The 250,666-nt window shown below is 40.8% G+C and overlaps 2 protein-coding genes across 2 annotated transcripts; one reads left to right on the top strand and one right to left on the bottom strand.

Annotated features, from left to right (window-relative positions):
- Window positions 1–67,241: 67,241 nt before the first annotated feature.
- On the bottom strand, window positions 67,242–119,578 carry LOC126473792 (tumor suppressor candidate 3). Its single transcript, XM_050101066.1, has 8 exons — window positions 119,413–119,578; window positions 116,280–116,452; window positions 116,054–116,171; window positions 115,833–115,973; window positions 95,582–95,722; window positions 95,201–95,351; window positions 71,108–71,273; window positions 67,242–67,550 (listed from the first exon to the last, which is right to left on the bottom strand). Exons 1-8 carry the CDS (start codon window positions 119,509–119,511, stop codon window positions 67,535–67,537), a joined length of 1,005 nt encoding a protein of 334 aa, XP_049957023.1. The 5' UTR covers window positions 119,512–119,578; the 3' UTR covers window positions 67,242–67,534.
- A 52-nt stretch (window positions 119,579–119,630) lies between these two features.
- LOC126473791 (hyaluronan mediated motility receptor-like) lies at window positions 119,631–249,044 on the top strand. The gene is made up of 5 exons (XM_050101065.1): window positions 119,631–119,795; window positions 166,214–166,386; window positions 198,333–201,349; window positions 234,657–234,915; window positions 247,055–249,044. The coding sequence occupies exons 1-5, from the start codon at window positions 119,756–119,758 to the stop codon at window positions 247,382–247,384; spliced, it is 3,819 nt and encodes a 1,272-aa protein (XP_049957022.1). The 5' UTR covers window positions 119,631–119,755; the 3' UTR covers window positions 247,385–249,044.
- Window positions 249,045–250,666: the final 1,622 nt, after the last annotated feature.

The following is a 250,666-nucleotide window of genomic DNA, read 5'->3' as shown; positions in this document are numbered from 1 at the left end:
AATTTTGTTGCATTTTAGGCGATAACTAAAATACCATTCTGAAGGGGGGTTGATCCACAGAGGTAAAAAAGACATATTCAGTCGCTTAAAACCGAAACTCGGGAGGAACTTGGAAGGAGTGGGCTGGGCACCACATGTTTCACTTATCTCTATTTTAACTGCTGCAGATAGTTTATTTGTTGATATCGAGTTAATCCTAGTGAAACTTTTTAACTTTTTTTCCAGCTACACAACCAGAACCTCAAAACTTGTTGATTTTGTGAATTTTGGAATACTTGCTGTCGTTCTCTAAAAATAGATGGCTAACTTTAATGCCTACAGTCAAGAGAATCTTACGACTGTGGGAATCTCTGAAATCTTTTTTCTTGTCAGAAGGAAAACCACGAAATATCTCAGTAGAATTATTCTTTCTCCTTTAAGCGAGGCTTAGTTTTGATTTATTCGCCATGAGCTGAGTTTGTTTAGTAATCAAATTAAGAAAATTTAGAGTAGTAAGATTTCTGTGATTGATATGAAGGTCGTTATTGAGAATAAAATTATTTTATGATAAGAGAAAAATCTTTACTTGGATATGAAAACTAAAGAAATACTTTAAAAATGCAGATCATTGCTCTGAACAGACCATCAAAAAATATTACAATGACATAAGAGTTTTATGAAACTGCCATTACTTATCTTATGTAATGACATCATTAAGTATCAGGTTTTCGCGTTTTGAAGTGGATGACCTTGACAGATTGCCAACAGTATTTGATTATTATGTGCATTTAAAGACTTTCTTGACTTCATAAGTTTCAGACGATAATTAGGCGTCAGTATTACTTGCCCAGAACGAATGGTTAGAATTTTTCAGGAAAACAAATTTCAGTGTTCAGATATATTTTTGCACTTGTAGCACACAATTCTAGTACTGAAAGAATTTTTTGTTAATGGGAGTTCAGTGGGTTCAATGGAACAGAATCTTTTGGATGTATCAACAATTCATAGCAAGTTACAATGTACTTATAACTTTCAAATGAGCTGTGCAGAGTTTTATAGTTATGCAATCAAACAAACTGAACTTCTAAAAGGGTTCAAGTCATCCGATAAGTATGACTGGTCTGTAAAATAATCTGTGTAAAATTTGTGTTTGTAAGTAACTTATATTCTACTTTTTTAAATATATTTATGCATTTATTATGCTCAGTAGTGATGCATAGGTCATTTTTCCAGATGTTTGAAATCCCTCCTCACTCTCACCTTATGACTGGATTTCACTGGACTGTGTTCCGATTTTAGTACCAACATTTATGGCAACCCTAGTGCCAAAGCAATTTTCATTGAATATATCTTTATTTAACACTCAGCTCCTCTGAAGGAGAAAAATACAACAGTTATTCCCTACATAGGAAAAGACATGCTGGATAACATAAACAGGCTCTATGTGTTCCCTTGTAAATACTCTTTGATGTGTTTTTATGTATAAATTTTTGCTAAGAAGCACAAGTCGATGTTTTGAAATGTCGTTTCACTTATTAGCGATGTACTACTTTAAACTGATTAAGTATATCCGTTATGAAGTTTGCTTTCACCATTAATAAGTTTTATCTTTGTTAGTTCCTCAATTCCGATACTATATTTCGAGATTTCTGAGATTTTGTATCATGGATCATAAGTCATAACCTCACTTTCACCTTTCATTACTAGGCTATGGATCAGTAATAGGGATAGGTAACTGAGGAGAAGGCTAACTGGCTTAACTTGGAATGCATGTTGTATGACGCCACTTTATTCCCAATTTAGCTATTCCTGGAAAACTCTGACAACAACTGAAGAGTACTCTGGGTATTTTAATATATGTCATTTTATATTTACTGAGTTGTCTGCAAAAATAGAGTGTGAGACATGAGTGATAAACATTCCAGTTCGTAAAACTATTCTCTGGAGGATATTTTGAGGTTTTTAGATACTGAAAATGAGTTCAAAAGTGCAGCAGGAACATTAAAACTGCTACAATCTCATTCATGAAAATATTAGTGCAAAACATTTAACTAGATTGGTAATAGCTGTTTAACGATCTATCTTGAAACTAGTTAAAGTATCAGATGTTTGTTGTATGACCAGTGAGAGATCTTTCTAGATTTCTGAATAAAGTAAGAGAAATATATGCAACAGTTTCCAATTACAAACAACTGCACATAGATTGACAGAGAAACTACAACAGTTGTAAGAATTTTTTTAAAGGAAGAAGTAGGTAGATATTACACCCAGAAAAGGAAGCAGAGGATACAGATTGGTGGCATCCATATGTGAAATGAAAGTTCCAAATTGTGTACAATGCAATACATGATTTGATAAAGTTGTCAACATAAGAATGCCACAGTAAGTTCAATTCAAAAGCAACATTTCTGTACACAGTAGTATTACATCAAATGTAGCTGTATGACAGATGGAGAATTTAAAATAGGCACATAATATAGACGGAACTGTGAAGTGCAGTATTATATTGTATTTTTATTGATCCAGGCAATCATAGTATTGTACAGCTGTACATATTTTTAATAAATTGATTTTACATTATTTTGTAATGAGGAAGTTAGCTATCTTTAACAAAACAGTAAATACAAATGTTGTATGGTAAAATACAAACAGCCAATACAAATGTAATAGTAAAATAGTCCAGTGTATTTCATAGACATGCACAGTATATAATAATCCAGTATATTTCATAGACATGCACAGGATATAATTTTCAGACTTAATTGACCATTTATCATAAAATTGTTTACAATTTTAACCCCTTTCAAAAAATGATCAACTGCATAAAAAGAATGGTCCAAGAGATATTTTTTAAACTTACGTGTGAAGGCTCTTGGATTACTTGTTGCTTTGATTTCATTTGGTGAATTATTAGACATTTGTATCCCAACATTTAAAACACTTTTTTGGTAGCAGGTAATTCTGGACTGAATCATATGTAGGTCAGATTGCTGCCTTGTTGCATAGTTATGAATATCTCCTTTGAATTTTAGTGTGCAGTCATTGTTTAACAGTTATGACTTGACAAATTGGACGATATTATAAATGTAAGCAGAGGGCACTGTCATAATGCCATTTGTTTTGAAATGTTGTCTGCATGATTCGTTATGTCTTAGATTACATATTATGCATATTGCCTTTTTTTGCATTTTGAAAATATATCTACCTCCAGGTGAGTTCCCCCAAAATATGATTCCATACTGTAATGTAGAATGGAAGTAAGCATAGTATACATGTATGAGAACAGATTTTGTGACTGATTTTTTGAGTATCCTTAAAATGTAACACACAGTTGATAGTTTTTTTTAGATATAATTTGTGTGTCTCCCACTTAAGATTTTCTTCAAGCCATATGCCAAGAAACTTGACAGAGATTTTCTTCAAGCCATATGCCAAGAAACTTGACAGAGTCCACACACATAAGCTCTTGGTTATTCAGAATCACATCAGGCATTTTTTGTTTTTGGGATGAGAGGCTGAAGTTGATGTACGTTGTTTTCTGTATATTTATAATCAGTTTGTTCTCATTGAACCATTTGCTGAGTGACAACATAAGTGGTTTAATTTTTTGGTTGTGGTCCCCTGTATCAGTACCTGTTATTAGTATACTCGTGTCATTAGCGAATAGTGTGGTATGTCCTGTAGCAAGCTTCGTGCTTATATCATCAATGTATAGCAGAAACAGTGTGGGTCCCAGGATTGAGCCTTGTGGCACACCATATCTAATAGGCATTGTGTCAGAGGAGTGGACAGTAGATTGATGGGTGGTTGTATTCTTTTTCAAAATTAATTTCAACTTTTTTAAATCTGTTTGATAGGTAAGATTCTAACCATTTGTTTGCAATTCCTCTTATACCTTTATTTGCTAACTTCTTAAGGAGTATGGTATGGTCAATTACATCAAAGGCTTTGGATAAATCTAAAAAGATACCAGTAGTGATTTCCTTATTATCTAGTGCTTTTAAGGTTTTGTTGAGATACTCATAAATAGCTGTGGTAGTTGTCTTTTGCTTTCTAAAACCATTCTGGTGTTTTGTTAATAAGGATAGTTTATTGGTAAAGTCTTCCAATCTGGTATAAAATAATTTTTCAAATATTTTTTAGAATGAGCTGAGTTGTGCTATGGGCCTGTAATTGGCTACATCATTTTTTGGGCCCTTTTTATGAAGTGGGGTAATTTTAGAAGTCTTTAGTAGGTCAGGGAAAACTCCATTTGTAAAGGATGCATTTATTATGTGGGTTAGGGGTTCTACAATGGATTCTCCACATTTATTTACAATTAAATAAGGAATGTTGTCACTACCTCTGGAGTACTTATTCTTTAGTCCTTTTATAGCTGTAAGTACTTCAGTATTGGAGACTTTGTGAAGAAACATTGATGCCTGTACTGGTATGGTTTCTATTAGTGTTTGGTGTTGAGTATTTGGTCTGTGGCAGTTGTTCTTTATCAGGTTTTCTTCTATTTTGCTAAAATAGTCATTAAAACCATTTACTATATTTTGGGGATCTGATGTGACTTCATCATTTAGGTTTAGTTTTAATGTTATTTTATAACATGCTGCTTACTGTTTGTTTCATTTTTTACAACTGTCCACAAGCCTTTTATTTTATTGTTAAATTCCTTTATAAATTTATCATTGTATAATTTTTTTGCTTGTTGGATTACTTTTCTGTAGATTGCAAAATAGGTCTTACAATATGACCTAAACTGATCATCGACTTCATTGTGTTTCATGTGATTTTTTAAGTCACGCTTTTTTTGGATGGAAATCCTTATCCCTTTTGTTACCCATGAGTTTGTGTGTTTGTTTCCGATTTTCCTGGATTTCAGTGGAAATGCAGTATTGAAGTGGTGGAGAAATGTTTTGTGGAAGGAATTAAATATGTAGTTTACATCATTTTCTTTATAGACCTCTGCCCAGTTTTCAGTCCTTAACAGATAGTTAAAAAATCTTGTATTATCATCATTAAATTGCCTTTGCATTTTAGTTATTGTGGGATATTGTCCTATGTAATTTAAATTCGCCGTTAGTATTTGCGCTTCATGGTTACCGTAACCTGTGCTGATGACTTCGATTGAGTGGTGTAGTTTGTCTGCGTTTATGAAAATCTAATCTAGAGCTGTTTTTGGATTTTTTGTGATCCTGGTTGGTGTTGTTTTTTCCAGGTGTGAGGAAGTCAATATTAAAATCTCCACTTATTAATAGATTTTTTTTTAGTGAGTGAATTTTTGTGAGTAGTGCTTCAAGGGAGTGTTTGAAGGTTTGGATGTTCCCAGCAGGAGCTCTATATACACTCCTGGAAATGGAAAAAAGAACACATTGACACCGGTGTGTCAGACCCATCATACTTGCTCCGGACACTGCGAGAGGGCTGTACAAGCAATGATCACACGCACGGCACAGCGGACACACCAGGAACCGCGGTGTTGGCCGTCGAATGGCGCTAGCTGCGCAGCATTTGTGCACCGCCGCCGTCAGTGTCAGCCAGTTTGCCGTGGCATACGGAGCTCCATCGCAGTCTTTAACACTGGTAGCATGCCGCGACAGCGTGGACGTGAACCGTATGTGCAGTTGACGGACTTTGAGCGAGGGCGTATAGTGGGCATGCGGGAGGCCGGGTGGACGTACCGCCGAATTGCTCAACACGTGGGGCGTGAGGTCTCCACAGTACATCGATGTTGTCGCCAGTGGTCGGCGGAAGGTGCACGTGCCCGTCGACCTGGGACCGGACCGCTTCGACGCACGGATGCACGCCAAGACCGTAGGATCCTACGCAGTGCCGTAGGGGACCGCACCGCCACTTCCCAGCAAATTAGGGACACTGTTGCTCCTGGGGTATCGGCGAGGACCATTCGCAACCGTCTCCATGAAGCTGGGCTACGGTCCCGCACACCGTTAGGCCCTCTTCCGCTCACGCCCCAACATCGTGCAGCCCGCCTCCAGTGGTGTAGCGACAGGCGTGAATGGAGGGACCAATGGAGACGTGTCGTCTTCAGCGATGAGAGTCGCTTCTGCCTTGGTGCTAATGATGGTCGTATGCGTGTTTGGCGCCGTGCAGGTGAGCGCCACAATCAGGACTGCATACGACCGAGGCACACAGGGCCAACACCCGGCATCATGGTGTGGGGAGCGATCTCCTACACTGGCCGTACACCACTGGTGATCGTCGAGGGGACACTGAATAGTGCACGGTACATCCAAACCGTCATCGAACCCATCGTTCTACCATTCCTAGACCGGCAAGGGAACTTGCTGTTCCAACAGGACAATGCACGTCCGCATGTATCCCGTGCCACCCAACGTGCTCTAGAAGGTGTAAGTCAACTACCCTGGCCAGCAAGATCTCCGGATCTGTCCCCCATTGAGCATGTTTGGGACTGGATGAAGCGTCGTCTCACGCGGTCTGCACGTCCAGCACGAACGCTGGTCCAACTGAGGCGCCAGGTGGAAATGGCATGGCAAGCCATTCCACAGGACTACATCCAGCATCTCTACGATCGTCTCCATGGGAGAATAGCAGCCTGCATTGCTGCGAAAGGTGGATATACACTGTACTAGTGCCGACATTGTGCATGCTCTGTTGCCTGTGTCTATGTGCCTGTGGTTCTGTCAGTGTGATCATTTGATGTATCTGACCCCAGGAATGTGTCAATAAAGTTTCCCCTTCCTGGGACAATGAATTCACGGTGTTCTTATTTCAATTTCCAGGAGTGTACATTCAATATCAATAGGTTATAGTCTGTTAAGATAATTAAGGAGAATTCAAAGTCTGTTTCTATTTGCATATTATTGTACTTTGTGAGGCTTTCGCATCTTAATTTTTTTTTTACATAGATTGCTGTACCACCTCCCTTGCTTTTGTTCCGACAAGAATAACCAGCTAGAGTAAATTCACCAAGTGGCGTTTTTTTAAATTTTGTCTTATGTTAACCATTGTTCAGTAATACAGAGAACATCTAAGTGTGACTTTGTTTTTTGGAAGACATCTATTTCTAGTAACTTATTAAACATTGACTGCACATTATGGTGTAATATTTTAAAGGATAATAGTGGCTGTTTTCCAATGGAATTAATTTTGACACCACTTACCAGGTTTTCTTGTAGTTTTGGTCTTTGTGAAACAGCTGGTCTTTTCAGTCTCTCTCCACCATCTATGACAACACAGACTTCATTGAGATTGATTTTACTGAAAATTTTGAAAGGTGTTACTGGTTGGCTTGCTATTATATTTAGATCATTGCAGTAGCAACAGGAGTTCTACAGAAAAAATCCTTGCTGAATTGTTGAACACTATTTGTGCATCCATTTTTACAGTTCTTGGACATTATATAAATCCTGTTTCTATGACATGGTGATTATTTACTATATTGAGAATATATATGAAGAATAAGATGCCAACATTTACAATAAGCAGTCATTATCTGTTTCATAATCCTGGGGTAGAAATGTACTTATAGCACATATCAAACTGGAGTCTGTTACGATATCTCAAGCCTAAATGTTTGAGGAACAGTAATTATTTCGTACATAATTTTGGCTTGTTAAGTCATCTCTAGCAGCTGCATATAATCTCAGAGGGAAGGAGATGTAACTGGAGCTGTGGCACCTTCACTGTGTTCTCCCTTCTTTGCTACAGTCATCTTAGCTCAGAACTGCCAGTTTTGTTTTCAGAATAAAAATATCTGTTCTTATGTGAGAGAATTAGCACAGCTGCGGATGGAGCTACTTCATCAGTATCTTGACAACAACCAGAGAAGAGAGGAAGAACTGTATTGGTTAAAAAATAGCATAAAGCTCAAAATTAGGATCAGAAAATAAAAATTAAAACAAATGATTTCAGAGTAGCAATTTATTAATCCATGTACATTCGTTTATTTTTTTTGTATATTTTGTTACATCAGAGAACTGAAATAATTTTAAAAAACCTGTCTCTTGTGCATGTTATCCAGAGCCTATATGCATCTTTTTAATAGTCCTGCTGGATGAACTCGTGCCAATAACAACAAAGTCTGCAATGGACAGAATTAAATCGCCAGAGGAAAAATATTTGAGTGTGCATGGTAGCTGGTTGGTTGGTGAACAGAGTCATGTCTGAAAGAAAGAAAAGAATGATATGAGATTGTTTAAGCGAAATTTAAAAACATAACTTGCCAGCCACTCCTTCCACTGTTATGATTATGTAGATTCAATAGCTAAGGTTTCGTTATATCTGGATAATACGTGCCTAAGGTCTTATAACACAAAGAGAACACTTACTTTATGATAAATATAGATGTTGTTATGTGGATAATACAAATAACAGATATATTTAACAGCTGTCTGCTTAGCCTGCTTAAAAAAAACTGATTTTCATATTAATGATATGGATATAATTGAGGGAAACATTCCACTTGGGAAAAATATATCTAAAAACAAAGATGATGTGACTTACCAAACGAAAGCGCTGGCAGGTCGATAGACACACAAACAAACACAAACATACACACAAAATTCAAGCTTTCGCAACCCACGGTTGCTTCGCCAGGAAAGAGGGAAGGAGAGGGAAAGATGAAAGGATGTGGGTTTTAAGGGAGAGGGTAAGGAGTCATTCCAATCCCGGGAGCGGAAAGACTTACCTTAGGGGGAAAAAAGAACAGGTATACACTCGCACACACACCCTTATCCAGCTGCACATACACAGACACAAGCAGACATTTGTAATGCCTCTCCCTTAAAACCCACGTCCTTTCATCTTTCCCTCTCCTTCCCTCTTTCCTGACGAAGCAACCGTGGCTTGCGAAAGCTTGAATTTTGTGTGTATGTTTGTGTTTGTTTGTGTGTCTATCGACCTGCCAGCGCTTTCGTTTGGTAAGTCACATCATCTTTGTTTTTGGATATGATTTTCATATTAAATTTATTATGATAAACTTTGCATGATTAAGCACAAATAATTTATATGTTTGTGGGAATAATGCTAAATTGTGGACAATTTTGTTGCTCTGAAGCATTCAGTAGAATACGGGAAGTCGTCCCATTGGGGGATACAGGTGAATATTGTTTTCTGCCTTGATGTGGCTGAGTGAACGTGGGACATCTGTGTATTATTGAACTTTATGTTACATTAAGCAATCATAATAAGCCATCGATTTCAGAAAAATGGTACTGCACACAAGCAGAATATAAGATATTGGAATTTAAGTTATTTCAGCTAGATACAATCTGACATTAAAAAGTATGTACGACCTCTTGTACAATTGATCACAAAAACTTAGTATTTTAGATATTAAATTATTATTTTCAAACTTACTTTTTGTTACAGAACCAATATCACACAACAAAAACAACAAAACTGAACTCTAGATCTTTTACACTGTGTATTGTTATTTGTTTGGAAAAGAAAAATAAAGTTAATATAAAGAACAGTTATTTACAGAACAGTATTTTATGAAGATAAATATAGCCCTACATCAATTCCACCTCAGTTAGTAAGTCTATTATTTGAACGTTTTGGGGAATTTCACAACTCGACTAAGTGGTAATTTTCTTTGGTGAGACTGTTGGAGGTGTGGGTAACACATTCACTGGTCAAGTGCTCTGTAGATTACCCTGTAGACCACTGGTGTTTGAGGACATAAGAATGTAGGATCGTTTCACTCTCACAAGTGAGGTGTTTGTTGGCACATCCTTAATTTTTAGAGTGATATATATATATATATATATATATATATATATATATATATATATATATATATATATATATATATGTTCCTGGACTTCATAGTGAACTACATAGGGAGGCCCTAGTTTGGAATGATATTTACTAACAAATGGTGTTTCTTGGACATTCTGAAAGTCCTAGTTTGTCCATAAGTTGGCATACCTGAGAAGTGAATGCTGATAATCTAGTTCTAGTTTGTTTTCCAACCTTACAATGAAATCACCAGGCAATGTTAGAGTTATGCCATACAACATCTCTGCAGCTGTCATTTTCTTCTCTCACATGGCAAGGCAATCATAGGAGAATTGTTGGAATTACGTCACTCCGTTTATTTTTACAGTGTTCTTTGATGACTGCTTTCAATGTTCGATGGAATCTCTATGTGTTCCATTTAGATTGTTTGTGGTATGCCATAGTCTCGGATTATTCAGAACAACAAATGTTAGCTAATGCATTGAATAGCTCTGATTGGAACTATGCTCCTTGGTCAGTCAGTATTTGGTTAGGTATTCCAAATGTAGTGATCCAGTAGTTATAAAATGTTCATGCCATGGTTTCTGCTCGAGCATCACGTTCATTTACTGAACTGATCAATGCATGCTAGACACTGTATGAAACCATTTGAGGGAGGCAGGGGTCCAATTATATCGATGTGTACCACCTTAAATCGTCAATCCGTGCTTTGAAACTGGCCAATACCAGATTTATATGCCTAGTCATTTTTTTCTTTCGGCATGGTACGCACGATTTCAACCAGCTTTGGATATCTCGATTTTTGTTTGACCAAATAAATCTGCACATGAGTAATGTCACTGAAGACTTAATTCCGGGATGTGCCATACTGTGGTAGCGCTGAAAAACGGAATACCTGAATTGTTGAGGAATATAAGGACGGACTTACTCGCTGTTACATCACAGAGTAATTATTTTCCACCAGAGGTTTCATACTGTTTAGATTGCAGTAAGGTATGAGGATAAGCAGCAGCCAGCAGCAAGTTGCACTCTCAGCTCACTTATTTGTTTTATAGTTTAATTCTTAATTTCTTTGCGTGTTTTCGGGTACTTGCATAGTTTAATTCACAAATTTTGGCGTGTTATAGTATCCGAGAGTTGTAACATCGCGTTTTAGTACTCATATAGTGTAAATTCGCGTAGTCGTCAATCATCCGTTTGTTTTGAACAGCTTGAGAGATAAAAGAGAGGAAAGAAATTGTTTGGGGTGGATAGGGACTGCGCCTGTTGTGTTTGGATTCAGGGGGAATCGGCCACCGTCCGTGAACAGCTTAAAGCTGTGTTGGCTGTGGTCGACAGGCTCCAGGCTGTTGCCCTTGGCTGCAGTGACACTGGGACACCCGAGGCGAGCGCTTTGGCGGCTTTGGAACCTGTGTCATCGCCTGGGATCTCTGATACCATTGCGCTCTCGGGTTTGGACGTCCCTGCCGGTCGACACTTGCCTGACGGTGATTGGCGAACCGTGACGGGGTCGCGAATTCCTCGGCGGCAGGCGAAAGTTGGTGCTGGCCACAAGGCTATACCCTTACACCTCCGTAACAGGTTTGAGGTGCTGCCCACTGCTGAAAGTACTTCTTAGCCAGCAAGGGCGGCCTCGCCTGTTGCGGCAGTGGCCGGTCTACCTGAGAGGTCCAGACAAGAGCAGAGGATGTCATTGGGGGCTCCAATGTTAGGCAGGTGATGGAGCCCCTTAGGGATATGGCAGCTAAGGACGGGAAGAAAGCCAATGTGCACTCCGTGTGCATACCGAGGGGGAGTCATCCAAGATGTGGAAAGGGTCCTTCCGGATGCCATGAAGGGTACAGGGTGCAACCAACTGCAGGTGGTGGCTCATGTTGGCACTAATGATGTGTGTCGCTGTGGTTGGAAGAGATTCTCTCTGGTTTCCGGCGGCTATCTGAGTTGTTGAAGACTACCAGTCTTGCAAACGAGATGAAGGCAGAGCACACCATCTGCAACATCGTCGACAGGACAGATTGCGGACCTTTGGTACAGAGCCGAATGGAGCGTCTGATTCAGAGGCCTAGACGGTTATGCGACCGTGTAGACTGCAGATTCCTCAACTCACGCCATAGGGTGGTGGGGTTTCGGGTTCCGCTAAATATGTCAGGTGTCCACTACACACAGGAGGCGGCTACATGGGTAGCAGTGGCTGTGTGGCGTGGACTGGCCGGTTTTTTCGGTCAGACAGTCTCGGGAAAGATCAAAAAGGGCTCCAGTCTCAAAGGGTACAGGGCAAAGAAACAACGAGAATCGGCCAAGCAACAGTCGGTTCCAGGCTGCTATTCCAGGTGAGTTTTAAATGACTGTGCACAAGGGAAAATTATAAACGCTAAAATGAAGATTTGGCCCTGTATGACTACCCCCTGAAGCAGATCTTAGGATCTCTTAATGCTCTTGAACATATAAATTCCAACATAAACAGAAATTAATGATTAAGGGAACTAATTATAATAAATGATAAACGTTGTTGCTGATTATACATTTATTGTATATTAGAAACAATCTTTATTACAAATGTTTATATTTCCTGACTAAAATTACTGATCCATAGGACAACTCTGCCCTTTTATTATGACTGCGCGATCTAATTTAAATAACGCGAAATGACTGACATCATCTATGTACCAAGCACAAGAAGACACCTACTTTTAAAGATGATCTAAAAAGGAGTGCAACGTCAGTGGAAATAAATCCTACGTGATCACAGCTGTTTAGCCTTATAGCCCCTAATAAGCCAAATCAATTAGCAATATCACCGCATGTACTGAGTCCGGTGCGTCGGAGTGATGGTTCTCGTACACGTCTGCGACACTGGAAGAACTCCAGCCACAAAATAAACTGTTTCAAACAGTAGGACGGCTGAAGGCGGTCCTCTGACTACTGTAATCTAATAGTGCATTCTCCTCTCTGTGGTCTACAGACGAGAAGCGCGATCTCACAGCCACAAGGACGGAGTTCAGATAACGTCTCAACGTAAGTATAGGCAGAAGAAGTGCTCTGAATCACTGAACGGTGCACACTCAGTGACGACTTCCAACCCGGAGGCGAATTCCAGAATCGTGTAAGTTCACAACAATACAGTGCCTAACCGTTCTAACTATAAAATCTCGTGAGAGCAAAGACAGCTCAAGTCCGGCTGTCCAACAAGAAGCTGATACTGAGCGACCGTCGCACACGGGAGTTCAAAATGGAAGACCGCGTCTCAGCACACCTGTGTGGGCCTTCCTCCCAGGGCTTCAGTTCTGCCAGCCGTTTCATTTCCACTGGCGTTCCAACCTCTACTAGTATAGGCAATCATTCATTACGCCGTTTTTACAATAAAGACACTCCGTCACCTTTCATGCAATAAGCATTAACAATTATTTACAAGACGTATGTGATAATGTAAGTCTCCTTTATATATTCATATATACGATATTGAACATATCACATGATACCTAATTGTGTTTTTAAATCAGGGCAAAGTATGTGGAAAAATGCTTGTAAGATGGAAACTGTAGCCATCTTACAATACCTTGACCGAACTATTTTGTACTAGGATGGGGTAATTCTTATAGTATTATCTCATCCAGTACAAAGTCATATGACCATCAATTGTTTGTACAACCGAACTAATAAGAATATGAGGGCAGAGGAACACTTGCATCATGATATGTCCTTCTACAGTCATTCTGCATTCATTCATGGGTTTACTGCCATAAATTTACTTATTACATGATTATTATAATCTGTCTACCCTTTATGTTTGGGACATTTTTCCGTATGTGACAACTGGAATATACAATATCAAAAGAAATTATCTAACATAAGTTTTTTATGCTCTTTCAAAAATGGCAGTTCCCATCTTTCTTTAGACTTAAGGTCCACATTCTCTGTCATTCATCCATCCCTAAGACATAGATTTAGGCAAGAAATATTAAAGTAAAGAATCCTAATCTTTTCAAAGTCGTCTGCAATAAATTACATGTGCTTCATTTATCCATTAATTTCCAAGACAAGCAGTTACATCAATTATTCAAGAGGTTATCTATTGTTCATTATACAAGTATATAAAATTCTACGAAACATTCTGCGTAATTTTTACTTGGTCATATTTATGCTCTTGGCCTAAATCACAAAAAAAAAAAAAAAATCATTTCACAAATTGATTGACAAAGTCTAGTGTTACCCTAACATGTATACTCTTTAAACATTTCCAAAATCTTATGTTCTAAAGCGTTCTTTGACGACTGCATTTACATTTATTGTGACAAATTTGTAATAAGAGTTCGGATCGACCACCAACTTGTCTAATGTGTTTGTTCACATTTTGTTAAATGTAATACATAAAACATTAACAACTCGTAGCGTCATTAACAAAGAAATGATAAACAATAATTTTACATAAATGCATGCACAAATAAAATTCTGGAAATACGCAAATATGTAAAAACAGTGAAAGACATTACATCATTATCAAAGAGAATGTCAAACAATTTACATGAATACATACACAAATATTTTCTTAAGACTGCCCTGAAAAATAACTACAAAGTGTTTACACAAATGGTAGACATCAGAAACTGTGAGTTTGTGGGTGTAGCTGTTCAGTGTTCACTACATTATAAACCTTTTTTATCAAGAGTCACACACTGATTCGGATTTCACAAGACACTTTCGTCTTCATTTGTGTACAGAGATGGAAGCTACAGTTTTTGTGAAGTTTAGGACACGAAGATTGCTCGAGATCGGACATGTTGCCTTTACAAGTCAGTCTTTGGACCCTCAGCCGATTGTTGATCTCATCAGATTTCCAGTCTCTCACAGAATTGATGATGTGGAAGGATCCTCGGATTATACAGCCAGGTAAGTGGGTGTACGGTTTGAAACAGCCAAGTTTTCGTTGACTTTGCCCACAGTATGAGAGAGGTAGAGTCAGGTAAGATCGTTATAGGTCATCTAGAATTCTTCTGCGTCGGCTAAGAGAAGTGTAATTGTGCCTAGTCTTCAGTTCTTCATGTTTCTTCTTTTACTATGTTTGTGTTTCTACTCTTCTGTTCTTCATGTGCTTCTTTCTCTTGATATAACTATTGTATTTTATATAAGAATATCTGTAATTGTGGAGAGATAGGTTATCTGTTTGGTGACACTATACATGGAACTTGAGTCGTTGTGTGTGACTCAGATTCCTCAGAAGTCAATGCCAGGCGACTGCAGAAGACGGCGGAGGACCGCAGAAGAAAGGAAATACAGTTGAGAGTTCCGTACAGCTATTAGCAGTTGCTGTAGGCTTACTTGACTGTATTATGTGTACAATTGGTTTATCTCGTCTCCATCGTGTAGTACAACAGTGGAGACAAGTCATCAGTGGCCGTTAAATACGCATGTTGCCCCGAACGAGCAGGGCTGTTGTGGCTGCCGCCTGTTACCTGCGCCGTCATTGTCTGCCTCCCGAGATCTTCGGGTCGCCGATGAATAGCCCAGCTGTTTGCCTACGTCCGCGACCCGGTTTTGGTTTACAGACGGCGTCCCGTTTGCCCCCCATTCCATCCGCACATCATGTTGTTGCTTCCAGTGAGTCTCGCAAAGTTTTTTGCGCATCGTGTGCTCACTAATACCCACAATTAGTTTCCGATTGACAACAAATACTATACAATACATAACACAATTTATTGACATTTATGAAATATAAAATCTTAAGATGCACTCACTAGTGAGGTCGTTACCTTTACATTTATTATTGCTCTATTTGTATTATTAGCCAAGACACGTATTTCCAATTATTATCTTGATAACAGTTTCATTTATCAAGTTAATGTTACTTGTAAAGTAATACACCTCTACCTAAGTCAATGAATTATTTAATATCTGTCGGCACCTGTATACCTATAAAAATACGTGTTCATTAGTTGTTCATACAATAATAGAATTAATCCTCACTAAACCCCAATGTTAATAGTTGCAAATACTACCTGCTAAACTATTTGCTAAGCTACTTGTTAACTACTTGTTAAACTACTGGCCAGTTGGATATTTATGCTAGTCTAAGCACTGCACTGTCGTGGGTATCACAAGGTCGTCCAATCTCATGGCTCTTGGTTCTGTCACGGCTGTCGCCGTGAATATCTGTGAACAATAAAGTGCACGTCTGCACACACAAACATACACAAATGAATGATTAGGTGGGCCACTTCTTCATTTCATGCTCCTGGCGTGCTTCCTGTGGACAATCATACTACATAGCAAGTTTAGTGCAATTACTGATATCTTTTATTTTAATCACGCTTTCTCATACCTTTTCTCCTGGTTTTACTCAGTAATACCTTCTCTGTCCCCCTTTTCGGATCTGCTGCTGTTGCCTTTCTCTGGTGGTCCCTTCTTTTCATCTTAATAAAGTTACATTTTATTTTATTAGTGGTACCTGGAAATATAAAGATTTTAGTACATTATATAAAATCACTGTTCATCAACACGACTGCCATGCCCTTTGTATTATCCTCTGTGTCCTGTGCTATGAACATACAGCTTCGTACTTTTCCTTTACGACATTTTACGTGTCTATATCCCCTTATTACACTTCCATTTCATGTCCCTGTAACACTCAAATAATATTTCGGTGTAATCATACGGAATTCCGCAGAACAGGCCACCATGTACACAATTATTCCGTCTCTTTGGATAGCAATAAATACAACTTTCACATACAAATAACGGTGCGTTCTCGCGTAGACACGTGGAGCTGGCCACCTATTGAACGCCCGTTTGTCTGAATGATGGAGACAAATCATACTTGGACGACACACCTGCGTGTCACCGCAAACCCTATTAGCAAGTCACTTATTTAGGATCCTATTGCTAAACATGTAAAATAGACACTCATTTCTATTTTTTTTTTTACTTACTTTCTCTCCTGGTACGTTCCACATCAAATGGTTAACAATTTTTTATCAATTCACACATCTTTACAACATTTTTTCAGTACCACACGTCTCTCAATTTCACTTTATTCCATCACGGACAGATAGCACATCTTAAACTCTAAACAAATTTCAAAATTGTACGCTCAGCTTGCTGTGCACATAGTTATAACCTACCAAGAAATATACGCTAATTTTCTTACCCACGACATCCTGCCCTTGTATGTACTGTAGTACCTCTTTTAACATGATAATATTACGGAAAATTTGATACCTCTACAGATGCCTTCAGTGTAATACTTGATTTGCTAATTATACAGGGTGGTCCACTGACAGTGACCGGGCCAAATATCTCATGGAATAAGCATCAAACGAAAAAACTACAAAGAACGAAACTTGTCTAGCTTGAAGGGGGAAACCAGATGGCGCTATGGTTGGCCCGCTAGATAGCGCTGCCCTAGGTCAAACGGATATCAACTGCGTTTTTTAAAATAGGAACCCCCATTTTTTATTACATATTCGTAAAGAAATATGAATGTTTAGTTGGACCACTTTTTTCGCTTTGTGATAGATGGCGCTGTAATAGTAACAAACGGATAAGTACGTGGTATCACATAACATTCCGCCAGTGCGGACGGTATTTGCTTCGTGATACATTAGCGTGTTAAAATGGACCGTTTACCAATTGCGAAAAAGGTCGATATCGTGTTGATGTATGGCTGTTGCGATCAAAATGCCCAACGGGCGTGTGCTATGTATGCTGCTCGGTATCCTGGACGACATCATCCAAGTGTCCGGACCGTTCGCCGCATAGTTACGTTATTTAAGGAAACACGAAGTGTTCAGCCCCATGTGAAACGTCAACCACGAGCTGCAACAAATGATGATGCTCAAGTAGGTGTTTTAGCTGCTGCCGCAGCTAATCCGCACATCAATAGCAGACAAATTGCGCGAGAATCGGGAATCTCAAAAACGTCGGTGTTGAGAATGCTGCATCAACATCAATTGCACCCGTACCATATTTCTATGCACCAGGAATTGCATGGCGACGACTTTGAACGTCGTGTACAGTTCTGCCAATGGGCACAAGAGAAATTACGGGACGGTGACAGATTTTTTGCGCGCATTCTATTTAGCGACGCAGCGTCATTCACCAAGAGGGTAACGTAAACCGGCATAATATGGACTATTGGACAACGGAAAATCCACGATGGCTGCGACAAGTGGAACATTAGCGACCTTGGCGGGTTAATGTAAGGTGCGGCATTATGGGAGGAAGGATAATTGGCCTCCATTTTATCAATGGCAATCTAAATGGTGCAATGTATGCTGATTTCCTACGTAATGTTCTACGGGTGTTACTACAAGACGTTTCACTGCATGACAGAATGGCGATGTACTTCCAACATGATGTATGTCCGGCACATAGCTCGCGTGCGGTTGAAGCGGTACTGAATTGCATATTTCATGACAGGTGGATTGGTCGTCGCACGATCACCGGATCTGACGTCCCCGGATTTCTTTCTGTGGGGAAAGTTGAAGGATATTTGCTATCGTGATCCACCGACAACGCCTGACAACGTGCGTCAGCGCATTGTCAATGCATGTGCGAACATTACGGAAGGCGAACTACTCGCTGTTGAGAGGAATGTCGTTACACGTATTGCCAAATGCATTGAGGTTGACGGACATTTTGAGCATTTATTGCATTAATGTGGTATTTAAAAAACCTACAACTGTTCATCTAAATTTTGAGCCATATGTTTGTGACTATTACAGCGCCATCTATCACAAAGCAAAAAAAGTGGTCCAACTAAAACATTCATATTTCTTTACGTACTACACGAATATGTAATAAAAAAATGGGGGTTCCTATTTTAAAAAACGCAGTTGATATCCGTTTGATCTATGCAGCGCCATCTAGCGGGCCAACCATAGCGCCATCTGGTTTCCCCCTTCAAGCTAGACAAGTTTCGCTCTTAGTAATTTTTTCGTTTGACGCTTATTTCGTGAGATATTGGGCCCGGTCACGATCAATGGACCACGCTGTATACAATACTACACTTTTGCCATACAAGCTCCCTTCAATTCTCCCTTCTTATTCCATAAATAGCTTGAAATGGCTCACATGATGGAGTCCCGATGATTTTCCTGTTTTCACAGACTCAATTTCAACCGCATTTGCGTGCGCTAGCCTTCTTATATGTACAGGGCCGCTGTATCTCTTAAAGAACTTTTGACACAGCTTCATTTGTTTGTTGGACAACCTATAAGACTTAACTAAGACCTTTTGTCCAATTACAAATTCCCTAACATGCGGCTTCTGGTCTGCGCGCACCTTGCGCTTCTCACCAGCGACCCGAATATTGCGTAAAGCCTGCTCCACTGTCCTCCGCTGTCGGCGCGTCCTTTGCGGAAAATCGGTCAGTCCTCGAATTTTATCTGGAGGGTCGCTATTCTTCAGTACCGTCACAGGTGGCATCAGTGTAGTAGTGTGGGGAAGCTCGTTTATAACATCCTGAAAATCTTTAAGAAACACATCCGAGTTAGCATGATTCTTTTCACAGAGAAACGCGGGCGGACACCCAGCCACAAGGACGGAGTTCAGATAACGACTCAACGTAAGTATAGGCAGAAGAAGTGCCCTCAATCACTAAACGCTGCGTACTCAACGACGACTTCCAACCTGGAGGCGTAGTCCAGAATCGTATAACTTCACAACAGGGCAGTGCCCAACCGTTCTAACTATAAAATCTCGTGAGAGCAAAGACAGGAAGTCCGGCCGTACCAACAAGAAGCTGATACTGAGCGACCGTCACACACGGGAGCTCAAAATGTAAGACCGTGTCTCTTCAGTGCTGGCTTCCCATCAAGGCTTGGCTCCCCACCCTCGTATTTCCGAAAACGAATCATATTCCCGAAACCACGGAATATTCTCCCTCTCTACAGTTTCTTCCGAACGCCGACCAACTATATTTTAGTCTTTTGTCGTCCAGCGCGAAAGTTTGCGAGGAAAAACCTATACTCGTACAATGGTACGCTTCTGAGTAAAACTCCTTGGAAATAACTCAGCAATAACCCAGCTTGCGTGGTTTCCGAGGTACTGCTCCTTCGCTCCTCTCATCTGCGTCCAAGATTTTCTGCGTTTCCGAAGTATAATCCTTCCGGTTCGGCTACAAAATTGGCCGGTCGCGATTCTATTGTGCTCCAGCGCTTAGATGCTACGACGTCCGTCTTGATAATGTCCTGTGTTTAAGCAGGACCAACACACCTGTGTGGACCTTCCACCCAGGGTTTCAGTTCCGCCAGCCGTTTCATTTCCACTGGCGTTCCAACCTCTACTAGTATAGGCAATCATTAATTACGCCGTTTTTACAATGAAGACATTCCATCACCTTTCATGCAATAAGCGTTAACGATTATTTACAAGACGTACGTGACAATGTCAGTCTCCTTTATATATTCATATATAAGATGTACAACCTATCACATGATACCTAATCGTGTTTGTAGATCATGTCAAAGTATGTGGATGAGTGCTTGTAAGGTGCGAAATTGTAGTCACCTTACACGGTATTGTAGTTGTAAATTGTCGTAGCTGTGTTAGAAAAGTACAGAGCTTGAAGTGCTGATATGAAGCGCTGAAGCTGAAATCGTTATAGGAACAGAAAGCTGGCTAAAGCCGGAGATCCATTCTGCCGAAATTTTTACAGAGGCGCAAACCGAAGGATAGATTAAATAAAGTAGGTGGTGGTGTCTTTGTGTCTGTTGGTAGTAGTAAAGTTGAAATACACTCCTGGAAATGGAAAAAAGAACACATTGACACCGGTGTGTCAGACCCACCATACTTGCTCCGGACACTGCGGGAGGGCTGTACAAGCAATGATCACACGCACGACACAGCGGACACACCAGGAACCGCGGTGTTGGCCGTCGAATGGCGCTAGCTGCGCAGCATTTGTGCACCGCCGCCGTCAGTGTCAGCCAGTTTGCCGTGGCATACGGAGCTCCATCGCAGTCTTTAACACTGGTAGCATGCCGCGACAGCGTGGACGTGAACCGTATGTGCAGTTGACGGACTTTGAGCGAGGGCGTATAGTGGGCATGCGGGAGGCCGGGTGGACGTACCGCCGAATTGCTCAACACGTGGGGCGTGAGGTCTCCACAGTACATCGATGTTGTCGCCAGTGGTCGGCGGAAGGTGCACGTGCCCGTCGACCTGGGACCGGACCGCAGCGACGCACGGATGCACGCCAAGACCGTAGGATCCTACGCAGTGCCGTAGGGGACCGCACCGCCACTTCCCAGCAAATTAGGGGCACTGTTGCTCCTGGGGTATCGGCGAGGACCATTCGCAACCGTCTCCATGAAGCTGGGCTACGGTCCCGCACACCGTTAGGCCGTCTTCCGCTCACGCCCCAACATCGTGCAGCCCGCCTCCAGTGGTGTCGCGACAGGCGTGAATGGAGGGACGAATGGAGACGTGTCGTCTTCAGCGATGAGAGTCGCTTCTGCCTTGGTGCCAATGATGGTCGTATGCGTGTTTGGCGCCGTGCAGGTGAGCGCCACAATCAGGACTGCATACGACCGAGGCACAAAGGGCCAACACCCGGCATCATGGTGTGGGGAGCGATCTCCTACACTGGCCGTACACCACTGGTGATCGTCGAGGGGACACTGAATAGTGCACGGTACATCCAAACCGTCATCGAACCCATCGTTCTACCATTCCTAGACCGGCAAGGGAACTTGCTGTTCCAACAGGACAATGCACGTCCGCATGTATCCCGTGCCACCCAACGTGCTCTAGAAGATGTAAGTCAACTACCCTGGCCAGCAAGATCTCCGGATCTGTCCCCCATTGAGCATGTTTGGGACTGGATGAAGCGTCGTCTCACGCGGTCTGCACGTCCAGCACGAACGCTGGTCCAACTGAGGCGCCAGGTGGAAATGGCATGGCAAGCCGTTCCACAGGACTACATCCAGCATCTCTACGATCGTCTCCATGGGAGAATAGCAGCCTGCATTGCTGCGAAAGGTGGATATACACTGTACTAGTGCCGACATTGTGCATGCTCTGTTGCCTGTGTCTATGTGCCTGTGGTTCTGTCAGTGTGATCATGTGATGTATCTGACCCCAGGAATGTGTCAATAAAGTTTCCCCTTCCTGGGACAATGAATTCACGGTGTTCTTATTTCAATTTCCAGGAGTGTAGATAGTTCCTGTGAATTACTATGGGTAGAGGTTATACTCAACAGCCGTACCAAAATACTAATTGGCTCCTTCTACCGCCCCCCCCCCTACTCAGATGATATAATAGCTGAACGCTTCAAAGAAAATTTGAATCTCATTACAAATAAGTACCCAACTCATACAGTTGTATTTGATGGAGACTTCAATCTACCCTCTATTTGTTGGCGACAATACATGTTCAAAACAGGTGGTAGACAGAAAACATCTTCCTAAACTGTACTAAATGCATTCTCTGAGAATTTCTTTGAAGAACTAGTTCATGAGCTCACACGAATTGTAAATCGTTGCGAAAACACACTTGACCTTTTAGCCACAAATAATCCTGATCTAATAGAGAGCGTAATGACGGATACAGGGATTAGTTAACACAAGGTCGTTGTAGCGATGCTCAAAAACATATCAACCAAAACCACTAAAAGTAAACGCAGAGTTTATCTATTTAAAACAGAGATAAAAATTCGCTTGATGCCTTCCTAAGAGAGGAGTCTCCATTCCTTCCAAGCTAATTATGTAAATGTAGACCAGATATGGCTCAAATTGAGAGATACAGTATTGACAGCAATAGATAGATTCATACCACATACGTTATTAAGAGACGGGACTGATCCACCATGGTACACAAAACACGCCAGAACACTGTTGCAGAAGCAACGTAAGAAGCATGCCAAATTCAGAAGAACGCAAAATCCCCAAGACTGCCTAAGTTTCACAGAAACTATAAATTTAGTGCGGACGTCAATGCGAGATGCTTTTAATAGTTTCCACAGTGAAACATTGTCTCAAAATGTGGTAGAATACCCAAAGAGATTCTGGTCGAATGTAAAGTACACCATTGGCAAGAAACAGTCAGTACCGCCACTGCGCGACGACAATGGAAATGTAACCGATGATGGTGCCACTAAAGCGGAGTTACTAATTACAGTTTTCAGTAATTTCTTCAAGAAAGAAGGAGAAAGTAAATATTCCAGAATTCTAAACCAGGACAGCTGTTAGCATGAGTGACATAAAAGTAGATATATTAGGTGTTGCGAAACGAATCACTTAAGAAAGGCAAGTCTTCTGATCCAGATGGTACCCGAATCACGTTCCTTTCAGAGTATGCAGACACAATAGCACCTTTCTTAGTGATCATATACAATCGCTCACTTGACGAAAGGTCTGTTCCTAAAGGCTGGAAAGTAGCACAGATCACACCAATATTCAAGAAAGGAAATAGGAGTAACCCATTGAATTACAGACCCATATCACTGACCTCAATTTGCAGTAGGATTCTGGAGTATATGCTGTACTCGAATGTTATGAATCACCTTGAAGAAAATGACTTATTGATACATAACCAACACGGATTCAGAAAATATCGTTCTTGTGCAACACAGCTAGCTATTTATTCCCATGAAGTAATGAATGCTGTCGTCAAGGGATCTCAGATCGATTCCATATTCCCAGATTTCCAGAAGGCTTTTGATACCGTTCCTCACAAGCGACTGTTAATCAAATTGCGTGCATATTGAGTATTGTCTCAGTTGTGTGACTGGATTCGTGATTTCCTCTCAGTTCGTAGGGATGGACGGTAAATCATCGAGTAGAACAGAAGTGATATCTGGCGTTCCGCAAGTTAGTGTCATAGGCCCTCTGCTGTTCCCGATTTACATGAATGATATAGGTGATAATCTGCGCAGTCCCCTTACATTGTTTGTAGATGACGCTGTAATTTACCATCTAGTAAAATTGTCAGACGATCAAATCCCATTACAAAATTATCTAGAGAGAATTTCGATATGGTGCGAAAAGTGGCAATTGGCACTAAACAAAGAAAAGTACGAGGCCATCCACATGGGTACTAAAAGAAATCCGATAAATTTTGTGTATACGATAAATCGCTCAAATCTAAGGGCTGTCAATTTGACTAAATACCTAGGAATTACACTTACGAGCAACTTAAATTGGAAAGACCACATAGATAATACTGTGGGGAAGGCGAAACAAAGACTGCGCTTTGTTGGTAGAACACTTACAAATGCGACAAACCCAGTAAAGAGACAGCCTACATTACACTTGTCCGTCCTCTGTTGGAATATTGCTGCTCTGTGTGGGATCCTTACCAAGTAGGATTGACGGAGGACATCGAAAAAGTGCAAAGAATGGCAGCTCGTTTCGTGTTATCGCTCAATGGGGATCAGAGTGTCACTGATTGATACGCGAGTTGGGGTGGCAGTCACTGAAACAAAGGCGGTTTTCTTTGTGGCGAGATCTATTTACGAAATTTCAATTACCAATTTTCTCTTTCGAATGAGAAAATCCTTTGTACGTAGGGAGAAATGATCATCATAATAAAATTAGAGAAATTAGAGCTCGAACGGAAAGATTTAGGGGTTCCTTTTTCCCACGCGCCATTCGAGAGTGGAATGGTAGGGAAGTAGTATGAAAATGGTTCGATGAACCCTCTGCCAGGCACTTAAGTGTAAATTGCAGAGTAACCATGTGGATGTAGATGTAGACTACAACGAAGTTTCTCTCACTTGAGCATCTGCCGTCGTCTCGTAATTAATTGGCAGTGCTTCTTCCAGTCTGGATAGGTTGTCAGCCACACTACTTTCTTTTCCAGAAATGTGTCTGATATCTGTTGTAAATTGTGATGTTAATTGTAGGTGATGCAACTGCATAGGGGTTGCTTTATCTTTTAGTTGTTGAAAAGCATGTGTCAAAGCAGCATGGTCAGTACGCATTGCAAATGAACGTCCTTCAAGGAGGTGCTTAAAATACCTTATTGCCATGTACATGCTGAGAAGTTCCCTGTCGTATGTTGTATATTTCTTCTGGGATGGCGAGATCTTTTTGAGTAGAAACCATTTGATTTCCATACTCCTTCTTTCTGTTGCAGCACTCCACGGATGCAAAATCTGAAAAGCGTCATCATTATTTTCATTCGGAAATGTTAAAAGAGCTGCGCTGGCAAGGTCCTTTAGCAATTCTCAAACTGTTTTATTGTGTCTTCTGTCCGCTGTATACTTCTTTCATCGTTTTTCTTGGTATTCTTCAAGTAATCATTTAGAATAGCTTTATGTTGTGCGACATGTTCGAAATGCCTTCGGTAAAAATCCAGTATGCCAAGGAAACGACGTGATTATGACACAATTCCTGGAACTTTGAGATTAGTTACCAGTTGAACTCGTATTGGATTAGGTTTGGTTCCTTCTAGAGTAATCACATGAGCTAAAAAATTTCTTTCTTGAACTCCAAACACGTATTTTCCAGCATTAGCCTAATCCCCAAACCAAATTTGTTCAATCGTTCAAACAGGATAGTTAAACATTGAGTATGTTTTTCTCGAGATCTATAAGCTATCAATACATCATCTAAATATGCAAAACAGAAATCTAAATCACTCAGACCGTCATCAACAATCTCTGAAAGGTGCTGGGTGTGTTCCTGATGAGATCACAGCACTCTTTTCCGTATCACATTCATTTAGTGGCATTTGGTAACATGCTTTGAGGAGATCGACTTAAGAAAATATTTCCTTACCCACAAGGATGGAACTTACATAATGTACTTGCGGAAATGGACAGTGCTCAGGAAGGGTCCAGTCTTTGACGTCGGTAGTTTCCGCAAACAGGACAATGACCGTCCAGTCTTTTCTACTATGTGCAGCGGACCAGTTCTTTGGGATGTAGATGGGCGAATTATATTATAATTCATTAAGCTCTATTCACGCTGTACGCCACAGCACCATCACATCACGGCACCATCACATCAAGATGTATTTACACTGTCCGTCATGTCACGGCACTTCAACTCAATTAAAGTCACACAATCTTAACTCGCATTGCTGTCCTCAACTGTTTTTTACGCGGATATTGCGATCTTCGCAAGGCGATTTTCAACTGTTTTTATGGTGGAAGTGCACATACACAATGCGGTAGCTTATATGCGTGGATGCTGGAATCTACATTTGTACGAATATGATATTTATTGCACTCAAATAGTTTGCAGCTTGCAGGGATAGCTTGTAAATTGAGAAGGAAGACAGGAGTGTAAGACAACACGAAATTTCACGCACCATGCAAGGGGCTCAAGGAAGATGAATCTGCAGTTTATATTTTAGAAAGTCGAAGCGTCAGTTACCTCATTCGTTATGTCAAGTTGCGCCTAGTATTACCAAAAGAAACACAGGTTATTAGCTAGCATAGTATTCCATGAAAAATGGTTTGTTCTAAGTTAAGTTTGGATGCTACCCCAGTGCAAATCTCTGTGCAATAGTCATATCTCCTTCACTACCTTTCCCTTCAATATTTATAGGTTTTCTTTACGTCTTGTATTTGGCTTTTTTTCTGCAAAATACTAACGCGAATTCTTTACAGACGAATGGAAAAAGTAGTAGAAGCCGACCTCGGGGAAGATCAGTTTGGATTCCGTAGAAATATTGGAACACGTGAGGCAATACTAACCCTACGACTTATCTTAGAAGCTAGATTAAGGAAAGGCAAACCTACGTTTCTAGCATTTGTAGACTTAGAGAAAGCTTTTGACAATGTTGACTGGAATACTCGCTTTCAAATTCTGAAAGTGGCAAGGGTAAAATACAGGGAGCGAAAGGCTATTTACAATTTGTACAGAAACCAGAGGGCAGTCATAAGATTCGAGGGACATGAAAGGGAAGCAGTGGTTGGGAAGGGAGTGAGACAGGGTTGTAGCCTCTCCCCGATATTATTCAATCTGTATATTGAGCAAGCAGTGAAGGAAACAAAAGAAAAATTCGGAGTAGGCATTAAAATCCATGCAGAAGAAATAAAAACTTTGAGGTTCGCCGATGACATTGTAATTCTGTCAGAGACAGCAAAGGACTTGGAAGAGCAGTTGAACGGAATGGATAGTGTCTTGAAAGGAGGATATAAGATGAACATCAACAAAAGCAAAACGAGGATAATGGAATGTAGTTGAATTAAGTAGGGTGATACTGAGGGAATTAGATTAGGAAATGAGACACTTAAAGTAGTAAAGGAATTTTGGTATTTGGGGATGATGGTCGAAGTAGAGAGGATATAAAATGTAGACTGGCAATGGCAAGGAAAGCGTTTCTAAAGAAGAGAAATTTGTTAACTGAGTATAGATTTAAGTGTCAGGAAGTCATTTCTGAAAGTATTTGTATGGAGTGTAGCCATGTATGGAAGTGAAACATGGACGATAAATAGTTTGGACAAGAAGAGAATAGAAGCTTTCGAAATGTGGTGCTACAGAAGAATGCTGAAGATTAGATGGGTAGATCATATAACTAATGAGACGGTATTGAATAGAATTTGGGAGAAGAGAAGTTTGTGGCACAATTTGACTAGAAGAAGGGATCGATTGGTAGGACATGTTCTGAGGCATCAAGGGATCACCAATTTAGTATTGGGGGGCAGCATGGAGGGTAAAAATTATAGAGGGAGACCAAGAGATGGATACACTAAGCAGATTCAGAGGGATGTAAGTTGCAGTAGGTACTGGGAGATGAAGCAGCTTGCACAGGATAGAGTAGCATGGAGAGCTGGATCAATCCAGTCTCATGACTGACGACCACAACAACAACAACATTTGGCTTTTAATAGTTCAAGTGCCTTATTTGTTCTGCGGTTAGGTGTGTAACCACATAAATATTCACCACCAATGCTTGCAAAACTGTTGCACATACAATCCAGAAAGCGTTCCACAAACACATATTTAAACAAACAACTTGCAGTGTCTGAAGGTTTTACTCCAATTCTTTAACAAGTCTACATGTTCCTGATGTTAAAATACATTCCACTTACTAATCAATCTGATTCTACTCACAGCACTTTTCTCACTTCAGACTGCACCTGCGTTGGGTGTGGAGTATCTATGAGGGTAAGTCAATTATTATCCGTAAAGTAGTTATAAAATTTTATTATAATCAAATAGGGAACTTACAAGAACATCATTTTTCGACTATATCGTTGTATAAGCTTCCTGATGTTCTCACAAAAGAAGCTTCTCGGTTGAGCTGTGAGCTAGGAATGCACCGCTTCTCTCACTGCTTCGTCCGAGGCAAATCGACGGCCCCTTAATGCCCGTTTGAGTGGAGCAAGTGATAGTCAGAAGGGGCAAGATCAGGACTATATGGAGGATGATCCAGTACTTCAAATTTGATTTTCTGGAGCGTTTCAGCGGTGTGTGCAGCATTATGCGGACGGGCATTGTCGTGCAACAACACAGTACCTTTTGACAGGAATCCTCGGCGTTTGCTTCGAATTGCAGGCCTTACCCCGGCAGTAAGCATCTCATTGTAACGTTTACTGTTTATTGTTGTACCTCTTTCCCCATAATGTTCCAGTACTGGATCTTTTGTGTCCCAAAAAACTGCAGGTATCAGTTTTCCTGTGGACTGTTGAGTCTTGAACTTTTTCTTGCACGGCGAATTTGGATGTTGCCATTCCATATTCTGTCGTTTACTCTCCGGCTCGTAATGATGGATCCACCAAAACAGTAATGATCCTGTCTTAGAAGCTGTCCCCTTCGTTACCATAGCGATCCAAATGTTTTTGCAGATGTCCAAGCGCGTTTGTTTGTGCAACTGTGTGAGTTGTTTTGTGACCCATTTTGCACAAACTTTATGAAACCCAAGTCTGTTATAAATGATTTCGTAGGCAGAACCGTGACTAATTTGCAGACGATGTGCCACTTCGTCAACAGTTAACCACCTGTCTAAGAGAATCATTCCACGTGAACGCTCAATGGTTTCTTGAATTTGTGGCGGTAAACGGTCGTCCAATTACTTCATTGTGCGTAACACTTTTGCGACCATTTACGAACTTTTCAATCCATTTGTAGACACTCCTTGTGGTAAAACACTGTTTGCGTACTGCACCGAAAGTCTTCGATGAATTTCGGCTCCTGATACGCCTTTCGACCACAAAAAACGGATCACTGAACGTTGCTCTTCTTTGGTGCAAATAAACAGCGGAGCAGCCATTATTAACAGCACGGTAGCTTGAAAATTGCAAAGATATAACAACAAATAAACAAAGCATGCGTCATCAACGTAAAACGACAGTACTACCAAAATAAACAAAAATATAAATAAATTGCGGATAATAATTGACTTACCATCGTATCAGGCACTGTAAAAGCGTTCAGGGGCTGATAATCTTTGCATGATCTGCAGAAACCATACTTTTTCTGCACCAGGTGGTTGCATGTGCTGAGGTGTTTCCATTCCCGTGGCTCCCTTGGCTTTCTTGGCCACTGTTCACAATTAATGAAAATTTGTGAACAGTGACAAAGAAAGCCAAGAGAACCACGGAAATGGAAACACCTCAGCGCTTCTCAACGAGACTGCCACGCCAGAAGAACAAAGTGAGTGACCTTTTTCAAAACATTTTCATGCAAACATCAGTCCAGCTTCCAAAGTGACATCGCTTCTTACTAAGTTTTCCCTTCTTCCACTGAATAACCACAGCATTTACGAAAAGACTATGTAACATCAGTATGACCTTATTGTAAAATTGTTTTTGTAATGCCATTTAGCCTGAAGATGAAGTATTCCCTCGAAACATGTCGCTAAATAAATAAGTAATACATTAGACAACAAAATTTCTGGCTGGTAGCGGTAATTTAAAAAACCTTAACATATTTTTTGAGACAGTCACGGTCGAAAAATTGTCAGAATGGCTTCAATTGCCTGTTATTTGCCTGCCATGGCAATGTCATGTCCCAAGTTCTGCTCTTTTCCAAGAGATTAATGGCTGCTGTCACTGTAAGCTATCACCACCATGATTGTTGTAATGGCGCTGTTGTGTGAGTGCAAAATTCCGATTAGCCATGAGCAACATGTCCTCTCACGTATGGCTTCATGAGAAATCATGGAAACTTGTATTTGTGGATGCAATTTATTTGACCATATGGACCATAGTATGTCATCCCTCACTAGTGTTGGATCAATTAAGTCGCCTAGATGCCTCCAGAACTGTAACGGTGTTCTACTGCCTAGCTTTTCAGAATAAATCACCCACTGTACCTGTTGCTCAGGTGATGTGGACAGAAGTCGTTCCTGCATCAAATCTGCTCAAGACTGAAGGTGACTGAATCATGTCACTAATTTGAAACGTGTAGTCACCACATAAGCTAGAAAACTTCACTGTATCATTTACGATGTCATGGCTAGCCACAATAGCAACCCATGTCCGTTAATGTTCTGACTGAAATGGAAGTAAATTAGAATGAGTCTGTCATGGTGCCGAGACATCATGGGAAACGTGTCTGTTTAGTATTCGGTTATGTGACCCCAGGATGTCATTGTACAGAAGCCCATTGATCAAATGCAGGTGAGAGAGAGCACTCGAAATTCTTGTCGTGTTTACCAGCCGGTTGGCTCCTACATGACTGGCGCTGAAGCACAAAGGAATGGGTGTGAGGCATTGTCATAATGTTGTGAACTCATACGAAAAACAGAATACAGTCTTGAACTCAATTAACCTGCTTGGAAGCTCAGAGCTTAAGTTGTGTTTGAACAGAGCCCTCTGTCAGTTCTGGCTACCTGGAGTTCGGCTGTAAGCTGTTTAAGCAGTAATAGTAGGCAGCCGGAGTCTACTCGTAAAATTTTTTCTGGTGCTCTCAAGCTTCCACATTCCAGCATGCACAGCTCCACAGTCTAGACTGTGCACAGCTCACTGAGTTGTGGTTGGGCTAGTCTCCACGTGATCTGTGTTTGTTTCATTCTTTTGACGTTTCCTGCCTATTATTTCATGTACACCTCTCACGTCAAATGAAAGCAAAACTGATTTCTGTGACTGAGATCTATCAAGTGAATGAAAATAGATTCACATAACCGTGAAAGACTAAGACAATATGTTTTTAGGTTCATTTTTATTATTTAATTTTATTTCCACGTTAATAACACATTTATTGTCTTGCTAAACGTTGAAGATATTTTTGTCGGCTAGCTAAAGAAATTTGGCTTTTTTAAAAAAATCAACGAAAATGAACTGTTGTTTTTCGCTGAGGCAATTAACATAGTCCAACAGAAGGGCATACTCCAACATAATTGGCATACTGAAACCACGCTGAAAAGCTTAATACCAGATACTTCAGAGTGAATCTGGACAATCGAATGTACACTTATAAGGCAAATTATACTTTTAGTGCGGTTTATGAAAGACTGATGCTCGTGGTGTATTCTCTGATGTTTTGTTTCTTTTATGGCACAATGTAATATTCGTTGTGGTTTATGAAAGACCGATGCTCGTGGTGTATTCTCTGATGTTTTGTTTCTTTTATGGCACAATGTAATATCTGTTGTAGGTATACATATGGATATCCGTAGATGTAAACTTGAAGGTGACTATGTTACTCTGCTTAATATAATAACATTAAACCTATATAGGAACGCTGAAAATTTGATGATGCAGCATATTAATTTCAGCTTGAAATTACACACAGCAAAAAGAGTTTTGCATCACCTCAGTTCCGAGAGTTCCGGGACCTGTACAGAAAATTGGAATAGAAATCAACATAAACATCATTTCTGTCCTTTTTATTGCTCATGAAAACCACACATTGCATGTTGTACCACTATACAGTGAGTCCTTCAGAGGTGGTGGTCCACTTTGCTGTACACACCAATAATTCTAATACCCAGTAGCATGTCCTCTTACATTGATGCATGCCTGTATTCGTCATGGCATGCTATCCATAAGTTCATCAAGACACTGTTAGTCCAGATTGTCCCACTCCTCAACGGCGATTCGGCGTAGATCCCTCAGAGTGGTTTGTAGGTCACGTCGTCAATAAACAACCCTTTTCAATCCATCCCAGGCATGTTCGATAGAGTTCATGTCTGGAGAACATGCTGGCCACTCTAGTCGACCGATGTCGTTATCCTGAAGGAAGTCATTCACAAGTTGTGCATGATGGAGATGTGAATTGTCGTCCATGAAGACGAATGCTTCGCCAATATGCTGCCGATATGGTTGCACTATTGGTTGGAGGATGGCGTAGACGTATCATACAGCCATTACAGCGCCTTCCATGACCACCAGTGGCGTACGTCGGCCCCACATAATGCCAGGGAACCTGTACCTTGCTGCACTCACTGGACAGTGTGTCTAAGGCGTTCAGCCTGACACGTCTCTGACAGTTGTCTGGTTGAAGGCATATGCGACACTCATCAGTGAAGAGAACGTGATGCCAGTCCTGAGCGGTCCATTCGGTATGTTTTTGGTCCCATCTGTACCGTCCTGCGTGGTTTCGTGGTTGCAAAGATAGACATCGCCATGGACGTCGGGAGTGAAGTTGTGCATCATACAGCCTATTGCACACAGTTTGATTTGTAACACGACGTCCTGTGGCTGCACAACAAGCATTATTCAACAAGGTGACACTGCTGTCAGGGTTCCTCCGAGACATAATCCATAGGTAGCGGTCATCCACTGCAGTAGTAGCCCTTGGGTGGCCAGAGCGAGGCGTGTCTTCGACAGTTCCTGTCTCTCTGTATTTCCTCCCTGCCTGAACAACATCGTTTCGGTTCATTCTGAGACACTTGGACACTTCCCTTGTTAAGAGCGCTTCCTGGCACAAAGTAACAATGCGGACGCAATCGAACCACGGTATTGACCGTCTAGGCTTGGTTGAACTACTGACAACACGAGCTGTGTGCCTCTTTCCTGGTGGAATTGGAACTGATCGGTTGTCGGACCCCCTCCGTCTAATAGGCGCTGCTCATGCATGGTTGTTTACATCTTTGGGCGGGTTTAGAGACATCTCTGAACAGTCTAAGGGACTGTGTCTGCGATATAATTTCCACAGTCAACGCCTATCCTCAGGAGTTCTGGGAACCAGGGTGATGCAAAACCTTTTTTGATGTGTGTATGTAGAACCACTTTCCTCAACTTCAGTACCACAGAACAAAAATTAACTGTGCTTTAGTATGTAACACAAGACCACAGATGACACTTTTCTTTGTCTGGTTTAATAGCATAATAAATGTTGTGGTTGCTCTCTCCATCTCAGACGTTGCTCTCACTCAGAAAAGAGCAGTGAGTAGCACAAAGACAAGAGACAAAGTAGAAGACCTCTTTATCTCAGTATTCATCTGTTTCACATCTTGCAGTGTTTACATATCGAGATAATCTGAGTCTGCTTGAACTAATAGCAAAAAAATTAAATGACCATGCTCAAAGAACAAGATAAAAAATGAATCACTATATTCACACAACAGAAACCTTCCTTCACAAAAGTAGCCCTGTTTATCTAGGAATTCAACTATAAAACTTGCCAACACAAATAAAATACAGGTAACGATTCTTCCTTCTGGTAGAACGATGTACTCGTTATAAACATTTTCTGAAGGTATTTTATGACTAATATATACCTGCAAGCATAGGATTCATGATATATAGGATTAAAATAAGTAGTGTAGCAGCTTTGAACTCTAGCAGCATTGAAGACAGCCCAGACCTAAATCCAGGCTGCAGCGATGGTATGCTCATTGGACATGACCCCTGCTGCAGTTCAGCAGATGCTGACACTACCATATAACTGAGCTCCTGTGACAATGACCCGGGAGTAGAATAGCTTTCAGGAAGCTTCAGCAGTTTGTCTGCCTGCAGTATTAATAGCCTGACACTGTTAATCGGCATCCACTCCAGCAGTTTCTTTGTGGACTTTTCTGCAAACTCAGCAGTGGGCCACAGTATTAAAACCCCCAGCTCTAGCCTGTCCTCGCTGGCACAGCCAGGTTCTCTTATGATGTATGGTCCAAGCCAGTCATCATTGTGCCTATGCACAGCTTTGGCTGTCATAACCTGACCGTGAACCAAAAATTGCCATCTGCCTGCTGGCGTCCTAGCCACCAGCACACTGCTGCTGTCTACATGATCCAGCTTGAGCTGTGATTTGTGGACATTCCAGCAATAGTCACTATGTACTGCTGCTCTTTGGACTGCAGTTCCGAGTTCACCAACTGGGTAGTCCTGCTAGGCTTGGCTGCCTAGCCATAGCTACCACCTGGCTCACTGCCATCTGTCATCTACTGTCTGCCTGCTGCAGATGCACCAGTTTGTGCTCATGTCCGATTCTTAATGAAGGATTTTGACAACAGATTGGCTGTCTACATTGTCAGCACCTCCATCAACCTACAGCTGGTAACTGCATGCCCCAACCACACCATCCCATGGCAACAACCTATTAAATTTGGTGTCAGAAGTGGGCACAGGTGTGTCTTACTATGACATATGGCCTATTACACTTCGCGTCAGAACAACTGTTGGAGGCTGCTGTGGTAGATCAATGGAGGACAGAAACGAAGAGCATGCAGCAGCAGTGGCAATCAACTCAAGTTTTCAAGTAAGTGCCGACTTTTAGATTTGGTTAGGTCTGTCAGGTTGCGCTTTTTTCCTTTCCTTTCTTTTTTGCTTGGGTTTATTGTACATGATGGTCCATAGTAAGCGAAAGTGTCTGTTGGTGGGAAAGTAACAACCCAGATGGGGCTTCAGTGTTTGGCGGATGACGCCTCTAACGTTCTTGCTGATGATGAGGCTTTGCACAACAGAATAGACGGTCTGAAGGGTGAAAGAAGTGAACAGTCAATTTTTAGTGTGTCTCCATTCACTCTAAATGATGGTACTGTCTCTTTGGTGACCCATTTTCGGGTAAATTTGGGGAAGACATTTTTGTCTTTTTTGATAGTTTACAGTCATACTCGAAGTTAGGGATCTGGAGTACAGTTGTTACGTATGGCAAGAACGTATTGAGTCATTGTACAAATCGATAGATCGCGCCATGCCCCATGGAGGCTTATTTCTGGAGCATGGCCACGTGGCTTGAGAACCGATGAGGTGAGATCCTTGTATTGGAAGGCTGACGTGAGCAGTGGTGAGGACAGAGGTCACAATGTGAGTGGGAAGTGTTAGGCTCGAGTATGGTGTGAATGCTGGTCATGGAGACCTGTGTTGCGAATTCTATGTTTCATTGTTGATTTGTCTCCTGAACACACTAGGCATGTTTCCGAGGAAGAAATGGTGAAGCCAGTGCATCTATATGGACACACTCTAAGGGAACAAGTGGGAGAACACCATTCAGTGCACCACCTGATCTTCAGACAACACCAGGATTTATTCTTCAGCTGATACCTCAAAAGATCTTCCTTGTGAGCACGTTTGGGAAGTCTCATATTTCTCGAGGCCAACTTTAATAGTGCAAGGGTCATCTTTGAGTGGTGACTGGATCTCAGTGCTAAGCGTTCTTAGTGCCTCTATTATTGCAGTAGTAGCCTCCGTTTTGGTCATTACTCTGTGACTTCACTTAGCAAGATGCATTGCCTCCTGGTTCATACTTCAGCTCAGCCTCCTGATTTGGAATTTTGTGGTTGCCGCCAACTTACTGTTTCCAAATTTGAATATAAAAGTCTGCATCACTGTAAGCACTGTTTCTCACTGGTGCCACATTTGCCTTAAAGTTTAATTAGTTATTGTCATTAAGTTTGTTAAATTTTATTGCCTTCATGTCCCCTAATGTTTTATGTATTATTATTGAACTGTCAGCTTCATTCCCAGATGGGGGCTGACATGCCTCTTGAAAATTAAGTCTTACAGAATTCTTATCAATTTTTGTGAACCATAATTACTACCTCCAGGCAATAAAAACTTTCTGGCAAAACTAGGAGAAAATGCTCTAACAAGCCTTTTTCTAGTATTTACCTACACGAGCTGAGTTCTCTCCTGCTTGCTGACACAGGGATCTGTTTCGGTTCTGTGCCAAAGGTGTTTGAATTTATTCTTGTCTACAGGGACCAAGTGAGCATGGTCCTTTCCAACCAGCTACATTTGTGACATGAGTTTGAGAGGTTTCCCTATTATAAATTACTGTGAGTGCATTGCTGTCATTTTATTTATTTATTTATTTATTATTATTATTATTATTCCCAGTGGTGTTCAATGACTGTACATGTTAGTCTCCTGATATAATTGCCTTCGGTGTTACAGAGCTGCTTGACACAGCCTCTTCTACTTCCATCCACTGATTTCAACTTGTCTAGTTGTTAATTATATTATGTACCTACATGTAGTCACACGTGTTTCTTACATGCATTTTAGAAGGTGAGAGCCAGAATTCTGAGCTGTTTGATTTGTTAACTGTCCTTAGTTTGGGCCAGTGGCATGGGCACTGTGGATCAATTGTCTTTATGCCGTGTTTTAAATAGGATTTAGTACTGATGGCGTTAATTCCCAGATCTTAATGTTTGCTTCTTTTCTTTCTTGACTGGCTAGTGCAATTATTGGCTTTCAGGTTGTTATTATTGCATGTTATTAATCTTGGCAGACCAGTTTAATGTTTCAATAAGCAATGAAATGTTTCCTTTTTAAATTAACTGGCTTAAACAGTTTGCTTCACTTACTTTCATGTTTCTGATTTGGTTCTACTCGACTTCATACCTTGATCTGTGTCCGCCCCCAGTAGCTGAACGGTCAGCGTGACGGATTGTCAATTCTCTGGGCCCAGGTTCGATTCCCGGCTGGGTCGGAGAATTTTCTTCGCCCAGGGACTGGGTGTTGTGCTGTCCTCATCATCATCCAATCATCCTCAACGACTGCAGGACGCCGAAGTGGTATCAAATTGAAAGACCAGCACCTGGTGAACGGTCTGCCCAATGGGGGCCTTAGCCATATGAATAAATAAATAAAAACCTTGATCTGTGTTTTATTATATATATACACTCCTGGAAATTGAAATAAGAACACCGTGAATTCATTGTCCCAGGAAGGGGAAACTTTATTGACACATTCCTGGGGTCAGATACATCACATGATCACACTGACAGAACCACAGGCACATAGACACAGGCAACAGAGCATGCACAATGTCGGCACTAGTACAGTGTATATCCACCTTTCGCAGCAATGCAGGCTGCTATTCTCCCATGGAGACGATCGTAGAGATGCTGGATGTAGTCCTGTGGAACGGCTTGCCATGCCATTTCCACCTGGCGCCTCAGTTGGACCAGCGTTCGTGCTGGACGTGCAGACCGCGTGAGACAACGCTTCATCCAGTCCCAAACATGCTCAATGGGGGACAGATCCGGAGATCTTGCTGGCAGGGTAGTTGACTTACACCTTCTAGAGCACGTTGGGTGGCACGGGATACATGCGGACGTGCATTGTCCTGTTGGAACAGCAAGTTCCCTTGCCGGTCTAGGAATGGTAGAACGATGGGATCGATGACGGTTTGGATGTACCGTGCACTATTCAGTGTCCCCTCGACGATCACCAGTGGTGTACGGCCAGTGTAGGAGATCGCTCCCCACACCATGATGCCGGGTGTTGGCCCTGTGTGCCTCGGTCGTATGCAGTCCTGATTGTGGCGCTCACCTGCACGGCGCCAAACACGCATACGACCATCATTGGCACCAAGGCAGAAGCGACTCTCATCGCTGAAGACGACACGTCTCCATTCGTCCCTCCATTCACGCCTGTCGCGACACCACTGGAGGCGGGCTGCACAATGTTGGAGTGTGAGCGGAAGATGGCCTAACGGTGTGCGGGACCGTAGCCCAGCTTCATGGAGACGGTTGCAAATGGTCGTCGCAGATACCCGAGGAGCAACAGTGTCCCTAATTTGCTGGGAAGTGGCGGTGCGGTCCCCTACGTCACTGTGTAGGATCCTACGGTCTTGGCGTGCATCCGTGCGTCGCTGCGGTCCGGTCCCAGGTCGACGGGCACGTGCACCTTCCGCCGACCACTGGCGACAACATCGATGTACTGTGGAGACCTCACGCCCCACGTGTTGAGCAATTCGGCGGTACATCCACCCGGCCTCCCGCAAGCCCACTATACGCCCTCGCTCAAAGTCCGTCAACTGCACATACGGTTCACGTCCACGCTGTCGCGGCATGCTACCAGTGTTAAAGACTGCGATGGAGCTCCATATGCCACGGCAAACTGGCTGACACTGACGGCGGCGGTGCACAAATGCTGCGCAGCTAGCGCCATTCGACGGCCAACACCGCGGTTCCTGGTGTGTCCGCTGTGCCGTGCGTGTGATCATTGCTTGTACAGCCCTCTCGCAGTGTCCGGAGCAAGTATGGTGGGTCTGACACACCGGTGTCAATGTGTTCTTTTTTCCATTTCCAGGAGTGTATATCTGGATATGTTAATAAATACTGTTCTGGAACTTGTCAACATTGTGGGTGATGTTCAGTCCCGCCCATTCCAGTCTTTCCAGTTGCAACCAACGGGATATGGAACCTAGCATTACAATTTGTAGCAGAGCGTGGTTTTCTTTGGAAATTGGGGGATTGATATTCGCAGTGAAAACAATCCGCAACACAATCTTAAGTAATTTTAAAATTGAAATTGTTATTCTGTAAAATTTAATGGACTTGTCTTAATTTGTGTTATTATTGGCTTGGCAGAATCTGTTCGAGTTGAATTTTCAGGTGTACCTGGTTACATTATGGAATGACAAGCTGTGATGGGGGTGGCTACCGACGCAAAGGGCAGACCCAATACGAAAATTGTATTTACAGCCAGTCAGCAGAAGGGTATATCATGGAGCTTTCTGGGTGGTCGAACACAGCCATAGGGCTCTGGTGGATGTAACAGTGATGCATATTGGTCAGATGAGCACTGTGCAGAGCACTATGTTGCTTCCCTGCCCAATTTAGAGCAGTGTATCAGTTAGCTGGAAGGTAGTGGTCCATTGTGCACTCAGGCATACCTCATGCAGGTGCAAATTGCTCACTGGTTTTGCTGTGTCAAGGATTTAAATTTGGTAACGACTTATCCCAACTGATATTAGTGTTGATGAACTCTAGAATAGGGTCATGAATTTACAGATTAGGTTGAGTGCCTTGGAGTGGGAGCTACTGAGTTAGGAAATTTGGGCATCTTTGAAAATGTCAGAGCTTCCTCTGGGGCAAGGAGTTGAATAAGAAGAATGTGCCATCCAGTTTAGGCAAGTTGAATGTGTTGCACAGAATAGTACTTGTTGCCATTGATACCCAACAGCAATTGATCAGTTTCTTGTGGATTACCACAGATTTGGAAAGGCATGTTAACATCTTCAAGGCATTGTGGGAAATGTTTTTTCAGTTGATATATCCGTTGTGTCATGTGTCATGACTGTCTGGCCTAGATCATAGGTGTTGTTTTAGTGGAGAGAGGGCAGTTATGGGAATTACATATGCATGTGTTAAGAGAATGGTTGTCTGCCAGGGTTAAGAGTGACTTGGTAAACCAATATTTCTTTTGGATCGAACAGGGTGACGAGACTTTGGTCGAGCACATTTGTGAAGTGCACATTTTTTCTGGACTTGTCTGAGGGTGAGCTTCTGGGCACCATTTTACAGGGGATAAAGCCAGAGTACTGTTTGTGAGTGCTATTTGTTGAAAAGCCAACCAGCAATTTGCTCAGATTAGTCATAAACATAGAGGAGGTTAAGCAAGCCAGTCAGAGGAGAGGGCACAGAGAGATGCTGCTGTAATCAGGTGCAGGTCCCACTCAAGGTGTGAGGTCAGGTGGAATTACTAGTTTTGCTACTACTATGGTCGGCAGGGTCATTTTGTTCATCAGTACTGGTCTGACAGAAAGACATGCTCAAACAGCTGATGCCAGAGAAGCCAGCAGCAGCATCTAAGTTCAGTGCTGCCAAGTGGGCATATCAGAGTGACGGAAGTAACCAGCAATCCTCTCACTACCTGCACCAGCATTAATCAAGAGCCAATGTGTGCTTTATTGGATTCTGACTGCAGTGTTTCATTACTAAGCCGTAGGTGGTATTCTAGATACAGGAAAATTTGCAAATTCCCTGATTTAAAACTTGTGCATAGAACTTGCAAACTGTGAACAGACAGGCTCTTCCCTTGGTGAGATTGGTGAATGTTTTTCTTCACACTGGGTAGTTTTCCTGAGCCAGTGGAGGTGTTGATGGCTGAGGGATTGATTGTGGATCTTCTGTTGGGATGTGACATAGGGCTGATTTTGGATTACACTGGTGGTAAGACTTTTTGGGTTTCAACCTGAGTTAAAGTGTAGACTGTGTCAACATTCTATGTGGTCCAGAGTTTGTAATGTTGATATCAGGGGCAGAGCATTTGAAGTGGGGTATTTATCATCTGATGAAGCCCAAGCTCTCCTTGATGATTTACAGAGCTTCCACAAAGTATTGACTGAAAAGCTGGGAATGTTCAATTGAACAGAGTATTGGATTCTACTCTTTGATCTGGTGCCTGTCAGACAGTCTATGTACCATCTATTGCCTCTGAGATGAAGGATCTGCATAAGCTAGTGAACAAGATGTTGGATGAAGGAATCATTAGATCATCGATATCCTCATATTCATCACTGATATTTTTGGTCTTTAGGGCAATGGGGGAGGGGGACGTATCAGACCAATGGTTGATTACGGGCTACTCAACCATAAGGTAGTTCTGGGGTCTCTTCCTCTTTCTGACTTGCATCACTGCTTTTTTGGGGTGAACTATTATCTGCCCTACCACGTTCCTCTGGCCAAAGAGTCCAAGATGGCCACTACATCTACTACTGACTGGAACTTACATCCACATCTACATGGATTCTCTAAAAAAACATTTAAGTGCTTGGTAGAGCGATCATCGAACCACCTTCACAATTCACTCTTATTCCAAACTCGTGTAGCATGTGGAAAGAATGAACACCTATATTTTTCTGTACGAGCTCTGATTTCCCTTCTTTTATCGTGGTGATCGTTTCTCCCTATGTAGGTCAGTGGCAACAAAATATTTTCGCAACCGAAGGAGAAACTTGGTAATCAGAAATTCCTGAGAAGATTCCGTCAAAACGAAAAACGCCTTTCTTTTAATGATTTCCAGCCCAAATCCTGTATCATTTCAGTGACACTCTCTCCCCATATTTTGCGATAATACAAAACGTGCTGCCCTTCTTTGAACTTTTTCGATGTACTCTGTCAATCCTATCTGGTAAGGAGACCATACCACTCAGCAGTATTCTGAAAGAGGACAGACAAGTGTAGTGAAGGTAGTCTCTTAAGTAGACCTGTTACATTTTCTAAGTGTCCTGCCAATAAAATGTAGACTTTCGTTGGCCTTCCCCACAACATGTTCTTTGGGTTCCTTTCAATTTAAGTTGTTCGTAATTTGTAATTCCTAGGTATTTAGTTGAATTCACAGCCTTTAGATTAGACTGATTTACTGTGTAACCTAAGTTTAACGAATTCCTTTTAGCAGTCATGCGGATGACCACACACTTTTCGATATTTAGGGTTAACTGCCAATTTTCGCACCCTACAGATATCTTTTCTAAATCGTTTTACAATTTGTTTTGATCTTCTGATGACTTCATTAGTCGATAAACGACAGCGTCATCTGCAAACAACCTAAGACAGCTGCTCAGATTGTCTGCCAAATCGTTCATATAGATAAGGAACAGCAAAGGGCCTATAACACTACGTTGGGGAACGTCAGAAATCACTTCTGTTTTACTCAATGACTTTCCGTCAATTACTTCGAACTGTGAACTGTCTGACATGGAGTCACAAATCCAGTCACATAACTGAGACGATATTCCATAAGCACGCAATTTCATTACAAACCGCTTGTGTGGTACAATGCCAAAAGCCTTCCGGAAATCCAGAATCGACCTGAAATCCCCTGTCAATAGGACTCAACACTTCATGTGAATAAAGAGCTAGTTGTGTTTGACAAGAACGATGTTTTCTAAACCCATGTTGACTGTGTGTCAATATACCGTTTTCTTCGAAGTAATTCATTATGTTCGAACACTATATATATGTTCCGGAATCTTGCTGAAAATTGACGTTAATGACATGGGCCTGTAATTAAGTGGATTACACCTACTACCTTTCTTGAAAATTGGTGTGACCTGTGCAACTTTAGTCTAGGCTGCTGATCTTTCGTCGAGCGAGCGGTTGTACAATATATGGTTATTAAGTATGGAGCTACTGTGTCAGCATACTCTGAAAGGAACCTAACTAGTATACAATCTGGACCGGAAGACGCTTTTGTTAAGTGATTTAAGTTGCTTTGCTATTCCGAGTATATCTACTTCTAAGTTACTCATGTTGGCAGCAGCTCTTGGAAGGAATTTCGGAAGGTTGTGTTTAGTAACTCTGCTTTGGCAGCACTGTCTTCGATAGTATCTCCATTATTATCGCGCAGAGAAGGCGTTGATTGCGTCTTGGCGCTAATATACTTCACATACGACCAAAAATCTCTTTGGATTTTATGCTAGGTTTCGAGACAAAGTTTCGTTGTGGAAACTGTTATAAGCGTCTCGCAATGAAGTCCACACTAAATTTAGAGCTTTTGTGAAATATCGCCAATCTCGGAGATTTTGTGTCCATTTAAATTTGGCATGTTTTTTTCGTTGCTTCTGCAACAGTATTCTGACCCGCTTTGTGTAACAAGAAGAATCAACTTCGTAGTTTGTTAATTTATTTCGTATAACTCTCTCTATTGCTGCCGATACTTTTTCTTTGAATCAAGCCATACCTTGTCTACACTTATACTGTTGATTTGGAAGGAATGGAGATTGTCTCTCAGGAAGGCGTCAAGTGGATTTTTATCTGCTTGTTTGAATAGGTATATTTTTCGTTTATATTTGGAGGATTTGGGGGTTACAAAATTCGGTCTTGCTACGACAACCCTGTGCTCACTAATCCCTGTATCCGTTTTGATGCTCGTTATTAAGTCAGGATTATTTGTTGCTAAGAGGTCAAGTGTGTTTTCACAACCGTTTGGTATTCGCGTGGTCTCTTGAACTAACTGCTCGAAATAATTTTCAGAGAATGCGTTTAGCACAATTCCGGATGATGTTTTGTGTGTACCTCCGGAACTGTATATATATTTTCGCCAAATTATTGAGGGTAAATTAAAGTCACTACCAGCTATAATCGTATGAGTCAGGTACATGTTTGAAATCAAACTCAAGTTTTCTTTGAACCTTTCAGAAACTGTATCATCTGAATTTAGAGGTTGGTGAAAGGATACAATTATTATTTTATTCCGGTTGCCAACAGTGACCACTGCCTACACTAACTCTCAGGAACTATCTACTTCAATTTCGTGACAAGATAAACTACTTCTAACAGCAAGAAACATACCACTGCCATGTTTAGCCTATCCTTTCGGAACACCGTTAGGTTTTTCGCAAAAATTTCGGCTGAGCTTATCTCTGGCTTTAGCCAGCTTTCAGTGCCTATAACGACTTGAGAATCAGTACTTTCTATTAGCGCTTGGAGCTCTGGTACTTTCCCAACACAGCTACGGCAATTTACAACTGTTATACCGATGATTCCTGTATCTACGTTCTTCCTGTGTTTGGCCTGCACCCTTTGTGACTGAAACCCTTCTTGTGTTTTCTCAAGATACTCTAACCTGAAAAACCGCCCAGTCTATTCCACACACCCCTGCTACCCGTGCAGCCGCCTCCTGTGTCTAGTGGCCTCCTGACCTATTCAGCGGAACCTGAAACCCAACCACCCTTTGGCGTAAGTCGAGGAATCTGCAGCCTACGCAGTCGCAGAACCGTCTGAGCCTCTGATTCAGACCCTCCACTCGCCTCTGCACCAGAGGTCCACAATCGATCCTGTTGACTATGCTGCAAATGGTCAGCTCTACTTTCATCTTGCAAGCAAGACTGGCAGCATTTACCACTTCTGTTAGCCATTCGAAACCAGAGGGAATCTCTTCTGATCCAAAGTGACACACATCATTGGTACTGACGTGAGCAACCACCTGCAGTTGGCTGCACCCTGTGCTCTTCGTGCCATCCAGGAGGACCCATTCCACATCTGGAATGAATCCACCCGGTATGCACACAGAGTGCACATTGGTTTTCTTTCCATTCTTGGTAGCCACGTCCCTAAGGGGCCCCATAACGTGACTGACGTTGGAGCTTCCAACTATCAATAATCCTACCCTCTGTGATTGTCCAGATCTTGCAGGCTGAGAGGTTTCCTCTGAGGTGACATGAGTTCAATGGCGTGCCCTTTGGTCTGTTTGCTAGACTGGCTGTGCTCTGCAGGTTGCTCAGTTTGGTGCTCAGACGCATAAAATTTAATTTCATATATAAATGCCCAGATGACATCTTAATATGCAGTGTTTTGTTTGCTGAGAAATTGAAAGATTTGTGGCAGGTTTTGGAACTTCTGAGGGAGGCAGGTTTAATTATTATGCCATCTAAAGTTCCTCTAGTGTATCAGGAGGTCTCCTTTTTGGGTCATTTGGTGTCTGCTCAGGGAGTCATGACTGATCAATTTGGAACGCAGGCCATTTAGAACTTTTGCCCACCCAAGACCAAGAAGGGGGTAGCCCCATTTACCAGCATGATGAAATTTTTTTCCTAAGTTTGTGCCCAGGTTTGCTGAGCTGGCTGCAACTTTAAATGATTGTGCAAAAAAAGGGGTGCCATTTGTACGGACTGAAGAAGAGCAGGTAGCTTTTGACACCCTAATGACTGCCTTGAGTATGCCTCATGCTGGCAGACCTCGATTTCAATCAACCATTCGTAGTGCAGATGGATGCTTCCAACTCAGATGTGACTACCATGTTACTCCAGGAGCAGGTTGGTGGGTGCAGGCCCTTAGCGTTTGGGTCTAGGCCTCTGTTTCCAGCAGAAAGGAAATATTGAGATGGAAGCTCTGGTCTTACTATTCACCACTGAGAAGTTCAAATACCATCTTGAACATGTTGAATTTACATTGGAACAGATAAGCAACCACTCAGCTGGGTCTTGACATGCCCAAGCAAAACTTAGTATTACCTATTAGGCTGTGCGTATCTTGGTGAACGGGTTCTCTATGGATGGCATATGGGGGCAAGATAACGTCATGGCCAACACACTGAGTAGGATGTTCATGGAGGATGAGGTGAGCTGTGTTCCGAAGGGCCCCAGAGGGTAGGAGAGTTGGTGAAGGCTGAGCTCACTGAGGTGCAGGCCTCGTTTGGAAACCTTCATGAGCAACAGGAGGGAGATCCAGATTTAGGCCCCATTACGGAGCAATTGAGGTCTGATGAAGAGGTATCAAGGTATGAACTGGGGAGGGGGATTCGCTGCCACCATATGAGCCAAGATGAGAAAGTTAAGATCCGTCTGCCCAAGGTGCTGGTACTGGCAGTTTTTAATACTTCCACAGTTTCGTGATGTGTGGGCACCTAGGAGTATTTCAGACCATTCATAAGATCCAGGAATCCTTGAGCTAGCCATCACTGTGCCACATCATTTGGAAAATGTTAAACCAGTGTCAGTAGTGTAAGATGGCCAAGTCTAACTCTGATGTTACTTCAATCACGTTGGGTGGAGAGGATGACGGAGTGTCTGTTCATTGACTACATGAGGCCTCTGCCACAATCCAGGGTAGGAAACAATATATTTTTATGTTAGTGGATTGGTTTTCTAGGTTTAGCTATTTGGTACCTGGTGGGGGAAGCAACGGCCAAGCAAAGTATTAAACATCTGACCACAATTTTTTTCTTGTTTGGGCCCTCAAGGGTGATCATTAGTGATAATGCCCCAGTGTTTGTATTGAAGGAATTTTGAAAATACTGTTTGCAGTTGGGGGTAAACATGTCGCCTTGACACCTTACTACCTTGAACCCTCTTTTCCAAGTGGGAAAATCAGAATTTAAATTCCGCCCTCATTTTATTTCAAGCTGAGGTCCAAGCTTTATGGAACAGTTTCTTACCCTGGTCAAACTTTGCCTTTAATACTGAGAAACATGATGCTGATAAGGCGACCCTGGCATCCCTTATGTTCACATATTCCCTCAATTCACCCTTGTCCAACATTTGATTGATCCAGGACCTCATGTCCAATGAAATTAGTCCAGAAATCATAAGGACAATTGGCACATGGCTACAGTCAATATTGAGTGCCTGCACAAAAGGGAAGCGGCATGGTATGACAACAGTCAATATCCAGGCAACACTGAGGACAGAGATATGGTTTTTGTGAAGGACTTTGGTGGTTGGGACCACGCGGGAAAGGTATTGAGGAAGTTGACACCATACTTTGTGCAGCTGCACTATATGTTGGAGGTTCCTACTCCAGTCATTCTGTTTTGGTCTGTGACTTAACGTGGCAAGATAAGTTGTGTCCTAGTTCGTGATTCAGCTCAGCCTCTCGATTCAGAATTTTGTGGTTGCTGTCTGCGTACTGTCTCCAAACTTGACTGTAACAGTCTGTGTTACTGCACGAACCATTTATAACCACTTTCCAGTGGGTCACATTGATGCTGCATTTGCCTTAAAGTTTAATAAGTTATTGCGGGGAAATTTGTTAAATTTTATTCTTTTCATGTCTACTTATGTTTTATATTATTATTATTATTATTATTATTATTATTATTGAAGTGTTGGACTGCTTTCTAGCTGAGGGCTGACACATTTCTTGAAATTTAAGTTTTTGGAAATTTGTGGTAAGGTCTTATGGGACCAAACTGCTGAGGTCATCAGTCCCTAAGCTTACACACTACTTACTCTAATGTAATCTAACTTATGCTAAGGACGACATACATACGCATGCCCGAGGGAAGACTCGAACCTCCGACTGGGGAAGCCACGCAGACCATGACAAGATACTTCAATCCGTTCAGCTACCCTGTGCGCCAAAATTTAAGTGTTGTGGCATTCTTATAATTTTCATTAACCATTAATTACTACCACCCAGTAACGAAAGCTTTCTGGCACAGCCTGGAGGAAGTTCTCTAGCAGTCCTTTTGCTAGTATTTATTTATTTATTTATTTATCCTGTGGATCACATATTGTACAAAGTACACATGATATAGGACAAGTCATTTTTCTTAACAAATATGTAGTTTGGAGAAAAAAAATACTGCCATTTAAAAAAATGTACACAAAATTGTTAATTGATGAATATAGTAACTTCACATACAGAGAATACAAACAATTTACATGGGGAACTAAGAAACATGTAGGCAATGTAGTGCTACTTTAAATTTACACAAATAATCACTGAGATTACAGAATAGTGAAAATGTCAACTGGAAACACAACAGAAGGACAATGTCATTTAAAAACTACATTAAACATGAAATTAACATTGAGATTTCACAGACAATTAAGTTTTAATACTAATAGAATGTGTACTTGTACATTCAAAAGCGAGTTGAACAATTTTGGGAAGTGAAACTGAAACATAGTTGTGTATAGTAGAAATTAGGTTATTATTTTGCCTACAGAATGTTTTACTCTAATCACAGTATTTTACAAAGGAACTTTATAATTTTTCATTTCCAGGAATTCTTGTACTGAATAGAAACAGTGCTTTGTCAGAAATGCCTTTAGTTTATTTTTAAATATTGGATCTGGAGCAGTTTTTATTTGTTCTGGAATTTTATTGTGTAATACAACACCCAGATGAGTTACATATTTTTGGTATGATGATGTCCTTGAAAAAGTTTGATGGATATTAGATTGCCCTCTGGTATAATGAGTGTGTATATCATTGTTTCGGATTAATTTGCCTGTTCTTGAGAGGTATTCCCTGGTGAATAGGATTGTTTCTTGAATGAATAGGGATGGGATGCTTAGAACATTAAGTTTTATAAATTGACATTTACAGGATTCCAGCTTTTTGAGGCCACAGATTATCCTCAGTGCTCTTTTTTGTAGTTTAAATATATTTGTGCTGTGAGTTGAATTTCCCCAAAAGATGATTCCATAGCGGAGCAATGAGTGGAACTGCGCATGGTATGCTTGCATTAGTGTGGATTTACTTGTAGTAGATTTTAGTATTCTTAGTCCATACTACAATGATGAGAGTTTCTTTGATAAGTTGTTTATATGTGTGTCCCATTTTAAATTTTGTTGGACCCATAGACCCAAAAATTTTGTTGCATTTACATTTTCAACTTCATCGTTATTTAACTTTACTTGGATAGTTTTTTGACTGGATGTGGGAATTAGATGGAATTTGATACATACAGTTTTCCCACTATTAACAATTAGGCCATTTTTGTTAAACCACTCAGAAAGTTTTTCCATAGAGTTATCAGATATTGTCTGAAGGGATTCAGGGCTAGATCCAGTCAACACTATGCTTTTATCATCAGCAAACAGGATAGTTTTTTGTGGGCTCATACGTTCAACAAGATCATCTATGTAAATGAGGAAAAGTAATGGCCCTAGAACAGAACCCTGGGGAACACCATATCTTATTGTTCTTTCCTCCAAGAGGAAAACTGTGTTATTTATTTTATTCTGTACATTAATATCGTATTGAAGTGATACCTTCTGTCTGCGGTTTTGTTGGTAAGAGCATAGCCAGTTGTGAGCCACACCTCTTATTCCTCTTCTTTCCAATTTAGCAAGCAGTATTTTATGATCTAGTACGTCAAAGGCTTTAGAGAGATCTAAGAAGATACCTGCAGCTATATTATGTTGGTCAATTGATTTCAGTATGTGGTCCAACAGTTCAAAAATTGCTGTCTGGGTGGATAAAGATTTACTAAAACCATGTTGTTGAATGCTGATTGGTGCGTGGTTTTTTTATGAAATTTATAAGCCTGTCATAAAAAAGTTTTTCCAGGATTTTTGAAAAGATGCTTAATATGGATAATGGTCTATAATTGGATACTAAATCACGGGAACCTTTCTTTAGTAATGGTGAGACTTTAGCTATTTTGAGAGCATCTGGAAAAATGCCAGTTTTTAATGATTGGTTGTAGATGGTTGATAATGGCTTTACTATATGGGGAGCACACACCTTTAATATGAGGTCAGGTACTTCATCATAGACACTAGAGATTTTATTGCGTAACAATTTTATTATGTTCATAATTTCATCAGGGTTTGTTTCATAAACAAACATTGTAGCATTAGTGCTGTTTGATGTATTGGTGGAATTGAAGAACGATACCTTGCAGTTTGCCTGAATGAGATCTTCTGCTAGTGAGGTGAAATATTCATTGAACTTGTTTACAACTGTGTATGGATCTGTGACCTTAGAGTCATTAAGTGTTAGAGAAATGTTTTCCTTTTTAGGTGTTGAACTACAAGTTTCTTTTTTAATAACTTTCCACATAGCTTTCATTTTGTTTGAAGAGTTTCTTATGAAATTGTCATTCCATAAAAGTTTTGCCTGTCTAATCACTCTAAGATAAGTTTTTTTGTAGGCTTTACAATAGTCAGAAAATTCTTCAGTGACTATGTATTTTTTGGAGCAATATTGGAGAAATCTGTTTCTCTCACTAGAAATTTTGATTCCGTTTGTTACCCACGACTTTCTATTTTGATTGCTTGAAGTTTTTGTTTCAAAAGGAAATGCTGTATTAAAGTAATAAAGGAAGGTGTTATGGAAGCTTAAGAACATATTATCAACAGTTGTTTGCATGTAAACACTGTCCCAATTTTCCTTAGCTAATAGGAAGTTAAAAATCCTAATATTGCCATCTGAAAAGTTTCTTCTTTGAAATACTTTTTTGGGGCTGATTTTACTATTTTCCATGTCAACGCTCAGTAGCTGAGCATCATGGTCACTGTATCCTATGCTCAGTACTTCACCAGTGAATTTGTAACCAGTATCAGTTATGAAGATTTGATCAATTATTGAATCAGTATGCTCTGTTGATCTTGTTGGAGAGTGTATTGTGGGGATCATATTAAAGGATTTGGTCATGTTTAACAAATCAAGTTTAGCATTACTGTTTTTTGATAAATCAATGTTAAAATCGCCACAAAGTATTATTCTCATATTTAATGAGATGACACTATTCAGCAGAACTTCTAATTTGGTCATAAAATTTGGAATATTACTACTTGGTGCTCTGTATACATTTATAATTATATAGTTTAGTTCAGGCAGCTTAACCATAGAAACCTCAAATTCCTTATCTTCAGATAATGCAATCTGTTCATTTAGGCCTACCTCACTGAATTTTATCTGTTCCTTTACAAATATAGCAGTACCGCCATGTGTGGAGAAATTCCTACAATAGAAGCTTGTTAATGAGTACCTTGGAATAGAGGTTGACTGAATTTCTTCTTTAGACAGCCAGTGTTCGGTAATACATATTACATCTGGATTTATTTGAGACTGAAGTAACACTTCCAGCATTTGAATCTTATTTCTGAATGACTGGACATTATGGTGTAACACAAGAAATGATGAACTTTGTGACTTTTCAGTTAAGGGTTTAATTAATTTCTTTTCTAAAGGTATTTCTGACACAGCACTTACCCTAAAAAATTGGCCGAGATTTTATTTTTGTGTGTGGCTTCTTGCACGCAGTTTTCAGTAGCAGAGATGGTTTTGAGTGGTTGACAAAGTTCTGCTTCCATCAAAGCTTCTGTTTTTGGCCTAAACCATTTTGTAATTTGTGGTTGTTTGGAGTTTTTCTACTATTTGGTCTTTTCCTAACATATTTAAATGTAGTCCATGAGCGGTATGAAATCTTCTTCCTAAATTGTATGTATCAATCATCTCTACGTTATGAAATGTAGAACATATTTCTGAAATCAGTTTGTTTGCAATGCCAATTTCTTGGTTGACACAGGACCAGGAAGGCAAATCATAACGATGAGGAATGTTAACAACGAGTACATTTGTATGTAATAGGTTGTTTAAGCATTCTTTCATTTCTTTTGCAAACCCTTTTGTTTCATTCCTATATATATCGTTTGAACCACCTAGAAGCACGACAAAATCACAATTACTTAAGTGAGATACATCAGTAGAGTTTGTTAGTTTATTTACCTCACAAAACTGCGCTCCTGGCTTCACAAAACCTGTTACCATTAAATTACATTTATCTTTCAATAGTGCTGAAATTCCACGTCCATGACTGTCACCAAGCACACAAATTTTTTTGTTCATCACAGTTTTGGGGCTAGAAGGTTTTGAAACGTGTTTTTGCTGTGTAGATATATTCTGTTTTTGCACATTCGGTAACCTTTTTTGATAACTATGAACCTGTGTTAACTTTGCGGTCTTGGGAGCAAGTTTATTGTATGCAGCAGAAGTTTGTTTTTCACAATGACCATAGGATATCAAATTTGTTTTTTTGAGCTATTACTAAAGAAGAAACACTATTTACGATATCTGCACACTTTTTTTTACACGGACTCTGTTGTGTAGGTTCCACATTTTTCTTAATAACAGGCTTTTCTTTCAGATGGTGCACGATTTGATCTTTTGTTGATAGGCCTACCGTTTTTTGGAGCACGGCAGGAGAATTTATTACTAAAGACGACGAAATGATTGCGCTATGGTTAGCGTTACCGGTACACCCAGAATGTGTTGGAAAACTTGAAATGGCGACGGAATCATCGGTTACTGTGTACACTTTATTTCTGTCGAATTCACTTACGCCCTGCTCGGCGGTTTTTAGTTTTCCATGATCATTTTCAAGACATTTGAGTCTATCAGCTAACACTCTGTTTTCTGCCAAGGATCTGCGCACAATTTCTTGCAACGAATTAATAGTTTCAACTAGTTTTGCTTTGTCAGGATGGACTTCACATGTTACACACTTACATTTTGATTTGGATGATTTTTCACTGCAGGTTTTTTGCGTAGCACTAGACTTGAAACTTTGCGAAGCACTTTTGTTGATCATCTTCTTGCTATTGATGCCGGATAACATTTGAAAATTCGAAATAACTGGAGGCACAAATTCGCTAAACTACTCAATCGCCGCCATATTGTCTTAAAAACACCTATACATGCTGAATTCTATCCCACATGGAGACACGCAGATTTGTTTCCTTTCCATGAAAATTTAATTAACTGTTAGTGTTTGTACTTACTCCGGTCTACAGGGACGATGTGAGTAGGGTCCTTTCCAACCTGCTAAATTTGTGATACCGGTTGAAAAGGTTATCTTATCTAGAAATTACTCTGATTTTATTGCTGTCAGTTGATCTATTATTGATTTTCCTAATGGTGTTCAATGACTGTACAGTGTAAGAATAGTGTCTAGCAATGGTTCTATAACTGGTATGCAAATACTGCAATTATCATGTCAGTCTCCAGATATAATTGCCTTTTGTGTTACAGTGGTGTCAGAGATGTGCGCCTCAGTCTCAGCCCTGATTTCAACTTGTCTAATTGTTAGTTACATTATATATCTACATATAGTCACATATGTTTCCTACATGTTTTGTAGAAGGTGACAGCTAGAATTCTGAACTATTTGACTTGTTAACTGTCCTGAGTTCGGGCCAGCAGTGGCAGGCACTGTGGATCAAATGTCTATATATCCTGTTTTAAATATGATTTGGTGAACAGCTTTAGTACTGATGGCATTAATTCCCAAGTCCTAATGTTAATAAGTTTTCTTTTGGACTCCCTAGTGAACTTACTGAATCTCAGGTCTTGATATTATTAAATTTGTTAATCTTGGCAGACAAGTTTCATGCTTTAGTGAGCAATAAAATGTTTCCTTTTTAAATGAAACGGCCCAAATACGTTGGTTAAATTACTTTCATACCTTGATCTGTGTTTTATTAAATGTCTTTGGACGTTAATAAATATTGTTCTGGAACTTGTCAATGTTCAATTCCATCCCTTCCGAGTCCTTCCACTTGCAAGCAACTAGACGTGGAATCTACCATCACACATATATAATGTGCAATAAGAGGTACCGGGATGCCCAGTGTGTTGCGGAATTTTAGGAGGGGTTAGTAGATCAATACAGAAGAAAGAATAGTTCTAGGATTTATCTTGAATAACTCAATGGTACAGAACAAAAACAAAGAGAATCAGTAGAAAATTTTGGAGACCGTATCAGGAAAATCAGTATGAATTGCATTCTTGAAAATAAACCGCAAACAGCTCTTATATGATACTTCAATAGCACTACCAGTTTCACAACACTAGAGTTGCATCTTCAGGTACATCTAAATAAAGAAGACAAGCACATGAGAGATTTTGAAATTATAAAAAATTATGAAATGGTAAGAATCTAGGGAAAAGAAAATATAGCTTGGTATACAATACGCAACTGACAAAAACAAAACTAAGTAAAGAAGTCAACTTAGTTATTTTCAGATCATTTACATCAAAACTTGAATGCAATGGATATCCCATACTTCCCAGCCATGTTAAGATAAATTCTTCGAAATAGTGATGGCCATTCAAATTTAAAACAAGAGGAATGAAGAAAATGGCAATAATAGCAGGTCAGCTCTAAACAGAAAAATAAAGTTGTAAAACCATGAAAAGGGTTTTAAGGATGAATAGAAATATTAATTAGAAGTCAGATTAAAAAGAGAAGATGTACTGGAAAACACAAAAAGGGGCTGCGGAATAAAAGTAGAATGAATAAAAGAATGGTAAAGAGATGAAAAACAATTAAAAAATGTCTTACTAGAACGGATCTGATGCATGTCAGTAAGAACCATCACGGGAAGATTCCAGCAGAATACTGAGCGTGTGTGTGAGTGACAAGTAAAGAGTGGACATAGCTTATCCGGAAGAGACAGACAGCATGTAAAATTGTAAATAATCTGAATAAGAATTTTGGGGGACTTCCTTAAAATAGAGATATAATATTATAAGGTACAATAATGACTATTTAAAAATAACATGGATTTATTTGTTACATTGTAGTGCATTACAATATTTCAACTCAGTTTGGCAAGTATGAAGCTGCTGTTAATCATTGTCTCGGTACAATGATCCTTCAAAAACTTGTGGATACAGCATTTTTCATGACCAAGATTTTCATACCATTTTTGTAGTGTCCAAATTACCATGGATTTCCAATAATTCTCAATTATTAAATCTCTTCTTTGTTGTGCTGATTTTTTACCTGAAAATAAGTTTCAACATCCATTTGGACAAAACCAAACAACTTCAAAATATCACTCTGTCTAATGAATACATGCACACCAGTTTAAGGGGCTCCGGAACGCCCTATAGTTGCAATGTTAAAATAACGCTTATAAATTACATCTTTCCTCACGAAGTATTTGAGGTAGGAAGTTGGACTTTTTACAGATTATTTATTAGAATATGGGCTACAACTTAACACAGGGATCTTACAAAATTTTAGTTCAGTTATTAAAGATGATTTTTTTTCAATTGTAATGAAAATTCACAACATTTTTTTGCAATTTTTTATTTATATATTCAAAAATATACAGTTCTTTGGAAAAAGGCTGTGTTAAATTATGCAGAAGGTACTGTGTAACATTTACTGAAAGTTTGAAACAAATATGTTTGGAAGATCCTTAGAAAACATGTAATTAGTATGAGAAAATAAAAGTTTTGGGAATCGAGCGACAAAGATTGGATTAACTTTTTAGTGCATTCCAGGTCCATAGGATGGATTATCTTCATCCTCTGCAAACTCCTCCTCCAGCTTCGTCTTGTTCCTCCTCCTGTTTACTCTTGCTTGTATTTCTAGACTCTTTACAGCCCTGTCTGCAGCCCGAAGGCGTTCCTTGTCTAAAGCAAGCATCACTCGTTGTTGTGTTCGTAGATTTTGCTACCATTTTCTTCAGTTGCAGTTACTGCAACACTGTTCCAAAAGGTGGTCATGTATGAACACTTATCACATTTCAGTTGTATTTCACTAGCAAGTCCTACGTGCTTTATTATGGAGAGTTCCAGACCAACTTCACTACAATGAATACATCTTACACAGTTTGAAAAAATTCCTTTGAGAACCAACATATCAAATATTTCATTCACATCTGATTCGCCCATAAAACGTTCATAGTTTTCACTCATTGAACCAAGCTTCTTCTGTTAAGTATTTTCTTTCCCACTTTGACTGCTATGGGCAGGTGTACTTGAGAGGTTAGGTTCACTCACTTGGTTATCGTCTTTATTGTTTACAGTAATAACACATACCTTTGGCTTTCCAACATTTCTCCTTTTCTTAAAAGCCTTAAGAGGATTTCTAATAACTTTACTTTTACTCATTATTATACTTCAACAAAACAGAGACTCAAGAAACAGAATTAATTACGAATATTTTTGAGATAACGACAGAGTAAATAAACATGAAACAATCGACAATCACACCAGCGATATATATTGAACCATCACAGGTTAGCCACAACACGTACTTTATCTCACATCACTAAAAGGTACCTGATGAACACGGACGTTAATAATAACACCATTTGACAGCAGTTTAACAACGCCACAGTGGGTCACGCCCATGTAGAACACATTTAAAAAAAAAATTAAAAATAGTTGTAGTCTTCGGAATTGAATAAATTATATATCTATTAAAAGGTATTAGTCTGCAGATTCAGAAAACGCAAAAAAGTAAAAATTGAACTTTTCATGATTTTGAGTCTTTCCGGAGCCCCTTAACCCACACAAAATGCTCCAATTAGTACACTATCCATCTTTCTTGGCCTTTCAAATGACTTACACATAGAGCACAAATCACAATTTGTAATATGATGTACTGCACTACTGTTAATATACAGTTATCAAAGTCGAGTTTGTTTGTCTCCACAGAAAAACCGCTTTGCCTCACCAATAAAACTTCCTCCTCTACCTTCAAAGTATCTGCATGGCTACAATTTTTTGAACTTACCATTCATGTTATGCCAGTTGATTGCCCGGCACAGTATTTTCTTTTGTCCATGCTAAGATACTCATCTGACTGATGGCACTTTTTCTACTTCTACTAGAAGTCAACAAACAAACCCTGTGATATGCTTTTCTGATGAATGACCTTCTTTGCTGCATGAAAAAGACTTTCTATCTTTATTCCTTTTATAATGCTTCAGATGTAGTTTGATAGTGCCTTAGTTAACTCTCATTTTCATCATTGCTATAGCAACACTTATACCAACTTGATCTGTTATTCTCAATTCAGAGTTTAAACAATGTTTTTGTAACTTCAGCAGATAAAGCACGCCATGCAACACAAATATAACTTAACTCTATGGGCAAATTTTACAAAATTTATAACACTGCACTGTCTGTGATAATGTTATTTATTCTGCTACCAGTTTCGGTCTTAAACCAGCTTCAGAGAAATCTGTACAACATACAAGAGTGAACAATGTGACAATGCAAAATTGTTGGAACTGTGTGAACAATATACTTCGTGTGTGACGGCGCAAAGTGCACTGTGTAAAATAGACCTCTTTGGCATTGTCTAACACTCTTTGTGTGCGCTAATTATTCTGTTGTGTTCGCTGTAAATTTCTTTTTGTTCTTGAATGTGCAAATACAGTTATTAGTAAAATGTCCTTTTTTTTCTCCTTAATACTTATTCAGCTGCGCAAATTCCAATAAAAATAAAATAAAATCAGAACAGAAAAAACCATTGAATCATTGGAAATACTCATAAAAATTATCACAGATTTATCACGTCTTACATCCTTTGACACAGGTTACTATTGCCAATAAAAATGAAAAATTATAGCAAGATTACAGTATGATAGCCCCTTGACAAAAGGACAATATGCAATGTATAGCAATACAAGTCAAAGAACTTCAAAGTGAAAGATGAGTCTTGACCAAATCCAAAGAGTTGTCATTAAACACTTCTGTGGTAATCAGATTACAAAATTGAAATATTAACAATTCTACACTTGAATGATATTACAAACAAACATTAGTAAAGTAAAGTAAAAGAATAACAGAATTAATGAATGTAAGAATATACAATATTTTACAATCCAGTCACAAATGTAACCATGTAAAATACAAGCTACAGAGCAATCCTAGAAACTACCATCAGCCAAGCCATATCGGACGAAAACACATTAAAGTAAATTAATATTAAGGATATACAATTTTCAGGAGTGAAGGAAAACAAAATTTTATGCATATGCCACAATTAAACAATTATTATTATTATAATTATTTACAAAACATGGTATACATCTAAACTGTTATTAGTTAGAAGAATATGTCATACAATGTATACACAGTCATAAAACGTGATTGAAATTCCATTTATCATATGGATAAAAATTAATAGAGAGATATGGTATGATGAAAAGTCAAGTAAAACATATGTAAATAAGTCCTGTATATTAAGAGACAAGAAAGTGGGTTATCAATTACATTTTGTGATTGTGTTGACACTGGATGACATACTCTTGTAACTAATTTGTAATAGTTTAGATGTATACCATGTTTCATAAAAAAATGTGAGACTGTGGCATATGCATCATATTCTACATTCCTTTTGTTTTCCTTCACTCTTAAAAATGGTATTTCTTTGATATTAATTTACCTGAATGTGTATTTTCGTCAGACTGAGCTTGAATGATTGTAATTTCTTGGACTGCTATTTAGCCTAAGTTTTACATGCTAACTTTTTTGGCTGGATTGTAAAACATTATACAGGGTGCGACAGCATTCATAGCGTAATTTGACTTGCGTAGTACAATGACGTACTGCAGGAATGAGCGCCAGCTCATGCTGCATTCATGTACTAATGAGCTGCCATTTCGAATGCGACAGTGATATGGAGCAGTGGAGTGCACAGCATCGTGCCTTTGCTGTTGAAAGTTGTTTCAAGAATAATGACTCTGTTATTGCTACCCAGCATCTATTTCGGCAACATTTCAACTAGGGACATCATGGGGAAGTTAAAGATGGATGGACCATTGTGAGGTGGGTATGTCATTTCAAACAACAGGTTCTGTTTGCAGTGGCAAACCAGGAAGAAATGAAAGCATTGTGCGGACACCAGAAGCTGTGGAAAATTTTCGTGCTTCACAAATGCATAGCCCAAAAAAAAAAAAAAAAAAAAAAAAAAAAGCTATTTGCCATGCACAAACTGTGCATATGTCCGATCGCTCATTCAGGAGACTATTGCACGAAGATCTCCATTTTCACCCATATAAGCGGCAGATTGTTCAGGAAATTAGGCCTGGCGATTGGGTTTCACGTGAAACATTCTGCTTAACCATTTGTGATCTCCTTTGCCAAAATCCACAAATGTTGCGCACCATCCTGATGTCAGATGAAGCTCATTTCGAATTATGTGGTTCAGTGAATAAAAAGAATATGCATTATTGGAGCGATGTAAACCCACATGAACTGCACATCGAGCCCTTTCACGGTTCTTGTGTCACAGTGTGGTGTGGAGTTGCTTCCTTTGGGATTATTGGCTCTTACTTCTTTGAGGATGACAGCGGTGTGGCTGCAACTGTCACCAGTGGATGCTACCTAAAGATGCTGCAAGACTTCATTCTTCCCCAGATAGGTACGGTCAATGTAGATGTGGAACAATTACGGTTTCAACAAGATGGAGCGACCTCACATACAGCCAGAATTTGCATGGATTTCTTGTGACAGACATTTTCCTGTAGAGTAATTTCCTGTTTTGGTGACATTTCCTAGCTGTCTTGCTCACCTGACCTTTCATGTGCAGGCTTTTTCCTATGGGGCTACCTGAAGCATGAAGTGTTCCGAACACGTCCCACCATTCCCGAGTTGAAGAATCCCATCAGAACTGCTGTCAGAAATGTTGCAGGGAATACGTTACACTGAGTTATGGAAAGCTTCCAATACTGCCTAGATGAATGTTTTGTGCAGAGGGGGCATCATTTGACAGGAGTCATATTCAAAAAGTAATCGACGCAATGGACAATGACTTACACATTAGTAAATGGCATACCTTTAACTATTATTTGACATAAGAGGTAATAAATAAATTACAGTTACTGCCTGATGGTGTGTTTTTAATATCTTACCATGGACACTGCTGCACCCTGTATATTCTTACACTCATCAAACCTGTTATTCTTTTACAGGGTGTTTCAAAAATGACCGGTATATTTGAAACGGCAATAAAAACTAAACGAGCAGCGATAGAAATACACCGTTTGTTGCAATATGCTTGGGACAACAGTACATTTTCAGGCAGACAAACTTTCGAAATTACAGTAGTTACAATTTTCAACAACAGATGGCGCTGCGGTCTGGAAAACTCTATAGTACGATATTTTCCACATATCCACCATGCGTAGCAATAATATGGCGTAGTCTCTGAATGAAATTACCCAAAACCTTTGACAACGTGTCTGGTGGAATGGCTTCACAGGCAGATGAGATGTACTGCTTCAGCTGTTCAATTGTTTCTGGATTCTGGCGGTACACCTGGTCTTTCAAGTGTACCCACAGAAAGAAGTCACAGGGGTTCATGTCTGGCGAATAGGGAGGCCAATGCACGCCGCCTCCTGTATGTTTCGGATAGCCCAAAGCAATCACACGATCATCGAAATATTCATTCAGGAAATTAAAGACGTCGGCTGTGCGATGTGGCTGGGCACCATCTTGCATAAACCATGAGGTGTTCGCAGTGTCGTCTAAGGTAGTTTGTACCGCCACAAATTCACGAAGAATGTCCAGATAGCATGATGCAGTAATCGTTTCGGATCTGAAAAATGGGCCAATGATTCCTTTGGAAGAAATGGCGGCCCAGACCAGTACTTCTTGAGGATGCAGGGACGATGGGACTGCAACATGGGGCTTTTCGGTTCCCCATATGCGCCAGTTTTGTTTATTGACGAAGCCGTCCAGGTAAAAATAAGCTTCGTCAGTAAACCAAATGCTGCCCACATGCATATCGCCGTCATCAATCCTGTGCACTATATCGTTAGCGAATGTCTCTCGTGCAGCAATGGTAGCGGCGCTGAGGGGTTGCCGCGTTTGAATTTTGTATGGATAGAGGTGTAAACTCTGGCGCATGAGACGATACGTGGACGTTGGCGTCATTTGGACCGCAGCTGCAACACGGCGAACGGAAACCCGAGGCCGCTGTTGGATCACCTGCTGCACTAGCTGCGCGTTGCCCTCTGTGGTTGCCGTACGCGGTCGCCCTACCTTTCCAGCACGTTCATCCGTCACGTTTCCAGTCCGTTGAAATTTTTCAAACAGATCCTTTATTGTATCGCTTTTCGGTCCTTTGGTTACATTAAACCTCCATTGAAAACTTCGTCTTGTTGCAACAACACTGTGTTTTAGGCGGTGGAATTCCAACACCAGAAAAATCCTCTGTTCTAAGGAATAAACCATGTTGTCTACAGCACACTTGCACGTTGTGAACAGCACACGCTTACAGCAGAAAGACGACGTACAGAATGGCGCACCCACAGACTGCGTTGTCTTCTATATCTTTCACATCACTTGCAGCGCCATCTGTTGTTGAAAATTGTAACTACTGTAATTTCGAAAGTTTGTCCGCCTGAAAATGTACTGTTGTCCCAAGCATATTGCAACAAATGGTGTATTTCTATCGCTGCTCATTTAGAGTTTTTATTGCCGTTTCAAATATACCGGTCATTTTTGAAACACCCTGTACTTTATTTTGTTAATGTTTTTATGTAATATCAAAAAAGAGTAGAATTGTTAATATTTCAATTTTGTTATCTGATTATCACAGAAGTTTTTAATGGCAACATCTTTCGATTTGCTCAAGACTGTCATCTTTGACTTGTGTTGCTATACATCACTTGTTGTCCTTTTGTTGTCAAGCCATCGTATTGTAATCTTGCTACAATTTTTCATTATTGACAGTGATGGTTTTCAGTAGTAACTTATGTCAAAGCATGTATGACATGTGATAAATTTTTTGAGTATTTCCATTGATTCAATGTTTTTTTTTCTGTTTTGGTCTTATTTCATTTTGCATTATCACATTGTTCACTCTTGTATGTTGTACAGCTGCCATTGAAGAAGGTTTAAGACCGAAACTGGTAGCAGAATAAGTAACATTGTCACACATAGCACATTGTTGCGCATTTCGTAAAGTTTGTATATGCTGTTGACCAGTGCATAACAAGATGTTCTTTCGGCAAAGTTTGCAAAAATCATGTAGAAAAGTCACTATCATCAGTTGGCTTGTCTAGCAAAGGAAGTTGAGTTTGATGAAATCATCTTGGGTTATCGATCGAGTCAAGGTGTTGGTCTGCAGCAACGTTTCTACAGGTTTCATATTTGTCATCTTAAGGTGAAGTGTCGAGTTCGTGTCCTGTCTGGGTCTTTATAGCTGCTGGACTGCAGGCTCCTGTGCCTCATGTGCATCGGCAGCACCAATCTCGCAGCTCCGGAAGGGGTGTAATTTTTCATGATGGGGGTGGTTGTGGCCAGTGTGGTGGGGGCACCCTGCATGCTGGCAGGCATGTCCAAACCATACGCTGCCTTAGCTGGTTTTGCATTGGAGCATTCATGTTTTATTTTTGTCACTGCTGTATTCCATGGAGTGCTAAGTTGGAAACTGCTGCCTCGGTTAATGAGATTATTGTGGACTCATATCTCCACAGCCTCTTTAAAGATCGAGTCTCAGAACCCGTTCACCCTCAACAGCAGCTTTGTTTGTTCAAAATAAAACATACGATTTTTGTTGAAATTGTGTCCTGCCTCTGCAGATTTCTCCACTTGGCCTAGACGAATGCTTCTTATGTATTGTGAGCAGCACTGTGATACACATTGCTCAATTTGGCTGATGTATTGTTTGCCATACTTGCAGCCAATGTTGCAGACTCCAGGTGTGTCTATTTCTAGTTTATCCTTCACTGAACCGAGCATATTCTTGATTTTGGATGAAGGGTGAAAGATGGTTTTAATGTTGCTGTTTTCTAATATTGTGGCAATCTTTTCCATGGGTGGCCCAGCATGCAGAAGGAATGCCACATGCTTAGTATCTTCTTCAAATACATCATCTCTCTTCTTCTTGCTCAGATGGAAAGTGCATTGTATCTGCAGCTTAGAATAGCTGTTTTCACAAAAGGTTTTTCTCAAGTGCTGCAGTTCAGAAGGTAGACTCCCCTTGTCGCATATGTATTGCACTCTGGGCACCAATGTGATGAGCACGGATTTGCATTGTGTTGTATAGCAGCAGCTATTGGCGTTAAGGTACAGGTCGGTGCATGTCTTCTTCCTGTCTGCTTTATCATGATGTCGAGGAAAGGCAGACATTTGTTTTTTTCTATCTCCACAGTGAATTTAATACTGTCATGTATGCTTTTCAGGTGGTTAAGAAATTCTTGTAGATTTCCTTCACCAAACCATGAATGTGTCATCCACAGAGTGGTACAACATCTCTGAAGTATTCCATGTATAGGTTTGTGATACATGGCACCAGGGGGGGTGGGGCTGGGCACACCCATGGCCACTCCATGTGTGTGTCTGTAGTATTTACGACCACACTGGAAGTATGTGGTAGTGAGTGCATTGCAGAACAGTTCCACTTTGCCTTCGTCAAAGTGGCCCCTTAATAATGGCAAGGAGTCCTTAAGAGGCACCCGTGTTGAAGAGGGATGTGACATCGAAGCTGACCAGTATGTCACTTTTGTCCAGACGTGTTCCTCAAACTCCATCGTGTTTTTGACATGGTGAGGACAATGACCCATGAGAGCTTCAATAGCTGCACCAGGTGTTTGACTATTTCATAAGTTGGTGAATTTATTGTTTACGCTATTGGACATAATGGAACTCCCTTCTTGTGTATCTCTGGAAGTCAGTACAGGCGTGATGGTATCCGTGCTCTGGGGTACAGCCGTCTAACCGTATCCTTGTCCATTTTTCAGTTGTTTAGCTGAGATGGTCTTCCTCATCACAGCTGATGTAGGATCCTTTTTCAGTGGTCTGTAAGCTGGATCTTGTAAAAGGATCTCAATCTTCTGCCAGTAGTCAACAGATCATAGCAGTACCGTTGCACCGCCTTTAGTTATAGCACAGCCTCCAGAAAAAAGGGTATAAATTAAATTATCAATACTCAACAAAGGAAGTGCTATATGCACTCTCAGAATAGTAATTTGTAGTATCTTTGTCATTTGGTAAAAAAGGGATGAACGTTTTTTGTTTCATTGTCTTCTTCGTTCTGATGTTCTAGCTGACAGACACTTATTGTTCATGGTCTGTAACTAATACAATTATCTGTAGTAATACTAGTAATATTTTGAATCATGATTTAGTTATGTAATAATTAAATGTTGCCCTGGCCATTTTGTATAGGCTCATTGTTGCAGTGACACCATTAATGATAAAAATGATATAATCTATTTTAATAGCCATTTAATGCTAAAGGTATTAAAAAGAATAATCTCAATAAATACAAAACGGCATCTTGTGATGTTTTCCAGTTCATTTTTGGCCAGAGGTACAGTTTTATTACGACTAATTTCTATAAATGTGTATGCTGCCATTGCACATAGGCAGCTATCCTGAAACATCAAGCCTCACAGAAAAAATAATTAAGCATTGTGTTTAATTGGCTTATTGCGTAATATTAAAGAAAGATTTCTTTTTTAATCCATCGTAAGACGTATGTCTTCACGTTGGAATATGTATGATATTCCTGGCGATAGTGCCCTGAGAAAATTTTGACGTTGCTTTTAACAAACATAAAACAGAATTTCTAACAAAACATTTCATTCAATTATCAGAATATTCTCTTTAAAAACAAAAAAGGTTGCGATAGTCTGCTGCTAGGACGACCTGGACAGGACTGAATCTGACACTGTGATCAACACTTATTATTTATCTATAAAAATTATAATAAAGACGTTTTGGTTATACATACAGGGGACAAATCACAATTAATATAAAAATCTGGCACATATGAAGGTAGAGTGTAATAGAAGCAAATACGTTCCAGTGGATATAGATTCACAAATGAGCCATTTTCTATCTAATTGTGAATGCATGGTTACAAGCCCCCAATGAATTCAGTCAGAAATATTGTCCTTGTTAGTATAAATGTATTTGAAGTGAATACTTGGTGCACTCTGCAGACAAATTTCCATTTGTGCACCTCTGGCACCCCTCTCAGTTTGGTGCCCCAAGTGAGTACTAGTCTCATTTAGTCTTTAAACTGGCCCTGTACATACATGATCTAGTACAGAAGAACAACACCTACAATGCCTAACCAAACTTTCCAAATGCCTTCATAAGTCTGAGGATTAATCCTGGAAAGTCAATGTTTGGCACTCAGAAAATAAGCTTTTGGGGGCACATCATTATGCCAGAACACACCAAACCAGATCTGGAGAGAGTAAAAATGAGTGAAAATACATCTCGCCCACGAACAATGAAACAACTGTGAGCATTTGTTAACATGCACAACTTCTATTGCAATCATCTTCTAGAACATTCTGCATAAAACCAAACTCTTTTGAATGTCTGAAATGAAGTAAGAAAAATGGCAAAAAGAGTATTGACTGGATTCCACATGCAACAGAACATTTTTGAAAAATGCATGGAAAATCAGATTTGAACTGACTTTCCCAACTGTGAAACATGACCTTGTATTGTTTACGGCTGCATCAAATTTCGCCACAGAAGCAAGATGGAATCTGGAAGCCTCTTACATCCTTTTTGAAGAATGTTTCCCTTGCCCAGAAGAATTATTCAGCTTATGACAGAAAACTTCTCAGTGATTAGCAATAAAATACGTCAAATATCCACCTGAAGGAAGAACATTTTCTGTCCACACCGATCTATCTAAAAACAAAGATGGTGTGACTTACCAAACGAAAGCACTGGCACGTCGATAGACACACAAACAAACACAAACATACACACAAATTTCAAGCTTTCGCAACAAACTGTTGCCTCATCAGGAAAGAGGGAAGGAGAGGGAAAGACGAAAGGATGTGGGTTTTAAGGGAGAGGGCAAGGAGTCATTCCAATCCCGGGAGCGGAAAGACTTACCTTAGGGGGAAAAAAGGACGGATATACACTCGCACACACACACATATCCATCCACACATATACAGACACAAGCAGACATCTGTAAGGTAAGTCTTTCCGCTCCCAGGATTGGAATGACTCCTTACCCTCTCCCTTAAAACCCACATCCTTTCGTCTTTCCCTCTCCTTCCCTCTTTCCTGATGAGGCAACAGTTTGTTGCGAAAGCTTGAATTTTGTGTGTATGTTTGTGTGTCTGTCGACCTGCCAGCACTTTCATTTGGTAAGTCACATCATCTTTGTTTTTATATATATATATATATATATATAGGGAATCATTCTACGTGGGAAAAATATATCTAAAAACAAAGATGATGTGACTTACCAAACGAAAGTGCTGGCAGGTCGATAGACAAACAAACAAACATACAAACACAGACATACACATGAAATTTTTTGTGTGTATGTCTGTGTTTGTTTGTTTGTCTATCGACCTGCCAGCACTTTCGTTTGGTAAGTCACATCATCTACACATACTGTAGTCCAGCAAATTCTTTGTATTTGTAGAAAAATCCAAGAACAATATAGGCTAAACTGTTGATCAGAAATTATAAGGTGTACAACTTTGCTTCCGCCGTTTGCCTTTAGGTGGCGACAATGGTACGTAGCGGTCGAAAGAAATAGATCACAGACGTCAGGCAGTTAGCTTGGACCTCGGTCAATATAACCTCATTCAAACATTAGTCGATTTGTGTCTGCATCATAAAGGTGGTCTTGATTGAAAATGTCAGTTTACGAGCCTAATTCTCATTATCTGTGGGAGGTGTTACTGTTTTGTTTCAATATGAAGAAAACAGCAGCTGAGTCTCGTAAACCGCTCTCAAGTACATATGTTAAGGATGTTGTCAGTGAAAGAATGTTTCGTGAGTGGTTTCAACGCTTCAAAAATGGCGATTTTATTGTCATAGGCCGGCATAGTGGTGGAAGTGAGAATGTTTTCAAAGATGCAGAATTGGAGACATTACTGAGTGAACACTCACATCAAACTCAAGAAAAATTGGCATGATTAGTGCGAGTGACACAGCAAGCCACTTCAAAATGTCTCAAGGCTACGGGCATGATTCAGAAAGAAGGAACTTGGGTCCCGTGTGAACTGAAACCAAGAGACACTGAACAGTGTTTGTGTGTTTGTCAACAGTTGCTTCAAAGGCAAAAACGGAAGGGATTTGTGCATCGCACTGTGACCGGGCACGAAAAATGGTTTCATTACGATAACCCTAAATGCAAAAAATCATGGCGATAACCTGGCCATGCTTCCACATTGAGGGCCAAACCGAATATTCACGGCTACAAGATCATGCTCTGGATTTGGTGGGACCAACTCAGCACCGTGTACTATAAGGTGTTAAAACCAAGTGAAACAATCACAGGTGCTCGTTATCGAATGCAATTAATGTATTTGAACAGAGCATTAAAAGACAAACAGCCACAATACAGTGAGAGGCACGATAAAGTGGTTTTGCAGCATGACAACGCTCGACCCCACGTTGCAAAAAGAGGTTAAATCACACTTGGAAACATTAAAATGGCAAGTCCTACCCCACCCGCCATATTCTCCAGAGATTGCTCCCTCTATCACCTGTTTAGATCAATGGCGCATGGCCTGGCTGATCAACACTTCCAATCTCATGAAGAAGTCACAAATTGGATCGATTCGTGGATTGTTTCAAAAGATGAACAATTTTTTCGATGCGGGAGAAAGTAGTGGCCAGTGATGGAAAATACTTTGAATGATACGTGTGTAACCAATTTCTTTCTTTAAAGCCTCAAATGTTGGGGAAAAAACGGCGGAAACAAAGTTATACACCTTGTACATAGAAACACTTTCTTAAATTATTAAAAATGCATGCAGCAGAAGACAAATTAGTCTCATTGGCAGGTAAAAGGTATAGTCTGTTGAATGTTCGAGCCCATGGCCTTTGTCAGCAGTTGGCACACATATTGTTTTGAGTCTTCTGCACTAAATATTAATAAGCCCACATATTAATTCCTAAGATTATCCATCTTAATGGATTATATAATTTTATTTCTTTCCATAACGATTTTACAACCAATCATACCTCATTTGATGTTTCATTTACACATTAAAACAGCAGTTGCCTCAACAATGAACGCTGTCCTGGGCTGGAGACAAATAAATCTCTTTGAGGTGATGACCATAGCTGCTTCAAGCAGCGCCTTGTTTGAAACACTTCTCAAGTAGCCTTCCACTACTCATCAAAACTAGAAATGTCTTTGTTTCAGGTACTATATGACACTTTTTGGAAGTTACATACCCAAGTTTTACATGTACAACTGTTGTCAGATATTCTGCAGTCACAGAACACTATAAATCACTTGGAAGACTGTTTTTGATTTAATGGATGTAGCCCTATTGTCTATTCTAAACACAAAATACACTAAAGGTTGGGGAATCAGAAATTAGAAGCTAGAGGAATTTTTTATGATATACACAAATAAAAACGAAGTTTCGGCATGGTGGATGGTACAGTCTAAAGCAATGAAATGAGAACAGCAGAAAACAATCCATTTCACTAAGACGAAATTACTTAAATGTGCACGTATGACCTCTTCTTTGAATTCAATGCCTGCTATTGTAGTCAAAACCAATGGAGCATAAAAAACTTTTAAGATTAACTTCAGCTGTAAAATCTATATGTAACACAGAATATATCATAATGTTTGGAATATAGACTAAAAATTGGGTCTCTGTCAACAGGTATACAGTTTATTGGCTTTCTAACAAAGATTTTTTAAATAACTTAACAATGAAAGACTTCAGTAATACTTAAAAATGCATAACAAAAAAACCCATATAACCATGTATGTCACAATAGTAGTAATATGGTTGTGTGGTGAAAACTCCATCGTATCCAGAATTTATACATTTCAGCTTAATTTAGGCCAGTGTTATCATGTACTGTCACTTAATTTGTCACATGCCAGGTAAGTTGTGTAGGTGCCCAGTTAATTATTTTGAAAAAATCCACTTGCAGCTTTCACTTGAAGAGGAAGCTGGAACAGCACAGAAAGTATATACATTTTTGCTGTTACTTTATGATAACATAGACATACATATTTATTGATACACTGGTGTCCAAAATTAAAGCAACAAACAGAAATTTTGCAAAGTTGTGTTTACTTTGTCAAAAAACAGCATAAACAGATGATAGTAAAGTAGAAACAATGTAAAAAATACAGAACATAAACAACTGCAACATGCATAACAGTAGAAAAAAATGTTCATTTTTTCCAAATTAACAGATTCAGCAACACATTCAGACAACTGGTTAATGTGCCCAATATGGGATGGGACCACCTCTGGCAGCAGTACAGGCGTGACAATGATGGAGAATATTGTAAATGATGTCATCAATATCATGTTGAGGCAATAGTGCCCATTCTTCCTAAAGAGCTGCTCACAGATCTTGGAAAGAGGTTAGTAGATGCTGACGTGATGCAACTGTGTCCCTAGTGCATCCCAAACTTGCTCCATGGGATTCAAATCGGCAGGCCACGCCATTCATACAAATTCTTCCGTTTCCAAGAAAATATCAACTAGCTGTGCTCTATGTGTTTGAGCATTATCGTCCATTAATATGATGTCTGGTACCACAGCATCTCACAAGCAACCCAAATTGAGGTGCCAAGATCGCGTCATGATACATGATAGCAGTTGAATCTTGCCAATTCAACCGTACAAGTTCATGAACAGGTTTCTGATTGGTCTACATAATCCCCGCTCACACCGGTCTCTTTCCACAATGTTTGGGTCCCAAAATCATGTTCCACATTTAATCTAGATGCGAATCAGTCAAGAATCGCTCTCTAAACCAAATTGGGACTCATCTGTGAAAAGAACATTGGCCCACTGTTCGACCGTCTAGGTGACATGTTGACGGTTCCACTCTAGATGTTCCCTTCTGTGGAGGCACGACAGAGGTACACGTACAGAAGGTCTCCAACAATAAAGGCCACTCTGCCTAAGGCTTCTGTACACCATACAACATGTCCAGTGGAAGCTGCGAGGTCAGAAGCCAGTTGCCATGCAGTACTAAGGCAGTACCATTGTCCCCTTGCAGCCAAATAAAGATCCTCTCTGTCTGATGTTACACATGGTCAGCCCTGCTCTGCTCTGCTCTTTGGGATACAGTTTCGGTCTCTATGAACTGTCATCACATCCAAAAAAAGAGCAGAACAATTCATGTTAAGCCATCGGGTCACATCAGTTTGCGACTGTCTTGCTTCCATCCTTCGTATGTCCCTCTACAAGAGTCTGGTAGGCGTCTTCACTGTACCATGCAGCACCGTCTACGACTGTGTACACAGCGATTTTGGATATGTGACTACCCGGTGAACACTACCCCATTTGACAGGTGATCTGACATCATCATTGGCATGGTTGTTTGTTGCCCAGAATGCCATCTTCCGTGTAAACATGTCGTGCGGACATCTGTTGACAGTTTGTACGATTATATCATGAATTAGACACAGGATGGGGAAATAGTGATGTGCTGCATTAATTTTGGACACCTGTGTATTTTCATCGATTTACATTACCTTCTTGTCATGCAAAATTTCTTCCCCAAACCTAAAGCATAAATTATTCTCTTTGTAACATTTTCTCCTGATGTATCCTACATATTCTTACATAATGACTAATGATCTACGGCTTGATTTGCAGCAAATAAGGCAGTCAAGTAAAAACATTAACAGCTCATAAGTAACTTAGTGACTTAATCTGAAATGTCAATAATTTTCCTTCCAAAAGCCATACTGAACTATTCATGTACAAACTTTACTGTATGGCATGGAGAGCTGCGTCAAACCAGTCTCAGGACTGAAGACAACAACAAACAACAACAACAACAACAACAACACAACATTTTATCGATACAGTACACATTGGCCTGATTTTCTAATCGAATGTCATTGCCATGCAACATAATGATCTACAGAACATTTTGATAATGAGGCTGAACATCTCAGAACCAGTCGTGGGTCATTAAGTGTTAGTAAAATACATAGGAAATAAACAGCAGTAGCAACAGTTATTGCACTGATGATACAGTCAAGCCTTGGTCTGTGAGGAAATAAATTAAACGGTACAAAATTGATAAAATGTTTTAAGAAATATACTATTATTAGCAATTCCCAAATAAATAATACTATGTCACTGTGTAATAGATATAATTTAGAAGTTGCACACAATATGTATTCTAATTGTGGCAGGTATCAGACTCTCATCTCTTTCTGATTTACTGTTGCTATCTAATTATCTTGTCCTATAATAAATGTCTTTCTGATTTAACGCTGCTGTCTACCTACCTTAGGTCCACACAAGTAACTCTTCCCTGCAATTGAAATACTGTTTTTTTAAAGTAATTTATGCATCAGTCAGTATTATTTCTTTTCATTATACCTCTGTTACCAAAATCATAATCTTGGCTATGATAGTCAGACTCCTTCTGTAAACTGTGGTTGCAGTTCTGATACCTTGTAGATGATGTAATGTATGTTCTTTTTGCACTACAACTGCACCACAGTTTGATGTTCAAAGGTTCCACAATACACATCATGTTTGCTACTATCTTGACACGTTCAATGAGGTGTTCTTTAACATCACTTTACTGGTATATCTCAGTTTGTTTTTAGGCTTTACTGCATTGATCCTTTACAGGTATTTCAAATCTCTATACTAATATCCATACACTATTACTGTGTTCAGTATGTGTTAAGCTACACAACTCATTATCAGTTTTGTTTTTTCTGTCATTGTACAACAGATCTGAAGATTGTCACTGTTGGCAAAAATAAGTAATCTATGGATATTTCTTTGGGAGCACCAACTGGATGTAAAGAGAAAAATTTCTATACTTTCTTTGTAGCTGTGTTCTTCAGTGATACTGCTGCAATTCATAAAAATATTGCTATGGAACAAAGGAGAAATGGTTTGCCCCAATTACAAGTGGAGTCGACAATGAGTCACCATTAATTATAATATGGTGCTACTGATCCAGTGATAGGACACCTAGATTACAGATATCAACCTGTTGCTTTAGTAGGGGAAAAACAAATGAGAATGATGTTCCAAGGTTGTGACATGTCATATGGAAATGTTTAAAGAATTTTTAGCTTCATCAGTTTCACATCCTTAAGCTTCGAATTTTATATTCCACAAGTAATAAAGTAGCCAATGTAATATAAGGAAAGATAGATTACAACCAAAGACAAGTATTCCTAACATACTGATTTGTTTCATGTACTTCCAATAGCACATTGGGGAGTATATCATAGATAAAAATGAAATGGAAATATATTAATTCCTGCATAAGAGCAGTATTTTTCTGACAATTATTTTAGTTAGTAAGTAATCCTGAATTATCAATGGATATAATCCATGAACACAATAGACCACAGTACCTAGAAAAATCATGACTAAAGTTTATACTATGTACCTGAAGAGATTCACAATTCGCTACTTTAACTTGAAACTGATTGTAAAACATGAAATACGGGTTTTAATAACATTTTGCTAAAATAAAAAAGATTGATGGAATTCACATATTTACCTGTATGGGTATCCATGAGCCTTTGATCTAAACATAGACAAAATTAAACTGAAGAAAGCTGCAACAATAACGAGACCACCTATTGCAATAATTCTTCGTTTTCGAACATCTCCTTTCTGCACTGCTGCTTCTGTTATGAGCACCATGCCTAAGACCACAAATGCATCTGAACACAGCTAAGGATGAAGACAATCTTGTAACATTATTCTTGTAAATATAAAAGATAGTACTCTACTATAAATGAATTATTTGGCTCTTCCTATCTTCCTCGTCATTTTTCCGTGCCGCTTTCCTTCTCACAGAAATTTAATTTCCTGTCTGTCGATATGGTACTTAATACAACTTAACTACCCAACCAATCAAGATGCTTAATCTCTAAACTTATGCTCACCTTAAAGTATGAGGCACTATAGAGAACCCAAAGTTTTTGGGCTTCGAATGGCAAGGTACTTCTTTGACAACTTTTTTTTTGAGAAATGTGACTTCAAAATTTCAAATCATTATTTTATTTTAACTTAGAGTATATTTGGATGAATTTATGTATAAATTACTGTAACTGAGCTTAAGCTGTTTTCCTTACACATTATTTGACACTATCATATTCTTTGTAATATAGGTAGGTTTAATCTGTAGTTTGTTAAATCTTCACTGATAAAAATAAGAAAGACATAACAAATAAAAATTCTAGCTGCCTTATACAAATATTTAACCAGTTATTTTGGAATTTTTATTTCATATACAGGGTGAAGAAAAATTCACGCACTCGAACTTCACAGCATGATTTGTCACATACTTGCAATACAAAAATGTCTGTCATAAAATCTTTCCGACACGTATTTCCAGCAGAAAATTGACTTTAATAACTGGCAATCTGGCAACGCTGTAATAGCATGTACAGTAACAACCTCTGTCTGCAGATAGCAATGGTGCTGTGCAGTTGGTGCAGTGTATAGCATGCTGGAGGTTGAGGGTTCGATCCTGGGTCAAAGCATATTTGTTTTTATTTTTTAAATGTAGTCTGCATGGTACTGTATCTGGCATCTTAATCGTCATATAGCGACTACAGCGTGTCCTCTACAAAACATTTGCACTTACATTCTACGAACACAGAAATACAATTGTTTTTGCCAATCAGATTTTAAAGACACCTTTTACATGTCATGGACATGAATTGTTCCACACCACTACATCTACTAGATTCCAAACCTGTTTTCCGTGTATCATCCCCCAATGGTCCCATTGATTAGTACCAACTATTATTCTTTATACATTCAGGTCCATTACATTTCATTAGGGCTTGTGTCACCAGTAGGGCTAGCAATGTGCTTTGCAAATAATTTCCAAACTCTGTTACCATCTGTATGTATTATCACCTTGGAACCACCAATTACGACTTTTGGCACTGAGTCAGATAATTGCATGCTGTTTAGTAAGTATCATCTCTATGCATTACTATTATTATTGTTATTAGTATCATTGACTGAAATGTGGAAACAACACGTCCATTACCATTAGGGAAAAAGTATAATTCTAAACAAACATTTCAAAATTAGCAGTGTTGGGATGATTTGTACAGAACAAAAGCTGTAAGAGAAGTGGTGCGTGGTAGGCGGACCAGCCTGCTGCGGATAATGATGTGGTTTTACTGCATGCGTTGTTCACCAGACAGGGACTAGCTGCTAGTGGATTAATGTGCCAGTGACAGACTCAATGTACATTTGTACACATATCGCATTTTCTTCTTGTGGTATACTAAAACAGTGTGGCAGAAATATGGCATAGACAAGCAGTGAATATGTGGATAAGCTCCTGGTTCAAGGTACATCGGGTAACAAGGCTGGTGTTGCCACTCATGAATACACTGCCACTCATGAATACACTGCTAGATCCTTGTTGACATCATCCAGATAAAATTGTGTTTCATCATCTGGAGCTTTGCCTTCGGGAAGTCCTACAGACTGGTCAGCTCCAGCTACCGAGGAAGCTGTTCTGGAGGTCATACACCAAGACCCTAGTGAAGTACACGTAGTGTAGCGAGGCAGCACTGTCACTGACGTCTGCATGAGCGTGGTCTGCACCTGTACCATTATTCTTTAATGCAACACCTGCATCCTACAGACCGCCTTCTGCCAATGCAATTCTATGAATGGTTCTAACAACAACAACAGTAAGCCAATGATGACTTCATAAAAACTGTAATATGATCAGCTGAAGCAGCATTCACTAATGAAGATGTCTTCAATACGCACAATGCCCATCACTGGTGTGATGTTAACCTACATGTCACCCGCGACCATGGATATCAAGTTCACTTTGGCATCAATGTCCGGGTTGGAATACTGGGATGCAGGAGCTTGGGTTCCTAGTTGTTGCTTGACCAGTTGACTGCACAAAGGTATCATGCATTCCTCTCAAACTATTCGCCTGACACAATGAAAGATGTTCCACATCTTGGTCGGCAGAGGTTAGCAACAATGTTTAGGCAGAAAATTTCCAGAGAAATGGCTCAGATAGGGAGATCCAGTTGTATTGCCTCTGCATTCACCTGACCTAAATCCCCTTGATTTCTTCCTATGGGGACACTTGAAGGAGCACATATATTCTACTCCACTGACATATGGTAGAACTAATAGCATGTGTTCATGCTGCTCTTGTATGTGTGGGTGCAGCCTTGATGCAAAGAGTCCAGAGCTGTATGATCCAACAGGTCACACAATGTTTGATTGTTTGGAAGTGAAGGGGGGTCACTTTGAGCATTTGCTCTGAGGACAATGTATTCTTTTGTAAACTTCTTGCGATCATTAATACGGAAATTCGTATTGTCACATCTGAAATGACGTACTGCATGTAGTATAAATGAGTAGTAGATGTTGAGTTATTTAACTGTGATATCCTTTTTAGCATCTTGAAATTGATATTGTTTTTGTAGTTGTTCTGTACTATGACAGGTCATTTGTTTCAACTGTGTATTTCTGACTTGTCTGAGCACATTTCTGTTATGTTCACCATTACACAATATTGTATTATGTAAATGTCAGGTACAGGTGGCTTAAGAAATGGTGCATAGTATTATATGGCAGAACTAGCAAATAAAAACAAACATGACATGGCCCAGAATCAAACCCCCAACCTTCTGCATGCTAACCCAAAATACTATCCACTGCACAAACTGCAGAGCACTTTGCATATTTGCTGACAGAGGCACATACTGTACATGTGATTACCGTGTTGCCAGATTGCCTAACTTTAACATCCATTTACTGCTGGAAATATGTGCAGGATGGAATTTTGAGAGAGATATTTTTGTACGGTTAGTATGTGAGGAATCACACTGTGAAGTCCAAGTGGGTGAATTTTTTTATCCTTGACACTTATACATGAAAAAACACTGGTCCCAGAACAAAATAAGCTAACTTACTGGTGAAGTACGAATTAAGTGTATGACATTCAAGGCAAAACTGACAAATAAAATTTGAACATACATTACAATTATGACAAATATTATTCAACAGCTCAGAGAGAGTAGCTAGTCACTTTAGCAACTAAACTTGATCATGTGATAAGGTACACTATTATTCAAGTGCAAAGTGTAAAATGCTGCAAGTTGTTATTTTGCAATATAAGCATAGAAATCAGTCACAAAACGCCTTTATGCAGAAGTGACTTGCTGTCAATTATCGCAACTGTCACAAAAAAAGATGCAACATGCTTCCAATATGTTAAATAATTACAAAATAACAATATGTTAAGTATCTAAGTAAACGTTCAACACAGAGTTGATTTTCCTCTTTCCCTAATAAGAAATTGCAAAATGGAAGGAGTAAAAGCAACCACTCACTGTACAGATGAGGTGTTGGGTGGTCAACAGGCGCATAAAGAAGACTGATGTTGTTCCGTGCTCTGCTTTCAGACAAGATCCTTCTTCTCTCTCTCACTGGACTCGCATTAGGGAGGATGACGGTTCAATCCCATCTCCGGCCATCCTGATTTAGGTTTTCCGTGATTTCCCTAAATCGTTTCAGGCGAATGCTGAGATGGTTCCTTTGAAAGGGCACGGCCGATTTCCTTCCCAATCCTTCCCTAACTCGAGCTTGCGCTCCGTCTCTAATGACCTTGTTGTCGACGGGACGTTAAACACTAACCACCACCACCACCACCACCTTCTTCTTCTCTCTCTCTCTCTCTCTCTCTCTCTCTCTCTCTCTCTCTCTCTCACACACACACACACACACACACACACACACACACACACACAATGTCCATTCCCTGCTGTGTACCTTCTGAGAGAGATTTTTAGGTGGAATGTAGAATGGGTTAGAAGAGCAAGGAAGCTTGGAAGGATTGGGAGGAGAGGGGAGTGCAGATGGCCCACCAAGGTGCAAACGTATGAAGTTCAGTGTGGCAAACATTAAATTTTTTTGGGGAGGGGGGATAGGGGTGGATATAAAACAGAGGAAGAAAGAGACAAGGAAGTTCAGTGGAGGCATGGAAACAAAAGGTAGAAGCAGGTGTGGGACAGGTGCTAGCGGAGAATGAAGGGCCAAAAGATATGTTGGAATGATGTTCCAATGTACGTAATTTTGAGAGGTTGGTATGGGGCAGGGATTGGGTACTGGGGCTCCAGATAGTAAGGGATGTGAAGCAAACACTAAAGAAAGCATGTTGTGGTCAACAGAATGATCTGTCACTGGCTAGTCAACTTTGTTTCTGGTTACAGTTGGCAGTGGCCATGTATTCTACATGGTCAGGAGTCCACTACATACAGGAGGCAGCTACACGGGTAGTGGGGGCTGTGTGGGAGGGGCTGGGCGGTTTTTTAGGTTAGAGGATCTCAGGGGACCACAGAAGGGATGTCCGTCTAAAAGTGTGCAGATAAAATACAGTAAGGTAGTTGTAGAAACGATTGGTATTGTAGTTGTAAATTGTTGTAGCTGTGTTGGGAAAGAATCAAAGCTCCAAGCCCTAATAGAAAGAACTGAAGCTCAAATAGTTGTAGGTACAGAGAGCTGGCTAAAGCCAGAAATAAGTTCAGCCAAAATTTTTTCAAGCAATCTAACAGTGTTCAGAAAGGATAGATTAAATACAGTTGGTGGTGGAGTATTTATTGCTGTCAGAGGTAGTTTGCCTTGTAGCGAAATTGAAGTAGATAGCTCATGTGAAATAGTGTGGGTAGAGATTATACCTGACAATCGGATTAAACTATTAATTGGATCATTTTAACGACCCCCTGACTCAGAAGATATAGTTGCTGCACAGGTCAAAGAAAACTTGAGCCTCATTTCAAATAGGTACCCCCACTCATATAATTATAGTTGGTGGTGACTTCAATCTACCCTTGATATGCTAGAAAAATTATACATTTAAAGCTGGTGGCAGGCGTAAAACGTCATCTGAAATTGTACTGAATGCTTTCTCAGAAAATTATTTTGAACAATTAGTTCATGAGCCCACTCGAAGTGTAAATGGCTGCGAAAGCATACTTGACCTTTTAGCAACAAATAATCCTGGATAAATAGTGAGTATTGTGAGGAATACAGGGATTAGCGACCACAAGGCAGTTGCTGCTAGGCTGAATACTGAAACACCTACAACCATAAAAAAGAAACGCAAAGTATATCTATTTAAAGAAGCTGATAAAAATGCTCTTAACGCCTTTTTAAGAGACAATCTTCACTCCTTCCAATCTGATCATGTAAGTGCAGAAAAGCTGTGGAATGTTTTCAAAGAGATAGCATCGACAGCAATTGAGAGATACATACTACATAAATTAATAAGTGATGATACTGATCCCCCATAGTACACAAAATGGGTCAGATGGTTGCTGCAGAAGCAACGAAAAAAGCATGCCAAATTTAAAAGAACGCAAAATCCCCAAGATTGGCAAAGTTTTAGAGAAGTTCGAAATATAGCGCGTACTTCAATGCGAGACGCTTTTAATAATTTCCACAATGAAATTCTGTCTCGAAACCTGGCAGAGAACCCAAAGAGAATCTGGTCATACATAAAGCACATCAGTGACAAGAAGCAGTCAATACCTTCACTGCCTGATAACAACGGTGAAGTCACTGATGGCAGTGCCACTAAAGCACAGTTATTAAACACAGTTTTCCGAAACTCATTCACCAAAGACGAAGTAAATACTCCTGAATTCCAATCAAGAAATGTCTAGATGAGAAAAATATCCTCAGTGTAATGAAGCAGCTTAAATCACTTAATAAAAGCAAGGCCTTCGGTCCATATTGTGTACCAGTCAGGTTCCTCTCAGAATATGCTGTTAAATAGCTCTATATTTAGCAATTATATACAACCACTCACTCACAGAAAGATCTGTACCCAAAGACTAGAAAATTGCTCAAAGTCACACCAATACCCAAAAAGGGAAGTAGGAGTAATCTGCTGAATTACAGGCCTATATCACAAATGTTGATTTGCACTAGGGTTTTGGAACATATACTGCATTTGAATATTATGAAGTACCTCGAAGAAAACGATTTATTGACACACAGTCAGCACGGTTTCACAGAAAATATTGTTCTTGTGAAACACAACTAGCTCTTTATACTCATGAAGTAATAAGTGCTATCCACAGGGGATGTCAAATTGATTCCATATGTTTAGATTTCCAGAAGGCTTTCGACACCGTACCTCACAAGCGTTTTCTAACCAAACTGCATGCCTACGTAGTATCGCCTCAGTTGTATGACTGGATTCGTGAATTCCTGTCAGAAAGGTCACAGTTCGTAGTAATAGACAGAAAGTCATTGAGTAAAACAGAAGTAACATCCCCAAGGAAATTTTACTGGCCCTCTATTGTTCCTGATCTGTATTAACGACATAGGATACAATCTGAGGAGCCATCTTAGATTGTTTGCAGATGATGCTGTCATTTATCGTCTTGTAAGGTCATTAGATGATCAAAACAACTTGCAAAATGATTTAGATAAGATATCTGTATGGTGCGAAAAGTTGCAATTGACTGTGAATAAGGAAAAGTGTGAAGTTACTCACATGAGTACTAAAAGAAATCAGCTAAATTTGAATACGTGATAAGTCACACAAATCTGAAGGCTGTAAATTCAACTAAATACTCAGGCATTACAATTACAAATAACATAAATTGGAACAATTACATAGATAATATTGTAGGTAGAGCAAACCAAAGACTGCGATTCATCAGCAGAACACTTAGAAGGTGCACCAGGTTTACTAAAGAGACTGCTTACACCATGCTTGTCCACCCTATTCTGGAGTATTTCTGTGCGGTGTGGGATCTGCATCAGGTGGGACTGACAGATGACATCGAAAAAGTACAAAGAAGGGCAGCTCATTTTGTATTCTGGCGAAATAGGAGAGATAGTGTCACAGACATGATACGTGAATTGGAGTGGCAATCATTAAAACAAAGGCGTTTTTCGTTGCGACGGGATCATCTCATGAAATTTCAGTTCTCCTCTGAATGCGAAAACATTCTGTTGGCACCCACCTACATAGGGAGAAATGATCATCACAATAAAATAAGCAAAATCAGGGCTCGTGCAGAAAAATTTAAGTGCTCATTTTTCCCGCATGCCGTTCGAGAATGGAACAATGGAGAGACAGCTTGAAGGTGGTTCACTGAACCCTCTGCCAGGCACTTTATTGTGAATAGCAGAGTAATCACGTAGCTGTAGATGGTGGTCATGCCCACATAAAAGGCTTTGTCGAAGTTACAGCAGAGTTGGTATTCATAAATGATTCACTAGTGGCCTAGAATCTGATAGGGAAGAATATGCTAGTTCAGGGACAGAGAGGGTATGCTGGATGGATGCATAGGAGATGTGTTGCATAATGATACAACTGATAGGGGAGGGGCTTATATGTGCCAGCAGGTAGGAGCAAGATATTTTGTTCACTGGATGGGCACTGGAATACCACTTCAGGTGAAGTGGGAAGGTTGTTCCTCACCTTAGGGTATTTGGTAATTGAAGCTCTTGCTGAGCATTTGGTTAAGTTGTTCCAGTTCATGGTGATATTGGGTACTGGGGGTGGTCCTTTGCAGCTGGTTTAGTGGTTGTTAGAGAATTTGTGGCATACGCAGATATGCCACAGGGGATCTATTTGTGGACTAGGATTGGAGGGTAGTTTGTGTAGGAATACTGTGCAAGGGACTGCTCACCACAGCTGATGTGACATCCACAGGTGGCCACTTGTTTTGATGTGGAATGAATTACAGCTATCAAATTTTAGGTTCTGTGGATGGTTAGCTGTACAGAGGTTTTTACAGAGCTATCACAGAGGTAAAGTTCATGGCTCAGTAAAGTAGCATACAGTTACAAGAGTATCAGGTGAGACCGATAATACAAAAGGTGTCGAGTCTGTTGAGTACTGAGAATAGAATGTACTGGCTATAATTACAGGTCATTACTACACCATCAATGAACCTGAATGAGACAAGGAGTTCAAGATCTTGAAGGCTTAGAACATTCCATTTATGTGACGTATAAACAGGTTGGCATACGAGATGTATTACAAAAGAAGGGGAACTTTTGATTTTTGAAAATAATTATGCAGGGTGAGTCAAAAAGGACTTTAGAACTTTGGAAACATAGATATTTATTGAGATAACTTAGAGAATCGACAGATGTTTCATTTTGCAACAAACAACGTCATGTCTCACTCATGCAGTGCATCAGTACCCCCATTCCAGCATCAAGATCGCCAGTGTAGTGCACACTTAAAACGGTTACTTTCAGTGGTGCGGAGCTTGCTCATTGTGTGTTTTGGTTTCATGAAACAAACTCTGCAACAACTGGTTGGCATAAATTTCACATTGAATACAATAAAGAAATTCCAAGCAGGCCTACAATTTAGCTCACCTGCAAAATTGAATCTATGCAGCCGTTGCACAAGTTATGCCAGATTTTCTGAAATTAGTGTGGGAAGAAACTGATTAATGGTGGGATGTTTGTCACTTTGCAAGTAGTAGTCACATCAAACCAAGGTAATACTTGAGACTTTTATGTGAAACTTGTGGTTGTTTGCTGCAAAATGACAATCTACCAATCCTGTAAGTTATCTCAATAAATGTCTATATTGTTCCAAAGTTGCAAAGTTCTTTTTGATTCATTCTGTATTTGTTGGTCTTATCATAAACTTATGCCAACACTTTTTCCAGTCCCCCAAACGGTTGTAGAACTAGGTCTTTGAGATAGCTTTTAGCTCCCTCAGCAATGTGTTTTTAGTTTTATTTAGATTTGAAAAATTAAGCCTTTTAGTCTATTCTTTATTTTTGCAAACAGAAAAGTATCATATAGGACCACATCTGGTGAATATGGAGGCTTTACCATCATTACAGTATTTTTTGGCCAAAAATTCATGAACAAGCAACAAACTGAGAACAGGTGTATTATAGTGGTGAATTATTTCACCAAAAATCTGGGCATTGTTTTCAGATTGCTTCAGGCAAACAGCATTGAACTTGTATGTAGGATTTCTCAGTGATAATTTGATTTTATGGCAAGAGCTCCTGGAGCACTACAGCCGTTAAAATTGAAGAACACAGTAAGCATAACCTTCACATCTGCTCCCATTTGTTGAGCTGTTTTTTTGGTATCGGGACCCTGAATTCTTCCACAGGGAAAATTGAGACTTAATTCTCATGTCTTATTTGTAACCTCATATTCTGTCACCTGTTATGACATGTTTCAATAGTTCTGCAAGAGTGTTGACTTCATCTTGTGTCTCTTGAGCAACTTCCATGCACTGCTGTTTTTGTTCCAAGTTCATCAATTTTAGAATAAATTTTGCTGTCACAGGTTTCACATCCAAAACAAACAAACAAACAAACACACACACACACACACACACACACACACACACACACACACACACACACACACGCACGCACGCACACACAAAATCATGGTATGAGCCAACTGATATGCCAATAACATCAGCAACTTCTCTGATTGTGATTTCACAATCGTCCATAATCATTCCTTTCAGTTTTCCACGATTTCAGTGATTGATGTGCTGGGACATTGCAGGGTGCTTGTCATCTCCAATGTCTTCATGAGCTTCATCAAAAGATTTGCAGCACTCATAAACTTTGTTTTACTCATAGCAGACTCAATAGAACCAAAATTTAACATTCTTAAAATTTTCTGCATTTCATCCCATTCTTATAGAAACATTTAACATACATTCCCTGATCCACTGTATAGTGGAACTGAACCAGCATTACCAATCACCATCAGACATACAACAACAGTACCAATTTCTATAGAAGCCAAAGTCATTTTACTGTAACATTTTAAATGTGGTACAACAACTGAAACAACAAAATTAAAACAAGGCTACTACTGCTCCACAGCACTGTTGATTTTCATGTTCTACAACAAATAAAACATGAAATTACAATGAAATCCAGAACATAGCTGCTTACAGCTATTGATAAATATCAACGGGGCCAGTTGAAAATGTGTGCCCCGACCACATTTGAACCCGGGATCTCCTGCTTACATGGCAGATGCTCTACCTGACTGAGCCACCGAGGGGACACAGGATAGTGGGACTGCAGAGACTTATCTCTGGCATGCTCCCCATGAAACCCACACTTCTAACTTACTGTCCACACACTACATTTGTAGTGTCCCTGCCCACTATACTCATTACTCGCAGCAGTCAATCTACCGATTCCCATACGAGTTTGAACAATGTGAGTGCATCCACACTTAGTAGATTATTGGCCAGTAAGCCTTATATATATGAAAATACCATCTTCAAACAAATAAAACAAGCACACTGGTGGCCCACAGTATTCTCATTTCCGCCAATCAGTGCTAGCAATGCACTGTTGGTCCAGTTTTAAATTAACTGCAATTTCCATAACTTTTTGTTAACACACGAATTTTGCTATCTTAAAAGTAACAAATGCATTCCCTTTGCTTCGATTGTCAGCAGTGTAATGATAGTAAACTGTAGCGATTGACAATGAATGCAAATCATGGATAGAATTCTGTTTTGATGCATGAATCTCCAAGTTCACAGTTCCTAATTAACTCATACAGGTGTTAATTTTAAGTTAATGATGATTCATGAAGCACAGGTCATGAACAATTGTATTTACAAAGAAGTTTCTGTTTCCCAGGCGCAAATATTTGTAGGTAACTTCAGATGAAGAATAAATTCACAAGCACCAGATCTACACATATAACTTTCAGGAGACCAAAGCAGGGAAGGTTCCAGGAATTGGAACAGCATGTTGCATGGTATATGAGAGAAAAGAATTCGCAATTACTTGAGAAGTTAACAGTTGTAGATGTACATGCAGACGTAAATGATGGTGCTGAAGATAAAGAAAGAAGAGTTTTCTACCATCATGAGCCACAGAATCCAAAGCGAGCATGGGCTGGGACATGAGGATAAGTTACACCAAAGAACAATGCTAGCCCTGTGTCTTCTTGCAGCACAAGATAAACAGTTGTTTTCATTTCAGCATCCTGTAATGAGTCTCACCAATATTTGCTAGGCCATATGAGCAATGCTAATTATGGTGGTTAATTTTAATATGCTATTAACTGTTACAACTGATGTAAAGGGCATCTAAAGTGTTCTTCACAAGTTCTGCAAACAAAAAGGCCAGAATAACAGTCATTCTGAATGCTGAGACAGGTTGCAGGAAGCTGACCCCATATATGTGTTGTAACGTCAAGCCCATGTAAGTCACAGAGGATGTAAACAACGTAAGACAAGTGTACACTGTAACAGTCAAATCAGCGCTGAGTCCAAGTCTAGCGGCTGCTGGCTGGCTGGCCGCTTAGGTGGCATGGCTGCCGCATGGCTGGCAGACAGCGCCGCATGTAGAGGACGCGCGTAACTGCGTGGCGGCACTTTGAAAGATCGGCGAGTCGCAACACTTTTCCCCTCTTTTTGCACTGGTCTTGATGGAGGTGGCCTGTAGATTACTAACATCCATAGGTGTTGTTTGACTGGCCGTAAAGTCTCAAGGATGAGGCTTCCCGTACGGACAGAAGTGTCCCCGATGATAACGGGTCGAGATGACAGGAGACGTAGGGGTCGAATCTGCTGGGGCTCCGTGCACCAATCTGCCCGTTGCGGCAAGTCCGGTTGTTATAACAGGAGACACGGGTGATGTGTCGGCATCCGTAGGAGAAGGAGGCGAGTAGAGTTGATCCGACAGATGATGGTCTTCTGGTTCCTACATGGGCACGTCTCCTGGTGGCATCCGTTCTTGTACTGGCATCGAGATGATGGTGAGAGGGCTGCGTTGTGAGTAATGAGAGATGCCAAAATCCCGAGCGTCAGGTAGAGCCGAAGGTGGTGTAGCGGCATTTGGAACGGGCGTTGCCGGCACACAAGGCCGAAGCTGGCTCGAATGGCGCACTGCAACACCCGTGTCTGTCTGGATTTCATACAGGCGTTGGCCACGGTGTCGTAAGATGCGGCCATTTTGGCCACCTGTCATATCCCCGTACCCATACAAGGTCGGCGGCGGTGAACCAGCCAAGCGAAGGCACCCGCAGCCGTGAGGTGGAAGGCCGCAGAACATGAAGTAGCGTGAGGGGCTGTCGGCCATGTAAGAGCTCAGCCAGGCTGTGGTCGCCCATGGGGGTGAAACGGTAAGAAGCCAGAAATTGGAGAAATGCTTCATCAGCAGCAGAAGAAGTCAGGAGTTTCCTCATCTGAGCCTTAAATGTGTGGACCAGTCATTCAGCCTCACCATTTGACTGTGGATGGAACGGAGGGGCCGTGACATGCATGACGCCGTAACGGGCACAAAAATCCACAAATTCGGAAGAGGCAAATTGCGGACCATTATCAGTAACAAGAGTAGAGGGAAGGCCTTCCAAAGAGAATATACGAGCTAGAGCATTGGTGGTTGCCGTGGTGGTAGGCAACGTGCAACGGACAATGAAAGGAAAGTTAGAGTAGGCGTCAATTACGAGTAGTCAATGTTGTTGTTGTGGTCTTCAGTCCTGAGACTGGTTTGATGCAGCTCTCCATGCTACTCTATCCTGTGCAAGCTTTTTCATCTCCCAGTACCTTCTGCAACCTACATCCTTCTGAATCTGCTTAGTGTATTCCTCTCTTGGTCTCCCTCTACGATTTTTACCCTCCACGCTGCACTCCAATACTAAATTGGTGATCCCTTGATGCCTCAGAACATGTCCTACCAACCGATCCCTTCTTCTGGTCAAGTTGTGCCACAAACTTCTCTTCTCCCCAATCCTATTCAATACTTCCTCATTAGTTATGTGATCTACCCATCTAATCTTCAGCATTCTTCTGTAGCACCACATTTCGAAAGCTTCTATTCTCTTCTTGTCCAAACTATTTATCGTCCATGTTTCACTTCCATACATGGCTACACTCCATACGAATACTTTCAGAAATGACTTCCTGACACTTAAATCAATACTGGATGTTAACAAATTTCTCTTCTTCAGAAACACTTTCCTTGCCATTGCCAGCCTACATTTTATATCCTCTCTACTTCGACCATCATCAGTTATTTTGCTCCCCAAATAGCAAAACTCCTTTACTACTTTAAGTGCCTCATTTCCTAATCTAATTCCCTCAGCATCACCCGACTTAATTAGACTACATTCCATTATCCTTCGTTTGCTTTTGTTGATGTTCATCTTATATCCTCCTTTCAAGACACTGTCCATTCCATTCAACTGCTCTTCCAAGTCCTTTGCTGTCTCTGACAGAATTACAATGTCATCGGCGAACCTCAAAGTTTTTATTTCTTCTCCATGAATTTTAATACCTACTCCGAATTTTTCTTTTGTTTCCTTTACTGCTTGCTCAATATACAGATTGAACAACATCGGGGAGAGGCTACAACCCTGTCTTACTCCCTTCCCAACCACTGCTTCCCTTTCATGTCCCTCGACTCTTATAACTGCCATCTGGTTTCTGTACAAATTGTAAATAACCTTTCGCTCCCTGTATTTTACCCCTGCCACCTTTAGAATTTGAAAGAGAGTATTCCAGTCAACATTGTCAAAAGCTTTCTCTAAGTCTACAAATGCTAGAAACGTAGGTTTGCCTTTCCTTAATCTTTCTTCTAAGATAAGTCGTAAGGTCAGTATTGCCTCACGTGTTCCAGTGTTTCTATGGAATCCAAACTGATCTTCCCCGAGGTTGGCTTCTACTAGTTTTTCCATTCGTCTGTAAAGAATTCGTGTTAGTATTTTGCAGCTGTGACTTATTAAGCTGATAGTTCGGTAATTTTCACATCTGTCAACACCTGCTTTCTTTGGGATTGGAATTATTATATTCTTCTTGAAGTCTGAGGGTATTTCGCCTGTTTCATACATCTTGCTCACCAGATGGTAGAGTTTTGTCAGGACTGGCTCTCCCACAGCCGTCAGTAGTTCCAATGGAATATTGTCTACTCCGGGGGCCTTGTTTCGACTCAGGTCTTTCAGTGCTCTGTCAAACTCTTCACGCAGTATCGTATCTCCCATTTCATCTTCATCTACATCCTCTTCCATTTCCATAATATTGTCCTCAAGTATATCGCCCTTGTATAGACCCTCTATATACTCCTTCCACCTTTCTGCTTTCCCTTCTTTGCTTAGAACTGGGTTTCCATCTGAGCTCTTGATATTCATACAAGTCATTCTCTTATCTCCAAAGGTCTCTTTAATTTTCCTGTAGGCGGTATCTATCTTACCCCTAGTGAGATAGGCCTCTACATCCTTACATTTGTCCTCTAGCCATCCCTGCTTAGCCATTTTGCACTTCCTGTCGATCTCATTTTTGAGACGTTTGTATTCCTTTTTGCCTGTTTCACTTACTGCATTTTTATATTATCTCCTTTCAACAATTAAATTCAATATTTCTTCTGTTACCCAAGGATTTCTACTAGCCCTCGTCTTTTTACCTACTTGATCCTCTGCTGCCTTCACTACTTCATCCCTCAAAGCTACCCATTCTTCTTCTACTGTATTTATTTCCACCATTCCTGTCAATTGCTCCCTTATGCTCTCCCTGAATCTCTGTACAACCTCTGGTTCTTTCAGTTTATCCAGGTCCCATCTCCTTAAATTCCCACCTTTTTGCAGTTTCTTCAGTTTTAATCTACAGGTCATAACCAATAGATTGTGGTCAGAGTCCACATCTGCCCCTGGAAATGTCTTACAATTTAAAACCTGGTTCCTAAATCTCTGTCTTACCATTATATAATCTATCTGATACCTTTTAGTATCTCCAGGGTTCTTCCATGTATACAATCTTCTTTCATGATTCTTAAACCAAGTGTTAGTTATGATTATGTTGTGCTCTGTGCAAAATTCTACCAGGCGGCTTCCTCTTTCATTTCTGTCCCCCAATCCATATTCACCTACTATGTTTCCTTCTCTCCCTTTTCCTACACTCGAATTCCAGTCACCCATGACTATTAAATTTTCGTCTCCCTTCACAATCTGAATAATTTCTTTTATTTCATCATACATTTCATCAATTTCTTCATCATCTGCAGAGCTAGTTGGCATATAAACTTGTACTACTGTAGTAGGTGTGGGCTTCGTATCTATCTTGGCCACAATAATGCGTTCACTATGCTGTTTGTAGTAGCTTACCCACATTCCTATTTTCCTATTCATTATTAAACCTACTCCTGCATTACCCCTATTTGATTTTGTGAGTAGTCAATAAGTACCTAAAAAAGGTCCTGCGAAGTCAGCATGAATACGCTCCCAGGGCTTCTCAGGCGAAGGCCACGATGACAAAGATGACTTCGGGGCAGCGGCCTGTGACGCACAAGGGCTGCAGGCAGTGACCACGTGTGCGATTTCAGAGTCGATGCCGGGCCAGTACACATGACGGTGTGCCAGATATTTTGTGCGAGAGACACCCCAGTGCCCTTGGTGAAGGACGCGCAAGACCGAAGCACGCAAAGACACAGGTACCACAACACGCGGCAAAGCATTGTCAGTGGAAAGGAGGATAACACCATCCCTAGTCGTGAGGCGGTAGTGCAAAGCATAGTAGTTCCACAACGGATGAGAAGTCTTAGCGGATGGACAATCTGGCCAACCCTTCTGAATACAGCGTAAAACCCGGGAGAGGGTAGGATCAGAACCCGTAGCAGCCGCCAGTCGGTCCCTGGTGATGGGGAACCCATCCACAACCCGCTGCTCAGCAACATCCAGGTGGAAACACAAAAGTTCGTCCCTATCGAATGCCAGATCAGTACCCCTGGGAAGACGAGACAGTGCATCAGCATTCGGATGTTGAGCTGTCGGCCGGAAATGAATCTCATAATTGAAATGAGACAAGTAAAGAGCCCAACGCTGGAGGCGGTGTGCAGGCTTGTCGGGAAGCGACGTTGATGCATGAAACAAGGAAACAAGTGGTTTGTGATCCGTAACAAGATGAAATTTGGTTCAATAAAGAAAAACACCAAACTTATGAAGAGCATAAATAATGGCCAAAGCTTCTTTTTAAATTTGAGAATATTTTCGTTGGGCATCCGTGAGCGTTTTGGAGGCATAAGCTATGGGTTGTTCAGAACCGTCAGAAAAACGGTGCACAAGGACTGCACCAACCCCGTATTGAGAGGCATCTGTGGCAAGAACAAGATGGTGGCCAGGTCAATAAGTAGCCAGTTTCAGCATAGTCTTCAAGTTCCGGAATGCCACATCGCATGACGCGGACCAGTGAAAGGGCACGTTTTTATGCAACAGGCGATGCAACGGCTGAGCCACTGAAGCCGCAGACGGTAAAAACCTGTGATAGTATGCTATTTTCCCCAAGAAGGCCTGCAGTTCCTTAACAGATGTAGGGCGAGGAAGGGACCGATCGAAGCGACAGTTTGCTGAAGCAGACGAATACCATCCCGAGAGAGTTGAAACCCCAAGTACGTGATAGATGCCTGAAAAAATTTTGTTTTCTGAAGATTACACTTAAGACCGGCAGTCTGTAAGACATGAAAAAGTGTGCAGAGATTCTGAAGATGTTCTTCAGCGGTGGAGACAGTGACGAAAATGTAGTCCATGTAATTGATACACCCAGGGACAGGGAGCAATAATTGTTCCAGGAATCGCTGGAAGAGAGCAGGGGCACTGGTAACCCTGAATGGCAATCGTTGGTATTGATAGAGGCCGAAAGGTGTGTTAAGGACCAGAAACTGCCAGGAAGCAGCGTTGAGAGGAAGTTGATGATAAGCTTCTGACAGGTCAAGTTTAGAAAAATACTGGCCTCCAGCAAGTTTAGTGAACAATTCTTCAGGACGGGGCATAGGATAAGTGTCGATGAGGCATTGAGCATTTACAGTGGCTTTGAGATTGCCACAGAGACAAACATCACCATTCGGCTTAGCAATGACAACGACAGGAGAGGACCATTCACTGGAAGTGACAGGAAGCAAGACCCCTGAAGCAGTGACACGATCCAGCTCTCGTTTGACCCAATCACGAAGGGCCACAGGAATGGGCTGAGCCCAAAAAAACTTTGGCCGAGCAGTGGGTTTGAGCGTGATATGAGCTTCAAAGTCATTTGCCCAGCCTAACCCAGGAGAAAAAAGGGACGAAGATGTTATCGACAAGGAATCCAACTGAGCATAAGGAATAGCATCAGAGATATTGACAGAGTCATCTATGGATAACCCAAAAACGTGAAAGGCATTGAAACCAAAACGATTCTCTGCGTTACTCTGGTCGACCACAAATATGGGAACAGTGCGAGCGATGGATTTGTAAGATACCTCAGCATTAAATTGTCCCAAGCGAGAAATCTTCTGTTTATTGTACGTCTAATTGCTGAGTGACAGGTGACAGGATTGGAGAACCCAACTGAAGATACATCTGAGAATTGATTATAGTGAGGAATAACTTCCCTGAAAGGGAAGAAGTACCATTGACAGACAACACAGAAGCAGAATCAGTGTCACGTTCATGAACATCAGGTATGCGGTCAGATTTGCAAACGGATGACACATGACCCTTCCTTTTGCATTTGTAACACACGGCCCAACATTGTGGACAATCTTCTCGTGAATGTTACGTAAAACACTGTGGACATGAAGGAGTTGCCGTGGGGTTTGCTGCAGTTTCTTAGAGGTTTTGTTTACGGTTAGGCCGAGGCTGCTCTTGGGAGCGTACTGCGGCCACGTCGGCCGGCGGGGACACGCTGCACGCTTCGTCAACAGTGCACAGAGGTTTTACTTCCCCGATGTCACCCCACGCCTCTATTTGCGCCCCAGTGGCGCGTGAAATTTCAAAAGACTGAGCGATGGATAGGACTTCATCTAGAGTCGGATTTGCCAACTGAAGGCACGTTGCCTAAATTCTTTGTCAGGCGCCGATCGGATAATAGCATCCCATACCATGGAATCGGCGTAGGATTCTTTGTGAACTTCAGTAACAAATTGACACTTTCTACTGAGGCCGTGAAGTTCAGCAGCCCAAGCGCAATAGGATTGATTCGGTTGTTTTTGACAACGATAAAAGGCAACACGAGAGGCTACCACATGCGTTAGCTTTTGAAAATAGACGGACAGAAGTGAGCACATTTCAGCAAAGGACAAAGACGCAGGATCTATCAAAGGAGCAAATTGCGACAACAACCGATACATTTGAGGTGAAATCCATGACAGGAACAGAGACTTACATGTTTGTTCGTCCGCGACATGAAATGCCAAGAAGTGCTGTCGAAGATGTTTTTCGTAATCAGACCGTTCTTCCACTGTCTCGTCGTAAGGAGGAAAAGGAGGTATAGACAACGATGAGACATTGCATTTGATGCCGTGACGAAATCACGAATCGCAGATGTGAGAAGCGTTTGCTGTTCAATGAGACCTTGCAATAGTTGCTCTAAAGTAGCCATGAAAACCAGTGGGTCAATGACGGAAAAGAAACATCCACAACCTCGTTGCCAATTGTTGTAACGTCAAGTTGAACAAATATATTTCTAGGACGACAATACATGTAAGAGCAAGTAAACAAAGTAAGACAAGTGTACACTGTAACAGTCAAATCAGCACTGAGTCCAAGTCTAGCGGCCGCTGGCTGGCTGGCTGGCCGCTTAGGTGGCGCAGCTGCTGCCTGGCTGGCAGACAGCGCCGCATGTAGAGGATGCACGTAACTGCGTGGCGGCACTTTGAAAGATCGGCGAGTCACAACAATATGGTCCTTGGCAGGATAATTATACCAAAACAGAAATTTATTGCAGGCTGATTAATTACATGACACTAAAATGGATGAAGGTTGTTTGGAAGAAAATACTGGGCTATTTTCTTAACAGAAGGAGAATTCTGACAGAGGACACCTCGACCATGATGTTAAGGATCTGATATCAAAGAATAACACAGATCTAGAAATCATTCTGGGGCATGACGCCATAACTTTTTCGATGCTGTTATGACTAGGACTTTCCCGCTACAGGTTTACAGAGGGTGACTCCTCTAAGACCATATCTTCACTTCAAAATGGATCAGGCAATTGATCATTATCACCCGGAAAAGAATCTCAAGTGAATCCATAAAGGAAGGCTTTTTTAAAAAGTGTTTCATTTCAGAAGTCATTAACAGTACAGAAGATGGTATAATGTGGGAGGACTGCTAAGAAAGAAGATGAAAATGGCAGCAGGCTTACAAATAGAAGTTTATTCTCTTAGATAGTAAGCAAAAATGTGTTGTTAAAGCGAGAATGCTTGTGACTTTTTTCAAAAAATTATACTTCAATTTCTATTACCAAAACAGGAACAGTTAAAAAATAATATATGCTCACAAAAGCGAGTGTTAATCTTCTGGCTGATTTTAAGATATCCCATATCAGTCTATAATTCAAAGTAGTCAGAATTGGCCAAAAATCATTAGACCTCTTTGAATTAGAAGGTTGTCTCATATTTAGGGTTGCTTATCGTCACATAAATATAGTAGTTTTAGGTAAGGATATAATATAGGATACAGAAGAGATGGATGAGGCAAAGTCTGTAACTAAGGAGAGAAGGAGGAGGCAAACCAAATAAAAATATGAAGTGAAGAAAATGAGAAACACGAAGGAGAGCCAACTGACAATAGGAGAGAGTAAGTTTGATATTGTCAAACAGCAAACAACATATTTCATAGAACATATCCAAAATCTGTTCCATTACATATTGCTCTGGCTAAAATAATTTTTGTGGGTAACACAAATTAGATTTGTATGAAACTAACACTAAACATTAACTATTACAAATACACGTTTTTTCAATACAATGTACGTTCTCTCCAGATACCTCACTCTTATGACCCTACAGAAGAAAACTTATTTATCAACATATTCTCCCATCCATCTATATTCAAACTATATTAATATTTTACATTGGTGTCACTTGAATATTTCTCATTTATTCCATTGTTTAGTTAATCTATATTTTTTCCCCATTTCACTACCTTCCTGCCTTCTCCTCCCTAACATTTTATTCCATTTCTTGAGGTTGGTATCACATCAAATTTTTTTAGTGTTCTTTTGTCTCAAGTTTTCAGTCGAGTTAAATGTCTTGTGGATGGGAGTCATTTTTGATATAATGATACTGACTGAAGCTGCTTAATGTGAATATTTACAGGGTTATTACAAATGATTGAAGCGATTTCACAGCTCTACAATAACTTTATTATTTGAGATATTTTCACAATGCTTTGCACACACATACAAAAACTCAAAAAGTTTTTTTAGGCATTCGCAAATGTTCGATGTGTGCCCCTTTAGTGATTCGGCAGACATCAAGCCGATAATCAAGTTCCTCCCACACTCGGCGCAGCATGTCCCCATCAATGAGTTCGAAAGCATCGTTGATGTGAGCTTGCAGTTCTGGCACGTTTCTTGGTAGAGGAGGTTTAAACACTGAATCTTTCACATAACCCCACAGAAAGAAATGGCATGGGGTTAAGTCGGGAGAGCGTGGAGGCCATGACATGAATTGCTGATCATGATCTCCACCACGACCGATCCATCGGTTTTCCAACCTCCTGTTTAAGAAATGCCGAACATCATGATGGAAGTGCGGTGGAGCACCATCCTGTTGAAAGATGAAGTCGGCGCTGTCGGTCTCCAGTTGTGGCATGAGCCAATTTTCCAGCATGATCAGATACACGTCTCCTGTAACGTTTTTTTCGCAGAAGAAAAAGGGAGCGTAAACTTTAAACCATGAGATTGCACAAAACACGTTAACTTTTGGTGAATTGCGAATTTGCTGCACGAATGCGTGAGGATTCTCTACCACCCAGATTCGCACATTGTGTCTGTTCACTTCACCATTAAGAAAAAATGTTGCTTCATCACTGAAAACAAGTTTTGCACTGAACGCATCCTCTTCCATGAGCTGTTGCAACCGCGCCGAAAATTCAAAGCATTTGACTTTGTCATCGGGTGTCAGGGCTTGTAGCAATTGTAAACGGTAAGGCTTCTGCTTTAGCCTTTTCCGTAAGATTTTCCAAACCGTCGGCTGTGGTTCGTTTAGCTCCCTGCTTCGTCGACTTCCGCGGGCTACGTGTGAAACTTGCCCGCACGCGTTCAACCGTTTCTTCTCTCACTGCAGGCCGACCCATTGATTTCCCCTTACAGAGGCATCCAGAAGCTTTAAACTGCGCATACCATCGCCGAATGGAGTTAGCAGTTGGTGGATCTTTGTTGAACTTCGTCCTGAAGTGTCATTGCACTATTATGACCGACTGATGTGAGTGCATTTCAAGCACGACATACGCTTTCTCGGCTCCTGTCGCCATTTTGTCTCACTGCGCTCTCGAGCGCTCTGGTGGCAGAAACCTGAAATGCGGCTTCAGCCGAACAAAACTTTATGAGTTTTTCTATGTATCTGTAGCGTGTCGTGACCATATGTCAATGAATGGAGCTACAGTGAATTTATGAAATCGCTTCAATCATTTGTAATAGCCCTGTACAGTATTATCAAACTGGTGTCAGAATTAAAAATGTCGATCTTTAGTGTTGTGATAACTGCCTAGAATGCATTACTGATGTGTGCTTTACCATGTTCCATCAAAAATATGTTTGTAGTGTGTTCAGACACAGGCATGACCTAGTAAGAAAACTCTCAACTTGAAAAATACTGAAGTGCACAACATGAAGAAATGAACATGAGACTTAATGTCAGTGTTAACTCAGGATATCTGTTAACCCAAAGAAGACTGTTAACTACTGGTGAGGAGTGTTGCTTAAATCCTTTAGTTACCTCCTGCAAATGAAATGGCTATAGTACAGAGATCAGCAGGTATACTTACATAGCTCTGTATACACTTCTGGTTCGTGAGATGTCACTGTTGTTTGTGCCTTTTCAAAGATTGTTTTGTGTGACACTTGCTTATATGTACACATCATACACAGCTGTGTGTAGTGTTACTCAATTGCTTGCAAGGTCTGCTTACATACTGCCTCTGCTATGTGGAAGCTGTTACGTGTGAAGACTTTGCAACTGGAATCAAATGTGTTTCTAATGACGTAATGACAGCATACAAGCATTCACAGCATAGAATGTACACTAGGTTAACACTGATATTACATCTCAGGTTGGTTTTCCTACATTTTTTGCACTTAGTAATGTGTTCAATATTTTTTTTTTTTTTTTGAATTGAAGAGTTTCTTACTGGAACATGGTAATGTTTGTGTCTGACCACAAACTGAATACATTCACAACAGAACGTGATAAAACATGCACGGGTAATGCATGGTATCTGTATGAATACCTTTAATCATACCAGTGACAATGGGTATAATGTGAAATACTAGTTCAGCAGCACAGCAGGTAAATATTGATATTGTTCACCTTAAGTAAACATTAGTGTATCAAAAATAGTCTTCACCCACGGTATACAAGCTGGTGAGCCTTCTTCTTCTTTCCGAAATGTTTCTGCTTATGCAGATCACTCACAGAGCCTCTTCCAAGCTTCTCATTTCTACCACACTGTATCATTCAGCATTTATTCTCATTGCAGTCCTCTTCAGTTCGCACCATCTTTCACCTGGGTTGGATTGTTTGGGGAAGGAGACCAGACAGCGAGGTCATTGGTCTCAGTGGATTAGGCAAAGAAGGGAAAGGAAGTCGGCCATGCCCTTTCGAAGGAACCATCCCGGTATTTGCCTGGAGTGATTTAGGAAATCACGGAAAACCTAAATCAGGATGGCCGGACGCGGGATTGAACCGTCGTCCTCTTTCACCTGGTTTCTCCATCCTGTTTGCGGTCTTCTGTCTGGTCTCCTTCCAGATTCTGTTAATTCTAGAGTTCTTCTTGTCCTATTCTTTTAATGGAGCCAAACCATTAAAGCCTCTTTCTCTCCATAGTTCCTTTTCGGGGATGGATCTGAAAGGTTTCTCTTACTGTTTCGTTCCTTATTCTGTCCTTTCTCAACCTTATCCAGCATTCTTTGTAGAAAGTGCATCTCTATCAATTGTATTCTGTTTACATCTTTCTTTGTCCAGATCCAACATCTGATCCACAGTTCAAAATTGACAGATAATATGACTTAAATATCATGATCTTTGCTTGGCATGTACGTTCCCATTTCTAATTACATCCAATACATAATAATAAAATTGTGAACAATTTTTATCCTCTCCGAGACTTGATCCTTGATGTTTCCTTTCTTGGTTAACTCACTTCCTATATATTGGGAAGCATCTACTTTTTTAAAAATTATAACTAGCGTCCTTCATTTTTTTTTCATTTTTCCTGCTGATTTTCATTACCTTGTTTTCTGTTAAGCTGATTTCCAAGCCAGCTTCTTCAGTTCCTCTCTGCTAGGTATTTAGTTGTTCTTCCAATTTCTGCTCGTTCCCAAAACCAGCATATGCTATGATTTTCATATCATCTCCCACTAGTCCATCCGCTCGTCCACATCTTGGGAGATGGGCAATGACATCAAGTAGGAGATTGCCTGTAAGGGCAAAGTAAAGTGGGGACTGTGTGCCCTGAGACCATTACAGTAGCTGTGAAGGTCCTACAGGAGCTCTGAGGGAATGTTTGGTGTTGGAACCACACATTTGTTTTACCAGTTACTTCACTAACTTTATCATTATTAGGTATTTGGCAAAAACAAAAATGTAACACAACACAATAAGAACTATACTTATTATAAAGGATACTCAAAAGCATAACGATATAGGTCTCAAGCACAAACTGTCCCTGGGAAGAGCCATGAATATATGCCACACCTCCAGATGATGTTTTATGAACAAATGGAGGGCCCCGTATATGGTTCCACATTTGTCCGGAAACCATTGCGAAACAAAATGACTAGAACAAAAATATTAATAAACGATGGTATTATTACACACAACAAAACAAAAATAACAACTAGAATTACTTAAGATACAACTGTGAAACAATCCATAACTGCTAAAGACACTGTATTTCAGATGACTAGAATAAACATTTAAAATTAGTCATACAGATATCTAACTGAAAAAAATACAATATTTTTTTTGTAAGTCTATCAATGTTAATTGTTTTCGTATGTCCCTTACCACAGCAATAACTGCCCAACAGTTTTTATTGTAAAGGAAGTCTAGATTGTTACGTCGCAAATAGATAAATCCTGCAACTAGAGCAGACAGTAATACCAGTGCAACGGTACCAGAGTAATTTGGTGGCCTAAACACCCGAATCTGGAAAAGGAAAAACAAAATTCATCAAAACAAAGCAATTAATAAAAATAATACTTACATTAATGCAAGAATAAAAGCAAAAGTAGTTAACTTAAAAGTGATTTGCCTTTTCAAACATGTACTGTGTAATGTCTATACAGTTTCACAGAAATGCAGTAACATACTTACCACAAATAAAACAAGGAACAGTTACACTTGTTTTGAAAGCACTATCTGAGCATTATTATGTTCACAACCACTCAAACTAATCACACGAGAGAACACAGAAAAAGTAGCTGTCAAGTTGAATTTATATGTTTATAGTCATCAACTCTGTAATAGATGTTCTAGACAAATCACATGCTAAAGGATGATTGTTGGCAACAAAACTTGTAAGCTTACAGGGCAGAGTTGGGGGCATTCATAATAAAAAACCAATTTTATCTTACCTAAAAAAAAAAAAAATAATTTGATATGTGGTATGATGGGAAGCAAGGCCTGACACAATCAACATAGAAAATCAGATCCAAGATTGCACACAACAGAGCATTCTGGCCAATGACTTGCAACACAACAGGTTTACGACACTGGAAAATGAAGAGCAGATACTAAGTATTCCTGTAACATTTAAAAGAAACCTGAAACTGTACCTGCGTCTATGACAGCCCCATTTAATCAAGTTACTTAGAAAGAAAGATTTTTTATTTTATTTTTTATTTATTTATTTATTTATTTTATTTGGGCGGGGGGCAGAGGGGGAGGGGGTTGGGGGGGGGGGGGGGAGCTTTGCACCATCAGTTGCTTGGATAGCTGTTTTTCATCTGCCATCTGCTATTGGAAGCTTAATATTTACTTGATTATAATGGTATTTATCAAAGAATATATTTATCTACATCTGTAAATAATGATGTCCTATGTGCAGTACATTACTACTTGTCATGCAGCTTTACAACAAACACTGCTACTTGTCATGTAGCAAACGGAACTTTTCAATTCCTGTATCGAGATGCTCAGGTGATTCATTGAAAGAGTAGGGATTCCCAATTCCTTGGGATATATTATTTGGGAGCTTGTTGAGAATCTTGCCATTGTAGTAGAAATCTCTGTTCTGAACCCTTGACAAGGAGGTGAAGTCTACATGTAAACGATTTTTGTGTCTTGTGTTGTGATTGTGAAACCTCACATGTAAACTGAAACTGATTTTCACTGTGAGCAACAAAAATCATTAAGGAGTAAATGTCTTGGGGAGTGACTGCCAGAATTCTGGGATCCTTAGAAAGGCTTTTGCAAGATATACGGTTCTCTACATGTGTGGCATTACAATAACATTGATTTATGTGGCAGACAACATTCTAAGACTCTTTGAGAATAAATAAAAAATATTATTCACACATATATATAAATTGTTTTCACCATAAATCTCCACTCTTAGATATTGTATCCCTGCGTAATATGTCTTGAAGAATTTTTGCATTTAAGTAAAACAAAGCAACAATATTTCCGTACCAAAAGCAAAATTTCACATTAAACACTAATCTTAGAATGCCAGAATGTGCAAAAGTTGGGGAAAGTATAGTTATTTTGGAGAGACTACTTTGACTGATGGCAAAGTGGTGGATGCAATGCGAGTGTTGAAGGGCTAAGACACACATTGCTCAGAGTCTTTGCTGTTGGGGCAGTGCTGATCTGTGGATGTGAAGTCTAACTGGAATAAAGTAATATATCAAACAATGAAAACTCCTGGTAGGAATACCAACAAAGTAGGAAAAGATAAGATTGCTACTTACCATAAGGTAGACATGTTAAGTTGCAGAAAGGCACAATTAAAAGACACTTACATAAAGCATTTGATCACAGTCTTATCAGCAAAAGGGAAACACATATCATTAATACACACAAGCAAGCATATCTCATGCACACATGACTGCCAACTCCAACAGCTCGGGCTGGAATGCAATTAGAATGTGGGACGCAAGCAGCAGGCTGGAGGCAGCGGGGAAGGGGAAGGGCAGGGTTAGTTGTGTACAGGCAGGGGGTGAGATGAACACTGTGTGGCAGAATGTGCAGGGACTAGACTGCCAACAGGTGCAGAATCAGGATGTTGTAGGGCAGGGAGACGGTGGAAAAAGGAGTGAAAAAGGAGAGGAGTGGGGAATGGGCAGGTGCTTTGCCAGAGGGTGGCACACAAAGAGCATGGAAGATGAGAATGGGGAGGAGATGGTAGGACAGAGAGGGTGGAATCTGATGGGTGGAGGGTGTAGTGACAGTATGTTACCATAGGTTGGGGCTAGGATAATTAGAGGAGCAGAGAATGCATTGTAAGGATACCTCTCATCTGTGCAGTTCAAAAAATATGGTGGTTGGGGGAGAGGATTCAAATGGCTTGCATAGTGATGCAGCCTTTGAAATCAAAGATGTTATGTTCAGCTGCCTGTTGTGCCACAGGGTGTTCTACTTTGCTCTTGGCCACAGTTTGGCAGTGGCTGTTCATCCTGGTGGAAAGTTGTTAGGTCGTCATACCAGTACAAAAAGATGTGCAATGATTGCAGCAGAGATGATAAAGGACTTAGCTGCTTTCACAAGTGGCATGGCCCCTGATGGGGTAGGATAAACCTGTGACAGAAATGGAACAGAAGTGCTGGGTGATTGGACTGGGCAGGTCTTGCACCTTGGACTTCCTCAGGGTTTGATCCTTGTGGCAAGGGGTTGGAATTGGAAGTTGCAAAGGGATGGACTAAGATGTTTGGAGGCTGGGTGGGCAACAGAACACCACTTTACGAGGGGTGGAATGATCTTCCCTCATTTCAGGGAATGAATCATATCATTCAATAGGCCTTTGATTACCTATAATCCCCACCTCCCTGCCCTCTTGACGTTGCACCTGTTGGCATTCTCACTCTGCCATACAGCATTTGTCTCATCCACCACCCGTACACTACTATCCCTTCCCTTTCCCCTTCCCCGTCCCCTCCAGATTGCTGCTTGTGTTCCATGTGATAGTTGCATTCCAGCCCAAGCTTCTGGAGTGGCGGTCATGTGTGCATGAGATGTGCTTGCTTGTGCATATGAACAGTGTGTGTTTCTCTTTTGCTGATGAAGGCTGTGGCTGAAAGCATTATGTAAGTGTCCTTTATTTGTGCCTGTCTGCAACTTAACGTGTCTTCTTTACAGTAAGTACCAATCTGTCTTTACCTACATTGTTGATAAAGTAATATATGTGTTTAACTTATTTTATTTGGCCCATCTAGCTACTTTCAGTAAACAAATCATTACCTAATGCTGACAGTGGTAAGGAACTAAGCGATATCATCCCCTAGTGAGCTAAAAAGTTAACTGAAAACATCAACATGATTTTTGCAGTGACCAGGGCCAATTAGCATTACAAAATAGCCCTGGGAACTATAGGAGAGGAAAATTTCGATAATTATTACAAAATACATAAGGGAATTTCGTTCACAAGTGCAAACAAAATCGGTGATGGGTGGAAGTTTGGTTTTCCAGAGGACTATGTCAGTGATTTAATTCAACATGTACACTTGAGCTATGGACACTATGGACCTAAAAAATGCACTGAAACACTAAGGGGAAGTGCTGTGTTTGATAATATGGTTAGATCAGTATGGAAACAACTTGAAAGCTGTGACACCTGTCAGAGCAGCACAGTCATTGATATGTTCAATATATAATACCAGAGAAGGTCACAGATCTGGTAGCAATAGCAATTGACCTTTTTGGGTCATTGGTAACTGGATGACATGGATATAAACAAATTTTTGTAATAGTGGACGTATTTAGTAGATATAGCAAGTGGTATGCAATTAAATGAGCAACCAGGAAGAGTCTGATCTCCAAGTTCACACAATATTATTTTTCTTTGATTTGTGTACCAAAATCTGTTTAAAGTGGATCCCAATTCACTAGTAATGACTGGATTTAACTTATATAGACACTGTGGGGATAAAACATATATAAATCTAAGGATATCATACCTCAAGCAATTTGGCAGAGTGATACAGGAGAGAATTGGGAAGGCTCTGCAGCATATACTGTAGCAATAAACATAGTCTTGGGTGCAACACCTAAAAGATTTTGAAACTGTAATAAACTGTGTGAGGCATAGCTCAAAGAGATTTTCACCATTGGAGATAGAGTTTGACTCAAAACCACCAAAGCTGATCACAGAACATGTTGATTTCCTGTCACATAAAGAGATGATGAGAGAGGAGTTGTAAACATTTGTAGGGGAGAATATCCAGAAAAGAGCAAAACAAAGAAAGCAAAGACATGATAGACAGGTGAAGGTATCAAAAATAAGATTTGGGGATTGTGTGTTGGTGAGAACACAAAGGCAAGTGAGCACAACAAGGACACAGTTTTTTTGAATTATATATGGGCCTTTCGAAGCAATGGCAATTCTGGATCCAAATGCATACCGTTTGGTTCGCCAACAGTCAAACAAAATACTTGAGCTGGAAAATATAAACGAGATAAAGTCATACAAGAAATGAGGATTGTGGAGGAAGATGAAGTGAGAGCTAAAATATCACAGCTGAAATTATTATGCATTCTTCATGTTACTTCGAGAATTGAATCCAAAACCAAAGGTCTCATTTGTGCATTCGGTAAGCTTTCATTTTCCATGATGAAGTATCACAGTACAACTTCAGTGATTGAGTTTTACTTGAATATCTTAACTTGTTTCACATTTGGGGGTCTAAATAAGTGTGTATGAAGGATGGATGAACTGGCCACAGACTGAAACTGATACTGTGTTAATTTTTTGATATGCAGTCACATTTTGTTCATGGATGCAGAGGCAGATACTTGGAACATCAGTGAAGTGGACACTGGGATGGACATACTGACACACTTATTGGAAGAATCAAGACTGATGAAACCTGAAAAATCAGTGAGTGTTGCAAGTTCATGCTGTGAATAGTGAAAGTGAAAGCAGAGTACACAAAAGGGCATAAATGTGATTTATTGGTGTAAAGTCCAAATATGTATGTTTTATAGGGACAAAGAAAAAAACTATTTATAAAATTGGCACAAACATGTCACTTATTCAGCATTTTGAGAAATTGTCAACAGCATATGAGTAACTTCATTTTAAACCCATCCATTGTATTTTTTTTAAAAATCTTACACATTTTAAAAGGCAGATTTGCTTTTTTGGCATATGGTAATTTAACATTGTATAGAAAGTAACTTTAACTATCTCCCATATATCTGGAATATAGATTAAGATTATTGCATATTTTGTACATATTTTAGTTCTATTTACTTGTTACTTTATGTCTTATGTATTATTTACTATTCATCTATTTGTTAGTGGAACGTTCACTCGGAACACATGTATACAACGATGGTTGTTTTAAGTAAACTGTAAGTAAATATATATTTTTTAATTTCATGTCCTTCAGATTAACCATTAACAGATTTCGGCCTTTGTTTGTGATCTGACCAAAATCTCTGGGGGGTAATTATAACATTACAATAACATTGTTGTATGTGGCAGACGACATCCTAGAGACTCTTTGAAAATAACTCAAAAGACATTTTTCCTACATATCGATTGTTTTTACCAGAAATCTGTACTCTTAGATGTTGTATCCCCACATCAACATCTTGATGAATTTTTCTGTGTAAGTAAAACAAAGTAACGATATTTTCTTAAGAACAGTAAAATTTCACATTAAAGAATAATCTTAGAAGGTCAGAATGTGTGAAAGTTGTGGATATTGTTCTAGTTTTGAAGAGACTACTTTGTCTGACAGTACTATGGTGGAAGTAGCACAAGTGGTGAGGGATCCAGACATATATTGCTCGGGGTCTTTCCTGTTGGACGTGAATCTCACTGGAATAAAGTAACATATGTTTTAAATTGTGATTTTATTTGACCCATCCAGCTGCATTCAGTAAACAATTCATTACATAATGCTAATACTGGCCAGGAACTAAATATCACACCTAGAGTGCTAAAAAGTTAACTGAAAACGTGACCAGGGCTGACTAATGTTACACGTCTAAAAAGACAGTACCTCACAAGATAATTTCATACAACAGGGACTAAAAATATATAAAATAAGCTAACTCCTGCCTGTAGGACAACACATAAGAGAGATACTTCTATGGACAAATAAGACTTGCTTCGTTTGTCTACACACTGACTCCATTTTAATTTCATATCCCAGTTGCACTCCAAGGGATCTGTGTTTCATTTAGTGTGTATGCCCATAGCTGTCTACTTCTGGTGCTAAAAGAACATTCCTGCTTGTTAGAAATCAGAGATATGCATCATTTAAATTAGGAGACAGAATTTCTGGCAAATACTACCTTCAGGAGACAAAAGTGTGGTACTACCAACAGACACACATAAAAGTAAATATGACAAGCTATCCTAGCTTTCGGAATTATGGTAAACAGCTCACTCAGACCCCACACTGCAGTTGGGTCACACTCATCTTGAGGTCTCTGTGACCTGCACTTCCCTTTTAATCTTCCTCTACTTATCCCCCTCTCCTCCCATGGGACAGACTTTCTAGTTCTGAAAGCTAGGATAATGTGTCACTTTTACTTTGATATGTGTCTACTATCAAACTGGCAACGCTTTGCAATTGCCAAATATGTATGGGAACTGGATATACATCCTAATCCCCCCCCCCCCCATTACCACTCCTCCCACTCTCTTCTTCTTTCCCCTCTCAATGTCTATTTCCCCTGCCCTCATTCTCTGTCAATCTCCTATTCTCCCTCTCTCTGAACTTGATCCCTGTTTACTGTTACTGGAAACAAAACTTTGATTGAGAACTGATGTCAATTAGAGTGAATTGGCAAATGGGTTGGGATCACTGATATATGGGGTTTGAGAGAGACCTCTCCTACTGCTAGCTCTGTGATGACAGCAGCTCAAATGACAGTATAGTTCATTCTGCAAACATTTGGGATTATAAACTTTTGGACATTTCAGATGCCATGGTAGTATTCTAATCCAATGCCAATATGCAATAAACAACACTTTTCAGTATTCTGTTAATACCAACTGCAAGGAAAAAAACAAAACAGCATATTGTTGTGTACAAAAGTTTTGTCTTTAAATTATGTATAAGTAAAAGAAATACATAAAGGAGAAACGATTTGTCTATGGTGTAAATGAGTTGTGATCACAGTTAAAACTGACTACAGAAAAAAAACCTGCACTTCTTCACACCACAGCATTTTTTTTTCCTTGCAGCTGGTTGGCAAGTGGGGTGCACTCAGCCCATATGAGATAAACTGAGGAGCTACTCGATTGGGATGTAGTGGCTCCATTCTCCAAAACTGACCTATGGCCAGGACAGCAGTGTGCTAACTACATGTCCCTCCATATCTGCATCCATTGACACCTGTGGGCTGAGGATGACATGGTGGCAGGTTGATACTGTTGGGCTTTCACAGATTGTTGGGGTGGAATTTAGTTTTTTTTTCCTATATCTGTCTGATTATATATTAGAATATCATGTAAAAATTTGTGTGAATGTGTCAAGAACTATTCAATGTTTTTCTAACAATGTTTTCCCTTTATATATTATATATATTTAAAAAAAATATGTAGCCTATGTTCACCTGAATGTTTATTAGAGTAGCATGTAAAATTTTGAAGTAAATTGGTCATGAGCTTTTCAAGATCTTTGCTACCAACGTTTCCCTATTATATATTTATTTTTACATTCAATAGATGGTACTCCAGTAGATGTATAAAAATGCACATATTCTAATGCAACATTGTGTCAAAATTTTAGAACAATTGGTGAAGAACTTTCAGAGATTCATTTTGAACAACTGAACATTTGCATTTTTGTTTTCAAACAATGGAAAATGCACAATGGATTGTAACAATATAATGAAAAGGATAGTTGCTACTCATCATAAAGTAGAGATGCTGAGTCGCAGAAAGGCACAACAAAAAGATTGTCGGAAAGTTACCTTTCGGCCAACAAGGCCTTTGTCAAAAATAACCATGAGAAGTGTCTAAAAAGTAACAAGGAATTTGAATATTCTGTTACATCAATTTGCACCAATTTTTTGTCACTGTGCCAGTGAAGATGCTTGCAAAATGGAAGGTTTATTTAAACCCTTCCTTCTTGCAGCCGACCAATTGACTGTTTATTATTTCTTCAAGAAAATTTCATAGTACAGTTGCTTCTCCAGCAATGTACAAAATTTTAAAATGCCTTAAAAGTACCTGCACAATGTTAGGCATGTTGGATATTTAATCTGTTCTCGGCTGTCCAACAGGTTGCAAGTGTTTTGGTTGTATCAGCAATTATTTATTTTGTATAAAAATGTGTCAGAGAATTTGTACTAAATTTTGTTATAAGAACAGAATAAAGTGTACCAAAGTTTTAGAAATGATAAATACTGCTTTCTGTGAGTCTTCTATGAGTAAAATAAGAGTTCACAAGTGGTATAAGTGTTTCAAAGAAAGCAGTGAGGACATTGAAGATGAAGAGTACCCTGGACTCCAAGCACATCAACTGATAGAATAACGGAAAAAGTGAGAGAAATGATTATGAAACATCATCAAACCACTATCTAAAGAGTCAGTGATGATGCTGACATATCAAGTAGCTTGTGCCATGAAATTGTTTTGGATGTTTCGGGTAAAAAAACTTCTGAAATTGTTTAGTAATGAACAAATACAGTGGCAATTGCAAGTTGCTCAGGAGTCACTAGATTAAGTCAACAGCAATACTGACCAATTGAAATGAGGCACAATAGATAATAAAACTTGAGTTGATGGCTATGATGTTGAAATTAAAGCTGGATCATCCCAACAGAAGCCGGATTGACAGAACCAAAAAATGCTCGATGAGTGTGGTCAACTGTGAAGGTATGTGGTTATGCTCATGGTGTTCTTTGATTTTAACAATATAGTGTAAACGAGTTCTTGTCACAAGGTGACACGAACAATAAGGAGTACTGCTTGCAAGCTAAACATTGTCTGCATGAAGTAATCTGAAAAAAGCTTGTGTGTGTGGTGGAGGAACCCACTGTTTTTGCGCCACGATATACAGCATTTTGTTGCTTGTTTGTGAATTTTTACCCAAAAATAATACTGTAATAATGGCCAAACCACCATATTTGTTCCATGTGATTACTGTTTTTATTCCCAAAAATAAAGGAAACCTTAAAGCACAATTTATTACAAGCACACATAAGATTAAAAACGCATCACTGAGGGGATTAAAAGCTGTCCCAAAGATAAGAGTTACAGAAGCGTTTGAAGTTCTGGAAAGAAAAAGCTGACATAAGTGTGTAATATGTAACAGGGAATATTTAGAAGAGAATACTATTGATGTAGACCACTAAATGAACCCAGCATTATATCTAATATTCACCGCAACAATCACGTTGCTTCCACTAACATTGTCAGCAACAGTGCAAGGACCCACATAACATTTTCTAAAAATAATGTTGTTTTCCACCCAATTTTGTTAGTATAAAAGGACTTTCCACTTTACTCTCTTAATGTCCTTACTTATAAAAAGCCAGTCAATTTCATCAGTTCTTTCTAGCAGAATCTTTCTTTTACTTACACATCTCCTCCAAAGAAATCCCATTTCATATCAGGTCTTGTGCAAAACAACTTTCTGTCAAGGAAAACAAGGGGTTTTTTCTTTTTCTTTTTCTTTTTTTTTTTTTTGCTTTAGTGCAATAAGTAATTTTTGTAATGTCGGCATTACCTTTTTTTTAAAATGATACAAAAGTTCTCTATCATTTGCTGGATTTCCAATTTTTATAGCTGTCTATAATAATGGGTTTCCTCCCAAAATGCTTCGCACTCTTTCTTTGCAATTCGAGTAAACCATACGTTTATTTTCACATTTCTTTCTGAGGCGCTCTACTGTGGCAAGGTTGACTTTTGTATATACAGCAGCCATTTGTATGGGACTGGAAACATTGGCCAATAGTTCTTGTTTCCACTACTGAATATAAGTTATAATTATGTTAGAGATGACTGGATGCTCTTTACTCCACAAATACCTCTTCTTTGTATTGTGTACATTTTCTACCGATGTAGTATATGCCTATCCATTGCTTCTGAATAACTAATTTTACCATAAAATATATAAAATGAACACGGCTACAAAATATATCAAAAGGAGATTTGTTTCTTATTTAGCTTTATCAACACTTTATTTGTGCAGACTTGTATGGTTTTTTCCCTGTGGAGAATACAGTGCTCAAACTAATAAGATAACACCTACCAAGTTAAATGAATCAGTAGACCACTTTCTGAAAGACTTTTGAAGAGACTGGTTACAGTGAAATAGGTCTAAAAATGTTTGACAATCTGGAGTTATTACAATTATTTAAGTCGGTCATGAAATGTGTTCACAGTTAAAGGATTACAAAGACAGCTTAAGGTAATCCAACCAAGTCGTTATAAGATTTGTACTATGAGTTCCATCATCGCCAGCACATTTACCGCTTTTTAGTGTTCTGATGATATTTTTAACTTCTTTAAGATCTGTATTTTTAAGACTAATGTCTTTTGGTGGTACATGTAGTTTCTGCACAACTAAATATAATGCATCTCGATTCATTTGCTTATTAGACGGTGCAAAGTTTGTGTGGTGTTGAAAAAATGACCGTTTAAAACTGATACCAATATTTTAATTCTGAATAATTGGTATTGTTTACTCTTTGTTATAACAGGTGTTTTTTTATTTTTTACTAATAACCAAGTAAAATAACAAAATATCAATTAGCCATGGCAGTTGTACTAAAATTTTTCATTTTTAAATAAACATTTCTTGGAAGACGAGTAATTTTTATTTGTAAAATTTGCACTGGTTTGAAATACTGCATTCTTATAGGAAATGGAAAAATCGATAGGGGCTATTTTTATAACAATGCCAAACACATGATGTAGGTATTGGTGCAGCACTGCTAAGACAGTGTCTCTGTTGCTGTGTGTCATGGTTTAAGGTGTGCGTGTATGCGCAGTGTGCAAGACTTGCCCCCACCTGGTCTATACGGCAGTTTCTTACTGTCCTCATTGGACTTCTAGTGTATGAACAATGGCAGCAAAACCTAGTCTGGAAATATTTTTACAAAGTTACGCAGCAATGAAGTTCAATGCTTCATCTGCTGTAAAAGACTGAAAATTTGTCTGCCATTCCCATGTAATAACAAAAGCGCGAGGAAGCTACGGTAATAGTAATAAATTAAAAATTTAACAAGTCATTCATAGTCTACAACAGAAACAGAAAGTAGCTGTTTTACTGCCTATGTCTACATAATATGACACTATCTGCTTGTAGTCCTTGAAAACAGACAAATTAACAGGAGAAATAGAATTTTTCAACCTCAGTTCTCACCTTTTAGCACTGACTATTTGTAATGCCCACACAGTGCTATGACCCCAATTATAATATGATTTCTGAACAGAGTTTCAAAAAACTAGAACCAGCCGGAAAATATTGGTGATTTTTTTTGTATTTTTCGTCTACTTATCATTTTTCGAGAAAAGCAGTGAACAGTGGACAGACTAAGTTTTATTTTATTTGCCTATATAACTTAATATTTTGGATCTTTAAATCTTGAAACTAAGACAGTCGAAGTCTTTCAGTCTTTGATCATTTTGTACATTTATTACAGGAAATAAAGGGAATAAAAAAACTAGAAAATGGTTATTTTGAGTGGTTTTAACAGCTAAGGTAAACATGTGTGTGTGTGTGTGTGTGGTGGTGGTGGGGGGGGGGGGGGGGGGGGGGGGAGGGGGGGGGGGGAGGACGACAGAACTGAAAAACGATTGTTTCAGGGATAACAGCCATCCATAGTTGGTACCTCACAATGGCACCACAAGCTGCTGACAGTTGCTGGCAGATGCAGCCACAAATGATAGTTCTGACAGGCTCTCACAAGGTCCATACGCTGCTGCTGGAAGACTACCTACGTCAGAGCACAGCACCGCTCGTTCAGTCTGTGATCGTCAATGAAGGTAACAGCATCAACATATCTCAAATCCGGCACAGCTAGCATTATTAGCCATAAGCGAGTATCAAAGTTTAAAGTTAAATTAATAGGTGACTGTCCTTCAGTGCTGTTGTTGTTGTTGTGGTCTTCAGTCCTGAGACTGGTTTGATGCAGCTCTCCATGCTACTCTATCCTGTGCAAGATTTTTCATCTCCCAGTACCTACTGCAACCTACATCCTTCTGAATCTGCTTAGTGTATTCATCTCTTGGTCTCCCTCTACGATTTTTTTCCTCCACGCTGCCCTCCAATACTAAATTGGTGATCCCTTGATGCCTCAGAACATGTCCTACCAACCGATCCCTTCTTCTGGTCAAGTTGTGCCACAAACTTCTCTTCTCCCCAATCCTTATTCAATACTTCCTCATTAGTTATGTGATCTACCCATCTAATCTTTAGCATTCTTCTGTAGCACCACATTTCGAAAGCTTCTATTCTCTTCTTATCCAAACTATTTATCGTCCATGTTTCACTTCCATACATGGCTACACTCCATACGAATACTTTCAGAAATGACTTCCTGACACTTAAATCAATACTGGATGTTAACAAATTTCTCTTCTTCAGAAACGCTTTCCTTGCCATTGCCAGCCTACATTTTATATCCTCTCTACTTCGACCATCATCAGTTATTTTGCTCCCCAAATAGCAAAAACTCCTTTACTACTTTAAGTGCCTCATTTCCTAATCTAATTCCCTCAGCATCACCCGACTTAATTAGACTACATTCCATTATCCTTGTTTTGCTTTTGTTGATGTTCATCTTATATCCTCCTTTCAAGACACTGTCCATTCCATTCAACTGCTCTTCCAAGTCCTTTGCTGTCTCTGACAGAATTACAATATCATCAGCGAACCTCAAAGTTTTTATTTCTTCTCCATGAATTTTAATACCTACTCCGAATTTTTCTTTTGTTTCCTTTACTGCTTGCTCAATATACAGATTGAACAACATCGGGGAGAGGCTACAACCCTGTCTTACTCCCTTCCCAACCACTGCTTCCCTTTCATGCCCCTCGACTCTTATAACTGCCATCTGGTTTCTGTACAAATTGTAAATAGCCTTTCGCTCCCTGTATTTTACCCCTGCCACCTTTAGAATTTGAAAGAGAGTATTCCAGTCAACATTGTCAAAAGCTTTCTCTAAGTCTACAAATGCTAGAAACGTAGGTTTGCCTTTCCTTAATCTTTCTTCTAAGATAAGTCGTAAGGTCAGTATTGCCTCACGTGTTCCAGTGTTTCTACGGAATCCAAACTGATCTTCCCCGAGGTTGGCTTCTACTAGTTTTTCCATTTGTCTGTAAAGAATTCGTGTTAGTATTTTGCAGCTGTGACTTATTAAGCTGATAGTTCGGTAATTTTCACATCTGTCAACACCTGCTTTCTTTGGGATTGGAATTATTATATTCTTCTTGAAGTCTGAGGGTATTTCGCCTGTTTCATACATCTTGCTCACCAGATGGTAGAGTTTTGTCAGGACTGGCTCTCCCACGGCCGTCAGTAGTTCCAATGGAATATTGTCTACTCCGGGGGCCTTGTTTCGACTCAGGTCTTTCATTGCTCTGTCAAACTCTTCACGCAGTATCATATCTCCCATTTCATCTTCATCTACATCCTCTTCCATTCCCATAATATTGTCCTCAAGTACATCGCCCTTGTATAGACCCTCTATATACTCCTTCCACCTTTCTGCTTTCCCTTCTTTGCTCAGAACTGGGTTTCCATCTGAGCTCTTGATATTCATACAAGTCGTTCTCTTATCTCCAAAGGTCTCTTTAATTTTCCTGTAGGCGGTATCTATCTTACCCCTAGTGATATAGGCCTCTACATCCTTACATTTGTCCTCTAGCCATCCCTGCTTAGCCATTTTGCACTTCCTGTCGATCTCATTTTTGAGACGTTTGTATTCCTTTTTGCCTGTTTCACTTACTGCATTTTTATATTTTCTCCTTTCATCAATTAAATTCAATATTTCTTCCGTTACCCAAGGATTTCTACTAGCCCTCGTCTTTTTACCTACTTGATCCTCTGCTGCTGTCACTACTTCATCCCTCAAAGCTACCCATTCTTCTTCTACTGTATTTAATTCCTCCATTCCTGTCAATTGCTCCCTTATGCTCTCCCTGAATCTCTGTACAACCTCTGGTTCTTTTAGTTTATCCAGGTCCCATCTCCTTAAATTCCCACCTTTTTGCAGTTTCTTCAGTTTTAATCTACAGGTCATAACCAATAGATTGTGGTCAGAGTCCACATCTGCCCCTGGAAATGTCTTACAATTTAAAACCTGGTTCCTAAATCTCTGTCTTACCATTATATAATCTATCTGATACCTTTTAGTATCTCCAGGGTTCTTCCATGTATACAACCTTCTTTCATGATTCTTAAACCAAGTGTTAGCTATGATTATGTTGTGCTCTGTGCAAAATTCTACCAGGCGGCTTCCTCTTTCATTTCTGTCCCCCAATCCATATTCACCTACTATGTTTCCTTCTCTCCCTTTTCCTACACTCGAATTCCAGTCACCCATGACTATTAAATTTTCGTCTCCCTTCACAATCTGAATAATTTCTTTTATTTCATCATACATTTCTTCAATGTCTTCGTCATCTGCAGAGCTAGTTGGCATATAAACTTGTACTACTGTAGTAGGTGTGGGCTTCGTATCTATCTTGGCCACAATAATGCGTTCACTATGCTGTTTGTAGTAGCTTACCCGCATTCCTATTTTCCTATTCATTATTAAACCTACTCCTGCATTACCCCTATTTGATTTTGTGTTTATAACCCTGCAGTCACCTGACCAGAAGTCTTGTTCCTCCTGCCACCGAACTTCACTAATTCCCACTATATCTAACTTCAACCTATCCATTTCCCTTTTTAAATTTTCTAACCTACCTGCCCGATTAAGGGATCTGACATTCCACGCTCCGATCCGTAGAACGCCAGTTTTCTTTCTCCCCTTCAGTGCTAGTCAAGTATAACTGGTATTCTTCTACCCAGTGAAAGTAATAAATATGAAATGTCATTCTAGTGGACAAGGACTTCATTCAGATTATGTATTAGGGATTGAAGTGTTTTACTCAAGTTACTCATATTTTATGTGTGTTGTAACTGCTTGATCTCCTCCTGAGGTAAATTTTGGCTCACTATGATATATAAAAGTTTGCTGACACTGGGAGGAAGTAACTGTTGGATTTGCTGGTCAGCAGATTTGAAAGTGTCGCTGTTGGAGCTATTTTCTAGGGGTCTCAAATTCATTTGGGCCACTATTTTGATTTGTTTCTTGTTTATAAATATTTCAAATTGTATGTGTTTAAGAAAGAGTTAAATTTTCCATCTACACTGTCTGCTTTACAAATTTCTCCACACCATTCTCCCTATAATTTCTCCCTAAACACTGTTACTGTGAGATTGTTTATGATCCTAAGGTATAGTACTTTTGTTCTACAATGTGCAGCTAACTGAATGGTATATTTTATTGATTTTACAGCTAAATCATTGCATACTGCTGGGGTGAAAAACAAATTGTCTGTGACTGTGGGACCATTTCTTGCATTTATAGATGCTGCAGCTTTTTTTCAATTTGTTTCTACAGAAGTATGATATTAACTTCTATTCTGCTGAAATTTCATCTGTCCTATTATTTTCCTGTATAAATATGAAAAATTTATCCTTTTTATTGACTGCCCAATAGTGTGACACAGTCAGCATATTTCAGTTCCCACAGTATAGATTGCTCTCTTGAAAGAACTTCTGCTCCAAGTTCTTACAGTATATGACTGCATCACAATCAGGAGGCGACATCACATATAAGGAAAACTTATGAAAGAATGAAGCAGACATGTGAAAAACAGGTAAGCTCCCCTCTTCCGATGCAGTATAACAACTTGCTTTGTTGTATGCCACATCTGTTTGTAAGAAGTCTGTAAATATTTGGTTGCATTGTGCTGCTTTTGTCAAATTAGAATGGCTTGTATTTTTACTGAGACTGATGCTGAAATTTGAAGATTGTACATGGACATTCAAAATTTATGATGAGATGAACCTACACCAATGTTTTTATTCAATTTGTATGGATTGACAGTTGCACCTTTACAGGATCATGGATATTATATGCCGCTTTTATTGGGGGCTGCCCATTTACAGAAAAAGTTCCAGCATACTGTGATAAATTGTTATTTTTATATTATAACGGTTATGTTGAATGTGCAACACTATTGATTGTAACATCTGCGAACACAGTTTTTGTGTCTTTGTGAGATTTGAAGTTTTGTTGCTTGGTGACATTGCAGTTATGGTTTCTTTTGCGATACCAATCTGTTCTTATAATTTGTGTTAATATTCCTTGGCTTTCAAAACAGAGAAGAGAAAGGAGAAGGGACATGATCAGACGCGGCTGTGGTGTAAGAGCACTACAGCACATAAATACCCTAACTTTTGACACACTGCAGACTTATTGCCTATTTTTCTTTCTGCGCCGTTAAATGTAACACAGATCGGGTAATCTGAAATCCATGGCACTAAATCTACTGTGCTATGCTACATTGTTACTCCTCTAGATTCTGTGAAACTTGGCATCAAGGTCATGGGCACATCTTCAGTTGTGCACATTTTTAGGAGCTCTTGCGCATACGCAACTGGCATGACATTATTGTCTTAAGAGCCAAATACATATGGATATGATACACAGCATGCACGGTTCATGGTGTGCACAGCTAACCCTTACCACCCAACTACAAGATATATCAATGCCACCAGGTGGAAGCACACTGCAGCAGACTTTTATCCCATTTGCTTGGCATAAATCCTGCTAGACAGTAGCACACTCCTCCGTTATGTCAGTTCACTCATTATATAGTAAAATTAGATTGAACATCACCATATGTTATAGTTATACTGAAAGAAAAACCTATTTTGTTGGGCTCTGAATGGGATAGTATATTAAGTGTTAGATTTTATCATATAGTAATCCATTTGAGGCACTAAGAATCAAAGTACATCATCGACGATTGTGATGTTCATCTAGTGGAATGTGGGAACTGCCTAAAAGCAATATCCAAGCTGACTGGCACACCGACCCATCACCGTTAATCCGGCAGACGAATTCAATCTGGTGAGGGTCATTATGTCCTGTTATCGAGATTAACTTAATGCATTCCCTGACAAAAATGTGAAGCACCCAGAAGGGAAGGAGGAGACAGAAAGAAACTTCTTTAAAAAAATTTTCAAGTATGACTGCACTTACCAGTAAAATATTACACTTCCTGTAACCTGGATACATACACTGATTCAGTTGCGAAGGGTGTCATAAATCTGTTGTATCCTCTCCTGAATCAAGCTGGTGCACAACTGTTGTAACTGATCCTCAGCATACCAGATACTAGCAAAGGGTTGGAGTTGACACCTGAGTTGTTCCCACACATGTTCTCTCGGGGACAGATCTGGGAGCTTGTTGGGTCACAAGAGTACCTCAACATGACACAGACAGTTCATAGAGACAAGTGACACATGCCAATGAGCAAAGTTCTATTGAAAAATGGCACAACAATACTGTTACATGAGAGGCAAGAACTCTGTGGTGTGTAAAGGGATTGTAAATTGTGCTCTGGTGAAGTATGTGCCAAGTAAATGGATTAAGGACAGAAAAGACTAACCATGGTTTAACAACGAAATTTAGAAAATGCTGGAGGAGCAAAAGCTGTTCCACTCTCGATTCAAAAGAGAACACGCAAATGATGATAGGCAAAAGTTAATAGAAATTCATGCATCTGTAAAAAATATTGATGTGTAAAGCATATAGCAACTACCACTGTCACACCTTAGCAAAATATCTTGCTGAGAACATAAAAAAATTGTGGTCTTACGTAAAATCGCTAAGTGGATCTAAGACTTCTATCCAGTCACTGTTGACCAGTCTCGCGTGGCAGCAGAACATAGTAAAAGGAAAGACAAAGTTTTAAATTTCGCATTTAATAAATTGTTCGTGAACAAAAGTCAAACAAACATACCATCATTTGAACATTACACAGACTCCCGTATGGATGACTTAGTATAAGCATCCCTGGCGTAGAGAAACAACTGAAAGAGTTGAAAGCAAATAAGTCGTCATGTCCAGATCGAATCCCAGTTCGGTCTTAGAGAGTACTCTATGGCATTGGCTCCTTATTTTGGTTGCAAGCTTGCTTTTAACACAAAGCGGTGCAAAGACCCAAGTAACTGGAAAGAAATGCAGGTGACTCCTGTATATAACAAGGATAAAAGAACAGACCCGCAAAATTACAGATCAATATCCTTAATAACAGTTTGCACTAGAATTATTCAATGTGTTTTCAGGCTGAACATACTAAATTTCTTTGAGACGAAAAAGCCTCTGTCAAATCAGCAGGGTCTTGGAAAGCACTGCTCATACGAAACTCAGCTTGTTATTTTGTCATGTGATATCCCGTGAACTATGCATGAATGGCAACACGCGGATTCCATATTCCTATTAAAAAAAAAAAAAAAAAATCATTTGACACGGTACCCCACTGCAGACTGTTAACAAAGGTACGAGTGTACGGAATAGGTTCTCAGGTATCCAAGTGGCTTTAAGACTTCTTAAGTAAAGAAGCTAGTACATTGTCCTTGATGGTGAGTGTTTATCAGAGACAGGAGTATTGACAGGAGTGCCCCGGGAGGTGAGATAGAACTGCTGTTATTTTCTGTATACATAAATGATCTGGTGGCCAGTGTGAACAGCTATCTGCAGCTGTTTGCTGATGATGCTGTGGTGTACAGGAAGGTTTTGTCACTGAGTGACTGCAGAAGGATGCAAGATGACTTATTCACAACAGGTCAGATTAAATGAAGACATTGAAGCAATTCAGAGGCAGGCTGCTAGATTCGTTGCTGGTAGGTATGAACAACATGCACGTATTATGGAGAAGCTTTGGGAACTCAAATGGTAATCCTTGGAAGGAAGGTGACATTCTTCTCGAGGAACACTGCTGAGAAAATTAACAGAACTGACACTTGAAACTGACCTCAGAATGATTCTATTGGCACCAGTGTACATTCTGCTAAGGACCACGAAGATAAGATAAGAAAGATTAGGACCATAACGACATGATAAGAGAGATTAGGGCTTGTACAGAGGGATACAGGCAGTTGTTTTTCCCTCGCTCTCAGAGTACCCTCAACCACTACCAGCCATAACCTGAAATCATACTCGATGAATCCCCACACTGCGAGAGCAGGAGTAACATCACAGTGCCTCTCCAAAACATTGGAGGAATGGGACATTTTCCCAGGTTGCAGTCAACTGGCTGACGAAGGTCATTCAAGGTAATGCAGAACGGGGATTCATGGCTAAATACAACACCAGGACACATGTAAGCAAACCCTGCTTTCTCGTCAAGGCTCCACTCCAGATGCAGATCTTTGCATTATGGGAGGGAAATTCCCAACTCTGAACATCTGCTAATCTCTGAACAATAGCACAGGAAGATGCAGAATGGTGAACAGAGTCCATTACTTGTTCTCAGATGTAAGATGCAGGTGTGAAGGGGTTATGGTGTGTTTTGTGCATGATGTGGTGACCTCCCTTGCGGTGGTTAGACGTGGTCAACAAGAACCTTGACCCTTCACTCTTGGACTTGTGCAGTCCAATAGTCAACCACTGTCACAGCTTAGTGCCTCACAAATCTAGGCACTGCAGCATCCAATCAGCAGACCAAGTGGAATCCTACAATTAGGCCTCTTTCAAATACTGTCAGGTGCTAATAAATGTATCTCACATCACTATGCAGCATCTCTGTGTCCCCCACAGTGATCACTCAACATCTGTCACTGTTCAACCCCATATATAACATACCAGACCTGCTAACAATACTAAACTTGAACAACACTAATGCACTCTGGTGGCTGTTCTATGTTGCACGTAGAACTGGAACTCCAATCATTTACTTACAAGGTGATGGTATCTATGTGTTCACAATTACATCAATATCTGACCATGTCTTCTGGATGCTTTTGATTTTCATATTGATGTCTATTTGAACAGCAATGTGAGTACTGTAGTGTTATTGTCATTAAAACAGGTAATTTTAATGAAAGAAAATGAAGACAACCTGAATATCTGTCCTTTCACCAATCCACTTAGCTATTGCTTCTGCAGCAAAACCAACTCGTTGAATATCCATTGTATCGCTCTGCTTAGGTTTGCCTTTGGGTGGAAAATGCATAAATACAGGAGCTGTATTCAGACGAAGCTGAAAAATGAGAGTAACTCAGTTAGGAATCTGTCAGATAGTTTAAAACAATAAGACAGGCAAATAGCTACAAATTTTACCATCTGAAACACATCTGGACCTTCATCAAAATCTACTAAGGCAAAGAACAGCTTATTCGAATAGATCTGTGAATAACGGAAAGAGTTTGCAACAATTTGGAATTCATCATTGGCATGCCTGAAACACACAAGAACATGCAACAAAATTTTATGATTATGTTGAGTACTATATTACATTAAATATAATGATGTCAAAGGAAGTAACTGCAGAAAAAAATTTAACTACCTGCAAATTGCACATTGTCTTTGTGGTGCCATTGCTGTAAACATGACAATTACAGAATAATTTCGAGGCGTTGCTTTAACAAAATCTCGAAATCTGTTTCCATTGAATCGTATGACAGATCTCTTGAGATTCATATCAGTCAGTTGTTGAACCCTCTCTCCCAGACTGAGAGCCTGTAAAATGAAAGGAGTTGAACACTGAAGCTGCCACAAATAATTTAATATGTAGGTACTCACACATACTTAGAAATAATACCAACCTTTTTTGAAAATATCCTACTGTTTTGTGTGTATGTACAAGTAGAAGCATATTGACTGGATGATATATCACTCCTCTTTCAGAACACCCTGTACCCATTGTCTATAGTATCTCTCACAACTCTGAGTAATAGATTACTTTCCACTGAAATTTGTAAAAGGTTAAAACTACGAGTTGAGCTGGGATTCTAATCTGACCTTTGACTTTCGCATGTAACATGCACAATGAAACACACAAACATATCACAAAACGAAACTATATTCTGGGCAACCGCAGCTGTTGAAACGCATGATGTTAGGAGTACTTCCTAACATTATGCATCACAAAACTTTGGTAACGACAGTTCTGGTGTTAATTGTAGTCTTGCAGGGCGACTTGTCCAACTTCGGTGGAAAAAAAAAAAAACAAATCCTTGAGAGTTCCAGGTATGGGGAGAAAGATGGCATCATAAGACGTTCCTGATATTTATGGTAAGTGGGAGGGATAGGGAGGACGGGTGAGCATCGATAATTTATGTGGAATAATATTCATATAATTAATATCAGGCTACTTTGAAATACTAAGTGTTTTAAATTTTGTAATTTATATAAAACTCAATGACATTAAATTTCAATACTAGGTTGAAAACACAGAATTCCCTGAGGTTTTACAAAATTCCCTGAGATTTCCCTGATTTTTCCAGGTAAAACATAATTCCCAGTTTTCCAGAAGACTTGCCACCCTGTCCCTAACACTGTATTAATCTATCATGAAATTTCATGACAGTGTACAACCCACAGTATAGTAGAAGGTTCATTTTGGAAACAACTCCTCGGCTGCTGCTAAGTTGTTTCCTGCTATATTTTTTCCTTCCAAGAATGCAAGTCCAACAAAATAAGTTGAAGAACTTATGTGGGAATTGAATGTGTCGAGTTACAGATGGATTGAGGCTTTGAGTTAGGTTCATATACAGATGGCTCAGTTGTAACAAACATTACCGACAAAATGTTAAGATCTAGGTTTGAGACCCACTTCCGCACAGATTTTGAGCTTGTTGAATGTTTAATTACGGTGTACACTCCAGTACAGAGTTAGGTGTAATGTTCTAGCTACCTCCATATATGGAAGACACACAACTCGCAGTAGGCCTATAGGATTCCTACTACAAAAAAGTTGAGGCTATCACCTATTCCACAGAACTTATCAAAAGGTGATAGTAGGCCTGCTTCTTCATATATACACCTAGTATACAATCGTATTACACATTGACCGAGAGAGCGAGGTGGTGCAGTGGTTAAAACACTGGACTCGAATTCGAGAGGACAACGGTTCAAACCCACGTTCAACCATCCTGATTTAGGTTTTCAGTGATTTCCCTAAGGCACTTCAGGCAAATGCTGTGATGGTTCCTTTGAAAGGGCACGGCTAACTTTCTTCCCCATCCTTCCCTAACCCAAAGGGACTGATGACCTCTCTGTTTAGTCCCTCTCCAAAATCAATCAATACTGGCTTGCTGTACCATCTAGTAGCAAGAGGGTACACATAACAGAGCTGGTGAAGGAGGAACTCTTATCAGACTTGTGGAAAGGAGGAGGGTGTGGCGACAAAGCGGAAATACGGAAGCGTCCGATCCCGCCCGTCTGCTTTGACCCATGACGTCACAAATATGGCGGAAACAAAAACAAACACACACACTTTCCACAAGAAGCCTAAGGACACTAACGGGACAAGCGCGGGAAATAGGGTGTTTTGGGCGGGGGGGGGGGGGGCAAACTAAATATAAACAAATTTAGACGCCTTGCGTAGCTACACCGTGTAAGTGAAGACAGCCATGCATGAATACCCACCCACCTCCCGAGGGGTCGTAACGCCTGCAACCCATAGAAGATATAGATGCTTCAGTAGCTGATTAGTGTTTTTTGTCTTAAAAAAAAATCTCACGGGATAGAACGAACAGATCAGAAAAGTAAATAAAATAAGATAAAACAGAACTGGAGACAGCCACACTCAAACCAAACTCCGCGGCGTCATGACGTCACACACGACAACACCCTTACGTCACGGGTCAAAGCCGACGCGTGGGATCGGACGCTTCAGTCGACCCGACAAAGCACATTATCTTATAAAATAAAACAAGACCTACTGAAAACTGACGTTTATTTGTTATTGAACATATTAATGTGGGCACAACAAAGATTAGTGAGGAGGAGGGGGGGGGGGGGGGGAGTGGTAATAGCTCTACCATGCCCCCAACAGGGTACATCTTTGCCTAGTACGCATCAAACCTATAGGATGTTTTTCCTATTACATTAATGATGGCGCAGTGAAAGAGATGATATTTATAATATCTGGAATACTTGATACTTTATCATAATCTTTAAATTCTTTTGTGATTGGCATATACTGGCTGCATGTTTGATGTTGGTATTGGAGATTAGAGTCTTGCGTTTTCTGTATAGTTGTTCGTTCTGCATAATCTGTCATCTAAATGAGATAACTTGGATGCCCACCCGGGTCATTACAATTTACGTACCTACGATTATAACCACACAGAGCAACGGAGCGTCAGGTATATCTACGTTACAGCATCGAATGACCAACTGCATTAACACTACAAAACCACTGAATTGGGTAATTTAGCAACCGAGATAGCAAAGCCTGAAAGGATGTCGACATATTTTGTTCTCGGGATTCGATTGTGTCTAGGTGAATCCATGTAGTATGTGTATTAAAGGGCACACTCTGTGATTCTGGTCACGTTCCCAACCACTTAATCTAATCTTCGATGAAGTTCAAATAACACACAAAAATATCTCCCGAAGGAAACGAGGACATGGATCGAAGGTGACAATGTCAGCATGGGTGAAGCATAGCTTTTGTGTTCTGTTATACATACCTCTTTTTTCCGTGCTTGAGCCTCTACCGAATGAACAACACATATTGCTCCTATAACACATACTATTACTATTATTTTTGAACACTTCATGTTTCCCATGCTTTGTTTACGTGTCCGGCGTGAAACTAACAGCTGATGGTCGCCATATTTATCTTTTGCGAGCCAATGCAAAGCTACCATCGTTTCGATTGGCCACAACTACGCGCAGATGCGTGCCGCCAAAGTACTGGATGGATGGAAGTGGTAAAAGCATTTAAGTTTGAAAGCAGGCCGTTGAAGACGTAGAGCGAGCTAGTGAATAATCGTGTTTAGTTGTGCGTTGACGGAGAGTTGAGAGTAGGAAATGTCTTTTCCGCGAGCGAAACGATTTACGGAAAAACCAAGTAAGTTTTTAATTCAATTGTGTATTGCCACCTATATCAAAACATGCAGCAATTGAATTCACAAATAATGATATATCATCTGTTTTATTACATCTCATGAACTTTACCGAAAGTGTGTATCAGACAAATTGTTTTTTGTAAGACAGTTCAAAGTGTGTTTTATGGGAAAAGCCTGTTCTTGACAGCTGTCATCAATGTTGTCGATTTCTTTAAAGGACGCTTTGACGAGGCACTAGGTATTCACCTTCTCAGTCGTCTACTAAGCCATCCATTTTTATTCTTTTTATTTTTTGAGTATCAGCTGCGGTTATTTCCCCAGACAAATAATATGTTGTGAATTGCCTATATCTATGTTTGCTACGTATACGTTTATCACTCTACAGCGTGTTATTTACAATTCATGTTACTGTACTGCGGTACATCGCAACCGCGTTTCTTGCCGCAAATGAATTCTTGTGTTATGAAAAACAATTTCAACATACGGATTTTCGCCTGACATATGAATAAGCGCAAGAAATAAACAACTTGTGATACTCATAAGTTGACAGACCTACGGATACCGAACGAAAATAGAGTAGGGTAACCTAGTAGTATTTATCAACAGAAAATTGGGTATACAAATAACTGTACAGATGATGATTTGTTTAAATGAATCATATTGGTAGAACATATTACACGCACCTAAGGAACTCTTAATCGAAACTGTTACCAGAATTTTATATTAACCACTAGTGCAACTCTTTGCGAGTCTAATAGGTTTTATTTGCTAAATATGCACGACTTGGAAATATATGTCTACTTAAAACACTTCACAAAGAGATAAGACTGGGGACTTGGTTGTGACCAGATGAGTGAAGCGTCACATTTGGTTTTCAGGAAGTCCACTTATTTCTGTAGTCGCACCTAAAAAGTTTAGGAGACTCATATTAAAAAAAAAAAAAAAAATCAATAAAGAATCGCCTATTTTGAACATGTGGTGAACAGCAAACAAAATGAAATATTATTCTTGTGCACTCAGGAATGGTTTTCTTAAGAGCTACAACTTGAATAATAGGCAAACTTTCATTTACTTCTGACACTTCCCAAGTGCATAGTGATTAACTGTCGTTTGTTGCACTTCACCCACTCATCCTGAAAAACTACTAAGACACAGTTAAGAAGGAAGATGTGAACTATGTTTTACTTGTTCTAGAATACTGGTACTTAGTAGTAGACACACTGTGCAGAGTAAAATGGTCTTCGCTGCTCAGCAAAGGATGGATAATGACTATAAAAGAACTTCTCACCTCCCTGATATGTAGCCTGACTTTCAGGCTGACCATATTTTTTGTCAGTGTGCACGTAAGATAATACTTAAATGCTTTAAAGACTAGTAATTTAATGTCATCTGATTCTAGAAGAATTACTAGAAATAGCTACTGGTATTCTTAGCTACTAAAGTAAATCATTCCAGGTGATCACTTGTGACTTATCTTAAGAGTCTCATGAACCTACAGTAGATTCCAGAGATGTCGTAGAGAACCTTGGAACGTAAATTCTAATATTATGCAATTTCTGTGTAATAAAACCATCAGGAATTAAAACATCTAACACACATTACTTGAGCAAAGATTTGTTGGGTGTTATAAAAATCAACAATGTGTTGTTCTTCACATCATACACCCGTGCACACACCAAATAACCAGAAGAGCATTTAGCAGTGTCGGATGGTACAAGATGGTTGAAATTCTGAGAAAAATAGGGATAAGCTGTAAGGAAAGATGGTTGATCTACATCCATACTCCGCGGAGGGTACTTTGAGTACCTCTATCGGTTCTCCCTTCTATTCCAGTCTCGTATTGTTTGTGGAGAGAAAGATTGTCGGTATGCCTCCGTGTGGGCTCTAATCTCTCTGATTTTATCCTCATGGACTCATCATGAGATATACGTAGGAGGGCGCAATATACTGCTTGACTCCTCGGTGAAAGTATGTTCTCGAAACTTCAACAAAAGCTCGTACTGAGCTACTGAGCGTCTCCTGCAGAATCTTCCACTGGAGTTTATCTATCATCTCCGTAATGCTTTCGCGATTACTAAATGATCCGGTAACGAAGTGCGCTGCTCACCGTTGGATCTTGTCTGTCACTTTTACCAACCCTTTCTGGTTCAGATCCCACACTGCTGAGCAATATTCAAGCAGTGGGCGAACAAGTGTACTGTAACCTACTTCCTTTGTTTTCGGATTGCATTTCCTTAGGATTCTTCCAATGAATCTGTCTGGCATGTGCTTTACCGACGATCAACTTTATATGATCATTCAATTTTAAATCACTCTTAATGCCTACTCCCAGATAATTTATGGAATTAACTGCTTCCAGTTGCTATATTGTAGCTAAATGATAAAGGATCTTTCTTTCTATGTATTCGCAGCACATTACACTTGTCTACATTGAGATTCAATTGCCATTCCCTGCACCATGCGTCAATTCGTTGCAGATCCTCCTGCATTTCAGTACGAATTTCCATTGTTACAACCTCTTGATATACCACAGTATCATCCACAAAAAGCTTCAGTGAACTCCCTATGTTATGCACAAGGTTGTTTATGTATATTGTGAATAGCAACAGTCCTACAACACTCCCCTGCGGCACACCTGAAATCACTCTTACTTCGGAAGACTTCTCTCCATTGAGAATGACATGCTGCATTCTGTTATCTTGGAACTCTTTAATTCAATCACACAATTGGGGTGATAGTCCATATGCTCTTACTTTGTTCATTAAACGACTGTGGGGGAACAGTATCGAACACCTTGTGGAAGTCAAGAAACACAGCATCTACCTGGGAACCCGTGTCTTTGGTCCTCTGAGTCTCATGGACGCAGAGCGCAAGCTGGGTTTCACACGATTGTCTTTTTCAAAACCCATGCTGATTCCTACAGAGTAGATTTCTAGTCTCCAGAAAAGTCATTATACTCGAACATAATACATGTTCCAATATTCTACAATATGTACAAGAGCTAAGAGGGATGAAAAAGAGCGCAAGACCAGAAACGAACTATTTGGATTAAAATTGGTATAAGACAAGGATGTAGTCTTTCACCTGTACTGTTTCTTCTATACACTGAAGAAGCAGCAACAGAAATAAAAGAAAGGTTCAAGAGTGGAATTAAAATTAAAGATGAGAGGATATCAATGATAAGATTCGGTGATGACATTGCTATCCTCAGTGAAAGTGAAGAAGAATTACAGGATTTTCTGAATTGAATGAAGAGTCTAATGAGCACAGAATACGGATTGAGAGTAAGTCAAAGACAAAAGTAATGACAAGCAGCAACAATGAAATGGAGAGGGTCTTAACATCAGGACTGATGGTCATGAAGTAGAAGTAGTTAAGGAATTCTGATACCGAGGCAGCAAAAAAACCAATGATAGACGGAGCAATGAAGATGTCAAAAGCAGACTAGCACTCCCAAATAGGGCATCCCTGGCCAAGAGAAGTCTACTAGTTTAAACATAGGCCTTAATTTGAGGAAGAAATTTCTGAGCATGTACTTTTGGAGCACAGCATTGCATGATAGTGAAACATTGTCTGTGGGAAAACTGGAAAAGAAGAGAATCAAATCATTTGAGATGTGGTGCTACAGAAGAATGTTGAAAATTATGTGGACCGATAAGGGGTGAGGAGGAATTTACGAGGAAAGAGTATATGGAAAACACTGAAAATATCAAGGAACAGGATAGTAGAACATTCGTTAAGATATCAGGGAATAACTTCTGTTGTACTACAGAGAGCTGTGGAGGGTAAAAACTGTAGAGAAAGACAGAGACTGGAATACATCCAGTAAATAATTGAGGTCACAGTTTGCAAGTGCTACTCTGAGATGAAGAGGTTGGTACAGGAGAGGAATTTGTGGCAGGCCACATCAAACCAGTTGGAAGACTATTGGCTCGAAAGAAAGAAAGAAGAAAGGAGAAAAAAGAGAAAAGGTAGTGTTCAGTATGTGAATCTTGTGCTTGTGAAGCAACATTGATAGCGTAAGTTAAATCTGAATGTTTCCAGTGTAAAATACAAGAGACTACCAATAATCCCTGCATCATTGTCTTTTGGATATGCAGTTTGATTAATCGCCGCACAGTTTCCAAATCTTTGGCTTTGAAAAACTAGATAGCAGTCCATTTTGTTTACCACATTATCAAACTACTCTTGTAATTGTTTGGTGCAATTATGAATCATTTCGTCAGATCCCATCATCCACATGAAATAAAAAGATAAGATTTTCATTGAAACACATACATGGATCAGCACTGCTCTCCTGTAAATTTGATTTCGTAAGATATTCTATCACGCACTTATACCAATATTTTACTGATTTTCAGTCTATACAAGTGTTAAAGCAATCTTCACAGACGACCTATACCATCATCATACCCTGTATCTGTTACATGTAAATTTCTTTCTCCAAAGAACCATTCTGGAATGCCATTTTGACGCAGTGAAAGAGATGATATTTATAATATCTGGAATACTTGACACTTTATCATAATGTTCCAATTTTGGTGAACAGCAACACATCAAAGGGCTGTCATTGTTTCATACCTAACCTCAAGGCTAAATGTTTCAGAAAAATAGACTCCTGACTAAACCCTTTTGCAACTGATCTTGCCTTGTGGCAGATGAAGCTATTGTTGTTATCCAGTTTTGTTGCGAACACTCATCAACCCAGCTGACTAGTTTCCAGATGCAAAACTTTTAATGTGAGTGCATTTCTTCATCCATTGCAGCTTTCCTATTTTCTGCATCTGAAGGGTTCACTGCTTTGTCATAATCATTTGTATCTTTCCTCAATATCAGCACCTTTGGTTGCTCAGATTCATCTTGGTAATGTATTGGCCTTCTAATCACGTGACTGTTTTGCAAAATTTGACATCCATCTGTATTTTCAGCTCCACTTGGAGGTCATTTACATCTTCAGTCACTTCATTATGATCATGATGATATTAGATGGTGTCACACTTGTAAAATCATCCACAGTTGAGATGTCAATTAACTTAGCAATATCATTCTTCAGTAGTGGTTGTAAATCTTACGTCTTGACTGACAATGTCTGAATGAATGTCTGTCAGGAAGGTATATAAGACAGCCACAGTCGTTATAGCCAAAGATTTGGCATCTAATTTCTTCCAATCCTTTGCTGCAATCCAGACAAAACATTCTGTCCCAAATACTTTCAGATGATCAGGCTGTCTCTTCTTTCTAAAAACTAAACTTTCCCTTAAACACTCGATGACCCATTAGGTTAAGAGTATGAGATGCAACAAGTACAGCTTCACCCCACAAGGCTTTTGGAGTATACCTTGCTGACTGAAGTCACGAATGTACCATCTCATACAGAATCCTGTTCTTGTTTTCAGCTACTAAATTTTGCTGTGGTGTATACGGCACAGGCAGAGAATGTTTCAACTTGATTGACTCGGTATATCTTTTTACATCATAGTTATCAGCCTCATTGCCACCATCAGTTTGCAGTTCTTTAATATTCACTTGAGCTTCTGTTTTTATTGTCTGAATGAATATTGGTAACTTATGTCTAATGTCATCTTTTTGCCACAAAAGATGTCACCCTTAAACCAGGAACTTCATCCTTAAAAACAAGAAAATATCATAGCTTGCGAAATCCTTTTCTTCCATTGGACCACAGACTTCGGCAAAGACTAAATCTCCTCGGCTAGTTGATTTACGGTCTGTTACTGAAAACTAGTAGACATTGTTTACATAGCACACAATCCTCACAAAATTCACCATTGACTTTTTCATCACTACTATATGCTGACACTAGTGATTGTGCATGACATTTATTCTGATGCCCAAATCTCTCATGCTACATTTGAAGAATATCAGTATCTCCTTTTACAACAAGACTTTTCATGCTGAATCGCTGGTAAATGTTTTTACATTGTTGGTGGTTTGTTTTTGCATGACATGTAGATGTTAATGGTGTGATAATTAATCAGGAAGTGAAGACAGCCAATCAGGAGTCAGATGCAGATAGCCAAATAAGATTCTGCTTCATTTGTTTTGCTGTGTAAATAAATGCACATTCTAGCTATTCTTTCAGCAAGATTGTAATACCAGACACTGTAAGTGCACTTCAACATAAATATGATTGAAGCTGTGCTATTATGTTCCTGAAAGACGTTATCCTTTAAAAGAAATCATTGAAGGATGTCCCACAAGTTATGCACTAATCGACATTCTCATTGGGTGTCAACAGTTCACTCATGATTGGCCATCTTTATTTCTTGGAATTCATCTACACATTGTGCAAAAACTGTCAATGTGCATTTTGACCAAATAACTGTCACTGCTAAACAGTAAAGTTCATTCTTGCTTTCAGATAGAGCTACAGAAATTGGTATGTTGACCCTGTATAACCACATATCTTACTATTGTTTTGATACTTTCATCAATACTTTTCTTGCAGCCTTTCTAACAGAGAGTAAATTACAAGCATCATCTGGACAGCACCACAGATCTTTGAAATATTGCCTAGTCCACTATCCCAACAAAAGTTTCAGTATCAGTATGACCACTTCCAAATTCTTTGATGTGCACATTATTCTTAGTGCTGACTATTTTATTTAGTGCATCAAACGGATTCTACAAAACATACCAATCGCAACAGTTAGTTGCATGATGTGTAGCATGTCTGTTAATAGACCGTTTGTCATACACTGATATACCTACACTTGTAGCTAAATCAGACATTATGGACAACATCTTTCTTGGACTGAATTCTAATATTTTCATCCTCAATAACATTGCAGAACCACCATGACTAGGATGCTGCATTTGTTTAATTCTCTCCCTTGTATTCGCAACTTGTAATTCAGACATATTTTCTACAAACAATGGAAAATCCAGGATGGAATAATGACAACATTCATAAAGGATAGTGTGCTAATCACCATGTAGTGGAGATGTTGAGTCGCAGGCATAGGCCCAACAAAAGGACCTGTCAACAAGTAAGCTTTCTGCCAAAAGGCCTTCTTCTGAATCAGCTAACATACATATACTGTCATTCATGGTAACACAACTCACACACACACATTGTCTGTGAGAGTTGCAGTTGTGTAAACGTTGTATGTATGTTTTCTAGTTCAGAAGGGCTTTTGGTCAAAAGCTTATGTATTTAGCAGATCTAGTGAAAGACCAAGCTAAATCACGTAAATGTGATCAAATCCTTTTGACAATGTCTGAAGTAAATGTGTACACAAATCAGCTACACACAAAATTCAAGCTTTCGCAACAAATTGTTGCCTCATCAGGAAAGAGGGAAGGAGAGGGAAAGACGAAAGGATGTGGGTTTTAAGGGAGAGGGTAAGGAGTCATTCCAATCCCGGGAGCGGAAAGACTTACCTTAGGGGGAAAAAAAGGACGGGTACACACTCGCGCACACACACACACACACACACACACACACACACACACACACACACACACACACACACACACATATACAGACACAAGCAGTTGATGTCTGCTTGTGTCTGTATATGTGTGGATGGATATGTGTGTGTGTGCGCGCGAGTGTATACCCGTCCTTTTTTCTCCCTAAGGTAAGTCTTTCCGCTCCCGGGATTGGAATGACTCCTTACCCTCTCCCTTAAAACCCACATCCTTTTGTCTTTCCCTCTCCTTCCCTCTTTCCTGATGAGGCAACAGTTTGTTGCGAAAGCTTGAATTTTGTGTGTATGTTTGTGTTCGTTTGTGTGTCTGTCGACCTGCCAGCACTTTCATTTGGTAAGTCACATCATCTTTGTGTATGTCCACAACAATGTAACATCACAAGCTGCCTGCGTGAATTCCTCATCTGGTAGGACACCTTATTTAATTAAACATCTCTATTATCAATGAAACTAATGTGCTTAGCAGAACTGTGCACATCTGCTACCATGTCAGGAATTAAAATATCTAACAAATGTGCTGCTTAAGCAGAGATTTACTCTGTGTTGCAGAGTGTGTATGTGGTGTAGATTATTATTGAGAGTGGTTAGTTAAGTTATTAATGATGTACCTAGTACGAAGTGTTGAGGGGTTAACTAAACCAAAGTGCCCAGGTAAGTTGAGTTGCAGCAAACTAGAAATGGGTTCTCAAGAGATATTGATCAGTACCAACCCAGCATTTCCCTTGAAGTAATTGGAGACAGGTCACCATTTGTGTGACAGCTTGGTGCTATCATGAACCTGTCATATCTTGGATAACCTGCTCAAATGTTTGACACAGTGTGGTGTAACCTGTGTGATACTGAATGCAGAGAAACTTCATGTACGTAAAAGGTTGCTTAGCAGAAAAATGGCCTTCAGTGACACCGCTGCTAAACCCATGTATAACTAGGGATTTGTCTGAATCCAAACTATTTTACATTTCTATACATCCTGTATATAAGACTGATTGCATGTTCAGATAGCTCAGCAGCATTCTGCTGACAGGTGCAGTGGTTTGTGAATATGGTTTATGGACCTCCAATCTCCAGAAGGGTTAACTTATCATACCAGTGAGAAAAGTAAGAGTGCTTGTACTGACAAATCATTGTTGCTTTCAGCACTTTCTCCATTGGTGGATTGTTTTCATTACTGGTTTCATTACCTCCAGTTCAAATTGAGGTGCTGTGGAGACTAGATAATAAATCCTAAAATGGAATGTAATTGACCTGAGAAACTTATGGCTTCGAAGCAACACACAAGATTTGTCTATTAATGATTACAGGATTATCACAATTTTGTGACTGTTTTTATTTATGTTGTGAAAGACTGAACAAATTTTCACTCTGCAGTGGAGTGTTCACTGATTTGAATCTTCCTGGCAAACTGAAACTGTGCACCAGAATGGGAGTAGAACCTGGGTCCTTCGCCTTTCACGGGCAAATGTTCTAACGACTGATATATCCAAGCTTGACTCTCAACCAACCCAAGCTCTAGGGTCTGTGATGAGTTGTGCTTGGGTTGCTCAGTCGGTAGAGCACTTGCCCGTGAAAGGCAAAGGTCCTGGTTTTGAATTATGGTCCAGTCCATATTTTTAATCACTCAGGAAGTTCCACTGTTAAACTTTTCAAATCTTTTTACGGACCAGTGCAATTTTTTAAGAAATGAATTTCAATTTGAATGTCCTTGCGGAAGGAACAGGTGATCTTGATATGTCCATTTCTAGATGTTTTTTGTCTATCACTGCAGAGATTAGTGACATCCTTTCTCCATTATGGTGCTATAAAGTGGGATTGTTGATTGGAGAATATACTGAGCTTGTGTGTTGGTCCATGTTTTAGCTCATGGCAGAAATCTTAGTCGAAAAATGTCAGTTTGTGTTTATGGAGGCTCAGAATTCCGGAGGACTGTGATGAACTGAATTTAGTGTATGATCGACAATGTAGAAAAATAGAGATTGTTACTTACTGTAAAGAAGATGTGTCAAGCTGCAGACAGGCACAATTAGGACACTTACATAAAGCTTTCAGCCACAGCCTTCGTCAGTAAAAGGGAAAAACACACTTTTCACACACACAGGCAAGCACATCTTGAGCACATATGACCGCCAACTCCAGCAGCTTGAGCCGGAATGCAACTATCATATGGGAAGCAGGCAGCAATCAGGAGAGGGCGAGGAAGAGGAAGTGGAAAGGATAGTAGTGTATGGGTGGGGGACGAGGTGAACTCTGTGTTGCAGAATGTGCAGAGACTGGAATGCACACAGGTGCAGCATTAGGGAGATTATGGGCAGGGAGTTGGGGTGGGGGGAGGAGGGAGCGAAAAGGAAGAGGAACAGGGAAAGATGGGCAGTTCCATTGGAGAGGGTTGCAAACAAAGAGCATGGGAGGTGAGAATGGGATAGGATCGAGTGGGTGGAAACTGTTGGGTGGAGGGTGTGGGGACAATATGTTACCATAGGTTGGGGCTGGGGTAATTAGAGGAGTGGAGAATGTGTTGTAAGAAAAACTCCCATCTACGCAATTCAGAAAATCTGGTGGTTGGGGCAGAGGATTCAGATGGCTTGCGTAGTGACGCAGCCTTTGAAATCAAAAATGTTATGTTCAGCTGCCTGTTGTGCCACAGGGTGGTCTACTTTGCTCTTGGCTGCAGTTTGGCAGTGGCTGTTTATCCAGGTGGACAGCTGTTAGGTCGTCGTACCAGTATAAAAAGATGTGCAATGATTGCAGCAGAGATGGTAAAGGACATGGCTGCTTTCACAGGTGGCATGGCCCATGATGGGGTAGGATAAACCTGTGAGAGGACGGGAACAGAAGTGCTGGGTGGTTGGACTGGGCAGGTCTTGCACCTTGGACTTCCACAGAGTTTGATTCTTGTGGCAAAGAGTTGGGATTGGAAGTGGCATAAGGTTGGATTAGGATGTTGTGGAGGTTGGCTGGTCCGCAGAAACCTGGTACTGCAAAAACACATCTTCATGGCAGAGGCATCCCAGAACCATCTCTGCTCTCTCCCCAAGATACTACTACTCTACAATGTGTATTCCATACATCACATCTCTGAAACTGAATCCCTTGCTCTCCAGCACTTGGAGGAGCATTCTAGACACCAACTTCATAAGTTATCCAACCTGCTGACATCCTACTGCCATCTCAGGGCACCTATGTCCATCACCTATCATACCCACACTGTTCCTCTTTGTCCACCCCTCATGGCAGCAAAACCCTACCTAACTGACCTTTTCAAGTTGCCAAATCCTCCAAAACTCTCTACCAACTCTCCACCAAATCTATAGCCAAAACATTCCTGAAACACTGTTGTTAACCTCTTCACCAAAACCCTCAGCTCCATGGAGGCTCCTATCCAAATGCCTCACCTTTAGCTCTGTACCCAAATTTAACCTCACTGGACTTGTCGAAGCCCTACTCTCCTTCTCCTGATCCCTGCAATGGAAGCACTTATTTGCTGCCAATCCCTCCAACCAAAACCAGACTAATTTCAGGACTGAACCCTGTCTTCCAGTTTGTATCACTATCCAACCATGATCCCCCCCCCCACTTCCCCCATAACCACCCACTGGTCACCTTCCAGGAATTCCTTACCTCCAGCTTAGCCTCACCATCCTTCCCCAGGTCCCTTCCTCAAATCACCAACCTTTCTGTAGAAGAAAGAACAGCCATACATACCCTCAAGTCCTGACTTAATCATCCTACTTGTTATGAACTGCAGTGACTACCTGGCAGAAGGCCTCTGACCCCCCAGGGGCTCCACAACTCTTTTGTGGATACGTGCATAGCGAGCACGGGACCCCGAGCTAATGTGGCCCTCCTTTCTTTCCGGGCTGCATACCTGCCTTTTCCGCATCCTTCCCTCTCCCCCATCTTCGCCCCTCCTCCCCTCACCTCTGGCTCTTTCCTTCCCTTTCTCTCCCTCTGGGAGTATGGTTTGTGCCTATGTCCGGAGACAGACGCTCGTAAATGTACCGCATTCTTCGCCTTCTCTGCTTGTATGTCTTCATCCTTCCTTTGTCCTTCTCTTTTCCTTACCTCTTCTCTTTACCCTTTTCTCCACTGCGGTGTTTGAGACCTCTCCTCTTTCCTTTCTCTTTCTTTGTTTTTCCCTTTCTCTTTCTTCCTCCCTGTGCGTGTCTGAAGGCCGACCCACGCATTTTTGTGCGTAGCCGGTGACAGGGTAACGCGTAATTCCCCGCCCCGGGTAGACAGGTAGGACACGTACGTACCCACTGGTAACAGCCAGACCCAGGGAGGGGTGATTACCCGAGCTGATACCTTCCGAAAGTGCTGATTGGTCCCTCTGTCCGTTTGTCGGGAGGTGTGACCTGAGGTGTGGACAATCACCTAAGACGGGAGTGCCCTCAGAGAGGGCCCCCACAAGGGAGGAGCGCGCTATTGGAGACGTCGGTAATCATGGGGGATTCTTCCGCAATGGTTTCCTCACCTTCCACTGTGTCTGCTCACAAGCGTAAGTTCACTGAGTCTCGGCCACAGACAGTTCTTCCATCGTTGCCACAGTTCCTTGTTGTTTCTCGGTCTGACGAAGGTCACGACTTCTCCACGGTCAACCCTTTCATTATTCAGAAAGGTGTCGACACAATTGCAGGTCCTGTAAAGTCTTGTTCCAGATTACGGAATGGCATCTTGTTAGAAACAGTCAGTGCCCTCCAGGCACAAAAATTGCTGCGTACTTCACTGCTCCACACCTTCCCTGTCTGGGTTGAAGCGCAACGCACTTTAAATTCCTCGCGTGGAGTCGTTTATACACGCTCCCTCGATGGATTGTCTGACGAAGAAATTCAGCACTACCTGTCTGACCAGGGCGTAACGGCTGTTCATAGAGTTATGAAAAGGGTTGACAAGAACATCATTCCAACCCGCACTGTCTTCTTGACATTTGACAAAGTTCAGCTCCTATCGAAAATCAAAGCAGGCTATGAGATAATTTCCGTTCGCCCTTACGTCCCAAACCCTACGCGTTGCTATCGGTGTCAGCGGTTCAGTCACACCAGCCAGTCCTGTTCCAATCGGCTAAATGTGTTATGTGTGACAAGGATGCCCATGAGGGTGCTTGTCCACCTCCATCCCCTCGCTGCATCAACTGTATGGGTGACCACACTGCTTCCTCTCGAGATTGCCCTGTTTTTAAGGATGAAAAGCTCATTCAGGAAATCAGAGTGAAGGAAAAGGTGTCGACCTTTGCTGCTCGAAAATCATTTGCCAGTCGACAGCCCACCGTGCCTCAGACAGGAAAATACGATCCTTGCTTTTCCTCGGCCAACAAAGGAGGCGGCCACGCAGACTTGCGACCTCACCTTTAGTGCCACGGTCGTCAGATCAGCCAGTGCAAAGATCGCCCTTTCAACCTCACCACTTTCGCCTGCCCACTCTATGGCTCACCCTTCATCGGGTTCTGCTAAATCTTGAGCCCAGAAGTCAGACACCAAGACTTCGAAAAAAGAGCATACTCGTGAAGATTTTTTATGTACCCCAACTTCGCAACCATCGGTTCCTCCTTCTTCTAAACATCATATTTCCAAGAAGGCTACAAAGAAACCCAGTTCATCTCCTTCCCCGCCAAGGCGTCCCATGTACAGCACCACCTGGCGGAAATCGCCCTCGGCCGTCTTCTGTGTCGCCGAGGCGCACTGCTGGCGGCCGATCAACCGGCCGATCGCTGGTGGCAGGAGCTGCTCCTGAACAACCTATGGATCAGGATCTTCTGCCTTCGGCTGAATGCCATTCCATGCTGTTGGTTGCAAGCTCTGAGCAGTCGTTGAGTTGACAGCAACCTTGGTCACATTCCTCCATTTGCTGTTCACCCTATGTCCCTTATCCACTGGAATATCCGCGGCATTCGAGCCAGTCGGGATGAATTGTCGATCCTCTTACCATCCTACTCGCCGGTCATCTTCTGTCTTCAGGAAACAAAGCTGTGTCCCCATGACCGCTTTGTTCTCCCTCATTTTCAGTCCGTCCGATATGATCTCCCCTCTGTTGAAGGCACTCCAGCCCATGGAGGACTCATGATTCTTCTCCATGATACTCTCCATTATCACCCAATCCACTTAAACATTTCCTTCCAAGCTGTTGCCGTCCGTCTTTCCCTTTCTGGATACACGTTCTCTCTTTATACTGTATACATTCCATCGTCCACACCAATGGCACGAGCTGATCTCTTTCATCTTCTTGGTCAGCTTCCACCCCCCTATTTGCTGGTTGGGGACTTCAATGCCCACCACCCACTTTGGGGATCTCCACATCCTTGTCCATGTGGCTCACTATTGCTAGACGTCTTCCACCAAGCGGATCTAGTTTGCCTCAACACTGGGGTCCCTACATTTTTGTCTGCCTCCATGACAAATTTCTCTCATTTGGATCTTGCGGTCAGTACTGTTCCGCTAGCTCGGCGCTTCGAATGGTTCGCCCTTGATGATACACACTCGAGTGACCACTTTCCATGTGTCCTTAGACTGCAGCCTCAACTGCCATATATGCGCCCGCGACGCTGGAAGTTTGCCCTTAGCTGATTGGACACTTTTTTTATCTCTAGCGACATTCGATGACCGTCACTTTTCCAGCGTCGACGATGAGGTCACACATATTTCCGACATTATTCTTACAGCTGCGGAACGTTCAATACCACGCACCTCCGAATTGCCCCGGTGCCCCCCAGTTCCTTGGTGGAACGAGGCATGCCGTGACGCAATACGTGAGCGGCGACATGCTCTTCGCGTTTTCCGCCACCATCCTACTTTGGCCAACTGCATCCGCTATAAGCAGTTCCGTGTGCGATGCCGTCGTGTCATCCACGATAGCAAGAAGGCAAGCTGGAAAGTCTTTATTAGCTCATCTAACACCTTCACTCCCTCCTTGGAAGTTTGGAGTCGGCTTCGATGGTTCTCGGGCGCGCCTAGTTTCTCCCCGGTCTCTGGGCTCGCTGTCGCGCATGATACATTAGTGGACCCCGTCGCAATTTCTAACTCATTGGGTCAGCACTTTGCTGAGATTTCGAGCTCTTCAAATTACCCACCAGCGTTTCTCCCGAAGAAACGTGCAGCAGAAGTGCGACATCTTGCTTTCTCCTCTCAAAATCGCGAGAGCTACAATACTGTTTTTTCCATGCGGGAACTCCAACATGCACTCTCTTATTCTCGCTCCTCCGCCCCAGGACTGGATAGTATCCACGTCCAAATGTTGCTGCATTTATCAACCCATAGTCTGCGTTACCTCCTTCGCCTTTATAATCGAATTCGGACCGACAGTACTTTTCCCAGACGATGGCGGGAAGCTATTGTCGTTCCTGTTCCGAAACCTGGAAAGGACAAACATCTCCCCTCTAGCTATTGCCCCATTTCTCTCACGAGTAGTGTCTGTAAGGTTTTGGAGCGTATGGTGAATTACCGTTTAGCTTGGTGGCTGGAATCCCGCAGTCTTTTAACACCTGCCCAATGCGGATTCCGAAAGCATCGTTCTGCAGTTGACCATCTTGTTGCTCTCTCCACTTATATCATGAACAATTTTCTCCGGAAACGCCAAACAGTAGCAATATTTTTTGATCTGGAGAGAGCATACGATACCTGTTGGAGGACAGGCATCCTCCGCACACTGTTCTCTTGGGGCTTTCGATGTCGGCTGCCCCTTTTTCTTCGCGAATTTATGGCAGAGCGCACATTTAGGGTGCGGGTGAACACTACTCTCTCCTGTACTTTCTCCCAAGAAAACGGGGTACCCCAGGGCTCCGTGCTGAGTATTGTACTGTTTGCCATTGCCATAAATCCAATTATGGATTGTCTCCTTCCTGATATCTCGGGCTCCCTCTTTGTGGACGATTTTGCGATCTACTACAGCTCTCAACGGACCAGCCTTCTTGAACGACGTCTTCAAGGATGTCTCGATCGCCTCCACTCTTGGAGCATCGAAACCGGCTTCCGTTTTTCTCCCAGTAAGACCGTTTGGGTTAATTTTTGTCGGCGTAAGGAATTTCTTCCACCCTCCTTACATCTAGGACCTGTCAACCTTCCGTTTTCAGACATCGCTAAATTCTTGGGTCTTATGTTTGACAGAAAACTGTGCTGGTCCTCCCACGTTTCCTATCTTTCGGCTCGCTGTCTGCGATCCCTCAACACCCTCCGTGTCCTGAATGGTACCTCCTGGGGAGCGGACCGAGTGGTCCTTCTCTGCCTCTATTGCGCCTTAGTGCGCTCGAAATTGGACTATGGAAGCATAGTCTACTCCTCTGCTCGGCCGTCTATTCTTCAGCGTCTCGACTCTATCCACCACCGTGGATTACGTTTAGTGTCTGGAGCTTTTTACACCAGCCCTGTGGAAAGCCTTGATGCTGAGACTGCTGAACCTCCGCTGTCCAATTGGCGAGCAGTCCTTCTGAGTCGTTATGCTAGCCATCTGTCTTCCATGCCTGCTAATCCAGCCCATAACATTTTTTTCGATGCCTCCTTTGATGTAGGGTATGCAGGCCGCCCCTCCTCCCTATTACCACCGGGAGTCCACTTCCATCAACTGCTCCATTCTCTTGCCTTCCGCTTTCCTAAAACCTTCTTGACAGCTTGGGATACAGCACCGCCTTGGCTCCGTCCCCGGATCTGCCTGCTCTGTGACCTTTGTCGATTTTCCCAAGGATGGTACCCCTTCACTTGTTTATCATCGGGCATTTGCTGCTCTATGTGCACAAATGACGGAAGCCACATTTATTTACGCTGATGGCTCAAAAACATCGTTAGGTGTAGGGAGTGCCTATATTGTTGGCGACACCCCAAATCACTTTCGGCTTCCCGACCAGTGTTCGGTTTATACTGCGGAGCTTTATGCTGTTCTCCAGGCTGTCCACTACATCCGCCGCCATCAGCGGATACAGTACGTTATCTGCTCAGATTCTCTCTGCTCTCTCCTCAGTCTCCAAGCTCTTTACCCTGTGCACCCTCTGGTCCACCGGATTCAGGACTGTCTGCGCTTGCTCCACCTGGGGGGCATCTCGGTGGCGTTCCTCTGGCTCCCGGGACACGTTGGTATCTGTGGAAATGAGGCGGCCGATATAGCGGCCAAGGCTGCAGTCTCTCTTCTTCGGCCAGCTATTCAATAGATTCCCTTCGCCGATCTACGGAGCGTTTTATGGCGTCGTGTTGTTTTTTTATGGCATGCACATTGGTCGACACTTACCCATAATAAATTGCGGGACGTGAAAGCTCTTCCTTGTGCTTGGATCTCTTCCTCCCGAACGCGTCGTCGGGAGGAGGTAATTTTAACTAGACTCCGGATAGGGCACTGTCTTTTTAGCCATCGACATCTTTTAAGCGGCGATCCTCCCCCACTCTGTCCTCACTGCTCTCAGCTGTGGACAGTAAGACACCTTTTAATTGAGTGCCCCTATTTTAATCCATTACGCTCCCGTCTACAGCTGTCGCCTGATATATCGTCGATTTTAGCAGATGACACGCACTCAGCCGATCGCGTTCTCGAGTTTATTAGTGCCAGTGAAATGACGTCAGTCATTTGAAGCTCTTTTTTTTTTTTTTTTTTTTTTTTTTTTTTTTTTTTTTTTTTTTTTTTTTTTTTTTTTTTTTTTTTTTGGGGGGGGGGGGGGGGGGGGGGACGACACACACACAACCAACCCCTTTCTGTAGTAGAATTTTAAGCCTTCCTTCTGCTTTTAGTTTCTCCAATTTTATGACTTTCATTCCCATTGCTGCTGGTTTCCATTTTCGGTTTTTTACTGTTTCCTAAGTCACGGACCGGGCGCTAATGACCATAGCAGTTTTGCGCCCTAAAAACCAAACCAAAAAAAAGGCCTCTGCTATTTATCTGGCTCCTCCACCTACAAACCCTGCCATGCTGATCCTATCCCAGAAGTTCAATGTTAACTCCTGTCCCTGCTTCAAGGCTTAGTCCCTTCCCAGAACCTCTCCTGCGAATCCATTTCTATCCTCATCCCTATGACAGTCCACACACCCACCTTCTACACGCTTCCCAAAATCCACAAACTCAACAATTCTGGATGTCCCATTTCATTGTGGCTAGTTATTGTGCCGCCACTGAAAGAATTTTGGCTCTTACTGGCAAACACCTCCAACTAATTGCCCCTAATCAAACCTCCCATGTCAAAGACACCAACCACTTCCTTCACCAACTCTCCACCATCCCAACGCTTTACCTCCTGGATCCCTACTCACCATGGTTGATGCCACCTCCCTATACACCAACATCCCTCATGCCCGTGGTCTTACCGCCATTGCACACTGCCTATTCCAGTGTCTTCAGACTAAAAACCCTCTATCTCATTCACCTTACTAACTTTATTCCAACCCACAGCTACTTCTCATTGGAAGGGAAGGTGTTTTAACAAATCTGTGGCACGGCAGTGGGCACCCGCATGGCACCCTCCTATGCCAACGTTTTTATGGGCCCTCTAGAGGAGACCTTCATAGTCTCCCAAAATACAAAGCCCCTTGTCTGGTACAGGTTCACTGATGATATCTTGATGATCTGGACTCTGAGCCAAGACACCCTATCGTCAGTACTTCACATCATCAACACCTTCTCTCCCAGCCACTTGACATGGTCCTCCTTGACAAAACGTGCCACCTTTCTGGATGTTGACCTCCTCTCTGATGGCTTGGCTCCATCTGCACCTCTGTCCACATTAAACCCACCAGTCACCAACAGTACTTGCATTTTGACAGCTGTGATCCTTTTCACACTAAAATATTCCCCTTCCCCCCCTCCCCATACAGCCTGGCCATTCAGGGATGGCGTATCTGCAGTGACAGAAACTCCCTTACTCAGTATACTGAGTGTCTAACAAAGGCCTTGAGACAGGCACTATCCCCAAGACCTAGTCAGCAATGCTACAAGGATCATATTGCTGTGGAAGACCCAGGTGCAAAGCTTGCCCAGTTCACCTACCCAGCACCTCCTATTCCAGACCTGTCACAAGTTTATCCTAAATCAGGGGCCAGGCTACCTGTGAAAGCAGCCATGACATTTACCAGATCTGCTTCGATCATTGCACAGCTTTTTATATTGGTATGACTACCAACCAGCCATCCACCAGGATGAACAGCGACCGTCAAACTGTGGCCGAGAACAAAGTACACCAGTCAGTGGCACAACTTGCAGCTGAGCATAAAACACTTGCTTTCAGTGGCTTCTTCAATATCTGAGCCATCTGGATCCTTCTCTGCACCACCAGATTTTCTGAATTATGTGGATGGGAGTTTTCCATAAAACACATCTCCTCTCCAGTAATTATCCCAGCCTCAGCCTGTGGTAACATACTCTACCCACACCCTCCATCCAACAGTTTCCACCCCCTCTGTCCTCATCTCCACCTCATTCTCATCTCCCATGCTCTTTGTGTGTCACCCTCTGGCAATGTGCCCACACACTCCCCTCTCCTCTTCTTTTTCACTCCTTTTTTTTCACCGTCTCCATGCCCCATAACATACTGAAAATGCACTTGTTAGCATTCCAATCCCTGCACATTCTGCCACACAGAATTTGTCTTGGCCGCCCACCCAAACACTACTATCCCTTCCCTGCCCCCTCTAGATTACTGCTTGTGTCCCACCTGATAGCTACATTCAGACCCAAGCTGCTGGAGTTGGCATTCATGTGCCTACTTGTGTGTGTGTTTTACTGATGAAGGCTGTGGCCAAAAGCTTTATGTAAGTGTCTTAATTGTGCCTGTCTGCAGCTTGATGCGTTAAAGTAAGTAGTAATCTATCTTTTCCTACAGTGTTGATATTGCTACCTGGAGTTTCCGTTGTTCGATTAGCGGATAATCACATTTTTTGAGCCCAACTCTACTGGGGTTCCTGTTGCAGTACTGATATGTGTGGTAAAAAGTGGTAGCATGTGTTGATATCAACTAATTCTGCAAGGAAAGACAGTTTTGCTGTTGAGCTTCTGGATGTAATATATAGATTATGTTGTATTATAAATTGGGATGAATAGCTACAAAACCTGGAAATTCATGTAGGTACAATAATACACATGCACGTCAAGTCTGCAAAACTAAATCTACGAAGTGGGATGATGCAGTGGTTGACAGTAAACTCATTATTCGACAGAATTCTGTTCCCTATTTGGGTGTCCGTATTAATATTTCTCTAAACCACTTGCCAGCAAATGCTGAGATGGTTTCTTTGAATAGACTAGATCTTTTTTCATTCTCTGTCTTTTTACAACTGAACATATGCATAGTCTCTAATGACCCTACATCCAATGGTTCAGTAAACTTTAAACTTCAGCAAGATTTTATGTTAGGTCATTAGGTAGAACTTCACATAAGGTGAGGAATCTAACAGAGAATTTCCTTGGTCCATTATCAGTACATCATCTCTCTGTCCACACCTTATGCCATAATTCGCTTTGCAATACTCAAATTCTATCGTCATTTTTACTTGATTGTCTTCTGTTTTTCTCTTTACTCTGACAAAAATTGTTCCTATCATCCACTGTGCGTCAAACCTTTCTATGATTTATACCTTAAGTCAGTTCTTGCTGTAAACTAAGAATTAACTTTCCAATACAGAATCCATTTTCCCAGAACTTAATTGATTCAGTCTTCTGCTTATTTCTAGGCCCTCAGGTTCATGACTTTGATGGATATGTGTGTGTGTTTAAAGCCTGGTGCCCCAAGCCATTACAGTGCTCCTTTCTGTACTGTAATTTCCGCACCCTTTTAGTCTACTCCGTGGCTCACTCTGTCTTCTTCCACACTCCTGATGACCGGTGGCTTGGTGCAAGTCTTTTTAGTATGATAATGAAGACAACACAACATCCAGTTCCTGAGCGGAGAAACTCTCCGACCCAGCCGGGAATCGAACCCAGGTCCCTTCATATAGCATCCCGCTGCGCTGACCACTGAGCTATCGAGGTGGACACTCTCCTGGTGACAACCTAGCGGTCACGTGGATCTTTTATTGGCATGTTCTTGGACTCCTTGCATTACTTACTATCTTCATTAGCTTTCTTTTGGTCACCACCCAGGTTTGACCGTGTTTCTTTTTCAAATTGCTCCGAAGTGCAAATTTTGTAAAAGGTGCAGCCAATGCAGTACATGTCTTATCTGCCTAGACGTGACCACTCTGACACTCAGTTCTTGGCACATTATGTGCCAAGGCTAAAACATATCATGGTAGACAGTCCATATAGAGTCGGGTGAATTGCCATGTACTTACACAGTTCTAGGCCTAGCAGTCTCTTCAGGTTGGAGCTCTCACTATTATACTTGCCAGTATAGCCTCTTCACAATGCCATGCAAGAGGACAACAATGTTGATACAGGGATCTCTAGTCGCTACAGTATTTAGTCTGCACTAGAATGGTTGGCGAGACCTCAATAACATCCAAATCTCAATTCTTCGTGAAACACAATGGAGGTAAGTTGAGTGGTTGGTGGCAACATTGCAGAAGACATCGAGCATCTCCATCCAGATCAGGAAGGAAAATTCCGCTTTGTCTCCAGCTGGCTTTGCATGTCCTGGGAGTGTAGTCCCTTTTTAAGTTAAAATAAATAATGCAGTATCAACTATAATGTTTTGTCTCCTCCTGGATTTGGCATCTGAATTGCCCCTGTCATTGGCACAGATTGCCTCGTAGTTCATGTGAATGCAATATCAGATCCCAGCAGAAGATAATGCGCTGTTTTTTGTTTAAACTACTATGTAGAGTAAAAGAATGTGGAATATTGCTTACACAAATATATGAAAATAAGGCCGGAGACAAAGCGGAATTAGCTTGATTAGCCGCGGAGGAGTGGATATTGACTCGGATCATATTTTGGTAAGAATCAAAACCTTAGAAAGGATTGCATTTAAAACCAGAAGGGGGCTGGGTTGGAAAAAAGTAAGGTCTACAATGTGGAGATGATCAAAGATCAGACAAAAACGGAAGTGTATAGGAACAAAGTGCAAGAGAAGTTGCAAAAGGTAAGTGGGATGGAGGGAATGGGATGGGATGAAACTAAGATTGCTTTAAATACAACAGCTCAAGATGTCCTTGGAGAAAGAGAAAAACAGAAAAGAAATGGATGGTTTGGTGAGAAGATGTCAAAGGCATTAGATGATAGAAATCAAGCTCAACAAAAAATGTTACAGAGACCTACACGAAACAATGTGGCTATGTTTAAAGAGAAGAGAAGGGTAGCTAAGACTTTAGTGCAGATTAAAAAGAGTACAGGAAAGGGAAAGGATAGATGAAATACAGAAGAACTTCGAAAATAAGGAGGGGAGGAAATTCTGTTATGGGGTGGGACAAATAGAGAGAGGATATCAGCCAAGGATGGATATGCTGAAAGATGAGACAGGCAGTTTGATAGTTGGAAAGGAAACAATAATAGAAGCATGGGCACAACATTTTGAAATGTTACTGTCAAACAGACACATTGTAAGTGAAGAGAGAAATGGAGGGGCTGGAGAAGAAACTGAAGAACAAGAGGTGGAGAGAGATGGAGAGAGATGATGATGCAATGGACACAGAACCACCATCGATAGAAGAGCTAAGAGTAATTATAAAGCAACTTGGGAATAACAAAGCTCCTGGACACGACCTGGTAACGGCGGAGATGATAAAACACGGAAGTGAAATATAAGTACGGAGGATACATAAAATAATTACAAAGGCCTGGGAAACAGAAAATGCCAGAGGTTTGGAAGTTAGCAACCATCTGCCCTATACATAAGAAAGGATCACACATGCAGTGTAAGAACTACCAAGAAATATCTCTGGTTAGTATTGTCTACAAAATCCTTTCTACGGCTGTAACAAAGTAGAAGAGCAGAAAAAATTCTAGGCAAGTACAAAGCAGGTTTTAGAGCTGGGAGGTCTACAGCTGACCATATCTTTACAGCACATATGATGCTGGAGAAGACTTACGAATATATTGTAAGATTAGAACATCTGTTTATAGACTTTAAACAAGCCTATGACAGAGTTAAAAGATCAGCACTGTGGGAAACAATGCAGACATTCAAATTTCATAGGAAGCTAATAAAATTAACTAAGGTGACTCTGGAAAACAGCAAAAGCCAGGTTAAAGCTCAGGGATGTCTGTTGAGATGGTTCCCAATGGAAGGAGGATTAAGACAGGGAGACCCATTATCTCCAGTACTATTCAACCTGGTATTAGAGAATGCAAGAAGATCAATAACCACAAACCCAGGAGGCAATATTTACAATAGACTTCTATGCAGATGATGTAGTAATAAGTGCTAGAAGTACAGAGGTGCTCACATCAGCCTTCAAAGAGTTTGAAGCTGCTGCCAAGAACCTTGGTTTTGAAATTAGTGAGACAAAATCTAAGTATATGGTAACTGAGAGAGATAGTAGAAACAGATGATCTACAGTTAGAAGGGTACGTCTATGAAACAGTAGATAGCTTTATTTGTCTTGGCTCCGGGGACCTGTCTAGAGCTCCAGATGATGGTGATGGTGATGGTGATGGTGATGGTGATGGTGATGGTGATGGTGATGGTGATGGTGATGGTGATGATTGATGATGATAGAAGAAAGAGAGGACGACCGCAGTTGAAATGGCTGGAAGATGTGGAAGCCGACCTGAGAGCAGTGGAGTGAGGAGGTGGCACAGGCATGCTGAAGACAGAGATGATTGGGAATCTGTGATTGAGGAGGTCAAGGTCCTCAAAGGACCGTAGTGTCATGGAGTCAGTCAAAAGAAAGGATATTTGAAGATCTATGTCTTCTTCGTAGGAATGCATACTAAGATTTATTTACGTATATTTGAAATGACACTAATATAAGTCCCCACTAGTAATCAGAATCCCTAATCCACAAATACTGGCCATATGGTTGTTGATTGTCCAGGGTTGCAGATCCCCATGTCCTTTTTTGATATGATCTTCACTTCATCAATAACAAACAAAAAAACTTTGAATAATGTTTGTTACTGTTCAGTACGAAAGAAAGAGTCATGCACTGAAGTATCTCAATGCATCAGTGTTGCCACCTTCATGCTAGGAACACACAATACAGTGCAATTTTCAAGAATACACACATCTGTAGTTGTTCTACCTGTCAACAGCATGCGTGGACTCTTAACAGCTGCTGCTGCCCACCTTGAGTTGAGACTGCTTCTTTTATTGTGATGCCTTGTGACATCATTCTCATGGAATCCAACAAGCCCTAAGTCCAAAATAAGGTGTGTCTTAAGAGTCAAATTAAGTTTTAGAAAATTTTAAGTCATGTTGATGGTATATTAGATAGACAATTCAGACATCTAAATGATGTTAGGAGTCCTTCACAACTTACCAATTCTGCTGTTTGTATGCAAATTGTGGTTTTAATCTGTTGATGAACCATGTCAGAACTGTCAAAACAAAAATCAATGTTATTGTGTTGTATATCAATCATTTGGTCACAGGATTATAAAATTAAAATTAGATTTTGTATTGGTAAATTATTGAGAGACACTCACCAGGCAACAATGTTGACACCAGAGCATTCACCTGACTTTTGAGGATGATTGGCATCCAGAAGTGGTAAAAATCTTGTTTAACTGCTGAGTTCTGAAATTGTGTTTCCCACCCCTGATGTGGTGCTTTAAGTGCCAATGCTTTGTTCATGTCTCTTCCCAGTGTACTTATGAACCAGTTTGTGAAGACTGGCTGGTCACTGCATGAAAATTCATCATGTGTGGTAACATCTGTCAATTACAGGAATGACTGCCCTCTCTGGTACCCGAAGTGTGCTACCCTGAATAAGAAACACAAGGTCAGGATCAGAAGTCTCTGATCGCCTCTCAAAATTTGAAGCTCAGAAAAAGTACTACTGTTAATATCCTGTCTCCTTGATAGCACCTTTTGCCTCTACTGTGGTCAGGTTGTCTGCAGTACCTGGCATCTTCAATCTGGCTGGAGAAGCAGTTTGCTTCTCCAGTGTCTACCAGTGGCAGCTTAATTTTGAAACCTCTATGCGGAAACCTACAGACAAATGACATGATGCCAACACCAACCAGTGGCTGGAGGAGCCACTGACTGTAGGTCTCAAGGCTGCCCACTTTGCTTCCGTTCCTGCACCCACAGTGGATAAGCCCTTAAAAGATTCTCAACCACCAAAAGCAGTGAAAGAGTAAAAGAAGAAATGTTGGGAGAAGTCTACTCTGGCGACCCTGGAGGTGCCAGATACCCCTATGCTATTGGTCTCCAAACCAACGTTCATTGATGTTGCCATGATGTTACTGGTGACAGTGATCCTGACGCATGACCTATCCTCCTGTTCTGCTAGATCTGTTTTGCTCTCCAGCACACACATTTCACTAACAACAATTCTCCATCTCTTTGAGGTTACCTAGCACTTTGTCAGGATGTTACTGGTCCTAATTGTGTGTGATGGGGTCTGTACATTGGTCCATATAGTGAGGTCACCTTCACACCACACCACACTGGAAGCAATACAATGCAACTGTGAACAGTCACAGTGATCACCATTTGACATATTTATTTAACTTCAGACAGGGCAATTAAGTACCATGAGATTACCACCCTTAATCCAACTAATCTCCCCCCCTCTCCCCGTTCCTCTTCATCCTTCAGGATTTCAGTGTACGCATCACATGGTAAGGGTCTTTTGATTGACAAGTTTCCTTCTGATTTTGATTTGTCTCCTCAGTGACAATACTCCTACCCACTTCAGTGCTGCCCATGACACCTGTTTGGTTAGTGACCATATGGTCTCACCACCCAATTTCATGGCTTCATTAAAATGCTCACTGAACTAATATATTTGTGGCAGTGACCACTTTCTGGCGATCCAGTCACTTCCTTCTCAAACAACATTGGGCTCTTCAAAGAGCCAACTGGGAGTTGTATACGTCTGCTGTCACCTGTATGACTGTCAACTGAATTGACAAGTTTGTGAGAGACTTCTCCAGTGCAACCACCTGATCACCTCTGCTGCTAGAACTTCTATCACTCTTCTTACAGGCCCTCTCCATTCTCGGCTGGTGCCATGGTGGACTCAAGAAATTGCGACAGCTATTCAGGATCTTCGAAGTGCCATGCAACATCTGAAGTGACATCCTTCGCAGACTTCCCTTGTCACTTTTAAGCATTTTCATGCTAAGGTCCATTATCTAACTAAACACAGTAGTAGTGAATGCTGGGAGTGCAAAGTCTCCTCCTTCGGAATGAATGCCTCTTCATAACAGGTGTAGGCCAAGCTCCTTAGTCTACTATTCTGCTAGAGATAAAAAATGTTGTGTCCTTGTTGGCATGGTAGAGTCTTGTACCATAGGAACAAAGGGATATGATGTTTTTTGGTGGCCTGTATCCTCCTCCTGCAAAACTGCACACTGTTCTTTATTTACATGAACGGGAAGCTACTTAACTTCAAGTCCATGTGTCGTGCTACAAGCTGTTCACTAATAATCCACATTAGCCTCACAGCTGGTGAGGTACAAGTCCTGCTATGCGATGAATGACATACGCCAAACTAGAATGCGAGTTAATACGCCAGTGACTGAGACTAAGGCCGGCTGCTGTGGCCGAGCGGTTCTAGGCACTTCAGTCCGGAACCGCACTGCTGCTACGGTCGCAGGTTCAAATCCTGCCTCGGGCAGGATGTGTGTGGTGTCCATAGGTTACTTAGGTTTAAGTAGTTCTAAGTCTACGGGACTGATGACCTCAGATGTTAAGTCCCATAGTGCTTAGAGCCATTTTTGAACTGAGACTGAGCCCATTAGTCCATGGCATTAATCTTAATACGTGTGGGCGAGAGGGCATTTGCGGTGTATTACTTGAGAGTCTGTCTTTGGCCTCTCTCCTGTTAGGCGTGCTTGATCCAGTGCCTACTATCGATCTTCACGCTACATCTTTGTGGACCAGTGTACTGACGACAGCTTACCCCAGCACATTCCCCAGCTGAGTTCTGGATACTGTTCAATGAACTAGGCCATTACATGTACAATGTAATGCAGCAAAATCACGAGATCTGGGACTACTTCTGTGGCCTGTACAATTTTTCTGTAGTACAAGGGAAAAGATTCCAGCAATTCAGAGTTCTGCCCATCAATTTGGCAACAAGATGCATAAAAATCAGTCTGGCCCAATTGGAAGGTGAGCTTGGGCATCTGCATTGACATGCTTTGCCATAGGTCTGCGTAGCATTTCATACTGATACTGCGAAAGCAACAAAGCACACCATTGCAATTTTTGAGCAGTTCGTGTAGGAAATGGCTTTGACAGGTGAAACAAGGACTGCAAAGGTTTGTGATCTGTCACTAAAAAGAACTTGTGACCATGCATATAGTGATAGAATTTTGTCACATCATACACAATAGTGAGAGCCACATTTTCTATTTGAGAATAATTGCACTGAGTTTGAGTGAGCAACTTTGAGGCAAAAGAATGGGTCTGTCTTGTGCATAAATTCTGTGTGAAAGCACAGTACTGATTCTGTAGGAAGAAGTGTCAACTTACAAAACTACCTGCTTGGCAGGGGCAAAATGCACTAAACATCGGTCACTGAGCAAAGCATTCCTGAGTTTCTGACATCCATTTTGCCAGTCTTTAGGCATCACAAAAGGTACATTTTTGTGATGCAAGTGATGCAATGGAGCCACGATCTGAGCGACATTCGGTATGAGCCCAATGTAGTGTGTCATCTTGCCTTGTACTGACTGCAGTTGAGACACATTGCGAGGAACAGGCAGCTCACAGATTGCAAACAAATGAGATTGGAGGGAGTGCACACCCTGTCTATCACATGACCTAAGTACTGTAGTTCATTTTGAAAAAAGCCACACTTTTCAAGACAACACTTGAATCCTGCTTCTGAGAACACTTGAAAAAGAACAGGCAAATTCACAATGTGTTCCTCTGATGTATGGCCTGAGACGACAATATTGTCAAGGTAGTTTGAACAAAATGGCACTTTTGCAGTCAGCTGTTCCAAGTAACATTGAAAAATGGCTGTTGCGGAAGCACTGTCGAAGGTCAAATGCAAATACTTGAACAGTCCTAACTATGTAGTTACACCAACACTTTCCGTCATTTTCATCCAATGGATTTTGCAAGTAGGCATCATGTACATATATCTTAGAAAAGTAATGTCCTGCACCAAACCTGTTCATGAGTTCTTCATGGCGAGTTAACGGATAAGTGTCAACTACAGTCTGTGGACTGACTGTTGACTTGAAGTCAACACAAATGCTAATGCAACCAGAAGGCTTAGGCAACAAAATGAGAGGATTTACCCATTGACTAGTGTGAATGGGAGCAACTACACCATTATCTTGCTATTCTTTCCGTTCATAGGCTACTTTCTCTTAAAGCAGTCGGAACGGGGCAGGCCCGGAAAAACTTACGTTGTGCATTGTCTTTTAATGTAAGATGCACTACAGTGTTCTTAGCTTTTCCCATGCCTTCTGAAAATAGCTCAGGAAATTTTGTAAGCTAGCTAGTGACAGTGTCTTTTGGTACACAGGCCGATACTTCAGTCCGGAACCGCGCGACCGCTACGGTCGCAGGTTCGAATCCTGCCTCGGGCATGGGCGTGTGTGATGTCCTTAGGTTAGTTAGGTTTAATTAGTTCTAAGTTCTAGGGGACTGATGACCTCAGCAGTTAAGTCCCATAGTGCTCAGAGCCATTTGAACCATTTGAACAGGCCGATACTGAAAGTACATTGTCTTGGATGTTAAGACCAAACAAATCAAAGGCATCTAAACCGAATATGTTCTCACTGTCTCTTGATTTCATCACAGTAAAATTCACTTTCCTAGTGTGAGATTTGTAAGTGGCAGCCAAATTACACTGTCCAAGCACTGGAATTTCCTGTCCATTGTAAGCAGTGAGCTGCTTACTAGATTTAGAAAGGCATGGTGAAACTAAATGTTTGTATGTGGCATGATTAAGCAGTTACTGAGGCACCTGTGTGTAACTGAAAATTCACATGACAGCCAGGAATTCTTAATGAGACAAATAGTTTGTTAGAATGGTTTTGCACAGCACTAGGTCAAGGAGGTGGCACAACCTTAATCTAACTTTTGTCAGAACCTGTCTTAGGTTTTGAAAACACAGTGTTCATTGCATGTGCGCGACCCTGTTTATTCTGGGAGCGGGGAAACTTGATGTTTTTGTGGTGCTGCAAACTAACTGCTTGGACGTGGCCTTTTTTCCCATACGTGTAACATGTTGCATTACGTGATGGGCAAGACTTCACTAAGTTCACAGGTCTGTTTACCTGTCTATGTGGCGATCTGTGCGACTGTGTATGCGCTCTTTGTTGTGGCTGCTTGGGGCGGTCACTAGCAAGGAGCAACTCGACCTGACAAATGGGGGCCTTGTCCAACTTCTCGGCTGCTGTGGCACCCGATTCATATTTCTCTCTAAGATTTGCAGTACTTGAGGAAGTCATGAATTGGAGTACTTTAAGATTTATTCCCATATTCAACGGTGTGGGACATTGAATATTATTGCATCCCTTATCATTAAATCACTGTAGAAATTGCCACAACTACATTTAAATTTACACTTCCTAGTCGTGGCCGTTAATTCTGTCTACCATTGTCGGTATGTCTGTTCCGGCTTTTTCTGCAAACTAAAGAACTGATACCTGGCTGCAGCTACTTGAACTTGCTGGTCATAGTACTGAGTTAATGCAACGATTACTTCGTCATAGCTCAGTTAGTTGGGAGATGCCGTTGGAAATGGTTTTCGGATTAACCTGAACACTGTGGACCCGGCAACTGAAAGGAAGTGTTGTAACTCTACATAACCTTGAACATGATGAACTTGACAACGTGCATGGGACTGAGTCATATATTTGAGCCATTCTTCTTCTGTGTTGCTAATTGCCGGAATGGCGATATGCTGGTCCCCGACACTAGTTCAGCTGGTTAGTTGGTTGGTTGGTTGTGCGGTCGACACAGCTTGTGCAGCCAGTAGTTGTTGTACTGTCATCAGTAAAGCAGCAATTTGTTGGTTCTGAAACTGAAAAGCTTTTGTTAGATCCATCACAGTGGCCAGCTGCAGCTGAGGTGGAGGGCAGGGGGTGGGGTAATCATGGATTACACAAATATGTTACAGCAAAAAGGTAAGCAAAGCCTCTAAAAGAGAAATTTGATTAGTTCTGCAGCTCCCCTTGTGGAATACGTGCAAGAATACAACAAAAAATTAGCAAAATGATCACCCCTGCAAGTTAAAACACAACAGAAGCAAGCAAAATCTTAGGCCAAGTTGATAATCTTCAATCTGCACTGAATTATCCTCGTTGCCAGTGTTGTGTCCTTGTTAACACTGTAGAGTCTTGTACCATAGGCACCGAGGGAGAGAATGTTGTTTGGTGGCCGGTATCCTTTTTCTGCTACACAACTGGACACAGGGTTCTTTATTTATGGAAACAGGAAGATACTTAACTTTGAGTCCATGTGTTGTGGTACAAGCTTTTCACTGATAGTCCACATTAGCCTCACTGCTGGTGAAGTAAAAGTCCTTGCTATGCGATAAATAAGAACGCCAAACTAGAATTAGAGTTAGTGCGCCAGTGACTGAGCCCACTGGTCCGTGGTGTTGATCTAAATACTTGTGGTTCAGAAGGCATTTCGGTGTATTACTTGCGAGTCTGTCTTTGGCCTGATAGGCGCGCTTGATCCAGCTTACGACAGCACAAAAAATTCTTCGGGGTATCCTCCTTGGGTTGGTTCTGGCGAATACATTGTGACCAATTTTGTGACAGTGTCTGTGTGCGCTTCTTATCTGGCTATTTTTTTTAACACATACAACAAGTTTGATGTTTCCCTATCCTTTACCCCCATCACACCAAATCATATAATGAACCTTTCTCTGATTGGAAACTCCTTCAGGCCCTTGATTCTGAGGCATAGCACTGTATACCGATCCTGCCTTGGAGGCGGTTAAGTGGGAGATGTGTCTCAGAGCTGGATAGTGACAGATGGTGACGCAAGACTGGACGCGCACGTAGTTTATGTATCAACCGATAGAGGAAAATATTGGATAGGGTGACTGTGATTTTAGTTTCGATTGTGCCCACTAGTGTGCAGTAAAGTAATAGAATATTTTTCATAAACTGTTCTAGTATTTTCATAAAGTGTTGTTATGTCTTTTTGTGTATGTAAAGTGCTATAAATGTGTTTCAGCAGTATGAATGATGTGTGAGTGTGGTTTAAGGTTAATATGAAGATAATTGTTTAATGAATTATGTAGTGGGATTTTATGTGGGAACATTTCGAAGAAGTATGGATGTGGACAAAGGGAATTTTTGTAGAATAGATTTGTAAAGTAAGTTTATGGTAAAGGGAAAGTTAATTCAGGTATAAATAACAATAGTAAATAACTTTATGCATAAACAAAACTTCAGCATATTAGATCATTACGTCAGTAAAAAGTGCAGTTGTTAGGTTTACTATTTTGCGATTGGTTATTGATGAAAAGCGCGGACTGACGCGGGAGAATGTTGTTTTGCTATTGGCTGTTGAGTAAACTGACCAATGGTAAAGCAATATTCTTCGCGCGTCTTTCTCTGGTGGTAGAGAAAATTTAGAGTATTCTAAAGAAGAGTGGGAGCCTAGCCATGAAACAGTTCCGACGTGTGTAGTAGTAGTTCTGATGAAAACAATAAGTTGCCCGATCTAGCAGTGTTTCATACATCAAAAGTGTGGTAAAGTGATGGCATAATTATTACGATGGGCGTGTAGAAATTTTGGAATTTCTAAGTGAATTTTGTGACGAGAAAAGACATAAATTCCGCGTGGCGTATTTAGCAGGTCGGTGGCTGAAAACTGTGACTGCATTTGGTACCGACAGACTTAATATTTGGCGAGCATTATCAATCAAAAACAATCAGTATTTTTGTAGCTATTATGTTTTCGGGAAATGAAACACCATAAACTTGCTTACGTGAGTGAAAGGGATTGTGAATGACTGTGTTAAGACTAGCACGGGCCTGGCAGTGATACTTGTTCATCTAAGTTTCAGAATATTTTAATTGAGGACAAAATTTCCAACATTTCATTTCGTGTGGAAACTCTCCCGAAACGTAGATTAGTGACTTTAATTGCAGCCTGGTTCATGTCGAAGTACAGTAGGTTTTGCTCGGCTTACCTACTGATGATATGCTGAGGGAATATTCACAGGTAGGTGCAGGTTCATAGTAAAGGGAGGGAAAGAAACGCGCTGCTGCAATTCGTCACATGATATGGTCCCAGGCCCTAATTGGACGCATAATCAGATGATCCAACATCTGAATGTTACTCAAAAACTGCATATGCTCAGGATCTTCAACTGTATTTGGGTACCTGTTTTCCTTTACAGTGGCAAGATAGTATCCTCATCTCAGTCTTGAAACCAGATGAAAACTCAGTGTTCGGAACCAATTATCCTCAACAACAAACACTGAAAACTGCTTGAAAGGGGGGTGGCCTATCGATTATGCCGGGTTCTCAAATCATGGGGCCTTCTGTCCCCTTATCAATTCACTTTGTGATAGGGATAGTCTAAAACTAATCATCTTGATACGCTGGAAACAGCAATCTGACAGGCTTTTTCTAAATGCCGACATCTCATTGCAGTCATTTTTTCCCCACATGAGGCATATGGCACTGCTTACCTTCTACAACTGGTGCTTTAGAGGCTGCTTACTGTATTTACTCGAATCTAAGCTGCACTTTTTTCCGGTTTTTGTAATCCAAAAAACCGCCTGCGGCTTAGAATCGAGTGCAAAGTAAGCGGATGCTCTGTAAAATGTTGGTAGGTGCCGCCACAACTAACTTCTGCCGTCGAATATATGTAGCGCTACACAGGCATGCTTTGCAGGCACAAAGATAAATAATGGCGCCAAAACCTCTGAGTCAGTAAATAAATTTAAAAAAAGGTGGAAGACAAGCTTTTTTTTCTCCGCCCCGAGTTTCGACCACTGCATTTTCATACATTATCCAACAAAGTAAATACAAATTCCGTATTATTCATCATCGAATGTAGCAGCCTTTCAATGTACTACGAAAATCCGACTGGCAAGACTATTTGGGATGTTGGTCAATATAGCCAACTTTATGTTCTGAATTTTTTCCTACCTGTGACAAGAGATGGTTGCTAAAAGTAACTTTTATGAATTGTGAATCACATGCAGTATTATCTTCACCATAAGAATAATACGAATATAAACATTTTGCCACATATACTTTCGTGTTTGCTGCTATCTCATTAAATCCTGTCTGCCTAATAAACTAAGAAACTAGAGTGAGACGGCAGCAAATGCAGAAAAATATACATATCACGTCAAGTTTATATTCATATTATTCTTATGCTGAATAGTGATACAATCAGAAATGAAGCACGGCAACTGACTAGATTTTTAAATCTAAGATGACTAATTTCTGTGCAGAATGTAATGTACTAAAGAGGCGTCTGCAAGATTTTCAAACGGGGAAAAATTTTCGCTAAACTCTCCCTCACAACATCTTCTATCACACGCAGTCTATTATTTGGTTCTTGTTGGTCATTATCAAAGAAAGCAGCAGTGTAAGTAACAACAAATAGCAGTCTCTTGCCATTGTTTCGCTAATGAGACGATTCCTCGCTTTTTTTTAAATTGGAAGCGGCGGTAGCGCGCACATAAGCAAGTCATGCCGCGAGCGGCGACAGTTCGTAAACACTCATTATCAGAATGCGACAAACAATGCATGACACAGTACAATAATGCATTTTCACCTTAGAGTGACGTAAACACCTATAATAAAGAGAACGGCACTTATTGAAGAAAAATAAGCAATCAATTCAAACCAGATGCAGCACATGAAAAAGGAAGGGTACCCGTATAAATACGGACGGAGCGCCTGACGCATAGCAGTGGCCACCTGGTAAAGCTTAACTGCTAAGCTTACTACTCAAACCAAACTACTGTAGCTGTATCGTCATTCATTCGACCTAAATTGTGTCTCATATTACAATGGACCAACTTTGTTTCGATTTGGAGGTGCGGCCTAAAACTTTTATCTCCCCTTGAATTTCGAGTCTCAAATTTCAGGTGCAGCTTAGATTCGGGAAATTTTTTTTCCCTTGATTTCGATTCTCATTTTCCAGGTGCGGCTTAGATTCGAGTAAATACGGTACTAATTTTTGTTAGCATTCATCACACTTGCTGTTAGAGGTTAGGGTTGGTACATCACTCAGTCCCCATCCCATGGGTCCAAGAGAATAGCATGCTTCATTGCTCCATTCTGATGTTACTTTTCCTCATCGCCATCAGTGGGCTAGTTTCTTTGGTCGTACCAGTGATCATGCCTGTGCTGTTTTTTATGTCGATCATTTCACTGCATTTGGTACAGCTCCCAATCTGCAGCCCCAGTTCCAAAATGCCGTCCAAAGGACCTCTGCCTTAGCTCTCTCCCATGGCTTTCATTTCTGTCATATTTTGGTCAAAAAAATCTACTTGGGTACCCAGTTCTTGGACATTGTTGTGCAATGTCCACTTTTGGAACTACTCTCTGATGAAAAGCTGACACGGCTACCCCACATTAGTCAACTACGAGGGTCATTTCAAAAGTTCTGCACAGTGCGCTTGCACAGCTGTTACGGTGGCGTGATCAAGTTGAAATTCATGTCAGTTGTGAGTGAGACCTTACATGTGACAATCTCATATGTGGATGCTGGTTTGCATGTCTGTGTCATGAATAATTCAGTTTTAAAATGGAAGCTGAAGCCGTCAAGTTTGAGTATATGTAGTGACCAGCTTTTCTACATCAAAATTGAATCCCTACATGAAAAGAACCCAACAGAAATTTTCAGTGCTGGAGAGGTGTGTGGGAATAGTGTAGTGGCTCGTAGCACAGTATCATGGTGGTTTGCTCCCTGTTTCTATGAATTGGAAGGCCATCAACTGCAACAGGCTATGCCTCTCAGGCCATTGTTACTGATGGTTTGAGAGAGGATCTATGAGAAACGCATGAGGAAATTGCATATGAGGCCACAATGTCTATCACTTCGGTTGACAGAATCATAACTGAAAAATTAAAGATGAGAAAAGCTATTGCCAGATGGGTTCCATGTGAGCTGACTGAAGACCAGAAAGCAGCTCACAAAAGAAACACAGGAGAATTGCTTCAGTGTTATCGAACAGGAGGAGGACAGTTTCTGAAAAGGATTGTTGCACTTGATAGAAACCTGGACACAAAATTTTGAGAGAGAATTGGAATCTGTCGTCACAGTGGAAAAGTTCTGACTCTTCATGCCAGAATAAATTCTGCCAACAATGAAAGGTGAAAATAATCATCATTGCGTATGACATGAATGGAGTCATAGCTATAGCTACAAATAGTGCTCCCAGGGGACATATGTAACAGGCATATGCTACAATCTCTTTCTGCCGAATGTTTTGGAGCTGAAAATTTATCATAGAAGACTTGACATACTTGCAGCTAGTGTCCTCATTTTGCATCATAATGCAAGACTGCATATTGCACTAGACTCAACAAATATGAATGGGAAACATCCCCCCCCCCCCCCCTTACCTCCCTCACTATACAGTTCTGATGTGAGCCCAACAGACTTTCCCCAATTTGAAAGAACTACTCCATGGAACACATTTTGATAAAATTAATGAAGCTTCCAGTGAAGTGAGGCTGAGTAATCAGACAACCCAGCAATGAAGGTGCCCCTTTTGGAATACAGAAGTTGCAAAAATACTGGGAAGCTGTCATAAACAAGAATGGATATTATACAGAATGCCTGTAAATGCATTTTGGAAGATAGTTTTCTTCAATCCTATCTTACAATGTGCAAAACTTTGAAATGACACTCGTCAAAATTAACTGAGTGTGAAGCCTGAACCCAATCTGCTTCCTTGTTCACACCTCTTGTGTTTGGATTGTGCTACTGTACTTCATATTTACTGAATTCTGATCTCCTCATGACAGGACTATGGTCGCCACATTTATGGCTCAGTGGTACCTTTGCCTGTGAAGTTACTGGATGTAGTCCATATTGTGGAGTAAGACTGGCCACTGGTAATTTCCAGACTGGTCCTGTAGTCTCCTTGCTGAAGTGGGGATCGTACCTCTTCTGTTGAGTTAGTATCAACTCCACTCACTCAATCACCATACAATAATTTCCTATTCATTGAGCTTTTCTTTTTTTCTTTTTGCATACAAGGGGTATCAAGCCTGATACCTGCCCATTGGTGGAATTACCAGTTGGAATGTGCCTTGAGCCTCTCTACCAGGACCTCTGTATAATTCTGCATGTTAAGTGTGGCCTTCACTTCTAATACTGGCAGGAAACGTACTGATGGTTTTTTATTTTTTTAAGAAAGTGGTTTTTATTCTCAGATACAAGGTTTTTTAATATTTTCAGGTTGGGGGCAGGGCGATTAAGGTTGGGGTGCCTCCTGCCGTGTGCTGGGTCTGGGCAGACTATTGACTCTACCTCCTCTGCGAGCTGCCTTGGTCATCCATCTTTTACTTCATTTTAATTACCTGTAGATGTGGTTTTCCCTTTTCTCTTGCTTGATATCTTAGATTTTAGGGATAGCACTATTTGCACCACTGATATTGTCTGTGAGGTCATTAATATACAACATGAACAGCGAGGGTCCCAGCACACTTCCCTTGGGGCAAACCTGAAGTTACTTCTACATCTTATGATGACTCTCCATCCAGGATAACATGCTGTGTCCTCCCTACCAAAAAGTCCTCAGTCCAGTAACAAATTACCTTTATACCCCATATGATCAAACTTTCGACAGTAAGTGTAGGTGTGATACTGAGTCAAATGCTTTTTGGAAATAAAGAGATACTGCATCTACCTGACTGCCTTCATCCAACCAAAACATCAGGATGTCATGTGAGAAAAGTAAGTGTTCGGTTTCACATGATGGCTGTTTTCTGAATCGATGCAGGTTTATATGGAGGAGGTTGGTCTGTTGAAGACACCTCATTATGTTTGAACAGACAATATGTTATAAGATTTTACAACAAATCAGTGTCAAAGATATTGGACATTAGTTTTGTGGACCACTTCTACCACCTCCCCCTGTGGGTCCGGGATTTAGAATAGGCCAAAGGTATTCCTGCCTGTTGTAAGAGGCAACTAAAAGGAGTCTCTCACATTTCGGCCTTTGTGATGGTCCCTTGTAGGGTTTGACCTCCATTTTTCAAAATTTTCCATAAGAGTCAGCCAATTGCGGAAGGGCGCCTTACATGGTGCATCGTGTCCATCATGCGCTGAGACCTATCGCATCCTTCATCGACGTGTATCTGCACTTCTGCTCATTCTCCAACTGTTGTGTTTTTCCATCAATTGCACAATATCGTTTTCTACGCTGATGATGATAAAGGACTTGTTTGCTTGATTGCACTTGATATCCAGAATGGTAGCCAGTCCGTTGTGGTTGGGCTGCCATGTACCCTGTTGGTTGTAGCCCTCTTGACCACACAGGGATCGCTCTGCTGATGCCTGCGCTGTTAATTCCCCGCGTATGCCAAGTAGTAGATGCCTGTCACCCTGGGGCATCAGGACTCCCGGCAATGGCCATCCTGCTAGGTGGCCCTTGCTGCGGCTGGGTGGTGCCCTTGGGGAGGTCCCCTCGTCGGAGTGGGTAGCATCAGGGCGGATGACACGCGATGAACCGTAGTACATCATCTCTTGCTGGTGGTCAATGCACAGAAGTACAACCCCAAATTGTTCCCCTCCCTGGCCACACCATGGGAGGAACGTCACGCTAAGGATGGTGGCTCTTATTTGCTCCGGTAACTTCTATGTTTGAGAGCTGATGGGAAATCTTTCACGATGATGAAACCTCAGTTTTTTGCTGAGCATTTAGAGGACAAGTTTGGGGAGGTGAAGAGCTTGTCCAAAATGAGATCTGGCTCTATCTTGATCAAAACAGCATCTTCTGCCCAGTCACGGGCATTAGTCGCTTGTGACAAGCTGGCGGATGTTTATGTTACCATTGCACCCCGTAAGAGCTTAAATATGGTCCAGGGTACCATATTTCACAGAGACCTTCTTTTGCAGTCTGACGATGAGTTGCACGTAAAATTAGAGCGGCGAGGTGTACATTTCGTTCACCATGTCCACCGGGGAGCGAGGAATAATCAGGTTGCCACTGGTGCCTTCATCTTGGCCTTCGAGGGTGACACATTGCCCGAGAAGGTCAAGGTGGTGATCTACCGCTATGACGTCAAGCCCTATGTCCGTCCCCCAATGCGGTGCTTTAAGTGCTGGAAGTTCGGCCATACGTCTTGCCGCTGTACTTCCAGCGTCACATGTCGAGATTGCGAATGCCCATCACATCCCAATACTCCATGTGCCCCGCCTCCCATCTGTGTCAACTGCGGAGAACACCATTTGCCTCACTCGTGTGTTTGCAGGATTCTCCAGAAAGGAAAATAATGGAGTACAAGACCCTGGACTGACTGACCTTCACTGAGGCTAAGAGGAAAGTTGAAAGTCCACATCCTGTACGTAAGACATCGTCTTGACTCCGCTGCTACAATAATTCTAGCCCCATTGGCTCCACCGACCCCAGTCACCTCCTGCACCACCTACTTTGGAAACAACAGTTGCCGCCATTTCTGTGCCGGAGAAGCATAAGTAGTCTTCCGGCTCCTCTCAGTAGGAAGGGGTTCTTTGGGTCACTCCCTTTCCAGTTTTCTGCTAGTGGGAAAGATGACACCCGCCAGTGGCTGAAGAGCTCAAAAGCAGCCGGTCATAGGGCTTCATGCTCATCCTCAGTCCTGGAGATTGAATCAGTGAAGTCCCAAGACCAAGGAATGTGTGGTGGTGTCCACACTACCACTACCTACAAGCTCTGCATCTGCAGATGAGGTGGAGATTCTGGTGTCCGCTGAGGACCTGGATCTCGCCAGACCCTAAGACACAATGGATATAGACTGCTCAGGCAATAATAGGGTGGCAGCAGGTGACCCTGAGGTGTAAACTGCCTCACTGAATGTTCCATGCCTTCCCAGTCTCATGACAATGTCATCCTCCAGTGGAATTGTGGTGGTTTTTACCACTGTTGGGCTGAGCTACGGCAACTGTTAAGCTTTACCTGTTTTCTCCATTGCCCTACACGAAACCTGGTTCCTGGCAATGCGGACCCCTGCCCTCCACAGCTATAAGGGATATTTCAGGAACAGTAGCGACTATAATAAAGTGTCAGGTGGAGCTTGCGTTTATGTCCTAAACTCAGTCTGTAGTGAAACTGTGCTCCTTCAAACCCCTCTTGAAGCTGTGGCTATCAGAATAAGGACGCCGCAGGAAGTAACAGTCTGCAATGTATATTTCCCTCCGGATGGTGCAGTACCCCTGGATGAATTAGCTGCACTGATTGATCAACTTCCTAAACCTTTCCCACTTTTGGAAGATTTTAATGCCCATAACCCCTTGTGGGGTGGCACCATGCCTACTGGTTGAGGCAAAGATGTCAGAACATTACTGTCTCAGTTCGACCTCCGCCTCTTAAAAACTGGAGCCACCACACATCTCAGGTGGCTCATGGTAGTTACTCGGCCATTGATTTATCAGTTTGCAGCCCAGGACTTCTATCCACTGGAGAGCACATGACGACCTGTGTGGTAGTGACCACTTACCATCTTCCTGTCACTGCCCCATCGTCAGGCACATGGCGGCTGCCCAGATGGGCTTCAAACGAAGCAGACTTGGAAACTTACACATCTGCTGTCACCGTTGTATCTCCCCCACTCGGTAACATTGATGTGATGGTTGAGCAGTTGACTACAAAAATCCTTTCTGTGGCAGAAAACGTGATCCCTCGCTCTTCAGGGTGCCCCTGGTGAAAGGCAGTCCCTTGGTGGTCACCGGAAGTCACTGAAACAATTAAGGAGTGTCTGCAAGCTCTACAGTGGCATAAGCTGCACCTTTCCCTGGAGCACCTCATAGCCTTAAAACGGCTCCGTGCCTCCATTCGCCAACTTGTCAAACGACGGAAGCAGGAATGTTGGGAGAGATATGTCTTGACAATTGGGTGCCATACGTCACCTTCCCAAGTCTGGGCAAAGATCAGACGTGTTTTCAGGTACCAGGTTCCCGGTGTGAACATAAATGGCGTGTTATCTACCGATGCAAACGTGATTGCCGAAAACTTTGCTGAGCATTATGCTCAAGCCTCTCCATCAGGGAATTAACCCCCCCCCCCCCCCTCTCCCAGCCTTTCACACTCTCAAACAGCGGCTGAAAGGGAAAGTCCTCTCGTTCACTACATGCCACAGTGAATCCTATAATGCCCCATTTACAGAGTGGGAGCTACTCAGTGCCCTTGCACATAGCACCGACACTGCTCCTGGGTCAGATCGGATCCACAGTCACATGATTAAACATCTCTCATCTGACTACAAGGGACAGCTCCTCTTCGTCTACAATCAGATCTGGTGTGATGGCGTCTTTCCATCGCAGTGGCAGGAGAGCACAATCATTCTGGTGCTCAAACCTGATAAAAACCCGCTTGATGTGGATAGCTATCTGCCCATCAGCCTCACCAACATTCTTTGTAAGCTGCTGGAATGTATGTTGTCAGCAGTTGGGTTGGGTCCTTGAGTCACATGGCCTACTGGCTCCATGTCAGAGTGGCTTCTGCCAGGGTCGCTCTACCACTGATAATCTTGTGTCCCTCGAGTCTGCCATCCGAACAGCCTTTTCCAGACGCCATCCTATCCTTGCCACATTATACAAGTGGGGTCTCAGAGGCCCACTCCCGATTTTTATCCAAAATTTCCTGTCGCTTCGTACTTTCTATCCCCAAGTTGGTGCCTCCCATAGTTCCCCCCATATCCAGGAGTATGGGATCCTGCAGGGATCTGTATTGAGGGTATCTCTGTTTTTAGTGGCCATTAATGATCTAGCAGCAGCTGTAGGGCAGTCCGTGTCACCTTTTCTGTATACAGACAACTTCTGCATTTCGTACTGCTCCACCAGTACTGCTGTTGCTGAGCGACGCCTACAGGAAGCCATCCACAAGGCGCAGTTATGGGCTGTAGTCCATGTTTTCCAGTTTTCGGCCACAGTCATGTGTTGTGCATTTCTTTCAGAATTGTACCGTTCATCCGGAACCAGAACTATACCTTAATGATGATCCACTGTCTGTAGTGGAGACTTACTGATTTACAAAATTGGTTTTCGACACCCGATTGACTTGGTTTCCTCACCTTTGTCAGCTTAAGCGGAAGTGCTGGCAGCACCTCAATGCCCTCCGCTGCCTGAGCAGCACCAACTGGGGTGCAGATACCTCAATGCTGCTGCAGTTCTACAGAGCCCTTGTTCAATCCTGCCTTGACTATGGGAGTCTGGTTTATGGTTCGGTGGTGCCCTCAGCATTGCGTTTACTCTACCCAGAGCACCACTGTGGTGTTCGCCTATGTCAAGAGCTTTTAGGACGAGTCCGGTGACCAGCGTCCTGGTAGAGGCTGGAGTTTCTCCGTTGCAGGTTAGGCGTGCACAGCTGCTGGCCAGTTACATTGCACACGTTAATAGTTCTCCTGCCCATCCGAATTATTGTCTCCTTTTCCCACCCACAGCCGGTTCATATCCTGCATTGGCGGCCCAGGTCAGGGGTTCCAGTTGCAGTTCATGTCTGATCCCTTCTTTCCGAACTGGAGTCTTTGCCTTTACCACCTATACTTGAGGCTCCATGGTGTACACCTAGGCTGTGGCTTCACCTGGACCTTTCACATGGCTTGAGGACTCAGTTAACCCCGTGGCTCTCCGCTGCCACTTCCTCTAGATTGTTGACAAGTACTAAGGCCATGAAGGGGTCTACACCGATGGCTCGATGGCTGATGATTACGTCTGCTTCGCTTATGCCCATGGAGGACATATTGAACAGCATTCTTTGCCCGATGGCTGCAGTGTTTTCACTGCCGAGCCAGTGGCTATATTTCGTGCTCTTGAGCACATCCGTTCATGCCCTGGGGAGTCATTTTATTCTTTGTTGACTCCTTGAGCAGCCTACAAGCTATTGACAAGTGTACCCTCATCATCCTTTGGTACTGACCATCCAGGAGTCCATCTATGCCTTGGAACGGTCCAGTCGTTCAGTGGTGTTTGTCTGGAGCCCAGGTCATGTTGGAATCCCAGGCGTCGAACCTGCTGACAAGCTGGCCAAACAGGCTATGCGGAAACCGCTTATGGAGATTGGCTTCTGCAACTGACCGTGGTTGAAAGTCTCCCAGTGTCATGATAGCATTCCAGTCTCCTCCTCCTCCTCCTCCTCCTCCTCCTCCAGCTGTGCAACATGCCACTAAATTTTTGCCTTGTGCTGTGAAATCCCTTGCTACACAACCAGCAGGCTGGAGAGGACAGGCACAATACTGGTGTAAATACTTTTTACACTTTCCAGCCAATAAACATCTGAATTTCATCTGCCAACTGCAAAGGCTCCAAGAAATCATGCAAAGGCAAACGGTCTTCTCCATCAACGACTTGGAGATCCTGTGCAACGGTGTCACCGTGTGATAGCCTCCCCGGTTGACTGCCATTTTCCCAGTGAGCAGCACCAGCCGTTTTTCTGCCCTGGAATCGGCAGACTGACCAAGGAAGAAAGCCGATGCCTCAGTAAGTCTCATGCAGCAGGATCCTCTAGCCTCTGCATCCTGTAGCAGTGTGTCTTTGAAGGCTAGCACTTGGCAGCTGCCAACATGATGCCCCTTCATTATATCCCTCCTCCCCTTTCCCCATCATAACTCTCTTCCAGTGGAATGGTCAGTGCGTTAGATCCAACAAGGAAGAATTATGGCTGCTCCTGGAATCGCGGGGTCCACTTGTTCTCTGCCTCTAGGAAATGCAATTGTCTTCACAACCTCTCTGACCTCTCGCATTTCTTTCTGGTCTTTTTTGACCTTCCCTCCGAGGGCAGCATTCCATCTCACAGGGGAGTCAGGCTGCTCATCTGGGATGACATTGAGTCAAACCATCTTACTGAATACTTGGCTGCAAGCTGTTACAGTCGCCCTTTTCCATCTTCACTTCCTTTTCTCTTTGTACCGTCTACATCCCTCTGTCATTCTTTGTCACCAGGGCAGTCTTTCTCGAGCTAATTGGGCAACTCCCACACCCGTTTTTGGTGCTCGGTGACTTATGCACGCCATCCCCTTTGGGGCTATCCCAGAACCTGTCGGAGAGGTGCCCTCTTGACTGACAATCTCAATCAACTCAACCTCATTTGCCTTAACACTGGAGCACCCATGTTCTTTCCAGACTCCATGCACACGTAGTCCCATTGGACATTATGTGCAGGATTGCACGTTGTCTCAAGTGATCCATTCTCTCTGAAGTGTACTCGAGTGACCATGCCCCTTGTACTATCCATTTGCTGACTCCTATACCACCTACTTGTAAACTCAACTGAAAGTATCGTAAGCCTGGCGGGAGGTTTTACTCCTCCCTGGCAATCTTTGACAAACATCATTTCGCTAGTTGTGATCCCAGGTAGAATACGTTACAAATGTTACCATTAGCACCATAGAATGTTCCATTCCTTGCACTTCAACTACACCGCACTGTGTCCCAGCCTCTTGGTGGACTGTGTCATGCCACGACGCAGTTTGCATGTGGAGACATGCTCTCCTCATTTTTAAACATCATCCTAAGACGGCAAATTGTATCAGTTATAAAGAGTTGCATGCACAGTGTTGTCGCATTCTTCAGGATAGCAAAAAAGCTAGCTTTATTTCATTGACTAGTTCTTTTAACAGTTCCATTCACTCTTCTGTAGCGTGGGCCAACCTCCAGCGGTTCACTGGGACCAAAGTCCAATCCCCAGTTTCGGACCTGACTGTAGCAGATTATGTCATTATGGATCTTATTCCTATCTCCAACACCTTTGGCTGCTATTTTGCAAAGATTTCGAGCTCCACTCGCTATCGCCCTGCTTTCCCCCACTGGAAATGAGTGGAAGTATCTCGGATGATACCCTTCTTGTCTGCGAATCGTGAATGCTACAATGCCACCTTTACAGTGCAGGAGCTAGATCAGCTCTCACTTACTCATGATCTTCAGCCACAGGGACGAATGATGTTCATATTCAGATGTTGTAGAATCTTTCTCTTGTGCACAAGCACTTCCTCCTCCATATGTACAATCACATCTGGGCAGATGGCTCATTTCCCTGGCGGTGGTGTGGAGCCACTGTCGTACCCATTCCTAAGCCCAGTAAGAACAAACACCTTCCTTCTAGCTACTTGCCCATTTGTCTTACCAGCTGTGTTTGCCCGGCTTGTGTGGTGGCTTGAGTCGCGCGATCTACTAACCACTGCATAATGTGGATTTAGAGTGCACCATTCTGCAGCAGACCATCTCATCACTTCCTCAACCAGTGTCATGAATGGTTTTCTGAGGAAATACCAGACTGGCCATGTATTTTGATTTGTAGAAGGCCAAGAAAACCTGCTGGAGGACTGGTATCCTCCATACTCCCTACACACAGGTCTCCCGAGGCTGCCTGGCCTATTTCCTTCAGGAATTTTTAAGACAGTTTTCAAGGTACTTGTGGGTTCTCCGCGTCGCACACCTTTGTGCAAGAAAATGATGTGCCTCAGGTTTCCGTCCTGAGCGTCGTCCACTTTGCTATCCTCATGGACCCTATTACGACCTGTCACCCGCCTCCGGCTCCCTTTTCATTCACGATTTTTTTATATATTGCAGTTCTTGCTGACTTGTCTCCTTGAGTGGCATCATCAACAATGTCTCGATCGTCTTTATTCGTGGAACATCAACAGTGGCTTTCCCTTTTTTCACTAACAAAACTGTTTCTATGATAATGCTTGATAGGAAACTTTCTTGGTCCTCTATACATGGTCCGTCAATGTCCTATGTATCCTGAGCAGTACTTCCTGGGGAGTGAATTGGACCACCGTGCTCCATTTTTACTAGTATGAAGGAGAAAGTGCTTGCCCACAAGAGAAAGGTTCTATAAAATCTGAATATGAACATTGTTTGCCCCTGTGGATGAAGATCATGGGGAAGCGAGAGCATGATCTAGGTCCCATAGCGTCATAGAAAGTTCCATTCCTTGCACTTCACCTTTACCTTAAAAGACTATGGGTGTTTTGTTCGTGCATCTGCACGTCTCTCCATCTTACACAATCTAAATACAATCCACCATTGTGGCATCCGTTTGGCCACTGGCGCCTTGTACACTAGTACAGTTGAGAGTCTGTATGCAGAAGCTGTCAAATACCACTGTCATACTGACTCGACTTTCTCGTCAGCAATTACGCATGCCATTTGTCTGCCATGCCTGGCCACCCGTCCTATGAGTCCTTTAACTCCCAGGAGGGGGCGTGCCCCTCTTCTCTGTTACCTCCTGGAATTTGCTTTTGGCGATTGATTTTGGCAGCAGAACTGTACACTATGTGCCACTTTCCCAATGGGCGTGAACCCTTTACCACATTCTCTTTGTGCGGCGGCCCTTGTTCACCTTGAACTTCATTTGCTTCCTAAGGACACTACTCCAGGCTCACTGTATCCCCATAACTTTCTCAGAACTTCACAATAGTACCTTTGTGTACACTGATGTCAGGCTTTTCAATTCTGTCGTTGTAATCTGACTCTCTCACTGCCCTTTGTAGCCTCTGTGAGCTGTACACCAGCCATCCCTTAGTGCAACGGGTCCAGGAAAGCTTTCACTTGCTCACTCTTGATGGAGCGACTGTGATGTTAGTGTGGGTCCCTGGTCACAGTGATCTGACTGGAAACGAGGCTGCTGATGCTGCTGCAGTCCTAGTACCTCGGCCTGCTACTTCTTCCATTCCCTCCGATATTCTCTATGTTGCTGTCTGTCAGCAAATGTCACCGTGGCATCACCACTGGTCTTCCCTTCATGGGAACAAGCTCCAAGGAATTAAACCTCTCTCAGCAGCTTGGCTGACTTCATCTTGGGCCATTCACCATTAGGAGGTCATTTTAGTTAGATTGCATATTGGGTGCTGTCTTTGTAGTCAATGCCATTTGTTAAGTGCTGATCCCCCACTACTTGTGATCATTGTCAACAACCATTGATGGTTCGCCATTTCGTAACAGAATGCAATTTTTCTGACCACTTATGTTCTAATTTATATTTGCTGTCTGAGTTACGAGCCATTTTAGCGAACACCACGTGGGCTGTTGACCACATTTTACTTTTTATCCATCGTAGCAATATGGTGAAAAACATTTAATCTTTAGTTCAGGACTTTTGTTTTTTCTGCAGCGTATTTTATGGACTTTTCCAAGAGAATGCCCCTGGTTTTAGCTGTCTTTCCTCCCATTGATTGGGATTAACATGTAGTTGTTTTCATCTTTGGTTCCAAGTTTCTGACAGGGGCACGTATGAGCTTAATTGTTTTTGCCCCCTAAAACAAAACAAAACAAAACAAAACAAAACCTGTAATAAGGGATTGTTTGGTAGACTACTCACTTGCTGCTGCTCTTAGTCCCCTTCGGTTAGTACAAACTAGATACTCTCTTACTATACCTAACTTTTTAAACCAACTTAATTTTTGTTGTTGAAATTAATGCTTTGTGCATTTTTCTTATTCTCTTTTCAATTGGCCAGCTTGTGAAAACTATTGAAGACTACTCATGTGAGATATTGATTTTATTGCTTCTTTACACCTTACCAATTCTTGTGAATTAAAACAATTATATTGCTCTAAATGTTGAGCATTACTTGCTTTAATAGATGTTATGTGAATAATTGTTTATTTCATGTTCACTAGATCTTTTTCTTTTTAACTGTATCTATTATCTGGCATTTCCTGCTATTTTTCTATTTGTCATGTGTCGTATTGCTTTATCTCCATAAAGATCTCCTGACAGGTTTTTTTTTTTCACTTCCATTAGTTTTATTTTGTTTAATGTCTTATTTCTGAGTGGTATTGTTTTTCCTTAAATGCTTATTTATTATCACATTAGCATAGCTATGGGAGAATTATGTATAACTTTGTAATATATTTGCAGGTTGTGCACCACCACCAGGAAGTTATGATCCAAAATTTGATTCTAAAGTCAAGGGGTTGGTCATAGAGAAAAGTGAAAGATTTACTGATCTCAAACCACAAGTTGCAGGAGCTGAAAATCCCAACACTTCAATAAAAAACTGCAGTTCATCCTCACTGCCTGTGTTTCGTACTGTAAGTAATGTCATGGAAGTGAGAATACTGGTTAAGAGCTTTTTGTGTGCAGAATTTTTTGACATTATTGTTGCTCATACCATAATACTCATTTAAAGCAAAAATCAATTTCCTTATCATAGTGTGGAGGTGATGGAATAAGTACATCATATGTACTTCTTAAGAATAACAGCTCTCTCTCATAATGTTTTTGACATTCTCTGATCTAGAAGTTAAAATGTCTACAGGCACTAATGTCTAGTTCATGTATTTCATAAATAAATAGGTTGCGATTCGGTACATAAGGTTCTACAGTGGTGTCAGGTAAGAAAACTGTTCATGAATGTGATATATTCAACATCTATAATGATAGTGTTGGCCTACTCTTAATTGGACTACATAGTCAGTTTGACAACATTTGATCTGACATACTAAGTCATTTTTAATATGCCTTTGTTCTGTTAAAGAGGGAGGGAAATAATTTCAGTGGTAACCATATGCCTATATTTACAAATGAACGTGTAACGTGAATGTAAATTGTCTCCTTCCACATCATTATGATTAATCATGCAAATAAGCCACATAACATGAAATGAACTAATAAGCAGAGGGAGAGGGCAAAAGAGTGAAGGATATTGAAGATAATTTGAATTGCAGATGTCTATTATTTATAAAGTGTGACAAGTAATGTTTGGTTACACACTTTTGTTTAGTCATCCTACATTTTTTGTTATCACTCCTTTTGTAAAGTGGAAGTTCTGTTCTGTTGTGAGATTTTGATGAGAACTATTGTTCTCTGAGGATCTTCAATAAGTCTTAATATTTGTATGGTGATTTTTATGAGATGATTTGCAAAAGTGTTGTGTGTACCTATTACTTTTTAAAAGCTCAAACAATGGAAAATCCAGAATGGAATGTAACAATATTATGAAAAGGAAAGTCATTACTCGCCATATAGTGGAGATGCTGAGATGCAGATAGGCACAACAAAAAGACTATCACAATTGTGAGTGTCTTTTTGTTGTGCCTATCTGCGACTCAGCATCTCTGCTGTATGGTGAGTAGCAACTTTCCTTTCCATAGTATTTTTAAAACCTCAGGTGGTTATAATATTCACCAGCATGTTTGGCCTGTATTCAATGACAGGCATAAATGACAATTTGACAGGTAAATTGTTCTAACCCTATAGTGTGAGTACACTTAATCAAAGGTGATAAATGTGCCTCAATGGCTGGCCTAGAGACATTTCGTTACAACCTGGACAGACGGCATAATAAGCGATGTGTCGTGTGCACAAAAGCCCAGTATGAGCCTGGTGTTAGGTTTACTTACTTACTGTATGTTCACCTACAAGACTGTGTATTGATGTGATCTACATTTGAGACTTTGTACTGTTTCACACTTCGTTCAGTGTTATTGTGAATCTCTTCATGTGGAAGCAGAATAAAACTTGTATGTGTACTTCTGATATTGTTTCTGTAAAATGATACAAAATACTTGGTGACAAGTGTGTTATTCTCCTCATGTTTCATTTCTTGGTTCAATATACAGTCAGCAGGTCAGTGGAAAAAATTCTTCAATCTCTTGTTTAACAACAATGAGCTCTCTCCGACCAGCAGTAGGCTGTCTCTATGGCACTATACACTTTGTCAGCCTCATCAATGTTCCAGGTTCCACCATCATTGACACAACCCCCACCATTTCCTCTATATGATTATTCTGCGGAAGGTTGGGATTCATATGAAAAACACCATCGGCAACATTTTCAAGCTTTTTCAATCACTGACACCAACTTGGGTAAGATTTTTATTTTTGTCAAGGGTTTCTCCTCGTGTTTATCACCTTCTGTGTCAGCTATCTCCTCTTCAGGAACCTGCCAGTCTCTCTTTTGATGAAATGTGTCGGTTGTTCTCCAATTTTCATTGCAAATGTACAAAAGTAATTGCTGCTTGTGGTGAGTTGTACCGTTGTTAAAAATGGCTGCAACAGTCGTACAGAGCTTTGGCAGCGAAACTTCACGAACTTAGCTGTTGTTCCTAGTTTGTTATGAGACCCACTGGGACACATGCTGATTCTAGGGTTCATGATGATATAATACACCTAAATTTGTGAACATGCTTTTCAGTATGAAAATCACCAAATATTCAGCAACCAGTCGCAAAATCATGTTTTATTTATTCATTTTTGCAAATCAGGGCACATATTGGTTGAAAGCACCAATGATGACTGTTAATCAGTTGAAATCGATTTGCAAAAGTGAATAAATAGAACATGATTTTGTGACTGGTTGTTGCATATTTGGTAATTCTATGGTTTATGGTCACTGCACGACTTGGGAACCACATGGAGCCCACCATTCACAATGTGAAAATCCCTCTCTCACAGATGTTCTGAACATTGATAAGCCTTTTGAAGTATCTAGGACAACAGGAAATCAAGTAGAAGTGTGGTGTAAAGTAGCCACTGTTGCTTCTCCTCCTTCTTGACCATTATCAGTAAGCTCATGGTGGGTAACACGATGTTGCGGCTATGTTAATGCGCCCTTTTGTTTTGTTCAATATGAGTGGACTGCATGCCCAAAGTGTTGGGCAGTGAATAACCATTATTTTTTAAAAAAAGGGACAACGCTGCGACTGTGTGCAAAGCTCGGTCATCCTTCACCAGACGTGAACGTGGATGTGATCAATGTTTCCCAAGTGATGGTAACCCCAAACTAACCCTACACTGAAGTACATGTTATAGACAAGATGTCAAAAATGCTAGTGGACAAGAGGGCAGCTGTTACTTTGTTAAAGTCTCAAACCTATGTGAATCTGGGCTTACTGGTTTTGTACCTGTTGCTCATTAGTTGATGAGTTACAACAAACATTAAATACTAATATTGTGACAGTTTCCTACTTCCATAATGTACAAAACAGTGGTTCAACTTTTGACCGTTCTCGCAGTGCATGATTCAGACACTGAAAATTTATTTGAGAACAAAAATTATGAAGGTGCCTAACCTTCATAATTTTTGGTTTCTCTACTAATGACAAAATGCATCTGGTATTTGCTTAATTTTATACCAACAACTGGATATGGTCAGCTCAGAATATTCCTCCCTAATTTTGGAAGCTTTTGGGGGTGCTACTGATTTTGAGGCTCACATCACCATGCAACCGACGGCACAGCCCCCTTTTTTTTTTTCATGCTTGCCCAGGCCCAGTGGCTTTATGGGAGTAAGTCATGTTGGAACTAGATCGACTTGCATCTTAGGGTCCTATCATACCTGTCCTGTTGAGTGAATGTTCTACTCCACTGATAGTTGTCAAAAAATCTGACGGCAACCTTCGGCTCTTTGGTGATTTTAAAGTGCTTGTAAATTCAGTCTGTTGTCGATATCTCTTACCCCGTCCAGATGAACTCTTAGCACGGCTTTCTGGGGGTCAACATTTTTCCAAAATAACTTGTCAGAAGTCTGCTTAAGACTGTGTTTGGGTGATAATTCCAAATGTGACCTCATAGTGAGCACTTCCATTGGGTTATATTAATACCAGCACCTGCTTTTTAGTGTGGTTAGCACCTATGCAATGTATTAAGCGACTTTTGGAGCAACTCACATGTGTGGGAATGCATTAACTACCTGGGTGGATACTGTGATCTCAGGTTCCTCAGTAGATGAACATTTGTAGAACCGTAGTGCCTTGTTCATGGTGCTGTAGGCTGCTGGTTTGAAATGTAACTTGGACAAATCACATTTTTATTTTTTTTTAGCTGTCTGTGTAGCTCGGTTTTGGAGTCTCATATGTTGACATCAAGCATTTAAGCCAGCATGTTGAGGCTTTGTCATGTCCTACCAGTGTCAAGAGTTGCAAACCTTCCTTGGAAAGATTGCATACTACCATAAATTTCCTCCTGGTATATCCTCATTGGCCTACCCACTTAATGCTCTCTTACATAAAGATGTTCCTTTTCACTAGTAGCCCACCTGTGAGTGTACCCTTGCCCTATTAAGATCACAGGTGCTGATAACCATGCAGTTGAGTGCCCCACAAACCAAACATCATAAAGATGAAAATTACACTCGGCACTTTGCTTGATTATCTTCCAACCAGGCCAACATCTTCGTTTGGCCTCACACTTCTCCCAGTATGGCCTTGAGGCCATTCTTGCACACAAATATGCGGACAGTTCCGAACACCCTATTGCACTTGCTTCCAAAACTCTGAATCAGGCGTAAAATCGCTACTTGCAGATAGAAAATTTCACTTTTCCCTATATGGTTCTAAGTTCCATGTGACTACTGATCATAAACCTCTGGTTGCTCTTTCCAATCCTTCAGCATCTTTACTAGACAAAGCAGCCCATCACGTGCAATACTGGATTCTGTTTTTGTCACGATATAACTGTTGGATTCATTTCCTACCCACAGCACTAAAAGCTGATACAGCTGCTCTTCCTCAATTGCTGATAGGTCCTGATCTAGCATTTGGTCAAGAGAAACTGTTGTTTCCATTTAGATGTCAAAGCCCAAAACACTGTGGATCTGTGGATGCTTTTCTACATCTACATCTATACTCCGCAAGCCACCCAACGGTGTGTGGCGGAGGGCACTTTACGTGCCACTGTCAGTACCTCCCTTTCCTGTTCCAGTCGCATATGGTTCGCGGGAAGAACGACTGCCAGAAAGCCTCCGTGCGCGCTCGAATCTCTCTAATTTTACATTCGTGATCTCCTCGGGAGGTATAAGTAGGGGGAAGCAATATATTCGATACCTCATCCAGAAATGCACCCTCTCGAAACCTGGACAGCAAGCTACACCGCAATGCAGAGTGCCTCTCTTGCAGAGTTTGTCACTTGAGTTTGCTAAACATCTTTGTAACGCTATCACGCTTACCAAATAACCCTGTTACAAAACATGCCGCTCTTCCTTGGATCTTCTCTATCTACTCCGTCAACCTGACCCGGTGCGGATCCCACACTGATGAGCAATACTCAAGTACAATAAAACCAATATACTGAATTGCTGTTATTAAAGATGTACATGCATCTAAGCTAACATACCATGGAGTAAGTTCTGTAGTTTCAGTGTTATAACCATCATACTCGTACAGTCTTATGCTAGTGGCTGCTACTTATTGGCATGATGGCAGGAGCTACTTCGTTCCCCCTGGGTCAAACCTTATGCTGTTTCCTAGCAACAAGTTTTCAAACAGTTCCCAGAACAGTGCCTTTTTCATAACAACCTGATCATTAATCAGCTTGTTGTCAGCAATCTTGTGATGGCAGAAGATTTCCAGCTCTTTCTAGGAGGTCGAGGAACCTGCTCTTTTCACATTTATGCAGCAACCTCACATTAGATGTCAAAGTCGGCACCCTATGTTTCATTGTAAGTAAATGAGCAGCCATACTCTATTTCTCCATCGTATCTTTTCTGCCCAACGCGATGTGTTCCCCAAACCTAATTTCCAGCCTCCTTCCTGTTTGGCCAACATAACCAGATGGTTTGAAGTGAAATCCACAATGCCATCAGTGCAAGTCTTTTTGTGAAAGATATCAAATGTGTGCCTGCCATTTTCATTCTGAATTGATAGCTCTAGAAAAGTGATAGATTTATTTGTTTCAGTCTCACATGAAAATTTAATCGTTTGATGCAAGTTTTTAAATTTGGCTACTGTACTGTTGATGACATCATCGTTAACCGCTATTAGATGCAGTGTGTGATCTACGTACCTCATAATCATCAGTTATCTGCTATAATAGCAGGTCCTTTGCCTCTCCATTTTCTGTGATCCATTGCTTCCTTCTTAAGGCTGCTGTATGTTGTAACGTCCATCATGTCATCCAGTATCTGGAATCTCTTCCTGCCTTGCTTCCTTTTCCCTTCTAAATAATCTTCTAAAACTTTTTTTATCAGTCCGTCATTCTTTCTTAATATATGCCCAATCCAATTTCTTTTTTTTCTTTTTATTGCATCTAGTACCTGTCTTTTCTCTCCCACTCTGCTCAATACCTCTTCATTTTTTACACTGTCCATCCAACATATTCTTTCCACCCTCCGCCATGTCCACGTCTCCAAAGCCTCCAGCCTTTCTCTGTCTTTCTTCCTCAAAGTCTATGTTTCAGCACCATATAGAAGAACACTCCGTGCAAGACGTTTTATGAGTCTCTTCTTGAGTTCTCTGTCCAGACTGCTGCAGAAAATTCTCCTTTTCGTATAAAACGCCTCTTTTGCCATTGCTATCCTCTTTTTAATTTCTGTGGTGCACTACAAGTCGGTGTCTATCCTGCTTCCAAGATACTTAAAATTTTGCACCTGTTCTAGTATTTCTCCATTCAGCATAATTTTTATTTCTTTATTTCCTCCTAGTGCCAATACTTTTGTTTTCTTTGTGTTAATTTTCATTCCATAATTTTTCCATTAGCTTCAATGGTGTCCACCAAAACCAGTAATTCTTTTTCCCTTGTGGCTAGAAGGACCATGTCATCAGCAAACCTCAAACACCCTACTCTTCTTCCTCCACCAATTTTTACTCCTTTGTCATCTAATGGGCATTGGTCAATCATATTTTCCGAGTAGAGGTTGAAAAGAGTAGGTGATAGACAGCATCCTTGTCTTACTCCTTTTCCTAGTCCGATCTATTTTGTACTTTCTCCTCTCACTTTAACTGAGGCTTGTTGATTAAGATAAAATGAGTTTACAAGTCTTTTGGTTTTCCAGTCCACTCTCTTTTTCCCTCATTATAATTGCCAGCTTGTCCGAAACCACATTTTCAAATGCCTTTTCTAGGTCGATGAAGCACATATGTAGGCCTCTTCCTTTTTAATAAACCTTTCTCCCAAGATTCATAGGAGCCCTATTGCATCTGTGGTGCTCGTATTCCATCTGAAGCCACACACCCCACTGTGTCATTATAAGCAAATACAGCCACTGGTTTGGCAATATATTTCTTTCTTACTTTCTGTGTTAGACGTCTGCATGCTGTCCACTATCCACAATGCAAAAATACTCTCTTATCTTTCCATTTCAGTGCAGTCAGTTTACCTCGCTGGAATGCTGCAACCTCCCCTTTCTTCAGTTTCTTGGTCCGGAAAGAAGGTGGTATTTCTTTTCTTGTAGGAAGCACAGTGCCATACATACCTGTTCTTTTTGTTACTAGGAGGTCAGCAAGCTGGGGAGAACTGTAATAATTATCTAGAGTCAAGCAGTATCCCATATTTAGCAAGGGTTGCATTAGTGTCGTTACATTTTGTGACGACATTGGCAGATCCTTGTATTCTTCTTCAAATGTAGTGCCCTTGCCAATGTAAATAATTAGGGACAAAACATATCCAGTCTGTGACTCACACAACACTAATGTTTTTATGCCAAACCTAGCTCTTTTGAGTGGCAAATATTGGATCCATCCCAGTCGCCCTTTATATAACAACAGGCTTTCATCTACGTGACACCTCTTTCTGGAACACAGCTGTGTTTCTAAATTTAGCCAACAGGTAGCTCACAATAGGCCATACTTCATTCAGTTTGGGTTGTGGATGGCTTTCTGCATTATAGGTTGCAGTGTCCAAAAAATGCAAATTCTTCTTCAAATTGACAAACCTCTTGAATGGTAGAACCTCTCTAAAAATTGGTGTGGCTAATGTAGCTCTTTTTGTCCAGTACATCTGATATGTGGGTTTTTTCACAATGCTTTGTAACAATATTACAGCAACAAATATGTACAGCTCATCAATTGTTGTTGGCTTCCATGCTGGCATGTTTGTTTGTGTTGCATATTTGTTGGTCTCAATAACCAAAATTTGCATGTATCCATCATCAACGAACTGTGTAAAATAATACAAGACATCTTCAATACAGGGTTCACAATTAATATGAGGTTTACCTGTAAAAGGAAAACGTGGTGGAGCAGGTGGCAGTGGCTTAGATGGATCTATCTCGTACCACACTCAGAAGAAACTGACTCATCACTTCCTTCTTCCCAACTCTCTTCATAGCTATCTTCAGAACTCTCAGACCCACTAAATTCAATATGAAACTCATCTTCACTCTCCATTTTCATAAAACATGAGGAAATAACAGGCAAACTGCAAGAACAGATTGTAGAGTGACCGCTAGTACAACTGCCTGATTCAGAGGCATCTCTTGCCAGAAATATACACTTCAGAGTAACACACCACAGTGACATCTACCGAAAATATCAAGGAACTGCCAAAACACGAGATGGAATGAGTAAATTCGACCTTTTAAAACTTGTGCTAGTCGGAAGTGATAAGCCTGAGTATACTCGGTGTTTTATTATTTCGTCAGAATTAAAAAAGTATATTCAGGATTTTATGTTAAGCGGTTAAGTACATTCTTTTTTGATTATATTCTCAAAGTGACACCATATCTCGAGGCACTTTGACTAACTCTTTATCCCTGCTTTTGAAATTCTTCATTTGAAATGTCTGTACATCTCCGCTGAGGATTTTCAGCCTCATTGGGCTCGCTGTTCGTCACTCCAAAGCGTAAAAACTCACTTGCTGTCTCTTCATCGCCCTCTTGTTAAGTCATTTCATTCCCAGAAAAAGAGGAGAGATATTAAGGATATTCTTATCTTTCTAGTGATTTATTTCCACTGAAAAACCTATTGTGTACACTTCAGCTATTGATCCAGCAGGAGCAGAAAATAAACCTTAAGCTTCCAAGCAGAAATGTTCTGACACTTGTTGCATAATGCAGAAACAAATCTAATTTGGAAATATAAGATAGTATTGTCACATTACTGTGAATAAAAACTGAAATAGAATGGGCAAGATAAAATTAATGGAACACCAATAAAATTGTAAGTAAATCAATCACAATAAAACCAAATGGAACAGCACAATATGCCCACACATACTATCTACTTGAATAAAGTTTGAAAATTACTAAAAACCTGGTAAGGCATACTACTAAAGTATGTTATTTCTAACAATGGTTGCCATGCTGACTATTTGTAGGGTGCCTGTCTCGTGATCACTTCATAACCAGGGCAGTTAGAGGTTGTAATGTTCTCTTCTGTATTAGCATAAAACTAGTAAAATTTGATGGTAACAGTGATGATTCACAAACCTCAATAGAACAATGTGTGCTTCACTAAAGAAATCATCAGTGTTTGAGAACACAAAAGCGGATAAATTAGATGTTTCTTGGTAAAAACACTCAACACTTGTAATAGTTCTTTTCTACGTAGCTTTTCTTCTTCTTCTTCTTTGTGGATATGTCAATGTTTTTCGTTGGCACAGCATATGTTGTGGCACATTTCCTGCTTTAAGGAAAAAATTCAGTGTCATGTTTGGTTATACGTATTACTATGAATAAAATGCTGCAAATATTTTTGTATTGAATTTGCACATTTTAACAAACTTTTCAAAATAACTACTCACAGTATATAGGTTGAGTCAGAAAGGACTTCACAAATTTTGAATCATACTGAAATTTATTGAGATAACTTACAGAATCGGTAGATGCATCATTTTGTAACAGACAACCTCAAGTTCGAGTCATGTAGTGTATCAGCACCAGGAGCGCCTGTGTAGTGTATTGTTAAAATGGCTACTTTCACCGGTGCGGAATGTGCTGGTAGTGTGTTTTTGTTTCATGTAATTAATTCTGCAACAACTGTTTGGAGTAAATTTTGCACCAAATTTGCTAAAGAACTTGAAGAAAGTAGGTTTACAATTTACTATTGGCACTGACAAGCACTTTGTTGAGACAGGTTGTTCAATGTGATATGAGAAATCACCAGGTCATCCATGAGTTGATTATTGAGTCAAACAGGCTAAGGGGAGCTTTGCCTGCAGTCCACAAAAATCAGTGGCATGGTGAACACCCACAACTGCAGAATTTAGTGCAGCGAAAATCCACATGCAACCCTGGAAAACGTTCGTGAGAGCCCCAAAGTTAGTGTTTTTTCTATCCTTCGTAAATTGAAAGTGTGTATGGCCCTTTCTTCTTCATGAGAAAACTGGCATTGGTATTTTGTATTTTCTATCTGGATATGCTCAAAAACTTTTTATTTCCACAGATTGATGAAGATGGTAGAAATTGATGGTGCACCAGCTCATTTCCTCATGGAAGTTCCAGGTTACCTTGATAATCGCTTCCCAGGTCAGTGGATAGGCCATGAAGGACCAGTCGCATGGCCGCCTTGCTTCAAAGACTTAACTACACTGGATTTCCTTCTCCGGGGTTTCATTTAAGACTGTTGTCTTATTCCAAATTGGTGCAACGATTATGGGAAGAAATTGATTACCAGTGGGATGTTTGCCATGCCACAAATGATGTTCACATCGAACAAAACTGACATAGACACTTATGTGCAACGTAAGGTTCTTTGCTACAAAGGGACACCTCCAACGATTCTGTAAATTACCCCAATAAATTTCTATATCATTCTAAAGTGCTTTTTGACTCTCCGTATACATTGAATCAAAATAACATTAGTCTATCCCTCAAACATGTCTTTGAGGATCAACATTGAAACTGGTATCAGTGATCATTACACAGTTCTGGCAATAATGAGCACAAAGGACAGCTACAACCAGCTAAAAGATAAATATGTTCAGTAAGAGAGATACAAAAATATCTCAGCACAGGGCAGGAACATGTCGGTGGAACTATGGCTCAAATTTAAAAGAATAGTTGACAGTGGACTGGATAGATGGATCCAGTAGAACAGTTCATAATGGGAGAGCACCTCTGTGGTATACAGCACCATAAAGGACCCCGCCCTCTCACCAGATGTTCACCACTCTTCGGCAAGTTTGTGCTTGGCTACCATGGGACCACAGCCTTTGCAGCATCTTTTCCTTTCCATGCTGCATGTCTCCCCTCTTGCCATTCTTTTCCCCACCCTTGGGGAAAATGACTGGGATGTTTCTGGGAATGTGTTTCTGCATTTACAGTATCATGACATTAGAAAGTCACTCCACTGTTTTTTGTTCTTTATTCTTTCTTCTTGCCCTTCTTCTATCCTTCCTCCGCACTGGCATTTGAGGTACGTCTTTTTCTTCATTCTCTCTATGCGCTCTTGAAGGTCGCCCCACGCATCTGCTGTGTAACAGGTGACTGTATAACTTGTAATTCCCAGCCTCGGGTCGACAGGTAGGGTTCGCACATAACCCCCAGTATAGGCCTGGCCCAGGAAGGGATGATTGCCTGAGCTTTTACGTTCCCAAATTGCCAGTTGGTCATGCTTTCAGGTATTCGGGAGGTGTGACTTGATGTGTGAACAATCATCTAAGGCAAATGCTCCCCTCTCTGAGGGGAGCCCCCAGTTGGAAGGAGCATGCCACTGGAGATGCTGTCAATCATGTGGGATTTTCTCACAATGAATCACCATCTCACTCTACATCTACTAAATGTAAATGGAATGAGGCTAAAGATTCCAAGAATCTCCCAGCTGCACCTTGGTTCCTTGTGGTTTCACGTATTGAAGGAGGTCAGTCTTTTGCTACGGTTTGTCTGTTTATTATTCAGAAAGGTGTTGACGCATTTGCAGACCCTGCAAAATCCTGCTCTCTTTTATGCAAGTTCAGTTTGCTTTTGGAGACTACTTGTGATTCTCGAGCACAACTGCTGGCAGCTTCACTCCACCACAGCTATCCTGTTCGTGTCAAGGTCCATTGAACAGTGAATTCTTTGAGTGGTGTTATTTACACTTAGGTGCTTGATGGTTTGACCAAGGCAGAAATCCAAACTTACTACTCAGATCATGGCATTGCTACTTTCCATCAGGTGATGAAAAAGATAGATGCATCCTTAGTGCTCACACATACTCTTTTCCTCACATTTGATATAGTAGTGCTTCCATCAAAGACAAAAGCAGGCTATGAAGTTATCATGGTCTGACTATACATTCCAAACCTGATGCGCTGCTACCAGTGTCATTGTTACAACCACACTCGAATGTCATGTTGACACTCGGCCAAATATGTAACTTGTGGTAGGGATGGTCACAAGGATGATTGTAGACGTCCTTCTCCCTGCTGCATTAATTGCAATGGCAACCATACAACTTCCTCCCGAGATTGTCTCTCGTATCTCAATGAGTGCGCCATCCAGGAGATCTGGATGAAAAAAAATGCCTTATCCAGTGGCTCACAAATTTTTGGCTAGTTGGAAACACTGCATTTTACCATTTGACACAGTACTGTTCTTCCTACATCTCATTCCATGAAGGACATGGCCATGCCGACATGCGACTTCAAATTCAGCACCACGGTTGTAAAATCTCCCAGTGTCACAGTAGCATTTCGGCCTGCTTCTCCTCCTCCAGCTGCGCAACGTGCCACTAAATTTTTGCCACGGACAGCAAAATCCCCTACTACATAACCAGCAGGCTGGAAAGGAAAGGAAAGGAAAGGAAAGGGAAAGGGAAAGGAATACTTCCGCGAACACTTTTTATGTATCTCCAGCCAACAAATATCTGAGTCTTCATCTGCCATCCGCAAAGGCTCCAAGAAATCAAACACAGCCAAATGGTCGTCTATTTTGCTGAATTGGAGATCCTATTAAACGGTGTCGCTGCATTATAGCCTCACCTGGACAACATCCAATCGTTTTTCCGACCTGGAATCCGCAGACTGACCAAGGAAGAAAGCTGGTCCCTCTATAGGTCTCTTGGAGCAGGATCCTCTGACCTGTGCACCCTGCAGCAGAGTGTTTTTGAAGGCCGGCACTCAGCAGCCACCGAGGTGACCCCCTTCGTTTTTTCCCTTCTCCTCTTTCCGCGTCATGGCTCCCCTCCCATGGTACATGCGTGCCCTTACATCCAACCAGGAGGAATTACGGCTGGTCTTGGAATCGCAGTATCCATTTGTTCTCTGCATCCAGGAAACAGAATTGCATCCTCACTACCACTTTGACTTTTTGCGTTTCTCTCTGGTCCGTTTTGACCTGCCCTCCCGAGGACAGCATTCCCTGTCCTGGGGAAGTCATGCTGCTCATCTGGGATGACGTTCATAGTCATACCATCTTGCTGAACATCCGGCTGCAAGCTGTTGCAGTCCGCATTTTCTTTCCTCACTTCACCTTTTCCCTTTGTACCATCTACATCACTCTGTCATTCGTTGTCACCAGGGCAAGCTTTCTCCAGCTTATTGGGCAACTCCCACACCCATTTTTGGTGCTTGGTGACTTTAATGCACAAAATCCCCTTTGGGGTTCTCAGAGAATCTGTCGGGCAGATGCCCTCTTGGCTGACCTCAGTCAGTTCAACCTCATCTGCCTTAACACTGGAACACCTACATTCTTATCTGACTCCACGCACACCTAGTCCCATTTGGACCTCTTTTTTTTCTGCACTGTCCAGCTTGCCCATTCTCTCTAGTGATCTATTCTCTCTGACATGTACTTGAGTGACCATTTCCCTTGTGCTATCAGTTTGCTGACTCCTACCCCACCTATGTGCAAACCCAAATGGCAGCTTTCTAAGGGTGACTGGAGGCTTTACTCCTCGCGTGCGACATTCAGGGAACAGCTTTTCCCCAGTTTTGAAGACCAAGTAGAATACCTTACCAATGTTATGGTTACTGCTGCAGAGTATTCCCTTCCTTGTACTTCATCTCTATTGTGCCTTGTTCTGGTCCCTTAGTGGACTGAGGCATACTGCAAAGCAGTTCGTGTGCGGAGAAGTGCTCTCCATGCTTTTATCAGTCATCCTACGATTGTGAACTGCATTCGTCATAAACAGTTGTCTGTGCAGTGTTGTTGCATTCTTTAGGATAGCAAAAAAAGCTAATTGGATTTCATTTATTAGTTCTTTTAATACTTCCAATCTGTCTTCCATTGTATGGGCAAACCTCGGACAGCTCTCTGTGACCAAGGTCTGTTCCCCAATTTCTGGCCTGACCATAGCAGATGTTGTCATAGTGGGCCCTATTGCTATGTCCAACACCTTGGGTTGCTATTATGCAGAGATTTCGAGCTCCACAAACTATCACCCTGGTTTCCTCCTTTGGAAATGAGTATAGGAGGCTTGGGCAATACCCTTTCTTGTCAGAATAGAGAGTGCTACAACGTTCACATTCAGATGTTGTAGAATCTTTCTCTTGTGGGCAAGCACTTTCTCCTGGTGTGAAGCCACTGTCATACCCATACCTAAGCCTGGTGAGGACAAACACCTTCCTTCTAGCTACTGCCCCATTTCTCTCACCAGCTGTGTTTGCAAGGTGATGGAACATAAGACACCCAGCCGGTGTTGTGGCTCGAGTCACATGATCTACTAACCACTGCCCAACATGGATTCAGAGTGTACCGTTCTGCAGTTGAGCCTTTCATAACTTTCTCAATCCATGTGACGAATGGTTTTCTGTAGAAATACCATACTGTGGCCATGCTTTTTGATTTAGAGAAAGCCTGTGACAACTGCTGGAGGACTGGTGTCCTCTGTACACTCTACACACAGGGCTTCAGAGGCGGCCTGCCCCATTTTCTTCAGGGATTTTTAAGAGAGTTTAAGGTACATGTAGGTTCTCCTCGTCGCACACCTTTATCCAGGAAAATGTTGTGCCTCAGGTTTCCGTCATGAGCATCATCCACTTTGCTATCGCCATTAACCCTATCAAGACCTGTCACCCGCATCCGGTTCCCTTTTTGTTCACAATTTTGTGATTTATTGCAGTTTTCCACTCACTTGTCTCCTTGAGTGGCATCTTCAGCAATGTCTCGATAGTCTTTATTTGTGGAGAATCAACAGTGGTTTTCTCTTTTCCACTGACAAAACTGTTTCTATGCTCATGCTTGATAGGAAACTTTCTTGGTCCTCTGTACATGGTCCGTCAATGTCCTGTGTATCCTGAGCAGTACTTCCTGGGGAGTGGTTTGGACCACCGTGCTCCATTTTTTACTGGTATGAAGGAGAAAATGCTTGCCCACAAGAGAGAGGTTCTATAAAATCTGAATATGAACATTGTTTGCCCCTGTGGCTGAAAATCATGAGGAAGCGAGAGCATGATCTAGGTCCCATAGCACCATAGAAAGTTCCATTCCTCACACTTCACCTTTACCTAACAAGACTATGGGTGTTTTGTTTGTGCATCTGCACGTCTCTCCATCTTACACAATCTAAATACAATCCACCATTGTGGCATCCGTTTGGCCACTGGCGCCTTGTACACTAGTACAGTTGAGAGTCTGTATGCAGAAGCTGTCAAATACCACTGTCGTACTGACTCGACTTTCTCGTCAGCAATTACGCATGCCATTTGTCTGCCATGCCTGGCCACCCGTCCTATGAGTCCTTTAACTCCCAGGAGGGGGCGTGCCCCTCTTCTCTGTTACCTCCTGGAATTTGCTTTTGGCGATTGATTTTGGCAGCAGAACTGTACACTATGTGCCACTTTCCCAATGGGCGTGAACCCTTGACCACATTCTCTTTGTGCGGCGGCCCTTGTTCACCTTGAACTTCATTTGCTTCCTAAGGACACTACTCCAGACTCACCGTATCGCCCTAAGCTTCTCAGAACTTCGCGATAGTACCTTTGTGTAAACTGATGTCTCTCAGACTGACTGTTGTTGGGTGTGCCTTCACCATTGGCACCGACAATTTTTGGTATCGGCTTCCAGAACACTGCTCAGTATTTACTGCACCCATCTTTTCCCTGTATCAGGCCATGCAGAACATCCGGCAACACAGGCTTTTCAATTGTCATCGTCATCCGATTCTCTCAATGCCCTTTACAGCCTCTGTGAAGGTGCGTTTACACTGCGATTTGTATCGGCACATGTATGAGATACATGTATATGCGGCTTTGCGACATGTATCGCGACTTGTATGAGTTGACAAGTATCAACCTCATACATGTATGACCGTGCGTTTACACTGGTTGATATGTATCACTGTGCGATAGCTTCCGACGACGATTTGGAAGTTTTCACATTTTTATGTGCTGATACACTTGCTCTTTTGGAAGATGATAGGAAGAAAAGGCGGAGGAAGCGTAGATGATGGCACAGAGAGTTTCTCGCGAATTAACGCTAGAGGATGGCGTATATTTTAGAAATTATGTTAGGACGAGTATGGAGGATATCCGCGGTTTGTTATCACATGTGGCTCTTCTTGTGTCCAAAACCAACACAAACTTTCGGGAAGCGATTCCACCAGAGGATCAGTTGGCAGTAACAATCCGTTTTTTAGCCACTGGGGATTCCTCGTAAAACGAAGATTTCATGACAAAACATTTGCATTGTCGCGCGATTGCTAATGCCAACGTCTCACACACGATTGTCGGCATCCGTTGTCAACATTATCACGCGAGGCCGCCGGAATAACAGAAAAACATTGATATACGTGCCAGATGCATGAAAAAATTATATAATGTATGTCATACTCTGATATATATAAAACTTTTACCTTCACTTCTTGGGATAAAACTTGCACAATGGCCTCGCAAACACGAAGAATAATGTTGCATATGGCACTTTTTGATATTCTATGCAGATACATTAACGTCGAAACGACAGTCGGCACCTTCAAAACTCAAACAGCCGCCAAAGAGCCTGGTACCACGCATGCGCTAATCGTCGAAATAAGCGGCAGTCGACAAGACGACAGGAAATGATAGTACTGCGCATGCGCGAGTTCTTCAAATGTCGCTCATACATGTCGCGTATATGGCCAGAAAGCGATATACAAAATGTATACGCGACATGTATGAGCTCGAGGGTCCGCATACAAGTTCCGTGAATTTTTGTATGAGGTGATGTATTGCGACATGTCAAATTGACATGTCGCTCATACATGTCGCGATACATGTATCCCAGTGTAAACGTACCTTGAGATGTACACCAGCCGTCCCTTAGAGCAATGGGTCCAGGAAAGTTTTCACTTGCTCACTCTTGATGGAGCAACTATGATGTTAGTGTGAGTCCCTGGTCACAGTGGTCTGACTGGAAACGAGGCTGCTGATGCTGCTGCAGTCCTAGTACCTCAGCCTGCTACTTCTTCCATTCCCTCCGATATTATCTATGTTGATGTCTGTCAGCAGATGTCACCGTGGCATCACCACTGGTCTTCCCTTCATGGGAACAAGCTCCAAGGAATTAAACCTCTCTCAGCACCTTCTCTGACTTCATCTTGGGCCATTCACCATGAGTTCATTTTAGCTAGATTGCATATTGGGTGCTGTCTTTGTAGCCATCACAATTTAAGTGCTGATCCCCCACTACTTGTGATCATTGTCATCAACCATTGATGGTTCTCCATTTCGTAACAGACTGCAATTTTTCTAACCACTTATGCTCTAATTTATGTTTGCTGTCTGAGTTATGAGCCATTTTAGCGAACAACACTTGGGCTGTCGACAACATTTTACTTTTTATCCACCATAGCAATATGGTGAAGGACATTTAATCTTTAGTTCAGACTTTTGTTTTTTCTGCAGCTTATTTTATGGACTTTTTTCCAAGAGAAAGCCCCTGGTTTTAGCTGTCTTTCCTTCCATCAGTTGGGCTTCATGTGTAGTTGCTGTAACTCCTTTTTCGTTTTCGTACTTTACAGTTCTGACATGGGCTCATATAACCTTAGTTTTTTTTTTCACACTATAAAAAAATACTAAAGAAGCAGAAACTACCAAATAACAGCCATAAAACAAAGTGTAGTGCTATAGATAGGAATGCTGGATGCAACTTGTTTGGCTATCAACATAGTAATGCCTGATGCCTTCAATAACTACTGTTACAGAATGTTGTCATATGATCTTTCGCAAAACCCAAAGTAATTGTGGTTGTACGTAAAGGTTGTTAGTGGCACTAAAGTTAGTGTCCGGTCCCTAGCTAATGAAATGGGAACTGAAATTGTGAGTAGAAAAGCTAAATCTGAAATGCTTAACTCCATTCAAATGTTCTTATAAAAAGGACGACACAGGAGAATTGCCCCAATTTAGACCTTGTACCACTGAAATGGTGAATGAAATATATATTACTGCCAGTAGTGTTGAGAAACAGCTGGATCATTAAAACTGAATAAAGCTCGAGGGCCCGTGGAATTCCTCTCAAATTCTGTATAGAATTTGTGGCTGAGTTAGCTCCTCTTGTAACTACAGGGTTATTACAAATGATTGAAGCGATTTCACAGCTCTACAATAACTTTATTATTTGAGAGATTTTCACAATGCTTTGCACAGACATACAAAAACTCAAAAAGTTTTTTTAGGCATTAACAAATGTTCGATATGTGCCCCTTTAGTGATTCGGCAGACATCAAGCCGATAATCAAGTTCCTCCCACACTCGGCGCAGCATGTCCCCATCAATGAGTTCGAAAGCATCGTTGATGTGAGCTTGCAGTTCTGGCACGTTTCTTGGTAGAGGGGGTTTAAACACTGAATCTTTCACATAACCCCGCAGAAAGAAATCGCATGGGGTTAAGTCGGGAGAGCGTGGAGGCCATGACATGAATTGCTGATCATGATCTCCACCACGACCGATCCATCAGTTTTCCAATCTCCTGTTTAAGAAATGCCAAACATCATGATGGAAGTGCGGTGGAGCACCATCCTGTTGAAAGATGAAGTCGGCGCTGTCGGTCTCCAGTTGTGGCATGAGCCAATTTTCCAGCATGACCAGATACACGTGTCCTGTAACGTTTTTTTCGCAGAAGAAAAAGGGGGCGTAAACTTTAAACCGTGAGATTGCACAAAACACGTTAACTTTTGGTGAATTGCGAATTTGCTGCACGAATGCGTGAGGATTCTCTACCGCCCAGATTCGCACATTGTGTCTGTTCACTTCACCATTAAGAAAAAATGTTGCTTCATCACTGAAAACAAGTTTCGCACTGAACACATCCTCTTCCATGAGCTGTTGCAACCGCGCCGAAAATTCAAAGCGTTTGACTTTCTCATCGGGTGTCAGGGCTTGTAGCAATTGTAAACGATAAGGCTTCTGCTTTAGCCTTTTCCGTAAGATTTTCCAAACCATCGGCTGTGGTACGTTTAGCTCCCTGCTTGCTTTATTCGTCGACTTCCGCGGGCTACGCGTGAAACTTGCCCGCACGCGTTCAACTGTTTCTTCGCTCACTGCAGGCCGACCCGTTGATTTCCCCTTACAGAGGCATCCAGAAGCTTTAAACTGCGCATACCATCGCCAAATGGAGTTAGCAGTTGGTGGATCTTTGTTGAACTTCGTCCTGAAGTGTCGTTGCACTGTTATGACTGACTGATGTGAGTGCATTTCAAGCACGACATACGCTTTCTCGTCTCCTGTCGCCATTTTGTCTCACTGCGCTCTCGAGCGCTCTGGCGGCAGAAACCTGAAGTGCGGCTTCAGCCGAACAAAACTTTGAGTTTTCCTACGTATCTGTAGTGTGTCGTGACCATATGTCAATGATTGGAGCTACAGTGAATTTATGAAATCGCTTCAATCATTTGTAATAGCCCTGTATATTCCATTGCAGGTCTCTTGAACAAAAAACCATGCCCAGTAATTGGAAAAAAGCTTGGTAACACGCGTCTACAAGATGGGTGATAGAAGTGGTCCTCAGAACTAGGATCCAGTATCTTTGACATTGATTTGTTGTAGAACTTAGAACATACTGTCTGTTCAAACATGATGAGGTACCTTAAGCAGAATGACTTCTTCCGTACCAACCAGCATTGATTCAGAAAATGTTGATTATGTGAAACTCAACTTGCATTTTTCTCTTGTGACATCCTGAAAGTTTTGATTGGATCAAGACAGTCAGGTAGATGTACCACTTCTTGGTTTCTGAAAAGCATTTGACTCAGTACCACACCTATACGTATTGTCAAAAGTACGATCAGATGATGTATCGAGTGTAATTTGTGACTGGACTGAGAACATTTTGGTAAGAAGGACACAGCATATTATCTTGCATGCAGAGTCATCGTCAGATGTAGAAGTAACTTCAGTTGTGTCCCAGGGAAATGTGTTGGTACACTTGCTGTTCATGCTGTATATTAATGACCCAAATGAAACTTTCACTGTACAACAGTGTGTGCGCTGATATGAAACTTCCTGGAAGATTAAAACTGTGTGCTGGACCAAGACTTGAACTCAGGACCTTTGGCTCTTGCAGGCAAGTGCTCTACCACCTGAGCTACACAAGCACGACTCACGACCTGTCCTCACAGCTTTACTTCTGCCAGTACCTCATCTCCTACATTCCAAACTTCACAGAAGTTGTTCTGCAGACCTTGTTTATATGGTAGAGCATTTGCCCACAAAAGGCAAAGTTCTAGACTTAGAGTCTCGGTCCAGCACACAATTTTAATCTGCCAGTAAATTTTTATTAATGACCTTGCAGCCAATAATAATAGCCACTTCAGGGTTTTACAGGTGATGCAGTTATCTATAATGAAATGATGACTGAAAGAAGCTGCACAAATATTTACTAAGATCTTGATAAGATTTCAAAGTGGTGCAAAGATTGCCAACTTGCTTTAAAAGTTCAGAAATGTAAAATTGAGCACTTCACAAATGGAAAAAATGCATAGTCTCCTATAATATCAATGAGTCACTGTAGAACTCGACCAGCTCATGCAAATATCTGGGTTAACACTTTGTAGGGATATGAAATGGAATAATCAGATAGGCTCAGTAATGGGTAAAGCAGGTGATAGTCTTCAAAGGAGATTGCTTACAAACCACTCATGCGACCAGTTCTAGAATATTGCTGAAGTGTCTGGGGGCCATACGAGATAGGACTAACAGGGAATATTGAATGTATACAGAGAAGAGCAGCATGAATTTTCACTGGTTTGTTTGATTGATGGGAAAAGTCTCTGAGATACTGAAGGAACTGAACTGGCAGATTCTTGAAGATAGACATAAACTATCGTGGGGAAGTCTCTTAACAAAGTTTCAAGAACCGACATTAAATTATGGCTCTATGAATATACGTAATCTCCTGTGTATCGCTCATATAATGAGCGTGAACATAAGATTAGAATAAGTACTGTACACACACACACACACACACACACACACACACACACACACACACACACACACACACATGCACATACACACACAGGCATTCAATCAATCATTCTTCCTGTGTTATATCAGTGAATGAAATCCTAATAACCGGTACGATGTGATGTACACTCTGACAGGCACTTCTCAGTGGTTTGCAAGATGTAGATGTAGGTGTAGATGATGTCCATCTCACAGGCAGCTTGCAATTGTGAGACAGCAGTTTATTGGTGCAGCTCTGGAGTTTTTGTTAAAAAGGGGGAAATGAAATTTTTGACACTGTGATGGCATTTCAAACAGTTGGTATTCCTGTTTCCAAATGCAGCAATCCCATTGGGAAATAGTATCTTGAGAAATATACTCAGAAGTATGTTCACAGTGAGGATACTTGGAGAAACTTACTAACTTCAGCCACTGTGGAAAGAAAACGTGCTGCATCAGATGAATAGTAGCTGATGACCTAAAGTATTTTCCTCTGGAAGAAAGCAGTGACGGGTAGAACAGGTATCTACTGAATATTTTAGTGAGACCTCTGAATGGAGAAAAACTCACGTTTATGGACTTGATAACTTATACATGAACCATGGACCTTGCCGTTGGTGGGGAGGCTTGCGTGCCTCAGCGATACAGATAGCCGTACCGTAGGTACAACCACAACGGAGGGGTATCTGTTGAGAGGCCAGACAAACGTGTGGTTCCTGAAGAGGCGCAGCAGCCTTTTCAGTAGTTGCAAGGGCAACAGTCTGGATGATTGACTGATCTGGCCTTGTAACAATAACCAAAACGGCCTTGCTGTGCTGGTACTGCGAACGGCTAAAAGCAAGGGGAAACTACGGCCGTAATTTTTTCCGAGGGCATGCAGCTTTACTGTATGATTAAATGATGATGGCGTCCTCTTGGGTAAAATATTCCGGAGGTAAAATAGTCCCCCATTCGGATCTCCGGGCGGGGACTACTCAAGAGGATGTCGTTATCAGGAGAAAGAAAACTGGCGTTCTACGGATCGGAGCGTGGAATGTCAGATCCCTTAATCGGGCAGGTAGGTTAGAAAATTTAAAAAGGGAAATGGATAGGTTAAAGTTAGATATTGTGGGAATTAGTGAAGTTCGGTGGCAGGAGGAACAAGACTTTTGGTCAGGTGACTACAGGGTTATAAACACAAAGTCAAATAGGGGTAATGCAGGAGTAGGTTTAATAATGAATAGGAAAATAGGAATGCGGGTAAGCTACTACAAACAGCATAGTGAACACATTATTGTGGCCAAGATAGATACGAAGCCCACACCTACTACAGTAGTACAAGTTTATATGCCAACTAGCTCTGCAGATGACGAAGAAATTGAAGAAATGTATGATGAAATAAAAGAAATTATTCAGATAGTGAAGGGAGACGAAAATTTAATAGTCATGGGTGACTGGATTTCGAGTGTAGGAAAAGGGAGAGGAGGAAACGTAGTAGGTGAATATGGATTGGGGCTAAGGAATGAAAGAGGAAGCCGCCTGATAGAATTTTGCACAGAGCACAACTTAATCATAGCTAACACTTGGTTTAAGAATCATGATAGAAGGTTGTATACATGGAAGAACCCTGGAGATACTAAAAGGTATCAGATAGATTATATAATGGTAAGACAGAGATTTAGGAACCAGGTTTTAAATTGTAAGACATTTCCAGGGGCAGATGTGGACTCTGACCACAATCTATTGGTTATGACCTGTAGATTAAAACTGAAGAAACTGCAAAAAGGTGGGAATTTAAGGAGATGGGACCTGGATAAACTGAAAGAACCAGAGGTTGTACAGAGTTTCAGGGAGAGCATAAGGGAACAATTGACAGGAATGGGGGAAAGGAATACAGTAGAAGAAGAATGGGTAGCTCTGAGGGATGAAGTAGTCAAGGCAGCAGACGATCAAGTAGGTAAAAAGAAGAGGGTTAGTAGAAATCCTTGGGTAACAGAAGAAATATTGAATTTAATTGATGAAAGGAGAAAATATAAAAATGCAGTAAATGAAGCAGGCAAAAAGGAATACAAACGTCTCAAAAATGAAATCGACAGGAAGTGCAAAATGGCTAAGCAGGGATGGCTAGAGGACAAATGTAAGGATGTAGAGGCTTATCTCACTAGGGGTAAGATAGATACTGCCTACAGGAAAATTAAAGAGACCTTTGGAGATAAGAGAACCACATGTATGAACACCAAGAGCTCAGATGGAAACCCAGTTCTAAGCAAAGAAGGGAAAGCAGAAAGGTGGAAGGAGTATATAGAGAGTCTATACAAGGGCGATGCACTAGAGGACAATATTATGGAAATGGAAGAGGATGTAGATGAAGATGAAATGGGAGATACGATACTGCGTGAAGAGTTTGACAGAGCACTGAAGGACCTGAGTCGAAACAAGGCCCCCGGAGTAGACAACATTCCATTGGAACTACTGACGGCCTTGGGACAGCCAGTCCTGACAAAACTCTACCATCTGGTGAGCAAGATGTATGAAACAGGCGAAATACCCTCAGACTTCAAGAAGAATATAATAATTCCAATCCCAAAGAAAGCAGGTGTTGACAGATGTGAAAATTACCGAACAAACAGTTTAATAAGCCACAGCTGCAAAGTACTAACACGAATTCTTTACAGACGAATGGAAAAACTAGTAGAAGCCGACCTCGGGGAAGATCAGTTTGGATTCCGTAGAAATACTGGAACACGTGAGGCAATACTGACCTTACGACTTATCTTAGAAGAAAGATTAAGGAAAGGCAAACCTACGTTTCTAGCATTTGTAGACTTAGAGAAAGCTTTTGACAATGTTGACTGGAATACTCTCTTTCAAATTCTAAAGGTGGCAGGGGTAAAATACAGGGAGCAAAAGGCTATTTACAACTTGTACAGAAACCAGATGGCAGTTATAAGAGTTGAGGGACATGAAAGGGAAGCAGTGGTTGGGAAGGGAGTAAGACAGGGTTGTAGCCTCTCCCCGATGTTATTCAATCTCTATATTGAGCAAGCAGTAAAGGAAACAAAAGAAAAATTTGGAGTAGGTATTAAAATCCATGGAGAAGAAATAAAAACTTTGAGGTTCGCCGATGACACTGTAATTCTGTCAGAGACAGCAAAGGACTTGGAAGAGCAGTTGAACGGAATGGATGGTGTCTTGAATGGAGGATATAAGATGAACATCAACAAAAGCAAAACGAGGATAATGGAATGTAGTCGAGTTAAGTCGGGTGATGCTGAGGGTATTAGATTAGGAAATGAGACACTTAAAGTAGTAAATGAGTTTTGCTATTTGGGGAGCAAAATAACTGATGATGGACGAAGTAGAGAGGATATAAAATGTAGACTGGCAATGGCAAGGAAAGTGTTTCTGAAGAAGAGAAATTTGTTGACATCAAGTATAGATTTAAGTGTCAGGAAGTTATTTCTGAAAGTATTTGTATGGAGTGTAGCCATGTATGGAAGTGAAACATGGACGGTAAATAGTTTGGACAAGAAGAGAATAGAAGCTTTTGAAATGTGGTGCTTCAGAAGAATGCTGAAGATTAAATGGGTAGATCACATAACTAATGAGGAAGTATTGAATAGGATTGGGGAGAAGAGAAGTTTGTGGCACAACTTGACCAGAAGAAGGGATCGATTGGTAGGACATGTTTTGAGGCATCAAGGGATCACCAATTTAGTATTGGAGGGCAGCGTGGAGGGTAAAAATCATAGGGGGAGACCAAGAGATGAATACACTAAGCAGATTCAGAAGGATGTAGGTCGCAGTAGGTACTGGGAGATGAAGAAGCTTGCACAGGATAGAGTAGCATGGAGAGCTGCATCAAACCAGTCTCAGGACTGAAGACCACAACAACAACAACAACAACTTACTTTCTTCTGAAAACATGCAATGGGCCCATGTTTAGGTTGTGCATGTTTTGCTATGTGACCTGATGGAGTAAAATATGATCGGTTCAGCCAGAGCATATAGATCCAGCTTCTTGCATGTTTCTTGTTTTTTTCCAATTTAAAGTGCATGTTCTGTAACTGAAATTTCATGACGTGCAATTTGCACCTTACTCATAATTTTGAAACATTAAAAGAGAAATATTCCTATGTGAAGAAATTTGTATCTTCCATTTAGAAAATTATGAAAATTACTGTCAGTATACAAAAGTACATTCAGATTTCAGAATTTTTTTCCCCACCTACCCCACCATTACTAGATGGGGTACTTGATTGAAAGTCGCAATGTTTGTTTGTTATTTTCGGATTCTGTGGAGATTAATAGATGTTTTGTCACATGACTCATCAGCTGTAAGGAAAGCTAAACAGCTATCAGGTACACAAGAATTTCTGGACAGTTCTATTGCTGGAAGGTGCCATCACCACTGAGGAAGACATAAAGCATGAAGGGATGCAGATGGTCTATAGTAATGTTCACATAGTTAACCGCCGTTGGGTTGCCTTAGATTTCTGCTACAGCTCCCATCGACAGTCAGACAAATGTCCTTCATATCATGCTGATCACACTGTAATACTTCCTCCACTGGCCTACAGCCATAGTACAGTGCATGTTTTGAGCAGCCGTTGTGTTGGATGACTGAATATCTGGACAATACCATTAATGTAATACAAAATGTGATTTATCTAACTAGGGGACATGCTGCCATTGATCTAACATCCAACCTTGATGATCCCAAGTGCACTGCAGTCATAATTGAAGATGTTGTTGAATTGACAAGGGAACAAGTAGAGGCTGTGGAGCCTCATGTTCAACAATGTGTTCTGATCAATGTGAAGTCCAAATGTGTGTGTCTGCACAAGTTCTGTCACCAGATCTACCACAGTTTGCTGCTTGGCTTGCTTTACTGAGCTGACAAACCTCCAACTGCACATATTGTGTGATGAAATGCGGAAATCCAACACCTTGTCATCTACCACGAATTCACTGTTCTTAAACCACCTTCCACAGATGCTCAAGACAGTAGGACATGAACAGCTGATGATCTTTGCATTTTCAGTTAAGCTTGTTCCCAGAAGTCAGGCCATAACAGTCTGGCCTCTGAAATAACAATATTATGGAAAGGACAGATTGCTACTCACCTTACAGAAGAGATGTTGGGTTGCAGACAGGCACAACGGAAAGATTGGTAAACATTTAAGCTCTCAACCAAAAGGCCTTATTTCAAAATGGAAAACACACATATTCACATAAGTGGCCAGACTTCCAGTCCAGCCAGAGACAGTGCTTTTGTGCGCGTGTGCGTGTGGGCTGGTAGTCCAGCCACTTTGAACAGTGGTTGTGGTTATGGTTGTGTGTGTGTGTGTGTGTGTGTGTGTGTGTGTGTGTGTGTGTGTGTGTCTTTCTACTTTGGAACAAGTTCTTTTGGCGAAAAGTTTAAATTTAAATGTATAGCAGTCTTTCTGTTGTGCCTGTTTTAGCAATATATCCTTTTCGTAATAAGTTGCATATGTTGTTGGGTGCAATGTGATATTTGATGATAAATAAGAATTTTTGCAGTAAGGATCACATGTTAAAATATTTTTGTTTCCTCAATGACTGGTTTTGACAGTCTAGCTGTCATATTTGGGTCTTCTGGAACTAACAGTCATATAATTTTTGAAGACAGAATTGCATGTTGAAACATCTTTGCTTCCTCAATGACTGTCAAAAACAGTCTGTCATGTTCAGATCTTCTGGAAACAACAGTAATATTATTTCCAGATGATCTGAAGATATTGGCTAGGCTCTGTCAGAAGTGGTCATTGAGGAAATAAAAATATTTCGACATGCAATTTTGGCTGCAAAAATTCTTATTTATTATCTTTTCGCAATATTGTTGTCCTTCCATCCTAGACTTTGATTTTTGATTTTGCCATATTTGAATTGCTTATGCCAGTGGATTTCCCTCTTTGCAGACCATGTCACTACTAGAATGATTCTCTGTATGTTCTCCTCTTACATGCTTTCCTTACCATGCCATGTACCTGCAGTGTCATCAGGCAGCATTCAGTCTCATTGTGGGCAGTAATCATGTTTTGGCTCATCAGTGTATCTGTGAGAGATAGATAGTAATGGCATGAGGCCGCACCCTATGGATGCAATTGATGTGAAGACTTAGAAATGTTGATTTGCCCTGGCACCCAAAAGCCCAAAGGAATTTTGCTTGCTGGCCGGAGTGGCCGAGCAGTTCTAGGCGCTACAGTCTGGACCTGCGTGACTGCTGCGGTCGCAGGTTCGAATCCTGCCTCGGGCATGTATGTGTGTGATGTCCTTGGGTTGGTTAGATTTGAGTAGTTCTAAGTTCTAGGGGACTGATGACCTGAGAAGTTAAGTCCCATAGTGCTCAGAGCCATTTGAACCATTTTTTTGAATTTTTCTTTCACTATTGCTTGTGGAATAGAATTTTGTCTTGCATGGATTTCTTGTACACAGATATGAAAAGTCAGGTTTTTTTTGTCTTGGTTTTCTTTTGTGAATGGTTGCGTACACACAGTGTTGCGACCTAGGACTACACATATTTTAGATGTTCAGTAAATATTGCGACAGTTGTGAGGGCAGGGCCAATATATGTGAAGATATTGCAGGAGAAGGAAGTGGCATATGTATTGTAGTAGTATATGGAAGTCTGGGAAATTGTAGAGGTTAGTATGCCCTGTGAGGATAGGAAATTTGGTGCCCTTCTAGAGTGCTGTTAATAGTTATTGCAGCAGTTTTATATTGCAGAAGAACAGCAGTAAACTGTCATAAAAATTGACATGGTGAAGATTTGGTGCCTGTGAGCAGTATGATGTAATTGGTGTAATCTGCTTCACTGGTGATCAAATGAAACTTAAAGGCAGTTACAAAGTGGAATATTCCACTCTTTGCTACTTCGTCAAATAATGATACTCAAGGAAAACGGAGGCTGTTATGTGACATAGAATGTTAATAAAAATACAGCTGTAACCAGACACAATTTGAATTTTATAACAATTCTGTGACAAATTTGTATTTTTATTTGGATTATTTATTGTTTAGATACAGGTTTTTAATGTTGAGAAAGATGGAGTAATAATTTTCTAAATAGTTGTGCTCTACTTATACTCATTATGAATCTGCAGATTTTCAGTGTGTTCTGAGAGTAGTAGAACATGCTACAATGTATAATGCTTAGAAAACAAATGTTGTTATATTCTCTTTCACTAAAACTTCATACTTCAACTGTGTGTAACTGTTTGTTGAAAGGTATTTGACTTAAAATATTGAACAATCTTGCATTGGTTATTGACTCTGAATCATTTGTTAATAAATTTCTTATACTGTGTTGTTAAATTGTATCGAAATATAAAAAGTTTATTTCTTTATGTAACTACACACTGCATTTGTGACATATTACTTTTGCAAAACTCTCATCTCACAATGTTTTAAGTCACTATAAATGAAATAATATCAAGAAATTTCAGCAACTTATTTATATGGTTTCCTGAAATTACTTCAGAATCTTTAAATGGTTACTTTGAAAAGGACACAACCAATTTCCTTCTCACGTCATTTTCCAGTATGTGGTTTTGCTACTTCCCTAATGATAAAATTGTCGATGAGATGATAACTCTAATCTTCCATCCTGTTAGCTATCTTTTACCACGTTAAGCAAAGGTAAACAAGATGGGCACAAGAACCATTGTAGCAGGGTGAGCAAGTCTACAGATATAGAAACAGCTGAATCTCTAGTTTCACACTTTTATGTTACTTGCTCTGATGAAAAGAAATTCAAAGCAAACAGTTGGTTATTAAAACATTGGCCAGGATCAAAACACCAGTGCACTACCAGCACTAACATATTGGTAACAATTAGGTCAAAAATTGCAGGTGAGCTTCAGTTGTTAGTGAGAAGCAATCTGAAACAAGTGTTTCTTATATTTTAGCCCTTTCCTGGAGGTGTCAAACCACCCAAAATAATTGACAAAATGTTTCACAATCTGGTTTAAATCGAATTGAAAACTAATCTCAACAATTTTCATATTGTGGCTTTTCAAGCTTTCCCGACGGATATGTTGTAAATAGTCTTCTCGGGTTTGCTGCCGGATCACTTTGTGCAAATATTTCCTGAAACTGTCAGACATCTTCAGGTGGTTCAACCTTGCTGGTGGCTAGGTATGAATGACGGTATCTGCACGTTGATGCCCTGTTTCTAGAACACATGTGTGAAAAATGCACAGGTGCAAAAATCACGCGTGTGCAATGATTTGCAGATAGATGGTGCCGTACTCAAATGCCCTCTGCCGAAAATCACAGAGCGTCTCTCGTTTCTCCTGTGCGTGCACTTGACACTGTGTATATTGACAGTGCAGCCAGACGTTTCTCAGTAAGAAATCGTACTAGACCAATGATGGGTCTGTCATTGAAAAATCTTGATTTTTCACGTCGTGATTTAATAGCAGCCAATGCGGGGTTCCAGGCTGATGTCATTGCAGTGTTCTTGTACTGTGCAGAATGTCTGGCCTGTATATGCTTCCCCACATTGACAAGGAATCTTGTACCCACCACGTTGGTCTTTTTGCCATATTTTGGTGCCATGTCATCAAGAACCGGAAGAGTCCCCGGAAGATGAGGCATTAAGTGGATTTTTCGACCATCTGAAAAACTGAGAAACCTGTTGGGTTTGGTCAAGGATGATCTTGGCCTGAGGAAATGAGGTGTGTACAAGATTCCTTGTCAGTGCAGGGCAGCATATATAGGCCAGACATGTCGCACAGTAAAAGAACACAGCAATGACATCAGCGTCATACAAGCCTTTGTCAACTGGGAAAGTCAACAATTTCAGAACACCGTCTGAGTACAGGACATCACATGATTTATGAAAAAGCAGAAGTTTTATCCCCGGCGTCAGCTTTCTAGGATTGCGTTATTAAGGAAGCAATACATATGCATACAGCCGATAATCTCGTCAACAGGGATGCAGGATCTCAACTGATCACAGCCTGGAACCCTGCAATGGCTACTATTAAATCAAGACTAGTAACGTCTGGCCACACTGTTAGTAACCCCAGCGTACAGTGCACATATAGGAGAGCCGGTTTGCGATTTTCGGCAGAGGGCATTTAAGTATTGCACCATCTATTTGCAAATCATTGCACATGCACGATTTCTGCACCTGTGAATTCTTCGTGCGCATGTTCTAGAAACGAGGCATCAACGTGTAAATACCATCAGTCGTACCTAGCCACCAGGAGGTATTGAATAGGATTGGGGAGAAGAGAAGTTTGTGGCACAACTTGACTAGAAGAAGGGATCGGTTGGTAGGACATGTTTTGAGGCATCAAGGGATCACAAATTTAGCATTGGAGGGCAGCATGGTGGGTAAAAATCGTAGAGGGAGACCAAGAGATGAATACACTAAGCAGATTCAGAAGGATGTAGGTTGCAGTAGGTACTGGGACATGAAGAAGCTTGCACAGGATAGAGTAGCATGGAGAGCTGCATCAAACCAGTCTCAGGACTGAAGACCACGACGACAACAACAACAACAACAACAACCTAGCCACCAGCAAGCTTGAACCACCTGAAGATGTTGGGGAGTTGCTCCAAGGAAATATTGTGGTATTTGCACAATGTGATCCAGTGGCAAATCCATGAAGAGGATTTTCATATTATATGGAGTCAGAGTAAAATGGAATCTAAATGATAATGCTTTCACCATTTGAATTTTATTTCCTTTATATGATGGAAGCGTTATCATTTAGATAATCCCAATGACATTTTAAAACATCTTGGCTGTGCTGGTCTTGTGGTGATTCTAGAGACTAGTTTCTTTATAAATAACATCAGCTAATCGCACAACCAATCGGGAAATTGTAAAGATTTCGAAATTACACCTACCTTATTAATCAAAATGAACACTTGTCTCAGTTAAGATATTTTCTCAACAGCTTGTCTCGGTGAACTCAAATTTTTGTACAGACTTTGGTTTGTTGTTGCATACAAAACAAACAATGTAATACAATTTATAACATAATTATTAATTGCAAATTAATATTTTTTTTTACCTTGTGTTCATGGAACTACCCCTTCTGTTGAACTACGTAGTTTCTGTTGACTATTGCAGTCTTTGTGCTTGCTACTTAATTTGTGGATGATTTGAGCATTATAGGATTTCATGGAGCCTTGCATTTGTACACGGAACAAGAGTTTTAAATTGAGAGTTTTAATAAATTTATCATTTATGTTTGGTTAGGTCAGTAAATCCTTAAACTTTTTAGTGCTGGAGATTCATGCTCCAGAGTAATATATGTTCCTCTGGTCTGCATCAATACTGTGATTGGATGCTTTTTCTTCTTCATTTTTTGCCAATGTCTGGGTTGGATGCTTTTTCTTTCTTCATTTTTTGCCAATATCTTCATACTCTGAAATATACTTTATAAGAATGGATTTTATTCATTGAGCAGATTTCGGATTGCACGTCAGAACAAACAATAGTGTTCCCTGCTATAAGTTTGAGCTACTGTCTGTTTTCTCTCTTCCCCAAAAAGCAATGGGGCACTCAGAGTATCGTAATGCCTTGATGAGGGTTCGCTTCACCAAACATTAAGAAATATGTCTGTTCACAGACTTCTTGCCTAATCTTCCAAATTTGAAGTCATCCATGATGCAAGAAGTGTCACATATTTCAACACCCAACCTTTGCAATGCAGTCAATTTAAAGCAATGGTCTGTGAGTAGAATTACTGATGGTACAGTTTATTAACATCTTGTGGGAATATTGTTTGTAATTTATCAACAAGACAATGTCAGAAATATTATAGTGAGAAATATGATGGAAATCATCTGACTCACTTGGGTCACACCATACAATACTAATACATTAAGACTCTATAGACAGACTCAGCTGATCATCTATGTACATATCACATATTATTATTTCTGCTTCAAGCTTTCACTGTTACTATATTTTATTCGTGTTGTTCAGACCAATATTGAAAGATTTGTGTTTGGACATGAAATAAATCACAGCTGGTATTTTAGTGCAGGCATTTATTCTAAACTGAATTCTTTATTTTCAGCCACAACCACCAAGGAAACTAAGAGAGAATTCCCAGAGATCCAGGTCCCAAACCACTGGATTGCAGCATGCTGGTAAAAAGGACAGTGCGACAGATACAGAAGACATTGACACACAGTCAGATGATGGCTGCTTCAACTGTGATGGCAAAAGGAGATTGCGATTTGATAGCATGGACAGATCATTTACCAGTGAAAAAATTGAGGAATTGTCAAGAGAATTGAAAGAATGTAGAAGTAGGTGTCTGTCATTAGAGGTTGCAATTTCTCAATTGGAAATTGACAAAAAGAATTTAAGCAGTATTCAAAATGAAATGACTGAAGAGTTATCTAAAAATAAATTGTCCCTTCAGACAAGTCAAGATAAATGTTGTGTTTTGAATAATGAGCTTGAACTGATGAAAGAAACATTGCAAGCCGAAAAGATAAAATATCAGGAACTCAAGAATTCACATGATGAAGAGTACAGGATGCTGGAAGAATCCCACAGGAGACTTAATGAAACTTTCAATGATCTTAAACAGGGTTCAGAAAAATTGCAACGTGACTGGGAATCTCAAGTGTTGGAAGAGAAAGCTATAAATTCTGACTTATCATCAAAGGTTGCACAAAAACAGCAGATGATACTTATGTTACAGGGTGAACTTTCATCATTGGAAGTTGAGTTTGAGGACTGCAAAGCAGAACGTGATAAAATGGTCAGTGAGCATAACATAGAAAAGGCTGCATTGCTGTGTGAATATAGCAAAAATATTGAAAAGCTTGAAAAACAGATAGAACAGATAGAAAGCAGGCATTCTGTAGAAAAGCTTGCTCTTGAGGAACAGCTTAGAAACTTGGAGACAGATTGCACAGAATATAAGATGGCAAAAACTAGTTTGGAAGCTGTGCTGAGTGCCAAGGAAATGGAGGTCTCAGAGTTGATTGCAGAGTGTGAAATCCAGAAAGCAGAGTATGCTGACATGAAACTGAAACATGATAAAGATTTTAAGATCTTATTAGAGCAGTTTCAGAACTTAAACGATACATTTTCGTATATAAATAGATTTTCTGAGGAATGTGCACTGAAACTAAAAGAAATAAGTTTAAAGTATGAAACATTGATAAAGCACATTTTGCAACTGCATAGCAATAAAGTCAAGGAGCTGGAGAATTATATGGACTTAAAGATAGAAGGTATGAAGAGAGACTCAGAAAAAACAATTTCTGATTTAGAGGAATCAGTTTTGCTGTTAAAGAAAGAAAAAGTCGATACTGAGGACAAGTTAGCCTTGAAAACTGAAGAACTCCATAGAATATCTGCTGCTTTAGCTGTGTTACAGGATGAAATAGGTCAGATTACAGCCACACGAGATAAACTTAGAGTTTCAAATGTTGAGCAGCAGGTAACAATAGCAGAACTGAAAGACAAATTGGATTCTGTAAGTGTGGAGCACAACCTGTGTAAAGAATCGATGGCAACTCTGAAATGCTCCTTAGAAGCATCCGAGGATCAGAATCGTAAATTTGAAGTTGGCAATAGAAATCTTAGAGACAGCTTGCAGGCTCTAGGTGTTCGTCTTTTGGAAAGTGAGAAAGATGTGGAGCAACTGACTGCGACAAGGGACCAGCTTGAAGCAGAAAAAGAAGAATTAATGGCAGAAGTGGCAGGCTACAAGGAGAAACTGATCACACAAGAGGAAGAATTACAAAAGATCGAAAAAGAAAATCTGAGGCAGATAGAACAAATCCGAAATGAGCTGCTTAAGAAAATAGATACTTTAAAATGTAAATCAGTACTGAAAACTCAGAATATGCAGAGTATGAGACATGACGTAGATTCATTTGCTGGTCAACTTTCTATGTTTACAGAAAAATTGCATCAAGTAAATGAATATGTTGTACGTTTAGAAACTGCATCACAAGAGCAAGATGCAAACATTCAAGAACTCCAGATGCGATTGCAGGCAAGTGAAAAAGAACTCTTACAAACCCAAAGTTCTTTGGAGCTGCAGGCAAAGTCCTACGAAGAACGCATATCTGAGCTAGAGGATGCACTGAAGCGGTCAGAAGCAGAGATTGATGTTATTGCTGAAAAATTGGACCACCACAAAGAATGTGCTCAGAAACAGATTGGTCAGCTTATGCAGGAACTTGAAGTAAACAGAGACTTTTCTCAGAAATCAGCACAGCATATAGTTGATTTAACAGCATTAAATGCAGATATTCAAGCTTGTGTAGATAATTTGTCAGTGCAAAACATGGATCTTAAAAGAAATGTGGAAGTTAGTGGTAATGAAATAATGGACATAACTCTTCAATTGAACTGTGCCTTACTAAAACAAAGCCAGTGTGAGACTGAACTTAATAAATTAAAACTGGAGAGAGACGAAATCACAGTAAATTTATCAACACTGAAAAAATGCAGTGAAGAATATTTGAAGCAAATATCTAATCTTGAAAATATAAAGATTATCAAAGAAAAGGAAATAGAAGCAGCTGAGAGTAATATAGTCAGACTTCAGTGTGAAGTTGCTTCAAAAGATGAGGCAATTAGAGAGCTGAAATCAGAGTTGGATGAATTTAAAGAAAGATACAGTCCAGAAAAGTTTGAAGCTGCAGAAAAAAAGTTTCTTGAAGCAGAAAATACTAAGTCACAGCTGATGTCTCAAATTCAGCAGCTTAAAGATGAAATTTCAGGTTCACTGTCAGAGCTTTCAACAAACAAGTTACTACTCGAAGAAAAATCTCAAGAGCTTGAGAAACTGCAACTGACAATTCAAGATATGCAAAATATTTTGAATGACAAGCAGCATGAAATTGATTGCCTTAGCCAAGAGAAGAATGACCTCCAGCAGTGTAAGATTTTGGCTGACAAAGAGTTGGCAAAAGCAGAACAAGAAATAAAGTTTCTGAAATTGTCAGTTAAGAAACTTGAAGCAGAAACAAAAAATATTGATAAATGTGAACTTGCTGAGCTTGAAAACACTGTGGTGGAATTGAGATTGAAGTTGACGACTGCAGAGGACCAATTTAACAGGTATTTTTGAGACTTGTTCTTGTTTTTCCTTCACTGCAGACATTAAAGTTGTTGTTCTCTGTGCAAAAAAAATCTTACTACTCATACGTGGACTACTGAATTGCAGAGGAAAGAAAGGGGAGTATGTAAGCAAAATTTGGTACTCTTGCCAAATAAGGTTGCTGACAGGATCTAGGTTGGCAGTTATTTTTGCAGTATAAATCATTTCAGATCAGGAGTCTCGACTGCTACTTAAGGAAGTGTTTGATTACATATATTTGTGGCAGTTATGATTTCACTTATAGCAAAATGTAATGGCGAAACCAAGCACCATGAAAATCAATACCGCATTAAACAGACCTGTTGCCTCCCCATCGACACCTACTCCTACAACTCACTTGGCCAGTCATTTCTCTTTCAGGGGGACAGGGTGAGGTATAGTCTCCCATAGAACCAGGCCTAGTAAAGCACAGTTGTGTTCAAAGCCTCCTTTGAGGTACGGAAATTTCATTTCTATTCAATGCAGGCACAGCTGTGTACATATTTCGACACTTGACTGGCTTTTTTTACTGCACTAATGTAGGGTTACTGTTGCTATGTTAGACAGTCAAAATTTTTACATCTTAGGTTTACTGTTATGTTTTTAAAAAAGCCAGCAACACTTTGTCGTTTCTTCATATTTGGTTGCAATCACTGACAGTGTTGCACTAACAGTCACACCGTTCATCGTTGGTTATTCCCATGTGCCCTCATTACCAATGCAGCTCTATCTCAGCCGTGTTGCCAGCTAATGGGTGGTTATAATTAAAGTGCAGCTATCCACATAGCTCCATTAAGGGCTGTAATTATTATATGCCAGTGGAACATGGTAGATATTCTAATGTGTTAATGCTGAACTGATTTAGGCTGGAAAAAAAATTGGCTCCAATTTTATCCACCCGGTGCAAATCTGGTGGTGTTAATGCAAGAAAGATGTATGGCAATGTTTCCATATGTAATGGATTAGGAACAGGATGTGGGCAGGATAGGTCAAACAAATGACAAAGGCATAATGTTGATTTTTTTTTTTTTTATTATTAACTGCCACTTACCCAGTTTGTTCAGTATGATCACCAGAGAGGTCAATGAGATGCTCTATTCTTAAAACAACATAATCAACGGTCCAACAATGTAGCAAAAGACAGATCGCTACTTACTGTACAGAAGACTTTTTAAGTTGCAGACAGTCACAATTAAGACAATTACATAAAAATTTTGGCCACAGCCTTCATCAGCAAAAGAGAAACACACACCATTCATACATATAAGCAAGCACGTCTCATGCCACAACTGCCAACTCCAGCATGTCGGGCCAGAATGCATGGTGTGTGTTTCTCTTTTGCTGATGAAGGCTGTGGCTGGAAGTTTTGTATAAGTTACTTTTAATTGTGTCTGTCTGCAACTTAACATGTCTTCTTTGCAGTAAGTAGCAATCTGTCATTTCCTGCATTGTTAATATTCCTACATGGAGTTTCCATTGTTGTAATCAACAGTTGCTCGCAACAGTTCTGGTAGAATCTGAGCAATGTGTTCCTGTATACTTTCCCTCATATCAGGTAGAGATTGAATGTTCCCTGGTAAATGCATTCTTTGTTACTTACCTGGAGTGAAAGGTCATGAAAATGCAGATCAGGTGACCTTGCAACCATGCAACCGGATAACCTCACATTTGTGGAAGGTTATATTAAGCAGATCTTTCACTGTTCAGTTGACAAGAGGTGTTGCCCTATCTTTCATGAAAATCGTGGCTTCCACACAGTTGCACTTTTCCAAAGCAGTAATCATATGCTGTACAGTAAGGTCTTGATAATGTGCAGATGTCACAGTACACCTGACAGGTGCTCTGGGTGTATTATCTCAAGGAAGAATGGACCAAGAATAAAGGTGCTTATGAATCCACACTACAGTCACATACTGCAAGTGCAGTGGCTCTTTGTGCACAACAAGCACTTTAACAGTACCACAAATTTGGCACTTCTGTGTACTTATTGCAGCCTGTTGTGTAAAATGTGCTTCGTCAGTCCATAAAATGTTGCTTGGCCGCATGTAATTAACGTCAGCCTGTACCAGAAAGCAAACAGGAAGTTCAGAATGTTGCTGCAGCTCATGGGATTTCAGTTGCTGCACTGTCTGGATCTTGTACAGGTACCAGTGTAAGATAGCTCATAAACCTGTCTGTACTATTGACCATGGGATGGACAATTCTAGTGACACAGTGCAATCACTAGTACTCCTCAGGTCACATGCTGCACAGTCAGTTACAGAAACACAACCTCGTCAATAACTTCCACCAGGATAGGGTGCCTTCCTCTTCTAGGTGCCTCATGAAGCTCACCTGGGTATTCAAATTTCATTACCATGTTCTTTAAACTATTTCAGAAGTTGAAAATACCGCTTCAGCTGTAAATTTCTGTTATAAATTTCTTTTATAAAAGAAATTTACAACTGAAGCAGTATTTTCAACCTCTGATATAATGCTCAGTTGCGTATGTTCTTCCAACAGGATTGTTTGTTTAAACTATTTATTAACATTAGTCGGCAATACTCTATCAGTGCATTACTGTAATTGCTGCCATTCACTTAACAGTATCACTAACAGTGCACAGTCTCTCTTCTCAGTAGCTATATTGTTCACTCATTTATGGTGTGTAAAATGACGGCATGGAAGTCGTACTGTCATACAAACTGTGTACAGTGCCAGACTTGCACCTGGTGACCAAAATTGGGACTAACTTTTTTCCCCAGCATAAATCAGTTGCACATTAATGCTTTAGCATATATACCAAGTTTTGCTGCCATACAATAATTACAGCCCACACTGGGCCTCTGTGAGTTGCTACATTTTAATTGTAACCATCCAGTACAAGCAGAAATTGAGCAGTTGTCATTCAGTAAAAGCCAAATGGTACATTCTTTCTTTTATTAGAGTAACAAACCACTTGCTTACCTGTTTTGTGCACAGCTCTGACTGCTTCCTGGGGAGCCCTTGTTCTCAAGACCACTTGACTAGCCACTGACAAGGATGCAAAATATACCTTTTTCCCCCTTCTTTTCTCCTCTAAACAGATTACGAAGTATTTGCTATATTCATAACAGCGAAATTTAGTGTTCGCTTAAGTCCAGTAACAATAGGCATATAGCTTCTCACACAGTTGCCTTGCCTCTAGAGTGAAGTGCTAATCACAGAGTATTTGTACTTGAATTTCGACCAACACCGAAAAGTGAACTGACATTGCAGAGAATGTCGGACCAACACAACACAACACAACACAACACAACACAACACAACACAACAGTCGCAGAAAATATAAATGTTACTAATGACTAATGCAAGTGCCCAGGACAAAATGTTCAAAGAACATGGATTTAAAAGCTTTTACTGTTGTTTTAAGATATGGGCACAGTTAATATATTGAACTTGAAGATATGTCAGTGATTGAATTACTTGGAAAGCAAACTGGACACTGTCTCAACTGACAGCTTAATTCATATACTCACATTGTCTCTGAAAGACAATGTAGCTATTGATGAGTTATGCCTAGTTTTCATCACAGTTATGATTGAAACAAGTTAACCACTTACCTTACTAATGGAAGTTGGCTTCTGGTTCCTGATCTCGTTAGTTAAATCGTCACTCGTTAGACAATTGACAGTGATTTGGGTTTGGAGCATTTTGCAACACTCCAATGTAGTTCACAAAAAGGGCAAACAAGTTTGTCATGTCATTGTTTACACTTAATTTTAATTAGGTTAAAATCTTCTTTGAGTGTCATGTAAGATTGTATTTCTGTCTGTGAACCTGTTTACATATTTTGAAAGGAGAGAATGTGGAAACTTCTTGTTTCTCAAATAATACTGGTAAGTTGGAATTTCAAACCATATGTACAAACATTGTTTTAGGTGATATGAATTTTATTTTTCACTAGTTATACTAATAAGCGACTATGACATGCAAAATAGCCAGAGTTGTCTTGGAACCAAATAAATTTACCACAAAATAACAGTAAATGTTTGTCTAACAAATTTGTTTCCTGTGGCTTCAGTAGTTTCAGGAAAATAGACAGAAGAGCTATGTTTTTAGCATGAGACAGTGTTCTCTGCCATTCAGCACTGACTTTATTTTGAGTTATTGCTGACATGTTCTGTAAATTTCACAGTATTTCAGTTTTGTTGCTTGTTTATAAGGAAATTTTTGTATGGATGTGGAAGGCCAGTTGCTAACATTGAAGTTGTAATAGATGCAGTCTGTTGTAACCAATCAGTTTGCATGTCATCTTTAGGTAGTGCAAGTGGTAATCACCTATTAACTACTGTGAAGTTAGTGCTGAAAACTGAGATGGCCAAGTGTTCTATGGTGGGGGGACACATGTTGAACTATGCTATCAAAGGAACCTTCAGAGAAAGGAAATACCAAGGAACAAACATTGAAGTTAAGTAGATGTGCAGCAACTGTTAAGATAGTATAGGTGGCGCAGAGGGACTCAACAAAAAGATTAAAGTCCTATGAGAGGCGTAGTGCTACCAGGCCTAATTGCAGGGAGGAAAGCTGCAGAAATCCAAAGTTCTGCATTGGAGATAGTCACTGGTTTGACATTCGCATGACTTGTCCCGAGTCTACACTCTGTTCAAAAAATGTAGGGTTTTATAGGCAAGGAATCTCTTCAGCTTCACATGTGGTAGGGACAGTCTGCCAATCCTGTGTGTCAGTTTTCATTGAGCATCACAGAACTGTTTGAAGTGCGCTCACCTTCCTTCGTGTATGGTCGCAAGTGAAGGTTCCTTGCATTTATTGGTGTAAATAACAATAATAATAATAATAATAATAATAATAATAATAATAATAAGTTGACATTATACCAATTATTCTATCAACTACAGGAGTCATACCACACAATATCCACCAGTACATCAATGCAATACAGCTACATCCAAACTTATACATACAACTGCAGAAATCCGTAATTATTGATACATGTTCAATTACCCGAAAGTTCCTAAATGCAATATAACATATACCGTACAGTTAAAAGGAAGTCACGCTTGATCAAGGTCCGCGTCACTTTCCATTTTTGACCAGACATAACGTCTGAGGAAAGAAAGAATAATAATAATAATAATAGTTGTCTGCGCGATGTTTGGTGGGCTGGGGCTGGCTGTTGCTATTCTTGCCTTACTGGAGTGTGAGTCCATCTGTTCAAAAGTATTCCTTCAGCATTGCCAGGTATAGGTAACACCATGAGCTATGAATCTGTAGGAGGGTGAGTTAAGACCCTCTCACACAGGGTAAGGTTCACTGCAAGTTTGCTAGATGGTGCGACTGTCGGCTTGCAGATGGGGGTGACGGCTATCTCACATGCTGAATCTCTATCATGGTGTATGATATGAGGCAGAAGCTTGCTGGTTGGTGTGACTCCATGAATGGTAAGGTGCCAAGCTGGCCAAACCGCAGTCTTTCTCAAACTAGTGTAAAAAATAAAAAATAAAAAAACTGTGGTAAAAAATTTGATTCTTCCACGTATCATTGCTTCATGATGAACTGTCTGTCATTTTTGTTAGTGGAAATATTTATTGTGATATTTTAGGATTAAGTAAAATACTGCAAGAATTTCGGAAAGTTTGCAGTGAAAAATAGAGGTTGCTATGAATTTGCGTTTGGTGCGTGTTAAGTCATATGTTGCTGCATATAAAATGTAGCTAATTTATTGAATTTTTCTGTAAACTTTGAAAAATATTGCTATATATTACCTCTCTGCTCCAGCCACACGTGGGGACGACCGACACATACATTAAGGACTCAGGACATTTCACTGAGAAGCTGAAGAAACTGAAACTTGCACCAAACGACATCCTGGTCAGCTTTGATGTTATTTCGTTATTTACGAAAGTGCCACTCAGTGACGCTCTGGAGCACATCGGTTCCATGTTCCCGCAAGACATCAAAAAGCTCTTCCATGCATGTCTCACCACAAGCTATTTCACGTGGAATGGAGATTTCTAAGAACAGCTGGAAGGTGTCGCCATGGGTAGTCCTCTCAGTCCAGTGGTGGCCAACTTCATCATGGAACAATTCGAAGCACAGGCACTGGACTCGGCGACTTGCAAACCTAAGGCGTGGTACAGGTACGTCGATGATACTTTTGTGGTGTGGAGCCATGGTGAAGAACAGCTCGGTGAATTCCTGAGACATTTGAACAGCCTCCATGCCAACATAACATTTACCATGGAAGTAGAAAAGGACAAGAAACTGCCATTTCTAGATGTGCTAGTCACAAGGGACGGCGAAAACCTGGGACACAGCATGTATCGGAAACCGACACACACGGACCGATACCTGCACAATCTGTCAAACCACCACCCGAGCCAGAAAAGGGGCATGATTAGTACGCTCGTAACGAGAGCAGGACGAATATGTGAGCCTCAACACCTCAAACGAGAAATGCAACACCTGGAAACTGTTCTGTGGAGCAATGGGTACTCCACAAATTACATTAGAAGTGTAACAGAGCCAAATACTCAGCGAAGTAAGGAACCAGAAAAAGAAATGTCGGGTACGGCCTTTCTGCCATACATTCCCAGAGTGACGGACAGAATCGGCCGTATATTGCGCAAACACGGCATAAAGACGATTTTCAAACCGACAAGGAAGATCAAAGAGTGTCTTAGATCGGCGAAGGAGAAAAGAGACCCACTTGCAATGTCGGGAATATACCGTATACCATGCACATGCGAAAAAGTTTGTCGGAATGACTGGACGATCAATTAACACCAGGATTAAAGAGCATAAGCGACATTGCAGGTTGGGGCAGGTGGAGAAATCGGCCATGGCAGAGCACGCACTGAGTGAGACCGACCACGTAATAAAATTCGCCGACACGGAAGTTCTGGCTGTAGAGAAGCAATATCACACGCGCTTGTTCAGAGAAGCTGTAGAAATCCAAAAACACGCGAGTTTCAACAAGAAAGAGGAAAGCCTTAAGGTAAACGGATCCTGGCTGCCCGTACTGCAGCGAATGACCGTCACAGGTAGCAAGAGGAGAACCGCACCGGAAATGACCGCGGAGAAGCCCTCAGACGTTGACGCGCCAGGTACATATAGTCTACGCCCGCGAGCTCGGCTCCAGTTCACCACCGGCAATGGAGGGTGAAGCTTTGACAATGCCAGCCACTCATGCTGGCAAAACATCAGAAAAATCATTAGATGAATGTCGGCCGAAGAACCCGAGATAGAAGCCAACAGGCAGTTTGTCAACAAGTGGCCACGAAAGCCTCAACAATTACATAAGGGATACATTCAGTGGCTTAATGGAAACGGCTGTTGTATGCACTTGCCACATTCCTAATGTATCTTTGCTAGTTACTTTGGACTGAGTTGATGTAATAGGAAAGCATTTTGTTTCACATTGCGATGGACACGTTCAATGCAGCCATTTGCCTGGGGGTGAAAAGGGGTGGTTCTTCATTTTTTAGTTCTCAGCAATTTGCAAACTTGGACAAATAAGGCAGACATAAAATTGGTTCCTTGATTGGTTATGATGGCTTCAGGGCTTCCAAAAAGGACAAGATGATCTACAAAAGCTCGTGCTACTGTTTCAGCAGAAATGTCAGCGATGGGTACCAAAATAAGGTATCGGGAAAAGTGATCAAGCTACAAACTGAAAGGGTTTTGATGCCTCAGGAAGAGATTGTAAGGGAATTTTGATTCGTGGGGGTGGTGCTCTCAGGACGCATGGTAGGCAATTTTTTTATATACTTAGCAACATATCGCCATCCCACCAATACTTTGTGGCAATGCGGATGTTTGTGGCTCTTTGTCCACTAGGGCAAGCTTGGATGCTGTTACGGCATTGGGCAATAATTCTGGATTGTAAGTCTTTAGGTATTAATATACGTTTACCCTTGGGGTGTCTTGCAGTATAGAATTTCATCCTCCGTAACAAAATACAAGTGGGAGTGATACTGGTGATATTTTGAGTCATTCTCCAGTGAGTCTTTTAATTCATCAATTAACACATCACATGTTTGAGCTACTCTCACTTTCGTACTAAGGGTGTCAGTATTCTGGTGCAATCTTCCAGCTTTGTGTAGCACTTGGTAATCATACTCCCTCAGTTTCAGAGCCCAGCGGGTGAGAGGGCTGCTAGGATCTTTTAAACTTAATAGCCACTGAAGTGCTGCATGATCTGTTACTATTGTAAACTTTCTCCCATAAAGATAGCATCTAAAATAGTTGACTCCAAACAGCAATTCTTTCTCCGCAGAACTGTAATTATTTCTGCCTGGTTCAGCTGACAGGATGCGTAACCAATTGGTGTTTCCTCTCTGTCAATAATGCATGATGTATATGACCCTGGACAACCGGGAGATCCGGGAAATCTCTGTCAATAATGCATGATGTATACGACCCTGGACAACCGGGAGATCCGGGAAAAACCCAGGAATTTTCTCATCCGCGAGAAAACCGGGAAAAATCCGGGAATTCTTTAGAATTCCGGGAATTTTTCACTGTTTTAATTTTCAGTTAAATTTTTGTGATTTTGAATGGTAAGAACCAATACGCTTACAGAGGATATTATTGTATCCCGCAACTGCAGAATAATACTGCAACAACAAAACATGAACGGGAGGGGGGGAGGGCAACAAAAATAAAATTTAAGTTCCAAAGGAAATGCGCCGTATACAACACAGTGCTCATACAATCGTCTGCCAACAGTAAAATGTGTCAAAGGCTTTAGGAACACTATGCAATGCTTTATATGAACAAATTGCCTTCGATGAGCGTGACGTGACAACTGTTTAAATTAGATTCGTTTGAGCAGATGCGGGCGGGCTCTTGCACATGCGCAGTTGAGTCGCGTATGAGTAGTACCTTCTCCCGCTTCTGGTTGCGATAGTGTGGCTGGGCACCACTACTTAATATTGCCCCTGTTCGGAAATATTGTAGATCCGGGGCTAATGCACAGAACAGTCAGAGTTGTGGTGGGGAGGTGGGTCGTCTCCACATGACCTGTATTTATGTTGAGTGATTTTGTTGTTTCCTCTTCGTTTATTGCTCTCACGTTAAATGATAACAAAACGGATTTTTGTGGCTGGGCAGGCTAAAATTGTTAATAGTTTCAGATTTTATTTCCACCTTTGACAGTCAGGCATTAATCTCCTTACAGAACAATGAAGTTATTTGCTAAAGAGGTTTGGCTTTTATTAATCCTTTCTACTGAGGCAGTCAATTTATTTGAAACGAAGTGTTTAATTTCACACTATTGGCTAGTTTCAACTGTTCCCTGCATTTCAAGTGCACGTATGGCATTATGCTATAATAAAGAACCAAACATGAGTACTGGTACTCCAAGAAAATTTACATAAGGGTGTGCATTTTAAGCCGAATTATGCATTTTAGTATGGCTTGCGAAATCCCGACGCTCTTGAAGTATCCTTTGATGTCTTGTTTCTTTTATGACATAATGTAAGATCTTCTAATGTTCTGCACATAAGAACATATGGGCTTCCTGCGTCATTGTAGCTGCGCAAGTGTGGTGATGCCAGTTATCTGGCGCTTTCTTGCAACTGCTGAAATGAACCTATTTCTAACAGGTCGCAGGAAGATATTGCGAATGGTGGTTTGAAAAGCGTTACATTAAAAGCAGATTTCTTTTACGCAAGATGAACTATGTGCGAGAATGTACGATGAATTTCTTAAATCACAAAGCGCTTGACTCTCATTTAAAAGTCAACTATTTGAGGACGACCATTTAGAAGAATTTATAGCCCAGAAGATGAGACCGTTGCGTCGTTATTAAAAATTTTAATGGCACATTTGTGTGATGTATCTTAAAGTATAACATGCGCAAAAAAGATCAACATTATATGTGGAAGCTTAGCTTCTCTTCCAACTTATTAATCTTTGAGATCAATATTATATGTGAATGCTATGTATATTAATTTAAGCCATTAAGTTATTTGTGTATTCCCGCTACTTGAGAGTGATCTTGCTATTGGCTGACTACATCATGTGTCTATTGCTGTCATCAGCTGGTGAGATCACGTAAATGAGCTATGACGCTTACTAAAGCGCATCGCAGTCTCGATTTCAATGCTTTGGAAGGTGACATGCGTTGTTTGTTGGAATTAAAATTTATACCATCGTAATATGAAAATATGCAGGGTACATGTTGCTGCACATGAAAGGTATAAACGTGTTTTTCGCCCTGAGTTTCGTTTTCTAAAGTGCCGAGAAATTCTACGTCGGTATATAAAACCATAAACATTCATAGGATTCTATCTTCTGGTAAACCTTCCGGGAAGAGTATACTGTCACTTAACACGGAAAAAAGTGTATTTTCATCCGGGAGAAAGTGTGTTTTTAACCGGGAAATCCGGGAATTTTTTTTCCTTGTCCACGTATACACCCTGATAATGGTGGGTTTCCTCATAGAGACTGATGGTTTGCATTCTGTAATCTACTACACTCTGATAGTGGTGGATGAAATCACTCTCCAGGATGACGTCAAAATCTCGCCTTCGTTTTCGAATTACGTTCATGTCAAAAGGGTCCAATTTTCAACTTGGCATGCCTGCTCATATTAAAAAATTGGATGCGTTTGTTCGTTTGGATGCACCAAACAGGCAATAAAATGCACCACCTCCTCTTGCAACTTCGCGAGTTGTGTGGCATCATGCAACGAGGCAGGTGATGGTATCTTTACCTCTCCTCCAACATATGGGTCGATTCCATGTATAAATAAGTCAATCAAGTGGGCTTCCACCTGCTCAATTAACACCTCATTATGGACGGGATCCGAATCCAGAGTGTAAGTGCGGCAAGCCACAGTGCGGATTTGGTCAGCAAATGCCTCTACATCCTCCCCTTGTTTCTGGCAGAGGATGAACAACTTGTCCCTGTAATAGTGGGTGTCACGTCTGTCCAAATATCTCTCTTTCAACCCAGCTTCTAACGTGGCAAGAGGTGGTGTCCCTAAGGGTGTGAACTTATTCGATATAGGTACGGTTGTCACCTGACAATTTAAGGCGGAGTACAGTTAATAGGAAATCGTTTAGCCAAGCGCAAGCGCACCCACCATCTCGGACAGTTTATAGAAAGGAATTTATTTGTTCATTGGGTTTCTCGGAAAACGTCGGGATAAAGTTGACTGCAGGGAAACTGTTAGCCAAAGTTGCAATGTATGCCTGGGGTACTATGCTACTGGAGGTGCTTGTAGCCATCATTTGTGGCGCAGCAGGGTGTGTTTCTGACTTATATTGGCAAACTTGGTTTGAGCCAATTTTTGAAATTCTTCTGTTAATTCTATCTTCCTTAACATTAATCTCTCTGTTTCTGCTTGGAGGGTAGCTACTGTGTCTGCTTTTTCTGTAGGTGGGGAGTTCCCTCTGCTAGTGGCGGTACTATGGGTTTGAGGCATGGTTACAATTTTAGGACATGTGGTGCTCGCCAAAAACTTAACAATGAGAGCACAAAAAAAGGGCCTATACTCGATAGCAAGGAGGCAGCGACAAAGAAAAACTGAGTGATGAACTTACAGGAGCCATAGTTGCGGCAGTGGTAGGTCATCTATGGCTGCACTTCGTTGGATGACAGTGGCAGGAAACAGCGGTGAAGGTGATGTTGGCAGTGTCAACAGCTGTGTAACGTGCCTCAGGTAGTCAGCCGGAACATGCAAGTTTCCTGGATGGCAGCACGTGGCCAGAACATGCCCCCACGCTACATCGGAGCGGCTCGGACGCCGACTACCCGCTCCGTGCGTAGCACCGGACTGCCTGGAAGCGCTGCGGCTGGCTGTGTGGTGCAGCGAAGTGCTTGGCCACGCAAGTGACCTGAGGTTTGCTGCGGCAGCTGTTTGGAAAGAATGCTGAGACGGCTAAAGACTGCGTGACAAACACGTATGCGTGTCTTATTGCACATTGCATCTGTCGCATCAAGCATAAAGCACTACTGGCAGCTCCATTGGGTATGGCAGTTAGACGGGCCTAACGGTGAGCTATTCCACTCCCTGACACCAGGTGTTAACGTGTCAGGATTGGCGAGGAAGGGAAAGCAATGGGCACCCTTTGAGGTGAAAAATCAAACATATTTTAAATGCATGGATGTTTAATTCTGTAAAAAGGAAAGTCAGGCCTAGAGAAGGTGCCGAAACTGAATGGGCTGCTGCACAAGAGGGTAGAAGAGGAGAGCATCTGGTCGGGTCAGAAACTGCCAGCAGAAGAGAGCAGACGGCGTGTCCGCTCCCGGTGGCTGGCCGTGATTCCACCCCCATGCGACCACCTCCAAACCTCCCTATTGGTCGGCCAAATTGTAGGTGCGCGTTCGGTAGCATTACCTCATCAGCAATACGTGAGTTTAGCTGCTGATGGTTCAACACATAGCTTCAAAGTGGTTCTGTCCAGTTTTGGAACATGACTGATCTGCGGCAACTGGCCACCAGGCAGAAGGCACTGATAGGCATCAAGCGAGAAATAAAAATCAAATTTTATACTATTAAATTCATTCAATATCAGGCCCCCACTGTACACGTATCTCGGTGAGCTGTCCTCCTTTGGCTCCCCTGCGACAGACTCTTCAGTTACTGGACTTGTTGCCATTAACACTTATTCTTTTTTTAAATGAAAGACATAACATCTACATCTACATCTATACTCCGCGAGCCACCTTACGGTGTGTGGCGGAGGGTACTTATTGTACCACTATCTGATCCCCCCTTCCCTGTTCCATTCACGAATTGTGCGTGGGAAGAACGACTGCTTGTAAGTCTCCGTATTTGCTCTAATTTCTCGGATCTTTTCGTTGTGATCATTACGCGAGATATATGTGGGCGGTAGTAATATATTGCCCATCTCTTCCCGGAATGTGCTCTCTCGTAATTTCGATAATAAACCTCTCCGTATTGCGTAACGCCTTTCTTGAAGTGTCCGCCACTGGAGCTTGTTCAGCATCTCCGTAACGCTCTCGCGCTGACTAAATGTCCCCATGACGAATCGCGCTGCTTTTCGCTGGATCATGTCTATCTCTTCTATTAATCCAACCTGGTAAGGGTCCCATACTGATGAGCAATACTCAAGAATCGGACGAACAAGCGTTTTGTAAGCTACTTCTTTCGTCGATGAGTCACATTTTCTTAGAATTCTTCCTATGAATCTCAACCTGGCGCCTGCTTTTCCCACTATTTGTTTTATGTGATCATTCCACTTCAGATCGCTCCGGATAGTAACTCCTAAGTATTTTACGGTCGTTACCGCTTCCAATGATTTACCACCTATGGCATAATCGTACTGGAATGGATTTCTGCCCCTATGTATGCGCATTATATTACATTTATCTACGTTTAGGGAAAGCTGCCAGCTGTCGCACCATGCATTAATCCTCTGCAGGTCCTCCTGGAGTACGTACGAGTCTTCTGATGTTGCTACTTTCTTGTAGACAACCGTGTCATCTGCAAATAGCCTCACGGAGCTACCGATGTTGTCAACTAAGTCATTTATGTATATTGTAAACAATAAAGGTCCTATCACGCTTCCCTGCGGTACTCCCGAAATTACCTCTACATCTGCAGATTTTGAACCGTTAAGAATGACATGTTGTGTTCTTTCTTCTAGGAAATCCTGAATCCAATCACAAACCTGGTCCGATATTCCGTAAGCTCGTATTTTTTTCACTAAACGTAAGTGCGGAACCGTATCAAATGCCTTCCTGAAGTCCAGGAATACGGCATCAATCTGCTCGCCAGTGTCTACGGCACTGTGAATTTCTTGGGCAAATAGGGCGAGCTGAGTTTCACATGATCTCTGTTTGCGGAATCCATGTTGGTTATGATGAAGGAGATTTGTATTATCTAAGAACGTCATAATACGAGAACACAAAACATGTTCCATTATTCTACAACAGATTGACGTAAGCGAAATAGGCCTATAATTATTCGCATCTGATTTATGACCCTTCTTGAAAATGGGAACGACCTGCGCTTTCTTCCAGTCGCTAGGTACTTTACGTTCTTCCAGCGATCTACGATAAATTGCTGATAGAAAGGGGGCAAGTTCTTTAGCATAATCACTGTAGAATCTTAAGGGTATCTCGTCTGGTCCGGATGCTTTTCCGCTACTAAGTGATAGCAGTTGTTTTTCAATTCCGATATCGTTTATTTCAATATTTTCCATTTTGGCGTCCGTGCGACGGCTGAAGTCAGGGACCGTGTTACGATTTTCCGCAGTGAAACAGTTTCGGAACACTGAATTCAGTATTTCTGCCTTTCTTCGGTCGTCCTCTGTTTCGGTGCCATCGTGGTCAACGAGTGACTGAATAGGGGATTTAGATCCGCTTACCGATTTTACATATGACCAAAACTTTTTAGGGTTCTTGTTTCGATTGTTTGCCAATGTTTTATGTTCGAATTCGTTGAATGCTTCTCTCATTGCTCTCTTTACGCTCTTTTTCGCTTCGTTCAGCTTTTCCTTATCAGCTATGATTCGACTACTCTTAAACCTATGATGAAGCTTTCTTTGTTTCCGTAGTACCTTTCGTACATGATTGTTATACCACGGTGGATCTTTCCCCTCGCTTTGGACCTTAGTCGGTACGAACTTATCTAAGGCGTACTGGACGATGTTTCTGAATTTTTTCCATTTTTGTTCCACATCCTCTTCCTCAGAAATGAACGTTTGATGGTGGTCACTCAGATATTCTGCGATTTGTGCCCTATCACTCTTGTTAAGCAAATATATTTTCCTTCCTTTCTTGGCATTTCTTATTACACTTGTAGTCATTGATGCAACCACTGACTTATGATCACTGATACCCTCTTCTACATTCACGGAGTCGAAAAGTTCCGGTCTATTTGTTGCTATGAGGTCTAAAACGTTAGCTTCACGAGTTGGTTCTCTAACTATCTGCTCGAAGTAATTCTCGGACAAGGCAGTCAGGATAATGTCACAAGAGTCTCTGTCCCTGGCTCCAGTTCTGATTGTGTGACTATCCCATTCTATACCTGGTAGATTGAAGTCTCCCCCTATTACAATAGTATGATCACGAAACTTCTTCACGACGTTCTGCAGGTTCTCTCTGAGGCGCTCAACTACTACGGTTGCTGATGCAGGTGGTCTATAGAAGCATCCGACTATCATATCTGACCCACCTTTGATACTTAACTTAACCCAGATTATTTCACATTCGCATTCGCTAATAACTTCACTGGATATTATTGAATTCTTTACTGCTATAAATACTCCTCCACCATTGGCGTTTATCCTATCCTTGCGGTATATATTCCATTCTGTGTCTAGGATTTCGTTACTGTTCACTTCCGGTTTTAACCAACTTTCCGTTCCTAATACTATATGCGCACTATTTCCTTCAATAAGAGATACTAATTCAGGAACCTTGCCCTGGATACTCCTGCAGTTTACCAATATTACGTTAACTTTTCCTGTTTTTGGTCTCTGAGGACGGACGTTCTTTATCAACGATGATAATGTCCTCTCTGGTAAGCCGTCAGGTATTTTATCGTTTCGCCCAAGGGGGGGTCCCTCTAACCTAAAAAACCCCCGTGTGCACGCCACACGTACTCTGCTACCCTAATAGCTGCTTCCGGTGTGTAGTGCACGCCTGACCTGTCTAGGGGGGCCCTACAGTTCTCCACCCAATAACGGAGGTCGATGAATTTGCAACCATTATAGTCGCAGAGTCGTCTGAGCCTCTGGTTTAGACCCTCCACACGGCTCCAAACCAGAGGACCGCGATCGACTCTGGGCACTATGCTGCAGATATTAAGCTCAGCTTGCACTCCGCGTGCGATGCTGGTTGTCTTCACCAAATCAGCCAGCCGCCGGAAGGAACCAAGGATGGCCTCAGAACCCAAGCGGCAGGCGTCATTCGTTCCGACATGTGCTACTATCTGCAGCCGGTCACACCCAGTGCGTTCAATAGCTGCCGGAAGGGCCTCCTCCACATTACGGACGAGACCCCCCGGCAAGCACACCGAGTGCACACTGGCATTCTTCCCCGACCTACCCGCTATTTTCCTGAGGGGCTCCATAACCCGCCTAACGTTGGAGCTCCCTATAACTAATAGGCCCGCCCTCTGTGACTGTCGGGACCTTGCCGGAGAATCGGCCACTGGCCCAACAGGCGAGGCATCCTGTGGTGGCTCGGAAACGATGTCATCACCACTAGGAAGCACCCCGTACCTGTTGGAAAGGGGTAAGGCAGCTGCCACGCGGCCAGATCCCACCTTCGCCTTTCGGCCAGGCACGCGCGAGCCCACCACTGTCCGCCATTCACCCTGGAGTGATGGCTGACCGGTAAGATGCTCACTGCCGGAAGACGCAGCGACATCAGGGGTTCCATGTGATTCCAAGGCCACCGAAGTAGGCATAGGTCTCACCACAGTTGCCCCAACGCCACTACGAGCCGACGCCTGCGCCTCGAGCTCGATGAGCCTAACAGACAAAGCCTCCACCTGCCCCCGAAGAGTGGCCAATTCTCCTTGCGTCCGCTCACAACAACCACAGTCCCTGCACATGACTATGTTTACCCTACTCTATACGGTGACAAATTCCCAAGATAATCTTCTGATGAGCTACTCTGATAATCAAGAAACACTCACTGAAATACGAGACGCGAAAACTACGCTAGGTTTTCCCAGAAAAACTATTTAAAAGCTAAGCGCAGCAAATAAGTACAAAAACGCTTTATACAAACAGTACTCGCTGCTGCTGGTGCTCTCGCTCTGGCTGTCACAAGACAACTGCTGATTCAAGTGACTAGTGGCTAACGGCCGCGAAACAAACAAAAGACGGTTTTAGGGCGCTTTCTGTTCTAAACGATCAAGAAAACACTAAGAAATCTAACACGAAAACTACGTAAAGTTTTATCAAGAACTGTTAGTCACTATGCAGAGCAGATAAACACAAATAGAATCCCTTCCTTAGTGGAAGGTCGTAAACAAAATGCAAAATAAACGCTTTATACAAACAGTACTCGCTGCTGCTGGTGCTCTCGCTCTGGCTGTCACAAGACAACTGCTGATTCAAGTGACTAGTGGCTAACGGCCGCGAAACATACTTTTTAAGAATATTTGTGGAGAAAGTGAGAGCGTTGATGACCCAAGTTATCCGGCTTGGAAACTAAGAGGCCTGCTGGCAAATCACAAGTGACTTCCTGATTGCATATCAACCTCTAAAGATGATAAATGTCTTGGTGGAAAACATAGCAAGGAAAGAATAATGCTTATGTTTCAAGGGTACCAGATCATTTTCTGGGTCTTAATGATGCAACTAAAAAGTGTTTGGCAACAGAACTGTTTCATATCTGTCTGTTGAACTTGTAAAAAGACATGAAAAACAAAGTAAAGAGGGTACTTTTTCTGGACAGTAATATATTCGCTATACCCCACTGCCTGGTTTATGTGGAATCTTATAAAATATTTTTTTTTTTTTTACCCTGGGGAACATCACTTCAAACTTATAACTGCTTGACCAAGAGGTAATATAGAATTTTAAAAACTTTGTACTGCCAAGAAATTGTGGTGATCGTGATAGATAGCATTTAAGAGGCCTAACAGAACAGTTTCAGCAGTGATATCCATGCCTGATAAAGCAAGTAAGAATGTTACTCAGATGACGATTTCAAACTGTTTCACGAAATGCGGCTTCATCATGGAGCCATTCAATCAACTGCAAGAAAAGGAGGGTGGAGAAATGGACTAGTTTCAATACCTGATACCTTCTTCCTGACTCAGGAGAAAACGTGACATGATGATTTAACATATTTTGACAATCATGTGCGAGTCTGCAGTCTTCTGGGTTTGGTAGCAACTGAAAATGTGCTTGACAAAATGTACTGGAAGTCACTAAGGCAGGAAAAGATCAGCATTCTGTGCAAAATGTAATTGAAGTTTTTTTTTTTAATATATTTTGACATTTGTACATGCCTTTCGCTTGAAAGGTTAAAATAAATAAAACTGAATAAAACACACAAAAATAAACTTCCTTGTGCATTTTACTTGTTTTTTAGTGAAGTAGGATGAATGTTGTTGAAACTACAGTAATATTATTAACTCCATTTTTTTGAGGGGATAGCCTTATTTCAACTTCCTCACGATTCCTTCTTGATCAGTTAAAGTTTCATTAAATCAAGCTCTCAGTCTCTTCTGAACTTACTCTAAAGTCCTTATACACTTCAAATTATCGATAGTTGACTCAAGCTGAAAGTTACTTAATGACTGAGACTTTCACAGCCAGTTCTTGATGTACTGCTGATGTTAGTTTAGTGTCCTTAGACTGTTGGCTTTTAGATTGAGAATACCAGACACTGGGTGAAATTTCAAAGTATGAAAGAATTATCCTCCATTGCTCATGGTGGATGGTCCAAAACATATCTTCAGGCAATATGACATCCTGAACACTAGCAAGAAAAATCAATTTAAAGTGCAACAAAACTAGAAACTTAATAGCTGCAAGATTACACTTTAACAGAGGTGAAACAACAGGTCTCTGTGACTGCATTTTGCATTCTGTATGTGACATTTGCTCTTTCATGTAAAGATGAACAGAATGGTACTTCTGACATTCGACTGTTTTTCTAAGAAAATGGTTTATTCATGTTTTCTTAAGTCATTTCATTTGTTCCATGTGTTCTTGCAGTATGTGCTGTGATATGAAGGCCATGACAGGAGCTTGTTTTGTGAACCAGTTAAAATAAATTGGACACTGTCTTGAGAAAAGGATTCCCAAGAACACTGAAGCTCTTTTCCATTTTTTGGAATCACTCTTGGAATCAGTCAGTCCACGCTTCTTGCAGAATTTCATTCAGGAATGATGGTCAGATGTCGCTAGTTTTCTGGAAGTAGGAGTTTACCATTTTGAACCCACAGCTGCAATTATGTTTAATATTGGTGGGCAGGCCTTTCTTAGGAAAGTGTGACAACGTATTCTTATGTTTTAGGTTCATAGTGTATGACCTTGTTTCGTTGCCAAAAACTGTTGTGCGGGCTCTTTGTGCACTTTACTGAATTTTTATAGCTGTCTTTACCACTTGTCCTGTCACTTGATCATCTGCTACTCTGTCAGTGAATTTGGCACAGTGGGCACATCACTTGTGAGACTTAAATTTTTGTGGACAGTACTCTGTGCCAACTTGCCGTGACCCACCCCCCTGTGTGTGGTGTGTGATGGCCCCCCCCCCTCTTGCGTGCACCTTTGTCTTTTTTTGACAAAGGCCTTGTTGACTGAGAGCTTATGTTGTGACAGTCTTTTTGTTGTGTCTATCTGCAACCCAGCATCTACGCTATATGGTGATTAGCAACTATACTTTTCATAATATTGTTACATTCCTTCGTGTATTTTCCATTGTTTGTTTATAAGGACTGCTTTTTTAGCAGCGAAGAATCAGTGATGTTTTAGTTGCAGATAGCAAGCAGCTCACACGGATGAAAGCTACTGAGTTTCACCATTTCAGCTTTGTACTGTAAATGTGCGACTCCTGCTAAGTCTTTCAGACCAACTGGAAGTACTGTCTTAGTTGGAACTCGCATGATTTGTGCACGGTGAATCAGTAGCTACAGCTGCGAGAAGTGTTTGATATTGTTTGCATAAGATTTTGCTGTTGTGAGGAACCTGAAAAGGAAATGTGGAAGTATTGGTCTGTTTCTCCATAATATTTCCAAGAGGGTAGTGCATATGATCAGACAGCTGAATATGGCCCCAGACTGACCTGCTCATGATGTCAAACCAATCATGATACGTTGTCAGCAGTGTCATTGCTCTCATCAAAGTATAAAATAAAGTATATACTCCTGTGTAGCCTCTCAGTATCACAAGCCAGAGTGGCCGAGCGGTTCTAGGCACTTCAGTCTGGAACTGCGCGACTGCTACGGTCACAGATTCGAATCCTGCCTCAGGCATGGATGTGTGTGATGTCCTTAGTTCAGTTAGTTTTAAGTAGTTCTAAGTTCTAGTGGACTGATGACCTCAGATGTTAAGTCCCATAGTGTTGTTTGCTCAACTGTGTGTGAAATCTTATGGGACTTAACTGCCAAGGTCATCAGTCCCTAAGCTTACACACTGCTTAACCTAAATTATCCTAAGGACAAGCGCGCGCACGCACGCACGCACACACACACACACACACACACACACACACACACACACACACACACACACACACACTGAGGGAGGGCTCGAACCTCCGCCAGGACCAGCCGCACATTCCACGACTGCAGCGCCTTAGACCACTCAGCTAATCCCGCGTGGCTAAGTCCCATAGTGCTCAGAGCCATTTGAACCTCCCAGTATCAAGCGCCTGCCTCCATGTGCTGCTGTCTCTGTAGCCCCACATCTGTTAGTTGCAGTAGCTCGATCTAATTTTCATGGCCTCTTTTGATGACACCTTGTACCTGTAATTTGAAGTGTTGGATGTAACATGTCTCTCCAAATGAGATCTTGTACTTACGTACAATGCTATGTTTGATCACTGCTGCATTATTTAGATTTCTGTATTTGATGATCCACTAGCAGAACAATGATGCAGTTAAAGTAAAAAGTCCCATGCAGCTGCTACATTGTCTGTTATACGTTTATACATCTTTGCTTCCTAAGCAGATGAGATAGTTGTGTATGAGGACAGTCACAGCTGCTGACTGTTTTTTTTTAATTTTTTTTTTATTTTTATTTGTTGTTTGTGAATGTGATAGCATTTATGTGGGAACAGTCTATTCAGAAGTTAGCAACACACAACTCACAAAATACAAAAATCTATATAAATCAGTGTTAGTGAAATCAACATTGTGAGTGAATACAAAATCTTGTTTGAGGAGACACAGCCTGGGCTTAAAGATCTGCAGGAGAAATCTGTAAAATTTGTAATGTAGGAGAGAGATTTTATGCGAGTTAGAGGCAAATAAGTCAGCTCTCGACAGCTCAGTCAGTAAGAGCATAGCTTGTGGGAAGCAACTTTGCAGTTTGAAACAGTAATGTCAGATACTATGTTCATGTGAGTTGGTAGATTAACACATACAAATTATCAAAATGCAAAATGCCAAACAAGGGCCACAAAACATGGGTTTATAAAAGATATTTAATACGAGACTGGCAGCAACCTCACGTTAATCCTGAACTTCCATACCACCTCCCCCCTCTCCCCCCCCCCCCCCCTTCTTTTTTTAAAACCCTCTTTTTCTGAAGTTGGAAACTTGGGAGAAACAGAAAAAACATTAGGTTTGATTCCATAATGAAACAGTTGTGCCCAGGGAATGTATTTATTTCAAGTAGTAAAGGGTACAGCAATCTGTTGTTAATGATTACTATATCCTTTACTAATTGATGGAAAAATATGACACAAATTTATAATGGGAAGAATAGGTTGCTATGAACATGTGTCAGAAGAAACACTTTGTAAGTGAGATTCTGAAAGTTACATGACATTGTTGTTCTAACCCAGGAACATTAACTTTATAACATGAAACAGCAGAAAACACATGAGGAACAAAGTACATATGACAGCAACACACAAGTGTCCAGCAGAGACTTGCTTTGCTGCAGCAAATGTGGTCATTAGCTCTAACAAGGAGTGCAGCTGGCAGGCTGTGCAGACAGCTGCTGTGCTACTAGCATGCTGGGGGCGTCTAGTGGCTGCATTGAGCATAACCTTCATGCACAAACTATGAAGTGGCACACTCCCAAATTTAGTAGTTACAGCAGTCCTCTTCTTTTGTGAAGAAATGTGCACTGTGCTCATGGCCATTCTTCTGTTGTTGAAGTTGGTTGTTGAGTTCTCTAACGTGCCGCCATCGATGCGTAGGACTGGAAATGACATGAGCGTGGACAGGTGCGGCACATGCCCCACTGTGAGAGACCATATGGTAGGACAGGTAATAATGTTGCGGCTTCCATTTCCAAGTCCTAGTCCAACTCTGTCAAAGAAGGCTGCAATGGAGGTGGCAGCGGAAGAGGCGTCCACTGCGACGGAACAGGAGCTGGATCCTGCCTTGGCCCCCAACAGCTGAAGGGAGCACCCATGGCAGAGGAGAGAGTTGCAAAGGCACCTGCAGCAGAGAAGGCGAAGGCACCAAATCACGATGTAGGAGACGGCCAGGCAGATGGAGGATGTGAGGGTGGCAGGGTGCTCCTGGCATGCAGCTGCCCAGGTCATAGCCGGTTGAAGTTTCACAATGCCCTCTCCTCAGCAGTGTGGATGATGCAGGGCTCTAGGCTACAGTGACTCTTGATCATCGCCAGTACCCGGTCCGGTTGGTGACCAAAACTGCGAACCAAATGGTTATGCCAGGCCAGAAGCATTGTGGCTCTGATGTTGGTAGATGTCCCTGTGTCCTGTTAAGCAGATGTAGCAGAGTTCGATGCTGACAGCTGTGCAAAACTCTACCGGACTCTTTATTTCAAGCAGCAGTAAATCTATAAGAACGGAGGAAGTGGTAAAGAGCCACTTCTGGTGACACATTCAAAATGTATTTCTTCATCTGAGTCTTAAATGTGTGTACTAGTTGTTGTGCTTCTCTCTTTGATTCATGATGGAAAGCAAGAGTCATGACAAGATGAACTCTCTCTCTCTCTCTCTCTCTCTCTCTCTCTCTCTCTCTCTCTCTCTCTCTCTCTCTCTCTTTGCATAAATTTTGAAATTCCTGAGATACAAAATGGGGGTCGTTGTCTGTAACGTATGTATACAGAAGACATTCCATTGCAAAAATTTTTCAACAGAGCTGAAATTGTTGTTGCCGCAGAAATAGACAGACAATGCACCACATACATAAATTTAGAATATGCTTCAGTTATAACAAGCTAGCAGAAATTCCAAAAAGATCCATAAAATCTGCATAAATTTGCATCCAAAGCTGCTGTGGAGCTGGTATGGTGACAAAGATGGATGGGGGCCATCTGACGTATGGTACACTGTGGGCAGGCTGTAACATCCCATGCTATTTCATCATTAATTCCTGGCCAAAAAACATGCCTGTGTGACCCCAGAGGTCCAAAAGTAATAAACACACAACCTCATGCCAAATGGCGGACAGGAATACAACCCAGAGAGTGGTGTCCACTGTAGGTGGCAGCAGAACTATGTCCCAAACAGAAAAACGATATTGTAATACAAAATCATTTCGTAAAAGATCAAAAGCAATGGCTGGAGGTTTGACCAGCCATCCATGTTGCACAAAGGAAACAAGTTCGTTTAAAACTGGATCCACGGCTACAATTCTAGTGCAAGTAAAAGGAAAACCTTCCATCATTTTTGAGCTTCCCAGTTCCTCTTTATCAAATTCTCGATCCTGACCAATTGGCAAATGTGACAAAGCATCATCATTTGCATGTTGCACCATAGGTTGAAAATGTACATCATATTGTATCCTGACAATAAAAGAGACCATCACTGTAGGTTATGTGCAGCTTTGTCTGGCAAGGATATAGAAGGGTTAAAAAGAGACACCAGTGGTTTGTGGTTTGTGATCAGGTGAAAGTTCAACCCGAATAGCAAACATGAAATTCTTTTAGATTGCTAAAGCTTCTTTATCTACCTTGTTGCATTGAATTTAAGGTTTGGAGGTGTATCCAGTAGGGCGTTCTGATCATTCCACATACTTATTAGCAAGGATGGCGCCAAGGCTGATCTGAGATATGTCTGGCTAACACAAGATGCTGCAAATGTTCTGCTGTAGGGGCACCAGACACTACAATGTTATCTAAATAGTTGACGCAGCCAGGAATGGAAGCGATAAGCTGGTGTGCTTGCCACACGAAAAGGTAAACACTAGTATTGATAAAGCCCAGATGATGTATTGATAAGTAGAAGGCGTTTAGACTGCTCATCTGGCAGCAGCTGTAAATATACAACTGCCAAGTCAATCTTTGATAAATAATGACCCCGATAATATTGCTAGCAGCTCGTCAGGGCGCTGTAAAGGATATGTATCAATGATTGACTGTGCATTAATTGATTTTTAAAAATCTCCACAGAGGTGTAATTTACCCGTAGGTTTTTGTACCATCCACTGGAAGAAATAAGTCTAATAACATCAATGGGATTTGAAAGACGTAGTCTTGTGGTAGCGTTCTCGCTTCCCGTGCACGAGGTCCCGGGTTGGATTCCCGGTGTGGTCAGCGATTTTTTCCTGTCTCGTTATGACTGGGTGTTGTTGTTGTCGTCATCATCATCATCATCATCATCATCATCATCATCATCATCATTCGTCCCTATTACGGTTGGAGGAAGGCAATGGCAAACCACCTCCACTAGGACCTTACCTAGTACAGCGGTGCGGGTCTACTGCATCGTCCCCTACGCTCCTCAGAATATGGGACATCATCATCATCATCGTCATCATCAAGGGATTGATGATCTAATTCTGCTTTTACTTGATCCTATAAAGCTACTAGTATTGGGCATGCCTGAAAAAAGTGAGGCGGACAAACTATTTAATTGTAATACGAGCCTGAAATTCTGTTGTACAACCCAGTGCTAGAGAAAATAGGGAGGGAGATTCTGCACAGAGAGCATCTAAATGTCAATATAAAACTTGATCAGAAACCAGATGCACTTCGTCATTGATGGAGAACCCAAAAAGTTTAAATGTGTCCAAACCAAATAGATATTCAGTGTAAGCATAGTCCACAACTAGGAATATTAATAAACAAATCGCAGTCTTGTAAGTCACAGGTGCAGAAAACTGTCCAAGAATGGGAATCTATTGTTCGTTATAACTCACCAGCCCTGTGACACTGGAGCCAGAGGGGGAGAAACCAGATAAGTTTGAGAATTCATGAAAATTGCTACCGCACCAATGTCCGCCTGCATTCTTAGTGGTTTGTTAAACACACACCCTTCAGTTTGCACTTGCTTGGAGACACAATCACTGCTGACATGCAGTTCACACCCATGTTTGTTTCATCCTCACTCAGGTTTGGAAGAGTTACACACAGAAGCAATGTGTCCCTTTTTTATGACACCTATTAAAAGTTTCCTAGTGCTTGGTTCATGTGGTCTATTTGTGTTGAATGAAACTGTATGGGTACGAAGGCAGCGGAGCACGAGGCTGTGGCTGTTATGATGCGGACTGTTGTTGTTGCGGACGACGATTACCTGTATGATGCTGAGATGTCTCAGGGACTGCTGCAATGGTGTCTCTGTTCCTTTGTGAACCGACTCATTGCTGGAAGGGGACAGATGAACTGTTTTCTGAAACTGTGGACCAGGCTCCTGTCTGACTGCCTGCAGTGCGTGAAACTTCACATGACTGAGCTGTATTTACTACTCCGTGAGCATAGGATTTTCACACGAGAGGTTGTTCTAGAACCTCCCTGTCAAGAGAAAGATGTAAGATTGCATCTCGAATCATTTGATCTCTGTAGGATTCCTTATGAACATTTGTCACAAAATTACGATTACGTTGTTGATGACTAAGTCCATGTAGTTCTACTGCCTATGCCCTGCATGACTGTTTTGGCAATGGTAAAACCCCACACGACCATCAGTAACATGAGTACTTTGTGATAGAAGGTGACTTGCACATCTGATCAAGAGAGACTTGAAGGTTCTTATAAGGGGGTGAGCTGAAACAACAACTGATACACACGAGGTGAGATGCGTGACAAAAAACAGCCTTGCACAAGTTTACATTCGTTACCTTAAATGTCTGGAAACATTGTCACGTGCACTGTTCAGAAGCATCCCAGTCTTCTGCTGCATGGTCTGATCACCACCACCCTCTTGTTACCCAAAATGGATTTATTAATTTTTGAATTAAGTTAGTAATTTGGGCAGCTGGTCTCATTTTCATAGCAAGTGCCACAGTGAGACACTGCAGTGAGAGATAGTGACGGTCGAATTTAAATAACAAGTTTTATTAATAATACTCATCTTTTTTGTTGCTCTTCTTTGTTGTAGAGTGATGGCTCGATATCTATTTCCTTTCTTTGGTTTAGCTTTTTTTTTTTTCTTTTTTGAAAAGGATGATTGGGTTGCTTCTATGAAAGTTGTGTGTACACTGGTGGACTTTCTGGAGAATTACACGTATTTTCAGGCATTTCACTTCACAGTACGAATCAGCAAAACACGCACAACCTGTAATCCATCCTCGTACTTCAAACTTATATAACCAACTGAATTAAAAAACAAAGATTTACCTCTAACAACAAGTAGCAAAGAAATTATCATCATATGTTGATCTATTTTTGCAAAATGATCTTTCGAACATAAGTTTCATACACAAAATACTGAAAAATTGTTTATCTTTTTTTAAAAGTCCATAATCATCATTGTAATTACATTAAATGTATATAAAAGCTGACATTTCAACATTTTCCCATAGCTATATAGTAGTGGATTTTTGGTTTTTCTGTCTTCAATATGGTATCGGTCACTGCATACGATCCAAGATCAGTAAGTACATTTAGCTCATCATCAGTTTTATTATGGTAGTCATATGCAGGGAATGGTGACAGGTATGTTGTTGGTGGCACTACATGTTGTACTGGTGTAGTTGTTAAACTGGAAATAGCAATTGTCAGTGCTTGCTGTTTCTCAAGATGAGATTTAAGCACTGCCTCTAAATTAAACTCAAAGGACCAATGGTGGAAGTGGAACATGCAGAATTGAATCCTGTCCTCATTGCCAGTGTCCTAACCCAAAAACACTAACTTTATTACACGAAAAATCATCAAACAAGTGAGAGACAAAGTATATACAACAGACAACACAAAAGTGGCCAGCAGAACCTTGCAGTCCAGCCTATATAGTAACTAGTTGCAACAGGGGGCACAGCTGACAAACTGTGCACATAACTGCTGTCTACTAGCAGGCCAGGGGGCCTCTAGTGGCCAAATCAAGCACAAACGTCACGCACGAAGTGTGAAGCCGCACACACACAAATTGTCACTTGCAGGTCCTACCACTTGTGTGTTGTATCTTACAATCAATTTTACGTCCCTGTGTAATCTCTTTGAGCAGGAATTTAATGGCACGTAAACCTAGTTCTAGTTGGAGTTTGTCCTTACGAACATTCATGCAACAATAGGCACTTTCTTATGTTAGAGTTTCTGTTTCATTGTTCGCACTGATTATGTGGCAAGTGGTGAGCTGAAGGTGAAGAAGTCTCTCTGTGAGGTTCAGATAGAACTTCATAGGACAATGATATTCTCTCCTGCATTCAGAAACAACTGAAACAGAAGTGATTTCCCAGGAAAGAAAATGGGTAGCAAAATGAGAATGCCAACCACCATAAAAAATAAGAGAAAACTGATTTGACAAAGTTTTATTTGTAAGTTGTTGAATTGGACTTGGTGCAGGAACAGTATTTTAAATATTTTATCAAAATAAAATTGTACTGGTTAACCTCAGTTGTGATCTGCACAAGCATTTTTCTTTTGAACTTATTTCTGCAATGAAACTGAAGTGTACTGCATACTCTGATATTTAATGTTAGAGTACACTGTTAGAGAGCAGAAAAAGAAAAAAAAGTGAAGAAAAGACTGACCAAGAAAGAATTATCCAAATGCTTTGGAAATCAGTGAATGTGATGCGCATGTTCAGAAAATAAATGATTTCAGTTTTAGAAAAATTGGATGATTATTCAAGAGAAAAAACTTTACAGATTGATCAAGTCAGTAATGCACTGGTCCACTGCTGGCCCTTATCCAAACACTTACTGGCCTGGTCATTGACTGACAGTTGTTGGATGTCCTCCCAACGGACACTGTGCAAAATTCTGTCCAATTTGACACATTAGAGCATCAGAATCACGAGATGGTTGGAGGGCCCTTCCCATAATGCACCAAATTCTCTCATTTGGAGTGGGGGATATGCAGCAACCTTGCTGGCCAAGGTAAGGTTTGTAAATTATGAAGTCATGAATACAAGCAGCAGAAACTCTCACTGTGTGTGTGTGTGTGTGTTTGTGTGTGTGTGTGTGTGTGTGTGTGTGTGTGTGTGTGTGTTTCGTTTTGGGCTTTATCATGCTGAAATGTCAGCCGTGCTTGGACTGCCATGGAGGGCAACAAAACGGGGTATAGAATATTGTTGACATACCGCAGTACTGTTAGGGTGCTGCGGATGACTACCAAAGGGTCCTGCTGTTAAAAGAAATGGCATCCCAGGCCATCACTCCAGATTGTTGGGCTGTACTGCTAGCAACAGTCATATTGGTGTCCAACCACTGTCTAAGACTTCTCCACACAGGTCTTTGGTGGTCACTGTGGCTCAGTTCGAAGTGGGACTCATCACTAAAGACAGTTCTACTCCAGTCAGAGATTCCAGGTCAAAGACGTTTCTGGAGACGCTCTGCATAGTGGTGGGATGCCAATCTGACTGTCGTCTGCCCTATGGACCAAAAATCAGAAGTGATGGTCTGGGATGCCATTTCTTTTTATAGCAGAACCCTTTGATTGTCGTATGTAGCACCCTTACAGCACAGTGGTATGTTGACAATATTCTATGCCTCATTTTGTGGCCATTCGTGGCAAGCCATCCTGGGCTTACATTTCAGGAAGGTATTGCTCTCACACAGGGCAAGAGTTTCTACTGCTTGTCTTCGTGCTTGCCAAACGGTATCTTGGCCATCGAGTATGCCAGTCCTCTCCCCAATTATGAACATTTGGAGTATTATGGGCAGAGCCCTGCAACCAACACAGGAATTTGATGATCTAACATGCCAGTTAGACATAATTTGGTACAATATCCCTCAGTAGGACATCCAACAACTCTTTATCAATCAATGCCAAGTCGGGTAATTGCTTGGATAAGGGCCAGAGGGGGACCAGTGCTTTATTGACTTGCTCAATTTGTGAAGTTCTTTCTCCTGAATAATCATCCATTTTTTCTGAAATTATAATCATTTGTTTGCCTGCACATCTACATCACATCTATTGAATTCCATCCCATTTGGATAATTCCCTTGTGGTGGATCCTTGTTTTTGTCTTAGTTTTTCTGTCATCATAATCAGTGTATTTATTTGGGATATCAGATGTGTGTGTATTCCCTTCCAGGATTTGTGATCTGTTTCTTCAGTGAGTGAGCTTTTTTTTTTTACGAAGTATTTTTAATGCTAAAACTCATCTACTTGTGTCGAATGTTTTAGTCGTCGTCGTCATCATCATCATTTGTAGGTTAACTCATTTCTGAGTCTCATGATCTCATTTCTGTAATCATTTCTTAAGTAAGTGAATCTTCAACTAGACATCTCCATCCAATGATTTCCAGCTCTTTAATGTGATGTGAAGTAATAGCCTGGTAATCTTCTTCACTTTATCCAACCATCTACATACCATTCTTCACTGTGGTCTTCTGCCTTTGAGTTTGTGTTGCAAAGTAGTTTCTTCTGAATTATTCCCATGTCTTCTCAAAATGTGCCACAGGAACTGGCAGTGTGATACAGAAATATAAACTTCTTGTGATGCTAAGTTCTGCTGTAATGGAAGCATTGGTTCTTTCTGTCCTTGATACATGTAAAATTTTCTGCCAACACAAACCTATATTAATATTAACAATACCTTTCATGTTTTTATGGTACTGCCTATTACTCTCACAGGCACTCCCCACCTTTCTTTATGAGCGCCACATTTCCATTTTTACTCCTGTTGTTCTTCTTTGCTAATGATCATTTTGGCTTGTCACTAGCTTTCATGATCCAAGTCCTGCAACTATACAAGAACACAGGAAACACCGATTCCAGCAGGTGCAGCTTCATTGTTTTGGATATTACCTGGTTCTGCCAGATCTTAGTGAGTTTAAACATTGGGGTTCGACCAAGTTGGATTGTTCGTTGTATTTCTTTGTTGCACTTGTTTTGGTAAAAGGAGATCCATTCTGATTATAAAAATGGAAAAAAAACCTCTCATTTTAAGAAACCATTTAATTTTCAATGATTAAAATACATGGAATGCTTTGAGTGTCAGTAGAAGTAAGGGATTGTGGGCAACCAGTCAGATGCATCATCAATAGCAAACAAGAAAAACAGAAGCAAAACTGGAAATCTGGTGCTCATAAAGAAAGATGGTGAGTGTCACTGCAAATCATAGGCAGTAGCATAAAAACATGAAACCTGTTGTAAACAGGAATATCAGTTTGAGATTCTTGGTACGTAACAGTAACTTAGATTTTTTCCTGTACAGAGTCATTCTTCCAGGTACCCCTACTACAATTTTCCAGTAAACCTTTATTTTAATGTTTTTTATTGCGGTCTATTGTTGTATTTGTCTGTGTAGTGGTTACTGGTTTCATTCAATGAGAATGCAGGCTTTCTCAACGAATCTGAGGTTTTTTTGGGTTATCAGCAAAGTCAAGGCATCATTCTGATGAAACATTTCGACAAGTTTGCTACTTGTCAGCTTCAGCCCTGAAGGTGACGAGTAGGAAACTTGTCGAAACATTGCTGCAGGGTGATGCCTTGACTCTGCTGATAACCTGAGAAAACTTCATCGTGGTTTCATTCAAATTTCAAATGCCTTCCTCTCTGTCAAAATAAATAAGACATGCTTAGTTAAATTTTACGTAACTAATCCGAAAACACCTGTGATAAATATAAAAGTGGGTATAATACCTATTTTAGTGCCAGAGTAACTTGTCAGTTATATATGCTTTTTACAGCTTCCACGTCAGGATTTACACATGAGGGTGGGCAAGATTGTTAGGTCATGTTGCCCTCTGTAATATATGTGGCACATCAAGAAGGTGGTCATTGTGTTAAAACAGCGAGAAAGATAAAATGAAATACACTTTTGTTATGGACACACAGCAATTAATGTCACTTTAGCCAACTTCTTGAAATTAAATGTTCATGTTTCAGCTGTATTACATCTTACTTCCACCTTTTCCATGCATTTGATACTTGTTTCCCTGTCTATTGCCTCCTAATTGTTACCTTTTTCTAGATATTCCTGTTCTCTTCTTTAAATTATGAGTTAGCTATATGCTGCCCTGTAGATTGCCTGGAGCTCATTCTAAAAATTTCTTCTCTCTCTCTCTCTCTCTCTCTCTCTCTCTCTCTCTCTCTCTCTCTTCGCCCCCACCCCCCACCCCCACCCCCATTGTTAAATCCAACTGTCACTTCTGTATCGTATGTGTACCTTGTCTCTTGATCAAAGATTTTTTCATGATTTGTTGCTTTCAGCTGCACTTTTACAACGTAGATACGCTCTACATCTCATGTCTTCTTTTTCAACTCTCAAAAAGAAGTGCTGGTTCTAAGACCAGGAATTCAAACTTCTTATATGCATGTGTGGTGTTTGTTCTTTTGGACATGTCTGAAAGAATGGAAACCATATGGAATCTGGAGCTGTTATACATATTATGTACATAGGAGGAGTGGCAGGAAGGAAAGGGAAGGGAGGGAACTATTGATGTCAGCTGCATCAGGACTTTATGTGGAGTCAGTGATGACAAGTGATGATGTGTGCTGGACTGGGATTCAAACCCAGGATCTCCTGCTTACTATCCAGTTGTATTAATCACTGCGCCATCTGGAGACAGTGTTCATTGCAATTGTGTGGACTCTCTCGGCACACCTCTTGGTCGACCCACATTCCCACCTAGCACCACCTATCTGCAGTCCAAAAGAACAGACGCCACGCATTCATAAAATTGATTTGCTTCAATGGGCAATGAATCCACCACCGTCAGTGCAGATGCACAATTTCATTTGACCTTCTGCGGGAAACTCAAAGTAGCGAGTCTGGAGGTCATGGATGGGGACTACAGATTGGTGGTGCTAGGTGGGAATGTGGGTCAGCCAAGAGGTGTGCTGAGCTAGTCTACGCAATTGCGATAAACATTTTGTACGGATGGTGCAGTGGTTAATGCAATGACCTAGTAAGCAAGAGATTGCTGGTTCAAATCCTGGTCCACAACACATTTTCACTTGTTGTCGCTGATTCTGGATGACGTCCCAATCCAGTTGACATCAATAGTTCCTTTCCTTCCCTTTCCATTCCTCTCTCCCCCTTCCTCCTTTAATTTACACAATAATTAAACTTCTGCCTTTTCTGTCTCTTTATGAGTCTACCCAAGTTTAGTGTTGCAGTTTGTAATTAGTAGGTTGGCATTTTCATTCTGCCTTGTATTTAAAGTACAGAAATTAATTAATACCGTCCAAGTGAAAGGTGTTGATTTTATCATGTTTATTCACTGTATGACTTCTTTCCTATTTTTCCCCCTCTGAAAAAGAAAAGGGTAGCTGAAGGCAATCATGTAAATAGTCAGCATGTTGCCATATTTTCTTCGGCTAGAAAGTGTCTTCTGATCGTACTAACTGTAGATCTGACTTCTTAGGCATCTTAATGAGAGGTCACAATTACAATCCATGGAACTGGCAAATAACTGCCCTTAGACATTATTGCCATATGGAATTCCAGAAACATAATCTGTTGTTTTCACAGTTTTCACAATTGGCACCTGTTGGTTTCCTTGTTGCAATAAGCCCTTGAAGCAATTGTAAACATACGTGGTTACTCCACTGATGCTTGTTCTCTTTTTCAATGTCTCCATTAGGCTACCTTTCTTTATGTTGTCTTCAAAGGTTTCTCATGCTCTTTTTGTGTTGAAATATTTGACGTTTTCTTGTAACGTTGGTGATACAATTGCTCCCTGAAGAAACCTGAAAGGGAGTCAGCGAGGATATAAATAAATAACTGCACAATAATGTATCAGTGTTACTCAACATACCTGTATCTGAACTTTGTTCTGTGTAATTATAAATTAATTAGAATTTTGAAATGTCAGATGAACAAGTTTGTTTTGACACTTTTATGCTTTTTTTGTTTTCTTTGGACACTTACAATTAAAGACTTGATGTTTGTATGATTTTTTTATGATACCTACGTGTGTTATTCATAGATAATGCAAGTATTAAAGATACCCAGTCACCATACTATTGAGTCTTTGAGCAGTTGACAGTGCACAAGCAAGGCTGAAAATTGTTGCTGAGCTTTGATAATATCTTCCTCCTGAGCTAACTGTTGAAAAAACAGGTCAGCAGGAAAACATACCGTGAGCGTGTGTATGTTTGCATGCCTTTGTTGCATCAGTTAATTTTAAAGGGTCACTTTGTCTTGAGGATCTGCAATGTTTTCCATTTTGTATACATCCGTGGCTATTTGCTCAGTTCCTCAAAGTTTTCGAGAGTGGATAGCTTTACTCATTGCATTATTTGTATTCTATTCAAGACTTTCCAGTATCATATTGTCACCATGAATAATGAGAATATTTGTAAATAATGCACTTCCCAACAGAGAATTGTAAATTCTTGGTTTTATGTTTTCATTCCCTTTCAAAAATAAGTGTTAACTTTTCAGGCAGTTGCAAGAATATGAAGAAAGAGCTCTACGTGCAGAGAGACAGTGTTGTCAGCTAGAAGCTCTAGTGGGACCATTCAGAAAGCAGTTGGAGAGTTTTCTGGCAGAACGAGGGGAAATTCTACGAGGAAAAGATGAAACAGAGGACGAACTGCGAAATCTAGCTCTGAAATACGCTCATCTACTTGGTCATCAGAATCACAAACAGAAAGTAAAATATGTTGTTCAGTTACAAGAGAAGAATATGGAACTTCGTGAGGTAAGATGATCATTAATCTTGAGTTCATAAAGTTGCTACATTATGTTCATGAATATTTTATTGTTCAATATTAAATATCCATGAATATACAGCTTCTTAATATACAAAGTGTCCCAACAAAAATGATCAGCTTTCAGGGCTGTGTCATTCAAAGCAAAAAAGTGGCGTAAACATGGGCTCTGCAATGCATATGTCAAGAGCTGTGAGCACTCGTTCAAGAGCTGTGAGCACTCGTTCAAGAGCTGCGAGCACTCGTTCAAGAGCTGTGAGCACTCGTTCGTTGTTGCTGGTGTGAAACACATATTTTCTGTTGAACAAGTGCTTGTAGCTCTTTTAAGGTATGCATTTGAGTCCATTTACTACACATGTTTCCTGTGACTAATCATTCCATCCATATCTGAATGTTGACCATTCCTTCTGGGACAAGTGCAGGGAAGAGAAAAAGAAATCGTTCATTCTGATTGTTCAAATGCTTGAATGAGAAGGGCTAATGTTTCCGCCCTCTTTATCTGGTGTCCATAATAAAAAGGAAGTAAGATTCATAGTAATCTCAAATACAATTATTTTAACAAATGAATGACCATCCATAAAAGCTCCATACTAGTGCATGCAGATACATTTAAGCAAATGTGTAGCTAGCAAAATATTTCTTTTATCTTTCAATTCTGGATTATATGGAATACAAAGTTACAAATATTTAGACAACATCAGTTACTGTCTATTACACTGAAAGATTTAAAGGAAAGAATAATCAGTAGATTATGTCCAAATGACTGTGTAAAAGAATGTACTGCAGAGTGCCTGCAGCAGCTTAAAGGAAAGTCTCATAGTGAATAACAGAATAATAATAATAATAATAATAATAATAATAAAGCTTTTGATAGTGTAGCCCACTCATGGTTACTACAAATATTGGAAATATACAAAGTAGATCCTAAATTGATACAGTTCCTAAACATAGTAATGAAAAATTGGAAAACCACACTTAATATCCAAACAAATTCAAATAATATCACATCACAGCCAATACAGATTAAGCGTGGAATATACCAAGGAGACTCATTAAGTCCTTTCTGGTTTTGCCTTGCTCTGAACCCACTATCCAACATGCTAAATAATACAAATTATGGATACAATATTACTGGAACATACCCACACAAAATCACACATTTGCTATACATGGATGATCTAAAACTACTGGCAGCAACAAATCAACAACTCAACCAATTACTAAAGATAACAGAAGTATTCAGCAGTGGCTTTTGGAACAGACAAATGTAAGAAAAATAGCATAGTCAAGGGAAAACACACTAAACAAGAAGATTACATAATGGATAACCACAGCGACTGCATAGAAGCAATGGAAAAAACAGATGCCTATAAATATCTAGGATACAGACAAAAAATAGGAATAGATAATACAAATATTAAAGAAGAACTAAAAGAAAAATATAGACAAAGACTAACAAAAATACTGAAAACAGAATTGACAGCAAGAAACAAGACAAAAGCTATAAATACTTATGCTTTACCAATATTGACCTACTCATTTGGAGTAGTGAAATGGAGTAACACAGACCTAGAAGCACTCAATACACTTACACGATCACAGTGCCACAAATATAGAATACATCACATACATTCAGCAACTGAAAGATTCACATTAAGCAGAAAGGAAGGAGGAAGGGGATTTATCGACATAAAAAACCTACATTATGGACAGGTAGACAATTTAAGAAAATTCTTTCTAGAACGCACAGAAACTAGCAAAATACACAAAGCAATCACTCATATAAATACATCGGCTACAGCACTGCAATTTCATAACCGCTTCTACAACCCTTTAGATCACATAACATCAACAGATACGAAGAAAGTAAATTGGAAAAAGAAAACACTACATGGCAAGCACCCGTATCATCTAACACAGCCCTACTTCAATCAAGACGCATCCAACACATGGCTAAGAAAAGGCAATATATACAGCAGGGCCCCACAACCGCTTGAGTGGTCGACTGTGAAGAGGGAACAAATTGAATAGCTGGTCGGCGGCCATTAGAGTGGTAAACCGACGCGCGGATTTCGAATGTTTGTACATCGCTTTTGGTTATAAAATGCCTTCCCTAGAGTTAGGGTCACAAACATATTGCCTCATTTAAATACGTTACTACAATATAGTTTTTAATTTATGAACAAACAGCAACTAGTCACTGTTTATGAATTTATGTTACGTAGTACATGGAATCTGCCGTAGCTAAAAGTTATGCACTAGGCCCCTAGCATTTTTCGTAGTTAATTTATGATAGATGTACGCAAAATGCATCAAAATACTCGAAGATTTGCCCACTATGTTAATAGATATTTTCTGACTCTACCTTGCTTTAGATTTTATGATGAAAAGTGCGTTATATATGGCGTAGTGCTTTGGCAACTCATGACCAAATTATCAAGTTTCAACCTAACCTAGACCATGAAAACACTACCGATCAGCCAGCTACAACAAACAAGACTTCAGACAGGCATCCAGTATCGCATTAGTCACAATATATACTTTCAAAGATGTACACTTCAGTTTATATGTGTGGTTTTTTCATATAATAAATAAAACTCAACAACTGTTCCATCGAGAGAAGTTGTGAAATCAGATTACAATTACACACATTCAGTTGCATTTTATAACGATAAAAAGCCTGCTAACTCAAATTTCGTGTTGCTTGCAACTCAACTTTTGTAGTTAAAATAAAATGTGGTTCACAAAGAAAAATTTATCGTCTGCTGTATATGGTCTGGAAAACGAAAGATGGATGGAACAGCATCATCTTTCAGCTTTCTGCAATTTACGTAATTTTCAAGGAAACAACTTTCTTCAAAATTATCGGAACATATAAAATGGTATTCTGTCGGTCGGAAATCTTGCCTCCTGACAGCGTGTAACCATTTTTGTAACAGCTGTGGTTTTGAGAAAGGAACCTGCAAACATATGCACAGACATTATGCTAATACCGTGTTACAAAAACATTTACTAAGCAAGTGCACTGACATACAAAACAACTTAAAATATCCACATACCTGTGAAATGTAATATTCATTCCTTTCTCGAATTTATTTGTACAATTAACCGCTGCACAACTCTTCACCATTTTACTTCTTTTGATTAGAACGTACAGACAGTAGAATTGAGAGTAACAAATACTGTATGTACGCCCCAACAAATATACAACGTTGAATCAGGGTCTTCATAAACAACAGTACTGCACAACACATCAGACTACAACCACTATAATGGCGTCCAGCCGAAGGTTCAAATTATCCCGCGACTGCAGCGCCGTCAGTGAGTCTAGTTATTTTTTACAAGGTCTTTGATATACAGTGAGACGGAATAATTCATGATTGCAATACAGGATCAAACAATAAACACCAGATATTACAGCAAGCATATCATTAAAGATCCCAATACCACAAGAGATAAATGCAGACTTTGCAAACAACAAATAGAAACAGTAGATCACATCACAAGCGGATGTACAATATTAACAAATACAGAATACCCCAGAAGACATGACAATGTAGCAAAAATAATACATCAACAGCTTGCCTTACAATATAAACTTATAAAACAACACGTTCCCACATACAAGTATGCACCACAAAATGTACTGGAGAATGATGAATACAAATTATACTGGAACAGAACCATTATAACAGATAAAACACCACCACATAACAAACCTGACATCATACTCACCAATAAAAAGAAGAAATTAACACAACTAATCGAAATATCCATACCCAATACAACAAATATACAAAAGAAAACAGGAGAAAAAATTGAAAAATACATCCAACTGGCTGAGGAAGTCAAGGACATGTGGCATCAGGATAAAGTTGACATTAAACCAATTATACTATCTACTACAGGAGTCATACCACACAATATCCACCAGTACATCAATGCAATGAAGCTACATCCAAACTTATATATACAACTACAGAAATCCGTAATTATTGATACATGTTCAATTACCCGAAAGTTCCTAAATGCAATATAACATACACCGTACAGTTAAAAGGAAGTCATGCTTGGTCAAGGTTCGTGTCACTTTCCATTTTTGACCAAACAACGTCTGAGAAAAGAAAGAAAGAAAGAGTAATAATTAATACCCGTGGAGGCCCGGGAAAAGAATAGGCCTCCGGTATGTTCTGCCAGCCGTAAAAGGCGACGAAAAGAACGAACTACTAATAGGGCTAACCCCCTTTTAGTGTGATTAGTTGGTTCAGAACAGAACTGATGAAGCTTCGGACAAGCGCTGTCATGGTCGGGGACGATGCTTGAACCCTATGCCCGTCCACAATGGTAACGACACTGCTAACCACACGGAAAATGATTTAAATCCAAATAGAGGTGTTTTGCAGGATATGATTCCTGCAACCACTCTAGAAGGAAAACAAAGACAGAGGATGAGATGGTCAGATTAAGTTAACCGACACCTCATGTGCTGTTATTACCAAGCAACAAACTTGGGAACAAACACAACTGGATACAGATCACAAGTATACACAACATTTATAACCAGGTACCCAGAATTAAAATTTTTAACAGAACAACGACTAGCTGATCAGATCCGTGTAATAATCAAAAATAACAGGATACCCCAGTCAGAATTAAAAAACATCAAACAAAAAGTACAACAAATACTAGAACAAAATAATGTGCAATCAGAAGAAGAAGAAAATACAGTAATGGACTCAAACATCCCAGAGCAAACAAACAAAGAACAACACGCATCAATTAAACAATCAGAGGAAAACAAAATCTTAAGACAGCCACCAGAACAAGTACAAATAGAACACAAAGGGACACACGTTACATATAGAAGAAAAATTTCAGCTGACATATATAGAATACAAAGACACAAATACAGACATTAGGCCATTCTTGCATAGACCACCAAATAACCCACAAGTCGAAACAACAATAAAAACTATCAACACAATCATACACAACAAAATAAATGAATACACAACTATGGAAGAGTTAAAACTACTGATTTATATAGGAGCACTCACGACATTAAATATACACACTAGGCAGAGATCAGAACCAACCAACACACAGAAGAAACCCACAAAACCAGCAACACAGGCTACAGATCAGAATAGAAAAACTGAGAAAAGGCATCGGACAGCTAACACAATTTATAAGAAATGAAATGTCAGAAAAAAAAAATGAAAAAGGTTAGGTAAATCTCACAACAAGAAGCGATAGAGCAATTACATGAAAAGAAGCAGAAATTACAAGCATTGGCCAAACGACTTAGAAGATACAAAAAAAGTGAAAATAGAAGGAAACAAAACCAAACATTCAACACAAACCGAAAGAAATTTTACCAGACAATAGATAACACACACATTAAAATAGAAAATCCACCAAACATAACAGAAATGGAACACTTCTGGAGCACCATATGGTCAAACCCGGTACAACATAATAGGCATGCACGGTGGATACAAGCAGAAACAGGCACATACAAGTTGTTACCACAAATGCCTGAAGTAAAAATTTTGCAACATGAAGTCACCCAAGCAATTAATTGTACTCACAATTGGAAAGCCCCTGGAAAAGATAAAATAGGAAATTTCTGGCTAAAGAAGTTCACCTCAACACATTCACGTCTAACTAAATTATTTAAGTTACATTGCAGACCCATACACATTCCGTGATACACTCACACATGGAATAACTTATCTGAAACCTAAAGATCAAGCAGACACAGCAAACCCAGCTAAATATCACCCCATAACGTGCCTACCAACAATATACAAAATATTAATTTCAGTCATTACACAGAAATTACTGACACATACAACACAGAACAAAATTATAAAAGGCTGTTGCAAAGGAGCACGAGGATGTAAAGAGCAACTGATAATAGATGCAGAGGTGACATATCAAGCTAAAACTAAACAAAGGTTGCTACACTATGCATACATTGATTACCAAAAAGCTTTTGATAGTGTACCCCACACATGGTTACTACAGATATTGGAAATATACTAAGTAGATCCTAAATTGATTAAGTTCCTAAACATAGTAATGAAAAATTGGAAAACCACACTTAATATCCAAATAAATTCAAATATCATCACATCACAGCCAATAGAGATTAAGCGTGTAATATACCAAGGAGACTCATTAAGTCCTTTCTGGTTCTGCCTTGCTCTGAACCCACTATCCAACATGCTAAATAATACAAATTATGGATACAATATTACTGGAACATACCCACATAAAATCACACATTTGCTATACATGGATGATCTAAAACTACTGGCAGCAACAAATCAACAACTCAACCAATTACTAAAGATAACAGCAGTATTCAGCAATGATATAAATATGGCTTTTGGAACAGACAAATATAAGAAAAATAGCATAGTCAAGGGAAAACACACTAAACAAGAAGATTACATAATGGATAACCACAGCGACTGCATAGAAGCGATGGAAAAACAGATGCCTATAAATATCTAGGATACAGACAAAAAATAGGAATAGATAATACAAATATTAAAGAAGAACTAAAAGAAAAATATAGACAAAGACTAACAAAAATACTGAAAACAGAATTGACAGCAAGAAACAAGACAAAAGCTATAAATACTTATGCTTTACCAATATTGACCTACTCATTTGGAGTAGTGAAATGGAGTAACACAGACCTAGAAGCACCTGAAAGATTCACATTAAGCAGAAAGGAAGGAGGAAGGGGATTTATCGACATAAAAAACCTACATTATGGACAGGTAGACAATTTAAGAAAATTCTTTATAGAACGAGCAGAAACTAGCAAAATACACAAAGCAATCACTCATATAACTACATCGACTACACCACTGCAATTTCATAACCGCTTCTACAACCCTTTAGATCACATAACATCAACAGATACGAAGAAATTAAATTGGAAAAAGAAAACACTACATGGCAAGCACCCGTATCATCTAACACAGCCACACATCGATCAAGACGCATCCAACACATGGCTAAGAAAAGGCAATATATAAAGTGAGACAGAAGGATTAATGATTGCAATACAGGATCAAACAATAAACACCAGGTATTACAGCAAGCATATTATTAAAGATCCCAATACCACAACAGATAAATGCAGACTTTGCAAACAACAAATAGAAACAGTAGATCACATTACAAGCGGATGTACAATACTAGCAAATACAGAATACACCAGAAGACATGACAATGTAGCAAAAATAATACATCAACAGCTTGCCTTACAACATATACTTATAAAACAACACGTTCCCACATACAAGTATGCACCACAAAATATACTGGAGAACGATGAATACAAATTAAACTGGAACAGAACCATTATAACAGATAAACCACCACCACATAACAAACTTGACATCATACTCACCAATAAAAAGAAGAAATTAACACAACTAATCGAAATATCCATACCCAGTACAACAAATATAGAAAAGAAAACAGGAGAAAAAATTGAAAAATACATCCAACTGGCTGAGGAAGTCAAGGACATGTGGCATCAGGATAAAGTTGACATTATACCAATTATACTATCTACTACAGGAGTCATACCACACAATATCCAACAATACATCAATGCAATACAGCTACATCCAAACCTATATATACAACTACAGAAATCTGTAATTATTGACACTTTTTCAATTACCTGAAAGTTCCTAAGTGCAATGTAACACATACCGTACAGTTAAAAGGAAGTCACGCTTGATCAAGGTCCGCGTCACCTTCCATTTTTAACCAGACATAACGTCTGAGACAAGGAAGAAATAATAATAATAGTGCCGCATGTTATTCCTGTCTTGAATTTCTTAACCTCTTCGCTCACCTTCCACTTAAGTACATGTGCATCTTATGTATATGAATCTGTCACGCCAGCACCCTTAAAGTATTTTCTGGCTTTGTTGATCTACCTCACATTCTTAATGCTTTCTATGTAGTCAAATACCTGGTTAGTGTCTTGCGTGTCGGACATTCTCATGACATGCCCATAAAATTTCAGCTGACATTTCTTCAAATTATGTACTATGTTAGGTATCTATTCAGTCTCTCCTCCCGTCTCAGTAGCCCTGGGATTTTTCTGATGATTCTTCCCATTAATTTTCTGATATTTTGTAGTGCACCTTTCCAATCCATGACATGTTTCTGATTAACGTAAGTTTTCTGGTTTTATGTGTGTTGTAAAATCTTGCTTTTATTTTACACGGTTGGTATGATTTGTTGCAGATGCTTTCGCTCTTTCAGAATGCTTTAGTCATCACTTTATGTCTTCTTCTTATGAGCTTCTTTCTCTATCCCATTTGCCTGTATCATCTCCCCAAGGTGCCTGAATTTGTGAACTTTTTGATCTTGCTATATTTTGTCATAATGTTTTTTCATGCATCTTTTTGGTTTTGACACAGATATTCTATTTGCTAGTAGTCTCACCTTTTCAGCCTTCTCTTTCAGTATCTGCATTTACTTTACCTCAGTTTTTATGTTACCTGTTCGGCGAGGTGTTAAATCGAATGCCATTCAGTCAATATCTAGTCCTTTGCTATTTCTTCCTAACCTGATTGGTTTATAAAGTCCTTGCACTAAATTCTTTTTCTCGTTTCCTGACAACTTTGTTAAATAATTTGTTGAACAATAGTAGTGAAACACAATCACCTTGTCTCTCTTCATGATCCCTTTGCAAACGATATGTAAGGGGGTTGCAGTATATTCCTAGTTGTCATTTAAAGCTCGTTCTTGAAATTTTGTAAGAAGGCTTTCTCAGGATACTTTACATTTGTCTCAGAGTCCACCAGTTCAATTCTTTAATCATCTCTGTGACTCTCCTGTGGGTCATACAAAACCTGTGACCACTTGTGTTGCCTTTCTCTGTACCTGTGCAATATCCCCTGTTGGTACTTTTGGTATGGGACCCACACACTTAAGCAATATTGTGGAATGGGTCACATGAGTGACTTGTAAGCAGTCTCCTTTATAGATTGATTGAATTTCCATGATATTCTATCAATAAACCAGTCTGTCACCTATCTTACCCATGACTGAGCCTATGTGATTGTTCAATTTCATGTTCCTATCTACTGGTACACTCAGGTATTTGTAAGAGTTGACAAATTCCAGTAGTGATTGCTTGAGATTGTGGTCTTGGGACACTACTTTTTCCAGTTCGTAAAGTGCATGATTTATATTCATACACATTCAGAACAAGTTGCCAGTCTTTGGACCACTCTGAAATTTTATCAAGATCCAACAGAAAATTTGTGCTCCTTCTCTCAGACTGTACTTGCTTGAGAGAAGACTGAGGTTACTACTAACATTGGCCTCAAGGTCATTAATATAAAACATTAATAACCAGTGTCCCAACACACGTTTCTGGTGTACAACTAAAGTCGCTTCTACGTATGTTGATGACCCTCCCAAGACTACTTGCTGCCTCCTCCCTAGCGAAAAACATAAATACAGCCAAACTTCCCTTGATACGCCATATGATCATACTTTAGATAATAAGTGAATGTATGGTACTGAGTCGAGTGCTTTCCAGAAACAGAGAAATACTGCATCTACTTGACTGCCTTGATCCATGGCTTTCAGTACGCAAGGCAAGAAAAGTGCAAGTTGGGTTTCACGTGATAAATGCTGTTTGAATCCATCCTGGTTGGCATGGGGGAGGTCATTATATTAGAGAGACCTCACTGTGTTTGAGCTCATAATATATTCTTAGGCTCTACAGCACATGGATGCCAGTGATACTGGATTGTAATTTTGTGGATCACTTCTGCTACCCTTTTTGTAGATGTTATGATGTGTGCTTTCTTCTAACTACGAGGCACAATTTTTTTTGTTTGAGGGATCTAAACTAGATATATTTAACAGAGGGGCTCATTCACCTTCAGTTCTGTTCTCTCTTTGCACCCTTTCTTTCTTGTTAAGATACTGTGTCCAGCATGGTAGCCATTCCATTGTGGGAAGGGGGTTTGGGGCTGTGATCAAGTACCTGCATGGTGGTAGCCCCCTGACCATACAGGAGGTGTCGGAGGTGGAAACTTTCCACACATGCCAAGGAGTATGTGCCCATTGTGTGTGGGGTGCGGGGAACCTGGGCAATGTAATTGTTGCTGTAGCTGGGTGGCGCCTGTGGGGAGAGCCCTCATTTGGAATGGGTGTGACCATAGAGGAAGACTCTTACATGAAGCAAATAAAACCTTCTTTCCTTTTTGGTGGCCACACGGCACCAGCAGTCTCTTCTGAAGGTGAGACTTACTGTAGCACAGATTATATGACCCCAAAATGTTTCCTTCTCTGACTACTCCATGGAAGGAACGTATGGCTGAGGAACAAGGTGAGACAGTCTCTCCCCAATATTTTAGTTTGTTCTAGGACCGACGGGGATTCCTTTTTGACTACAGAGCCACTTTTCTTCAAGAAACGCCTCGAGGACAGGTTTGGGGACATAGCAGCAATTTCAAAAATGAGAAGTGGCTCCATTGTGATTAAAACAGTCTCCCTTGCTGAGTGCTGAGTCAATGGTGCTGCTTGCCTGTGACAAGCTGGATGCCATTCCTGTAACTATAACTCCCCATAAGATTCCCAGTATGATACAGGTTATCACCTTCAACCATGATCTCCTTTTACAGACCAATGATGAGTTACATGGCAGTTTGAAGTGGTAATGCATGGATTTTGTCCATTGTGTGCAGTGGGGGCCAATGGACAGTAGTTCATACTGGAGCTTTCTTCGCCTTTGAAGGTGACTTGTTTCCTGAAAAGAATGAGGGGATATTGACTCCCCACCTGCTGGGAATGTCATTCCCAACCCCAGCCAGAGAAGCAACAGGCTCCTCCAACATCTCTTACGAGGAAGGGGTCCCTCAGGATGCCTCCTTCCCAGTAATCTACTGATCTGCAACAGCATGCCAGACAGTGGCAGGAGGAGCCACAGTTTGGAGGTCATAGAACTTCATGTTCCCCCTCTGTGGCAGACAAGCTCTCGCAAACAGCGAAATCGTCTAATGAGAAGGACAAGTAGTAGTCCTCAAAGAAAGAGGTGGTCCCGGTGGCCTCTATGCCACCTGTTTTGCCGCCATCCCAGAGATGGCATCACTGGTGCCCGCTCTCCCCCCCCACCTCCCCCCCCCCCCCCCCCCCCACACACACACACACACACACACGCGCGCACACAGCCTTGGTTTAGAACCAATGTGCATTGACACTGTATCCTTGTAGGTGCTGGCAGCAGGTGGCCCTGAGGCATGACCTGCCTTCTTGGTCCCTCCATGCCCTCACTGTATACTGATAGCGTGATCCTCCAGTGGAAATGTAGCAGTTTTTTCCACCTGGCTGGGCTATGATATCTCTTTAAGTGTTTCCCACACTTTTTGTATGATCCTTCAGGAAACTAGGTTCCCAGCAATGCAGACCCCTACCCTTCATTGCTATTGAGCTCTTTTAAGAATTACACTGACTATGAATCTGTTCGGCTGTGTTTGAACATACATTCTGGACTCTGTCTACAGCAAACGCATGCCACTTGATATGTCTTTGCAAGCTGTGGCTGTTCTTGTGAGGACTTCTCTGTAATTTAGTAGATGAAGTTGTATCCCAAAGCTATATTAAGTGAGTAGAGATACACACGTAGAAACATTGAAGGATATAATCAGCAATCTACAGCATCACCAGATAAAATTAGAAATCCGACACTGTCAGAAAGTGAAACCTCTGTATTATGAACTTTTAGTCTGTAATTTGAAACAGTTAAAGATAAAGGGAATAAGTGATACGTAGTGTGTAATAGGACTGATGAGAGGATGCATGTGAGATGGAGTTGAGAGAGGAATGCGAGTTCCAACAATGGGGGAATTAAAGAATAAGGAAGCTCTGAATATCAGGCTCACAGTGTGTGATAAATTCCAGTGAATGGCGTCGACAAATTTAGGTCAATGAAAATGTGAAGGTGTGTGCAGATAGATAAGTTCACTTGCTGCTTAAGCTATATTTTATTGTCTCAAGGTATACAACAGTGTCATAAGCAGATCATTTCCTTTTGTGTACTGTATCATATGCAAATCATTTTAATTACAGGAAGTGGAAAAACTGAGATCACAGGCTCGTGCTCAGAAGGCTACAGTGGACAAATTGAAGTCTGAATTGACAGCCTCAGCCCGTAAAAAAGTGGGTACTACTACTGCAGCCAGGCAAATTCTTAAGAATAGGGATAACAGTCCCGGGAAGAAACCTCCAAAGGGAAAAGATGGTGGTGATGTAAGTCCTGCACGGCATGTACCTGTGGGAAAAGAGAACAGCCCCATTCATACTAACTTTGTAAGAAGTAAAGAAAATGGTTCATCAAACATGTCACCTGTTGCAACGTCTACACCGAAAGCATTCGTAGACAGAGGAAATAATGCCTAAAAGTAATCTGAGCTTATCAGTTTTGTATCATGCACTTGATGTGAAAATTTTTTTGCTCGCAAATGTTATTTATTTTAATTTTTATTCAGTTGCTGAGGTTGAATTGTGGTGGCTTAGTGCTAAAAATTTCATTTAATTTAATGGATGATTTTGTTTTTGTAAAAGAAGGCAGACGTTAACGATTTCATTCAGCAATTAGCTGTCTTTGTACTTTTCAGGTGACAGTTCTTGTAACATCTCAAGTTGCCAAAAATTTATGACTCAATTCTTCAAAAGAAGTGAGGTGTCCTGGCTTAGCAATAGAATAATTTGCTTTGAAGAAAACAAATACTCAATAACAAAATAAAAAAATGGAGTAACTACCACAATTCACCAATTGCAAAATATTTAAAGTGTGGTGTAATTTTAATATTAGAATTATCTGACTGTGTGTGTGTGTGTGTGTGTGTGTGTGTGTGTGTGTGTTTAAAGGAAAAAAGACTGACAACTTGCTTCCATAAATTTACTGTGTCATTTACCTTACATTCCAGTGTAACAACTGGTTTTGTTATATGCCAAATTAGTGTGTAAGAATTCTGTGTAAATACTTGACTGCATTGTGCTGTCTTTACCAAATCATAGTGGCACATATTTTTACAGAGATTGATGCTGTCATTTGAAGCTTGTAAATGGGCGTTAAGATTTTAGCATCAGACAAACCTACAATGTTGGTTTTTAATAAATTTGTATGTGTTGATAGTTGTACATTTAAGTGATCATGGACGTTCAAATGTAACATTTACTGGAGGCTGCCCATTCAAAGAAAAAGTTCCAGCATAGTGTGATAAGTTTTATTTTTATATTGTAATAAATTTGTTGAATGCACAGCTGTATTGGCTGTGACATCAGTGTATACAATTTTTTGTGTCTTTGTATTTTTTATTTGATATATCTTGTTTCTGTGTGTGGTCTGGGAGTGAGAATCAAACCTTTGTTAAGTCACATTACAGTGATGGTCATTTGGTTTGTGATAACAGTCCATTCTCATAATGTGTGCTAATGTTTCTTGGCTTTCAATAAAGAAGGAAAAAGAAGAAGGGACATAATGTCTGTACGAATGCTGCTGTTCGCAACACATTTCATTTTAATTGTAGCAGTATGTCAGAGGCTGCAAAAGAATTACATCATTTCAATAGATTTATATGACAGCAGTTTATAAAAGGTGGAATTGCAACAACAATGTGTTCTGTAACCACACTTACTTGAGTACTCCCATTTATCACTAGAGCCAATGGAAAATAGTGGAAATAGTCAAGATAACCACTTAGGTGAGTGAAGTTGAGGCACTGAACTGTTGGACAAGCTCACAAACAAATTGGACACTGCTAACCTTTCGGACAAGTCATGCTTAAGAGCTCACACACACAATCTTTCCCAATTAGTCTTATTATTGCATCTTTGGATGAGGACTCTGTCGGAAGACTCGGTGTTTATAATTTTGTTTATTCCAGTATCAAACTAAATTCAGTATTTTGTTTTTAAGACATTGACATCTACCAGCTGGTCTATCAAAGATGTTGTTCATTACATAGCTAACTATTCATCCATTTGAATAAATGTGTTCTGTTTACTATTGGAAGTGATTAATTTAATATTTATAATATGCCTGCAATAGCTGAACATCAGTAAGAGAAGGTTCTATAAAATATGCTACTAAAAAACCTTTTTCTAGCTTTTCCCCTTCGTGTTTAAGATACATAAAAGTTGTAAATGTAATTATATTTTGCATATTCTGCAGCAGACGTCAAAGACGAAAGATGAGGAGATTCCATAATTCTCAGGCGTACCTCTCACAAGTACACTTGCATTCCATTTAGCTTATTGCTTATTTGAAAGATGTGGTTTAAGCTTATTTAATGTGAATATAAATGTACTTCGTTAAAACTACTGCTGTTTTTTTTTTTAGCAAAACATTAACCTTCTGACAAATGCTGCTTCTTCTTCTTCTTCTTCGTTTTCTTATTCTTCAGGAGTACATCACAGACAGTGAATGGGGTTTGTGAGTCTCCAGTCTGTCACATCTGAGCACTTCATAACCAAATGAGAGTTCTGCTTGCTATTACATTATTTCTAGTATGTGGCTTAAGTGTTCTTCACTGGACAAATAAAAATCGAGAACAGAAGCGTTTACTGCTTCCTGTAGCATAAGCAGATAATTATATATAAAAACAAAGATGAGGTGACTTGCCGAACAAAAGCGCTGGCAGGTCGATAGACACAAAAACAAACACAAACATACACACAAAATTCAAGCTTTCGCAACAAACTGTTGCCTCGCCAGGAAAGAGGGAAGGAGAGGGGAAGACGAAAGGAAGTGGGTTTTAAAGGAGAGGGTAAGGAGTCATTCCAATCCCGGGAGCGGAAAGACTTACCTTAGGGGGAAAAAAGGACAGGTATACACTCGCACACACGCACATATCCATCCACACATACAGACACAAGCAGACATATTTAAAGACAAAGAGTTTGGGCAGAGATGTCAGTCGAGGCAGAAGTGTAGAGGCAAAGAAGTTGTTGAAAGACAGGTGAGGTACGAGTGGCGGCAACTTGAAATTAGCGGAGATTGAGGCCTGGCGGATGACGAGAAGAGAGGATATACTGAAGGGCAAGTTCCCATCTCCGGAGTTCGGATAGGTTGGTGTTGGTGGGAAGTATCCAGATAACCCGGACGGTGTAACACTGTGCCAAGATGTGCTGGCCGTGCACCAAGGCATGTTTAGCCACAGGGTGATCCTCATTACCAACAAACACTGTCTGCCTGTGTCCATTCATGCGAATGGACAGTTTGTTGCTGGTCATTCCCACATAGAATGCGTCACAGTGTAGGCAGGTCAGTTGGTAAATCACGTGGGTGCTTTCACACGTGGCTCTGCCTTTGATCGTGTACACCTTCCGGGTTACAGGACTGGAGTAGGTGGTGGTGGGAGGGTGCATGGGACAGGTTTTGCATCGGGGGCGGTTACAAGGATAGGAGCCAGAGGGTAGGGAAGGTGGTTTGGGGATTTCATAGTCTTTGTTTTTATATATAATTTTTCCCACGTGGAATGTTTCCTTCCATTATATTGATAAGCAGATAATTGTTGTACATTTGGAGCACATCAATCAAAATCTTCTATTAATGGCTAATGTGTATAGAAGACTTTGATTGATGCGATCTACAGGGTGAAGTGAAATTTGTGCACTCGGGCTTCACAGTGTGACTCCTCACACGCCAGCGATAAAAAAAAAAGGTCACAAAATTTT

The sequence above is a fragment of the Schistocerca serialis genome, chromosome 4 (genome assembly GCF_023864345.2).
Source record: "Schistocerca serialis cubense isolate TAMUIC-IGC-003099 chromosome 4, iqSchSeri2.2, whole genome shotgun sequence".
Lineage (NCBI taxonomy): Eukaryota > Metazoa > Arthropoda > Insecta > Orthoptera > Acrididae > Schistocerca > Schistocerca serialis.
Note: the sequence above shows the minus strand (reverse complement) of the source record. Positions and strands in the feature narration are given on the sequence as shown.

Excerpts from the sequence above, each read along its gene's own strand:
- LOC126473792 (XM_050101066.1), bottom strand. The coding sequence starts at position 119,511 with ATGGGAAACATGAAGTGTTCAAAAATAATAGTAATAGTATGTGTTATA. Across the intron at positions 116,172-116,279 it reads AGACAATGTGCAATTTGCAG|GCATGCCAATGATGAATTCC; the intron begins GTAGTTAAATTT and ends TGTGTGTTTCAG. Across the intron at positions 71,274-95,200 it reads CTATATCGTTATGCTTTTGA|ATGCATTTGTGGTCTTAGGC; the intron begins GTATCCTTTATA and ends AGCTGTGTTCAG.
- LOC126473791 (XM_050101065.1), top strand. The coding sequence starts at position 119,756 with ATGTCTTTTCCGCGAGCGAAACGATTTACGGAAAAACCAA. Across the intron at positions 119,796-166,213 it reads ACGATTTACGGAAAAACCAA|GTTGTGCACCACCACCAGGA; the intron begins GTAAGTTTTTAA and ends ATATATTTGCAG. Across the intron at positions 166,387-198,332 it reads CACTGCCTGTGTTTCGTACT|CCACAACCACCAAGGAAACT; the intron begins GTAAGTAATGTC and ends CTTTATTTTCAG.